We start from the raw sequence: 288358 nt of genomic DNA, 5'->3' as shown, positions 1-288358 counted from the left end.
GTAATTGCAGTGCAGAGACTGGGCATTGTCTTTTTTGAAGATGGTTATCAGACAGTGCGAAATGGCCTTCCCCATCTCTTGATTGAGTTATCCCGTGTGTCTCCCATTTCCTAATTGCAAATTTACAGCTGAGCCCTTTTCAAGTAAGGCTGCAACTGTTTGTGTATGCTTTGGTGCCTTAGCTGCTGGTCCTGGCTAATATTTTAAAATAAATCCAAATTTTCTGCATTGTCACAGATATCTCCGAGACATTTAGAATTCCTCAAACTGTTGTTTTCAGTTCTGATGCAAGATCACAGACCCTTGGAGGATGCAACTGGAGAACTGATAATGGGGAACAGGGAAATGACAGATAATTTAAACCAATATTTTGCATCGGCCTTCATGGTGGAGGACATTAAAAACATCTCAAAGAGATTAGATAAGCAAGGAGCTAATGGGAGGAAAGATCTTGTAACAGTCTCTGTCATGGGGAACAAAATACTTGACAAACTAATGGGACTGAAGGCAGACAAGTCGCCAGGGCCTGATGGCCTGCATCCATGTGTCTTAAAGGAAGTGGCTGCAGAGACAGTGGAGGCATTAGTCGAAATATTCCAGAACTCACTGGATTCCGGCAGGATCCCTGCAGATTGGAAAACCATTAATGTGACACCCCTGTTCAAGAAGGGTAGGAGACAAAAAGCAGGAAATGATATGCCAGTCAGCCTAACATCTATCATTGGGAAAATGCTAGAGTCCATTATTAAGGAAGAAATAGCAGAACATTTAGAAAAGCTTAATGCGATCAGAGTCAACATGGTTTTGTGAAAGGGAAATCAAGTTTGACAAATTTGCTGGAGTTCTTTGAGGATATAACAAGCAGAGTTGATAAAGGGGAACCAGTAGATCTAGTGTATTTGGATTTCCAGAAGGCATTCGATAAGGTGCTACATAAAAGGTTACTGCACAATATAGGAGCTCACAGTATTAGGGGTAATGTATTAGCATAGATTGAGGGTTGGTTAACACACAGGGTCGGGATTAATGCGTCTTTTTCAGGTTGGAAAGATGTAATTAGTGGAGTGCCACATGAATCAGTACTAAGGCCTCAATTATTTACTGGTTAAATTAATGACTTGGAGAAAGGGGTAGAGTGTAATGTATCCAAATTTGCTGATGATACAAAAATAGATTGAAGGGCATGTTGTGATGAGGACATAAGGAATCTGCAAGGGAATATAAATAGGTTGAGTGAGTGGGCAAAAACTTGACAAATGGACTTTGATGTAGGAAAGTTTGAGCTTATGAACTTTGGTAGGAAGAATCAAAAGGCAGACTATTATTTAAGAGAGAGACTCCAAAAAAGTGCAGCACAGAGGGATCTGGGTGTTCTTGTGCAAGAAAAACACAAAGTTAGCATGCAAGTGCAAGTAATTAAGGCAGCAAATGGAATTTTGGCCAATATTGCTAGGGGGTTGGAGTTTAAAAATTGAGTCTTGTTACAACTGTACAAAGTATTGGTGAGGCCGCACCTGGAGTATTGTGTACAGTTTTGGTCCTCGTATTTAAGAAAGGATATACTGGTATTGGAAGCAGTTCAAAAGAGATTCACTAGGCTGATTCCTGGGATGAAGGGGTTGACTTATCAAGAACGGCTAAACGGGTTAGGCCTTTATTCATCAGAGTTTAGAAGAATGTGGGGTGATCTTACTGAAACGTACAAGTTTCTGAGGGGGCTTGACAGGTTAGATGTTGAGATGATGTTTCCACTAGTGGGGGGGAATCGCAAACTAGCATAGTTACAGAATAAGGGGACACATTTAAAACTGAGATGCAAAAGAATTTCTTCTCAGAGGGTAGTGAATGTCTCGAATTCTCTATCCCAGAGCGTTGTGGAGGATAGATGACAAAGTATTTAAATAGCAGATAGATAGATTTTTGAAATATCAGGGAGTTGAGGGCTACGAGGAGCTGGCACGAAAGAGGAGTTGAGGCCTGGGGCAGATCAGCCATGATCTTACTGAATGGTGTGGCAGGCTTGAGGGGCTGAATGGTTTACTCCTGCTCCTATTTCTTATGTTCTTATGAAATATTAACTTTTTCTGTACACAAATGCTGCCAGACATAATGCTGTAACTGAAGTTCTCCCTTGAACTCGACTGGTAAAACAACAGTGACCTCAGTTTCTTTTTTGTATTTGGGTATAACGTCCTCTCTGGTCCAAAATCCCAGCAACACTCATCAGCTAGATGCACTAGTTAAGAGCAGCCATGTTACCAGGTTCCTATCTGGGTGCAAATGCATGCAGAATGATTCCACAGCAATTTCAGCACCTTCAGCTGTTTAGACTTAAATATGAAGATCTTTCCAGGCACTTTATCTGAAGTATGAAAAGCTGATCAATTGATAACCAGCTAAACACCAAGATACTGTTTATTTGAAATATATTAAATGTGAAGTAAACTTGCATAACTTCAGTCATGAAAACAAGTTTTCAACTGAATGAAGTAACTTTACTATACAATAAGCAAAAAATTAAACCCAAATATTTACTGCAATATTTTGCTGGAAACTTTGTGGCATAGACATTGTTTTAATTAAAACAAATACTTCTAAAAATCAAGATCTACCGATGCCTAATATTACAATGAAAAAATCCTGCTGCCACTTTAAGCAAATCAGGCCTGGATACAGTGGACGTGGGGAAGATGTTTTCATTAGTAGGAGAGACTAGGACCCGAGGGCACAGCCTCAGAGTAAAGAGAAGACCTTTTAGATCAGTGATGAGAAGAAACTTCTTTAGTGAATCTATGGAATTCATTGCCACAGAAGGCTGTGGTGGCCAGGTCATTGAGTGTATTTAAGAACAAGAAAGATAGGTTCTTGATTGATATGGGGATCAAAGGTTACGGGGAGAAGGCGGGAGAATGGGGTTGAGAAACTTATCAGCCATGATGGAATGGTGGAGCAGAATCGATGGGCTGAATGGCCTAATTTCTGTTCCTATGTCTTATGGTCTAATCAAAGTTTGAGGTAAGAAGGTGAAATCCACAGAAGTTTAGCGAGAAACAAGTCTTTACACAAATCTTTTTCTACTATACATCTCTTTTTAGAAGTTAAGATCTAGATTTATAATGTCTATTTACTAAGCATCGTGCCTGCTTTAAAATCAACCTGTAGCTTAGTACTGCTCATACATCCTTCAGTCGCTGGGTCAAAATCTTGGAATTCCCTCCCTAGCAGCACTGTGGGTGCACCTACACCACATGGACTGCAGCAGTTCAAGGAGGCAGCTCGCCACCACCTTCTCAAGGGCAATTAGAGATGGGCAATTAATGCTTGCCTAGCCTGAAAAGTCCACATCCTGTGAATGAATTAAAAAAATGTTTGGGGATCCGCTGTTCCATAATTATCATTTTTATGTCCAGTGATGGATAACACAAGAACCACTTGACTTAAAAGAGTCAACAATTGCTGTTGAGAAGAGGTTTGGTACAGCTTAGGGTTCAATGACATTTGGCTCACTGTTGGTATTGCTTGTGTTCTTCTGCAGTGAGGGAAGTAGTAGTGTCTAGGTCCAGTAGCACTCAGTGTACAAATCCAGAGTTTGGCAGCCAGCTTTGTGACCTTCTGAAGGATCTTGGTGAAAATTTGAGATAGGTTTTGAATACATGCCATTTCTTTTCTGTCTGCTAACCTCTCTATACCTTTCATTTGCTCTGTCTATCTGCATACCCTGTCCTTGGTACACTTTCAACTCTAGCTTCTTGCTTCCCCCCCCCCCCCCCCCCCCCCCCCCCCCATGCACACCTCCCCTCAGTTTCTTTTTTGCCTATACCTTCTAATTGTCTTTCAACATCTTTTCAGCCTTCCTCTTCCTGGTCTCCATCTATTTCTCTCTCTACCCTAGCCTCTCTGGTTTCATCGAGGCAAAATCTAGGCTGCCTGTGTTGTTGTACCAACCTATTTCAGGCCAGCACTACAGTGTGCAAAGTAACAGACTAGAAAAAAGAATAGTAGACAAAGTGAACAGTGCCATGTTATATCGCAAAAAGAACAAAAAGAGGCCAAAGGGAAACTTAGCAGATAGCAATACTATGGCAATTAAAAATTACATATTATGTGAAAAGCATAAATATGCATGCAAATAATAAATTAGAAATGGATCCCTTGGATCTCAGTTTTACACTAGACTGGCACTTGGCCTAACTAGTTTCCCCACAATGAGAAGAGAAATTTAAAAAAGGGTAAGTGAGGAAAGGCTGCTGCCTCTACACCTGTTTGACTATAGCTATGAAGTAATATGAAATAAATCCAACATGCACCACCCAAATCAAACATCACTGTGAATGAGTAATTCAATCTCAACTTTCCAGCTTTATCCTGTTCCAATTATCATAATTCTCAGGTCTTCCAATTACCCCAATTCTCAGGTCTGACCTGCTGTGACCTCCACTACAATACTTACCAAAATAAAAGCATCTTTCTCACATAGACACATTAAGTATACATTTTAAAAATGTTTTTATTAGCCATATTTCACCTGCTAAATGTGGAGACATTATTATGCCCTCTGGTGGCTTTATATGTTAAATAGCACACTCAAATTTCTTTACAATTGATTGAAAACAACAATTTTGTACAAGTTCTTAGTTTGCCCTCCAATGGGATTTTAACTTGCCTAAACATTTTCTATGGTGTGCATATTTAATTCCACTACCATTTCAACTCCAATCTTTCAAATTTCAGATTGCATTTGCATTGTTTCTTCAAAGTGCTTGAAATAACAGGCAATCAATAACTCTCAAAAATTCAACCAGGTTTAAAATGTAGTATATAATTTTTAACTTCAAAGCTCAAGTACATCTAGCTGGTGCGTGCACTTAATTTCTCATAAGGCAAATTAAACAAAATCAGAATAACATGATTGCAAAATTTATATGTATAGACTTAATAAAAATGATACACAAGCTATTTCAGCCTGAGACATTATATCTTACATATACCCACAGGGATAGATCAAACATGTGAGGGATGAAAAAAAACAAGCAAGTCTCTATATCCTAGGACTCAATGTGCCTGAACAAACTGTAACTAAGTCCAGGGCAAGGCATAAACAGAATCCAGATGTGCTTTGTCCTTTCTCACACCCCTCAACAAAGCCAAAAAAGACTTCACAGAATTCAGCTGAAATGCATCTTCAGTAATAAGTGCACCAGTTACTGCCATCACTGGGCATCAGGCCGCCTGTGATGAGCAGTATAAGATCCACAAACCACCAGATCCCGAGACCTCCAAGTGTTAGCAGTTTTCCTACTGCAGTGCCAGTGTGCGCCAGGCAAAATCTATCGACACCGAAGCACCCCAGGAAAAAGGAATATAGCAAAGTTGTAACAAAATAGTGTCCCGTGTACCTGCAAAATACACAAGTAAGAGGGCTTAGTGAAAAAAACAGAACACATTAAAAACAAGACATCAGATTGAATTGTTCAGATTGTCCAGGTAAGATAATCCTTTTGCAATAAAGACAGAACTTGTGGACAGAGAAACAGTTATCAATTTTTCGGCACTGTAGAAAGTTAGAGATTTAACAAGTCTTAAGTACTGAGGCAGGGAAAGGGGTGGCGGAGACAAACAAAAGGGAATGTTGGCACAAGGCAAAGGGAGATGGTAGAGGAATAAGTAAAGAAAAAAAAGGTAGGGCTAGAGGTGCTCTAAGTGGGCAGAGCACAATCACCACCAACTGCCATCCAAAACAACAGGAGCAATGGTTATGAACTGAAATGACTGAACTCAATGTCGAGTCTGGAAGACTGTAAATGCCTAATTGAAGGATGAGATTTTGTTCCTCAAGCTTAACTTGAGTGTAGGAAGCTGAGGACATAGAGATTAAATGGAGTGCTGCAGGGGATTATGCATCAGGTGCCAATTTGAAATTTGTCTTCATTCTTGAAAATAACACAACTAACATGCAGATTTCAGAAGTGAGCTGGTACCAATTGGAGGCACAGTAGCAGAATTAAAGGAAAATACTGGAGTCCCATTCCAAGGTCCTCTCTCCCACAGGACCTGCTGCTTGAATGAAGGCCTTCACAGCCATGTGGTTTGGTGTAATTCACTGAACATGGTACAAAAGATTTTATGTGCCACACTATATCTATAATCTGGTGCTGTTCAGGTTTCTTAACATCCTAGAATGGTTAGAGCACAGGAGACATTCGGCTTACCAGTTCTCTGCAAGTGCAAATCACGTAGTCTCACACACCCAATCTCACGCCCTTGCATTTTCCCTGTAGCCCTACAATTTTTTTTCTTATCCAACAATTTTCCAATTGTCTTTTGAAAACCTTAATTGAATGTGTCTCCAACACACTCTCAGGAAATGCATTCCACGTCCTTCATATAAAAGATTTTCTTCATGTTGCTGGCGCTTCTTTTGCCTTTCAACTTAAATCTGTGGCTTCTGGTTGCCGACTCTTCTATCAAGGCAAGTTTCTCCGTATCTATTCTGTTTCGATTCCACATAATTAATGAACACCTCTATCACATTTCCTTTCAACCACCACTCCTCCAAGGAGAACAGCTCCAACTTCTCCAATCTATCCATGTAGCTGAAATTCCTTATCCTTGGAACTATTCTTAGGAATCCTACCTGCACTTTGTCTAATGCCTTAATGTCCTTCCTAAAGTGTGGTGCCCAGAACTGGATACAATACTCGAGTTGAGGTTGAACCAGTGTTTTATACAGGTTCATCATAATTTCCTTGCTTTTGTAATCTATGCCCCTAATTATAAAGCCCAGGGTCTCATATGCCTTATTAACCACTTGCTCAACCTGTCCTGCCACCTGTAATGATTTGTGCGCACACATCCCCAGGTCCCTCTGCACCTGCACCCCCTTTAGAATTTTGCCCTTTATTTGATATTGCCTTTGCTTGGCCTCCTGACCAAAATGAATCATTTCACACTTGCCTGCGTTAAATTTCATCTGTCACTCATCTGCCCATTCCACCAGCCTGTTTATATCCTCTTGGAGTTTATTACTATCCGGCTCACAGTTCATATTATTGCCAAGTTTTGTGTCATCTGCAAATTTTGTGTTTGTGCCCTGTATAGCCAACTTTTGGTCATCAATATATATATATAAAGAAAATCAGGGGTTCTAATACCAACCCCTTGGGAAACCCCACTATTTCCTCCAGCCCAAACGCTTTGCTGACATGTGTCATTTTATCAAATTCTGGAAGTCCTTGTACACCACATTACCCTCATCAATTCTCTCTGCTACTTCACTAATAAACACAAGCTAGTTAATCACAATTTTCCCTGAAAAAATCTGTGCAAGGTTTCTTTAATTAATCCACTTTTGTTCAAATAAGTGTTCATTTTCTTCACAACTATTGGGTCGAACGTCCGAGCTCCCCAAAGGTGCACTGGGAAACCCCTCTTGGAAATTCAAAGGTCAGGGTTTGCACAGCAATTGCCTTGAGGTGCAAACTTCATCTGGGCAGTTGCCTTATTCTGGGAACCATCCGAAAACGCAATTTAAATTGCAAACTTTGGATGGTTCCGGCTGTGCTACACAAATAGTTACTCAGAAAATGTTAGAAGAATTAAAATCTCTTCTGACCCCTGGGTAACTATTGTAAAGACACAGGCCACCCCATCCCCCCAGGGGACTCCCCCGCCCAAACAGTCACAGGGGTCTTCCCCCACACTCCCGACACCCAGGGGTTTTCCTCCACACACCAACTAACCCTGCCCCGACATTGTATTCCCCAATACCCCCATGATATTCCCCCGACACCCACCCTCCCCCCTCACCGATGTCCAACACCCCCCAATCCCACCAATGTCCAGCCCGACACCCCCCGACCCCGCCCATGTCCAGTCCAACTCCCAGTCCCCCTATGCCTGGCTGCCCCCACCCCAAACCCCCTCTGATGCAAAAACCACACCCCCATACCCCTCCAATGCCAGTACATCCCCAATACCACCATGTCCAACAACACCCACCTCCGCCACCTCAGATGTCCAACCCCACCCCCTCAGCAACACCCCAATGTCCAACAACCCCCTCAACCCCGACGATGCCAGCACCCCCACAACCCTCCCCAATGTCAGACCCCACCCCCGCCTCCCCACCCTCTGCAGCCTCGAACCACCCCCACCCTCCAAGTCACTTAACTTCTCCCCTGGTTCATGGCAGCTTGTGCCGTACAAAAGAGAGCTTGTCCTTCTTCAATCCAGCGGAGCTGGACTGCGACGCTGGGCCTTGGAGACAGCTGCACTGCCTGGATCTTGCCCGGCCTGAGTCAGAAGGTTGGGCGAGACAGGCACAGAAGAAATTTAGAGTAGGTAATTGGGCTTAAAGCGGCAATCCAATGCTTATTGCCACTTTGAGCAAGTTATGGCCAGATATTGTTTATATAAGTTTTCTCTTCACCAAGGTTACACCAACTGAGTTGTAGTTGTCAGGCTTCTCCTAACACTTTTTTTTCAACAAGGCTGTAATGGTTACAATTCTCCAGTCCTCTGGCACCACCCCAGTATATAAAGGTGAATTTGAAGATTATGATCAGTGCCTCAGTAATTTCCACCCTTACTTCCCTCAGTATCCTTGGATGCTTCACATATGGGCCTGGTGACTTATCAACTTTAAGTACAGCAAGCCTATCTAATACCTCCTCTGAATCAATTTTTAACCCATCCATTATCTTAACAACTTCCTCTTTCACCCTGGCTTGGGCACCATCTTCTTCGTCAATAAAGACAATGCAAAGAAAAGATCAAATGAGTTGCTGTAGCTGACAAGACTTCCTGCATTTGGTTATCTAGGTCATGAGAAGCATCTTGGAGTTCACACATGGAACAGGATGTGCATGCCATGGGTCTGAGCTGCCCTGACATGCATCTAATTAAAATTTAAAAGACTATTCAACTTACTCCTGAAATAAAGACTCACCAGCTACTCACCAATCAGCTTCTCACGTGTTAATGTCACTTTACTTGCTAGGGAGGTTAACTGAACTGTTTTTACTTAACTGTTGTTATCTTAAAAACCTTGGGTTAAATTTGCTGTAAAACTTCCACATCTTTAGTTTGACTATCTATTTAATTTTAACTTTGTCTTGTAGATCTTCGTGATTCATTGAGCACTGATATTAATTATGTGGAAAATTGTCAAATTGGCTTCAGTTTTCATGCAAATTAATTGATCAAGTCTTACTTTATAGTTGATTAATCTAGAATATATTAAAAGCTTACCAATATATTCATCCATATAACTTCCTTACCTGTGAAATCATTTTGCCATTTTTATTCTTCTCCTCTCCCATTCAGTACAGATTCATTTTTAATAGACATATCTGCTCCCAGCTCATGTCATGTCTCTCTGCTCCAATTCAATTGCTAGCCCGCTTCATTATGCTCCTCTCTGCAATGTTCCACTCCTAGCCCATGTCACAACATCCCACTCCATGGTCCCTCTGCTTTGCTATTTCTTTCCTCATCACCCTGCTCTCAGCCCATCCCTCTCCGCTCCCAATGCACTCCCAGCTGGCTTCATGTCATCCCATTCCTGGCCAGGTTCATATTGCTCTGCTTCCAGTCTGATTTGATATTTTGTTAACTCCATCTATTTCCTCACATGCAGGCAGTTTTAAAATATTTGGATATGTTGTCACTTGATCCCTTGTGTATTTCACAAATGTTACAATCTAAATGCTTCAACTGATCTAGACACCATCTTAAGATTTAAATAGTTTACAAAATATGTCTAAAGGTAAAACTTGCAATTTAATTATTTTACATTTACAAGCACAAAATAGCCAATTTGTTTTTTCACCAACTAGAATCATTTCACACAAGTGGCCATTCAGCCCTTCATGCCTGTGCCAGCATTTTGAAAATTCTATCCACTAAGTTCCACTCACTTGCCCTTTCCCCTTCGCCCTACAAATTTTCGTTTTCAAAATATATTCCATTCCCTTTAAAAGTCATTAAATAATTCAAACAATATAAAGTTTTAAGCGTACAGATAATGTTTACAGTTTAATTGGCTTGAATTATGAGTGGGCCTTTTGTTCATTCTTCAAATAAACATAATTACTTCATAATGTTACACTTTTCCAAGTCTTACCCATAAAATTTTCAATTGCCTTAAACCACTTTGGTCACAAACGAACCTGAAGCAGTTGGTTGTCACATAAAAAATTAACATGTTGATTCAACCCTCCTTTTAGGTTTGAGGGTGGAAACATGAAATATTAAATCAACATTCAAAGCTAACTGATAAAACCAAAGTCAGACAATCAAATTAAATTCTTACTTGATACATGGTACATTTCCTCGGAGGAAGGTGCGGGGCCCGGCACACTCTATATCCTTTAGTGCAGAGCAACGCACTGGTGTGTGCTTCACTTCGTTGTAAGCTTGCCCACCAAACTGTTGACCAAAGTACAAAGTTCATTAAACCAGTTAACATCAGGCCCCCCACATCCCAGTTAACAGTAAATATAAAATCCCCTAGGGTGATTAGATCAGTGCAATCCATATAATATCATTCATTAGACCAACAGCTCCATCCCACACAATATTTTCTACCAAACATTAGGTCCAAGTTAAAACAAAAACAGAATTACCTGGAAAAACTCAGCAGGTGTGGCAGCATCGACGGAGAAGAAAAGAGTTGATGTTTCGAGTCCTCATGAACCTTCAACAGAACTTGAGTTCGAGTCCAAGAAAGAGTTTAAATATAAGCTGGTTTAAGGTGTGTGTGGGGTGGGCGGAGAGAGAGAGAGAGAGAGAGAGAGAGAGAGGTGGAGGGGGGGTGTTGTTGTAGGGACAAACAAGCAGTGATAGAAGCAGATCATCAAAAGATGTCAACAACAATAGTACAAAAGAACACATAGGTGTTAAAGTTAAAGTTGGTGATATTATCTAAACGAATGTGCTAATTAAGAATGGATGGTAGGGCACTCAAGGTATAGCTCTAGTGGGGGTGTTTTTTTTAAATAATGGAAATAGGTGGGAAAAGGAAAATCTATATAATTTATTGGAAAAAAAAGGGGGAAACAGAAAGGGGGTGGGGATGGGGGAGGGAGCTCACGACCTAAAGTTGTTGAATTCAATATTCAGTCCGGAAGGCTGTAAAGTGCCTAGTCGGAAGATGAGGTGTTGTTCCTCCAGTTTGCGTTGGGCTTCACTGGAACAATGCAGCAAGCCAAGGACAGACATGTGGGCAAGAGAGCAGGGTGGAGTGTTAAAATGGCAAGCGACAGGGAGGTTTGGGTCATTCTGGCGGACAGACCGCAGGTGTTCTGCAAAGCGGTCGCCCAGTTTACGTTTGGCCTCTCCAATGTAGAGGAGACCACATTGGGAGCAACGAATGCAGTAGACTAAGTTGGGGGAAATGCAAGTGAAATGCTGCTTCACTTGTGTGAAGTGAAGCAGCATTTCACTTGCATTTCCCCCAACTTAGTCTACTGCATTCGTTGCTCCCAATGTGGTCTCCTCTACATTGGAGAGGCCAAACGTAAACTGGGCGACCGCTTTGCAGAACACCTGCGGTCTGTCCGCCAGAATGACCCAAACCTCCCTGTCGCTTGCCATTTTAACACTCCACCCTGCTCTCTTGCCCACATGTCTGTCCTTGGCTTGCTGCATTGTTCCAGTGAAGCCCAACGCAAACTGGAGGAACAACACCTCATCTTCCGACTAGGCACTTTACAGCCTTCCGGACTGAATATTGAATTCAACAACTTTAGGTCGTGAGCTCCCTCCATCCCCACCCACTTTCTGTTTCCCCCTTTTTTTTTTCCAATAAATTATAAAAAAACACCCCCACTAGAGCTATACCTTGAGTGCCCTACCATCCATTCTTAATTAGCACATTCGTTTAGATAATATCACCAACTTTAACACCTATGTGTTCTTTTGTTCTATTGTTGTTGACATCTTTTGATGATCTGCTTCTGTCACTGCTTGTTTGTCCCTACAACCACACCCCCCCTCCACCTCTCTCTCTCTCTCTCCGCCCCCCACACACACACCTTAAACCAGCTTATATTTCAACTTTTTCTTGGACTCGAACTCAAGTTCTGTCGAAGGGTCACGAGGACTCAAAACGTCAACTCTTTTCTTCTCCGCCAATGCTGCCAGACCTGCTGAGTTTTTCCAGGTAATTCTGTTTTTGTTTTTGTTTTGGATTTCCAGCATCCGCAGTTTTTTTGTTTTTATTAGGTCCAAGTTGCTTTATCTTAACAGTAACCTTGCTCATATTTCAACTTTTATGTTGGCTTGCCTCTCACTGAATTATGTGCAGTTTTCTGGTCACACAATGACAATCCATATGAAATCAAATCTTTGTTTCAACACACAAGATAGCTGGCTTGTAGTTCCTTGGATTCAGGTCTGAAGCTCAAACTGCAGTCACAGATAGACTGCTAATTTCAAGGTCACGGAGTTGTTGATGTCTGATTACAAATTTTTCTTAGCAGCCCAATGGCACTGAGAGCAACTGCAACAGCCTTATTGCTCATAGTATATTAGGTGGAGGTTTGCTAATAAGGAGCAAAAACTAAAAATGCGAGAAACACACTAAGAAATTGGCACCTTTAGAGAAAGCAGAGATGTCAAAATTTTAAGTATAATGCTTTCCAAATGTGAAATTTGATTGGCAGCTTTCCCAATCAACATAAACAGTGGGACATCTGACAACAAAACTTGACTGACAATGGGAGAAGACAGAAATGAAATTTTTCTTACTTTTACACAACCATATCCTTGCTCTTGGTAGGCAGTATCATTTCCAAAGAGGTCCACTGGGTCATCGCACTGAACAAATTCATCTGGCCTGCAAGAAATACAGTATAAAATTAAGCCCAATTTCAAATTAAAAATACTATCATTTAACAAACCAAAAGTTTATGTTTCTTGTTTAAAGTAAATGCAGTATTATTTCCGTTCTCATAAAGGGTCTACCTCAAATGTTAACTTGACAGCATTTTCAGTTTCGTTGAATTTTACATTTTTGTGCTCCAGCCAGGCACAAAATGATTCGCAAAGGATACATGGGTTAATCCTTCAGTCAGAGATCCTGGGCTGAGGTTTCTGAAGAAGGCAGGCAGAGAAGTGACAACTCGATGCTCATGCTTGAATGAGCTTTAAAATCTTCGAGAGTTTTGCAGGAACGGTGTAAGAACTTGGGCTTCTATTTTGAGGTGGTGGGGGAAATGGAAAAAAAACCCATGCTTGTATTTTGTGGGTTGGGTAGTGAGATATTCCTGGGTTCATGTTCCAGGAAATTATGTTTAGGGAAAGGAGGGATAAACAGGGACCCAAGTTTGTGTCTCGGGGTGGGGGAAGAGAAGACTTTCTCAAAAGAAGTTAAAATATAAATCTGACTTCAGTAGGTGTTTTGGGTGGGGTTCATGGTGAGAAATCAAAGTAGAAGACTCTGCCTCACCACTTGGAAAATAAAGTGCCTAAAGCCATTAGGGGATAGACAGACAAATCAAAAGCAGGAACAAAGACATAATAAGTGTAAACAAAGCACTTTGATTAATTCTTAGGGGAACAAATTTAAAAAATGCAAATTATATTAAACTCATACCAAACCTTGGTTAGATTACATTGGGGTACTGTACATCATTTTAAACTCCACAGTAGGCTATATGGAGGCAGGTACTGAGATGATTTACAGGGTCATTCCAAAGCGGTTCCGTTACAGCTCTCAGAAAAGATCAGATTCGTGCTCTTCTCCAGAAGAGAAAAGCGAGACGTGACCTGATAAGAGCTTTTTGAGACTGAGGCGGGAGGGGGAAATAGAAAGGGCTCAACAGCATTGAGGTAGAGGTGATATTTTGAGTTATGGCATGGAGGGGAAAATCTATGCCAATAATTTTCTTTATTGCACACAGCCTGTCAGTTGAACTCCACAGAAGTGTGAGTTGACAAGCAGCTACTCACACCTTGTATCTGTCAACCAGTCACCAATAAAATCTAATAGGGAATTTAAGAGAAAGATCTTTACCCAACCTGTGGTTAACATATAGAATTCGTTAACATATGGAGACTATGAGGAACATGAGAAAATAATGTACTTGAGATGGTAGATAGACTCTGCCATGAGAGAAAGAAATGGCAGAAACTTGAGGTTTTACTGCGTTACAGGCGTTGTATAAATGCAGGTTGTTGTTATCCAATACCAGCGTCTTTGGGCTGCAAACAGTAGAGGGAGAAGGCAAGGGACTTACAGGAAGCTACAGAGCACTAATGGGGAAAGGGGGTCTCGGTACTCGAGCAGCTTCGTCTCCTCCAGTTCGACTCTCGGCTCCTCGACCTGGGCCTGTGACTGCGGCGAGCCGTTGGCCGTCAGGTTCTGGGACAGCGAACCGGCGGCCAGACACTGCAGCAACACAGCGGCTGCCAGCAGCACCAACTGCCCCCCTAACAGCAGGTGACCCGGCGAGACAGCCCACATTCCTCCTCCGACCTATTTCTGTATCACCGCCCCCACCTCCCACCTCAGCTTCGCCCGGCCTTCCAACAAAAAACAACCTCGGCCACCATTGCTGGCAGATGCCGACCAACGTGCGCGCCTGACCAATCAGGCGGCCCGCTTTCCGGACCACGTGCCCGCTTTCTCCCCCATTCAGGAGACGAATGATTGACGTTCATACTGACCCAATCATATAGCAATGACATACTCACGTGGTCTGGGCCCGCCCCGCCCCGCCGCTGGGGCCAATCATTGGCATTAGCAACCGGCCAATCAGTCGGCGGCAAAGAGCGCAACACACCAGCTGTTTATTGCAAATGTTGATTGAGACCAAATGCACCAACAGGCACAATTTGCATTCCTGTAGCGCCTTTAACCAAATAAGACTTGAAATAAAAACAAAAAACTGCGGATGCTGGAAATCCAAAACAAAAACAGAATTACCTGGAAAAACTCAGCAGGTCTGGCTTGAAATAAAACCTCTTAACTTTGCATTCCAAATAGATTTTGAAGGGATGCATTCAGCAGTAAATATATTATTCATTCGTTTTTTAAAAAAAAAATGCAAAATCGTCCTTTCTACGTTGGGTCATGATAAGAATAATGAAACCATCATTATGATTCACTCCTTGAGTAAGTAGAACATACAAGTTCAGCTTGTAAGTGGTACGTGCTGGGGACTCAATAACCCATTCACAAATATTTCCTGATGTTGGGTGTGCCCACTGAATTTAAGTGCTCTGAAATTATTTGATTTAAATCACAGCGATTTGTTTATATATATATATATGTGTGTGTATGTTCTGCATATAACAAAACATCTTCCATTTTTATACCCATTATGCCAATGCCTTAAGCTCTGGAACTTCTTCCTCAAACCTCCTGCCCCACAAGCTTTTTTTTAAGAAAAGGACAAAAACAAAATTACCTGGAAAAACTCAGCAGGTCTGACAGCATCTGCAGAGAGGGATACAGTTAACGTTTCAAGTCTGAACACCTTTGGTCTGTCCGCATAACCCAGACCTCCCTGTCGCTTGCCATTTCAACACACCACCCTATTCTCATGCCCACATGCCCGTCCTTGGCCTGCTCCAATGTTCCAGTGAAGTTCAACACAAACTGGAGGAACAGCACCTCATCTTCCAACTAGGGACTTTACAGCCTTCCGGACTGAATATTGAGTTCAACAACTTTAGATCGTGAACTCTCTCCTCGATCCCACCCCTTTCCAATCAACCATTTTCCAATAATTTATATATTTTTTTCTTTCCCCACCTATTTCCATTATTTTTAAATGTATTTCCATCCATTGTTTTATTTCTACCTTTTAGCTATTTCAATCCCCCCCCCCCCCCACCCCAGCCCCACTAGGGCTATCTGTCCCTTGCTCATCCTGCTTTCTACCCTTAATGTCCCCATTAGCACATTTCTTAGCTAATATCACTACTGTCAACACCTCTTTGTCCTTTTGTCTATGACATCTTTTGGCAATCTCCACCTATCACTGGCCCTCTATCCAGCTCTACCTGTTCTCTCCCCCCCCCCCCAAACTAAACCAGCTTATATTTCACCTCTTTTCTATTTTTCCTTAGTTCTGATGAAGAGTCATTCGGACTCGAAAGGTTAATTGTATCCCTCTCCACAGATGCTGTCAGGCCTGCTGAGTTTTTCCAGCTATTTTTGTTTTTGTTCTAGATTTCCAGCATCCGCAGTATTTTGCTTTTATTTTTGCTTCTTTCTTTTAAGATGCTTCTTAAAACCTTCCTCTTTGACCAAGTTGTTCCAATATCTTCTTATGCGTCTTGGTGTTAATTTTTGTTTGCTAGCACTCTTGTGAAGCACCATAGGAGAAGTTTTACTATGTTAAAGGCACAGTATAAATGCAAGCTGTCATTGTCTTGAAGCAAATAAACATCAGAATTACTACTTGTGGTTTAAACCTCAGCATGGTCGGTGAAGCTGGGTAGGCTAGCCCATGGGCTCCCAGCCACAATTCCCTCCAATCCCTGTGCAGCTAGTCAGCTACCAGTATATCCTGAAACCCTTCTCATCTGATAATTTGCAAATCATCTGAAAATTTGTATCTCTGTTGCAATTTCAATTTCCTGAGAACAGAAATAGAAACTGGTTCACATTAAGACACATCTTCTCAAACTAACGCAAGAATCATTAGTTCTGTCACTGCCATGGGAGTGAGTGCAGAAATTATCCTGATTTATTTGTTCAAACACTTGTCCATTGGTGGTAGGCAGTTCAATTCTATATGCTTGCAAAAAAAATTATGATACGTTTTCCAGACCAGACTTAAAATCACCAACACAATGGCTGCTGCTCAGAAACCTGAAAACAAACAATCACATGAATGAACTTATTCCTGCTTTCCCATAACAACTCAGTTTCGACCTCACACTGAAGCATTTACATCCCAATGTTTTGAGTTCTCCATAAGTTATCCATGATCTTCCCTCCATCATAAGGTCAGAAGAAGGGATGTTCACTGATGATTGCTCAATGTTCAGCACAATTTGCAACTCCTCAGATACTGAAGCAGTCTGTGCCCATATACAGCAAGACCTGGACCACATTCATACTTGGGCTGATAAGTGGCAAGTAACATTCGCGGCGCACAAATACCGGTCAATGACTATCTCCAACAAGAGAGAATCTGACTGTCTCTCCTTGACATCACTGAATCCCAAGCTAATAACATACTGGGAGTTACCACGGACCAGAAACTGAATACGGGCCAGCCATATACATACTGTGGCTATAAGAGCAAGTCAGAGGCTGGGAATTCTGCAGCAAGTAACTCATCTCCTGACTCCCCAAAGCCTGTTCACCATCTACAAGGCAGAAGTCAACAAAGTGATGGAATACTCTCCGCTTGCCTGAGTAAGTGCAGCTCCAACAATACACAAGAAGCTCAACACCACCCATGGCAAAGCAGCCCACTTGATCAGCACTCCATCCACCTCCTTAAACATTAACCCTCTCCACTACTGACGCACAGTGGCAGCAGTATGTACTATCTACAAGATGCACTGCAGCAACTGACCAAGCCTCCTTTGACAGCACCTTCCAAACCTGCGACCTCTACCAGCTGGAAGGACGAGAGCATCAGATACATAGGAACACCACCACCTGCAAGCTTCCCTCCAAACCACACACCACCCTGAATTGGAACTATATCACCATTCCTTCACTGTCCGTCGGTCAAAATCTTGGAATTCACTTCCAAATGGTGCTTGAGTGTACCTACACCACATGGACTGCAGCAGTTCACCACCACCTTCTCAAGGGCAATTAGGGATGGGCAACAAATGCTGACAGTGAAGGAACAGCGATATAGTTACAAGACAGACTTGGAGTGGAACATGCAGGTGGTAGTGTTCCCATGAATCTGCTGCCCTTGTCCTTCAAGGTGGTAGAGGTTGCAGGTTTGGAAGGTGCTATCGAAGGAGCCTTGGTGAGTTGCTGCAGTGCATCATATAGATGGTATGCACTGCTGCCACTGTGTGTCGGTGGTGGAGAGTGTGAATAATTAAGGAGGTGGATGGGGTGCTGATCAAGTGGACTGCTTTGTCCTGATGGTGTTGAGCTTCTTGACCATTGTTGGAGCTGCAATTATCCAGGCAAGTGGAGAGTATTCCATCACACTCCTGACTTGTATCCTGTAGATGGTGAACAGGTTTTAGGGAGTCAGAAGGTAAGTTACTTGCCACAGGATGCCCACCCTCTGACCTTACTTTTATAACCACAGTGTTTATGTGGCTGGTCCAGTTCAGTTTCTGGTCAACAGTATCCCTAGGATGTTAATACTGGGGGATTCAGTGACGGTAATGTCATTGAATGTCCAGGGCAGATGGCTGAATTCTCTTTTGTTGGAGATGGTCATTGGCTAGCTCTTGTGTGGCGCAAATGAATAGATATGTCACAAGATCTTATCCAAGGCAAGTACCTTTGATATAGGGAAAATATGGTGCATAAAAAAACAAGATTTTTAACAGTTCTTCGGAGGACTTGAAGAATGGGATTTGCAACCGAATGTCACTCTCTGTAACTGGTTAGACCAACCATTTATATCGGGCATAAATAAAATCTGTCTGTACTCCAACATCAAGTGTGTATGCTTTCTAGAAGCCTGTTGTTGTGAACTATAGAAGGAAGGAGGTTGAATGCTATCCATTTAATCTTCAACCCTACTCATTTTACAACATCTGCATCATCAGGAATCTAAATGGCTGTTGGGATAAAGCATTGTGGCAAATTACGCCACTGATCAGACACTTCTTAAGTGTTCATTGGTCTGCTTGTTCCACCTTTCAAATAGTCTGGGTCAAATTTATTCAAAGCACATGCACAAGTATGCAACACGGACACGGGCTAGGCCAAAGGGCCTATTCCTGTGCTGTATAACTCTACGACTATGGGTGAATTTTCTGCTCCAGAGACTAAATGCAGTGGTGGGCAGGAATGCCAACGTGGATTTTGCTGGTGGCATGGTGTATTTCTGCACCAGATCATCCACTTTTCACCTCACTCTGTAAGCATGAGTGAGCACATCTTGTATCTCATGGCAGGACAGGCTGGGATGCATCCACCCTCTGTTACCTCAATGGGTCGTATATCCAGGTACCTTATTTAAACAGTCACTCTCTGCAGTCATGGCAAGAATGGCCCCCAGAAGAGACAAGAGCTGTGAGACCAAATTCAGTGACAAGGGACTGGTGGCATTCCTCCAGGCAGTCAAGGACCAGTGAGAGATCCTTTACCCCCATGATTAGAACATTTCCAGGAAGGTTTCGGAGGGATTTGCCAGGGTGGTCAGCGCCTGGCGAGGACCATTTCCCAGTGCAGGAAGAGGATGAATTACCTCATAAGTCAACCTTCTCCTCACTCTCAGTTCATAATCTCAGAAGGCCATCAGGCATTCGCAGGTTTATAGTCCAGAGGGATCTCACACACTACCAACTCAAGGGACATCATCACTGACTCTCTCACACACACAGTTTTACATCTTCATCTCTTGTCACATCCTGCACAATCTGTGTCTCCAGCCCTTACATAGGTCCACTCAACACACACAGAAGTCAGGCATGCTTAATATCTACTATGGCATCTGTCCTGCTCACAGTCTGTCCATCTGTCTTTATGCAGGACAGATCACCCACAAAAAGAGGGAGAGATCCCAGGCATGATTTTGGAGTCTAGGCTACTCACCACTTTTGAGGAGCAGGCAGCAGAGCAAGCTAGCAAGGACAGGGACCATTCCCGAGTCAAATGTGTGAGATCGGCATCTCCCAAAAAAATAGTGAGGCCTCATCCACTAGTCTTCGCCCACCTGCCGAAACTGTGAGTGCTCTTTAATGTAGGTGACTCTCCAGCCAATCACTAATTGTCTCTCCTCTCTATTGCAGTACACCAGCAAGACAAGGAGGAGACGCGCCACAAGTCAGCCCGCCAGTCCCAGCCCCAGGCTACCTTGGGTGAGGATTCTGAGGACCCACTGAACATAGAGCATTCACTGTGTTCACCTGCATTCTCCACCAGCGCAGAGGCACACACCTCAGTGAGACCTAGTTTTAGAGCAGGCTCAGGGTCACCATCTGGTGAGCACAGCACAGATTCTGGTCCACAGTAGGTGGAGGCAGTGATAGCCAAGGTCACCAACACTCGGAAGACTGTTGAAGGCCTCTGGAACGGGGCCTCAGGAAGATGTTGGAGCTGCAAAGATAAGCAGGGGGACAGCAGTCAGGGTTGTTGGAGGCCGTCTGCAGATTAGAACAGAGGATGGCGAGTCCACCCATGTTCCATCTGATGTCGTGGCACTGATGTGCTAGCTCATTGAAGTCACCACTGGAAGGGTGGCAACTGCCATGGAAACCATGATCCAGCAGTTTGTGCTGGATATGTGCGTGGACCTGCACAGCATTGCTATGGCCATGAGTAGGATCCATCAGTGGCTATGCCTCTTTGATCTGATGCAATGCACTGAGGTCAGGGGTGAAAGGAACTTAAATTTCTTACCGGCATGGTCGCGTAAGGAATCCCAAATTTGACTAATTCTAAGTTAATGCACGGAAGGTCATTTCTTTTACCAGTAACTACCTTTTTTAACTGAACCTGTGGTTTCCGTGCTCAAAGCACCTTGATTATCAATCCGTTGCCCTCAAGGCATGTTTGAACAAAATAAAGAATTTGTACCATAACTGGCATCAAGGACTGAACAGATTGATGCAGCCAATAATCCACAAACAACAGCACAGGCTCGCTCCATAAACTTTTGGCAACCAAAGTAATTCACAACAAGCCATCCACTGTCAGAAAAAGACTAAAGAGAAAACCTCATGATTTCTCACTGCATCGGGAATATTCTGATTTACAATGGGTCAGCTTAAAAAGGTGGCACTGCACTTTCAAAAATATCACCTATCAATCTTATGAACACAAAAATCAGCCAACCATTGAAGTCTTTGGGATCAGGTAATGTTGGTGGTGGAAGTTGTCAAATCATCACAATAAGCTAGAATGAATTAGTTTGGTGCTTGTTCATATTTCAAACAACGAGGTGAAAGCACACCAAAGGAACGTGCTGCTTTTCAAATTCAGACTGTATGTCAAGAAGATATAATAATGTTATTGGAAGTTATTTTAAAATAGAATTCTAGTGGGGTCTGTGTCTATGTGTGTGTCTGTGCATGTCTTAATTGGATTAAAGCCTGGGTGCTTTGATGTATAGTAGTTTTGAGATGTTAATTAGATAAACGTAAGGAGGGTAGAAGGTAAAGTATAAATTTGCATTTGTTAAAAGAAACGATTCAAGACTGCGGGTGAAATCTTACACCTACCTAGAAGCCATCAAGCAATATGCTTATTTTCAGCTTACTAATAAAATTGGTGGGATGAAAGGATGTTATTGTCTGAATAGGTAAAGTTAAAAGCCTAGTGATACAATAGAAAATGCACATTCAAAGAGAAAGATATGTATAAAGGAGAAAGAGGATTGTGTGTAAGGTAGAGGCATTTTAAGATCGAACAAGTATGAGAAGCCTCCAGCCTGTAAGCCTCAAGTCTGTCTGCAAGAACCCAGAGCTGAAAAACTCGTTTTGAATGTGACTGTTGAGGGTGTGCTTTGCCAGAGGTCTGTTAAATTTATGAGTTTTATTGTTGCCTTACCGGGTTGTAATTGAGAGTCAGGTTAATTAGGGGATTTTTGTAGTTATTATAGTAGTAATTTTGTAGATATATGTATGTGCTTACAATCTTTCTAGTATTAATAAATGTTTAATTTAGTTTTATAAAAAACCTCTTGAGACTCAGTAGTCTTATTACTACGGAATTCAAAGCCTGCATCTCGAAACATACAAATTGCAAAAATGGGTTATGACAGTTGTTTCAAGTTTCCCTCTGGGATTTGAACAACTCAGCCTTTACCTTCGGCTCTGTCATATTACAGTACAAGAAGCATGGAAAGAAGTGCCCATTACTTGCTCAAAGAATTTTTTAAAATCTGCCACACTCTGCCTGACTAATCCTCACAGAAGATCAGTTAATTGATCTGTTTTAATTGCGGTCATAACGTTTAAAAGGCATGAAACATCGATACAGAAATCGAGAGAAACTGTCACCCCCCACACAAAAACATAGTGAACGACAACCGAGTGACTTCCATTCTCATTTCTATTTTCCCTGCTCATTCAGTCCTTTAACCACAATTCGATGGGTTAACCACTTGATTTCTTAACTACAACTGGAAGATTACCTCCCTCCAGTTGCCGCTTGTCATTCTCTCTACCACATCTCTGCTTTTCCATTTCCTTGGCCACTTTCTTAACAGTATGTCATACCATACCAGCTTAATTTCACCTCTGACTGAGGTCATAGAAGTTCAACAGGTGCCTGTGCTCTTCACTTATCTCCCATCATGTCCCTCATATGGTGTTTCGCACAATCTCAACACAGTGACTCACCTTTCTGTCCACAGCAGCAACATGAGCAAAGCCTGTTGCTCTATCAAGATGATGTTTGGGCAATGCATATCATAGACTTACATCAGAGGATCATATCATATGGCCTTCAGAGTATAGATTTTGCAGTTTTGTTTCTTCTCCTGATGCTGCTGCACTGAAGTCTGGTTTATGTGTATTTTAATGGCGAGCTGCATTGGAGTCCTTATAACTTGTTGCATCTTTCAATGGCCTCTATATAATACAAAAACAGAATTACCTGGAAAAACTCAGCAGGTCTGGCAGCATTGGCGGAGAAGAAAAGAGTTGACGTTTCGAGTCCTCATGAATTCTATATAATGTCTGTCAGACTTGTGTGTGGGTTACATTTCAAATCATAGTCCTTAGCCACTCATGGTGGCCTGTAGCATGATGCCATGACTATGTGTACAGCTAGACATCATTCCAATTGTAGTTCCCATTCTCTACTTGCATGGTGCAGAGCTATGGGACCAACTAGCACTTGGTGACTCCTGCAATCTCTGCTAGAAAGCCATAAATATGCAAGATCAGAGGTGTGTACCTAGGCTCCTTTTTTTTTGTTCAGTCATGGGATGTGGGCTTCTCTGGCTGGGCCAGCATTCATTGCCCATCCCTAGTTGCCCTTGAGAAAGTGGTGGTGAGCTGCCTCCTTGAACCGCTGCAGTCTATGTGGTGTATGTGCACCCACAGTGCTGTTAGGAAGGGAGTTCCAGGATTTTGACCCAAGTCAGGATGGTGAGTGACTTGGAGGGGAATATCCAGGTGGTGATGTTCCCATCTATCTGCTGACCTTGTCCTTCTAGGTGGTTGTGGTCATGGGTTTGGAAGGTGCTGTCTAGGGAGCCTTGGTGAATTCCTGTAGTGCATCTTGTACATGGTACACACTGCTGCTACTGTGCGTCGGTGGTGGAGTGGATATGGTGCCAATCAAGCAGATTGCTTTGTCCTGGACGGTGTCCAGCTTCCTCAGCGCTGTAGGAGCTGCGCTCCTCCACGCAAGTGGAGAGTATTCCATCACAATCCTGACTTGTGCCTTGTAGATGGCGTACAGGCTTTGGGGAGTTAAGACGCTAGTTATTCATCTCATGATTCCTAGCCACGAACTGCTCTTGTAGCCACAGTATTTATATAGCTAGTCCACTTCAGTTTCTGATCAATGGTAACCCCCAGGATGTTGCTAGTGGGGAATTCAGTGATGGTAATGCCATTGAACATCAAAGAGTGATGGTTGGATTCTCTCTTGTTGGAGGTGGTCATTGCCTGACACTTGTGTGGCAAATGTTACTTGCCACTTGTCAGCCCAAGCCTGGATATTGTCCAGGTCTTGCTGCATTTGGGCATGGACTGCTTCAGTATCTGAGGAGTCCCGAATGGTGCTGAACATTGTGCAATCATCAGTGAATATCCCCACTTCTGACCTTATGATGGAAGGAAGGTCATTGATGAAGCAGCTGAAGATGGTTGGGCCTAGGACACTACCCTGAGGAACTCCTGCAGTGATGTCCTAGAGCTGAGATGATTGACCTCCAACAACCGCAACCATCTTCCTTTGTGCTGGATATGACTCCAACCAGTGGAGAGTTTCCCCCTTGATTCCCATTGACTCCAGTTTTGCTAGGGCTCCTTGATGCCACACTCAGTCAAAGGCAGTCACTCTCACCTCACCTCGGAGGTTCAGTTCTTTTTGTCCATGTTTGAACCAAGGCTGTAACAAGATCAGGAGTTGAAACGCCCTGGCGGAATCCAAACCCATCAGTGGGCCTTACTGCTCGAGAGTAGACTGATGGGGCGGTAATTGGCCAGGTTGGATTTGTCCTGCTTTTCGTGTACAGGACATACCATTTTCCACACAGTTGCGTAGATGCCAGTGTTATAGCTGTACTGGAACAGCTTGGCTAAGGGCACGGCAAGTTCTGAGCACAAGAGTACTTTCTGTGCCCTTGCTACCTCCAAGTGATGTTCAACATGGAGGAGCACTGATTCTGATCAGCAGGAGGTTTCCTTGCCTATGTTTGTCCTGATGCCATGAGACTTCATGGGGTCCAGAGTCGATGTTGAGGACTCCCAGGATACTACTGTGCTGTGCTGCCACCTCCACTGGGTCTGTGCTGCCAGTGGGACAGGACATACCCAGGGATAGTGATGGTGGAGTCTGGGACGTTATCTGTAAGATACGATTCCGTGAGAATGACTATGTCAGGCTGTTACAACTGAGTGGCTTGCTAGACCGCCACACTGCAATGTGATTCATTGCCGTGTAGGTCAATTTCCTTCTCTAAAGGGCATTAGTGAACCAGATGGCCTTTTACAACAATCAACAATGGTTTCATGGTCATCATTGGACTTTTAATTCCAGATTTTTTTTATTGAATTCAAATGGCAGGATTCAAACCCTGGGTCTCTGGATTACTAGTCCAGTGACAATACCACTACGCCATCACCTCCCTCATAAGGATGATGCTGGACTGTTAAATGGTATGATGGTGCTTTGGGTCTGAAGGTCTGGCTAGTGTGGCTTGACATAATCCAGATGTGGTCTCACCAGTGCCCTGTACAACTGATGCATAACATCCTTACTTTTGTAATTATGTCCCCTCGCAATAAGTGATAACATTCTATTAGCTTTCCTAATTACTTGCTGTATCTACAGACTAGTCTTTTGTGATTCACGCACTAGGACATCCAGGTCCCTCTGAATCTCAGAGCTCTGAAATCTCTCACCGTTTAGATAATATGCTTCTATTTTATTCTTCCTGCCAAAATGGACAATTTCACATTTGCCCACATTATATTCCATTTGCCAGGTCTTTGCCCACTCACTTAACCTACCTATTTCACTTTGTAGCCTCCTTACGTTCTCCTCACAATTTACTTTCATACCTATCCTTGTGTTATCATCAAATATTGCAACCATTCCTTCAGTCCCTTCATCTGTATCGTCATTTATATAAATTGTAAAAGGCTGAGGCCCCAGCACGGATCCTGTGGCACACCACTCACTACATTTTGCCAACTAGAAAAAGACCCTTTTATGGCTACTATCCATTTCCTGTTAGCTTGCCAATCTTCTATCCATGTCAATGTGTTATCCCCTACACCATGAGCTTTTATTTTCTGAAATAACTTTTGATATGGCACCTTATCAAATGCCTTCTAGAAATCTAAGTACAGTACATTCACTGGTTCCCCTTTATCCACAGCACATGTGACTCCTTCAAAGAACTCCAATAAATTGGTTAAACATGATTTCCCTTTCACAAAAGCATGTTGCCTCTGCCTGATTGTCTGAAACCTTTCTAAGTGCCCTGCTATAACATCCTTAATAATAGCTTCTAATATTTTCCCTGTGGCAGATGTTAAGCTAACTGATCTGTAGTTTCCTGCTTTCTGTCTCCCTGTTTTTTGAATAAAGGAGTTACATTTGCTATTTTTCAAGCTAATGGAACCTTCCCTAAATCTAGGGAATTTTGGAAAATTAAAACCAACGCATCAACTATCTCACTAGCCACTTCTTTCAAGGATGAAGTCCATCAGGACCTGGTGATTTGTCAGCCCGCAGCTCCAACAATTTGCTCAATTCCACTTCCCTGGTGATTATAATTTTCCGGGGTTCCTCCCTCCCTTCCATTTCCCAATTTACAGCTATTTCTGGGCTGTTACTTGTATCCTATATAGTTAAAAGCGATGCAAAATGCCTATTCAATTCATCTGCCATCTCCTTACTTTCCTTAATTAATTCCCCAGATTCACTTTCTATAGGACCAACACTTACTGTTAACTCTTTTCTTATTTAAATATCTATAGAAACATTTAGTATCTGTCTTTATATTTCCAGCCAGCTTTCTCTCGTGCTCTAGCTTTTCAACATTAGTAATCTTTGTCATTCTTTGTTGTTCTTTACATTCTTTCCAATCTTCTGACCTGCCACCCAATTTTGCACAGTTATATGCTTTTTCTTTTAGTTTGATACTGTCTTTAACTTTTTTAGTTAACCCCAGATGATGGGTTCTCTCCTTGCAAGTTTTTTTTTCATTGGAATGTATCTATTCTGTGTATTCTGAAATATCACTTTAAAAGCCTGCCACTGCATCTCTATGGACCTATCCCTTAATCTCATTTGCCAGTTCATTCCAGCTAGCTTTGCTTTCATGCCCTCATAATTGCCATATTTACATTTAAAATACTAGTCTCGGACCGGATCTTCCATCCCTCAAGCTGAATATAAAATTCAATCATATTATGACCGCTGCAACCTATGGGTGCCTTCACCATGAGATTATCAATTAATCTCATCTTGTTGAACAGTACCAGGTCCAGTAAAGCTTGCTCTCATTGACTCCAGAATGTGCTGTTCTAATAACTTATCCCAAAAACATTCTATGAACTCCTCATCAAGGTTGCATTTGCCCATCTCATTTTTCCCATCTATCTGTAGATTAAAATTCCCCATGATTATCGCTGTACCTTTCTGAAAAGCTCCCATCATCTCTTCTTTTGTACTCTGTCCTACTGTGTAGCTACAATTAAGGGGCCTGTACACCACTCCCACAAGTGACTTTTTGCCTTTATCATTTCTCATCTCACCCCGTACTGTTTCTTCATCCTGGTTTCCTGAACTTAGGTCATCCTTCTCTAATGTGCCAATACCGTCATTAATTAACAAAGCCACCCCGCCACCTTTTCCTAGCTTACTATCCTTCCTAAATGTCATGTGCCCTTCAATATTCAGGTCCCAATCTATGTCATCCTGCAGCTATGTCTCTCAGATTGTATTTACTTATCTCTATTTGAGCCATTAGTTCATCTGTTTTGTTTTGAATGCTACATGCATTCAGATACAGAGCCTGTAGTTATGTCCTTTTATTATTTTTGTAAACTCTAGCCTTATCTGCTTATTTCCTCTTAGATTTGTATTCTCTATCCCTTCCTGTCACGGTCTGTTTATCATTTCACACATTAGTACCTTTCTCTCTTGCCTTGTCTCTACTCTTTGATTTACCACATCTTCCCAAATTTGACCCCTTGTCCCCAATATTTGGTTTAAAGACCTCTCTACTTCCCTAATTATGTGGCTTGCTGGAACATCAGTCCCAGCACAGTTCAAGTGTAGACCATCCCAATGGTACAGCCCCAACTTTCCCCAGTACCGGTGCCAGTGCTGCAAACCAAAACCCACTTCTCCAACACCAGTCTTTGAGCCAGGTATTCATTTCTCTAATCTTATTTGCCCTATGTTGATTGCACCTGGCTCAGGCAGTAATCCAGAGATTATTAACTTTGAGGTTCTACTTCTTAATTTGGTGCCTAGCTCCTCATACTGACTGTGCACTTTCCTTGTCCTGCCTATGTTATTGGTACCTACATGGACCACAACGGCTGGATCCTCCCTCTCCCATTGCAAGTTCCTCTCCAGACCTGAGTAGATGTCCCAAACCCTGGCACCAGGCAGGCAACACAGCCTTCTGGGTTCTCGCTCTTTGCTGCAGGGAACAATGTCAACTTCAGTTACATAGATAGATTGGGGAAGCTGTTCTGCTTGAAGAGAAAATAAACAGGAGATTTGATAGAGATGTTTAAAATCCTGAGGGGTCGAGAAAGGGAAACCAGGAGAAACTATTCCTGATGGTGAAGGATCATGAACCGGAGGACACAGAATTAAGGCTTGACAAAAGAAGTCACAATGACATGAGGAAAAACTATTTTATGCAGCAATTTGTTTGGATCTGAAATGCACTGCCAGAGAGTATGGTGGAGGCAGATTCAATCGATGCCTTTAAAAGATAATTGGATAATTATCTGAAGAGAAAAATCTTGCAGGGCTATGGTGAAAAACTGGAGGAGATGGACTAGGCACTTCCAGACAGCCGGCTCAGACACAACAAGCTGAGTGGCCTCCTTCTGTGCTGTAACTGTTCAATGATTATATGTGTCATTTGAAAACATTTTTAATGCCATTTATATGTTATGAAGACTTCATGTGTGGAAATTTTTCCCAGATTTCTCAAGATTGCAGCTCTGCAAACATAAATTTATATAGTTTTGGCATGAGCAAGTTATTGATTGTTGACTTTCAGTAGATTGGGGATTTCCATCTTCTTGTTTCTGCCCAGCCCTAACTCAACTCATATTTTAATCTCTGAGGTTTTGACTTAATTACAACATTATTGATGGACTATTTTTGTAACAGGCTTATCTCTTCACACAGTATTGGGTGTGTTACTGTGTATCATGTAGCAGACGGCACAACCCTTCAAAACAAACTCTGATACCAATCTGATACAGCTACTACATTTAATGGGAATTTTTGGACTTAATGAGATGTGGGATGTTACCATTTGGGAATGGAAAATTTCCCATTTTCACCATCTAAAGTCAACATCGAGCGCTTCCAGGTCAGACAGAGGACAATTCGAGACAGAGTAACACTCCCAAAAAAAAGTTTCATGTCCAACCTGAGAACTAGCTTTGTGCATTTTTGGAACATTTCTTTTTCTCGATTTTCTGCAGCCTCTCCAAGTGACATTTAAAAAAAGACTTGTATTTATACAGAGCCTTTCACAATCTCGGGATATTCTAAAATGCTTTGCAGCCAATAATGTATTTCTAAAGTGACTGCTGTAACATAGGAAGCACAGCAGCCAATTTGCACATAGTTAGATCCCACAAAAAGCAATATGAAAAAGACCAGGTGATCTGTTTTAGTGATGTTTGAGGGATAAATATGGGTCAGGACACCATGATAACTCCCCTTCTCTTCAACACTAGATTGACAGCCTTGTTTTTTGTGCTCAGGTCCTGCAGCAGAACTTGAACCCAGAAGTAACTAACTATGCATTAAAGCCAATTCTCTGCTATAGACCATTGTTACCAGGGATTTTATCAAGACTACTCAAGCTAAATTCACATAAGATCCTCAGAAACAGCAGGCAGTGAAAATCTTCATTCTCTGGATTTGAGCTTGTTTCTAATCTAGGTTCAGATTTGATATGGTTGTTGCTGCGTACCTCTGGATGATTGCCTTTTTTAAATGTTTAACTTACTGATCCAATTTTCAGTGCACCATTTTTAGCAAGCTTGACCTTTCACAGTGGATTACAAGGACCCAACTGTGCCAATGTACTTCCTATATCAGAGTGGTTCAATGACAAACACTTTACACTTTTCTTCCAACATGCAGTCGGAAAAGCATGCAACAATGATTCACCCATATTTGCCATATCATTAGCTGGGTTTGGATTTCATATGATTTATGTACATTGATATCAAGATTATATTGGGCCTGATTTTAACTCTGTTTAAGTGGATGTATTTTGAATGAGTTGAAATTTTGTCAAATGGCTCTGTGGGAAAATGTACCCTCACAGTTTATCACTCAGTCATATAACTTAATGATGGCTGGGTGGGGTTATAATTTTGAACTGAGGGTCTTGACAAATCCAAATTCTCACTGCAAACATCTCTTGATCCCTCTTAGTGACAATCTACACAATTCTGCATGAAATAATTATATCAAAGTTATAAAAGAGAATTTAATTGATATATCATTTATCAGTAAACTTAGTTCTTCTTAGTTAATGAGTTCTTCTTCTGTTGAGCTCACATACATTAACATGTTATCAATTGTTTTGCTCCTGTTCCAAATAATAGTCATTCTACCAAGTGCAAACTTTAATTACAAATCTGCCTTTATTTTTGTACCATTGTTAGCTATTGAAAAGGATAATGCTTACCCTTTTAAGTGTATGGTTAAGTACTATTGCATGAGCTGTCAGCTTAATAAATGTATGATATGATTTTCAATGTTTAAGAAACTTGTTGAGTTGAGAAGAACTGTTCTACCAACAGACTGCTGTCCAGTATAAGTAGCATCGCTATTTATGCTGTGGCTGCTACATGGAGCTCCACAAAGCAGCAGAGGAATCTTCCTGCTGGAGGGGTAAATGGAATTGTTTCCCATTTACCCATGTCACCCCGCATGTGAAATATAATCAGTTAGCCCTTCTTCGGTCCCGCCACATAGAATAATTTTGCTATGCAGATAGGCCGGACAATGACTTAGAATACTGCATAGTTTTGAAATGTTACTTGTTCACACAGGAACATAGGACCAAAGGAATGGTAGTAGGCTATTTCGCTCCTTCAGCCTTTTGAGCTATTCAGTGTGGTCGTGGTTGATCTGTGACCTAACATCATTTGCCCCACCTTTGCCCCATATCCATTAAATCCTTGACGAACAAAACTCTTCTACTACTCATTGTGTGCAGAAGCGTTTCCTAATTTCACTCCTGACAGTGTGAAGCCGGGGTAAGGGCTGCATTGCAGTTGGGGTGAGGAGAGGGGGGGGCAAAGCAGCACGGTCTGATGGTCGTGCACAGGCACATGCGGGGTTGGGGAAGGGAAGCGGCCATGCATTAGAGAAACCTTGTGTTAAGTGAGCATCTCCTCATTCAAGCAATGCAGAGGAATGAAAATGCCACCAAATGCTCCTGAACTTTTCAGCCCTAAGGCGCACACTGCAAATGAATGAGCAGTTTAGGGGGCTGCAGAACAATTGGACGACTGGGTGAGTGTAGAATCTCCTTGTGAAAGCTGGCCATGGAGCAGCCACTGGTGGAGGCCCCTTGCAATGTCTTCATTCAGGTTTGGACCAGTCTCCCCCATGGTTCAAGCTAACAGCACAGCCTTGCAGTGCAGGTTAGGGGAATGCCTGCACCTGAGCTGACAGCATAACATGCAATCCAACGGGTGAAGCTGCTGCCAATCAGTCAGGTGGAGAGGGGTGGAGATGGGTGGGGTTTCAGGCAGCCATGAAGTGCACTAAACTCTGGTATCCAAGTGGTGGCCAGCACTCTCCAGGATGCCTTCAAGGGCCTTCAGACTTAACCAAGAGAGGTTTGTAGTGCACTCATGCTAATCCATATGCCTCTCCTTTCATCCTGCTGGAGGAATATATCAGGAGCATGGAGCCTGGTGACCTAGCTGTGTGTCTCTTGACTTACAGGGAGCAGAGAGACCAAGGAGACAAGAGCGATGGAGGGGCCTGGCTGGGCAGAGGGAGGAGGAACACCCTCAAGAAGAAGGGGTGACTGGGGCTCCTGCGCACGCCACTGAAGAGCCACTGTGAGCCATTGCAGGTCGGCGCCTAGCTAGACCCAGGGTCCACAGACGGCCCTTGTCATTCCTGCAGATGACTGAGAACGAGTGTCTCCGAAGAATGCGCATGTCCAGAGAACTGGACAGTCACATATGCCACGCGCTATAGGATTTGGAGCCACAGGAACTTGGAGGGCATCCATTGCCAGTGGCCATAAAAGTGACCACAGGACTCAATTTTTACAGTGGTACCTTCCAGGGCTACACACGTGACCTCTGCAGGATCTCGCAAGCCTCCACGCACAAGTGCATTCAGAAGGTCACGGACGCCATTTTTGCAAAGGTACACAATTTATTTTGCCTGGGATCAGGCAAGCCTGGAAGGGGGAGTGCTGGGCTTTGCACAGATCTCTGGTTTTTCACAGGTGCAGGGTGCCATCGACTGCACTAACATGGCACTTAGATCTCCATGGCAGCAAGGAGTCAACTACGTCAATTGCAAGGGCTTCCACTGTTCATCTGGTCTGCAACCACCGCAAACACATCCTGCAGGTCTGCGCACATACCCTGGGGGTGTCCACGACTTTTACATTCTCAGGAGGTCTCAGATCCCTGACATCTTCCAGGGTCCACAGAGGCTGTGGGGTTGCTTCCCTGGGGACAAGGGCTACCTGCAGAGGACGTGGCTGATGACATCTGTGTGGCGGAGTCAGAGAGCAATGGAGAGAAGGTACAATGAGGCTCATGTTGCAACTTGCACTTTGGTGAAGCAAACCATCAGGATATTGAAGATGAGGTTCTGGTGCCATGACCGGTCTGGTGGAACCCTGCGATACAGTCCACTGAAAGTGTCACACATCGTTGTTGCCTGTTGCGCCCTTCACAACCTGGCACTGTAACAGGCGAGCTGGAGCTGCATGAGGAGGAGATGGAGGAGATGGAGGAGCTGCACGTCTCCTCCGATGAGGTGGACTTCAACAGGGATGAGGGTGAGAATGTCACTGGGATCCTAATTTAATGCTTCAAGATTGCTGTGACCCTCAGTGGGAGCTATGACAGTGGAGGGAAAGTTATTAAACTTCACTTATTTTTAAAAACTTACCTTTTCAGTTGGTTTTCTGGAGCAGGAATTAGGGGGAGAATTTTCCCCATATCGGGCGGGGAGTGCGGGTTCAGGCGCTAGCGGGCGCGGTCCTGATCGCCGCCGGTGACTGGGACTGCACCGCCATTTTGTGTGGGCGGGCCAATTAAGGCCCGCCCAGCGTGTTTGGCAACTCCCGGGGATGGCAGAAGTGGGCGGGCACAGGCGAAATGGCAATCTCCGCCAGGTCCAATGGTGACCGTGGTCTGTTTAAAGGCCAAGCTGCAGCCGTACCCAGATACATGACCAGAGGTTGGGGGGGGGGCGAGGCAAATCTGAAAGAGCCATGCAGGAGAGGAGGGCGGGTGGCCAGTGTGTGCCCAGGTTCTCTGGTGAGTGCCTTGCTGCCCTCCTCGAGGAGTTGGCAGCACGGCGGTGTGTGCTTGTCCCCGCGGACAGGAGGAGGAGGCCACTCCACTTGACCAAGCGTGCGTGGGAGGAGGTAGCGGAGGTCGTGAACTCCCACGACGTGGTGCGGTGTTTATGAACCCAGTGCCGCAAGCGCCTCAATGACCTACTGCACACGGGAAGGGTGAGTAGCATGTTGGCATCATTCACTACACCCATCATGTAACCTTCTGCCCCACTGTCGACCACCCATGTCTGAGTGACACCCACATGACTGTGGTGGGTTCAACCTGGAGGAGCTACACCCAGGCGCACTGGAAGAAATCCACGAGATGTGGAAGTCAGGGTGATGACATGGTGTGAGGGGATCTTCAAGATCCTGTGGCACATATAGATGTGCTGCCCTCAGCCCTCCAAGTCATTGTGCTTCCTTGCAACAGCTGGTACAACTGTGTGTTCCCAACTGTGATGATGCCAGCGTGTTGGAGGGCGCGGCGAGGGAAAGGACACACCTGGCATATTAGTTGAGTGCCAGCCACCAGCAGGGGGAGGATGTAGCGCAGACCTGCAGTGGGCAACTGGGCTTGGGGTGGGCCGGCTGCGAGGAGATTGGCTGTACAAGTATCACTTAGCAATGCAATTTTTTCATTTTCAGAAGGATTCTCATAAGAGCGGTGAGTGGCTAAGGACTGGCGGTGGGCAGCCCAGATATTGATGCTCAACAGCTATGAGCAGGAGGCACTGGACCTGGAGAGGTGGCACATTCCCAGGTCCACTGGAGCCAGAGAGGTTGGGGTTCCATGGGCAGGTATGTATGGCCAGCACCCACATCACCAGTAGTCTCCCAACATCCATGCCATTGCTGATTGTTTAGTGATTGACGTTACCAACATGGCTTAGCCAGTGCATGTGGAATGATGAGCGCTTGATGAGCTGGGGGACAGGCATGTTCATTGACATTGTCCACAGACTAACTGATCAAATTTCCTTACTCTTCCTTTCAGCATCATTGGCACACGACTGGGAGCAGAAACAGCAGGGGCCCCCTTTGACGCCTGAGGGGCATGAAGTTTCACCATTAGAAGCGTCACACCATCTCTGCCAGGCAGGCACCAGCGCAGATACTGGCACCTCGGTGGGCATCATATCTTCAGCTAGTGTCCTGGGTCACGGCGGTGAGGGCACTTCACAGTCGCTGGAGCAGCTGGCAGAGACAGAGAGTGTAGATGGCGCCTACAGTCAGAGGACTGAAGAGGCCTAGGCACATGCTCAGTCCATGACAGATGATGAGCCTCTGGAGTTGTGGACGATGCAGCCAAGTGCTGACATGCGGACAGGTGTTTGGGGACATCTGGTGGAGATACATAAGGCTCTGCTTGGCTTGGTGTCAGTGGTGGAGGAGTCTACACAGGCTGTGGCCAATGCATTGAGCATCATGGCTGAGCGCCAAGCTTCCTCGATGGAGAGATTGGCGACTCTCATGGACAGGCAAATCCAGAGGCAGGATCAGGGGTTCCTGGGGTTGCGTTCAGACCTGCACGCCCTCACAGGGGCATTGACCTCGTCTGGTCAGTGCCTGTGTGGGCGGTGGTTGGGCCACCAGGTATCCCACCTCAGTACCCTTCCAGCTACGGTGAGCAGACAGGGCCAAATGGATCTCACATCGGTGGAGTAGCTGCCTGTCATCTCTGCTGGCGCCTCTCAGGGTGCTCTGGATGAGGGCAGCAGCTCCTCCGCCCCTCTACCAGTGACCGAGGCACCCAATGAGGCTGGCAACCCCCTCCCAGGTGAGTCCATCACAGGCACGACAGGCCAGAGGATGTCTGTCAAGGTCATCGAGGCCAATAGGACATCAGAGAGAGCAGTCTGTCTCAGATGCCACTACCAGAAACGGGGCACCACAAAGATGTAGTACCTGCAAACAAAAGATGAAGGCACCTTAGGCAGACCCTGGGTTCATCACTGGTGGTTTTCTGTTGCCCTCGCCCCCACCCAAGAATTGATTAGAACTTTGTGTGAGGTCCAACACATTTTTATTTCTGTAATTTGATGAGACTTTGGTAACAATATTAAATTAATGTTGTCTCAAATGGCTGTGGGTTCCTCTGTATTTGGAATGGTGCACGGATTCCTGAGATTTGATGAATGATTTGTGTGTCTTTTAGATTTATTGACGGCGCCCATTGCCAATCCTCCTATCCAGACAGGTGAGGACTCCAGGATGGAGGATACATGCCAGGCTTGTGTTGCACATCTATATGTGCTGTGCTAGCTAAAGGTTCCTTGGATTAGAGCGTCCCAGGTACCCCTGCCTCCCTGGAGTATGCCCGGGTCAGCCTGTGCCCCCTCATCATTTCCCTGTGTGTAATCATCCTCGGACTCACTGCTGGATTCATCGTGCTCAGCCCCAGCCACTCCCTCTATACCTTCTTCATCCACAGCGTCTCCCCTTTGTGGAGCTAGATTGTGCAGAATGCAGCATGCAACCACTATCAGCGACACTCAATCTGGGAGTACTGGAGTGTGCCCCCGGAACGATCCAGGCATCTGAAGCACATTTTGAGAAGACCGATGGCTCTCTCCATCTTGTGGAGCCATGACGTTTATTATACTGCTGCTCAGCTTCTGTTCTTGGATGGCGGAGAGGCGTCATGAGCCACCCTCTGAGGGGATAGTCCTTGTCACCCAGCAGCCATCCATCCAGCCGGGCTGGAACACTGAAGAGCCTCGGCACCTGGGAGTGTCTGAGGATGTAGGCATCGTAGGAGCTGCCCGGGTACCTTGCACAGACTTGTAGAATCAGCATCCTGTGATCACACACTATCTACATGTTCATGGAGTGGAAGCCCTTCCTGTTGACAAAGGCACTGAACTCACCTGCTGGTGCCTTGATAGCCACATGTGTGCAGTCTATTGCACCCTGGACATGGGGGAAGCCAGCAATGGCCGCGAAACTTCTGGCTCGTAGTGTCTGGCTGGCCTGGTCCCAGCGGAAGTGGATGAAGGTCAATGCCCGTCTGAACAGAGCGTCTGTGACCTGTTTGACACAAGTGTGGAAGCCGATTGGGAGACACAGCAGAGACCCACTGGGCCCTGAAAAGAGCCGGAGACGTAGAAGTGGAGGGCGACTGTGACCTTTGGAGAGATGTGCATGGGGTGTCCACCCAAACAGTTAGCTGATATTTCTGGTCCAATCATCTGACAGATAATGTTGACTGTCTCCCTTGACAGTCGGACCCTCCTTCGGCACTGCACCTCAGACATATTGAGGTAAGTGGTTCATGCTCTGTATACCCCGGCAGCAGCCGCTTCTGCCTTGGACTACCTTTTGGCCCTGTGCCCCTTGTGCCTGCACCTGTTCCCCTAAAGGTGGCTCCTCTGAAGGCTGAATGTGCACTCCTGGCCTCCTCCCCCTTCTAGCCCTCCCTTCCTCCTCAGATGAGGTGCCTCCAGTGGAGAGATCACCTCCCATTCCCAGGCTCAGGGAGGCTTGCTGAAACTTACAGGCCCCAAAACAAATCCTCACTGAAAAGTGCTGACCTGAAGGTAATGAATGCAGTCCAAGCAGCTGCTATGCATTTGAGACTTCTCCACCTCACACACGCAAGTTTCAATAGCTTCTGAGCACTAACTGTTAAATGCCTGGATTCGCAAAAACAATGATCCCTCTTCCTGCCCGTGGATGAGGATCATTAAAGTTTCGGATAGCCACAAGCCCGTTGTGCCCATGCGATGAGCTGAATATCGCATGGACACCTTAAAATCCAGGAGAATTGGAGCCATAACTACCTTAATTGGCCCGGTAATGATTGGTGGACATCGTCATGCGCCCACCCAGTGAAATATCGTGATGGTACGTGGTGACATCGGGACACACGCCTGACATCACCGAGCATCATTTTACGCGTCAGCATGTGGGTCCCGCCCCCTGCACACCAACGGAAAAATTCAGCCCTAGGTCTCAAACGTTGGTCATTTAGGCCACGTCCACCATAAAAATAATGCGAGGATTTAAAGGTGTCTTGCAACTGTTAACATTCAGACCCCAGGATCTCACTTCATGACTCCTCTGGGGGTTGTAATCCCCAGTTTGGGAAGCCCTTGCTTTGGGGGAACATTGCTTACCAATGATGCCCACAGCCTGTGAATGAATTAAAAAAATTCAACAGAGCAAAAAGTTGCTATTGGACAATTGGCCATTGTCTCGAGTTAATGTTGATCTCATCCTATTAAATTATTCAGTGATGTGATAAGCTTTACGTGGGCAAGATATAACAACTGTTTCATTAACCCAGTCGTGAATGATTATCACTGTCACTGTTAGAAGTGCTATCTACACGGCTTTTCATTCAAACCCAGTGATACTAAATGTCATCTGTTTTCATAGTCAAAGTCTGAAGCTGTTATTTTGTATCCCTTTTTCCAGCATGATTTTTAAATGGTATCAATGATATATGGAAAATAATAGAATTCAAAAATAAAAAGAAAATGGAAATAAATAAAATAGACATTTGTTGTACTTTGAACATAGATTTGCACAGTTCCCAGAAAAGGAGATTATATAAACCTTTTCTTAAAAATGTGGGCTTCCTGGCAAGGCCATCATTTATTGCCCATCCCTAGTTACCATTAAGAAGGTAGCGGTGAGCTGCTTTCTTGAGCCATTGCAGTCCTTGTGAAGTTGGTACAAACATACAGTAGGACGTTCCAGGACTTTGACCAAAGGTGGTATTCCCATGTAACTGCTGCTCTTGTCCTTCTAGTTGGTAGTGATTGCAGCTTTGGGAGGGACAATTGAAGAAGTCTTGGAAATTTGTGGATGGTACATACTGCAGCCACTGTGCACTTTGGCTGGAGGGAGTAAAGGTTTAAGGTGGTGGATGGAGTGCCAATCAAGTGGGCTACTTTTTCCTGGATGGTGTTGACATCTTGAGTCGTGTTAAAGCTACACTCTTTCAGCCCAAGATCAGCCATGATTATTACTGAATGGTGGAGCAGGTTCGACAGGCCATATGGTCTTCTCCTTTTCCTATTTCTTATGTTCTTATGCCAGATAATCTGCTTTTCACCTCATTATGATGCATAAATGAACAATTCACCTCTGGAATTCAGCTCCATTGCCCATGTTTGGACCAAGGCTGTAATGAGATCTGGAGCTGAGTGGATCAGGTGGAACCCAAACTCAGCATGGGTGAGCAACTTGTTGCTGAGTAAGTATCACTTGATAGCAGTGTCAACGTCACCTTCCATCACTTTGCTGATGATTGAGGGTAGATTGATGGGGTGATAAATGGCTTTGACGTGCTTTTTGTTGAGAGACATACCTGGTGAAATGTCCTACTCTTTTGGATAGATGGCAGTGTTGCAGCTGTACTGGAATAGCTTGGCTCGAGGCTCAGAATAAAAATATAAAAGCTGGAGATACCTAGCAGGCTCATCAACAACTGAACAAGATAACAGGTAAGCATTTCTTTGTCAGGGACAGAGACAAAACAGACAAACATCAGCAGAAGGCTGTTCAAAGCACTAAGGTTGGGAGAAAGAGCAGCAGACACAAGTTACTTTTCAAATAAGATGGACAGAATTTTCCACTCTGGAGATTAAGTGCGGTGGTGGTCTGGAAAGCTGGCACTGCTCCTGCTGGCCAGTGAGGCAGGTTGCCGCGCCAGATTGTCTGCTTTTCACCTCATTGTGATACATAAATGAGCAGCATGTCTTACCTCGTGGTGGGTCAGGCTGGGAATCTTTCGCCCTGCCATTACCTCATAGCGTTGAAGGTCTGGGCGCTATACTGAAATGGCACCAACACACCGATTTACTCTCCGCAGCCCAGAACTAGTTATGGCGAGAGATGGCCCCAAGAAGAGACAAGTGCTGTGCATCGAAGTTCAGTGACAAGTGCCTGGAGAGACTCCTCCAGGCAGTTGAGGACCGGCGGGAGTTCCTCTACCCCTGTGATGGGACTGCTGGAGGCCAGGCTCCTGCTGAGTCTGAGTCCAATGATGAGCCTCTGGGATCGGCCCTCAGAGAGATCCAAAGACAGGCAGGGGTACAGCAGGCAGGGCTGGTCAGGGGCCTTCAGCAGATTAGATCAGAGGATGGAGACGTCCGTCCACATTCTGCCTGATGTAGAGGCACCAACACGCAAGCACATCAAGGTCACAACTGGAAGGATGGCGTCCGCCATGGAGACTCTGGTCCAGCAGTTGGTGCCAGGTATACATTCAGGCTATAGGTATGAGTGGAATTCATCAGTGGCTAGGTGAGAGGAGGATGATGCACCTAGGACACAAGGAGGGGCCCTTGGGACCCATTGGGAGGAGGATTTGGACACCCTGGGACAATACACCCAGGACTCTCCAAGGCTGTCCAGCCACTCCAAATCCCCTCTGCCCATAATCCTTGCAATTCCAGCCACTCAGGCCGAGAAGGGTGCACCTACCCCACAGCAGGAGAACCAAAACAGGCCAAGGCCCCCAGTCCTCAGCCCTCCAGAGTTCATAACAGACAACAAGGCATAACCATCAGCATGCTGCCTCTACCTATGCTGTGGATGTCGGAGATGCACCTAGACCAAGCAGTAAGGTAAGAAAAATTAATAATACTGAATGCACATTGGCTCACTAATTGTCTACTTTGCACATCCGCAAATATATTTTGCTTTTCTGAAAGTCTCATCAGCTCTTCTATCTGATGCAATACTCCGAGGAATCTAAGTGTGACAGAACTGCACCCCCCCCCCCCCCCCCCCCCCCCACCACCTCCTCACTTATCTCCCATGGTGCCCTCAGGTCTATGGTATTTCACCCAATCTCAGTTCACTAAGTCGCCTTTATGTACATAGAAGTGACGTGAACAAAGTCAGTTGATCTATTAACATGGTTGTTGGGCAATTACTACATTAGACTTGCCTCAGTGGATGATATCATATGGCCTCATGAGTACAGATTTTGCAATTTTGTTTATTCTACTGATCCTCCTGTACTGAAGTCTGCTCACTGTGGATGTTATCAGTTTTAATGGTGAGCTGCATTGGAGTCATTCTAAACTGGTGCATTTTCCAATGGCGTCCATGTAATGTCATCAGGTTTGGATGTGGGTTACATTTCAAGTAATAGTCAGAGATCTTAGTCATTCATGGCGGCCTGCAGCCTATCATCGTGACCGTGTTTACGGCTAAACATTATCCCTATAATTGTTCCTGCTCTCCACCTGTACGATACAGAGCTATGGACTAATCTAACATTTGGTGACTCATGAAATGTCTGCTAGACAGCCATAACAATGTGAGATTAGGTGTGTGTGTCTAACCACAATCACTGTGTTAGATCTCAGATGGGCAATCAAAATGGTTATCTGATCGTGGCAGTGCCATCAGTGTCCTAGGCTTCCTCGTGTATATCTTAATCTGCTAAAATGAAAATGTGAAGGCCTCAAATGGGATTAGAGCAAAGCTCCAGTATATCTACTGTGTGCTCTTTATTATCAACAAAGTTATTAGGTAATGCTTAAATGTAGTGTCAAGATTGACTGGGCCACCTCACACCCAGAAGCCAAGCCAATGCTGGAGGTGAACATGGGAAACTCCAGACATGGGCTAGGTCATGAGTGTTTGTCAATGATCAGACGATGGTGCTGCTCAAGCTCTCTCTGTGCGCACAAAGCTAACCCGACTCACAGGCTTGCATCCTTGATTGACAGTGACAGATCACTAAAGAACAATCTCATTCTGGTGACTCAGTATGAGGATGAGGCCAGAACATTATTCTTGCATGAGATATGGCCTTTGGAGAGATGCTGCATTCTGGATTCAGGTCAGTCCTTAGATGGTCAATCGAGATTGATGATTGTCCTCCTTGAGGTGCCTATGCTCCAGGCATACTGTCATGAGAGCACTGATGTTTACAGTGCTGGTCCTGCCTCTTGAAGGCTGCAGTAGGCAGTGAAATGTTGAAAGGACTGCACCATGTCTAATTGCTTCACACTGTGCTCTGATGGAGTCCTTATCCCATTACAGGGCAGCCACATGATCCATCAGCTGTCTAGCCTTCCAAGGCTGAGGCCGTCATCACGCAAGATTGTGACTACTTATTCTGTGATTGATGTCCTTCATTGAGACATTGAGGACAATAAAGAAGGTGTTAATATCGAGCCTGCATGAGGGAACAGGTAGAATGGGCTCGTCTTCATCATTTTGGAACCTTGTCGCTATGAAGGTCTCACGGACACATCTGCCACATTTGGACTATGGTCTGGCCTCATCCTCACCCTCTTCAAGGCCATCACTTTTGACACCCTCCTCTTTGGAGGAGACATGTAGCTCCTCCATCTCTCTAACTAGCAACTCATCCCCCTTTGGAGCACCAGGTTGTGTAGAGTGCAGCAAACCACAATGATACAGGACACCCTCTGGGGAGAGTACTGGAAAGTGCCATCTGACTGGTCCAAAAACTGAAACGTATCTTCAACATGCCAATGGTGTGCTCAATCAAGGAGTGCCTTGAAGAATGAGCTGCATTGTACCTCTCCTCTGATGCACTCTGAGGCCGCCAAATGGGTGTCATTAGCCCAGTATTTTGGGGGTAGCTTTTGTCACCGATGAGCCAACCCTGAATGTGCTGAAGGCCCTGGAAAATCTGTGACGCCTGCAAGTGACTGAAGATGCAAGAATCATGTGAGCTTGAAGTCACTGCAGACACCGCAACTCAGGAGGGAATCGAGAAGGATCCACTGTCAAAGAACGGAATAGCCCCAAACATTACATTGCTGTAGTGTTTCCATCTCTCCCTCCTCCTCAAACCTAAAAAAAAGAGAGAGGAAGAGGCAGTTCCTTCAGGAGTGCACCAGACCTGGGAGGGACACTCTTCTGAAAGTGGATTTTAAAGAAAAAGAAGCTGATTGGTGAGTAAACCCTGGACGCAGACTCGGAGGGAGGAGCACCGGAGCGGTGAGTATAAATCTAGCTTACCTCAGGGATTCATGGCCTTGTCTCCGGGGAGCAAACTCGGAGGGAGGAGCACTGGAGCAGTGACCTTGGGGCACAGAGTAACTGAAGCCAAAACTGAAAAAGTGACATCACAGGAAAGCTGTGACCTGATTGGTTGGTAGGAAATCTGCACTAAATTTGAAAAAAAAACACTGCAAAGCTAATTAATAAATTAATTAACTAAGTCAACTTGGCTGGGCAGGTGATGTGCTGTAGCTGTATGATGTGGGAGCTGGCAGATCCCATTGCGAGCCGCAGTGACCACATCTGCAGCAAGTATTGGTTGCTGGAGGAACTCCAGCTTAGAATTGATGACATGCAGTCCGAGATCTGGACGCTGCGGCACATCCGGGAGGGGGAGAGTTACCTGGACGTTTTGTTTCAGGAGGCGGTCACACCCAGTAGATTAAGTACCTCAAGTCCGGTCAGTGGACAGGGGCAGCAGGGTGTGACTGTAAGTGAGGCAGGTAGAGGGATCCTGTGTTCAGGAACAGAGGAGGCTCAGCTCTTGACTTTGTCCAACAGGTACGAGGTACTTGCTCCTTGTGTGGATGAGGAAGAGGGCTGTAGGGAGGGTGAGCCAGCTGACCACGGCACCGTGGCACAGGAGGCCATTCAAGAGGGTGGAGCAAAAAGACAAGTGGTAGTTGTAGGGGATTCTATAATTAGGAGAATTGATAGCATCCTTCGTGAGCAGGATCGAGAATCCCGCATGGTATGTTGCCTGCCCGGTGCCAGGGTGAGGGACATCTCTGATTGGCTTGAAAGAATATTGGAGAGGGAGGGGGAGGATCCAGTTGTTGTGGTCCATGTCAGGACAAATAACATAGGTAAGATTAGGAAAGAGGACCTGTTTGGGGATTATCAGGAACTAGGAACTAAATTAAAGAACAGGTCCTCAAGGGTTATAATCTCCGGATTACTACCCGAGCCACATGCAAATTGGCATAGGGACATGAGAATAAGGGAAGTAAACACTTGGCTAAAGGAGTGGTGGAGGAAAGAGGGGTTTCATTTCGTGGGGCATTGGCATCAGTATTGGAACAGGAGGGATCTGTACCGTTGGGATGGTCTCCACCTGAACCGATCTGGGACCAATGTTCTAGAAAAAAGGGTAAATAGGGTGGTCAACAGGACTTTAAACTAGAAAGTTGGGGGGAAGGGAAGGGTAAAACTCCAAGAAATATGACTAATGGGAAACAAAGCAGCAGGTTAGCGTGTGGGGGGTTGGATTCAACTTCATGGAAAATTATGAAAAAACCGAAAAGAAAAGAGAGCCCAGAAGAGGCTATTAAAGTCTCCAGAACACAAAATAGGACAGTGTTTGGAAAGGGCTAGGAATCTAACTTCAAGCACATCAGATAAAAGGACGACAATGAGAAAGGGGACGGGAAATACAGGACTGAAGGTATTGTATCTGAATGCACGCAGTATATGAAATAAGTTAAATGAGCTTGTGGCACAGATTGAAATTGGGAGGTATGATGTGGTGGGCATCACGGAGACATGGCTGCAAGGGGATCAGGACTGGGAGCTAAATATCCAAGGATATACATCCTATCGAAAAGATAGGCAGGTTGGCAGAGGGGGTGGGGTTGCTTTGTTAGTAAGAAATGAAATTAAATCGATAACAAGAAATGACGTAGGGTCAGATGATGTAGAATCTGTGTGGGTAGAGTTGAGGAACCTCAAAGGTAAAAAAACCATAATGGGAGTTATGTACAGGCCTCCGAACAGTAGTCAGGAAGTGGTGCACAAGATACATCAGGAGATAGAAAAGGCGTGTAAGAAAGGCAAGGTTACAGTGATCATGGGGGATTTCAATATGCAGCTAGACTGGGGAAATCGGGTTGGTAGTGGATCCCAAGAAAAGGAATTTGTGGAATGTCTATGAGATGGCTTTTTGGAGCAGCTTGTGGTGGAGCACACTAGGGAACAGGCAATTCTAGATTTAGTGATGTGTAATGAGGCAGATTTGATAAGGGAGCTTAAGGTGAAGGAACCCTTAGGAGGAAGTGACCATAATATGACAGAATTTACCCTGCAATTTGAGAGGAAAATGCTGGATGTAATGGTAGTACAGTTGAATAAAGGCAACTACAGAGGCATGAGGGAGGAGCTGGCCAGAATTGACTGGGAAATGAGCCTAGCAGGAAAGACAGTGGAACAGCAATGGCAGGAGTTTCTGGGAGTAATTTGGGAGACACAAAAATATTCATCCCTAGGAAGAAGAAGCATACTAAAGGGAGGACAAGGCAACCATGGCTGACAAGGGAATTCAGGGACAGCATAAAAGCTAAAGAGAAAGCATACAATGTGGTGAAGAGCAGTGGGAATCCAGGGGATTGGGAAGCCTACAAAGACCAACAGAGGACAACTAAAAAAGAAATAAGGAGGGAAAAGATTAAATATGAGGGTAAACTAGCCAGTAATATAAAAGATTGCAAGAGTTTTTTTAGATATATAAAGGGTAAGAGAGAGGCAAAAGTGGACATTGGGCCACTGGAAAATGACGTTGGAGAAGTAGTAGTGGGGAACAAAGAAATGGCGGAGGAACTGAATAGGTACTTTGCGTCAGTCTTCACAGTGAAAGACACAAGTAACATCCTCCAAGTTCAAAAGAGTCGGGGGGCAGAGGTGAGTATGGTGGCCATTACCAAAGACAAGGTGCTAGGAAAACTGAAAGGTCTGAAGGTGGATAAATCACCTGGACCAGATGTATTACACCCCAGAGTTCTGAACAAGATAGCTGAAGAGATAGTGGAGGCCTTAGGGGTGATCTTTCAGGAATCACTGGAGTCAGGGAGGGTCCCAGAAGACTGGAAAATCGCTAATGTAACCCCCCTGTTTAAGAAGAGAATGAGGCAAAAGACTGGAAATTACAGGCCGATTAGCCTGACCTTGGTCGTTGGTAAGATTTTAGAATCCATTATTAAGGATGAGATTTCAGAATACTTGGAAGTGCATGGTAAAATAGGGCAAAGTCAGCATGGTTTCATCAAGGGGAGGTCATGCCTGACAAATCTGTTAGAATTCTTTGAGGAGGTAACGAGTAGGTTAGACAAAGGAGAGCCAATGCATGTTATCTACTTGGACTTCCAGAAGGCCTTTGACAAGGTGCCGCACAGGAGGCTGCTCAGTAAGATAAGAGCCCATGGTGTTAGAGGCAAGGTACTAGCATGGATAGAAGATTGGCTGTCTGGCAGGAGGCAGAGAGTGGGGATAAGGGGGTCCTTCTCAGGATGGCAGCTGGTGACTAGTGGAGCTCCACAGGGGTCAGTGTTGGAACCACAACTTTTCACATTATACATTAATGATCTAAATGAAGGAACTGAGGGCATTCTGGCTAAGTTTGCAGTTGATACAAAGATAGGTGGAGGGACAGGTAGTACTGAGGAGGCGGGGAGGCTGCAGAAGGATTTGGACAGGTTAGGAGAATGGGCAATGAAGTGGCAGATGGAATACAATGTGGGGAAGTGTGAGGTAATGGACTTTGGTAGGAAGAATAGAGGTATAGACTATTTTCTAAATGAGGAGAGAATTCAGAAATCTGGAGTGCAAAGGGACTTGGGAGTCCTAGTCCAGGATTCTCTTAAGTTTAACTTGCAGGTTGCATCTGTAGTTAGGAAGACAAATGCAATGTTGGCATTTATTTCGAGAGGACTAGAATATAAAAGCAGGGATGTGCTGCTGAAGCTTTATAAGGCTCTGGTCAGACCACATTTAGAATATTGTGAGCAATTTTGGGCCCCGTATCTCAGGAAGGATGTGCTGGTCCTGGAGAGGGTCCAGAGGAGGTTCACAAGAACGAAAGGAATGAAAGGCTTAACATGTGAGGAACATTTGAGGACTCTGGGTCTAGACTCGATGGAGTTTAGAAGGATGAGGGGGGGATCTGATTGAAACTTACAGAATACTGAAAGGCCTGGATAGTGGGGAAGATGTTTCCATTAGTAGGAGAGACTAGGACCCGAGGGCACAGTCTCAGAGTAAAGGGAAGACGTTTTAGAACAGAGATGGGGAGAAACTTCTTTAGCCAGAGAGTGGTGAATCTACGGAGTTCAATGCCACAGAAGGCTGTGGAGTCCAGGTCATTGAATGTACTTAAGACCGAGATAGATAAGTTCTTGATTGGTAAAGGGATCAAAGGTTACAAGGAGAAGGCGGGAGAATGGGGTTGAGAATCTTATCAGCCATGATTGAATGGCAGAGCAGACTCGATGGGCTGAATGGCCTAATTTCTGCTCCTATGTCTAATGGTCTCATGGAGCTTCCAGGTTACCTCACATAGACCTGGATAATCTGCTTTTGGTGATCACAGATCAGTTGCATGCTGAGAGAGTGGAAACCTTTTCTATTGATGAATCTTTGCGGCTCCTGCCAGGGAGCTCTTAATGCCACATGTGTGTAGTCGATGGCACCCTCCACTTGTGGGAGGCTGGAGATCACTGCAAATCCCAGGCTGATCTGACAGCCTGCCTGGCTTCATCCAGGAAGAACTGGAGGTAATAGTGTGCCTTACTGAATAGGGCATTGGTGACCTCTTGGATGCATTGATTGGGGGAGGATTGCGATATTCTGCAGAGGTCCACAGTGGAGCCCTGAAACAAGCCACTCGCAAAAAGGTTGTGTGGTGGTCATCTTTAGAGCCACTGGTAATGGATGGCCTCCCAGTTTCTGCAGCACCAGGTCCTCCCAAAGAATGTGGCAGATGTGAGCCACCACATCCTTGACAGCGAAGGTATCTTTGGCACTGTCTCTTGCTCATCTTCAAGAATGCGAGGCATCTTGGGTACACCCTGGGTCATGCCAAATGCCTCCGTGAAATTTGTCTCTGCTCCTCAGCTTCTGGATCTTCATGGGACATTGTTGGCCCATGTTACTCAGGGTGAGGCTCTTCCCTTTGCCCTGCCTGATGGTGATGTGCTCTTCTTTTCCTCCTCACTTGCATGAGGACTTTGAAAAAAGGCAGCAGGTATTCTGCATTCCTCCTCGTGACAGTAAAAAATTGTTCCGAGACATGATTGGAACTTACCCTGCAATGATTACCTTCCATTGCCAAGCTCGGGAGTCACTGTGAAGCCTTTGAGCTGCCCTCATTCCAGGAATTCCCCAAATCCTCCCTTTCAGCTGCAGCGCAACATTAAGTAGCTGAGTTTTCCCCCACCACTACCCCCTCCACCTCCCAAGCATGACAGCACATTCACAAGGGGATTGGATCAGGATAAGTGCAGCCAGACGCTGTCAGCCTCAGTCAGGACACTGTCAGGCTCACTCCTTTGAGTAATCATTGAGCCGTGTAAAGCCTGAACCTCTCAGTTGCAATGTGTAGGATTGTTTGGGGCACTCTGCATATGTACTTTAGCAAGGTCGCTTTATAGTTGGATCCTTCTGACCTTTGCTCATTTCTATGAGAGGGACAAATGGTCCTATATACCCAATCTATATTTGGATGGCCAAGCCCTAATGGATTCTCACAAGAATGTGCACCATGAGTTGAGGTACCTAAATCCTTCAATTGGCATTTCGGGTCTTCCTAACATGTCTCAGCTCAGCCTTACTCAGAACTTATTAGGGTACCTCTTCAATTGGCCACAAGTGCAATTGTTGACTGCTCCCACAAGCCCTCAGATCCCTCCCGCAGCAATCCTTTTCCAAGAGTGTTTTTCAACTGTATCATTACATCGGCTGTCGAGATGGTGCTGCTCTGCTTCAATTATGAGACCAGCTTCCAACCCCAATTCCACCCTGTCACCATCCAAGTCCCTCCTATTGTCCTGGAAGAACATGTTGAGCAAGTTTCCCTCCATCCAATTTCTCCATCCTCCCCCTTTAACCCTGGAGCCCATCATAGTTCTTGTAGATTTCCCTGTCCTCCCCCTGAACTTTATGTGATGTACCAAGAATGCCTCAGACTTATCCCATCTCTATCTTTACCCCACCAGTAATGTGTCTCTGTCCACCCCTCCCTCCCGGTCTCCCGTCACCCCAACCCCCCAAGTAATCTCTCTCTATCCACCCCTTTCCTTGCCTCTGTCAATTCACTTCTCCCCACATCAAGCTTGTGCCTTGCACCACCACCTCTTCCCTTCCTGCTGGTCTTGCCTGAGCAGCCTTTGCATGGAGTTGGAGGAGCTGCATGAGAGTGCAATGAAACATAGGTGAACGCTGTGCGTAGAAATCTCGAATTTGCAAGTGAAATGCAATTTGCAAGGCATATGTTAGCTATATCCAGGTATGAATCAGACCTGTCTAATTATCTGCCAGCATGACGATTAGATTTGAAGTGGGGGTGTGATTCTGCTGAGCTGGGTTTTTAATGAGCATTCATGAGATACAAAGGCATGCAAATACATTTCCTCACATAGTACGGCAGGCAATCCAATCTGCCTTGGGAGGGGAAAATTGCAACCTGTTTATATAGATGGAGGCAAAGAAGAGATTGCCCAAGATGTCATAGACAAAAGGACAAAGGGGTGTTGACGGTGGTGATATTATCTAAGGAATGTGCTAATGGTGACATTAAGGGTAGAAAGCAGGACAAACAAGTGGCAGATGGCCCTAGTGGGGGTTGGGTGGGGGGAAGGGATTGAAATTGGCTGAAAGGTGGAGATAAAATGATAGATCTAAATAAATATAAAAATAAGTAGGAAAAGAAAAATATATTTAAAAAATAAAAATTTTTATTTAAAAAAATATAAATTATTGGAAAAAGTAGGATCGGAAAGGGGGTGGGGATGGAGGAGAGAGTTCATGATCTGAAGTTGTTGAACTCAATATTCAGTCCGAAAGGCTGTAGAGTGCCTAGTCGGTACTTTGCTGTTCCTCCAGTTTGTGTTGAGCTTCACTGGAACATTTCAGCAGGCCAAGGACGGACATGTGGGCTTGAGAGCAAGGTGTTATGTTGAAATGGCAAGCGACAGGGAGGTCTGGGTCATGCTCCATAATATCCACATACCCCATAAAGAGGTAGGCATAAATTCGTCTCACTTCCTCCAAATAAAAGGTGAGGCTATGGGTACCCGTATGGGCCCCAGTTATGCCTGCCTCTTTATGGGGTTTGTGGAACATTCCTTGTTCTAGTCCTACTCAGGCCCCCTCCCACAACTCTTTCTCCGGTACATCAATGATTACTTTGGTGCTGCTTCATCTCTTGCCTGGACCTGGAAAAATGTATTAATTTTGCTTCCAATTTCCACCCCTCCATCATTTTCAAGTGGTCCATCACTGACACTTCCCTTCCATTCCTTGACCTCTCAGTCTCAATTTCTTGTGATAGACTGTCCACCAATATTCATTACAAGCCTACCGACTCCCACAGCTACCTCGACTACAACTCCTCACACCTCGCTTCCTGTAAGGACTCCATCCCATTCTCTCAGTTCCTTCACCTCCGTCGCATCTGTTTTGATGATACCACTTTCCAAAACAGTTCCTCTGATATGTCTTCCTTCTTCCTTAACCGAGGTTATCCACCCACGGTGGTTGACAGGGACCTCAACCGTGTCCGGCCCATCTCCCGCGCATCTGCCCTCATTCCTTCCTCTTCCTCCCAGAACCATGATAGGGTCCCCCTTGTCTCACTTATCACCCCACCAGCCTCCACATTCAAAGGATCATCCCCCGCCATTTCCTCCAACTCCAGCATGATGCCACCACCAAATACATCTTCCCTTTACCCCCCCCACCCCCGGTGGCATTCCGTAGGGATCGTTCCCTCTGGGACACCCTGGTCCACTCCTCCATCACCCCCTACACCTTAAACCCCTCCCACGGCACCTTCCCATGCAACCGTAGAAGGTGCAACTCCTGCCCCTTTACTTCTCCCCTCCTCACCGTCCAAGGGCCCAAATACTCCATTCAAGTGAAGCAGCATTTCACTTGCACTTCCCTCAGTTTGGTCTACTGCATTTGCTGCTCCCAATGTGGTCTCCTCTATATTGGAGAGACCAAACGCAGACTGGGTGACCGCTTTGTGGAACACCTTTAGCCTGTCCGCAAGCATGACCCAGACCTCACTTCACTTGCCATTTCCATACACCACCCTGCTCTCAAGCCCACATGTCTGTCCTTGGCCTGCTGCATTGTTCAAGTGAAGCTCAATGCACACTGGAGGAACAACACCTCATCTTCCGACTAGGTGCTCTACAGCCTTCCAGACTTAACATTGACTTCAGCAAGTTCAGATCATGAACTGTCTCCTCCATCCCCACCCATTTTCTGATCCCCCTTTTTCCAATAATTTATATTTTTTTAAATAAAAATTTTTATTTTTTAAATATATTTTTCTCTTCCCACCTATTTTTAAATTTATTTTGATCTATCGTTTTATCTGCACCTTTTAGCATATTTCGATCCCTTCCCCCCACCCAACCCCCACTAGGGCCATCTGCCACTTGTTTGTCCTGCTTTCTACTCTTAATGTCACCATTAGCACATTCCTTAGATAATATCACCACCGTCAACACCCCTTTGTCCTTTTGTCTATGACATCTTGGGCAATCTCTTCTTTGCCTCCACCTATCACTGGCCCTCTATCCAGCTCTACCTGTCCCACCCCCCCAACCAGCTTATATTTCACCTCATTCCTCTATTTCCTTAGTTCTGATGAAGAGTCACATGGACTTGAAATGTCAACTGTATTCCTCTCCACAGATGCTGTCAGACCTGCTGACTTTTTCCAGGTATATTTGTTTTTGTTTCAGATTTCCAGCATCTGCGGTATTTTGCTTTTAACTTGTTTTTATGCCGATGGAAAACTGACTTTTGGCCACACTCTGCATTTTCTGGTCCTACCAGCCATGATGCCCACTGCTGGAGGGACTGGAAAGTCTCACCCTGTATCTCTTGCCAATGAAATATGGAAACATGGGTTTTGTAGGCAGGAAATGTATGCAGATCTTAACGTTTTAGGTTTTAAAAACATTTTATATCTACAGATGAATGGCAGAAAAATAATTAAATAATTATATTTCCACTAACAATGTTCAAACAGCCCAGGCACCAAACAATAGCTGCACTCTCAGCGTGACCGAACTGCCTGTTTATTAACAGAAATTATTTAATACATTAAATCATTCATATTTTAATTATATTGAATAATTGTCAAAGGGCTATCATTAACAAGTATGCCCAGTAGAACTGCGCATGTGTGGCATTAGCAGCCAAAAAAGTTTCCTCATGTTGTCTCTGATTCTTTTGCCAATCGCCTGAACTCTGAGAGATGTGTTTTAATGGCCTTTCTGCCACTGTAAACAGTTTATTCCTTTTTTCCAAAAACAGTTTGGATTTTGAACAACAATATCAAACCTCATCAATCTTCTATGCGCTGAGGAAATGACATCAGCTTCTCCAGTCTCTCCGTATAGCAGAAAGTTATAGAGTCATAAAGTTTACAGCACAGAAACAGGCCCTTTGGCCCATCGTGTCCGTGCTGGCCATCAAGCACCTATCTATTCTAATGAAAGCAGCATCGGCGGAGAAGAAAAGAGTTGACGTTTCGAGTCTTCACGACGCTTCGGTCGAAGGGTCATGAGGACTCGAAACGCCAACTCTTATCTTCTCCGCCGATGCTGCCAGACCTGCTGACTTTTTCCAGGTAATTCTGTTTTTGTTTTGGATTTCCAGCATCCGCAGTTTTTTTGTTTTTATATCTATTCTAATTCCATTTTCCAGCACTTGGCCCATAGCCCTGTTTGTTGTGACGTTTCAAGTGCTCATCTAAATACTTCTACAACCTTGTGAAGGTTCCTGCCTCTACCACCCCCTGAGGCAGTGCATTCCAGATTCCAACCACCCACTGGGTGAAAAAAAATTCCTTCAAATCCCCTCTAAACCTCCTGCCCCTCATCTTAAACTGTGCCCCCTGGTAATTGACACCTCCGCTAAGGGGAAAAGTTTCTTCCTATGTGTGCCTCTCATAATTTTGTATACATCTGTCTGGACACCCCCCACCCCACCCCCTCACAGTCCCTGGTATTACCCCAATAAATCTCTTCTGCACTCTCACCCGCGACATAAATGCAAGTTCTGGTTGAAAGCACAGCGTTGCACGACAGTCACGTCTGTCTGGAAAGATTTCTGTGCATTGCGCAAGTGAGCGGAGCAGGGGGCGCAGTTAAATCAAGGGTTTTTTTTTGGCGTGTGGGACGGCTGAGCGCATGCGTTGGTTCAGCAGCCGGCCGGGATTATGAATGGATGATCAGAGAGGAACCGCAGTTGGAGCTGCAGCGGAGGAACGTTCCTTGCAAAGTCCATATTTTGACTGTGTGTGTTGTGTTGTGTTCAGATTGCAGGACACAAGTCAGCCCTTGCGGGTAAACCCTGGATGCACCTGTAAATCCCTTACCTTCCTTTTCGCTGAAGTTAAGGGTAAGATGCATTGCTCGTTGGCCTGTTGAAGCGAGAGCAACGCCTGGCTTCCTTTACCATTGCTGAGAAAGCACTGGTTGGGGTTTGGACGGGTTGAAGATAGAACATGGCTGGAAGTTTAAGGAAATATTACGCAGCCTTTGTGTCCACTTTCACTGCATTGCTCTGTTTGGCGATAGCAAAGATCGGTGAGTTGCTGGGAAAATAACAAAGCTAACAGTCTCTGGAAATAGCATTGGTCTCCCTCGGGTTTTGGTGAAGCATTATCTCAGTGAGCTGGTATTTTTGCCCGATGGCGGTTAATTTCCCCCATAATCATTATTTTAGCTCCTACTGATACGGTGAAGTCATTTCAAGTGGCGATTGTTGTAATAGTTGCTGGAGTTTTTTTTTTAAATGAGCTTTTGTAGAGTGGGGCGAAAAGATTTTTACTTTTTTGAAGTTGTGCCAGATTTCAGACTGACCTTAATCCTCGCTGGGCCGATAATTGGAGCAGCTTTGGTGACAAGGGTGATCCGTCCTTAGATGGTTAAGGACGAATAAGATGAATATTGGTTGAGAGAGCAGAAGTTGCGCCGACTGCAGAGTAAACTGGAAATTTGCGCCGGGCGGTATCGGATTGGCCACCCTCGCTACGATGCGCCTGATGTTTAAATCTCGCGATTGCGATGAAAGGAGAGAATTCTACTTCTGCATCTTTTACCGATCAGGAAGTTTGTGGATCTGTAAAAGCTGCAAATGGTTCCCGTGGGCAGAAGATGTCAGGAGCGTACAACCTAGTGCTAGAAAAGGAAACAAAACACCTTTCTGTATATTATTACATTATGAGTTGAACTTTGTTAATATGGCACCACAGATCTGGTGACGGTTCAAATCAAAGTGCTGATTTTTTTCCCCTTGACTCCCCTATGGTTTTATATCTGCTAAGTCAGGAGTGTGATGGAATACTGTCCCCTTGCCCAGACGAGTGGAACTCCAATAATACTTAAGCTTAAAACCAACCAGGACAAAACAGCCTGCTTGATTGGCACCCTTTCACACATTTGGCTTCCTCCAAATAAAAGGTGTGGCTTGTGGCTATGGGTACCCGCATGGGCCCCAGTTATGCCTGTCTCTTTATGGGTATGTGGAACATTCCTTGTTCCAGTCCTACTCTGGCCCCCTCCCACAACTCTTTCTCCGGTACATCGATGCTTGCTTCGGTGCTGCTTCATGCTCTCGTCTGGATCTGGAAAATTTATTAATTTTACTTCCAATTTCCACCCCTCCATCATTTTCACGTGGTCCATCACTGACAGTTCCCTCCCCTTCCTTGATCTCTCAGTCTTGATTTCTGGTGATGGACTGTCCACCAATATTCATTACAAGCCTACCGACTCCCACAGCTACCTCGACTATAGCTCCTCACGTCCCGCTTCCTCCATCCCATTCTCTCAGTTCCTTCGCCTCCGTCGCATCTGTTCTGATGATGCCACTTTCCAAAACAGTTCCTCTGATATATCTTCCTTCTTCCTTAACTGAGGTTTTCCACCCATGGTGGTTGACAGGGCCCTCAACCGTGTCCGACCCATCTCCCGCGCATCCGCCCTTACACCTTCTCCTCCCTCTCAGAACCATGATAGGGTCCCCCTTGTCCTCACTTATCGCCCCACCAGCCTCCGCGTTCAAAGGATCATCCTCCGCCAACTCCAGCGTGATGCCACCACCAAACACATCTTCCCTTCACCCCCCCTGTGGCTTTCCGCAGGGATTGTTCTCTCTGTGACACCCTGGTCCACTCCTCCATCACCCCCTACACCTCAACCCCCTCCCATGTCACCTTCCCATGCAACCGCAGAAGGTGCAACACCCTTTACTTCCCCTCTCCTCACCGGCAAGGGCCCAAACACTCCTTTCAAGTGAAGCAGCTTTTCACTTGCACTTCCTCCAATTTAGTCTATTGCATTCGCTGCTCCCAATGTGGTCTCCTCTGCATTGGAGAGACCAAACGCAGACTGGGTGACCGCTTTGTGGAACACTTTCGGTCTGTCCGCAAGCATGACCCAGACCTCCCTGTCGCTTGCCATTTAAACACACCACCCTGCTCTCATGCCCACATGTCCGTCCTTGGCCTGCTGCGATGTTCCAGTGAAGCTCAAAGCAAACTGGAGGAACAGCACCTCATCTTCCGATTAGGCGCTTTACAGCCTTCCAGACTGAATGTTGAGTTCAACAATTTCAGTTCATGAACTCTCTCCTCCATCCCGCCCCCCTTTCTGATCCCCCTTTTTCCAATAATTTAAAATTTTTTTACAACTATATTTTTATTATTTCCCTCCTATTTTTAAATTTATTTCGATCTATGTTTCATCTCCACCTTTTAGCCCATTTCAATCCCTTCCCCCCACCCCACCTGCACTCAGGCCATCTACTAGCTTGCTTCCCTTAATGTCCCCATTAGCACATCCTTTAGATAATTTCACCACCGTCAACACCCCTTTGTCCTTTTGTCTATGACATCTTTGGCAGTCTCTTCTTGGCCTCCAACTATTACTGGCCCCCTATCAGCTTATATTTCATCCCATTTCTATATGTCTTGGTTCTGATGAAGGCTCATGCGGACGCAAAACTTCAACTGTATCCCTCTCCGCAGATGCTGTCAGACTTGCTGAGTTTTTGCAGGTATTTTTGTTTTTACCCTTTCACACAAATTCACTCCCTCCACCACTGACATACAGTGGCAGCAGTGTGTACTGTCTACAAGATGCACTGCAGGAACTCACTCAACCTCCTTTGACAGCACCTTCCAAATCCATGACCGCTACCATCTAGAAGGATGAGCAGCAGACACCATCTGGAAGACCACCACCTGGAAGTTCCCCTCCAAGCTACTCACCATCCTGACTTGGAAATATATCACCGATCCTTCACTATTATTGGGTCAAAATCCTGGAACTCCCTCCCTGGCAACACTGTTGGTGTATCTACACCAAATGGACTGCAGCTTCAGGTGGCTCCTCACCACCTTCTCAAAGGAAATTAGGGATGGGGGATATATGCTGACCTAGCCAGCGACGCCCTGTGAATGAATAAAAAAAAGTCTTGACATGGGATGACTCATAAGAGCAGTTCTTATTGCAGAAGTGATCAGTGCAACACGTCATTACATCAACCTGCATTGGCTGCTTGTGGAATAACGTTGACCCTGTGGGTACATCAAGTCTCCCATTAACTGATCCCATATTCTTGTTTGAATGAGGAAATAGTAGCTGGAAAAGCCAGGGGAGCTGGAGCAGGATTTGAAATATGACTTAAAAATTAATCAATTCTATCTGAAAAGGATTTTTGAAAAGGTTGAAACTGTTTGTTGAAGGCAGAATTTGAGATCTGTTTGATTTAATCAAGAAAGGTGAAAATCAGTTTCTCCCATTTTCCTTTTAATTCAGTGGAGATGAAATGAAGTCAATCTCTATTCGTTAACTCCCAACAAAGTTCCCTGATTCTGAAGACACTGTAGACCTGAACATTAACTTTTGAAGGTAGTTGCCATTTTCAGTGCCCTGACTATATTTTGTGGGTGTGATTGTCATCGCCAGAAATTCATTGTGCAACTGTGTGTAATAGAAACTGTCTTCTTTAAAAAAAATTGTCTTTATTGAACCCACAACAGAGGCGAGATGTTGAGTTACAGAGTTTATGAAAGGAAATCACAGGCTCTGCTTAAACCTGAGGTGTTTTGAAGGAGTTTTATTTAAAAGCATGAAGTGTTGCTTTACCCAAAGATTAAGGGTGGAATTTTCCCTGCCCATTGGTGCCGGGCATCACGGAGAGTGTGAACGGACTATATGGCTGGAAGGCCAAAGAATTGTCTGCTGCACACGTCAATAGCGGGGAGCATTTCCCACTGCCGCACATTGGGAACTTCATTTTAATATTTCTGCATATCATTATAAGCCCTGCTCACCGGAATCGTCCCCCAATGCTGGATCACTTGGGCATGCCGACGTGTTTCACGACTGAACATAAGTGACGTGCACTTGGCAAGCTGCGCTTCATTCAGGATTTTTGTGGCTTGTTTGCCTACTTTGCTTTAGGTAGCACTTGTGGTCATCAGTGCCAGGCTTTGCGTCGCTATTTTAGGGGGGCACACAGGCAAGCTTCTACTTACAAAAACAGCTGTGAGGTGGGGCTGGCTTTTCAATGGCTGCAGGGCTATGGCTTCCTTGGGCAAGGGGGAATAAGGGGCCTCGGGCAAGAGAAGATGCTGCAGGGCTAGGGCATGATTGGGGAAGGGGGGGTATCCCAGGCTATGTGTGGGGATAGGTTGATCTGTGCAAGTGGCCTCAAGAGGGTGAGGGCTGAGGAGGCAGTCTTCAGAGCAGATGAGGCCAGTTGCAGATGTGAGTGTGTGTGTGTGAGAGAGTGAGTGGTGATGTCCCTTAAGCTGGCAGTGAGTGAGATGCCAGTGAATATTTGATGGCCTTGTGACTGTGTGAGTTTAGTGATGAGATGGTTGTCTTACCCTGACGACACGGATGAGATTGTTGGATGGCCAACTTGTTCTGTGCAGCTTTGGCACTGACCAGCGCTGCCACTGCCTCCCAAGCCCGAGTGTGACACTGATGGGCTTCCTGCAGCCAGAGCGGGTGTAGAGGGTAACGGACTGTGCTGCAACAGTGTCCAGAAGGCATCTCGGGGATGTCGGGTGGGGGGGGCTGCAGTCTTCTCGGCCTTTGGGTCATGTCTTCTGTGCAGCAGTCCTGGGCTGGAAGCATTGAGGAGAGGGGTGCCCACGGCCACACGTTAAATCTGGAGCCCAGCGTGAGGCAGCGGCAAGATGACAGTGTGGCAGGCAAATTGGAGGCCGCTTGCCAGAGAAACAGCATGTTTCCCCGGAATGCATGATAAGTGAGGCGGCATTAGGCGAAATGGTGTGAAAAGCCGCGATTGCAGCCAGCGGGTAAAATGTTGTTCTTCTTGCCTGCTACCGCACTTAGTGCAAATCTGGGTTGATTCCACTCTAAGTTTTGTCTGTTTGAATATTACAGTTTGTTGAAGAAGTCAGTGGTTATTTCGAGAGTGGAATATTTGTCAGGGAAATCCTCTGCTTTTTAGAAAATCAGCCGGTAAATGCTGGCCTATGCCAATATTTTGCTGAGTATTTTGATTTAACATTTTTGATCTGGGTGAATTGTTTGAAATGTGGATGTTGTATTAGCATCCTTAATGAACAGTCATAGAAAGATGGGGGTAAGCCATTTAGCCCCTGATCTCTAATTTTACTAGATAAAGGCTCATCCATTCTCAACTGTGTTGCTCCGTCTTTGAGCCATAACCCGAGCCACTAGCGAGATGGCCTCTGGACAAAAGATTCTGTAACAAATGAAAATACACACATTAATTTGTTGTGGGTGGTTATGTGATATAGAGAGAAACCTACTTTATTGTTGTAACTCACTACACTTCAAAAGTTATTTGGATATGTTTGGGAGCCCTGAGCACAAGAAAGGTGTTCCATACATATACGTTGCTTTCTTCCAATGCCAAGTTTCTGTTTTGAGGCAATATTTTGTCAATACTGTTGATTTAATCAAAACGTGATTTTCTGGCCAAAGAGCACTGCATGAAACCTTCCTGTTTGACCATATTTGTATTTAATGAAGGTAATTATGTGCTTGTAATTCAATACGTGTAGAAGCCTGATGATCGTGCCTTTTTTAATTTCAGTTTTGTTTCGTGAAAGTGAAGAAATTTCAAAAATTAAATGGCACCGACTTGTCAGGCAAATGATGCAAGTTGGGATTTTGTTGGAGTGTTCATTGGAGATTCCCGCTTGCATCATGGTCCACAATCTTGTTAGCGTTGGCAGCATTCAGGCTGAATCAACTCTTATTTTCTCTGACTCTGTTTCCTGACTGTTTTGCAGGAGGTAGAGGAGGCAGCAGTGATATGTACATTGAGGAGAAATGCACTGTGATGCATCATAGTTTTGATGTGATGATTCAAAATATTGATTTCCTGGAAATGCAACTTGAAGTGTAAGATGGAGAAAGTTTCATGATAAAGTTAATTCTCAATTGTAAGGGTTAATAAAGGACAGCCAGGACCGATTTGTTAAAGAGAAACAATTTCTGACTAACATGATACAGTTATTTGAAGTAACTAAGAGGTTTGATGAGGATAGTGTAGTAGATATTAAGTATCTGAAGTTCAAAAGGCATTTGATAAATTACCATACAACAGAAGTATTCAGTAAAAGTATATGATATTAAAGGAATGGTGGTACCTTGGGTATGTAATCGGTTAAGGGATGTGAGGTAGAGAGTAGTGGTGAATTTATTAATTTTGCTTCCAATTTCCACCCCTCCATCGTTTTCACATGGTCCATCTCTGACACTTCCCTCCCCTTCCTTGACCTCTCTGTCTCAATTTCTGGTGATAGACTGTCCACCAATATCCATTACAAGCCCACCAACTCCCACAGCTACCTCGACTACAGCTCCTCACTCCCCGCTTCCCGTAAGGACTCCATCCCATTCTCTCAGTTCCTTCGCCTCTGTTGCATCTGTTCTGATGATGCCACTTTCAAAAACAGTTCCTCTGACATGTCTTCCTTCTTCCTTAATGGAGGTTTTCCACCCATGGTGGTTGACAGGGCCCTCAACCATGTCCGGCCCATCTCCCGAGCATCCGTCCTCACACCTTCCTCTCCCTCCCAGAACCATGATAGGGTCCCCCTTGTCCTCACTTATAACCCCACCAGCCTCCGCATTCAAAGGATCACCCTCAGCCATTTCCGCCAACTCCAGCATGATGCCACCACCAAATTCATCTTCCCTCAAACCAGTACATTTTCAAACAGTGAAACATTTCTTTGCCTGGAAGCCTTACCCATTTTTGTCAGCATATTGAGTGAAACTGCTTTGCCCACATTTCTTTCCCTGTTCAAAACCATATCGTTTTTGGTCCAGGTGAGTTGCATTGTAGTGTTAATCTGGTAGATTTTAATGCTGTTGTTTTATACCAAATTTACATAATCCATTCCTACTTTTAGATTTATATTTTCTCGTCAGATGTAAAAAACATATATTTTTAATTCTGTCGGACTGCTGTAAAGAACATATCTTTTTATTTTCTGTTGGACTGTGGTAAAGTTAAATGGCTGCAGTTGAAAGACATGTGCACTGGAACAGGATGAGAGATATATACAATGTTGCAGTCCTGGAACAGAATGTGCTTGGTACCAGAGGAGTCCTGGACCAGGGGAGCTGCCTCAAAACAGCATTTTAACTGGCTCCTGACCAGGTGACCAGGTTTTGTGAGAGTGCAGCAGAATAGCTCCTACCCTGAAAGGAACAAGACCTAAAACCTCTTTCTCCTGTGTGTAGAAGATTCCAGTAATTCCACAATAATAGCTAGCTGGTTCTTTTCTTCTCATATCTCTATAACCTGCTCTCTGGAAAACCCCTGTCACGAGGCAAAGGGGAAAATCACTGTTAGAGATATTGAAAGGCAAGTGCTCAACCAGTGAACTATAGACTGCAAGTGCTGGAAGACTACCTCAAGTCATCAACAAGAATTGAAAGGAATTTGGAAGACAGTGATCAAAATCAACTCATTGAATCCTGTACTCCAGATTAGTGCTATTGAACTCTTTTATCCCACCATTAAAAGTTAGCAGTTCATATTTCTTTCTTTTGCCACTAGTTAAAGATAATTTGTCCAATAAACAGTTATTTACTTATTAAATTTACAAACCTGGTGCTCATATTCTGTTAACCTAAATTAAACAGGTAGAATTGGGGCACTCTGGTGGTTTGGTCAAACTTTTCACGTTTGTCACAGCTTGGGGAACAGTGGGGCTTGATATTGCAGTGCACTATCCGCAGTGAGTCGTGACACTGGGAATATCTTCTGTACTGTTTAGTTCAAGGTTGCTTCTCTGCTTGCACTTTGTCTGCAGCAATCTAATATAGGCTGCATTAAACTGGTACTTTGCATCTATTTCAAAATCCACTAGTCCTGTTTCTGCTGTGAATATTTTAGTCTGGATTGAGAACTCCACGTTTATTGTGTTCTGGAGTGTTTGGAAGTATATTTCTGCCTGGAATACATATACAGCGAGACCCTCATCTCTTAGTGTGGGACAGTATGTGGCAGGAGATGTGAGGGTGAGTCATTCCAGTCCAGCCTCACACATCACCTGATGAGCATCAGTTTGGATGTTGACATCCTATTTAGGATTTGTAAGGGATCCAAATGGCATATTTGAATTATGTGAATAAGTAACTAAATTAGTATACAGGAGAGAGCCTGTGGCCGTAGCTTCCAAAAGGTATTCAATATGGTTCCACATGGAGATTATTAGTTGAAATTAAAGCTCATGGAATTGAAGGCAAGCTGTTGTATTAATTAGAGGATTGGTTCAGCGGTAGAAGACAGAGTGAGTTGATGGGCTTGTACTCAAATTAGAAGTAGCTACTGGTATCTCACAAGGCTTGATGCTGGGGCTCACCTATTCACTATATTTGTTAATGGCTTTGCCCACCACAATCAAAAGCCATATACACAAGTTTGCGGATGACACAAAGATTGGTAGTAATGTAAGTAGTGTAAATAGTAGTGTGAAATTACAAAGAGAAATTGATAGGCTAAATGAAAGGGAAAAATTGTGACGGATGGATTTCAAAGCGGGTCCGTTTTGGACCAAAAAAGGATACATCTAAATATTTGGTGAAAAACTACAAACAGTGCAAGTTCAACTTTAGGTTTCCATGTATATAGATCACTAAAATGTAATAGGTACAAAAAAAGATCAGAAAGGCATATCGAATCTTAGCTTTTACAACCAGAGAGTTAGAATATAAACAGTGCGGGGGGAGTTTTGCTACAGCAATACAAAGCTCTGGTTAGATCACATCTGAAGTAATCTGCACGATTCTGGTCATTGCACCGTAGGATATTTTGACCTTAGAAAGGGTGCAGTGCGGATTCACCACAATATCACCAGTTCGCCAAGGATTAGATTATGAGGAGGGATTGCGTAAACTAGGTGTGCATTCCTTGGAACAGAGAATGTTATGGTTGATTTGATTAAAGTTTTGAGGATTTTGAAAGCCATTGGTAGGGAAGATAGAGGGAAATGTTTTTCTCTGCTGGTAGTGGGGAGTCTGGGATGAGGGACATGACCTTAAAGTCACAGCCAGGCCATTCAGGAGGGAACTTGGGAAATGCTTCTATACTTGTAAGAGTGTGGAAAACTCTTCCACAAAAGTGCTGTCTCAGTTGATGATTTAAAATCTGAGATTGCTAGATTTTTGTTGGACAAGGGTATAAAAGGATATGAAGCCAAGGAAGGTAGATGAAGTTTAGATACAGATCTGCCACAATCTCATTGAGTGGCAGAACTGATTTGAGGGGTAGAATGACCTCCTCCTGTTGCTATGTCATGGTGCATTCAGATTGCAGAAGGTTAGGATTGGCACGAAGCTGAACTATTTCACAGTGACGCTGACCTGATTCTGACATGCACTGAGGTCCTTTCTTCCTCACACTGCATTCACATCCTGATGCAAAGGAAAAATGGGTCACCTTGATGTTGTTGTTGTAGTGTCCACATGTGCAAAAACTTGCATGAGAAACGGAAGGGCTATTATTGCAGAACTCAGAGCAGGCTCCTCAGCATTGTACTTGGAGGTTTGGCATCTTTCCTACTATCCCCTCTGGACAGGAAAGAAAGGGTTAAATTTGGAAGCTGAGTGAAGACAACAGCAAAAACTTCGACAACGTTTTTGAAAAGTTCAGCACACACCTCCTGCCAAAGTCAACTCATCAGATCTACCGATATGAATTTCAAGATATGAGGCAGGAATCGGGTGAGGCTATTTTGTAACAAGAATGAAAAATATAAATTTAAGGACACTGATGAAAGGATGCGCTTATTTGGGGCTCTACACACCCTGAGTTAAAAAAAGATTTAATTGGAAAAGACAAGCTCACAATATTACAGGCTGTGGACACTGGCAGAGCACATGAAGCCACCAGTAGGCAGATGTTGCTGACTACCCAAATGGCTAGTTTTCAGTTAAGTCAAGAGAAAAGCAAGTGCAGTGAAACGGTGATAAAAGAATGCACTCCTGACAGAAAGATGTGCAAGAGATATGGGCAGCCATGAATTCAGAGACGGAGGAAATGTTCTACATATGGATCAAACTACAGTGTTTGTGGAAAGCCAGATTACTGGGAAAAGGTGTGCAGAACAATGAAAGAAGATGGTAAAAGAGTTATCAGGGCAAACGAGAAGTAAAATAAATCAGATCATCCATACCCAGGAAGAGACAATGCATTTCAGAACACAGTAGACATTGGAATCGGCTGCATGAAATGGCTGGATGTAATAGTTGTCAGAGAAAAGAAGTTTGTACATATATTCTCACTTGGTAGGGATTATTCATTTGAGAAATAATAGAACACCTGTTTTCGTACTGGAATTTCTTGATTCACCACTGTCTCTACAGTCATAGTTGATTACTTCTAAATCACCAGTGGACACGGTTGTAACTAAAAATAATTCAAAGCATATCAGCCAAATCTAAATTTAAATTCAGACTACCATGGGTCGCAGAGCTCAGTTTGAGTGAGAAATCTCTTCCCAGTATAGTCACAAGCAATTTGAACACCATCCTGTTTGGGAGTCTCTTTGCTCATTTAAGTTCTAGTTTTTCTGTTTTCTCTCCCCATATATAACGTACAATATCTTGTGATTGAGATTGCATACACCACCTGGTTGAAGGCCTCTGGCAGGGCTATTTGAGAGGGTAAATTTCTGGGTGTAATCCAGGTGACCTGACTTCTGGCTTTCCCTTTCACTGGCGAGCCAATACATTTTTCAGCAGACAACTCCTGACATTGTAGGTATCATCAGAAGGATGTATGCAACTCCAACGGGCAACTGATGCTCGATGAGTTATTAAATGTAAAGGTACGATTGATAAATTTTTATTAGCCAAAGGCATTAAGGGATATGGGTCAAAAGTAGGTGTATGGAGTTAGTTTGCAAATTAGTTATGATCTCATTGAATGGCAGAATGGGCTCGAGGAGCCAAATGGCCTACTTTTGTGCCTATATTGAGTTAGCTGCTGGAACCATTGAGTTGGTTTCTGCATTCCTGGGTTAGGCAAAAGAAAATCATTGAGAGGTCCTATTCCTGATTGCTATCCAGCAAGTGCATACTGAGATGTACATGAATGGATGTGACATAAGGATAGGCTTGAGTTCAGCTGTGACGCTTCGACACAATTGGTAGTTTCCTAATGTTCCTGTTAACGCAATATCAGACATTTATCCCTCAACAACACCTGAAACAATCTGGCTAATATTACATTGCCATTTTGTGGGGTCTTCTTGTGCATAAATGCTGCGCATTTACTACATTACAATAATGACCTCACTTCAAAAGTACACAATTGGCTCTAAAGCACTTTGGGACATCTTGAAGTTGTGAAAGTTGTAGAGCAGTGTCAACATTTTCAGAAAATTAAGAGACAGTTAAAAACTTCTGAAGGCCAAATGAAGTTTCAAGAATATGAGAACATGGAGTGATGCTGAAGTGGAGTATACCATCAACATGGACTGATTTGGCCAAACAATCTGTTATATGTGTTTCATAACCCACAAATAACAATCTCCTGGACGCAGGGATAACCATTGTAACATGTCTTGTAATACCATTGGCAATGCAAAGCCAAAGCTGCTGTAATTATGGGGAATTGTGCAACCATTACATACAGATGTCTATAAAAATTCACGGATTCCATTTCAATATCTTTTTGTGCGCACTATCATTTATCAGCTTACATTTTGAAAACAGCAGATAAGCAAATGACAACAGGCAATCAGTTTGGCTGTTCTGCTGCAACATTTGTTATTTGGCTTTGTGTTACTTTTCTTCTGTCTGCCTGGAGTTAGTTTCGAAGTGCCAAGTGGACATTTTCAGTAAAATGTACGGGACTTTGCGTAGTCCTTCTAGCCAAAAATGTGAGAACACAATTCCAGTAATGTAACACAGAATTTTTAAAGCTTGTTTACTTGAAGGAATGGCAAGGGTCAGCAGTCTCTCAGGAAATAATGGATGGCTCCACATTACATGTTAATGGGTTATCCTGTGCACACAGCTAGTTTAAGTAGGTTGCACCCTGCCTTAGCTTTTACTGAAATCTGATTAAAGAGCAGGCTACAGGAAGCTCCAACTTTGAAAGCAATAACTGTGTTTATATTAACAGCATAGTGAAAAGGTGAGGTGGTGTGTGGGAAATGACATCAAGAAGTGACCCATTTACCAATCAGAATTTTTCAAGTAGTATACCATATATTAGAAATCATGTGACTTTCATTCTGTAAATGCAAGCTGTACATATTAAAGATATGAAAGTACTGAATGAGGAAGAGCTATTGAGACGGTACATTGCATCAGGTGACACGTTATTTGCACTTGTTTGGATTTTGCCTTTGTCCCCTGAATAGAGAGTAAATGTGATAAGGAAAAGTCTTTTTTAATCATTGGTTTCATTATTATTTTGCCTGCTGATGATTGTGACTCACACTGTTCAGTTAAACAGTTGTGGTCTATTCTACATTATCTATCACAAGTCGAGACTAAATGGCCTACTCCTGCTCCTATTTCTTATGTTCTTAAGTGAACATTGGCCATGAACCATGAGTAATGTGATGCTGATTAACCCGAGGAAGCGTCATTGCCAAGTTCATTTAGCAATCCTCACTTGAGTTTCACCTCCCATTTATTCCACTGTGAATCAGGAACTCTTGCAGCTTTTTATATTTCTCCCACTCTTTAGCCCATGTGCAAAGGGAGCTATTGGATTTGTTTATTTGCCACCCATTATTTCAGACTAGCAAGTGCAAAAAGAGTTGGAGGGTTTACCTGGGGCATTTTGCAGTCAGAATTGTTGACTACACCAGGATTTGTGTTGTTTTACTAAGGAGGAGAGAAGGGAAAATACCAGAGGAGCTGCACTTCAATCAGCAAAATCATTTTTTGTCCTAGACAGTTGCAAACTCCCAGATCCAGAATGTTTTGAAGAGCTTTGAACTTTGTATCTCCATTAATTGGACAAGTCAGAGGAAAATATGAAGGCGGAAGTACCTCAATTTATTATCTTTAATATTATACCACATCCTTCCTAAAACTGGGCTTACAGTGATCCTTTGGCTCAACATAACTTGGGTGGTATTCTATTAGATCCTGTGTTCGGAAGCAGATTTCAATCAAACAGTCTGAATGATCACCAGAGCACTGTGTACAGAAAGTTCTACCTGTCAGCTTCCAGTGTCACACAGTTTACAAAAAACAGTTGTTAACTTGCACAATTTCTTATTCACTGAAGAAATCTAAAGGCTTTCAAATAGTTAGTCATTGAATTTTCAAGGGTGTTGCTTAATCTTTTGGGTGTGTGTTTTTACAAGGTGTGTGTGTTTGTACAAGGTGTGAGTGAACTCAATTTAGCTTTCAGAGGGCAGCACTTTAATATAGAGACAGGTTTAATGAGATAAGCTCCAGGTGCCAATTAATGTTCAGAGAAAAAAGCTCTTTCTGCTTGCAAAGAGATAGTAAGATACTCTGGTGAAGGCAATTTCTGCAGCTCACATTCTAGCAATGCTCTTCTGCATTCACCTTGTTATTTTATAGGAGCTCTGTGTATTTGGAAATTGAGCTACATTGATACAGCTGCTGAATACACGGCTGAAAAATAAATGCACTCCCCCATTATCAATTATCAATCTGCAACAGTAAGCATGAAACCAATCCAGTTTATTGAGATAAAAACAAAAAACTGTGGAAGCTGGAAATCCAAAACAAAAATAGAATTACCTGGAAAAACTCAGCAGGTCTGGCAGCATCGGCGAAGAAGAAAAGAGTTGACATTTCGAGTCCTCATGACCCTTCAACAGAACTAGTTGAATCCAAGAAGGGGTGAAATATAAGCTGGTTTAAGGTCGGGGGTGGGGGGGGGGGTGGGGTGTGTTTGTAGGGACAAACAAGCAGTGAAAGAAGCAGATCATCAAAAGATGTTGTCTGTGACATCTTTTGATGATCTGCTTCTTTCACTGCTTGTTTGTCCCTACAACCACACCACCCCCCTCCACTTCTCTCCCCCCACCCAACACCCACCACCCCCCAACCTTAAACCAGCTTATATTTCACCCCTTCTTGGATTCACCTAGTTCTGTCGAAGGGTCATGAGGACTCGAAACGTCAGCTCTTTTCTTCTCCGCCGATGCTGCCAGACCTGCTGAGTTTTTCCAGGTAATTCTGGTTTTGTTCCAGTTTATTGAGAGGCAGGTTGAATGACACACAAGTGACATGATTGGAGTCACGGCTACAGTTTTTAAAATCTTCAATTTTTATAATGTTATCATATTTCTTGATATCCTTGGAATTCGCTCATGTTTGATAACACACAGATTTTCCTAACATTATTTACACACAATTTCTATGTTGTGCATTCTAGTACAGCAGCATGTTGGGCTGTAATGAAATGCAGCAGTGTGTGTAGATGTTTTTTATCATTTAAAAAAATCCCAAAACAATGGATGACACATTTGAGCGTTTCTTCTAGATGGAGGAAAATTTGCCTGAAACATGTTTGAGGATGACATGGAAGTGCCAAGTTAAAAAGTTAATAATGATCCATTCTTTATGCCAGTTGATTAATTCAAATTATTTAATAATTCAAATATTTTGCAACTAACTTTGCACTTAGCTGTGTATAGATGATTCAAGTCATTGGATAATGAACATTTGTAGTGTAATGCATGAATTATCAATATTAGACTCTACATAATTACCATTTTTAAATATGATGTAAGTTGCCAATTGCTCAATGGTCAAAATTGCTTTTAAGAGAGGGTGATGTTAAACTTTTTCTGTCTGCAGTGCAGTTTTGTGAGTTTAATAGCTTCTCTTTGATGTAAAAATGACCCACTTCATCAGGCAAACCAAAAAAATAATCTCTCTGGTTAAATAGCTGCATTGAAAACTCAAAGATGCCTTTGTGTAACTGGCTAGAGCTGAGGTTAATGGCAGTGTACAAGCCCAAGTAATCACAACGTTGTGCATTTCAGTACTACTCCCAGCACAAGAACTGGATTTTGCAACAAATAATCTTTGCTGCTCAGGATATTGGATTAAGAAAAATAACAACACCAAATTATTTGCCTTGATCTACTGGTTCGATAAGCAGTATGTTTGAAATTACAGTAATGGTATTTGACTGTGGTTCATTGAGCTAAAAGATATAACATACTTTTAGAAACTTAATGCTGTTCCTGCCTCAGATTCTAACTTCAGCATCCCCAATTTTAATCACTTCACCATTGGTGGCTCTTCCTTCAGCTTCTTAGGTCCTGCGATGACCTTAGAAGCAATACAGTAAGGAAAGGGTCATTCAGTAAGTTTGGTTATTTTGGTTTAGAGTTTTTCCTTGAGGATTATGACAACCCTCAGCCCTGGAATTCTCTCCTTCAACCTCTACCTCTCTCTCTCTCCTTTTTAAGATGCTCCTTAAATCCTACCTCTTTGCCCATGCCCTTCGTCATCTGCCCTAAAATCTCCTTATGTGTCTTGGTGTCAAATTTTTAAAATAATGCATTTGTGAAGCACCTTGGCACATTTTTCTACGTCAAAGGCACCAGACAATAATTCAGTTGTTGCAGCAACAATAATGTATATGTTTTTTTACTGTAAATGTTCTCCAACTTATGTTTCATTCCAGTAACACTCTAAATGGGATTGTTGTGTTAAGTCTCTTGTTCTTAGTGTAATGGAATTTTCTGCTTTTGAAGCAGGAAGTGGGAACAATAAGTCTAGTTTCCAACTGCATCCAGCTCAGACTTGCAAAGTTCTAAACACCATAAAATGTACCAGGAAGAGATACAAAATGGCATCTCCCTTTTAGAACATGTAGAGTGGACGTTTGATTCTAATGGTTACACATCCCCTGGAAGTTAGATTCTGACCAACTGTCCTAAAAGGAACACTGCCACAAAATAGATTTTCTGATGGTGTGTTGAATTACTTAGAATGTGCAGCACAGAGACAAGTTATTCAGCCAAATCAGTCCGTGCTGGCATTTATGTTCCATTTGCGTCTCCTCCCATCCTTCCTCATCTAACTCAGCGTAACCTGCTATTCTATTTTCCCCACAAGTTTATCTATCCTCCCCTGCGTCCATACTATTCATTGAAAACACTCCTTGTTGTAATAAGTCCCACATTCTTGCTTCCCTCTGGGTCAAGATGTTTCTTCTAAATTTTCCATTTGATTTCTTGGTGACTCTTCCGATATTGATGGTCCCTCTAGTTTTGTTCTTTCCCACAAGAGAAACAGTCTGTGTTCTACGATCAAAACCTTTCATAGTTTTAAAGATCTCTATTAGGCCACCCCTCCAGCATTTTCCTTTTAAAAGAAAAGCGACCAATATGTTCATCTTTTCCTGATGGGTATAACTTCGGATTTCAGGTATGCTCCTTGTAAATCCTTTTTGCACCCTCTCCCTTACATTGGTTTCTTTTTTCAGAAATGACAAACAAAACTGTACACAACCCTTGAAGTATGGTCTAATCATGACTCCATACAAGTTTAACATAACTTATCTGCTTTTCAGTCATTTTATGACCATCTATTTCTATCTCCTTTACATTCTCCCTGCCTCAGCTGATCAGCTTCCAGACACGTCATCATTACCTTTGTTATCTGAAGGCTTGATTATTCCAATGATCTGTACTTGCAGGCAGCAGCACTGCCATCCAAGAGTGTATTGTGTGTCTCAGCTTTGGTTACGCAGAAGAAGCTAATGCATTCTTGCATTTCATGATGAATTGTGCTGCACTTTATGACACAAGATAAGAGCACATGGTGTGTGGGGTAGCATATTAGCATAAATAAAGGATTGGTTGGCTAACAGGAAGTAGAGAGCAAGGATAAATTGGTCTTTTTCGGATTGGCAGCTTGTGGCTAGTGGAATGCCACAGGGTTCAATGCTGGGTCCTCAACTATTTACAATCTATATCAATGACTTATATGAAGGGACCAAATGGATGGGATCTAAATTTACTGATGACACCAAGATAGGTAGGAAAGTAAGTTGTCAAGAGGAGGGAGAGAGTCTGCAAAGGGATATAGATAGGTTCAGTGAGTGGGCAAAAATCTGGCATATTGAGTACAATGTGGGTTAAATGTGAATTTGTTTACTTTTTGGCAGGAAGAATAGAAAAGCAGTATACTGTTTAAATGGAGAAAGATGGTACAGAGGGCGCTAGGTGCGTGAAACCTGGTGTGCAGGTACTCCAAGTGATTGGGAATGCAAATGGAATGTTAATGTTTATTGCAAAAGGAATGGAAAATAAAAGTAGGGAAGTTTTAATCCAGCCGTACAGGGCCTTGGTGAGACCACATCTGGAGTACTGTGTGCAGCTTTGGTCTTTTTAAAAAAAAATATAGTTGCTTTAGAAGCAGTTCAAAGAAGGTTCACTGGACTTAGTCCTGTGATGATGGGGTTATCTTATTTAAAAAAAAAGGTTGAACAGGTTTGGCCTATGCCCACTGGAGTTTAGAAGAATGAAAAGTGATCTTATTGAAGCATTTAAGATCCTGAGGGGACATGATAGGGTGGATACCCGGAGGGTGTTTCCTCTTGTGGGGGAGACTAAAACTAGGGGACATAGTTTAAAAATAAGAAGTCTCCCTTTTAAGACAGAGATGAGGAGAAACTTTTTCTCCAAAGGGTCATTGGTGCATAGAATTCTCTTCCCCAGAAAATAATGGAGGTTGGGTCTTTAAATTTATTTAAGGCAGAGTTAGAAAGATTTCTGTAGGGTAAGGGAATCAAGAGTTATGGAGGGCAGACAGGAAAGTGGAGCTAAGACTACAAGCAGATCAGCCATGATCTTATTGAATGATGGAGCAGACGCGAAGGGACAAATGGCCTACTCCTGCTCCGATGTTCCTACTTCCTGCAGCTGATGAAGAAGCACACAGTAAGCAACTGAGCTTACCAGCAATTTATGAATTTCTTTGGCGGCTCTAAAATACTGTGGTAGATCTTCCTCCTGTCGGACACCTGCCTGCTCAGGATTACCTTGCATTAATCTGCCTTGAAATAAATCAGTTCATCAGGGCACTCATTTAATTGATCTGAGTCCTTTTATAGACGCAAGCAATCTCTTCTACTCGTCATCTGGCCGCTCAAGATTTCTTTACCAATTTCCTTTGCTGATCCATGGATTTTTTGGTTGGATACAGTACAATGCAGGCACCAGCAGCTATCTACTCCTTGTCAAAGAATGCCTTTGAATTATTCACAATGCATCCACTCAAACAGGCAAAAGAAATGACAGCTTAATGACCCTTCTGAAAGACGGTACCTCTTAATAGTACTGTACTCAAATGCTACCTACAAGGCTTAATGAACAAGTTGGTGGTGGGAACAAGCCAGTAGGAACACTGGATGAAAAATATCAGCTTTGGTTTTGTAACCAGGCATTTTTGACTTTAGTTTATACCAGTATTTGGTTATCTTTACATTAGTTACATTATTAGCTGTATCTCAGAAATGACTACACACCTTCAGGAGGAGAGAGGTATAAAAATTCTTGTTTCTAGTATCATCTTTACTCAGGCAGCCCAATTTATTTGGAAATCAATGAATATCCAAAACTATGTTAAATGAAGCTGATCATTTTTAAAATAACAGAAGCTTTCCCACAGGACACCACTACTGGGAAAATCAGTTGAAACCAGTTTAATCTGCAACTGTATCTGGTGCACCTCTGTTTGAAGTAACAGGTCCCAACTGGCATGCATTGGGAGCAAGCAAAACACTGGGAAATCCAACAGGAAATCAGTTGGCAGATTTGTCAGCTGACTTTGGCTGTGGCCAATTGTTATTTACTGGAAACAGTTATAAAAACAAAAAAACTGCGGATGCTGGAAATCCAAAACAAAAAATAAAAAATACCTCTGGAAAAACTCAGCAGGTCTGGCAGCAGAGAAGAGTACAGTTGACGTTTCGAGTCCTCATGACACTTCAACAGAACTAAGTAAAAATAGGAGAGAGAGGGTGTACTCTTCTCCACCGATGCTGCCAGGCCTGCTGAGTTTTTCCAGGTATTTTTTATTTTTTGTTACTGGAAACAGTTGACTTGTGAACTGGAAAATGGCTGCATGCAGAGAAGCCTGTCGACACTGTTCCTCATTCCTGTGTGTCAGTTACCAGATTGGTCAGAGTTTGTGGGTCGTTGCCCAGCATGATTATCAAATTTTGCCAGACATAGTTGTGTCCTGGTTAACATATTGTACACATACTCTTTCTTGAGCTCGTGGAATCCCTCAAATGCTTTTCTCACCATCTTAAGAGTTAAGTTTGATAACTATGAGATGTAGAAGACAGACTATACGACATAGGAGCAGAAATAGGCCATTTGGCCCATCGAGTCTGCTCTGCCATTCAATGAGATCATGGCTGATCTGATAATCCTCAACTCCACTTTCCTGCCTTTTCCCCAAAACCCTTGATTCCCTTACTGAGTAAAAATCTGTCTATATCTCAGCCTTGAACATACTTAATGACCCAGCCTCTACAACCCTCTGTGGTAAAGAATTCCACAGATTGATGACCCTCTGAGAGAAGAAATTCCTCCTCCATCTCTGTTTTAAATACTCTGAGATTATGTCCTCTGGTCCTAGACTCTCCCACAAGGGGAAACAACCTTTCAGCATCTACTCTGTCAAGCCCCCGAAGAATCTTATGTTTCAATGAGGTCACCTCTCATTATTTTAAATTCCAATGAGTACAGGCCCAACCTACTCCTCATAAGAAAATCCCTCTAAACCTGGGATCAACCTAGTGACTGTCTCCAATGCCAGTATATCTTTCCTTGGATAAGGCGACCAAAACTGTTCACAATATTCTAGGTGTGGTCTAACTAGTGCCTTGTATAATTTAGCAAGACTTCCCCATTTTTATTCTTCATTCCCTTTGAACATTCCATTTGCCTGTTGAACTTGTATGTTAACCTTTTGGGATTCATGCACAAGGACTTCCAAATCCCTCTGTGCTGCAGCCTTCTGCAGTCTTTCTCCATTTAAATAATATTCAGCTCCTATATTCTAACTGTCAAAGCGCAAAACCTCACATTTTCCCACATTATGTTCCATCTGCCAAGTTTTTTGCCCACTCACTTAACCTGTCTATATCCCTCTGTAGACTCTTTGTGTCATCCTCACCACTTGCCTTCCCACCTATTTTTGTGCAAACTTGGCGATAGTACATTCATAGCCCAGGATGCTGATGGTAATGACAGCAACATGAGCCTTTATCATCTGCTCCTGAGGCTGATGTATTTATTCTCACTTCGTAGCCCAAATCCACAGAGGTGATGACGCTTGAAATTCCTTTCTGCTTTTCAACATAGCTGCTGCAGCATTCCTGAGCATTCCATGCGTCTGGTGTTGGTGGCTCTGCTTTATTACTGGGAGAAGTGACCAAACTGCCCCAGTTCATTAACAAGGCCTCACTGGGACTCTCATGGTATAAACGTATACATTAACTTCTGATTCATATGTGATTTAAATGTGCTCAGTCCACATGCTTATGGTTCTCCCACCCTGAACTTTAAATGACCCACATCAGCACTGTATGCCTCTCACTCTTCAAAGCATAGCTATGGTATCAGCAGACTAGTCAGAATGATGACAACACAACAGATAAAGAAATTAAAGGGGGAATTTTAATTATAGTTTGGTCAGTGTCACAACCACGTAAGAGGTATTTTCTTAAAGCGGTCCATGAGCTGAGAATTTGTGTCTGTGTACATAGCCCTCTTTTAACTTGTGTGGTTCAACTTAAAACTAATCTAGCAGACAAGCTTTAATCTTAAACAAGATAGGTTAGTTTATTACAAAGAAAACTACGTTGAAATTTACTTAAGTAAAAGTGATAAAGTTATTAACTAAAATAGAGATACCAAGATTAAAATGCAGCTAAGGGAAAAAGATACTTAAATGAGATTTCAAATCAGTATTTGAGAGAGATTGTTGCGGGTCCATTGCTTGAATCCCTTCTTTCCGAAGTGAAGGAGTTGGGACTTGAGGTTCAGTTGAACAGCCGCAATGGCTTCTGCAGCTGACAATTTGGAGATTTACCTTTTCAGGTGCACTCAGCAGGTTTTTGGGAGAGAGAGAGAGGTTTCCTGTTCCTCACTAATTCTGTGGTTACAGTACTTGCAGATTGCCTGGACACAGCAGAACAGCAGTGACTTCTTAATACCTTCCTCTTTGTCCTCCCTTGACAAAGCCCCTCTCTGATGTTGTCTCTACGAGTTCCTCCAGGGGTCCTGCACACAAACTGGCTGTTCTCAGCATGTTTTTATCATAACCAAAACAAAAAAGCTGCTATATTAATTTAATTGAAGCATTATTTCACCAGGCAAAGGAGATAGAAGTGTTGGGGTCCTTTGAAGTCCCTTCCCTGTCTCCTATTCTCTCAGAAGTAAAAGGGCTTTTTATGCTTTTTAGAATTGAATGGACTGGAGACGGGTCTTTGCATTCATAATGACTCTTGTAGTCAGGTCTAGCGACATGAGTGTGACGAGGTTTTAATAAACACCGGGCGGTGCCGTGTTGATTGTCCATACTTCCATTTTGAAAAAGAATTTTAAGCTCAATGTGAAAGGATATCCAGAGGCAGCTTGCCTTGGATTGGTACTATGTTGAGTTGTTTCAAGACTGCCTAGCCTTTGGGAAAGTGCAAAGAAAGCGAGCCCAAGATGACAGTGACACAAACTATTTTTGTGGAGTTCAGAGAAATACTCTGCTCCTCCTAGCCCCACAAAATCAAGTTTTCTTTTTAAAGCTTACCTTAGAGGTCTCTGCCTTGACTGAGTGAAGGGTTCGTGATGAACGCTGATTAGCTTAAATTCCCAAGGCCCCTGTGTCAGCTGCCCCACTTTAAGACAACTTTGAGGTGAACAAACAGCAATAAATGACCCTGTTTCCACTGGACAAAGGGAGTTAAAATCATTATAAAGATTGCAATTGCTTCATTGGAAGAAACACTCAACTTTTTATGTTCAAACGTGGGGGGAGGGGAGAGGGGGTGGGGAAGGTATGGTCAACGCAGTTATACCAAGTCTCTAAAATGGCAAAATACTTAAATGAATTAAGGAGACAAGTTCATCAATTAAATGATCTACTTTTCTCCCCATCAGTTTTTTTTTATCCAATGCATTTCAAAGATGTTGACACCTTTTCTTAATTTTCTATTGCTTAAATCTAAATGTATTCATAAAAGCAATGAAGTAGACCATTTGACCTATTGAGCCTCCACAACAGAATCCAGCCATTCCCACTCTTCCAACTTTTCCCTGTAGCCCTGAAAATTCTTTCCCTTGAAATACTTATATACGAAATAATTGTAATTCCCTTCTCATAGCTACAGTTGAATCAGCCTCCACCAGCCTTCCAGCCAGTGCATTCCAGATCATAACCACTTTTAGTATATAAAAAAAATCCCAAGTCTCCTTTTGTTATTTTGTCGATTGTAATGTACCAGTAATTCAACATTCAAATATTTTGAATGTACAGTAAATTCTTAGAAAATAACCGGACATAGAATGCAAATGCACATTCAACTAATCTCCAGGAACCAGAGCCCAACAGGTTGCTTGAACCCCTGGGCTCCTCCTGCTCCCAGTGAAAACAAGTTTACTGTAAGAAAATGGGATGAATAAAAGCATTCTTCTTGCAAGCACTTTGAAAACAAATGGTGCAATGACATCTATATTTTATTGAAACCAGTGTACCTGCATAAAATATGTGAAAATACTACTTTTCATGTTTGAATAAAAATAGGCTTGGGCATTACAATTGAAATCAACTAAAATTTTAACAGTTGTTCAAAATAGAGCTGGACAATCCACCAGGTTTAAAAAGGCTCAACCTAAAACTTTTTCATATCGTTATGGGTAAGAGACTTGAAAAAAAATAAGGGTTTTTTCCTTGGGTCACTTTTCTCCCTACACTGCTCCTGGCCAAGGGGGCACCCTTGTCCTACCAAGCTAGTGTCACTCTGGAACTGGCCATTTAGCTGTACATAGGCCAAATTGCTCTTCAATATTGTGGCTTTTTCTTAGCACCTACCAAATACGACACAGCTTGACATACAGAATCAGGGTTCCCAGCTTGCCCTGATGGATATTTTTAAAAAAAATCTCTCTTGTGGGGTGCTAATAAATGCACAGGGACAGTTAGCCAATTCCAAGCTGATCTAAAAATATTCTGTGACAGAAGTAAACAGTCATTACACAACAAGGAAATGTTCACCTTCTGCCCATGTCAGAACACTGTATGTGTGAACTAATCTCAGTCAGGGATAGTTTAAAAGAGCATAGCATTGAAATGAGCTTCCCAAGTCTAATAGGTGGTGGGGGTAGGGTTGGGTGTCGATACAGCCAGGGTTCCTGATCCCGAATGCAATATTCTGGCCCTACCTAGAATTGTGAGCCTGAGGGCATCAAGACTGGCCTTGCCAGAGATGTCTTCTGCACCAAAGCAGCCAGTTGACGCTCAGTGACTAACCTCACAAGGAGCATTTTCAGCTGTGGCCTACTAATAGAAAAGTCATTCAGAACAAAGCAGAACATGCAACATAGGGGAAAAAAAAAGTTGTGTTAAAAGGTGTACAAATCTGGCAGTCTCAAATATTACACTCTGCATTGAGAAAAATAAAACCTTTGTTTATAGAAACTCTTTCGATTTGGTAGAGTTATTGTGCTTAGTTTTAGTGACATAGTGATTTCATAAAGGGTCATGCAGAGTCTGACAACTACACATTTCTTTCAACAGGGTAATTCTACATGTTTTTCAATTGCTGAAAATTATTACAAAAACTACCTTACGATGAAAGAGATATGGAGTAAAGGGAATGAATAAGAATAACCATCCTTGTTCTAGACACCCACACATAAATATAAACATTTTTATTTTCTGTCTCTTATTTTAGAGTATCTGCTATTCCCTGGGTGAGGGGGAAGGGAATTGGTACACACACTTCTGTGAACTGGTTGATAACATCATTACAGTGTTCCCTCCACCCTTGGGAAAAGCCCAGCCTCTGATCTGCATCTTCCTGGGCTGTACCTCTGATTTCACTAGAGGTCATAACACTTGGCACAGCACCTCAAAACACAATTTCGCTGAATCAAGAGGACAGACATCTCTGTCCTTCAAGCAATAACAACAAAAACAACTGCTTTTCACAATTAAATGCTTGAGGAAAACTCCAAGCACAGGATGAATATGACTCGAACAAGGCATAATTTTAATCTTGCTTTCGCAAATCATCAGGAAGAGCATTTGTTGGGTGCATCTTGTGCTACTTAGCAACTTGTGCATATCCATCCAAGTAGCAAATTTTACATTTGAGGTTAAACTAGCTTGGCATGTTTAAAAAAGCAAATGACAAACAGAAAGCTATGTGCCATTGAGGACTGGCTATGGTCAAAAAAGCCGAGGAGAAAAAATGAGCCCTGCTGAATGTCTGCAGATCTGAAAAATGTGGTGCTGCTGCAGGCAGCTGCTTGACTCCTGTTAGTTACAGGCTGACAGAAATAGCACATCATTTTGTCTGGGTGTTGTACTGACGCACTTCCATTGGTGAAGTGCAAACAGTTTTAGCTTTGATACAAACTATATCATAGTGGAAACATCTATAAATTACAGCAGGGGTTCTCAAAGGTGGCCTCCCACCGTCACCACCTTGGGAGAGCTAAGGGATGGGCAATAAATGTAACCTTCCTGGTGTTTTTATGTGCTGCATGTGTTCCACTGTACCTGCTAGTGTGAACTCTTCACTTCACCACTCAGTTTTTGCCTCAGTAGTCACTTGTGGTAAAGCATTCATGTTTCAGTCTGCGTTCAGGGGGAACAAACCTCTAGCTTGAGAAGTTCTGGTAATAATTGTTGATCCTTGTTACCAATTTGCCAACTAGTCAATGCAATCATTTGCCATTTAACACCATAAATCTTATAAAACTAGTACATTTTATTCTAATAATGGGGGTTTTAAGTTAAAAATAGTGAAATTGCTTATGATACAACTGATAATTGTTGGAGTCACTGTAGAGTACAGGTCAAATTCTGGCTGAGAGTCATGGAGCTCAGTACATTTGAAGGTTGCTCCTTGCCAGTTTCACCATTCAAACATTTTTTGGATTCTTTCCTAATGCAGTTTGACTCAAAAGTGTCTTTTAAATCTTTGTTCGTATTTGGACAGATCTGTTTAGCTGTGAAACCAAGATTAAGGCTGTTTTGCAGGGCACGACCAAGTTGATGAGAGTTAGAAGGTAACTCCAGGAAGTAATGAGTTGGTGATGTCATTCTGACAAAAATGATACACAGCTCTTTGTGTTCTGCAAAAATTACGGAACACTGGGGCCAAACATTCTTGAAGACAATATCCTTTTAACCCTGGTGTGTATGATGTGATTATTAGTTTACTAGGGTATGACTTGCAGTTGCATGGCTGTCCTCCCATGTGTTGTGTTTAAATGTTGCAATCAAATTCATCAGATCTAATAATAAACATTCTAACTCTAAATCAGAACAAGAACGAAGTTAGAAATTTGTCAGCCCCTGAACAGAAACTCAAACATGAATGCTTTACCAAAAGTGACAATTGAGGTGTAGACTAAAAGGATATTTGGAAGGAATTGAGGTTGACGAGTTCATGCTCCAAAATGGAAGAATTATTGACTGTGTCTATCTGTAAAGCTGCACAAATTTCTGAACACAGAAGTGAAAGCAGCTGCTCTTGCATGTGACCTTTCCAAGACTACTTCAGATATTGTGTTATCTGCAATATCGGCTACCTTGTTTGAAGTATAAAACATTTTAAAGCACATGGTAACAAGGTGGGAGTTGTTTGGATTGATGCAGATGAGAAATCCACTTGGCAAATGGAGTCCATGTTGATAGAAAAGTTATGAACTGGGCCTGTTGCCATTGGCGTGAAAAGCACCAATCTTAGTGAAAAAGTTGGAATCAAAGGCAGTTAAAATTTAAAAAACCCTTCCCCATCCACACTTTGTTTCGCAATGTTGGTAATGTGACTAGAAGTTGAACAGAAATTTGGAAATATTGAGAATTCTGTCCGGACAGCTGTTTTTCAGTCTGAGCTGAGTTTAGCTGGATGCACCTGTCATTTTGCAACTTGATTGCTTGCAGACGATGACAGTACAGTGACATGTGATGGGTTCATAAGAGCTGGTGTAGGGAAAAAAGAACAAGGCAGGGGGAAAAAGTCACTTTCATAGGAATAACACCTGTCCTTTGGAGAAGGAATAATAAAGGTGCTACTTTTTGACATTACCTTCTTGTAAATTTGAAGGAAGTGTTCGCATCTTCAAAAAAAACTTAATCCCTCTTGAAGGAAAATACGCTTTTATCTGTCTATGCGGCAAGGTAACAAAATGCCTGTTTAGAGGTTACCTCATAACCCTTAGACGTGGCATCAAAGCTGAAAAAAGTTGATCAAGTGGTGAACAAGTCACATCATTTGGTCCTAAGTGATTAAAGATTTATATTTGATTGAAATTTATGAACAAAAGTTTTAAAAACTTTTTTAATGTAAATTTTAATGGTAATGTTGCTCCACTCCACATTTTAACATCACTGAACTTCATATTCCTGCTTTTCCTTCATAGATGATTTACATCCAGCATCCTACCAAACATCAAAACTGTCTGCCTATGACATTACAATCCCACGACAATTGATGGAAAGAGAAAAGCGAGATGCTGGCCTATCTCCCTCTGATCAGGTATATTGGAAAATAATTATGCTGTTGACGAGCATAGCTGTACTGCCTTGCTAAGTCTTTATGATGAAAGAGAACCCTGAGGATTTGTTTGAAAACAGGTTGTACAAACTTGGCTTGTATTACCCAAAGTTTAGAATGTTGAAGGAGATCCAATCGAGGTACTGGGCATTTATAACGATAATTAGGTAGGGTTGACAGAAAAACCATTTCCTCTGAGGAATCCATAACAAGAGAGCATGATCTTAAAATTTGACTTAGCCTATTTAGAAGTGAAATCTTTTTCATGTATAACAGTGGAAACCTGGAAGTTTTCTAACCTTGCATTACCTTTCTCAGAAATGTTGTCCACAACTCTTACTAAAAAAAAATAAGCCTTTTTCCTGTGTTTAACTTGACTTTTCCGTTCAAGGTCTTTGAACTTATATAATAAAAGCAAAGTACTGCTTACAGGAACTCTGAAATAAAAACAGAAAGTGCTGGAAATACTCGGCAGGTCTGGCAGCATCTGTGGAGTGAGGAACAGAATTAATGTTTTGCGTTAAACATGATTCTTCAGGAGAGTTATATTCAACTCCAAATGTTAACTATTTATCTGTCCAGACCTGATGAGTATTTTCAGCACTTTGTCTTTGAACTTGACGTTTGTTATTCAAGTGAGTGCTCACCTTTGTTAGTTCAAGACCCTCCATTTCAGTTTCTGATCTGCCTATACTGTGAGCAACATTGATTAGCTGCAGAAATTCTTTTGCTTTCCTGTCTCATCTTACTAGATTTCTTTGCCCCTTTGACACTGTCCATTTTGTCACCCATCATAGTGGCACAGCTCTCTTGTGATTTTACTCATATCTGTCACAATACAGTCTCAAAATCCCTTAATTTTCCCTTTTGTGTCTACATAATCATCTCTCATGTGCCCAAAGGCTCCACTTTGGTTCACTTTTATGAAACATTCACATTCACAAGCATGGATTCAGCTTCCAAATATGTCAACAATGTCCAACTTGAATTTTCCAACAGCATTTTAATTTCACAGATTTTTGCTTAACAATCATATGGCATGTTCATTGTAAAGCATTAGATGAGGGAAAATGTTCTTTAGCTCAATGTTGGCAAAACCACAGCTTTCTGTCTTGGTTTTTCTGCTCAAGTCTGTGGATTCCAGCTGCAACTGGCTGCTCAGATTGAACCCATTGTATGTGACTTTGTTTGATACTGAACTGAGTTTTTTTACCCCATAGCTGTTCAATTGACCAAGACCATGTTATTCCACCTCTAGTGCATTGCCTGATTATGTTGCTCCCTACTACCATTAAAGTCCAAAGTGGACCCTTCATAGCCTAAAGAAATTGCTATGAATTAAGATATATGGTGCAATACCAAGCTAAATGTTGCAAGTTCCAGGCTTGATTCTCAGTGTGTGCTCATCTTTGCCCCCTCTTGTCCAGAGGTGTAGATCTCTTATTATACCAGCTCAGCCTGCTGTCACCAGGGAGATCATCTGTTTGTGCTGAGTTAGAATATGTCTGCTAGTGGCAGCAGGTTGAGCTGGTACAATTGAGTTCTGTACCCATGGACTGGAGAGGGCACAGATGAGCCATAGTTGTTGCTTGTGATGGCTATCCTGTGACCCCCTGTTAGACAGATGGATGTTGAGTGAGGGAATGAATCAGCTTGGTGGTGATGCCAGCTCAATTAATAGGGCTAATCATTGAGTCCACTCAAGGGGGCAATGAACAAATTTCAGAAGGATAAGGTTTAGCACAACACTAAACATGAATTTCAGGAAAATAAAGCTGACAGATGAAACTTGCTGAGCAAACAAAAACAAAACAATAAATTGATCATTCAAAAAAAAAGTCATAAATAAAGATGATCATTAGAATATGGAGGGGTGAGAGTTCAGCTCACTCCCTGTCTTGGGTGCTCACTCACTCACCCTCACCCACTGAGTGGTGAGAGAGTGGCGTGATGGCTTATGGAGGTATTGGTGAACGAGAACCCTGAGACTGGGAGTGAGCCAGACACACACTCACCCCGCCACCCACTCTCGCTCACCCCGCCACCTCCTCTCGCTCACCCCGCCCTCACTTACTTATAATTAATACAGTCCTGTATTTGGATGGATAGTAACAGTAACCATTAGTCAGTATCTGGATTGGATGTTTACAGTAAAAGTGAAGTCAATAATCCATAAGGTTGGGTGCTCAGCATTCCAGTTTTGCTAAGATGAATTGGATCATGCTGTAACAGAACCCTAGTTGAAAATCCACCTAATGTATGTTTCAGGGACTCACCCGCTCACCTCACTTTCTCACTTACTCTCACTTTCTCTCACTCACTAAATCGGGGGTAGTGGGTGGTTGGAGGTGCATTGAGTGATGAAGAGAGACCTGGAGCAAGGCCTGAACCTGAGTGGAACCTGAACGGGGGTGTACTCTGAGGGCCATGGGGAAGCAGTGGGAGCCGGGGGAAGTAGGGAGAAAGAGTGGGAGAAAGCAGTAGGAGCCCAGGGAAAGTGGCAAGAGCTGGGAGTGGCAGGGGGGAATGCGGCAATAGTCCAAGGAAGGTGGCGAGAGCCAGGGGAAGCGGGGGGGAGCATGGGGGAATGTGGCAAGAGCCCAGGGAAAGTGGCGAAAGCCCGTTGGAAGCGGAGAGATAACGGGGGAATGTGGGGAGAGGGCCAGGGTGATGTTTGGAGAGAATGGAGGAAAGTGTGGCCCCGCGAGCCCCTCAGTCTCTCTGTGTATTTCCACATATTTGCAGCTGCTGGTGTTTGCTGTCCCTCCAATCACAGCCTCTCATATCAGCAGCAAACATGGGAGAGAATCAGGCTATAATAGAGGAGCAGCCCCTTGCAGAAATCTTCAGTTTCACTGACTTGTCTTAGCGACGTTTTGATTGGTGGCTCCGGGGACCAAACAAAGGGGCCTCAGGGTACAAACACACCACTCATTAAAAGCAAGACCACAAAAAAGCATAACAAGCACAAGACTTTATTTCTAGATGGATAGAATTAAAGAGTGGATCAGCTATGCTAAGCTTGTATCGAACTTGGTCAGACCACACTTAACTGTGCTGTGCTGGTAGCCATCTTATCAAAGGGGTGTCACGGCACTGGAGAGGGTACAAACAAGATTTACAAGGATGATACCCGAAATGTGTGGGGTATACGTATCAGGAAACGATTGACAGGCCCAGGTCTGTTGAAAAAATAAGGCTGAGCAGTGATTTAATAGAGTTCTTCAAAATGGTACAAGGTTTTGATAGAGTGGTTGGAGATTGGGGAAGAGCATAACCAGAGGCCATCAATATAAGATAGTCATCAAGAAATCCAATAGGGAATTTGGGAGAAACTGCTTTACCCAAAGAATGGTTAAGCATGTGGAACTTGCTACCACACGGAGTGGCTGAAGCGAATAGGACAGCTGCATTTAAGGGGAAGCTTCTCAAGCATTTGAGGAAAAGGGAATAGATGGTTACAATGGTAGATTTAGATAGGCAAAGATGGGAGGAGGTTTGACTGGAGCATAAACACTGGCTTGGACTGGTTGGACCGAATGGCCTGTTTTGCTGCTCTGTATCCTATTGTAAGTTGTGTTGCAACAAATCAGACCCCTCTTGTGGTGTAAAGTTTTGACAATGCATTTCAAAATATAAATCACTGATTTCTTCGGTGTCATTGCATTGTGAACCAAATGATTTCCCATCCCTCTACTAATTAATACTGTCAAGTATTTCATGACACGGCACCCTGTAGTCGCACAAAGAATTTAATCTGGTCAGCAAGACCGTTTGCGTTTATCACACTGTCAACGAAACAAAACAAGGAAAGTCTGCCTAAAAATTAATGTAAACAATGGACTTTATTGTTTACCTTAACTGATGAATTCCTTAAACCTTGGAATTTTGATGGCCTATTTTCAGCCAAGCTATCATAGGAATTCATTGCCATACGACCTTTATCTGCAGTTTAAAAAAAAATAAACTGTAGGTTTTATTGCAAGGATTCAAACACTTCAAGCTGTTTTCATTTATTTCTGTTTTGTGTCTGCCAGGAACCTGTGAGCTTGACAGTCAGCCAAGAAACACATGTGACATTACAGCCCACCAGTGCCTTGTGTGTTCCTGGAAGCTCAGTTGGCATGTTCCTGATATGAACCTCTCCTTTTGTGCAATAATAGAATGGTCACATTCTCTGATGTGTTTGATTTAAAAAGAGACAAATTCCTTGACCTGCATGTTACATTTTTCATGTTACATTTTGCTCATAGCCTCGAGGAAACTTTGTTTTTGTTGCACAAAATATTTAGGACACTTTTATTAAAACTGTTTTGTTCATTATTTTCTTTTAAGCCTGTTCTAACTCCATTTCCCGCCTTTTCCTCATAGCCCTTAGACTTTGGGGAACCAAAGGTATTATCGGCCTCAGGTTTAAAATTAACAATTGATCTAGCAACAATTGCCATGTGCGGAAGAGAGTTCCAAATTTCTACCACCGTTTACACGTAGAAGTGTTTCCTCGGGCTGAATTTTACAGTCAGCATGTGGGGGTGGGCCTGACATGCCGGAGCATGCATCCCGATGTCATCACGCTGTCTCGTGTTATTTGGTTTGGCGCGCTCACGCCGAGTCAGCTGTGCGCCTGCCGATAATTGAAAGGCCTATCTATTAAGGCCATTATCGAAATAATTAATGTTAAATTTACACTGCTGGTCCAACCTTACGGTTGGCGGGCAAGCGAAAAGGCCAAGCGGCCTTTAAGTGTTTTAGGAAATCTCATCCACGAGCGGGATGAGGTTCCCTAAAGCTTTTACAACTTAAATAAAAAGTTTCTTTGAAAAATAAAAGTATGTCCCATCTCATGTGACACAGTTACATGAGGGGACATGTTTCATTAAATTTTTTTATGTTTTCAGTTTTTTTTTTAACAATTGCTTCAATCTCCACGGCAGCTCTGTGCATCAGGGGGATTGAAGCACTGTTTTGCGCGCATGCATGAAAGAGTGCTGGACCCGACTCTCCCTCGTGCCCCCTCCTGCACAGGTTGTGCTCAGCACTATCGCTTGCGTTCCATGCCTTTATTGGCCCGTCCGTGTGAAACTGGGGTGTGGAGCCAATCGCGGGTGGTGGTTGGCTATGTGACCGCCCACTCCTGCCGAGCCTGCCCGACCAATGAAAATTCCTGGCCCTAATTTCACTTCTGAAAGGGCTGGCTCTAATTTTTAGACAATGTCCCCCGAGGTTCTTTTTTTTTTATTCATTCGTGGGATGTGGGCTTCGCTGACTGGGCCAGCATTTATTGCCCATCCCTAGTCGCCCTTGAGAAGGTGGTGGTGAGCTGCCTTCTTGAACTGCTTCAGTCTCTGTGGTGTGGGTACACCCACAGTGCTGTTGGAGAGGGAGTTCTGGGATTGTGACCCGGTGACAGTGAAGGAACGGCAATATATTTCCAAGTCAGGATGGTGTGTTGCTTGGAGGGGAACTTATAGGTGGTGACATTCCCATCTATCTACTGCCCTTGTTCTTCTAGATGGTAGTGGTTGTGGGTTTGGAAGGTACTGTCTAAGGAGCCTTGGTGAGTTGCTGCAGTGCATCTTGTAGATGGTACACACACTGCTGCTACTGTGCGTCGGTGGTGGAGGGAGTGGATCTCCAATTGTTAAGTTTCTTGTCTTAGATTTAGCAGCTATGCACCTTTTGCTGTTTCATATAAAATAAATTAGGAGCAAGTATTTTTTCATAAATGAAGAACTTTCAGTTATATAGCACTTTCTCTCACCTCAGGGCCTTAGCACTGCACAGCCAATTAAGTGATGTAACATCAGGAAATTTGACAACTTTGCACACAGAAAGGAGATAAAGGACCAGATGGTTTCTTTTGATGATGTTGGTTAAGGAATAAATGTTGGCGAAGGCATGAGATCTCCGTTGAATTGTGCTCTTCTTTGAACAGGTTGTGTCCAGCTCAGAGGGCAGATGTGGCCTTGGTTTAACCTCTCATCCAAAAGATGGCAGGCTGAACCTGGGTTTTGTGTTACATTCCATTGCCATTGCAGAACTCCATCACTACTGTACTGAAGTGTCTATCTGAATTATGTGCAAGGGCTTGGACTAGTACCTTCTGATTCAGAGGCAAGAGTACCACTACTGAGCTGAAGCCAACCCTTATTATCTACACATTTTATTTATTTAATTGCTTTTAGTTTCCATGGTTATGCAAATAATGCAGCTCCACAATATTTGACACAAATTACAGATTTGCCAAAATCTGCTTTAAAATTCGTTGTGGTTACTGAACTGTTTCAAGCGGTCAGTAAAATTGCCTTTGATATTAAGTGAGCATTAGAACACAACGCGCATGTTTTCTAATATCTACATTTATTGTTTGAACTAAAACGCCAGTATAAATTTTGAGAGTGAGGAGGAAGTTAGGATCATTCCAAACCAATGTTGTGATCATGTAACTGGAAATATTCAAACAGAAGGTTACTCTCCCTCCTCTCTAGCTGCCCTCAGATGTTTTATTCTTGAGAAAGCACACAGCCTGCTAAACTGTTGCCTTGGACTCTGCCATTACTACTCTGTAACCAACTGGAAATATGTCAGAAGAGTGCCTCTATTAGTCCTCTCCTCTACTAATGGAGATCAGTTACCCAGCAAGTGAACAAAGTTGAAAGTCTATATGCCCACCCATTAAAAATGTCAATATTATAACTGTTATCCAGGAGCAATTCTAGTGTTACAGGATTCCATTGAATGAATATTACTTCTGGATTGCTTTTGTCCAAGTAAAAGATTTCAATTTTTTTTTTTCAATATATGAAGATGTTATATTCTCTCGGGGAAAAAAAATGTGGTCTCAAAGTTTTTTCCTTTTAATCGTTCTAAGTTTACAATTAATTTATTGAAAATTATTTGCCAATAAATTATTTATAAAAAAATTGTAAAAATCATTTACTAATAGCTGCTTTTTGTTATGCTGAATGCCGCAGGACAGACTGTCATATGCCATTCAGGTGGAAGGTCGTGAACACATTGTTCATCTGAAGAGAAACGAGTAAGTATCATTTCATGTCAGCAGTGTTGGGTCTATGTTCTGTGTCTCTTGATGGTTAAATCCATGATTGCACAGATGACTCGAATCGTTCTGTAGTACCAGAGTCGCAATGCCAAAGGCTGAAAAAAAGCCACCCTCAGGTTTTAAAAAATTCCTTCTTGAGATGTGGGTGATGTGACGGAGGCCATATTCATTGCCTGTCCCTTGCTATCCTGGGAAGGTGCCATTGGAATGTTCTGAGGGTGTTCAACAGTAAAATCAAGAAAAGTCAGGTGTAAACCAGAGCAGATGGGATGGGAATGTGTCTTAGCTGAAGAAAGGATATTAACAAATCAGGTGCTTTTTTCCCCACCCCCAAAGATTTGTGCAGATCAGTTCACAACTAGTGATAGTGGCGTTTGAACTCTTGAACTTTGGTTTGTTAATCCAGTGATTATGACTATTACTCCACAGTACTTGTTAAGTCAGAAATGGTGCTTTGGATGGGAAGATCCAAAAAGAGAAAAATGAAGTTTCCCCCTGACTCCTACCATTTTTTTCTCATGAAGGAAGTGACTCCCCTTCCCAAATATAGTCCACAGGTACCAACTGTAATAGACAGCCTTGATATGCCAGCTTCCACAGCTATAAAGGTAAAAGCCAATTCTTGGCTGATATTCAGACATGCAATATCCAGCATGTGTCACTGCCCAGAGATTAGAAACTGCAAAATCTGTTGATCATTTCCCTGCTGCATTTCCACAGAAAACCCCAACCCTGCCAAGAATAGCAAATGGATTGGCACATGAACTGGTAACTGTGGTAACAAAAACAAAAATAGCTGGAAAAACTCAGCAGGTCTGACAGCATCCGCGGAGAGAAACACAGTTAACATTTCGAGTCCGTGTGACTCTTCATCAGAACTAAGGAAAAATTGAATTGAGATGAAATGTAAGCTGGTTGAGGGGGGTGGGACAGGTAGATCTGGATACAGGGCCAGTGATAGTTGGAGGCAAAGAAGAGATTGCCAAAGATGTCATAGACAAAAGGACGGTGGTGATATTATCTAAGGAATGTGCTAATGGGGACATTAAGGGTAGAAAGCAGGACGAGCAAGTGACAGGCAGTGGGGGTGGGGTAGGGGGAAGTTGTTAAACTCAATGTTAAGTCCGGAAGGCTGCAAAGTGCCTAATCGGAAGATGAGGTGCTGTTCCTCCAGTTTGTGTTGAGCTTCACTGGAACATTGCAGCAGGCGAAGGAAGGACATGTGGGCATAAGAGCAGGATGGTGTGTTGAAATGGCAAGCGACAGAGAGGTCTGGTTCATGTTTGCGGACAGACCGAAGGTGTTCCGCAAAGCGGTCACCCAGTCTGCGTTTGGTCCCTCCAATATAGAGGAGACCGCCTTTTCCCACCTATTTCTCATTGTTTTATCTCCACCTTTTAGCCCATTTCAATCCCTTCCCCCTACTCCACCCCCAGTAGGGCTATCTGTCACTTGCTCGTCCTGCTTTCTACCCTTAATGTCTCCATTATAACATTCCTTAGATAATATCACCACCATCCTTTTGTCTATGACATCTTTGGCAATCTCTCCTTTGCCTCCACCTATCACTAGCCCTCTATCCAGCTCTACCTGTCCCACCCCCCTCAACCAGCTTATATTTCATCTCATTTCTATTTTTCCTTAGTTCTGATGAAGAGTCACATGGACTCGAAACGCTAACTGTATTCCTCTCTGCAGATGCTGTCAGACCTGCTGAGCTTTTCCAGCTATTTTTGCTTTTGTTTCAGATTTCCAGCATCCGCAGTATTTTGCTTTTATCTTATGGTAACTGTGGTAGTTTGGATGATTCAATCCCACACTTACCTGTGCATTTACCAAAACACAAGTACACAAATGCACTGAAACTTTGTGAAATTAGAAATTCTTTTAATATTACTTTGGTAACAGCAAACCATCTAAGCTTTGACTTGCTGAAAGATATTGATTGCAAAATGTAAAGTTCCCTGAAAAGCTTTGTGAATAGTAATCAAGCTGTTGCGAATTCTCTTTATTAAATATAGTCAGACCATAAGAGTGATGGATGGACCTTTTTTCAGTCTTAAGTTATTTAGAAGCCTTTGAAGAAATGGTGTTTTTAAACATTTTTTTTGTTCAATCATGGGATTTGGGCTTTGCTGGCTGGGCCAGCATTTATTGCCCATTCCTAATTGCCTTTGAGAAAGTGGTGGTGAGCTGCCTTCTTGAATTGCTGTAGTCCATGTGGTGTAGGTACAGTTAGGAAGGGAGTTCCAAGATTTTGACCCAGTGACAGTGAAGGAACGGCTATATATTTCCAAGTCAGAATGGTGAGTGACTTGGAGGAGAACTTCTAGGTGGTGGTGTGTCCATCTGTCTGCTGCCTTTGTCCTTCTAGATTGTAGTGGTCGTGGTTTTGGTAGGTGCCTTGGTGAAGGAGTCTTGGTGAATTCCTGCAGTGCATCTTGTGAACACAGTACGGTTGATTAGAAATCCACTGCTGCTTTAATACACTGGTTGTTAGTGCTACTTTCACTATAGTTTTCTCCTGATCAGGAAGTGAATAGGATATTACTGAGTACTTGGTGATGATTTTAAAGAGCCATGCTTTCATAACACGGGATGATTTCATGAAGGCGATGTTGTATTAATTTAATATTTTTTCAACATTCTTGGAAGAACAAATTTTGTTCACTAAGATGAGGAATATTCGGAGGAGAATGGAACATTGTCATTTTGGACCAACTAATTACATCAACTGTTTCCAGGTTAAAATTCCCTCGAGCTTATTCCAGTTAATAACCTTTGGCTGCTCCTTCAGCAGTGTAACCCTTTCTCCATCTTAACAATTCCCCTGTATGTTTCAAGAAAAATCCCACCATAATGAAGCATACAGCTTCAAACATATTGAAACAACAATAACAATTACTTCTGCTTCAGGCAGAAGTCTGTCCAAGCTGTTTTTAAAATGCCACGTCATTAAATAATATGAAAGTGCTGTGTTGCCAAGGCATGGGACCTTGGCCAATATTCTCTCTCCCCAAGTCTTGTCCCCTGGTTTTGAACATGCATAAATCTTTGATTTTAAAAATAAGATCAGGAGGAATGTTCCTACCTTTTGTACTGAAGGTACACAGAGATACCCAGCTCTGCCCCATCACCATCTTTCTCGAACCCTCTCCTGTCTTTAAATTGTCACACTGTTTGTCCAACTTCACTACTGAATGTGTAGAAATTTACTCCAATTAAATGTTGGCAAGACCGAAGCCATTTTTGGTCCCCACTAAAAAAACCCTTTCCTGAGTTACCAAATCTATCTCTCACAATGGCAATTGTCTGAGGCTGAACCAGACTTTGCAACCGTAGTGACATATTTCACCCTGGGATGAGCTTCAAACCACGTTTGTGCCAGCACCAAGATTGCCTATTTCTACCTTCATAACATCGCCTGACTCTGCTCCTGCCTCAGCTCATCTGCTCCTGAAGCCCTCATCCAAACCACTGGTGCCCGCAGATTTGACTATTCCAGTGCACCGCTGGCTGGCTTCCCACATTCCATCGTCCATAAACTTGAGGTCATCCATAACTTTATTGCCTGTGTCCTTGGGTGAATGGGAATCCCGTTGACCCATCATACCCATGCTTGGTCAGCTACATTGGTTACCAGTTAAACAATGCCGCAGTTTTAAAATCCTGAGCCCTATTTTCAAGTTTCTCCATGGTCTTACCTCTCCCAATCTTTGTAAGCTCATCCATGCCTAACACCTTCCAAGAAACTGGAATTCCTTTAATTCAGGCCTCTTGAGCATTCACAGTTTTCATGACTCTACCATTAATGACTGTGCCTTCAGCTGCTGAGGTCCTAAGCTCTGGAATTTCCTCCCTAAATTTCTCCTGCCTATTTACCACTCTTTCTTCCTTGAAGATGTTCCTTAACATCTACCCCTTTGACCAAGCTTTTGGTCATCTTTCCTAAACATCTCCTTCTGTGGCTCTGTCCAATTTTGCTGCACAATGTTTCTGTCAAGTGTTTTGGGACATTTTATTGTATTAAAGATGCTATATAAATAAAAGTTGTTCATGAATGGTAGAGAGGAATTACGTAGTCACAGTAATACTGGTGGAAGACTGAATAAGTGTAAATTAAGTGTGGTTAATAGATAGAGTTTGTTGCTTTTTGAAAATTCTAGCTCTATATGCAATGCATGTGATGTTGCCATGGTCACTGTTTTAGGAAGAATTTCAATTAAGGGTGAATGTGCAGTCTTTTGAATATTTTCCTAATACTGCCTGAAGTCATCTCTAAATTGCCACCATGTGGTGCGGTGTTTGTTTTCTTCATAAATCCAAGAAAAGTGGAAAATTTTAACCAGCACATGTGAATGCTTTGGAGGGATCCTTGTACTTCACCCCATCCCTGTCAAAATCGGCAGCAGTGTGGCCTCTCCCAACAATCCGAACTGGGATGGGAATAAGGTAAATCACCTGGGTTTTTAGCCTTGACTTCTGCATGTTGCTGTTGGCACGCAAACAAAATGTATCTTCAAAAGATCGTACTTTGAAAATAAATGAGAGATAATGCACAGTTCCAGTGTTCAAGAGACCTTGGGGTTGATGTACCATTAAAATAAGCCTTCTGGTTTTGTTATATATTTTCTGGTAATTTAGCGATGACTACAACAGCAAGGAATTAGGAAGGCAAATGGAATGTTGTCTTTTATTGCAAGGGGGACGGTGAATAAATGTAGGGAAGTCATGCTTCAAATGGACAGTGCAATGGTGAGACCACTGCATACACTTTTGTCTCCTTTAAGGAAGGATATTCTTGCATTGGAAGCAGCTCAAAGAAGCTTCACTAAGTTGATTCATAGGATGAAGTGGTTGCCTCATGAGGAGAGATTGAGCAAGTTGTGTTCATAGCCATCAAAGTTTAGAAGAATGAGAGGTGATCTTATTGGTTACATACATAGGATGTACAGCACAGAAACAGGCTATTCAGCTTGACCAATCCACACTGGTGCTTATTCTCCATTCATGCCTCCTCCCATCTTTTTCACATCTAAATTTATCATCTAAACCATCTATTCCCTTCTCCTCGAGTGCTTGTCTAGCTTTTCCGTCTGTGCGACTATCCTATTCACTTCAACCACTTCCTGTGGTAGTGAGTTACTCATTCTTACTGCTCTTTGTGCGAAGACATTTCTTCTGAATTTCCTATTAGATTTCTTGGTGAATATTTTACACGGATGTCTTCTAGCTATGCTCTTCCCCACAAGAGGAAACATTGTCTCTCTATCCACTCCATCAAAACCTTTCAGGATATGAAAGACCTCTATTTGATCACCTTTCAGCCATATTTTTTCAAGAGAGAAGAGACCCAGCCTATCAATATTTTCCTGACATGTATACCCATGCTTTTCTGAGATCATCCTTGTAAATCTTCTCTGCAACCATTCCAGTGTCTCTATATCCTCATTTTAACATGGCAACCAGAACTGCAAGTGGTACTCTTAAGTGTGCTCTGACCAAGGATCAATACAGATTTAACATAACTTTCTTACTTTTCAATTCGATCCCTCTAGAAATAAAGGCTAGTGCTTGGTTTGCTTTTTTATAATGGCTTTGCTAACCTGTGGTGCAGCTTCCAGTGATTGATGTATCTGTAGTCAGAGATCCCTTTGTCCTTCTTCCCAACCCAGACTTGTGCCTTCCAAGTAATAAGTGACCTCCCTAGTCTTCATTCCAAAATGTATCATATTGCATTTACCAATGCTGAACTTTTGCCAATTGTTCTACAATTCTGCAAGATCACATTGAAATATATGCAATATTGAGGGGGCTTGACAGGATAGATGTAAAGGGATGATTCTTCTTGTGTGGGACCCTAGAACTAGGGGGCATATTTTCTCCATTGAGCTATTGATTATCTTTAAAACTGAGTTTGATAGATTTTTGAACCACATGGGAGTCAGGGGTTAGGAGGCAGGAAAGTGGAGCTGAGGACAAGATCAGATCAGTATGTAACTCGCCTCCAGATTCCCCAAAACCTGTCCAGCATCTATAAGGCACATTAGGAATGTGGAGCATATTCTCCATTTGCCTGGATGAGTGTAGCTTCAACACAACTTGGAGATGCTGAGAGAATGTTTACCTTCGTGGGGGAACCTAGAATGAGTGGGCACAGTTTCAAAATAAGGGGTCTCCCATTTAATACTGAGTTGAAATGGAATTTGTTTTCTGAGGGTTATTAATCTTTGGAATTCTCTTCCACAGAGAGCAGTGGAGGCAGGGCCATTGAATATATTCATGGCTGAGTTGGAGAGATTTTGATCTACAAGGCTGTCGAGGGTTAAAGGGGACAGGCAAGAAAGTGGACTTGAGGCCACATTAAATCAGCCACGTTCTTATTGACTGGCAGTTTAGCCTCAAGGGGCTGAATGGCCTCCTACTGCTCCTATTTCTTATGTTCTTATTTAATACTCAAGAAGTCTGACATCATCCAGAACAAAGCAGCCCTCATGTTGGCACCTGTCCACTACTTTAAACATTAACTCCCTCCATGCACAGTGGTTGACATGTATGCCAAGATGCAATGCAGCAACTTGTCAAGGCGTCTTCAATAGCACCTTCCAAACCCATGACCTCTACCACCTAGAAGGATAACAGTAGACGCATTAGAACAAGTTCTCCTCTTAGCCACACACCAGCATGATTTGAAACTATATCACTGCTCCTGGGTCAAGATCCTGGAATTCCTTCCCTAATAGCACGATGGATGTACTGACACCACATGGACTGCAGAGATTTGAGGTGCGGCTTATTCTCATCTGCTCCATAACAATTGGAGATGGTACTAAATATGACATTGCCAGTGATGCTCACATCCCAGAAACAAATTTGAAAAAAATATTTTATTGAATGGTGGGGCAGGGTGGAGCAGGCTTGAGGGGCTGCATGACCTATATCTGCTCCTATTTCTTATGTTCTTACGCCTAGTGAAGGCTAAAAGGGTTTGATTGATGATGGTTAGCTAATTGTTCAGAAACCTGATTTTTAATCTTCTCTTGAGCTGGTAGGCTTGGTTTGTTGCCTATTACTCTCTGCCCTGAGAAGCTGGTGGTAGCCCTTCCTTGTCAATTGCTGCAGCCCATGGACTGGTCTGTTGGTCTCCCTCACTCCCTTTGGATCCGTAGAGGTTAAACAGTTTTTAGTTTCAATCACAGGATTTTTTTAAATTGCATCCAGCTGCCCTGCCTTCTGTGTGCGCGGATCCTACTTTGATTAAAACGACATTGAAAAAAAATCTGACTCTGAATGTATTCAGAAAAATATCTTGCACTGAGTTTCACCAATGCCTGGCAAAATCCTTCGTAAGCAAATTATGAGTTTTCAAACTTCACAATGTGACCGTCACATATCTTCTTGTTATTTAAAAAAGAGAGAAAATGCTGGAAAAGCACAATGGGCCTCTGAAAGGACATGTTTGTGGATATTGATGAAGCTGCAGTGTCGGCCCAGCACTTTCTGTTTTTATTTTAGGTTTTCAGCACATGCAGTTTAAGCCTTTGTCTTTTCATCTCCATTTTTCTATCTCTTGCTATTAGATATACTGACACATGTTTATGGGGGTGCACTGAGCTCTCATCGTCACGATCAGATGCATCTCCTCGAATTTTCCTTGTAATTGGCCAGAGTTTTCCCCTCCCACTTTCTCATCTGTTTATTTGCCTCCCCATTCCCATCCCTGCCCTCTAGGTAGGACTATTGCAATTTCATATATTACAACAGTCGCTGCACTTCAAAATGATTTCATTAGCTATAAAAGGCTTTGGGAAAGGTATGATTGCATTGGAGGTGGTAAGGAGAAGATTTATGATAATGTTGCCTGGATGGAGAATTTCCATTACAAGGGAAGATTAGATAGGCTGGGGTGGTTTTACTTTGGAACAGAGGAGGCTGACGAGAGACCTAATTGAAGTGTGAATATTAAGGGTGGTCTACATAGAGTGGATAGGGAGGTCCTATTCCACTTGGTTGAGTGGTTCGGAACCAAGGGCGTGGATTCAGGGAAAGAGGTAGGAGTTTTAGAGGGTATTCGAGGGGAAATCCTTTTCCCCAGAGGGTGGTGGGGATGTGGAACTCGCTACATGAAAGGGTGCCAGAAGCAGAAATCCTTGGATATGTGCTTGAAGTGCTGTAATTTACAAGATTATGGACCAAAACCTGGAGAGTGGAATGAGGCTGGATGGTTACTTAGCAGGTCTGACAGCATCTGCGGAGAGGAATACAGTTAACGTTTTGAGTCCATATGACTCTTCACCAGAACTGACTGAAGTTCGAGTCATACGGACTCGAAACATTAACTGTATTCTTCTCCGCAGATGCTGTCAGACCTGTTGAGTTTTTCCAGCTATTTTTGTTTTTGTTTCAGATTTCCAGCATCCGCAGTATTTGGCTTTTATCTGGATGGTTACTTGTTGGCGGTCATGACAGGATGTGCTGAAAGACTCATTTCCATGCTGTAAACTTCTATGGTTATATGGGACGTCCTGAGGTTGTGAAAGGCACTAGATAAATGCAAATCTTTCAAGACTTTATTTATTAGACTGGAAAACTATTGATGGGCCTGATTCTTGCCTCCAGTTCATGTCACCAAGATCTGGGAGCTAATCTTGGCTTTCTTCTATAACTGTGCATTTGATGCCATCATCTGCTTCCATCCACGGCAAGCGGATTATTTGGGTGCACAACAACCCGGGTGTAACATTAAATTAACAACAATGTGCATTTATGTAACACCGTTAATTAAATAAAACATCTCAAGGTGCTTTACAGGAGGATTGTGGAACAAATTCTGACACCAAGCCACATCAGATATTAGGCCATATTGCAAAATGCTTAGTTGAATAGTTAAGACTTAAGGAGTCTCTTATAGAAGGAAAGAGAGGTAGGGAAGCAATTTCAGAGCTTAGAACCTAGGCAGCTGAAAGCCATTAAAATTGGGGATGCCCAAGAGGCCCAGAATTGGCAGAGTGCAGAGATCTATAGATGTTGTGTTTGAAGGAGGTGCTGCTTTATCGGGAGCCAGTGTTGGTCAGCAAGCACAAGGATAATGGGTGAGCAGGACTTGGTGTAAGTCAGGACATAGGCAGCAGCACTTTGAATCACCTTAAGTCTGCAGGCGGTAGGCATGGGAAACTTATCAGCAGTGCATTTGATTAGTCAAGTCTAGGAGGAAGAAAGGCATGGATGAGGGTTTCACCAACAGATAAGCTGAGGCAAGGGCGGAGTCAAACGATGTTATAGAGATGGGAATATGAAATGTGAAAAATGTAACAATCCCCCTGAACAGGTAAACAGGGCCTCATTATAACACTTTTTGGATCAGAACTTTAAATTGAGGACCTGTCTGATAGTTCAGGTGGATGCACATGGATCACATGACATTATTGGAAAATGTGATTGGCGTTCTCCTATTGCCCTGGCCAATCCTCCCTTAACCATCATTGCCAAAATAAAACCAATTAGCTGGTTATTCTTTTCACTTGCTGTCTGTGGGATCTTGCTGTGCATGTATGGGATGCTGCATCTGCCTGCAAATAACAGACACCACAATTTAAGGAATGTCATAAGACCATAAGACGTAGGAGCAGAAATTAGGCCATTCGGCCCATCGAGTCTGTTCCACCATTCAATCATGGCTGATAAGTTTCTCAACACCATTCTCCCGCCTTCTCCCCGTAACCTTTGATCTGGTCAAATGTCAGGCATTCTGTGGATGTGATTAAGTGTGCAAGCACTTTGTTCCAAATAAGAGTAGATACTCTGAATATAGCATTTTTTTTTTTTACAAGTTCAACATATGCATACCGCACTGAATTCATAACTCTGAGCAAAAGCTATAAACCGGAAATGTTTGCTCCAATCTGGAAATGAGATTTTGCTGTGCTTTTTTTTCTGGCCTATTTTGTCAAGTCAGGCTATATATTGGCAGGCATGCATATATTTGGGTTTCTATGAACCAGAACACCAAGTGAATAATGTCGTTGTTTCTTTGGAACTGTGCCTATTTTCTTTTTGTTCTAAGTTGTGTGTGTATGCATGGGTGTGTGTTCAGTCACGATGAACAGTGCACAGTCATTGCAGCACGTCACAATGCTGCTTTAAAAAAAAACTGAGCTGCTCTGACACAAGCTGAGCCTGAGGCTGTCATGCTGGGGTGTTCCAATCTGTGCCCTGTTTGACGTACTTTCAAGCAACTCAGGAAATCCAACAGCTTCTTCGTATTTGGTCTCCACATTGATCTTTCACATTAATCATTTGTGAAGACTGAGAATGGTCCTGCAAATTATTGGATTATTCCATTTGTCTGATAGGGCAGTTGTTTTGCTGTGTCGTATCAAGGCTTGTGGGGCCATTTTCCAAAATAAACAGAGCAGAATTGCATTGCATGTTTCTAAGTTCACAATTTGAATGCATACTTATATTCTCCAGGTTGCAGTGGCTGGGGGACTAGTGCATATTGCAGTGTGCCTCTCAAAACGGATTTCGCAAATGAACCAGGTCTTTGTTCTGTCGCCTAGTCTTGACTGCTTGGTTAAAAGTTTAAAAACAAAAAACTGCGGATGCTGGAAATCCAAAACAAAAACAGATTTACCTGGAAAAACTCAGCAGGTCTGGCAGCATCGGCGGAGAAGAAAAGAGTTGATGTTTCGAGTCCTCATGACCCTTCAACAGAACTAGGTGAATCCAAGGAGAGGGGTGAAATATAAGCTGGTTTAAGGTGGTGGGGGGGGAGAAGTGGAGGGGGGTGGTGTGGTTGTAGGGACAAGCAAGCAGTAATAGGAGCAGATCATCAAAAGATGTCACAGACAAAAGAACACAGAGGTGTTGAAGTTGGTGATATTATCTAAACGAATGTGCTAAATAGGAATGGATGGTAGGGCACTCAAGGTATAGCTCTACTGGGGGTGGGGGGAGCATAAAAGATTTAAAAATAATGGAAATAGGTGGGAAAAGAAAAATCTAAATAAATTATTGGAATAAACAAAAGGAAGGGGGAAGAAGCAGAAAGGGGGTGGGGATGGAGGAGGAAATTCAAGACCTAAAGTTGTTGAATTCAATATTCAGTCCGGAAGGCTGTAAAGTGCCTAGTCGGAAGATGAGGTGCTGTTCCTCCAGCTTCACTGGAACAGTGCAGCAAGCCAAGGACAGACATGTGGGCAAGAGACCAGTGTGGATTGTTAAAATGGCAAGCGACAGGGAGGTTTGGGTCTTTCTTGCGGACAGACCGCAGGTGTTCTGCAAAGCGGTCGCCCACTTTACGTTTGGTCTCTCCAATGTAGAGGAGACCGCATTGGGAGCAACGAATACAGTTGACTAAGTTGGGGGAAATGCAAGTGAAATGCTGCTTCACTTGAAAGGAATGTTTGGGTCCTTGGACGGTGAGGAGAGAGGAAGTGAAGGGGCAGGTGTTATATCTTTTGCGAGGACATGGGGAGATGCCATAGGTGGGGTTTGAGGAGTAGGGGGTGATGGAGGAGTGGACCAGGGTGTCCCGGAGGGAACGATCGCTACGGAATGCCGACAAGGGGGTTGAAGGGAAGATGTGTTTGGTGGTGGCATCATGCTGGAGTTGGTGGAAATGGTGGAGGATGATCCTTTGAATGCGGAGGCTGGTGGGGTGATAAGTGAAGACAAGGGGGACCCTATCATGTTTCTGGGAGGGAGGAGAAGGTGTGAGGGTGGATGCGGGGGAGATGGGCCGGACACGGTTGAGGGCCCTGTCAACGACCGTGGGTTGGAAACCTCGGTTAGGGAAGAAGGAGGACATGTCAAAGGAACTGTTTTTGAAGGTAGCATCATCGGAACAGATGCGACAGAGGCGAAGGAACTGAGAGAATTGGATGGAGTCCTTACAGGAAGCGGGGTGTTAGGAGCTGTAGTCGAGATAGCTGTGGGAATCGGTAGGCTTGTAATGGATATTGGTGGACAGTCTATCACCAGAGATTGAGACAGAGAGGTCAAGGAAGGGAAGGGAAGTGTCAGAGATGGACCACGTGAAAATGATGGAGGGGTGGAGATTGAAAGCAAAATTAATAAATTTTTCCAAGTCCCGACAAGAGCATGAAGCAGCACTGAAGTAATCATCGATATACCGGAGAAATAGTCGTGGAAGGGGGCCGGAGTAGGACTGGAACAAGGAATGTTCCACATACCCTTAAGGAGACAGGCATAGCTGGGGCCCATGCGGGTACCCATAGCCACACCTTTTATTTGGAGGAAGTGAGAGGAATTTAAGGAGAAATTGTTCAGCGTGAGAACAAGTTCAGCCAGACGGAGGAGAGTAGTGGTGGATGGGGATTGTTCGGGCCTCTGTTCGAGGAAGAAGCTAAGGGCCCTCAGACCATCCTGGTGGGGGATGGAGTGTAGCGGGATTGGACGTCCATGGCGAAGAGGAAGCGGTTGGGGCCAGGGAACTGGAAATTGTTGATGTGACATAAGGTGTCAGAGGAATCATGGATATAGGTGGGAAGGGACTGGACAGGGGGGGAGAGAGAAGGGAGTCAAGATAACGAGAAATGAGTTCCGTGGGGCAGGAGCAAGCTGACATGATTGGTCTGCGGGGTCAGTTCTGTTTATGGATTTTGGGTAGGAGGTAGAAGTGGGCCGTCCGAGGTTGGGCGACCATCAGGTTGGAAGCTGTGGGAGGAAGATCCCCAGAGGAGATGAGGTCAGTGACAGTCCTGAAACAATGGCTTGATGTTCAGTGGTGGGGTCATGGTCCAGAGAGAGGTAGGAGGAAGTGTCTGCGAATTTACGCTCAGCCTCCGCGAGGTAGAGGTCAGTGCACCAGACAACAACAGCACCACCCTTGTCAGCGGGTTTGATGACAATGTCGGGGTTGGACCTGAGAGAACGGAGTGCAGTAAGTTCAGAGAGAGATTAGAATGGTTGAGAGGAGCAGAGAAATTGAGACGACTAATGTCGCGCCGACAGTTCTCAATGAAAAGATCAAGAGAAGGTAAGAATCCAGAGAGAGGGGTCCATGTGGAGGGAGAATATTGGAGGTGGGTAAAAGGATCCGTTGAATGGGGAGAGGACTCCTGCCCAAAGAAGTGAGCCCGGAGACGAAGACGGTGGAAGAAAAGTTCAGCATCATGCCGAGCCCGAAATTCATTGAGGTGAGGGCGTAAGGGTATGAAACTAAGTCCTTTGCTGAGCACTGAACGTTCAGCATCGGAGATGGGAAGGTCAGGGGGTATAGTGAATACACGGCTGGGGTTGGGATTGGAAGAAAGGGTGGGGACGGAGGGACAGGCAGGGGTGGAGGGTCCTAGATGGGTGTTGGTGTCGATGAGTTGTTGGAGCTTGCGTTCCTTAGCACTTGAGAGAAAGAGAAAAAGTTTCTTGTTGAGTTGTCGGATGATACGAAGGTTAAAAGTTTATTTGCCAATAACAGTAAAGTTCAGGTTTTTTCCGAAGATTTGTGTGTGCGGGGCACAAGTGCACTTTCTAGAAGCCGCTCAAGTTTCTCTCAAACTGACACCTTTGCCTTTAAATGTGACATAATGGTATACTCACCAAGGGAGATTAACATTTCCCCATTAATTGTATTATATGTATATATGGTGCACCAGAGATCCGTCAAGATACCCACTCCATTCTTATATATTCCTTAAAAGGAGGTAAATACTGCATCATCAGACCAAGCTACCCTGGCAAAAACCACTTGGAAGACCTAAAGGCACCATATTAAGAAATTTCTTTGGTGCCTTTCACAACCTCAAGACAGCCCAAAGCATTTTCTAGGTAATTAGTTGTGGATCTGTTTGCAGAAGAGAAAAATATTGACCAGGATACAGAGAGAATTCCCTTCCAATAATGCTATGGGATCTTTTATATCCACCTGAGCAGGAAGACTGCTTCAGTTTCAGATCTTATCTGAAAGCCACCACCTTTAACAATGCAATAATTCCTTTGCCCTGTATCAGGCTGTAGTTTGAGCCAAGTTAAACAGGACTTTGCTTTGACCATAGATATCTGGATTCAATTGGCAACACTTGGCTTTGTATTGCTCTTGTATGAAGATATTGCCTATTTGTTCAAAACATATTGTTTAACATTTTGAAAGGATTATTACATTTTGAAAAAAATTGTTCAATGAATATTTGTTTGGAGTGGCTTAAAATAGCTCACATGTAAAATATAGCCAATGTTAATTATTCATTCACGGGATGTGGGTTTCGCTGGCTGGGCCAACGTTTGTTACCCATCCCCAGTTTCCCTTGAGAAGGCGGTGGTAAGCTGCCTTCTTGAACCGCTGCAGTCCACGTGTATCTGCTTTGGAAAGTCTCTGCCACAGTCTCAAGATCCTGGGATTTTTGAAATGTGATGCATGTGGGAAGTGTTAGCTCTGACTGTTAGTGTTCTTTTCCTTCAGAGATGTTGTTCCAAAGGACTTCCTGATGTTCACCTACAGTGATGATGGGAACTTGATCTCAACTCGGCCAGATGTTCAGGTATTTAATGAGGTGGGGTGATATCATTTAGAGGTCTGATCATGGGAAGAGAAACAGGATAGTTTTTTGCGGGGGGGGGGGGATGGTGCTGATCGGAGTCATTCCTGCTGTTCCTGGAACCCAATTAGTGCAGAAATGCCTTCCACATGTTTGATTTTGCCTCCCTTCACCTGCTGGATTTCCTAAAACCAGGGAAACCCAGTAGAACCAGGTTAAATTTAAAGTAGCGATAAACTCTGAGGCACACAGCCTCATTAAAATATTTAACTGAGCAACCTCTTTCTTCTTGTGGGTTGGTTGCCAGGCTTCATTTCCATCTCCGCTGAATTTGGAAATGGACTGGCTCATGGTCAGTTGGGTTTGAGTTTGAGATTTTTCTCGGGTTTAAAATTTTCACATCCAACCTACCTCAGCCCTCCTGTTTTCTAGGGGTTCTAATTCCCCTCTATGCATCTGGATTGCCCCCTCCAAAGCAAACTGAGAATCAGCATAGGATTTTCATCACAAGTCCCTCATCTGAAAGTGCATTAAGATAAACAATTTTCCTGGAAGGAGGAGCTCATTTGTGGGCAGGGTAGAATCACCAGCTATGACCAATGAATCTTAAGAAATGATTCACTGAACTAAGGCCCTGTGTTTCTTGGCATCAGAAGCTAAGGTCTCTTCTCACGCCCCATGCTCAAATCCGCTACTTCATTCACGCCACAGTAACAAACTTCTCTATCAGTGATCGTTGTTGTTGATTTCTTACCCCCTTAAGATTTGAGCACTTCCTTTATCTGATTAGAGATGATTGAGAGACTGAGATTATTTTACTTAAATAAAAGCAAAAAACTGCGGATGCTGGAAATCCAAAACAAAAATAAAAATACCTGGAAAAACTCAGCAGGTCTGACAGCATCTGCGGAGAGGAATACAGTTAACGTTTCGAGTCCATAAGACTCTTCAACAGAACTAAGGAAAAATACAATAAAGTATAAAAATATTTTACTTAACTTTGATCTGATCATGACCATTCTGTTAAATGCTGGTGATGTAGTGAGGTGAAATATTGATTATCTGCTGCAATTCAGGGCCCCAGCAAATGTCTGGACCTTTCTTGTGAGACCCAAAGGAACACATGTACACATTTGGTCCTTGGTTTGTACTTATTTATGCCACAAAAAGCAGTAGTCTTAAAATAGTAGGTTGGCAGAAGTGGAGCTGCTCTGTTTTAATTGCTTCTCTTGCTCTGTTCACATTTGTCTACAAGAGTTAAAATCAACTTGCCAGAGTATATTTTATCCATTTATGGGTTGTGGGCTTCTCTGGCAAGGCCAGCTTGTATTGCTATCTCCAGTTATCCTTGAGAAGATGGTTGTGAGCTGTCGCCTTGAACTGCTGCAGTCCATGTAGAATGTGGCTTGGAGGAGGAACTTGTAGGTGGTGATGTTCCTGTATGCCTGCGATACTTCTTGAGGTCGTAGAGGTTGCAGGTTTGGAAGATGCTGTCAAAGGAGCTTCGGTAATTATAGTAGAAAAACCATTGCTGCAGTTTCTGGATGATGTGTTTAAATATTTCCTTCCTATCTATTTTTCCAGGACCATTGCCACTTCCAAGGGTATGTGGAAGGGATGAATAATTCTATGGTTGCTCTTAGCACCTGTGATGGGCTCAGGTAAAGATTGGACGTCTCCTTGCATTTATCCTCAAAACAGCAGTGACTGCATGTAGCACATTGAGAGGTTCTGAGATAAGTGATGCTGTGGAAGTGCTGTTTGTTAATTTGATGTTACTATCCCAACTGAGGTTACCCCTGGACAGGCCTGATCCCAGAGTGGAACCCAGCTTGATAAATCCTAACTTTTATTTGTTTGTTTAGACATGTGGAGAGTAACTGCTGAACAGAGGCACAGGGGTCAGCTAATGAACTTTTAACAAAATAAAAAAACATTTATTCAACAAGAAGATGAAGTGTATTACAATACTCCTTCACCCACAACTGTACCTTTACAAATGTATACAGAATTTTAAGGATAATACAAGTTACAAAAGCTATCTTATACTCTAATGTACACAATAAGTACACAGTCCATGTAAATCTATGGCACTGTTATCTCTGTGTGTGTCTCTCTCCACAGGTGCTGTCAGACCTGCTGAGTTTTTCCAGCATTTTTTGTTTTCGTTTCAGTTTTCCAGCATCTGCAGTATTTTGCCTAAATCTATGGCACCCTGTGGTCAGACACATCACACTCTGAAATCAAGTGACAGATACCAACTCAACCAGATGCTATGGATTTCTCCTCAAACTCCCCCGGAGGCTTGTCACGCCATGAACCAACCACTTTGACTGAGTTCCGTCCTTCACATGAGGGTTTCCAATTTCCACTCTTTAAGACTTCACCTTGGAATATTCTCCCAAACTGTCGCCTACTGTCGATGCCTTCCACAAGGATTCACCTCTAGTGTTTCAAACTCTCCTTCTGATGTTCCTCTTCCCTGGGTCACCACATGCAATCAGGCACTCTGCCTCTCTGACTCAGCCATCAACAGTACACCACTGCTTCACATGCCCATAGCAAAGAGTTACAGACTTCAGTTGTCTCTTTGGACCTTCTTGCCTTGTGCAAGCTGTTCTTGCATTAAATCTGCTTTCTGCAGCTTTTGCCTCTTTAAGTCTGAAGTATGGAGCCTTTCTCTCTGCCCCACTGTTAACTTCACTTAACAGGACTTTTTTTCCCAGATTCTTGTCCTTCCTTTGACTAGAAGATCATCTTTGGACTGTTCCCTCTTCCACTCCTCTGGATTTTGGGGTTTTTTCTTTTGCTTAGGACTGGCTATCTGTCCCCTTTGCTCCAGTCTCTCCTTGCAGCAACTTTCAGAACCAACTGCACTGAAACAGCTTCCAAAACAACTGCTATTTCTCCTGTGTATGTGTCTGTGGGAGAGACCTGCCTCTCTGGCCCCCTGTTGCTAGGCAATATTCCAACGCCTTCTACCCTTGTACGTTTACCTTCTCTTTATAGGAGTGGTAAAACTCCTCATTAGAAATGCAAGCATTTTTTAAAAGTGAAACCCCAAAACTCTATTTGACCTTTCTTAACACAGATACAGAAATATAAATCAAACTTTAAATTTAAAGCTAAAACTCATTCCTCACAGCCACAAATACCAATATAACTTAAACTATCTCTATTTCCTAACATATTATTTACCTCCTGCCATGTATTCACTCCACAATTAGATAATCTAAATTCATTTAGGTTTTGGAGCATGCTGCATGATAAAGGATTATCAGGTTGGAAATTGCCTTTTAAATTCAGGACATTTAGTCTAAGATATGGTTTCAAACATACCGGAGTTTATACATATAGCAGTCAAGGCAGACAATTGAAATTGATTATAAGATTTATGAAAATATTGTATTTGGTGAAATTTATCTGTTTTGTTTTTGTCACAGTTGATACGGAAACCTCAAATATCTGTGACAAGGGTGAACTTTAAAAGCACTGGGAGAAATAAATCTCTTTCAAAAGGGATACCGTCTGTTTATTTTGCTGTAAGGAAAATGGCTACCAGCGTAAAATTTCCATTGTTCAGTCCTCAAGTGTGACTCTAAGCTTCTGGTTGCCTGCCTTTTTAATTCTCTTCCCCACTCTCATTCTGACCTCTCTTGTCCCCAATCTCCTACACTGTTCCAGTGAAGCTAACATAAGCTCGAGGAACAGCACCTCATCTTTTGATGAAGTGCTTCACAACCTTCCTGACTCAACACTGAGCACAACAATTTCAGATCATGAACCTCTGCCCCTACTTTTGTTTTTGGATGGCAGCATTTGGCAGTAATTCTGTGATTCCCACTTACACCTCCTCTGGAAATGTCTTTTGCTTCTTCACTATCCCAATACCATCTCCTTTTGCCTTGCACTATCGTCCCTTTAGTCATTCAATTTCTCTCCTGCATTCCACCCTATCACAGATACCACCCTTTATTCTTCCTGATCCCTCCTCCCTTGCCTTGCCTTTGCACTTGCTTAAATTTTACATCTGATTTTTTTTCAGGTCTGTCGAATGGTTATCACACTGTTTTTCTCAGATGCTGCCTGACGTGCTGAGTATTTTCAGCTTTTTATTTCAAATTTCCGGCATTGACAGTGTTTAGCTTTTGTAAAGTCTCAATTTGGAAGCTACAGCCCACAGCAATCGCAATCCTTTTTTTGTAAATGATTATATTAAATTGTTTCCTTGACACATCATGTTTAGATTGTTTCCAATGCCGTCTATCTAATGGAATTTATGCTGGTTACCTCTTCCTTATTGCCAAGTGATAACACTTCGCACGTTGCTTTAAAAAAAAGTAACTTAACATACCTACTTATAAGTAACATTGAAATATAATTTTACAGTTGTCCAGATATGGTGATTATACTTAATTCAATGATGTCAAGATTTATGGCGCCCATTAAATCTCTCCATAGTAGTTTCATAATCAAGCAGTGCTACTCTGTCTATCTAAATGGCTGCTTCGTTGCATTGACTATTTCAGATCACTTAGAATTTCACCAGGGCTTTGGTGAGTGCTTCCTAGACAGCTAGGTCCAGTGCAATACTGCAGTTGGTGCTGATGATTGTCTGCAAAAAGCAGATTTACTTTTGAATGCAACCATATTGTCCACATAGAGGGGAGAATCTTCAGCTCGGCGAGCGGGGGCGGGGCCTGATTACCGAGGCGTAAAATGACATGGGGTGATGTCGGACATGCGTCCCAACGTCACTGCGCGTCATTTAGATTTTCAGTTCAGCGGGCGTGCAGCCGACTCAGCTGTGCGCCTGCCCAACTGTCAAATAGCTCTTAAGGCCATTTAACTAACAATTAAAATAATTAACGGAGCTGCCCATCCAACCTTAAGGTTGGTGGGCAAGCGAAGAGCCCAGACGGCCTTTGCATTTTTCGTGGAACCTCGTCCACGGTTGGAATGAGGTTTCGAGAATGATTTTAAATTTTCTCAAAAATTTTTGTTGAAATTATTGCACATGTCGCAGCTCATGTGACAGTTTCACATGAGGGGACATGTCATAAAAATGTTTTCAACACTTTATTGAACTGTGTGCCTACTCAAAGATTCAGATGAAAAAGACTAATTGAACCCAATTTGTGTTGTTGATGTGTTAATTTTGGTATTGTAACTGGATTAAGGAGACCAACTATTTCCTATAAAATGTCAGTGAGTTAGTGAACTAGTCGCCTTTCTTGTGTGTCTCTGGTTCTGGTTACAGAGTCAGAAATATTTGCATTTATATAGTGCCTTTTATGCCCTCAGAACATCCCAAAGCACTTTATAGACACTGAAGTAATTTGGGAGTGTGGTCACTGTTGTATGGAGGAAACATGGCAGCCTTTGTGAACATCAGGCAGCCAATTTGTGCACACAGGCTCCCACAAACAGCAGCATGATAATTATCAGAAAATCTGTTTTGTGATACCGAATGAGAAATAAATATTGTCTTTAGACCATGGGGATAGATCCCCTAATCTCCTTCAAATAGTGCCATGGGATCTTTGATGTCCACCCTAGAAAACAGACAAGACTCTGGTTTAAAGTCTCATCCGAAAGCCAGCATCTCCAACAGCGTAGCATTCCCTCTGTACTGTACTGGACTGTCAGCCTGGATTCTGGCTCAAGCCTCTGGAGTGGGACGTGAACCCGCAACCTGTGACTCACAGCCAAAGGTGCTACTCACTGAGCTACAGCCTAAGGGTTCCTGTTAAAATTCAGAAAACGACATGGCTCCTTCTATGAGCCATGGCTGGTATAGCACTAGGAAGACTAGAATTCTAAGAAAAGTGGGAGGAACCTGTCTTCCATTTCTCACATGCTCCCCCTCACATGACAACACAAATGTTCATGATACATTCTAGTGTTACACAGTTGATGTCATTACACTCTGTAATTTGTTAGGAACCTGTGACCATTGCAATAAGATAGATACAGGTGCAGTTTACTTGTATTTTTTGTCAATTTAAGAAACATAATTGATGAAGAATGTATATGAAATCTATTGAAAAATGACTGATATTACAAAAAGATATAACAAAAAGGTAGCTGTCATTGTTTCTCCACAGGGGACTACTGGAGATAGGTGACACTCATTATGTAATTGAACCACTTGAGTCCTCCAGTACCTTCCAACATATAGTTTATCATATGGAGGATCTGCTTGAAGAACCTTTGGTATGCGGAGTATCTGATCTGGCCAGCACCATGCAGCAGGATGATCAGGAGCATGCAGAACAACATTCCCATGATGGCCACACTATGATGGGCTTCCTGCGCGTGAGTCCAGGCCTTTGCTATTCCATTGCTGCTAATTAGTTGTACGCTTAAAATCATAAAATGAATGAGAATGCACAGAGGAGTGTTTAATGAATTCATTCACTGGATGTGGGCATCACTGGCAATACTAGCGTCTATTGCACATGCATAATTGCCTTTCAGAAGGTGATCGTGAGCTGCCCACTTGACAACTGAGTGGTTTGCTAGGCTATTTCAGAGGGCAGTTAAGAGTCAATCATATTCCTGTGGGCCTGAAGCCACATATAGGTCAAACCAGGTAAGGATGGCAGATTCCCTTTCCCATTAGTGAACCAGATGAATTTTCAGGACAATCTGATAGTTACATGGTCATTATGACTGATACGAACTTTTCATGAAAATTCCAGGTTTATTTAAATAACAGAATTTAAGTTCTTCAACTGCCACGGTGGGATTTGAGCTCTTATCTCCCAGTTCATTAACGTAGGCCACTGTGTCAGATTCAACCCTCCCACCAAATCCAAATCAGATCCTTTACCTTTCATTGGAAAACAAGAAGGGAAAGAAATTCTCCTCATGGAAATAATTTATTTTGTCAGTATCTTTTGTGCTGTAAAACATTTCTTTATATTGTAGTGTGATAAAGATTAACATTGAGCATATTTTTTTTTGAACTAGAGCTATTGCAGTGTGCTTGATGCTGCATGTTAGTTGGATACTGGTTTGTGCCTGCTGATATCCACATAGGGAATTCTCAATCTGAGAAAAAAAATGGCAAATGCAGAAACACAATTGAATATGTCATACACCCACCAAGAGTTGGAGGGCACATGGATAATTCCAGAATATAGAAACACAGCTAGAATAGTGGGGGACACAACCCCTCAGTGATTGGTTTTTCCCATCAGCCGTGCAGTAATTGTACCTATGATGACGAGGTGTCCCTCCTCATCCTGTCATTTTATTTTCTCGGTTTCCACTTAAAATTCAGAGCCTGTAAGGTCATTTTGGGGAAGCTGCTAACTAGCTGGAATGGAAGATGATGCTACTGCTGATATTTCCAGATGATGATTGTTTTGCTCTGCTGAGTGCAGTTCTTGATAACTGCATAAAGTTAAGTGCGAAATGGTTTTCTGTTTTGTAACTCCTAGGTCACTTAAAAACACTTGAATCTAATCACTACCTATATATTTAGGCACAAAATGGACATCTAACAAACAATTGGTTAGTTCATTAATTTTTATTTTTAATCTGAAGTTTTTAAAAGGTGGATTTCAGCTTCTCCCAAGTAAGGAAGTGAGCGTGTAGTCGCGGACATCAGCGATTGCAGAGCTGATACACTAACATTCGCTGCAGCACTGAGGGCCAACTCGAAAATTGTGACATTTTCTGTATCTCAGTGTATTTAAAAGAAAGGGATAGATTTTCTGATAAATTCTATTGCTATGTGAACTCTTTAAGACTCACTGAAATCCCTGGTGTGCGTTTTTATTACCACAGGAGTTAACTGACTTGGTTTAGAAGAATTACTACCTGTACCAAAACACAGAATTTTGTATGAGGACATTATGGGTTCGCATGGAACAGTGCTGGTTGTAAGGTTTACCCCTACATGGTATCAAGCAAGCATCTCAAAGCACTTTATAAATACAGTTTACTTTGAAGAGGAGTGACTCATTTTAGGCACACATGATTACTGTTTTGTTCATAGCTTAAGAACATAGAAACAGGGGTACACCATTTAGTCTCTTGAGCCTGTGTTACTATTCAATTAGAACATGGTTGATCTGTGATCTAACTACATATGTCTTTGCTTGGTAATCTCTCAGTACCTTTGGTTATCAAAAGTCTAGCCATCTCAGTTTTAAAATTATCAATTGATCTGGCATCAATTACTGTTTGTAGAAGAGAATACCAAACTTCTACCATTCTTTGCTTGTGGAAGTGTCTACTAATTTCAATCCTGAAAGGTCTGACTCTAGTTTTTAGATTATGCACCTCATCCTATACTCCCAAACGAGCAACAATACTTCTTTTCAAGCAACCCTATCTGTTCCTTTTAATATCTTGGAAAACTCAAATCAAACCATGCCTAAACCTTCTAAATTCCAGGGAACATAACCCTATTTTATGTAATTTGTATTATAATTTAATACCTTGAGTTCAGTTATCATTCTGGTAAATATGATATCTAGCAAGATACCTCAAGCATTAAAGAATGCTGAATTTGTTGTGGCTGGTGCTGATTTGAAGGAGGAATGTTAATCAGGACACTTGGAGAACACACTACGATTTTATTTTGGGTAATAGTAACTTAAAAAAAAACAAACCACGAAGCTTCAGTGCAAAAATTTCAAGATGTTATGAGATCTACCAAGAAAGAAGAAGGAATATTTGTATTTAAATAGCACCTTCCATGATCTCAGGATGCCCAAAGCACTTTTCAGCCTATGAAAAAATTCTGAAGTGTAGTCACTGTTGTAACATTGCAGCATGTTCCCATAAACAACTGTCTTTATGCTTTATTGCTTTAATGATGTTAGTTGAGGGATGAAAATTGGCCTAGATGCCAGTGATTACTCCCCTGCTGTTCTGTGAAATGGTGCCATGAGATCTTTGAAGTTCATCTGAGTGGGAAGACAGGGTCTTGATTCAATATTTCATCCAAAAGAAAGCACCCACGACAATGCAACACTCCCTCAGTGTTGCACTGCAGTTTTAGCTTCCAACACGTCCTTGGATTGGGACTTGAACAGATGATCTCCTGACTCCAAGCTGAGTGTGTTCCCACAGCCATCGCTGACACCAAAGGTGTTCCCAGGGAGGAACAGGTCTTATAGCAAGCATTGGCTAAAACCTTTTCCGCTCATAAGTGCAGATGGCTGAAAAACAAAGTTTGTTGGCTTACAGTTTCTCAATCGTCACTCCTTACAGGCACTGCTCTGCCCATACATCACAATTGTTAAAAGAATAGAGTTTGTAATGAAAATAATCATGACCTCTTCATGTTGCAGGAAATGTCCAGCCACTCATGCTTAAGTACTAAAAATATTTTAAATACAAAGTTGGTAATTTTTTGTTTTGATTTATTAATAAATTTAATTGAATCTTTTGGTACACAAGTAAACTTTGAATAGTCCATTTCATCCCAACAGAAGGTAGGTGGGATTGCTTGGAAGCTGCAATGTTGGACCTGGCTGATCTGTGTTTCATGAAGCCTGAAACGTCTGGAAATGGTGATGCATTTAGCGGAGCTCAATAGTTATGTTGTAAAGTGAGACACTCGAGCTTCACACCCAAATGTCTCATAAGATTAGGTTTTAGCCACAGCCAAGCCAGGAGCTGTCTTCACAAAGGAGGGAAAAACTGGAGCTAGAGTTCTGCTCCCCATTTTCACTGTTCAGAGCGAAGGCAGAGGTTATCTATGTAATCTATTGACCAAGGACAACACAGTGGCAAAAGATGAATGAGGGGGTACAAACAAATACAATATCTTCAAAATAACTTCTGTCTTATGCGAATTTGAGCATTTTATGGTGCCATTGTTCTGCTGTCATAGCAGATGAGCAGATTTGTCTCAAAATAAAGTGAGTATTGAAGGTAAAAATTTAAAACCAATGAAACTGCAGATACTCGAGATGACCCAAATACTTATCTCAAAGCTTACTGGTTTCTAGATTTAACTGATTTTCACAGCAGAGGTAATGATGGGATTCAACAGTCTGAATCCCATACGAAGATTTATTTTTACATAGGTGCGATTACTGCAACTAGAAAAAATAGGTTCTTCATTGTATCAGAAAATTTACTGGTCTCTACCTTCTATTGTTTACAGAGCAAACGGGCCATATTGCCACAGACTCGATATGTTGAGCTCTTTTTGGTTGTGGATAAGGACCTGGTAGGTATAAAACCTGCTTCCTGCCACTGAATTGAAATGAAGGAATTAAAACCATGAAGAGGTGTTGCTGCTCCCTTCAGTTTCTGTTTCTTTTTTTTGCTGTAGTATGATGTCACCAAGAATGAAACTGCTGTGAGGGAACAGATGGTTCAGCTTGCCAATTACCTTGATGGAGTAAGTGTCTTTTCACAATTTCTTGTCATAGGGAAAATTACTGAGACCTTTCTAGCCTTCTGGCTTATGGCACTAATGTATGTTTGTTCCATGAGCAGCTGTTTGGAGACTGCTTGTTGTCTGGCTGTGTGAACAGGCTTGGCAACATCACCAGGGGGTGAAGAATAAGAAATTGGCTCTTTTAGCTTCCACGTACCTAGGTCTTAAATTGTAACGGGGTGATTCCTCAAGGAACTGAAGTGATTCTATTAGCACTGAGTTATCTTCCATTATTAATAGACCAGAATCTCTTCAAACTCCATCTGCGTTTCTTTGGTTAGGAAAGGTTTCAAAATTTGGGGGTGATTTTTATCTCACTTACCGTCCAATTTGTGTTCAGTTTTCACTTGGAATTACTTGCACATGCTTTTCATTAATTCTGAAGGTGATGAATTGCTAAGGGGGTCTTTGGTATTTCAATTGCTTCTTCGTGGGGGTCCTCCTAAGCACTTTGGGATTTAAGACTAGAAGGAGCTTGGCGATTCAGTTCCATTGCTGTGATGTGCCTTTGAGCTTGAAAGAGCTCAAGGAAAAGAAACATTGTTATGGAAAATATAGAAGTCTTTCTTTGCTCTTGAACTCAGTGCCAGAGCCTTGATTAAGCTGATCTTTGGGTCGTTTAACAAGAAATAAATTGGAACTACAGTAATTAACAAACTGCACTTTTCCCTCCTCAGATGTACATTTCCATGAACATCCGTATCGTGTTGGTTGGTTTGGAAATATGGTCGAAACAGAATCCAATCAGCGTTGAAGGAGGAGCAGGAGAAGTGTTGGGGCGTTTTGTACAGTGGAGAGAGAAGTTCTTACTGCCTCGTCGCAGGCATGACAGTGCACATTTAATTCTGTGAGTGTCCAGTATATTAATGCACAAAACTTGAAGGAGGAAGCTTAATTCTCTGAGGGGGGTGCACTTGAGTGCTTTCCAAAGATGGTGTGAAATCTCATTGATTTTCTGTCCTGTTCTGTGATTCCATTTGTGTTATCCTGATATGATCAGAATCTTGACCAATAATTAGGGAAGTTCCTAGGAGAGAAGAGGAGGCTAATGTGGAAAAAGTGGAGATTAAAGGTTTGGAGCAGGGAGGAACTTCTTGTCATCAAAGTTGTTTTTTTATTCAGAAGAATTGTTTCAAAGTGGGAGGAATGCGGAAGTACAAAGGTGATTTGTTCTCCTTATTTTGCTCTTTCCATTTAGGTTAGAAAAACAACCCCAGTCCATTTTCTCCAGTTACTTGGCTATTGCTGGTACAGGACTTGATAATAGCTGACTTTGCAGAGGACTTGGCACGAGAAATCAGAACAGGAGTAGGCCATATGGCACAAGCCTGCTGCACAGTCAATAAGATCATGGTTGATCTGCTACATAGAAACATAGAAACTAGGAGCAGGAGTAGGTCATTCGTCCCTTGGAGCCTGCTCCGCCATTCATCGTGATCATGGCTGATCATACAACTCAATAGCCTACTCCCGCTTTCTCCCTATATCCTTTGATCCCTTTCACCCCAAGAGCTATATCTAACTCCTTCTTGAAAACATACAATGTTTTGGCCTCAACTGCTTCCTGTGGTAACAAATTCCACAGGCTCACCACTCGCTGGGTGAAGAAATTTCTCCTCATCTCACTCCTAAATGGTCTTCCCTGTATCCTCAGACTTTGACCCCTGGTTCTGGACTCCCCCACCATCGGGAACATCCTTCCTGCATCTACCCTGTCTTGTGCTGTTAGAATTTTGTAGGTTTTTATGAGATCCCCCTTCATTCTTCTGAATTCCAGCGAATATAATCCTAACCGACTCAATTTCTCCTCATATGTCAGTCCCGCCATCCCAGGAATTAGTCGGGTAAACCTTCGCTGCACTCCCTCTATAGCAAGTACATCCTTCCTCAGATAAGGAGACCAAAACTACACACAATATTCCAGGTGTGGTCTCACCAAGGCCCTGTACAATTGCAGCAAAACATCTCTGCTCCTGTACTTGAATCCTCTGGCTATGAAGGCCAACATACCATTTGCCCTCTTTACTGCCTGCTGCACCTGCTTGCTTACCTTCAGCAACTGGTGTATGAGGACACCCAGGTCTCGTTGCACATTCCCCTCTCTCAATTTATAGCCACTCAGATAATCTGCCTTCCTGTTTTTGCTACCAAAGTGGACAACCTCACATTTATCCACATTATACTGCCTCTGCCATGCATTTGCCCACTCACTCAACTTATCCAAATCACACTGAAGCATCTCTTCATCCTCCTCACAGCTCACTCTCCCACCCAGCTTTGTGTCATCTGCAAATTTGGAGACGTTACATCTAGTTCCCTGCCTATCCATCGTCATCCCTTTAAGTAACATTTCCCAATCCATCATAGCCAACTTGTGCCTCATATCATCGTAGTTTCCTTTATTAAGATTCAGGACCCTAGTCTTAGAATCAACTACGTCATCTTGGTGAAGAATTCTATCACATTATTGTCACTCATCCCCAAAGGGCCTTGCACAACTGGACTGCAAATTATTCCTTCCTTATTACACGATAGGCAGTCTAGGATGGCCTGTTCTCCAATTGGTTCCTCAACGTATTGGTCCAGAAAAGCATCCTGTCTGCACTCCAGGAATTCCTCCTCTATGGTATTGTTACTAATTTGATTTGCCCAATCTATATGCAGATTAAAGTCACCCATATTTACAGATGTTCCTTTATTGCATGCGTCTCTAATTTCCTGTTTAATGCCATTCCCAACATCGCCACTACAGTTTGGGGGTCTATGTATAAACCCCACTCACGTTTTTTGCCCCTTAGTGTTTCTCAGCTCTACCCATACAGATTCCACATTGTCGGAATTAATATCTTTCCTTATTATTGCGTTAATTTCCTCTTTAACCAGCAATGCAAATCCACCGCCTTTTCTCTTTTGACTGCCCTTCCTAAATACTGAATACTCCTGGATGTTCAGTTCCCATCCCTGGTCACCCTGCAGCCATGTCTCCATCATCATCAGCTACATCTTCCCACGATCCACACTTCCCTTGATTCTCTTGGATGGAATTAACATCCTAGCATCCATAGCCCTCTGCAGTAGACAATTCCAATGTTCACAACCCTTTGAATGATGAAATTTCTCCTCAGTCCTAAACGAAATCTCTCCCCGGGATAATATGTGCACCATAAATATTGTTCATTAGAAACATTCAAAAATTGAATGCAAGCAGATTTTTTATCTGTAAGCACCATAATCCATTGTGCCTGTTAGCCAGTGTGACCATACTATAAATTTAAACAAGTGTTTCTGTTTATTATATTGCTTTCGTACCTTTCAGGAAAAGGGGATTTGGTGAGACTGCAGGAATGGCCTTTGTGAGCACCATCTGTTCAAGGAGCCACAGTGGAGGAATCAATGTGGTATGGAATAATTTCTTGTCACTTCCATTTTTTTTTTGAAGACAAATGAATCATGAAGCAAATTGTTGTGGATAGGACAGGGAGTGAATACTTGGCCTCTGCCAGTGCTGAAACTGTAAAACTCTTTCCTGCCCATTTCTCAATAGAGACATGTCTAGTCTCTGCCGTATTCCTGCCTTGTGCACAGCTGAGTTTAGGAATTCTGAGAGGTGAACCGTAGGCATAGACTCCTAGAATGCCTGGCACACTGCCAGCTTTTAACATAAAGCTCTTGCCCATGGTACTGTGTTTATTTCCTGTGGAATTTAGTGACAATATCCCATCCATGAAAGGAAATCTGTTTGTTTACGCAGTTAGGCAAAATCATGTGTGTTAGTTTTTTCCTAAGTTAATAGTATAAATACAATGTGTTGAAGTATCTCCTATTTCAGGAAGGGAAAAATCCAGCTATCCAACAGGACAGCGCTCATCTTCTTCAAGCCCCCACACTCGCTGCCTTGTATGCAGTACTTTGAGTCTTTAAATTAATTGAGGTTATGTTTTCAAATAATTGCACAACTTTGTGTTGTGGAAAATTTCTGTTTTCTTTGAGAGCAGTGAGAGGAACTGAATGGACTGTGCTCAAAATTGCTCAGCTGCTCTTTCAGAGAATTTCTTTCATTTATATTAGAATTCCTATTTCTCTTCACTCCCCTCCTCTGTGTTAATGTGTCACCTACTTTAGCCAGAAGGATGCAATGGTTAAGAAGACAGAGTTTTCTGCAGCCACGGACTACCTTGGCCCTGATCCTCGAGGACAATGCAACGGATAAGCTCACAGCCTCTTTTTAGAAAGAGCAGTTGCTGATCTTTGTTATTTAGACATTTGCCCTCTGGATGGGCAAGATACAATTCTTCTCGAGCTCTTCTTGCATAGAGCCTGCCATAACCACAGTAATGTTTATCGTAGCGAAAACCAGAAAATTCTTCAGAGCTCTTAACAGCCTCAGTGTTTTATTTTAACAAGATCCCAATAAAATCTTTATTTATTTCTTCTCACCATTTGGGCAGTGCAGGCAAGGCCCAGTGGATTGCCCAACTCTAGCTTCTGTGTGAAGGTGATGGTGGGTTGACGTGAACCACAGCAGCCAATGTGGTGATGTAACTTCCAAAGCGGAGTTGAGCCGGGAACTTCAGTAGGTATTCAGCACAGTGGATTAGCAAAATGGTGAAGTTAGGGTGGTGTGGGACTTGGAGGAGATCTTGGAGGTGCTCATAATCCCATAGCAGTCTTTGGAGGGCACACTCTGCAGCCACAGTGTGTTGATGGTGGAGGACATTGGTGGAAGGGTGCCAATCAAGTGGATTAGTCTGTTACGGATATTGTAGGTTGAGGAATTAGTTTCCTTTAGTACTCTCTTGTGATCATCTCCTTGGTTTATAAAAAGTCTTGAAAGCTTCCGAAGCTATATATTTTCTTCGAGGTGTGGGGAACGGTGGTGGTGGCAGTGGGGGTGTGGCATCCAAATTTCTGAAGTTTTGGGTCTTAGTTTTCATTATTTTCAATCTGGTTTACTTTCTAGTTTTCGCAAAACATTCCTTATTTTGCATCCATCGTTGCTCATGAACTGGGCCATAACTTGGGAATGAACCATGATAATGACCGGAAATGCAATTGTGAAGGAAAGGCGTGCATAATGAATGCTGGAGCCGCGTAAGTATATGGCTCACAAAAGCCTCTGCTGCATCAATCATGTCTTCTATGTGTTGGTGACATAATTGTATCACTTGACTAATATCATACAGCAAACTGCACTTATAATGGGTTGATGTGCTGAGAGCTGACCTTAAAATGATCTTCTAAGATATTTTTATTTGTCTTGTTGTAATGACTGATTTCTAATCCTGTCAGAGGTGCCACATCCTTCAGCAGTTGCAGTGCTGACGACTTTGAAACTATGATCTTAAATAGAGGGGGTTCTTGCCTCTTGAACATTCCAACACCTGAGGAAGCGTATAGTCCTCCCTACTGTGGCAACAAGCTGGTGGACACTGGAGAGGAATGTGACTGTGGATCACCGAAGGTCAGTTGTAACTTTACCTCCTGTTCATTCCTGAATACATTGGCATGTCATGCTCAAGTTGTTGCTGATAGATCCATCGTGATTACATTGATTAATTTATATTGGTCCCAACAATATTTCTGCATTGTTCCCATGTTCTTTCACCCTTGTCCTAAAGGTGGTGAACTCCTTGTTGTGATATGGTGCCCTAGGCAATTCTCTGCTGCTTCAACCAAGTCACTGTTGTTCTTTAGTGCATGTGTCTTGGCCTGGCCCAGTATTTGTACATTGGTAACTGTTGATGCTTATGACCAGCTGCTTAACTGTACAACATTAGGGACACTGAAGCCAACTGTTCTAACATTATTTGCCAATTGAGAATAGCTAACGGACCTGTGATAGAATTAGGTCCGGTTGTGCTATGTACATTTCAGTGTTGATGTGGGTGATTTTCAGTTGACCTTTGGAAGAATGTGCAATTCTGAAATATTCAACATCATATCATGCATGCAAAATTATAGGAATAAAGAATACTTGAGATACTGGGGCTATCTCCAGTAGAGCAAAGAAGATCAAGAGGATCGATGAAGTTTTTCAAGTTATGAAATGATTTGCTGGGCTGAATTGGGAAAAGATATCCAAGTGAGAACTTTATGGTTTGGGGGTTAATAACTTAAAATCCAGTGAGAGTGAGAAGAGAGGTTAGAAAAAGTATTGTTAATCAGATTATTGAAGCCTGGAATGCTTTGCCACAGGAAGTGGTTGAGGCAGAAAAGATTTCTTCACTCCTGTAAGGGAAGAGGAGGCACATTTTTGGAGCTGAGGAAAATACAGGGTTATGCAGAGACAGGTGGGCACTGGGAATTTTTTACATTGCTGTAGAAAAGAGCCTGAACAGATAAGTAGACCCAGCTACCTTCCATTCTTTTTCAGCATAAGACATGGCGATGTTAAATACTTGGTTGTATATCAGCCAGAAAATTAGTTAAATTATGACACAATTTTGATTTTAAGTGTATATTTTAATAGACATGGATGGAAATGTAATAAACTGATCACTGACCCTGATCTAACCAGACATTGGGGTCCACTATACAGTGTCTCTGCAGTTGGCGACACTGTCAGGAAGATATGATAACTTTCATAATGTTATTGGAATTTTTTGTAAAGTAATAGTCGGGTGTGTGTGTGTGTGTGTGTGTGTGTGTGTGTGTGTGTGTGTGTGTGTGTGTGTGTGTGTGTGTGTGTGTGTGTGTGTGTGTGTGTGTGTGTGTGTGTGTGTGTGGTGGGGGTGTGGTCGGCAGACTTAATTGAATTAAAGGCAGCTGTTTTGAAGGCTTTGATGTATCAGCAGATGAGCTAGGTTTGAAATATTAAGTAGGTAAACAAAGCCTAAGTTTCAGAATGTAAGGTGTAAAGGGAACATATGCATTTTTAAATAAACCAGACCAGCTAGATCTAAAAACAAAAAAACTGCGGATGCTGGAAATCCAAAACAAAAACAGAATTACCTGGAAAACTCAGCAGGTCTAGCAGCATCGGCGGAGAAGAAAAGAGTTGACGTTTTGAGTCATGACCCTTCGACAGAACTTGAGTGAATCCAAGAAAGGGGTGAAATTTAAGCTGGTTTAAGGTGTGTGTGTGTGTGTGTGTGTGTGTGTGGGGGGAGGTTTGGGTGGGGGGAGAGAAGTGGAGGGGGTTGGTGTGGTTGTAGGGACAAACAAGCCGTGATAGAAGCAGATCATCAAAAGATGTCACAGACAACAGAACAAAAGAACGCATAGGTTTTAAAGTTGGTGATATTATCTAAACGAATGTGCTAATTAAGAATGGATGGTAAGGTACTCAAGGTATAGCTCTAGTGGGGGTGGGGGGAGCATAAAAGATTTAAAAATATTTAAAAATAATGGAAATAGGTGGGAAAAGAAAAATATATATAATTTATTGGAAAAAACAAAAGGAAGGGGGTGGGGATGGAGGAGGGAGCTCAAGACCTAAAGTTGTTGAATTCAATATTCAGCTAGCTCTAACACAAATGTGAGAAGCTTCCAGCATCTAAGCCTCAAGCTGCTGTCCACACGGAACTGAAGCTGAGAAAAACTCACTTTGAATTCAACAGTTTAAGGTATTGTGTGTTAGGCCTTTTAAAATCTGTGTGTCTCACTGTTGCCTTAATGGAGGTGTAACTGGGGTTTACCTTAATTAGGGAATTTAGAATTTATCATAGTAGTAATTTGTAGATCTATGTAAGTGCTTAAAATCATTTCTTCTATTAATAAAGGTTTAATTTAGCTTTGTAAGAAACCTATATGACTTGGAGGCCTTTTTACTGAATTCAAAGCCTGCATCTTGATATATACAAATTGCAAAACAATTGTGGCAGTTGTTTCAAGTTTCCCTTTGGGATTTGAACAGCTTGGCATTTACCATTCACCTGCCATAACAGACACACTGAGCTCATCTGGAGGCAGCAGTGTAGTTTTAGGAAGGTCAGGATATTACAAGAATGTTTTTCTTTATGCTAACTTTTGTTGTTTAATTGTATTGCTTTTCCCACTCCTCCTTTAACCTATCTGACACTTTAGGTGGGAGTGGGATATTCTGGTTCACGAATATTGCAGGGCACTGCTGTTTTTGTTGCTTTGTGAGGACAGTTTCAGTAACACCCTCTTTCTGCCTTGTGCTTTCACTTCTCTCGGATCTCTCTGAGTCTGGCAACATGACCCTCGTGCCTTGCCAGGAATGTTGCTTGGGACTTGTGTAGAGACCCATTGCTCCTGTACTGTAGTTACTGAACTGCATTTTGCTTCATTTTGTCAGATAATATTTTGGAAATGATAAATGAAAAGATTATTTCTTCAAAATTATATGAGCACAGTGTAAATGTGGGAATCCAATAATCCTGAGTGCTCTTTGCCCAGGTTGAAGCTGTGCTTGATTAGGAATGGCTTGGAGAATGGGCGCTGCAGCACTATCACAATTATCCATTGATGAGAAGGGCTCTCAAAGGGGTCCGTTTTAATCCCGTAACATTGATGATCTTGTATAGAATGCCACACAGTGGCAGCATGAGGCATTGCACCTACCATCTCCACCGACTGAATTTTGACCCAACTCAGCAAGCCAATTCTGTGACTGGAATTGGGCACCTTTTTCTATGTCCAGAATTGGAACAGGTGGGATCATGGTCTTTTTTTAAAAGATTTTCTGTGCAGTTTAAGTCTTGAAAAACATTCATAAGTTACATTATCTATCATATTTTTCTAAACTGACAGTATTTGAACCTGCTTGTGGCACAATTTAGAATAACACTGGGTGAGGATGAGTTGTTGATGGTTTTGTCTTTTTGGTTGGGATATGGGGTGTGACATGAGTGAAAGGAGGATAAGAGCTGCTGGAAATTTTGTGTTGTTTTAATTTAATTGTGTTGCACGTTGTGGGCTGAAGTTCTTTCCATATTTCTTAGGAATGTCAAAATGATCCCTGTTGTGAGGCCTCTACCTGTAAGCTCAAGTATGGAGCACACTGTGCATTTGGGGTTTGCTGCAAAAAATGTAAGGTAAGCGTTTGAGTGCTAACAAAACGAGGCAGCCTCATAACTTGTAACTTGAAATTCACTGGATTTTTTTTTTCTTTATTCTTTCATGGGACATGGGCACCGCTGGCAAGGTCAGCATTTGTTGCCCATCCCTAACTGTACTTGAACTGACCTTGCTATGCCATTTCAGAGGGCAGTTAAGAGTCAGCCATATTGATGAGTCACATGTAGGTCAGACCAGGTAAGGATGACAGATTTCCTTCTCTAAAGGACATTAGGGGAGCAGATCGGTTTTTAACGACAATTGATGATAGTTTCATGATCACCATTACTAAGGCTAGCTTTATATTCCATATTTATTAACTGAATTCAAATTCCACCAGCTGGCATGGTAGGATTTGAACCCCTGTCCCCAGAGCATTAGCCTGGGGATTACATCCAGCAACTTTACCACTATGCCACCATCTCCCCGTTCTTTCATTCCATTCTTTTACATCGATGATTTCAAAAGATTAAAAGGTATGTTCAATGAGAGTACATCAGTACTATGTACAGAGCCAAAATGATGCAAGCATAATAATTTGGCATTCAGTATGCTGCAAATGCAAATAGAGTGACTTGACAGAGCGTAAGGAAATGATGGTCCCATTTCCTGTGAAACTGAAGGTGGATCAGTTGTAGCCGAACTGTTTAGGAGCAAGAAATGAAGAGAATGGTTTTTATACAGTAAATAAGGAAAAATTGTTTCCTGTGACAGGAGGATCAGGAACCAGAGAACAGCAGATTTAAGGTGATTGGCAAAAGAGCCAGAAGCGAAAACAAGACTGTCAAGTTATGATTGGGATGCAGCAGTGAAAGGGTGATGGAAGCATATTCAATAACATCTTTCAAAAGAGAATTGGTGAAATACTTGAAGGAAAAAAATTACAGAGCTCTAGAGAAAGAGCAGAGGAATGGGATTACTATAATTGGATAAGGAGCTGTCACAGGCATGATGAGCTGAGTGGCCTCCTTCTGTGCTGTAACATTCTGTGATTTTGGTCTTTTCAAATTCCGTCAGAGCCAATATTTTTAAAACACACAAGTTATTTAGGCAAATTTGTGCACAGCAAAATTCTACAAACTAATGGTGTTAGTTGAAGAATGAACTCAATGTTCTTCCTAAAGTCGAGCTTCAATATCCACATGAACATCACAGCTGAAGGATGGCACTTCGAGTCAGGAAAGGGAAGCCAATACCAGCAGTCTCTATTTTTGTACTTATGTACAGAGAACATCCATTTGGTATTTTGATCATCTTGACCTTCTTCAACTACCTAGCCACACTCTATTTACAATCTCTTCAGAAGCAGTCTCTTCAGAGTTAGTCACTAAAATTACAATCATGTATCTTGCTCTGAGGCAACTGCTCTCTCAGTTCACAGAAATTATTTCCATCTGTGTATTACTGCTCTTGAAATTGTCTTAAGAATTGAAAACATGGGTTGAGAATATATTATGTTGGTTAGTCGTGAAATGTTTTATGTAAACTTGAGGTCATTCAAAACTTTGTTCATCACCCATGCTACTATAGTACTAATTCACAGCAAGTCCAGTTCAGTCATCACCCATCTGCTCGCTGACCTACATTGGCTCCCGCTTAAGGAATGCCTCACTTTTAAAATTCTCATCCTTTTTTCAAATTCTTCATGACTCCACACTTCCCTATCTGTAATCTCCTTCAGTCCTAAACTTCTCCAAGAAATCTGCACTCCTCCAATTCTGGCTTCCCTGATTTTAATAGCCCCACAATTGGCAATCATGTCTTCAGCTGCAAAGGCCCTAAATTCTGGTATTCACTTCCAAAACCTCTCTCTATTTCTTTAAGATACTCTGTATAAGCTATCCCTTTGACCAAGCTTTTGGTCATCTGCCACAGTATCTCTTCGTGACTGTCAAATTTGTTTGCTACTGCTCCTTAGAAGCACTTGACGGCATTAGAAGTACTATACAAAACAAATTGGTATTGGTTTGAGAAATAATGTCCCAGATCTTCTGGTCTCCAGATAGTCGGAGACTGGAAGTTCCCCCAGGATGCGCTATGGGAAGCCTCAGAAGTCTGAACACACTGACTCCGTGGGAATTGACTGGGAAATTTAAAATTCTGATAGGCGATTCCTCTGCTCCCTGGGACCCTCTGAAAAAGTCTCCAACTCAGAGTTAGAGTCAGAAACTTTGGATAGCTCCGACTTACTAAACTGAATAGCTACCCAGGAAATGTTAGGCAGATTAAACACTCACACTGACACCTGGCCCAACTTCCTTACTGACCCCCAAATTCTTCTTCGATCCCCGAATCCTCCCACCAACTCCCCTCCAACCTGACTGCCCCCCACCACTCACCTCACCCCAACCATCTGACGACCACCCCTGACCCAACCTGACTTGACCTCACCACCCTACACACTTACCACGCTACCCAGTTTCCACACTACCCCTTTACCCACCTACCTTATCCCTTTACCCATCTACCTTCTCTCTCTAGTTTTTCAAGGAAGCTTTGGGACATTCAAACCCTTTAGTTACCAAAATACAGCAGCTAATGCCATAAAAAGTAGGTGTGGCTTCTGCATAGAATCTCTCTTCTGCTCGCTCCAAGGTTTCCTGCGCTGAGTCAGTTTGGAAAGGGTCCCCTATCAGAAGATTGCGCAGAAAAATTGGAAGGGAAGTGTGTAACTGTTTGTCTGATCAGGGTTGGAAATAGGGGTTCCGATCATGACCGGAAGATTCGGGACAATCGTAATTGTTCTGGGGGATGGAAAAAGAAAAGGGACTTGAGCAATTCTTTTTAAAGTGTACTTGTGTAATTATAGAATGGATTACGTGTATACAGTTTGTACTGTGTTGCACACTGTACATGTCTAAGCTTTACTATGCAACTCTTGTTTGTTTTACATCTCTACCCCCACTCCGTCCTTACCCCCAACACCCATGCTACTATAGTTCCGCCCGGCTGGAACAGTGTGCCGAGCATCCACAAATGATTGTGACCTCCCAGAGTACTGCAATGGAACAAGTCACATCTGCCAGGCTGATGTATTTGTGCAGGATGGGCACCCTTGCCATAACAACAATTCATACTGCTACAATGGAGCATGCCAGAGTTATGATGCCCAGTGCATAGTTTTATTTGGACAAAGTAAGTTCCCTATAAGTATCTTGTATCATGGCTTTACAAGCGAAGTTCACAATTGGATCAACCTTTTCTTTAAGTGTAACAAAGTTATTTTAAATGGCCTGTGAAAAGGTTTTTTAACTTGAAAATAGTTTGCATTTTTCTTGATCCTCGATTTTGGTTCTAATTCTCCCACCTTCGCGCCATCAGTTTGTGCATTATCCCAGAATTTTGCCCAAGCAGCCATGTGGAAATAGTGAAATATGTACCATTCATAATTGTATTTTACTCAAAGGGGAATATGGGGGTGAAGGTGTTTGCACAGAACCATAGGGCAGAATTTTTCCATCGGCCTGCGGGGGTGGAACCCACGCGCCGATGCGGAATATGACGGAACTCCTGACATCACCCCGCGTCATTTACTTTTTCGGATTGGCGGGTGTGCAGCCGAGTCGGCTGTGCGCCCGCCGACCTGTCAGCGGCCTGTTAAGGCCATTAAGAAACCAAATCAGCTTATTAACGGACCTGCCCGTCCAACCTTAAGGTTGGCGGGCAGGCCCGGAGCCCAGGCGGGCTTGTCAAAAAACATGAAACCTCATCCACTGGCGGGATGAGGCTTCATGAGGGTTTTTAAATTTTAATGAAAGGTTGCAAAAAAAAGTTATGGACATGTCCCAACTCCTGCGACAGTGTCACATGAGGGAACATGGCAGGGAAAATTTTTAAAACTCCTCCTTTATTAAAAGTTTCAAAAATGGAGCCGATCTCCGTGAGGCAGCACTTACTCGGAGATCTCTGCGCTCTTTCGCACAGAAGGCTGAGGGAATCCCCCCCCACAGGGAGCGCTCACGTAAAATGGCAGCGTGCCCTCAACCGGGGCCACCAATCGGAAGACCCCCCACTCCCGCTCCCCCCCCCCCCCCCCCCCCCATCACCACCACAGGGGGTGGGGGGCAATTTTTCCCATAGTACTGGTGTTATTGCTCTTCCTGTTGGTAGAGGGCATGGGGCTGGCAAGTGTTGGAGCAAGCTAGATGAGTTGCTGCAGTGCATCATGCAGAGAGCAGATACTGCAGCCACAATCCACAGGTAGCCTACAAGGTACATATTTAATCAGTTGGTCTACGTTGGGGTGCAGATCTAAGTTTCTGTAGCAGACAGTACCATTATTGACATGAGATGAAACACCATTATTCCTTGTTTACTTTTATCGTTGTGAAGATCTTATTGAGATCACATTCCTGGGAAAGCTAAGGGGAGTTTGAGTATTTGGAAGGTGTGCAGCGAGGGGTCTGTTTGCCCTCATTTTTTTCCATCAATTTGCTTTTTAACTTCCAGATGCAAAAGCTGCTCCGCGTACTTGCTTTCAAGAAGTTAATTCTAAAGGTGACCGTTTTGGAAACTGTGGATCAAGTGGCGCTGGGTATAAGAAATGTGAGATCAGGTACCTTTTTTTTTCTGTTTAACTTTATTCCTGTGTAGTTTAACTCTCAATTGGAATATGTCAATCTATCCTGTAGTCCAGTGACTGGGGTACTAAGCATAGATAGAGTATGGTGAGTGAATTTTATAAGGACGAAGATGTCACAGCATTTCATTTAGCTCAATAATCTATTATTTGTTTCCTTCAAATATATGTTTAGTTTCCTAACATTAGTTAGGAAACTAATTAATTTACTTCAACATGTACCAATTTGAACACAGATATACAGAGATGGTGAAATAACAGCCCTCACCTCCAATCACTGCATACTTATAGCCTGGTTTCCAGAATCCTGTCCAATCTAACTGAGTTCAGAATTAAATTGGGTTTTGCTTTCAGTTGTACACATTGTATAACTTTATCCACTGCAAATGAAATATTAAGTAGTATAAGATAATGTTAAGTGAACTCACAAAATATGCTGTTAGGGGCCCAGGCAGCTGTTAGATCTGCAAGGCGGTATGCAGTAAATAAAGCTTAGGAACCTCTGCCCTAAGCCAATATAAGAGTACTGTTTGAATCTAGCTTTTAAAAACAGACAACAGGATTGCTGAAAAAAGAGACATATTGTCAAAGCTTTTCATCTTGCACTCATCAGGACAGCACAACAATGACAGATAGAACAATAATTTATATTTCATGCACCCCAATATGCCCCATCTCATCTATGACTAGTTCTGCACAATATGAATTGACCAAATGGTTGAGCAACTTGCTACAACTAGTTCTGAATGAGTATTCCACATACAGAGTGATGGATTCCTTCACATTTGCGAAGATTATAGATGATCTGCATATTGACAGCAATGCTGTCTCTATGCTCATTCGACATTACGAGGCTATACACTAATGTGCCACTCGAGGAAGCCATAGCCATTTGTGCTGCGTCACTATATTATGGCAATCTAGATGCGTCACCATGTACTGAGTCTCTATTCACTGAACTTATGAACTTAGCAACTCACACAGTCGAATTCATCTTTAATGACAATGTGTAGGCACAAATAGATGATGTTGCCATGGGTTCCCCTCGAGGGCCAGCTCTCACTAACATTTCCATCCTTGTCTACGAGAAACGCGTGTTCGCTGAAATGATCCCTAACCTTCTACCCCTTGCATATTTCCAATAGTAGATATTTGAATCTACAACTGCATTTAGGAATTTCCTTACACACCTTAATTCACTTTAAGATGGAGTCCTCTAACAAGCTCCCATTCCTCAACATGTTAGTTGAGAAATCCGCTAATGGGTTCTCTACTACTGTGTACCGCAAGCATACTTTCACTGGTCAGTATATAGGTTAGGATTACTACAGCTCCATGTGCTTCAAGATTTGCCTCATCAGCACTCTTGTAAATTGGGCCCCAGACATTTTCTCAGAAGAGTCATATTTCACTCAAAACTTTAACTCTGTTTCTATTTCCACAGATGCTGCCTGACTACTTGAGTTTTTCCAGCACTTTGTTTTATTTCAGATTTCTTGCATCTGCAGCATTTTGCTTTTATATTAGCAACATATTCTTGTTGATTTTTCCAGGTAATTCTGTTTTTGTCTTGTTGATATTGTTTGCCAGCAGAGTTAAAACCCATGCAATTAAAGGACAGTGACAACATGGATATGAAGCTGGCTATGTGACAGGAAATGGAGAGTAGTGATAAATGGTTATTTTTTGGACTGGGGTTCTCTTGAGTCAGGACTAGGACTAGTGCTTTTCTTGGTCCATATTAGTGACCTAGACTTGGGTGTACAGGCACAAATTCAAAATTTGCAGATGACACAAAACTTTGAAGTATTGTGAATTGTAAGGAGGATAGATATAGACTTCAAGAAGACATAGACAAGCTGGTGGAATGGATGGACACATGGCAGACAAAAATAAATGCAAAAACATGTGAAGTGTTAGATTTTGGTCACAAGAATGAGGAGAGGTAATATTATCTAAAGAGTACTATTCTAAAGGGGGTGCAGGAGCAGAGGAACCTGGGGCTATAAGAGCACAAATCATTGAAGATGGCAGGCCAGTTTGAAACGTGGTTAAGAAGGCATGTGGGATCTTGGGCTTTATAAATAGATTCATAGAGAACAAAAGCAAGGAAATTATGTTGAAACTTTATAAATACTAGCTCAGCCTCAACTGTGTTCAGTTTGTGTTGTATTCAATTCTGGGCCCTATACTTTATGAAGGATGTGAAGGCATTAGGGACGATGTGGAGAAGACTTGAGAATGGGTTCAGGGATGAGTGACTTCAGTTACTTAGATTGGAGAGGCTGTGGCTATTCTCCTTGGGAAAGAGAAAGTTGAGAGGAGATTTGATCAAGGTGTTGAAAATCATGAGGGATCTGGATAGAGTGGACAGGGAGAAACTTCCCCTTTTCCTGAAGAGTCGAGAACCAGAGGCCTTATATTACTTTGGATTACAGAGGATATGTGGCACTGAAACAGGCAATTTTGTCCAACCAGTCTATGTCATTGTTAATGCTCCACTTAAGCTTCCTCCCTCTTTCCTCATCTAAATCTATCATGCCCTGTTCCCTTCTCCCTCATATACTTGCTCATTTTCTCTTAAATTCATCTATACTATTCGCTTCAGACACTCCCTCAAAAAGCAAGTTTTGCATTCTTACCACTCTTTTGGGTAAAGAGGTTTCTTCTCAATTCCTGATTGGACTTCTTGATTGTTATCTTATATTGATGTCCTTTAATTATACTCCTTCCTAAAGAGGAAGCATTCTTTCCATATCCACTCCATCAAAAGTTTTCATAATTTCAAAGACCATTTATTCAAAGACTATTAGATCACACTTTAGTCTTTTTTCGAGAGTAAAGAGATGAAGCTGTCAATCTCTTCTTGATATCTATACCCACACGTTTCTGGTGTCATCTTTATAAATCTTCTCTGCACCTTCTCCAGTGCTTCTGTATCTTTTTTATAATATGGCAACCAGAACTCTAAGTGTGGTTTAACCAAGGTTCGATTTAGGTTTAGCATAACTTCCCGACTTTTCAATTCTATCCCCCTCAAAGTAAAACCAAGTACTCAGTTTGCTTTCTTTACGGCTGTGCTAACCTGTAGTGCAACTTGAAGTGACTGTTGTATTGGTCACTGATTTAAGATGAAGGGAGAAAACCCAAAGGCAACATGAGGTAAAAGATTTTTACACGGTGAGCAGTTAGGACCTGGAATGCAATGCCTGAGAGTGTGGTGGAGGCAGATGCAATCATGGCTTTCAAAAGGGAATTCTCAGAGGTGAGAATGCTACTTGTAAGGAAAAAAACCTACCACTGAGTAAATTACTTCATGAACATTATTGTCGTGGTTACTGTTATTTCTGGTTTTTCTGCCATAATTTACACAAGCAATTTCTTCTGCCGTACTGTCACCGTTATGCTGTATTTTTATTTATTTAGAAACTCCATGTGTGGGAAGCTGCAATGCGAGAATGTAAACTCTGCGCCACCTGTTTTTGGAATTGAACCGTCCGTCATCAAGACGCCGACTGGTGGGACTACATGTTGGGGGGTTGACTTCCGATTGGGATCAGATGTCCCAGATCCTGGCATGGTAAACCCAGGGACCCGATGTGACACTGGCAAGGTATTACAAGAGTGTTTACCTACTGCCAGAAGTGTTTTTGACATCATAGGACCGCTTGACATCCATTGGGATTTTCTCTGTAATCCATGTCCCATGAAATAGACACTAAATGTTGTTAAGGGTGCCAGAAGGCTCAAATTGCAAGCAGAGAGATACTACAAGAAAAGCTAACAGCCTTCAAGTGGGTAAAAGCTTATTGTAAAGGCCCTGATTCAGTTGGTGGTGGTTGACTAGATATTTTGCCATCTAACTTAAGATGACAGGATTCCAGGAAGTGCTGAATAAATGGCACATTTGAGCCTGCGGCATGTAGACTCACATAAATTCTTAGATACTCAAATTTGTTGCTGGAATTGGAGATGAAGAGTGATCTAATAAAAATGTATGATCCTGAAGTGAGCTATCTACTGCTCTTGAATGGATTCATTGTCCCCCACCTCCATCAGAATGGCAGAAAAAGGAGGCTCTTATTTTCAATGCTTCCAGCCATGAACCCATGTAAATTCGGGTCACAGGCAAGTTTGGTGGTGCTCACGTGAGTGCATTGGTCCTTTAATGTTGTCAACAACACACAATATTGCTAGAGGTTAATATCAGCAGCTGAACTCCTTGCACACCATGAGTTATCTCTATCTCAAATCAATTGCCAGTGACCTAGGATTATGCTTGTGTTTATTTCTTCATTGTACAACAGAAGTACTCATAACGTGAAGCCGTATAGAAGAATTCCAATGATACTGACTTGATAACACAGTCAACATGGACAGTGCTCAAAGATGCCAGCCAGTTGACAGAGTTTAATGCATTGAATACCATGCCCTGGAAATCATTTAGGATATAGAAGAGATGACTACTTTATCTGCAGGATTGAAATAATGAAATCCAGCAAGTACATAAATGACAGTTATACTCTTGAACTTGGACTTAAGAAAACAATGCCAAGAGCATTCATTCTGACGTTAGGATTCCCAGAACTCTGGGTGTTTACAAAGATATCCCAGGGCTCCACAAATCGCACATTTCTATGCATCTTAAGATTTCTTAATTTTTGTACTTTTTTTTTATAACCTATTACCAAATTATTTCAGTTTCTACATACAAATAAAACTGTTTTTTTAAACAACAAAAGCAGTGTTTACTTTTGGCTAGCTCAAACCGTCTTTTGGAAGTAGGATCAGCAAATCTCCCAGGGCATCTCAGTATTACAGGGGGTTCTCCTACACTAAAAATGTTGAAAACCACTAGCATAGAGAACTTGAATGTAGGTCTACAGCTAATGTTAAACCTCTAACTCAAAGAAATACTCGAGTTTTTCGAGGGAGGCTATTAATACACCCACCAAATGACAATACCATAAACTTTGTTATACAGCACTCAAACAACAGGAATTCTTTACGAACCGAATTGCTGAGCTCCTGTAATATGATTGCTTCCGGTTGCTAAAGTGACAATGATGAAGTTATCCGGAACCTGTACCTGTATCCTGTATTATTTTAAACATTAATTTGTGTTTTAATATACTTTTGAAGTTTAAAAAAAATTATGGCACTTTCTTCCTGACTATTTAACTATTAGCTCATGCTGCAAGAATTGCCCTGTATTCTAATGGTAAATAGGACTTTCCGATAACCTGCATTTTTGATCAACTGGCACCACACGTTCCCCAAGCTTGCTGGATACCAAAGATTTTACGTAATTCCCACATAAAATTGTAGTAATTCACTTTTTTCAAAATGAACATTATTAATAAATCCAAGAACAGTAAAAATGAACATGGTTGCATTCTCAGCTCTACAATTATTTTAATGTGTTTCAGGTTTGCATGGATTTCAAATGTGTGGATGCCTCTATCCTAAAATACGACTGTGATGTACAGATAAAATGCAATAGCCGCGGTGTAAGTAAGAGTTCCTGTGTAAAGTATTAATTATAATTCAAACATTGGTACTTTATATTTTTGTTTGTTCTTTTCTGAACTCTTAAATTGAAAGAAGTACAAGTAAATCACTGTTTCACTTGGCAAAAACCAGTGTGCTGTATTCACTACTTATGCAATTTCAACCGACATTGGGGAGACCACCCAGTGTCGAACACCCTTATTCAATGCTCAAGGGGAACCCTGAGCTTCCAGTCACCCGTCATTTTAGTTCTCCACCCCACTCCCAATGTGTCCTCCGCCTCTTGCACTATTCTAATGAAGCTCAACATAAGCTCAAGGAAGAGTACTTCATCTTTTAATTGGGCACTTTACACCCTTCCAAACTCAACATTGAGTTCAACAATTTCAGCTCATATGCACAGCTTCCTTTTTTATGTTTTCTTTTGTTTTTGTACAGCAGTTGTTGGTAATGATTCCATTTTCTATTTCTGATGAAAGGTCAACTCAACCTGAAACATTAACTCTGTTTCTCACAACAGCTGCTGCCTAACCTGCTGAATATTTCCGACATTTTATAATTTTATATCAGATTTTCACCATATGCAGTATTTTGCTTTTGTATTCCTGTTCTCATTCCCATCCCCCTTTTGCCTTGCACAATTATCCTTTTGACATTTATTTTCTCTTCCCTTCCACCTTATCACTGATTTTCTCATTTTGTGCATCTGTTCTTTTCCCCTTATCCCTTTCCCCTGCCTCTGTATTTCTTAAGATCTGTAGATCTGATAATAGGTCATTGACCTTAACCTTTCACTGTTTCTCTGTCCATAGATGCTGCCAGGCATTTTCTGTTTATGGCCTTATATTTAAGGTGTTCCTTTGTCCAGAATGAACAATTGACCCATTGCTGAACCAGAACCTATATTTTGAACAAGCAAAGTTCCAGGCAGTTTGAACTGTTCGGCATTATTGCTTTCACCTCTGTTTTAAATCAATTACTATTTTTCACCTGTATGGCATTCTTGGAACGAAATAAAATCTACATGAAGGAAATGACAATATAAGTTTCACAAAGATAGCAGAATTAATGTACAATCTTTACCATGCAGTTGTAGATGAATTACTCCCACACTAATTTACAACTTAGCTCAATGATGTTTATTAAAAGTAGTTTAAATTTTTTTGAAGTTATGGTTTTCCCCATTTTCATCAGATTTTATAGAATGTACACAGCAATGGACCACTAATACAAAAGCCAAGCACTTCAGAGGTTGGAAATCTCAAATAAAAAGATAGAAATGCTGGAAATACTCAGGAGGTCTAGAAGCATCTGTGGAGGGAGAAATAGTGTTAGCGTTTCAGGGTGACCCTTTCACACTCATGAAAATGTATACCAACAATCCATTACGTGGGTGCATTTTCCCGTCTGCCCTTTTAATTTCAAGGAGATGGGTTTAAATCCGTCTTGAACCCCCCCTCCCCCACCTTTCTGATGTCAGTAAAGAGGTAGAAGTGAGAAGAATGTACTTTCAATCCAATTCCTAATTGGTGGGGTGTTCATGCACAAAATTGACTACGTTAGGCATAATTGGTGAATGTGCTTTGTTTTCCTTGTGAATGGTAATAAAGGAATAGAGTAGAAATGTTTCCATGGTGTGCTAAGAGGGGGTGATGATAAAAGCAAAGTATTGCGGATGCTGGAAATCTGAAATAAAAACAGAGAATGCAGAAAAAATTCAGCAGGTCTGGCAGCATCTGTGGAGAGAGAAAAATAGAGTTACGTTTTGAGTCCGAGTCATACGGACTCAGCATCTCTCCACAGATGCTGTCGGACCTGCTGAGTTTTTCCAGCATTTTCTGTTTATATTATATAGGGGGTGATGATAAACTTGTTTAACTAATTTATTGGAGTAACAGCAATCTGAAACATTAATCTAACATCAGTCACTGGAGGCTTAAGTAGCATAAAGCACAAGGATGAACACTAATTCTCATACCTGTAGATGGGATCTTGACAGAATAGTTTTTTTCTTACATAACATAAAGTAAGTTCATTTTGGGAAGTTCATTTCTATATTGTTCATTGATAACCTTGCATTCCTTCTGTGTACATATCAATTTGGCCCATGTTGTATCTTGGTTTTCAGGTATGTAACAATAATAAAAACTGTCACTGTGACAGAGGGTGGGCACCTCCAGATTGTGCAAACACTGGCTATGGAGGAAGCATTGACAGTGGACCGACCTATGATGGTAAGTGAAAACTCTTTTTGTCAGCAGATTGTTTTGAAACACAGAGCTGAGGCTTAAAATGGTTTTGTTTATGACAATATTAAAACTACTGAATGGTGTTCTTGATCGATACTTTGTCCACTACCTTAAACATCCACCACTGGCATTTAGTGGTTGCAGTGTGTCCTATCCATAGCATGCAATGCAGCAATTTATCAAGGCTGCTTCACTTCCCAGATCCATGGCCTATAGGTCCACCCTAACTTATTGTCATTGCTTGCATAGATATTTTCCAAGTTAAACTTTGACAAAAAAGTGTCATAATAGGAAATCCATGCATACACAAGATTTTTGTTAGGCAATTAAGATCTACATTTATCTGAGTATATAATATGAAGACTACAGATTGTAAACTGTTCCTCTGTGTTCTTAAACTTTCTCTTAAAGTTTCTCAATGCCTATGCCTCTGCCAGTGCAACCCTGCAACCACTTTATGGTGCTGCTGAACTTTCTCCGAAAGTAATGTTTACAGTCTCTGATAAAATAAGTATATTTTTTCTTCTTTCCAGATAAAAATACAACACTTCGGGATGGTCTGCTGATATTCTTCCTCTTGGTGGCACCCCTGCTCCTTGTGGCTGTATACATGTTTATGAAAAGAAATGAACTAGTTCGATTCTGTCGGAAGCGAAGTTCACAATCACAGAAGTAACAATTTTACTCGTTTCAATTTCAAAATTTTCAATGTTGATGCATGTCGTTTTTTTTTTCCAAAAAAAGCAATATTGGCAGTCTGAAATGGAACAGAAAATGTTGGAAGGGCACAACAATTCTGTCATGAAATGGATTATCAAGCAGGGAACCTTTGTGACACTCAAGCTTTAGACAAAAGATGTTTCCTTCAACCAGTATGCTTCTGAATTGTAACATTCATAATTGATTTATCTCACTGTCCTTGGCCCTTCTTGTTACATAAAGTAATTAGGCACAACGCCTTGAATCATTGTGATTGGGGTAATATGCTTATTTAGTGGTCAGTGGTTCTGTCCCTATCTCTGGGCCAGAAGCTCCAGGTTTTTTTTGAAAAAGAGCACGGAGCTTGAAGGGAGGTCATTTGAAAAAGAGCGTGGAGATTGAAAATAAAAGGAGGGGAAGCTGAAGGCGAGCGGCCCGGCGTGCGAGCGGCCCGGCGTGCGAGCGGCCCGGCGTGCGAGCGGCCCGGCGTGCGAGCGGCCCGGCGTGCGAGCGGCCCGGCGTGCGAGCGGCCCGGCGTGCGAGCGGCCCGGCGTGCGAGCGGCCCGGCTTGCGAGCGGCCCAGTGTAGGAGTGGAGCTTTGAGGCTTTGGCTTGAGAGGCGTCGGTGAGCAGAGGCTGAGGACCCAGTGGGATAAGGCCGGGTATGTTCCTTTAAGTAAATTAGGAGTAGGTAATGGAGGCAGCAGTTGGGGCAGTCGTGTGCTCCGAATGCAGCATGTGGGAAGTCATGGACAGCACAGTTGTCCCTGATGACTACACCTGCAAAAGGTGCATTCAGCTGCAGCTCCTGAGAAACTGAGTTAGGGAACTGGAGCTGGAGCTGGATGAACTTCAGATCATACGGGAGGCAGAGGCAGTAATAGACAGGAGTTTCAGGGAGACAGTCACCCCTAAAAGTCAGGAGGCAGGTAGCTGGGCGACTGTCAGGAGAGGGAAGGGGAATAGACAGAAAGAGCAGAGCACCCCTGTGGCCGTCCCCATCAACAATAGGTATACCGTTTTGGATATTGTTGGTGGGGATGACCTACCAGGGACAAGTTATAGTGGTCGTGTCTCTGGCACTGAGGCTAGACCCTCAGCTCAGAAAGGAGGAAGGGAAAAGAGGAGAGCAGTAGTGATAGGGGATTCGATTGTTAGGGGGACAGATAGGAGGTTCTGTGGGAGAGATCGAGAATCCCAGATGGTCTGTTGCCTCCCTGGTGCCATGGTCCACGATATCTCAGATCGAGTTCTCAGTATTTTCAGGAGGGAGGGTGAGCAGCCAGATATCGTGGTTCATGTAGGGACCAATGATGTGGATAGGAAGGAGGAGGAGGTCCTGCAAAGAGAGTTTAGGGAGTTAGGTGCTAAGTTGAAGGACAGGACCTCCAGGGTTACGATCTCAGGAGTGCTACCCATGTCACGTGATAGTGAGGTTAGAAATAGGAGGATAATGCAGCTAAATACGTGGCTAAGGAGATGGTGCAGGAGGGATGGCTTCATATTTCTGGCCAATTGGGCTCTGTTCCAGGGAAGGCAGGACCTGTTCCGACGGGACGGTTTGTACCTGAACTGGAGGGGGACTAACATCCTTGTGGGTAGGTTTGCTAGTGCTGCTCCGGGGCGTTTAAACTAGATTTGCAGGGGAAGGGGAACCAGAGTGTTAGAGCAGATAGTGAGGTGGAGGAGGATAAAGGTCAAGCGAGGAATGCATGTATAGACAGAAATCAAAGGTTTGTACGGGATAGAAATATTCTCAGGTGCATCTATTTCAATGCAAGGAGTGTTGTCGGAAAGGCAGATGAGCTTAGGGCATGGATTGGCACGTGGGATTATGACCTTATTTCTATTAGTGAGATTTGGTTGCAGGAGGGGCAGGACTGGCAGCTCAGTGTTCCAAGGTTCCGTTGTTTCAGACATGATAGAGGGGGAGGGATGAAAGGGGGAGGAGTGGCATTACTAGTTAGGGAAAATATCACAGCTATGCGTAAGCAGGACAGCCCGGAGGGCTCGTCTACAGAGGCTATATGGGTGGAGCTGAGGAATGGGAAAGGTGTGACCACACTAATAGGGTTGTATTATAGACTGCCCAATAGTCAGAGAGAATTGGAGGAGCAAATCTGTAGAGAGATAGCAGACCGATGTAAGAAATAGAAAGTTGTGATAGTAGGAGATTTTATTTTCCACATATTGACTGGGACTCCCATACTGTAAAAGGGCTGGATGGCTTGGAGTTTGTTAAATGTGTTCAGGAAAGTTTTCTAAATCAATATATAGAGGTACCAACGAGAGGGGATGCAATTCTTGATCTCCTATTAGGGAACCAGACAGGTCAGGTGACAGAAGTAAGTGTAGGTGAACATTTTGGGTCCAGTGACCACAATGTCATTAGTTTTAAGTTAATTATGAATAAGGATAGATCTGGTCCTCGAGTGAGATTCTAAATTGGAGAAAGGCCAATTTTGTGGAAATGAGAAAGGATCTAAGAAGAGTGGATTGGGATAAGTTGTTTTCTGGCAAGGATGTGTTCAGTAAGTGGAAGGCATTCACAGGTGAAATTTTGAGAGTGCAGAGTTTGCATGTTCCTGTCAGGATTAAAGGCAAAGTTAACAGGCATAGGGAACCTTGGTTTTCAAGGGATATTGGCGATTGGTTAAGAAGAAGAGAGAGGTGTATAGCAGGTATAGGCAACAAGGAGCAAATGAGGTACTTGTAGAGTATAGAAAATGTAAGAAAATACTAGAGAAGGAAATCAGGAAGCAAAAAGAAGACATGAGGTTGCTTTGGCAGATAATGTGAAGGTAAACCCGAAGGGTTTCTACAAGTATATTAAGAGTAAAAGGATAGTAAGGGACACAATTTGTCCCCTTGAAGATCAGAGTGGTTGTATATGTGTGGAGCCTCACGAGATGAGGGAGATCTTAAACAGTTTTTTTGCATCAGTATTTACTCAGGAAACTGGCATAGTGTATAAAGTAGGAAGGGAAACAAGCAGTAGTGTCATGGAACATATAGAGATTAAAGAGGAGGAGGTGCTTGCTGCCTTACAGCGAATAAAGGTTGATAAATCCCCGGGCCTGACATGATATTCCTTCGGAACTTGAGGGAGACTAGTATAGAAATTGCAGGGGCCCTGGCAGAAATATTTAAAATGTCCTTAGCCACGGGTGAGGTGCCGGAGGATTGGGGAGTAGCTCATGTTGTTCCGTTGTTTAAAAAAGGCTCCAAAAGTAAACCAGGTAATTACAGGCCAGTGAGCCTGATGTCAGTAGTAGGCAAATTATTGGAAGGTGTTCTGAGAGATCGGATATACAATTATTTGGACAGCCAACGGCTGATTAATGATAGTCAGCATCGCTTTGTGCATGGTAGGTCGTGTTTAACGAACCTTGTAGAGTTTTTCGAGGAGGTTACCAAGAAAGTAGATGAAGGACAGGCTGTGGATGTTGTCTACATGGACTTTAGTAAGGCCTTTGACAAGATCCCACAAGAGAGGTTAGTTCAGAAGGTTCGGACACTTGGTATCCATGGAGAGGTTATAAACTGGATTCGAAATTGGCTATGTGGGAGAAGACAGAGAGTAGTAGTGGATGATTGCTTCTCAGACTGGAGGTCTGTGACTAGTGGTGTGCCTCAGGGATCTGTGCTGGGACCATTGTTGTTTGTTGTCGATATCAATGATTTGGATGATAATGTGGTAAATTGGATCAGCAAATTTGCTGATGACACTAAGATTGGAGGCGTTGTGGACAGCGAGGAAGGCTTTCAAAGCTTGCAGAGAGATCTGGACCAACTGGAAAAATGGGCCAGAAAATGGCAGATGGAATTTAATGCGGAAAAGTGTGAGGTGTTGCATTTTGGAAGGACAAACCAAGGTAGGACATACACAGTAAATGGTAGGACACTGAGGAGTGTGGAGAAACAAAGGGATCTGGGAGTTCAGATACATAATTCCCTGAAAGTGGAGTCACAGGTAGACAGGGTTGTAAAGAAAGCTTTTGGCATACTGGCCTTCATAAATCAAAGTATTGAGTATAGGAGTTGGGATGTTATGGTGGGGTTGTATAAGACATTGGTGAGGCCAACTTGTGTGTAGTTCTGGTCGCCTAACTACAGGAAGGATATCAGTAAGATTGAAAGAGTGCAGAGAAGATTTACTAGGATGTTGCCGAGTCTTAATGAGTTGAGTTACAGGGCAAGATTAAACAGGTTAGGACTTTATTCCTTGCAGCGTAGAAGAATGCGGGGAGATTTGATAGAAGTTTACAAAATTATGAGGGGTATAGACAGAGTAAATGCGAATAGGCTCTTTCCACTTAGATTATGAGAGATAAACACGAGAGGACATGGTTTTAGGGTGAAAGGGGAAAGGTTTAGGGGGAACATTAAGGGGAACTTCTTCACTCAGAGTGGTGAGAGTGTGGAACAAGATACCATCTGACATGGTAAATGCGGGCTCACTCTTAAGTTTTAAGAATAAATTGGATAGATACATGGATGGGAGAGGTCTGGAGAGTTATGGACTAGGTGCAGGTCAATGGGACTAGTGGAATAATATTTCGGCACAGACTAGAAGGGCCGAATGGCCTGTTTTCTGTGCTGTAGTGTTCTATGGTTCAAGTCCCACTTGATGGCCACGAAAGATGCATTCATAATGTGGCCAAACAGATTGATTATCAGCCTGTAAATCCTTCCAATATTCTTGATGGCAGGTGCTAAAAGTGGGAGAGTTTTCTGGTCAGCCATACCACTGCAGCACTTTTCCAAGCATAATCATGGACCATGGTCGCCAACATCCTCATGGGCATGGTTACTGAAGGAGGAGGAGTGGTCACTACGCTTGAGAAAGAAAGTAATTTGTTGTGTGTATCAATTCGAGACATTTTGGGCTGAAAACATAAAGGCAAGTTTGATTGTCAATACTGGTATGACAACCATCTTTTGACACCAAGAGCAGTCTTTACATATGTAATCTGACCACTAGCGAAGTTGGGAATTGAGCTCTCAAATGAGCTACAGGTTGTAATATAATCTCAGTTCAGGTGGTGTGAACAAATAGCTCCACCCTGCATCTCATGGTTTGAGATGGCCTGCAACTTTTTTGTAACATGCTGTCAGCCAACTATTGATCTGTCTGTAATCTTGGTCTTGATGCTTTATGCTGCTGTACAGGTGACTGCCATAATGTAGTTACAAAATCCTGTTGACTGCATCATATCTCAAGCATTCTAAATCTAATCCAACTTTCTCTAGACTTGCTTGAAATCTATACGATTTTTAAAATTAATAAATGATTTATAAATAATTGTATCTTGTTTTCCATTCGCACAGTGCAAAGTGGGCATGCTTCTTTGCTTGTGGTTTTGATGTCTATGTATTAATTTCTGTAAACCTGAACAAACGGGTACTTGGTGAGAAGAACAGACTTTTCCTACAGACTCTTTCATGACCTCAGTGATGCCCCATAGCACTTTGCAGCCAATGAGTAATTTTTGAAAAGTTGTAACTGTTGTAATGAAGGAAACATGGAAACCAGTTTATGCAGCTCAAGATCCCACAAATAGCAATATGATAATGACATGATTTTTTTTTTATGAATGGTTGAGGGATAAATATTGACCAGGACACTGGGAACACTCCACTACTCTTCTTCAGTTTGCACCATAAGATCTTTTAGTTCCACATGAGAGGGCAGGAAGGGCCTTGATTTAATGTCTCATCCAAAAGACAGCATATCTGACAATACAGCATTTCCTCAGTACTGCCTCAAAGTGTTAGCCTGTATTATGTTCTCAAGCCTAAGGAGTGGGACTTGAACCCACAATCTCTGAATCAATCTTCTGAAGCTACCAGTGATTTGGATTGTCTTGAGCTAACCTGGACTACGTGTGTTCGATTCATTTGATTGGGCCTCTGGACAGTCAAGATTTTTCACTGACTCTTGAATACTCTGTTAAGTAGGAAACATTGCAGCAAATTTATAATTCTCAATTGCAATCTAGGCTGATGCTTAAGAGGACTAAGGAGCTGTCAGTGGTACCATCTTTCAGATGAGGTGTGAAATCATGGACCTTATCTGCCTGTTCCCATAGAACTATTGAAAGAAAAGAAGGAAGCTCTCTCAGTATTCCAGTCAATATTCCTCCATCAACCAACACAACCAATAAAAGACTAATTAACTGGCAACTGCATCTCATTTATTGCTTGTAGGACCTTGCTGTATGATTCTGTGTTCATGCATCAAACAACAGTCAATGCATTTCAAAAGTAATTAATTAACTGTGAAATACTTTGAGTTGCCTGAAGGACGTAATATATTATATAAATACAAATTTGCTCCTCCTTTGTAATATATTTGCATTCCTGTCTATGGGCATTGTGCATCAGGATTCAACATAAATTTGTATCCTTATATTGATGGTAGAATAAAAACTTGACAAGGATAATTTTTTTTAAAAATGTGGTTGCATGGATGACTGGAAATAATTAATTGGGTTATTCTATCACATTTGTTCTGTTTAAATTAGGTCTGAAAACAGAGCTCAACCAGGAAATGCCTCAAATAACTCAGCTAAGGAAGGGGTGAGTAGTGGTTCCTGAATTTCACTGTATGAGCAACAATCCAGTTCAGTTGTTGCTGCAGATCTTAGTCTGGTGGTTAAATGGTGTTAGAATCTCTGTAGCGATTTACAGAAAGATATTCGAAGTTCCAGTGATTGACTGGAAGGATCACATGACAAGATGTAAAGTTTTAAGACTTTTATTGGAATAAACAAACTAAAAGCACGTTGTCTAAACACAATCAGTAAGCAACTTATAGTTTAAACTACAGAAAAGATTCCCCCATTTAATGTTTAAGGTTTAACCACAAACCACCGTCCCCCCCACCCCCAGCTATGATTATACTTTACTGTCCTTCAAGTGGACACTTCATTCTCCAGGAACCAGTCCAAAGCTGTTCTCAGCTCCCTTTTTCTTTTCCTGCCGGATACGTTTACTCCCCGAACTGAATTTCATAGTGAGGGATGAATAGGAGATCCCTCACTGGAACGAAAGCTAGATGAATCTTCCAGCTTTGTTTAAACCCTCTTCAGTCCGAGCATGAGCTCCCGCTCACCTCTTTCATGGTGAACAACAGAGATTTGCAGGCCCTTTATCTCTTGGATTCTTGCAGAATGATCTGTGATTTTTTTTTTGGCAAACCTGCAACCTAATCCTGCAATGGCTTCCAAGGACCCTTTCTCTCTCAAACACATCTCCATGGCATTTTGAATCACATGGGCCTTGTATCCAGGTAGAAATGCTAGTTAGCTATCTAGACCCCCAATTCCATTCTGTCTTGGAATTAAATAGACAGTTTAAAGTAGAACTGTTGACAAAACTGGACATTCTGAATAGCTCACTGGGACCTGGAGACTAACGGTCTATCCACTGCCAACACAGCTGCTTGGGTCATTGTTTGCGGGTGTGATTTCTTGCACCTTCTCCCCAATAAAACCACCTGTGTCCCCTTTTAACCTTCAACAACCAGGACACTCAGGTTTCTTGTTAGCAGAATTGACAGCAGGTCCTGTGACCCACTTCATTCCTCCATCTTACCTTAAATTCAAGACACAGTCCCAAAATCATAACAATCTTAGAAACTTTGTATTTGTAACAATGGCTAAAAGCTATTGTTAATTCCTGCCTTGGAACAGCAGTAGTGTTCTGAGGTGAGGAGTAAGGCTAGCCTAGTTAATGTTCGTTTCCATCTGTTTGCTTCCCCATTCAATTCCTGCTTCTGTGAATAGGGCTCTGTTTGATAAATGCCCCCAAGTGCAGAGGAGGTTCACGAGAATGATCCCAGGAATTAAAGGCTTAACATATGAGGAATGTTTGAGGACGCTGGGTCTATACTCGACGGAGTTTAGAAGGATGAGGGGGGTTCTGATTGAAACTTACAGAATACTGAAAGGCCTGGATAGAGTGGACGTAGGGAAGATGTTTCCATTAGTAGGAGAGACTAGGACCCAAGGGCACAGCCTCAGAATAAAGGGAAGACCTTTTAGAAGTGAGATGAGGAGAAACTTCTTTAGCCAGAGAGTGGTGACTCTATGGAATTCATTGCTACAGAAGGCTGTGGAGGCCAAGTCATTGAGTATATTTAAGACCGAGATAGATAAGTTCTTGATTGGTAAGGGGATCAAAGGTTACGGGGAGAAGGCAGGAGAATGAGGTTGAGAAACTTATCAGCCATGATTGAATGGTGGAGCAGACTCGATGGCCTAATTTCTGCTCCTATGTCTTATGGTCTTGCACTTTTCCTTGTTATTAGTTAGCAGTTGAGCTAATAGCTGGGCGCCACAGTGTCTAGGTATGGGTGATTCTGTCAGACAGGCTGTGGACTTTATCCCTCTGCCCCATTATTTTTTTTGGTTTCATGTTACTGCTTCAAATTTACGTAACTGCACCAATGGATGTTGCACCACTTAGGAATTATTTTCCACCCAGAACAAGCTGCACAATATATGAACAACAGATATTGGGGGGTTAAATTGGGTGAAGTAGCTCCTGCTTCCACGACTTCCATGGCATCCAAAATGGTGGGCAGCAATCATGCACACACTTCTGCTGGAGGTACAATACCAGTCAAGGCATCCTTTATCTATCTCTTAAGCAGGCATTAGACCCTTTGCATATCCAAGTAAGGAGCTTAATGTCTGCTTCAGGCCTCCTCTCCAATATTGTTTATCCTTATGCTGCCAACACTGCCCCCTCAGCGAAAATCAATCCTAAACATCAGGTGAATAAAAACTCATATCTGCCACAGTCATGATTCTGATCACTGGCACTCTCTGTTACCAACCCTAAGGCCTGCACTGCTGACTCTGAGGGTGTCAACCCTTCCTGACCTCTATGCTCTCAAGTCCAACTACTTAACTGTGTGTGGCTCAAACTTGAAGCGCTTAACCTGTGCTGCCTCCTCCCACAGCACTGGCTTAATTAAATATTTAATTTGGGCCAATATTTGGGCCTCCCAAGATCTCACTTTTTGGGAACAGAATATTAACCCTACAACAAAGGGACAGCAAAAAATTAGCACTCGTGAATTAACCAACATTGCAATTAAAAAGCCATTACTGCATAGATACTTTATTTAAGGCTATCCTACTCCTGGCAAGGAGGACAAGACGAAGCTAGTCTTTGCCAGGCCACAGGGTCAAGATTTAGAACTGTTGGCTACAACTTTTTAGACATGGCAGTAATAATTTTTTATTCTCAATATCCCAGGTCAACTTACTGCCAAGTCAACAGGTAATTGATATTATTGAAACTTCAGGGATAAATATTCCTTTTGAGCTGGTGTTCTGTCTCTGCTTTTGTGAAATGTTCTGGGAGTAATATTGTGTTTTCTCTTGAATAAAAACTCACAAAGCTCCACCGTGTTTTGTGCACGATTGAAAGCCTGTTTCAAAATCAGCTGCGGAAAAGGAGACTGAAACTAAACTACTTTTATTTAACTTGAAACAGCTCTGGCTGATGTAAAGATCTTGTGAAACTAAATATTGACTGGTAATTATAACTTTCGTTAAATATAATTACTCACAACTTGGCTTTTGGGAATATTGAGGCCATGTGCTGCTAAAAGATAATTGATTATTAATGACCAACAAATGCTGATGAAACACACACATCCAAGGAGCTTTGTGCAGTCAAAACTTTGATTCTAGTTCTGCATGCAGCATAATGACTTAAGGGAGCTGCGCTGACTCCAGTCTCCTGAATAAATGCATTGAATATGCAATGAGTCAGTTATAAATGAACATTCATAGCCACAATATTTCTTTGACCTGTGTATAATTCTACTTCTTGCCATGTGTAGACAGTGTTTTTCTGATCAGAGAGTAGTGCAAAAGCAAATAGCTTTGGCAAGATAAAGGGAACTTTGGAATGAGGCTCACAAGAGGAAACCTGGCTTTATGATATAGCCTCTTTATTTACTGCTTCCACAATCACATTTTAAATCTATCTGTTAAAGGAGTATACTATTTTCACCCCTTCCTCCACTCCTGTTACATCCATTTAAAACTTGAATTATTTTTGTCAGTCAGTGACTGCTGAGAGCATGGTTTTGTTTTATGCTTGGGAGTTCATTCAACAGATGAATAATCTGTACAGATAAAATAGCAGCTACCTTACCTACCTGAAAGCTGCATTTATTGATGTTTCAAGACCTGCCTGTTGTTAAGGTCAATAATACTTCCAACTGTATTATTAACATTTACATTTTCAACAATTTATTTTTTTAAATGCATTATGGCTTTTTGAATGACTCATTTGACTGAAGACTTGATCCCTGGCCTGTGCAGAATGGGTTGATTTCAACTTGGGAATTGTACTGATAAAGTTAACTTGAATTCATCTGGCGTAAGTAAGGAAAAATCTGCTTGGGTTTCCTGCTAAGGATGGTCATCTTGTGATCCTGTGCTGGGAAATCTGCATGTATGGATTCTCTTCATCATGAAGTAACCTGGGCAGCACTTCCAGTCTTCATCATGAGTTCCCATGTTATGGCCCATTGGGTTATGTGAATCCCTAAACCCTATTTATCCAACCTATGACGTCCAGATGCAATTCTGTTCTATTGGCAGTTAAACATTTTATTTCCTGGTTTATCCCATTGGAACGTTGCGATTCAGGTTTGCTTCGTTCATGGAAAGGTCTTGAATCACAATGCTAAGAAACATTGAGATATTTGCATATTAATGCAAACATGGATTTACAGAGCATGATAATATGCAACAAAGTGACTCACAATAACAATGGCCCAGGTCTATCAGTCAGTATCGGAGAGGGTTCAACCGATGCTGACTGCAATTTAATCTGCCCATTTCGCATTTTACACTGGAGCCTTTGCATCTTCCAATGCCTGCTCCAGCAGGCATGCAGGGGTGAATGGAATCGGGCAGCCAGCTGTCAAGTATAATTCCATTGCAGCCTGCTCCCATTTTGTGTTATGAACTGAAGGTGCACCCCTTAAAGTCTGTCTCTAGTTAATTGACATACATTGTTTTAAATATAGCTGTAAACCCCAACACTGCACAATCAGCCCTCATTGACAGTGCTAACCACCCCCATCCTTGATGATGCTAAAACCCTTCCCTCATCACCCCATCACTGCCCAACAATGCACAACCCCCAACAATGTTCACTCTCCTCACTGTCCAAGAATGCTCAACCCCCAGCAATACCCAGCTCCCCTCACTCCCAACAACATGCAACCCCTTTTCATTCCCTGACAATATTCAGTTCCCACCACTTCCTGCCAACAATGCTGACTCTTAGGACATTAGTCAGACAGGAGCCAGGGATTCTGGCACATGAGTCAGGTGATGGGGGTGTGGGAGGTGTTGAGCACTGTCTGGAAGAAGGAGGGTGAACATTGTTGGGGCTGGGTGTGAGCGTTGATGGGAGGGGGTGTTATCATTGTCAGGGTAGGGGGGGGGCGGTGGTGGTGCAGTGGGTTCATGTTAGATGGGACGGTGAACATAGTTGGTGATGCGTGCGGTGGATGAACATTGTCAGGCGTGGGGTGAACGTTGTTGAAAATGCGAATATTGCCAGGAGTGGGGTGGGTGGTGGGGTGCTTTAACATTCCAACTAAATTACTTGGAATTACATTCTCTTCATACCTGCTACAAAAAGCTTCAAGTAAAACCATGTAAAAACCAGGGTAAGTACAGAGCAAAAAGCCCAAGTTTTGTGGTTATGGCTATCTGATCCCACTGTCAGAGGAACCACAGAGCAATCCAGACAGGGTAAAACTGGCAATTAGAAGTATAAACTTCCCGCGTAAATATTGTGAATGTGCGCATGTCAGGACTTCCTCAGGGTCCTGATGTGCATCAGTGATGTAGTTTGTGTCCAAGATCTCTCCCTACACCAGAAGATTTGGGCCAATAAGTCAGATGCTCCTGACCTAAGCTTATGCATGAAGAATGAACACTTGGCTAACTAATGGAAGGCTGACTGATTTTGAAACTATACCTCAGCTGGAGTTTAGAGGGTAGCTTCATGACTCATTTGGATGCAGTACATGGAGGGAAATCAGACCGGCTTGATCACTTGCACATGATTTCTCTCTGCTCTGTGACCAGCTGTTGTTTTTAGCCCATGCATGAATGATGAAAATCTACTCCAATGCTCGAAGAGAAGGGTTAAAAAGGAGAGAAAATATGTGCAACAAAAAACCATCACATGTTAATAATTAAGATGTAATTTCATTTTTTAAAACCAGGTGTAGTGGTGATAACATCCCTTTCAAATTTCCTGGAATTTTACCAAACGTTTTTCTTTGATATCCATTAAACTGTTATCTCTGTTTGACCTTAAATGCCAACAAATTTTCAAATGAGAATTGTATAACATTGGTCTGAGAAAATGACTTGCATTTATAGAATGCCTTTCACAACCGCAGGACATCCCAAAGTGCTTTGCAACCAATGGAGTACTTTTGAAGTACCTGTAATGTAGGCATATGCAATAGCCAATTTGCACAATAGCCAAAAAACAGCAATGTGATAATGATCAGTTAATCTGTTTTGTGGTGTTGATTGAGGGATGGATGTTGGCAAGAACGCCCCTGCTCTTCTTCGAAATAGTGCCCATGGGATCTTGTACATCCACCTGAAAGCGCAGAAGGGGCTTTGGTTTAACATCTCAACTGAAAGACGTCATTTCTGCAATTTGCCTTGTTCATTGTGAGGTCTGTTCTCACAGAATCACACAGTGCAGAAGAGGCCCTTTGGCCTATCGAGTCTGCACTGACACGAGAAACACCTGACCTACCTACCTAATCCTATTTACCAGCACTTGGCCCATAGCTTTGAATGTTATGACGTCCCAAGTGCTCATCCAGGTACTTTTTAAAGGATGTGAGGCAACCCACCTCCACCACCCTCCCAGGCAGCACATTCCAGACTGTCACCACCCTCTGGGTAAAAAAGTTTTTCCTCACATCCCCCCCTAAACCTCCTGCTCCTCACCTTGAACTTATGCCCCCTCGTGACTGACCCTTCAACTAAGGGGAACAGCTGCTCTCTATCCACCCTGTCCATGCCCCTCATAATCTTGTACACCTCGATCAGGTCGCCCCTCAGTCTTCTCTGCTCCAATGAAAACAACCTAAGTCTATCCAACCTCTCTTCATAACTTAAATGTTTCATCCCAGGCAACATCCTGGTGAATCTCCTCGGCACCCCCTCCAGTGCAATCACATCCTTCCTATAATGTGGGGACCAGAACTGCACACAGTACTCCAGCTGTGGCCTCACCAAGGTTCTATACAACTCCAACATGACCTCCCTACTTTTGTAATCTATGCCTCGATTGATAAAGTCAAGTGTCCCATAGGCCTTTTTCACCATCCCACTAACATGCCCCTCCGCCTTCAGAGATCTATGGACACAAATACGCCAAGGTCCCTTTGTTCCTCAGAACTTCATTGAATACTTCCTTGTCAAATGACTCCTTCCAAAGTGTATCACCTCTCACTTTTCAGGGTTAAATTTCCATCTGCCACTTATCTGCCCATTTGGCCATCCCGTCTATATCTTCCTTGGAAGATAGCCCAAGACACTCAACCTCACTGTTAACCACCCAGCCAATCTTTGTGTCATCCGCAAACTTACTAATCCTAGCCCCAAATAGTCATCTATTTCATTTATATAAATGACAAATAAGCACAGATCCCTGTGGTACGCCACTTGACACAGGCTTCCGGTCACTAAAGCAGACTTCTGTCATCACCCTCTGTCTCCTACAACTAAGCCAATTTTGAATCCACCTTATCAAATTACCCTGTATCCCATGTGCATTTGCCTTCTTTATAAGTCTCCCATGTGGGACCTTGTCAAAGGCTTTGCTGAAATCCATATAAACTACATCAACTGGACTACCCTCATCGACACACCTGGTCACCTCCTCAAAAAATTCAATCAAATTTGTTAGGCATGACCTCCCTCTGACAAAGCCATGCTGACTATCCCCGATCAAACCTTGCCTCTCCAAGTGGAGATAGATTCTCTCCTTCAGAATTTTCTCCAATAGTTTCCCTACCACTGAGGTGAGACTCACTGTTCGGTGGTTATCTCTACAACCCTTCTTAAATAGCAGAACCACATTAGCTATTCTCCAGTCCTCTGGCACCTCCCCCGTGGCCAGAGAGGAATTAAAAATTTGGGTCAGAGACCCTGCGATCTCCTCCCTTGCCTCCCTCAGCAGTCTGGGACACAAATCATCTGGACCTGGAGATTTGTCCACTTTTAAGCCTGCCAACACCTCCAATACCTTGTCACTCCCTATATCAATTTGCTCAAGAACCTCGCAGTCTCTCTCCCTGAGTTCCATACCTTGATCCTCATTCTCGGGTGAAGACGGATGTGAAGTATTCGTTCAACACTCTACCGATGTCCTCTGGCTCCACCCATAGATTGCCCCTTTGGTCCCTAATCAGCCCTACTCTTTCCCTGGTTATCCTCTTCCCATTGATATACTTATAGAAAATCTTGGGATTTTCCCTACTTCTACCAGCCAGAGCTTTCTCATATCCCTTTTTTGCTCTCCTAATTGCTTTCTTAAGCTCCACCCTGCACTTTCTGTACTCCACTAATGCCTCTGCTGATTTGCTTCCCTTGTACCTGCTAATAGCCTCTTTTTTTCCTTCTCATCGTATCCTGAATATCTCTGGTCATCCATGGTTCTCTGGGCTTGTTACTCCTTCCTATCACCCTAGAGGGAACGTGTTGAGCCTGTACCCTCCCCATTTCCTTTTTGAACGCCCCCCACTGCTTTTCCCCACAAGTAGCTGTTCCCATTCTACCTTGGCCAGATCCTGCCTTATTTTACTAAAATCCGCTCTCCCCCAGTCCAAAACATTTTTTGCAACTTGTCTATTTCTTTGCCCATAACAAGCTTAAATTTTACCATGTTGTGGTTGCTATCACTAAAATGCTCCCCCACCTCCACCTCAGCCACCTGACCAGCTTCATTCCCCAGAATTAGGTCCAGCACTGCGCCGTCCCTTGTTGGACCCTCTACAGATTGACCTAAAAAGTTCTCCTGTGCACATTTCAAGAAATCCACTCCATCCAAGCCCTTAACACTATATCTATCCCAATTAATGTTGGGAAAGATGAAATCACCTCATATAATTACCCTCCTGTGGTCAAGTAACTAACCTCCATCTAAGTTCTCCCTATAATTTGCAGCAGAGCTCAAACTGGGCAGTCAGCAAGGTGAGAATGTAAGTGTGCATTGTGTTATCCACATGGCACCACACACTGCTGCTGAATTGTGCACTGGCACACTACAATATCCACTGCCTGTTTGCTCCTAGCATTTATTTTTTAAAAACAAAAAAACTGCGGATGCTGGAAATCCAAAACAAAAACAGAATTACCTGGAAAAACTCAGCAGGTCTGGCAGCATCGGCGGAGAAGAAAAGAGTTGACGTTTCGAGTCCTCATGACCCTTCGACAGAACTTTATTTTTTATTCTGTTTGACAAGTAAATACTGCAGGACAATGAATTGTGTCTCCATGTGTGTGCTTTGCCCTCTTGTGGCAAGAAGCTGAAATAACTACAGCTATTTTGCATTTACAGGAAGAAGGTTACTGCACTCTTTTTCATATCCTCAAGATGGTGAAATTTCATATCTAATATATTTGTCAAATTAAATTCTGGAGGTCCACAATCAAGATTTTTTTAAACTTAAAAATCAAAGTGAAGGGTCAAGATCTAGAGTGCAGAGGACCACAAGTTAACAATACTTCTCTGTGTGAGGAGCTTTTGTTAATTTCATCAACATTGGAGGGAGTAATGCTTTCTCGCCAAACTGATTTTAGCTAAATCAATGTGGACATTCAGTGGTTGTGATTACTTTCTAAAATGTTGGAAAAGCTGGGGTGATTAGGTGATTTAAACTCGAGTAATATATTCCTTTAAGGATAGCAACAGCCGAAGATGGGAAATAATTTATTTCCATTATCTAAGCATGTGCAAATCATGATTAACATGGCTGATGTTTAGAAACTCACAATTAGAATGTCACAATTAGACATGGGCCACCTTTCGATGAGATGTTAAACCAAGGCTAGTCTAACTTTTCAGGCTAAAATAAAAGATCCCACAATACTATTTTTGTAAAGAGCAAAGAAGTTCCCTCCAGTGTCTTGGCCAATATTTATCCCCCAACTAACATAAGTAAAACAGATTATCTGGTCATTATCACAGTACTGTTTGTGGGAGCTTGTTGTCACAGTTGTTATTTGAGCACTATATTTTACAGTGCTTCACTGGTTGTTTGAGATACCCAGAGGTTGTGAAAGGTACTGTGTAAATCACATTATCATTATCACAAATCATTACGATGCAGAAAGAGGCCATTCGGCTCATTGTGTCTGCAACACCTCTCTGAGCATTAAAGCTCAGTACCATGCTCCTGCTTTTCCCAGTCACCCTGCACATTGTTTCTATTTAAATAATCATCCAAAGGCCCAATTGAATGCCTCGATTGAACCTGCCTCCACCACATTTCCAGGCAGTGCATTCCAGGCCTGAACCACTCATGTGAAAAGTCTTTTCCTCATTGCATTTGCTTCTTTTGCATCACTTGAAATCTGTGCCCTCTCATTCTCGATCCTTTTATGAACAGAAACAGTTCCTCCCTATCTACTCTGTCCAGCCCCCTCGTGATTTTGAACACATCAGTCAAATCTCCTCTCAGCCTTCTCCTCTCCAAGGAGAACAGTCCCAACTTCTCTGATCTGAAGTTTCTTATCCCTGAAGCCATTTTTGTAAACCTCTTCTGCACTCTTTCCAGTGTATTTGCATCCTTTCTAAAGTACAGAATTGTACATAATACTCCAGCTGAAGTCTAACTCGTGTTTTATACAAGTTCAGTATAACCTTCTTGCTCTTGTACTTTATGCCCCTATTAATAAAGCCTAGGATGCTGTACGCTTTATTAACTGCTCTCTCCACCTGTCCTGCCACCTTTAATGACTTATGCATATATACATCCAGATCCCTCTGCTCCTGCACACCCCTTAGAGTTGTACCCCTTATTTTATATTGTCTCTCCATGTTCTTCCTACCAAAATGAATAACCTCACACTTCTCTGCATTGCACTTAATCTGCCACCCATCTGCATATTCCACCAACTTGTCCATGTCCTTTTAAAGTTCTACACTGTCCTCACAGTTTACAATGCTTCCAAGTTTTGTATTATCCACAAATTTTGAAATTGTCCCCTGCACACCAAAATCTAGATCATTTAATATGGGTTACGAAAAGCAAGAGACTCAATACCAATCTCTGGGGAACTCCACTACAAACCTTCTTTCAGCTGGATAAATATCCACTAAGCATTATTCACTATTTCCTATTACTCAGCCAATTTTGTATCATGTTGCAACTGTCCCTTTTATTCCATGAACTATAACTTTTCTCACAAGTCTGTTGTGCAGCACTGTATTGAATACTTTTTGGAAGTCCATGTACATCACATGAACAGCATTATCCTCATCAACCCTCTCTGTTACCTCTTCAAAGAACTCCAAGTTAGTTAAACAGGATTTTCCCTTAAGAAATCCATGCTGGTTCTTCCTAATCAACCCATATTGTTTCCATATGACTATTAATTCTATCCCAAATAATTGTTTCTAGAAGCTTCCCTACCACCGAAGTTAAACTGACTGGTCTGTAATTACTGGGCTTAGCCTTGCAACCTTTTTTGAGCAAGGGCGTAATGTTTTTCAATTTTCAAGTCCTCTGACACTTCCCCTGTGTTCACCGAAGACTGAAAGATTATGGCTATTGCCCCTGCAATTTCCATTCTCACTTCCTTCAATATCCTTGGATGCTTCTCATCCAGTCCTGGTACCTTGACAACTTTAAGTACTAACAGTTTGTCCAATACCACCTCCTTATCAATTTTGAACCCTTCTACTTACAGAGTTTTCTCCTCTGTCACCGTGGCCTGGGTGGCATCTACTTTCTTGATAAAGACAGTGGCAGAGTATTCATTTAACACCTCAACCATGTCTCCATCTCCATGTGTAAACCCCCTTTTTGGTCCCTAATTGGTCCTACTCCTTTTACCACTCTTTTACTATTTATGTGCCTATGGAAGACTTTGGGATTCCCCTTTATGTTGGCTGCCAGTATTTTCTCATAATCCCTGTTTGCTTCTTTTATTTGCTTCTTCACTTCCCCTCTGAACCCCTATGTAATTTTCTTGGTTCTCAGTTGTATTTTCTACCTGACACCTGTCATAAGTACACTTTTTCCTTTATCTTAATTTTCATCTTTTTCATTCAGGGAGCTCTGGATTTGTTTGCTCTAACTTTCCCTTTTGAGTGAATATACTTTACTGTGCCCAAACTGCTTATTCTTTGAAGATAGCCTACTGTTCAGCTACAGTTTTTCCTGCCAACCTTTGGTTCCATTCGATCCAGTCCAGGTCCTTTCTTGCCCCATGGAAGTTGGCTCTCTCCAGTTAATTATTCCAACTCTGGATTGCTCATTGTCCTTTTCTACTGTCAAGCTAAACCTTATGATACAATGATCACTGTCTCCTAAATTTGCCCCAATGACACTTGATTGCCTTGGCCCACCTCATTTTCAAGAACCTGGTCTAGCAGTGCCTCCTTTCTTGTTGGACTGAACACATACTGCTATAGAAAATTCTTCTGAACACACTCTAGGAACTCTTGTCCCCTCTTGGCCTTTTACACTACCACTATCCCAGTCTATATTCAGGAAATTAAAGTCCCCCTTGTTAACTACTCTATATTGTATACAACTCTCAGTAATTTCCCTGTAGATTTGTTCCTCTACATCTTTCCCACTGGTTGGTGGCTGTCATGAAGCTATTAATGTATATAATGTTGTTGGAAATGATTTTATTTTACATAGAAATTTAGTCTGTGTGTGTCTTAATTGGATTAAAGCAGCTAGTCTGGGTGCTTTGATGAATAGTAGTTTTGAGACGTAACCGGAGTTAGAGGTGCATTATGCATTTTGTTGAATAGAGCATTCAAGAGTTGGAGTGAAATCTTACACATAGCTAGGAGACACCAAGCAATATGTTTATATTACTAATAAAATTGGTACTACGAAAGGGTTTTATTGTTTGAAGAGGTAGAGTTCAAAGGGCCTGGTGATACAATGAAAATTTACATTCAAAGGTAAATGCTGGGTATAACAAAGCATTTTGGTATGTGCAGGGCAGAGGCATGTAACATCAAAGCAGTTGTAAGCTTACAACTGTCTGCAAAGGAATCAAATTGAAAGGAACCTCACTTTGAATTCATAAGATGAAAATGCTTTGCCTGGTGTCTAGTTAAGTTTATTGGTTATTGTTGCCTTAGTGGAGATTAATTTTGGAATTTGTTAAAAAGTTATGATATTAGTAATTTGTAGCCATGTGTATATGTTTAATTTGTTGTAAATTAATACATGTCTCAAGCAGTTTGATATGAAAACCTCTCGAGAACTGGTGGTCTTATTCCTGAATTTAGAGCTGCAACTCAAAATATACCAATTGAAAATATGGGTTATGACAGTTGCTTAAAGATTCCCTCTGGGATTTTAAATAACTTAGCCTTTAAAAACTGCTGTGTCGTAACAGTGGCCTATAGACTATACTGAGCAATGTAATTGCACCCTTTCTGTTCCTTTGCTCTAGCCGTATTGATTCTGTCTTTGAACCCTCTGGGACACCCTCTTTGTCCAGCACTGCAATGGTCTCCTAACCAATACATCCATCCCTCCTTTCCTTCCTGCACTATCTTCGCTGAACACCTTATACCCTGGAATAGCTAACACCCAGTCCTGCCCTTCCTAGAGCCAGGTATCTCTTATTGCCACAACATCATAATTCTGCATGTAACTCACCAATATTTCTTACTATACCTCATGCCTTCATGTACATGCAGTATAATCCTGATTTAGGCTTCATTACTTTCTCCCTTACTCCAACTGTACCTGTTAACTTACTATTCTCTATTTTAAAGCCAACTGTCGCCCCCCCAGTATTTTGTGCACCTTGGTATTACTCTCTCATTTTTTCTCTTTCCTGGTTCCCACACCCCTGCCAAGTTAGTTTACTAGCAAAATGCCCCTCAAGGAACTTGGTCCTGGCTCTATTCAGGCGCAACCTGCTGGGCTTGTACAGGTGCCATCTCCCCCAGAGCCAGTCCCTGTGTCCCAAAAATCTAAAGTCCTCCCTCCTGCACCATCTTTCCAGCCACACATTCATAAGAACATAAATAGAAACAGGAGTAAACCATTCGGCACCTCAAGCCTGCTCCGCCATTCAGTAAGATCATGGCTGATCATCTTGCGTTTTGATTTCCACATCCCCATCTACCCCTGATAACATTTGATTTCCCTTGCCTAACAAGAATCTATCTACCTCTGCCTTAAAAATATTCAATGACCCTGCCTCCACCACCTTCTGAGGTAGAGTTCCAAAGTCACACAACCCTCTGAGAGAAAAACATTTCTCCTCATCTCTGTCCTAAAAGAGTGACCCCTAATTTTAAAACCGTGCCCCCTAGTTCTGGACTCACCCACAAGAGGAAACATCCTTTCAATATCCACCTTGTCAAGGCCATTCAGGACCTTTTTATTCTTCAATCAAACCACTCCTCACTCTTCTAAACTGCAGTGGAAACAAGCCCAGTCTGTCCAACCTTTCCTCATAAGGCAACCCACTCATCTCGGTATCAGTAAGCCTCCTTCGAACCGCCTCCAATGCATTTACATCCTTCCTTCAATACGGAGATCGAAACTGCACACAGTATTTGAGGTGTGTTCTTACGACAGCCCTGTATAACTGAAGCATAACATCCTTACATTTGCCTTATCCTCCTATTTCTGTACTCACTTGCACGTGGCACTGGGAGTCATCCAGAGATTACTACTACTCTTGCAATGCAATGATATTTTTCTTGTTAATATTGTTAGATTTATTTGTTTTTGGGGAATATTTGCATGTTATATAGCGCCGTATAACATTATGGAATGGTTTCCTATCAGGAAATAGTCGACAGTTTTTCACAGTAAAGTGTCGAAGAATGATATCAAGAATTAAAGGGTTCAGTTATGAGGACTGGTTGCGCAAACATGTCTTGTATTCTCCCGAGTTTCAAAGGTTGAGGAATGATTTAATTGAGGTGTTTAAAATGATAGTAGTATTTTATAGGGTAGACGCAGAGAAACTATTTCCTCTGATGGAGGAACCACAACAAGGGGACACACTTCTCTTCCAAGGAGCTGTGATGCTTGGATTTATGAAGGCTCACATCAGGTATTAGGTATCATATTGGGTAAAGGTATGAAGAGACATAGTTCCTAAGCGGGTAAAAAAAGAGTTGGAACACAGATTAGCCATGATCTAATTGCTCCTATGTTACACTTGTTCCGATGTTTCACAGCCCAAGTAAGCAGGAAAGGTTCTTGCCTGCTAAACCGTACAGTAAGATTTAATTCTTATTTATTTTCTAAACTGAGCACAATTTAAGTGCTCAATAGAATAAGCATTTGCAATAATGATTATAATACCTCATGTTTGTTTGAACAGCACCTTTTGGATTGTTATGTTTTAAATAGCTTTTCCCAGAAGAGGTTGGTAACTTTAAAACTTCAAAACACAAATCCTAAAACATGTAGAATCCCTAGCACACCACACATATTTCTTGGCTTTTGCATTGCTACATGTATTAAAGATACAGACTTTACAAAGTCAGATCAAATTATTGCAATCGAGGAATATTTCCTGACTCCCATGTTTAATAACTTCTTTGGAAATTCTAAGTCCATTTATAAAGTCTTAGGGCCCAATTGACCATAGGATGTAATTTTGGTAGTTAGGCCAAGATTGTGCCCGTTGTGCACTACAGCCCTGACCCAGCACAGTATGTGAGGCCACTGAGGGGGCATACTTGCATGGCAGGCCTTGTTGTACATCTCAGGCACCTGGCAACCTCATGCTGCTGGAAACTCTGGCCCCTGGCCCTCATTAGACTGCATTTTTATTTCATATTCATTGCCAGTCACTATTTAAACTTACTTTGATTACTGAACTGCCTTTAAAAGATTTGAAATTAGTGAATAGCTAAAATGTTAACTAGTGTGGATACCTACCTTTTCATAACATTGCAAAGAAATGTAATTTTATAATTCTAGCTTGATCTGGGCACTATAAATGATTCGTTTAAATATTATAAAGACTAGTTAGCATTATGTGTCATGATGTAGTTTATGAAGTATTACTCCTCCAGCCCACCCAAAAATATAATGGTCTTAACAACAAAAAAACTGCGGATGCTGGAAATCCAAAACAAAAACAGAATTACCTGGAAAAACTCAGCAGGTCTGGCAGCATCGGCGGAGAAGAAAAGAGTTGACGTTTCGAGTCCTCATGACCCTTCGACAGAACTTGAGTGAGTCCAAGAAAGGGGTGAAATATATGCTGGTTTAAGGTGTGTGTGTGTGTGTGTGTGTGTGTGTGTGTGTGTGTGTGTGTGTGTGTGGGGAGGGGGGGGGGTGGGGGGGGGAGAGAGAGAGAGAGAAGTGGAGGGGGTTGGTGTGGTTGTAGGGACTAACTGCTTGTTTGTCCCTACAACCACACCAACCCCCTCCACTTCTCTCTCTCTCCCCCCACCCAAACCCCCCACCCCCCCACACACACCTTAAACCAGCTTATATTTCACCCCTTTCTTGGACTCACTCAAGTTCTGTCGAAGGGTCATGAGGACTCGAAACGTCAACTCTTTTCTTCTCCGCCGATGCTGCCAGACCTGCTGAGTTTTTCCAGGTAATTCTGTTTTTGTTTTGAATATAATGGTCTTGTTTGCTATAAACTCTGCTTTGCTGCATTGCAGTTAAATAGAGCAAGATAAATAGACTCGAAACATTTTTTGTCAAAGTGAAAACACACTTGCCTTATTCAATAATGTTGATTTTTCACCAATGATTTATTTACTATATAAATAGCATGTGATTTGTATTCAAAATAAAAATAAAAATACCTGGAAAAACTCAGCAGGCTGACAGCATCTGCAGAGAGGAACACAGTTAATGTTTCGAGTCTGTATGACTCTTCAACAGAACTAAGGAAAAATAGAAAAGAGGTGAAATATAAGCTGGTTTAAGGGACCGGGAGTGGGGGGGGAGGGGGTGGGCACACAAGTAGAGCTGGATAGAGGGCCAGTGATAGGTGGAGATAGCCAAAAGATGTCATAGACAAAAGGACGGAGAGGTGTTGAAGGTGGTGATATTATCTAAGGAATGTGCTATTAGGTGACATTAAGGGTAGAAAGCAGGACGAGCAAGGTACAGATTGCCCTAGTGGGGGTGGGATGGGAGAAGGGATCGAAATAGACTAAAAGGTAGAGATAAAACAATGGATGGAAATACATTTAAAAATAATGGAAATAGGTGGGAAAGGAAAAATCTATATAAATTACTGGAAAAAGAGGGGATCAGAAAGGGGGTGGGGATGGAGGAGAGAGTTCATGATCTAAAATTGTTGAACTCAATAATCATTCTGGAAGGCTGTAAAGTGCCTAATCGGAAGATGAGGTGCTGCTCCTTCAGTTTGCGTTGAGCTTCACTGGAACGCTGCAGCAGGCCAAGGACGGACATGTGGGCATGAGAGCAGATGAAGTGTTGAAATGGCAAGCAACAGGGAAGTCTGGGTCATGCTTGCGGACAGACCAAAGGTGTTCCACAAAGTGGTCACCCAGTCTGCGTTTGGTCTCTCCAATGTAGAGGAAACCGCATTGGGAGCAGTGAATGCAGTAGGCTAAATTGAGGGAAGTGCAAGTGAAATGCTGCTTCCTTGAAAGAAATGTTTGGGCCCTTGGACAGTGAGAGGGTAAGTAAAGGGGCAGGTGTTGCACCTTCTGCGGTTGCATGGAAAGGTGCCGTGGGAGGGGGTTGAGGTGTAGGGGGTGATGGAGGAGTGGACCAGGGTTTCCTGGAGGGAACGATCCCTGCGGAATGCCGCCAGTGGTGGGGGGGGGGGTGAAGGGAAGATGTTTGGTGGTGGCATCATACTGGAGTTGGTGGAAATGACAGAGGATGATCCTTTGAATGCGGAGGCTGATAAGTGAGGACAAGGGGGACCTTATCATGGTTCTGGGAGGGAGAGGAAGGTGTGAGGGCTGATGCGTGGGAGATGAGCTGGACACAGTTGAGGGCCCTGTCAACCACCCTGGGTGGAAAACCTCGGTTAAGGAAGAAGGAAGACATGTCAGAGGAACTGTTTTTGAAAATGGCATCATCCGAACAGATGCGACAGAGGCGAAGGAACTGACAGAATGGTATAGAGTCCTTACAGGAAGTGGGGTGTGAGGAGCTGTAGTCAAGGTAGCTGTGGGAGTCGGTAGGCTTGTAATGAATATTGTTTGACAGTCTATCACCAGAAATTGAGACAGAGAGGTCAACGAAGGGAAGGGAAGTGTCAGAGATGGACCATGTGAAAATGATGGAGGAGTGGAAATTGAAAGCAAAATTAATAAATTTTTCCAGGTCCAGACGAGAGCATGAAGCAGCACTGAAGCAATCATCGATGTACCAGAGAAAGAGTTGTGGGAGGGGGCCGGAGTAGGACTGGAACAAGGAATGTTCCACATACCCCATAAAGAGACAGGCATAACTGGGGCCCATGCGGGTACCCATAGCCACACCTCTTATTTGAAGGAAGTGAGAGGAATTTAAGGAGAAATTTTTCCAAGGGAGAACGAGTTCAGCCAGACGGAGGAGAGTAGTGGTGGATGGGGATTGTACAGGCCTCTGTTCGAGGAAGAAGCGGAGAGCCATCAGACCAACCCGGTGGGGGATGGAGGTGTAGAGGTGTAGTCCATGGTGAAGAGGAGGCGGTTGGAGCCAGGGAACTGGAAATTGTTGATATAATGTAGGGTGTCAGAGGAATCACAGATGTAGGTGGGAAGGGACTGGACAAGGGGAGAGAGAATGGAGTCAAGATAGCAAGAAGTGAGTTCCGTGGGGCAGGAACAGGCTGACACGATCGGTCTGCCGGGACAGTCCTGTTTGTAGATTTTGGGTAGGAGGTAGAAGCGGGCCGTCCTAGGTTGGAAGACTATGAGGTTGCAAACTGTGGAAGGAAGATCTCCAGAGGAGATGAGGTCAGTAACAGTCCTGGAAACAATGGCTTGATGTTTAGTGGTGGGGTCATGGTCTAGGGGGAGATAGGAGGAAGTGTCTGCAAGTTGACGCTCAGCCTCTGTGAGGTAGAGGTCAGTGCGCCAGACAACAACAGCACCACACTTGTCAGTAGGTTTGATGACAATGTCAGGATTGGACCTGAGAGAACGGAGTGCAGCAAGTTCAGAGAGAGAGACAGGTTAGAGTGGGTGAGAGAAGCAGAGAAATTGAGACGACTGATGTCACGGCGACAGTTCTCAATGAAAAGATCAAGAGAAGGTAAAAAATCTAGAGGGAGGGGTCCAGGTGGAGGGAGAATATTGGAGGTGGGTAAAAGGATCTGTTGAACGGGGAGAGGACTCCTGCCCAAAGAAGTGAGCACAGAGACGAAGGCGGCGGAAGAAGAGTTCAGCTTCATGCCGAGCCCAAAATTCATTGAGATGAGGGCGCAAGGGTATGAAACTGAGTCCTTTGCTGAGCACTGAATGTTCAGTGTTAGAGAGGATAAGGTCAGGGGGTATGGTGAATACACGGCCGGGGCTGGGATTGGAAGACGGGATGGAGACAGAGGGATGGGCAGGGGTGGAGAGTCCTGGACGGGCATTGGTGTCGATGAGTTGATGGAGCTTGCATTCCTTTGCACCTGAAAGAAAGACACAAAGTTTCTTGTTGAGGCGTCGGATGAGATGAAGAATAAAATGAAACTGGGGGCACAGGCAGCTTAGAAATAGGGTGCATTGGTGCTGGAGGGAGAGGTCGAGCGTGTTCATATGGCGTGCATGGCACTGAGTGTGGATCTCAGAATGCGACAAGAACAGCAGTCTGAGGAGCGTTGTATATCCCGGAGATACCTGTAATGCTGGGTGGGTTCGAAACTTGAGGGATGAAACTTCAATTGAAATCCACGTGGGGTAAGTCGGAGATGGAGACACTCACTGAGGAAGGAAATATGGCTGTGAAAGCGAGTTTTAGTAAACACCTTGTCAAACACCAGGAGAGAAATGGAAAGCAATGAAGGTGAACAAGGCAAAAGAGAGAGACGGAAATCCTGTCGGAGAGAAAAGTAATACTTCTTCAAGTTAGGCATTCCTTGAAGAGAAGTGGCAGTCAATTAAACACTAAGATAAAAGCAAAAAACTGCAGATGCTGGAAATCCAAAACAAAAATTAAAATACCTGGAAAAACTCAGCAGGTCTGACAGCATCTGCAGAGAGGAACACAGTTAACTTTTCGAGTCCATATGACTCTTCAACAGAACTAAGGAAAAATAGAAAAGATCTACTTGTCCTACTCCCCCTTAAACCAGCTTATATTTCACCTCTTTTCTATTTTTCCTTAGTTCTGTTGAAGAGTCATACGGACTCGAAAAGTTAACTGTGTTCCTCTCCGCAGATGCTGTCAGACCTGCTGAGTTTTTCCAGGTAATTTTATTTTTGTTTTGGATTTCCAGCATCCGCAGTTTTTTGCTTTTATCTATGTGATTTGTATTCTTCCGATTTGTGGAAAATCATTTTCACTCAGCATTCTAAATAGTTGCTGTACATTTCCAAATTGAACCACCTTTGTAAAATGGTCACTGGACATTTACCTGGTTATTCAGCTATGTGCAAAATGTTAAGAATGCATTGGTGTGTCTGTTGAGAGCCACAATTTTATTCTGTTAACTGACTAAGTGGAGACCCCATCTGTTTGACTGGGCAATAGCAGCAAATATGTACAGACCTATCAGTTTAAAGAAAAATCTACTTTGTTTCAATCGATCGACAAAACCTTTATTTCCAATCTGGTGAAATTTTTTGCATGGTTTGAATTGTTATAACCACAAACTAATTTTAACTTACTAAATGTTAATACAATAATAAAATGCAGATTTATTGCACCAAATGATAAAATACCTACAAATCTCCTAGCAAGTAGTTAAAGTAATTCCTTTGAAAAATAATGTATCCTTCACATCTATAAACCAGATCACCAAGTTTTCACCTGCAACATTATGTTAGTCTTAATTGGCAACAGGGATGAAAGTAGCTTAATTCAGGATACTGATGATTTGTCAATGATCTTAATGGTGCAGGGCGGAGCTATGATTAACTTCACTGTTTACATTTAGTCAGCCAGGTGGCATGTGACTGTCCCTTCAACTCTGGGACAGTAGATTGAATTCACCCCTTGTTATGTGTTAAATGCCCGGACTTGCTGAAGCCTGTGAAAAGGTAATCTCAACTCACTTGTCAGAGTGAAGTGCACAGCATACAAATTACCCCAGACTTAGAGTAAACTTACAATTCCATTCATAGAGTCCAGCAAGCTGGCTTGTGTGGTACTTGGGACAACCTACACAAGACACAAGAACAGTTGTTTTTCTAAGTTTAAAGCAAAGACCGATGAAGAAACCTTTCCTGTGTACTGATGCGTGCAGCGTCTGGCCAGGCAATGCGTAGCCCCAATAATGAGTATGAAGAGTGAGGACAAAACATTCAACATTATGCATCACGAGACATCTGTCACCATCAGGAGGATGGATAAATGTAAATTTTTAAAAATCATATTTTAAATACTGGAGCTTTCTAAAAAAAAAAATCATCCAAAGGTAATGACAGAAAGTGGAAATACAGAGGAACACTTCATTTATAACATTCATGCTGTAGAATTTGCTTCGATAACTTTTCATATCATTAAGTTATTTTAAAGGGATTAAAATGTAGGTGAACATTTCACAATATTATTATTCACTTGTCAGTATTATGTGCCAAACATGGATAAAAGATAAAAGCATGCTATCTCTGGAAAATGTTTCTGTATGTAAAATGCTGCTTTGAGTAGTGTATCTTCAAATGATGTACCTTTTTATTTTAAATCAGGTCGTTCAGACAACAAGTACCACAGTGCCAACATACGTAGTTAGACCACCACAGCGATCACCAGCAAGGTATCTTTGTTCCCAATTAATCATGCACATGATCATAATTTACAATTAATTTGCTTGCATACCAGGTTCCAGTATTCACTTCTGCTCTCCCACGGAAGAAATAACTTTCATTTATCTAATAGCTTTCATGACCTCAGGATATCACAAAACACTTCACAGCCAATGAAGTAATTTTGAAGTGTTGTTATTGCTATGAAACACTTCATCCAATTTTTTAATCACAGCAAGATTCCAAAAATAGCAATGAGAAAAAATCATAATGGATCATTCTGTTAACAATGAGACAAAAGAATTAGTGAAGACTCCATTAGGTGCTTTCAGACATCATGGCAACATGAAAGATTCTGATTTAAGTTTTATGCTACGGGTGCTCATCATGTTATGAATACTGGTCTAGGCTTAGCATTACTAAGAGAGTAAATAAAGTGACACTTGTGATTTATTCTTGTGTCCACTAGTTTAACATTTTGTTATCAAGTGAGATCCGATGCAATCATTTTACTTGGATTACATTTTATAAACCAGGTTTGTAGCTTACAGTTAAAGTCTCTTAGTCTGATGGATATTTGTTCTGCAGACTAGGAGCACCCGAAGGCTTATGTCAATTTCAGAAAGCCAATACAAGAGTTTCTTTTTGACCATGGACAGCATTGCATCATCTGTTATCGTGCAGATAAAGTCACAATCTTGTAGGATGGGACCTTGCATACAGGAATAGCTATCAGCACTGAATGTGAAAAGTAGCTGAATGAAAGATCAAAAATATAAAAGACTCAACTGGGATTTGAACCCAAGATCTCCTGCGTCAACAATGAGGTGTTAACTCACAATGCTACACTTGGACATTAGTGGGGTACACATATCATTGAGTTTAGAAAGTGTGCACCATTGTATTTTCTTCCATGTGATCTTGGTTATTAAGTTTGAGTTATCCAGCTGACCATCACATGAGACTTGTTGCTCCTGGTAACTTTCTATAGTTCTCTGGTCTAAAGCCTCCCATTGAACGTCTGTAGGAGTTTGGTATTTTGTTTTCCAAAGTACCATTACCTCCCCTCAAGCTACATCTGTGTTTTTTGGCTCTTAACAAATACTTGAGCTAGAAAACTGAAGTAGCAATAGCTTTCAGCCAGAAGCTTGGGAGAGTGCAGGGCCTGTCCTTCATGATTGATCATCAATCTCCATTATTACCCTTGAGGTGGCATCAATTGATTCTTTTTGCCATTCCAAATGAAACTTATTTGTCGGATAGTTCAGGATATAAAGCTTATAATCACTGGATTTCAAGTTCATTTAGGTGATGATCTCAGTTATTACATAATTTCATTGACAATGCAATAATGTATTGGAGTACAATCATGAATTTCAGTTTATCTCTCCTGAAAGTGCTTTTGTTTCCTTTCAGGCCACCACCACCTCGTCCAGCACCTTCAAGACCTGTTCCCAGGACCCAAAGGGTATAGATTATATTACACTTGACAGTGTCTACAGGACTCTGTGCAGACATTTCAATAATGTACGCTCATTTGCAATCTTGCCCCCGCTCTGAATGTCAATCAACTTTACTGATTCATCTACATTAACGTTAATACAACACTTCTGCATTTTATATCTGCTTCATTTTCCTCGAGAAAGCCTTGTCTGCCATTACCAATCTTCAAAGGAAATTGCAACTGAATACCTCCTATATATTTTTTTTAAATAATAATTGTCTGAAATGATTGTAATGTTTGCTTTAGTTAGAAGAAATCCTGCTGTTTCAACATGCTGAAGCTCGCCCATGGTTACTTGTTCTTGAATACTTGATGCATAATAGCATGAAGGGGAAAAAAATCTATTACTACTGACAACTAATTTATTTTGCTATTTTGAAGGTTGCAATATATTATAGTGAGCAGTGTGTTCCATCTCTCCCACCTTTTCTTGCTCAGTGAAAGAATCTTCTATTGAGGTTTTCAAGCGATGCAATGGCTTCCATGTTGTTCTATTACTTTGGTGAACTAGCATTTCTCTGCATTATACCTGTAACAGAGCAGAATGAGATTGATTTGTCTTTTCAATCCGTCAATGAAATAATTTATAAACATCGGTGTCCATGCAATTTCTCAAATTATGTGCCTATTTTAAATTGAGTTTGAAATTTAAAAACTTTTAAACCTGTTGCTATTTATTTTATATTTTGTTTCTACATCCCCAATGGAGTTTTTTTTCTTGGTTCCCTTGCTGGCACTTCACAAACCAAGATGAGAGGCAGGCAACCTCTTGTGCTGCATTGTGATGTACAGCAAGAAGGTTGTAATAGTTGCTCTGAGTTGATTTTTGACTTGAGTTTTGTTTTTAAAGAAAGCTTTCATCACTGGGTGCACATCATGTAGTGAATTTTAAGTGTGAAGCTATATCTGGCCACCATGTGGTACAACATCACCTTGTGTGTTAAGTTAGCTGCTGGAAATTTACTCCTTGGTACCACTGACAACACGGGAGAAGCTTGTTATTTTTATTTGTACTTCAAGAAACTTAGAACACACATTTTTGCTGTGGTGTTGAATGGTCATTTTAATGTCCTTTTTTTAAATAAAATGTTAATGGAAATCTCATACAGTACAGTGCACGTTACTTGCACCTGGTACTGTAAGGCTTTGCTCTATCTCTTGACGAGCTCCTGTATATTGTGCTGTACTCTACTTGATGTATGTAGTAGCAGAGTTTATTCAAACAAGCTACAATAACATTTGCAACCAAATCGTTTTTCTACCCAGCATGTCTGATGCATACAAACTTGGACAAATGTTGTACATTTCCTGAAGAGATAATCTATGTACCCTGAACAAATGGCACATGAGATATATGATGGAACTTACTTTTACAATGTGTTAAATGAGATTTGCTCTGATATACTGCATAATTTTTAATTGGCACTTCTGATTCAAGCTATCTTGATTTATATATAATATATTCTGTGAAGCAAATAGCCTTGTAATCTACTACAAAAGCAGTTTTGTATATTACTTGGACTTGGGATGCTGTTATATGTATGATTATTGTTTAAAATTCCATAGGATTGCATTGTTTTTCATTAAAATCTTATTGGCTGATGGTCAGTTACAATCCTGGTCCATGTAAAAGCCTTTTTCTGCCATGGTTGAATGAAAATCTAATTGGCCTCCCAAAATATTCCTAAAAATGAAGCATAACCAACAATGCTTTTAAAGCTATGATTCTGAAATGAAAGACTTGATTTTTAACTCTGACTATGTGGTACATTTTGCATGAGTTTTAATCTTTCCCTTTAAGTTGATTCAAGAGTCAGGGACATAATGGTTGATGCAGCAACATTGTCGTTGTGTGGTTTCAATGTAGTCTGGACATGAGCATATGGTTTTTCATTAAATATCCAATTGACAGATGAACAACATTCAACGACCTTCTCAAACTCGTTACACTGAAGACTAATTTTATACATTTGAACTTGGAGTTTATTGAAATATTCATTCAAATTCTGGCTAGAGAAATGCATTATATGACCTTGGTCTTAGAGTTTATCTCTTTTGAGTTTCACATAAATTGATCACATTGATACACACACTTGCAGTCAAATATCTTTTGTTTTTCTGGCAAGGGAAAAAGACTGCACCTTACTGTGAGCCAGGTGACTGTGCCAGTGACCTTTTGTGTAACACAAAATAATGCAAGCCAGATGTTGGTTGGGTATTCTGACAAGTGGATTATCTATTTATAGATTTCAGATTAAAGCAGTATAAACGCTGTATAATTTAACCAAGAAGTGAGTTGTCACCTAACATGGGATTTTAGAGTACCTTAGTGAACCCTACTTTGTTGATGGGGGTTATTTAAATTAGCCAAAACCATCAATGGTTTTGAGGTGAGAATTCACTCCCAAGTATCCCTCGTTCTAAATGTAACCAAACTCTCTTTACTTCACTTGAATATTTGCACTTGTTTAAAAATAAGTAGTATTTTACATTTTTCAAAACTGATTTTTCTTAAAAGATGTAAAGATATTATGCACCTGTGGATGACAAAGGGCTTTTATTTAATCTCTATAAAGAGCAATAATTCAATAAAAATTATTCTTTTTCTAAAATGAAGTATTCAATTAATCTGATTGAGATTTTTTTTATGTGTGCATTGATCATTTGTTGTTTAAAAAGTGGGACACTGACTCTAGGGTCATACTTGATGGTTTGTTTTATCCTTCACTCTCCAGCTTTGGCCTTTTCCTTCCATGTTTGACATCTTTCGAACATCAAAGACATGCAGGCAATACTTCTTTGTAACTAATGTGCTGATTGTGTCTTCCAATCTATAGAATTAGAAGTCTTCACTGAAAATGAGCTCCTACTTTATACTGGAAACTTCTTAAAGTTAGTGAAAAACAGTGCAGGAATTTAAAGCCGGCTGAGACTGTTTTACATTCTCACTATTTTGCTGAAGTTAAAGCACTGAAGGGAAAAATGGCCCTGAGCATTAAGTAATGTCAGTTGTGTGAAGACAATTGAGCTAAGTCCCATCTTATACACCTCTGGTAGCTCAGTCAAGAATAGCAATAATAACTTGTATTTATATAGTGCCTTTAGCATAATAAAACATCACAAAGCAATTCACAGGAGTATTATAAAGCAGTATTTGACACAGGGTGATATTAGGCAGTAGGCCAAAACCTTGGTCAAAGAAGTAGGTTTAAATTGCATCTTCAGGGACGATAGAGAGGTGGAGGGGTTTAGGGAGGGAATTCCAGAGCGGCCACCACAGGTGGAGCACTTAAAATTATGGATGCTGAGGAGGTCAGAATTAGTAGAAGACCAGTTATCTTGGAGAGTTGTGAGATTGCATGCTATCAACAAAGATAGGAAGAAATGAGGCCATAGAGGTATTGCTTAAGCAGGAACCAGTGCAGGTGAACAATTCCAGGGATTTTGGGTGAACAGAACTTGTACGAGTTAAGTAGAGTGCCACAACTAAGAAATGCAACCAGACAAGAAGAGAGATTGAGGAGAACCCATGGAAGTTTTAGACAGATAGCAGAAATGGGTTGGCTTATATTGTGAATTTTAAGTTCAAGTTATATATATATTTGTGTGTGAAGGACGGTAAAAGTGGTTCCAGTTTCACTTAGATCTTGTTTATGTACCTTGGTGCCTGGGTGTCTGGAAAGACTTGTGACAAAAAGGTTTCAGGTCTTTTGGTTTTGTTTGAAATATACATTTTTAATAAGGTATTACAACCCTTGAAGTGAAAGAGATGGGTTGAAAGTTCTGTGATTCTGGAAAACAAAACACAAAGTTGAAAAGCTTTACTGTTACCTAGCAATAGTGATCCAGAGACACAGACCAGAAAGACAGGAGTTGAGAGAGGGGAGTTAAGTGTGCATGTGAGGGAGAGAAGACAGGGATTAGAAGCTATCTTGAGAAGAAAAACTGCAAGGCTAGTGGAACAGTAGTTAACTGATTAATCGTTATGGGACTTCACAGAGTGATCAGTTTAGCGGAGGTGCTACTGAAAGACAGTTTAGGGAACTAATTTGTTTGCTCTGCAAAAACAGAGTTTAGAATGCATTTTTTGGGGTGTCTCAGGGAGAGATATAAGTTGGATGAGAATCATCAAGTGAATGCTCAGGAATTCACTGGAAGAAAACCATTTTCAACTGTGTCAGTCCCAAACAATAAGAATTTGTCAAGCTAGAGGTAACTTCACTGGTTTGTGTCTGTAAAGAAATTGCTGGAGTAAAGGAATAGTGGGAAAATCATTGTCTTGTGCACTATTGAGATTTTTTCTACCTTTTGTTTCTGCCCTAAAATAGTTAACTTGTTTTAATAAATATTTTATTCTTTGTATTAAAAATGCATCAGACTCCTGTGAATTTGTTCAGTAACTTTTCTCCACAGTTTCTTAAAAAGTCAGGTTCAAGCCAGATTTCACCCTGGGATCTGATTTGTCCAGTATTACCAACAGCTAGGATCATAACAGTTGCCACTAAGGATAATTAAGTCTCAGAAATTGGATATATTTAAAAAGAATAGATACTGTAATAGAAAGGTAGGGTTGGTATTCTGTAAGGATTAAATCAAATAGGATGAAGGCCTTCAATCTGCATTAATTTTTTACCTTTGAGATTAGGACAAGAACTGAGAAATAATCTTCACAAGTGAGGCTAACTGGATAATTGCAGTGGAGATGAATCAAGTTTTGAAAAACTCTTGTCTCCTGCCAAAGCAAGATAGGGCACATGACGGCCACCAATACCATCTGCACATACGCACCAGACTGCACATGCGCAGAGGCATCATTGCAAGCACCTGCAGCCTTTTATAGTTGGTTGCTATTTAAAAGTAACATTTCTGTCAAAGCTGTGTTTGGTGCTGACTACTTAGGAATTTATGATCCAGCAGTACGAATTGGTTTAAATTCACCCCTGGCCTGCCATGCTCCATCAGCAAATGTGACAGCAGCAGTGAATCAACCAGCTACTGCTTAGCTTTGGTCATATATTGTGGAGCTTGTTTATTTTATGATGTTTGGACCTGCCAATTTTCTTCTTTGAGTTGCACATTGATAGCTGCAGCCAGGTTTGCAGCATGTCTAACCAAAGGCTGACAATATGCAATCTTAGAGAGTCACTTGTTCTCATTGGGATTGCTGCGAGTTTGAATTTTGCTTAAAAACGAGAAATTAAATAGGATGAATATCACTCTGAGGTTGGGGTAATGAGTGGAGTTCTGATCTCTGTCACTCGTAATGACATCATAGGGTAGAATAGTACAGCTGCCAATGCACTGCGTTAGCAGCAAATGCAGCCTTTGGGGAAAATAAGAAAAATACTGTAGACACCGAAAATCTGAAAGAAAAACAGAAAATGCTAGAAATACTCGGAAGGTATGGCAGCATCTAAGAGAGAAGCAGAGTTCAAATTTAAGGTACATGCTGATTTGAAGAGCAAGGCACATCATCACAGGGAATATAATTTTATTGTTTTACAATATCCTATAGTTAAGCTGGGAAATTAACCTTGAAATATACATCAGCTGGTAAAATGGCTTGAAAGACAGTCTGCTATGGATCAGTTGTAATATTCTTGCCTGTGAGACAAGAAGATTGTGGGTTCATTGCCTTTCCCAAGACTTGAGTGCAACAGTCAAAAAGCCAACACTTCAGTGCAGTACTGAGGAAGTGTTGCATTGTCACAAACGCTGCTTTGTGGGTGAGCTGTTAGACTTGGGTGGATGTGGCTCTCGGGCGGATGTGCAAGATCCCACATCATTATTTTGGTAAGTTATTTGCTGCATTTCAGACTGTTGATAGTTAAAAATTAAGGTGAGTTTTACTTTAACTTTATATATGCTTACATGAACTGATATTTTTAAAATTTGAATTTTAAATACTTAAAGCTTTCCAATTGCTATTGCTCTCGTGACAGTCTCTAACAAAACTTAACCAAGACAATCCATGGCCACTAGTATACAATTGTTATGGAAGCTATTTTTGGAACAAGGGCACAGTGTAAAAAGGCGCCACTATAGGTAACCTTGACCACAACAGTGTCGCCTGCCTTTAAAACCGAAACAATAGTAGAATGCGGAGTTCAATACAAGGAAACAGCTGAGTGACTTCGCTAAATACAACTCAAACTTCAGAACATATTGTACAGATCCCGAGAACAATGCAACAGTCAAGGAGAAAGGTGTTTTTTACAATTGGTTTAAAGATATTTCTGTTCAATTAATACACTTGGCTATTGGCATTTATTATGTGGAGGCAAATGCTCATATTGTCAAACCCTAAATTAAATATTTTTTCAATTAAGTACACATATAGGCAAAATAGCATCATCAACAACATAACAAGATTGTTGTCACAAATTTCATTGACCCAGAATTTTTGTTTTGTGTTTAATGCAATCTAAGGAAACAAATATATGGGCTGCAATATTTGGCTCTGTATTGTGCCACTATGGATGTGGTTCTGTCTCCAGTATGGTGTATGTGCCACATTTCAGCATAGCCCATACTGGATGGCATTTTGGTGAGGGCATTATCGTGCCAGAGGGGGGATGGAGGGTGGACGGAGAGAAGGAGGGGGAGGGGAGGGAGAGGGAGGGGGAGGGGGGGGAGAGGGAGGGGGAAGGGGTGAGGAGGAGGGGGAGGGATGGAGAGGGAGGGGGTGAGGAGGATGGGGAGGGAGAGTGGGAGGGGGGAGAAGTGAAGGTGGGAACTGGGAATAAGGGGGAGCGAGAGATGGAGGGAGGTAGTGGGAGGGGAGGGTGGGAGGGAGCGGAGGAGGGAGAGTGGGGGGAGAGGAGGAGGGGGAGGTGGAGGAGGGGGAGGGAGAGAAGGAGAGGCAGGGAGGGGGGAGGGAGAGAAGGAGGGGGAGGGAAAGGAGGGAGGATGGAGGGAGAGGGAAGGAGGAAGGGAGGGAAGGAGTGAGGGAGGGAGGTGGGAGCGGGGGAGGGATCCGGGAGGGGGTGCGGAGGAGGAGAGAGATGGGGAAGGAGAGAGGGGGAGGGGGTAGGGAGAAGAGGGAGGGAAGGGGGAAGGAGAGAGGGGAAGGGGGAAGGAGAGAGGTGGAGGGGGGAGGGATAGAGGTGGAGGGGGAGGGAGAAGAGGGAAGGGGAGGGAGGGAGGATGGAGTGGGAGAGTTGGGAGGGGGAGTGAAGGTGGGAGAGGGGGAGAAGAAGGAAGGGGGTGGAAGGGGGGGGGAGAGAGGGGGTGGAGCGAGGGCAAGAGTGGGGTAGGGGGAGGGCGAGAGAAGGGTAGGGGGAGGGAGAGAGGGGGAGGGATGGAGGAAAGGGAGGGGAGGGATGGAGGAAAGGGAGAGGAGGGGAGGGAGGTGGAGGGGAGAGGAGGAGTGGGGGAGGGTGGGAAGGAGGGAGGGAGCGGGAGAGTGGGAGGGAGGGGGCAGGAGGGAGAGAGTGGGGGGAGGGAGTGAGCACGGGGAGGGAAGGAGTGAGAAAGGGGAGGGAGGGATGGGGAGGGGAGAGGAGGGAGGGGTAGGGGAGAGGAGGGGGTGAGGAGGAGTGGGAGGGAGGGGTAGGGGAGAGGAGGGTTGAGGAGGTGTGGGAGGGGGAGGGGAGAGAGAGGGAGGGGGAGAGAGAGGGAGGGGAGGGGTAGGGAGGGCGAGGGAGAGGAGGGAATGGTGGCGGGAAAGAGGGAGAGGGGAAGGGATGGGGGAGCGAGAGGTGGAGGAAGATGGAGGGAGGGGGCGGGGCGGCTGGAGAGGGAGGGAGGGCAAGGGGGGAGGGGGAGGGTGCATGGTGGGTGGAGAGGGAGGGAGGGCAAGGGGGGAGGGGGAGGGTGCATGGTGGGTGGAGAGGGAGGGAGGGAGGGCAAGGGGGAAGGGAGAGGAGGGTGTAAGGTTGGAGAGGGGAGCAGGGAAGGAGGGAGGGGGGAGGGAAGGGAGGGGAGAGGAGGAGGGAGGGGGAGTGAGTGGGGAGGGAGGTGGAGGGGAGGGGGAAGTAGGAGGTGGAGGGGAGGGGGAAGGAGGGAGGTGGAGGGGAGGGGAGGGGGTGGGAGGGATCGAGGAAAGGAGGGAGTAGGGAGAAGGAGGGAGCAGGAGGGCGGGAGGGAACAGAGGGGAGGGAGGGAGCGGGGGGAGGGAGGGAGCAGTAGGGGTGGAGGAGGGGGAGGGAGCAAGGATCAGGAGGGAGGGAGCAGGAGGGAGGGGGAGTGAGGAGGTAGGGAGGGGGCGGGAGGAGGTGGTGCGAGAGGGAGGGCGGGGGCGGGGGAGGGGGAGAGGGAGGGAGGACAAGGGGGTGGAAGGAAGGAGGAGGAGGGAGAGGGAAGGGGGGGAGGCTGGAGGGGAGGAGGAGGGAGGGGGAGGGGAGGGGGGAGAGGAGGGCAGGAGGAGGACGGGAAGGGAAGGGAGAGGAGGGGAGGGAGGAAGAGGAGGGGAGGGAGGAAGGGGAGGGGAGAGGAGAGGAGGAGGGAGGGGGAGATGAGGGGGAGGGGAGAGGAGGGGGGAGGGGGAGATGAGGGGGAGGGGGAGATGAGGGGGAGGGGATGAAGGGGGAGGGAGGAAGGAAGGGGATGGAGGGAGGGGAGAGGAGGAGGGAGGGGGAGATGAAGGGGAGGGGAGAGGAAGAGGGAGGGGGTGAAGTGGGAAGGAGGGAGGGAAGGAAGGGGGGGTGAAAGAGGGAGGGAGTGAGCAGGAGGAGGGAATGAGCAGGGGGAGGGAGAGAGGGAGGGGGAGGGGGAGGGAGGCCGAGGGAGAGGAGGGAATGGTGGCAGGAAGGAGGGAGAGGGGAAGGGATGGGGGAGCAAGAGGTGGAGGAAGAGGGAGGGAGAGGGAAGGGACGGAGAGGAAAAGAAGGGGAAGGAGAGGGAGGGGGAGGGTGGGGGTGGGAGGGGGAGGGAGGGGAGAGGGGGAGGGAGGGGGAGGGTGGGGGTGGGAGGGGGAGGGAGGGGAGAGGGGGAGGGAGGGGGAGGGAGGTGGAGGGGAGAGGAGGAGGGGGAGAGGAGGAGGGAGGGGGACAGGAGGAGGGTAGGGGAGTGGAGGAGGGATGGGGGAAAGGGGTGAGGGGGAGAAGGCGGGAGAGAAGGAGGGGGAGGGGAGCGGGAGGCAAGGAGGGAGGGTGGGAAGGAGGGGGAGGGGGAGAGGAGGGAGGGGGAGGGGGAGGGGAGAGGAGGGGCTGAGGAGGAGTGGGAGGGAGGGGAAAGAGAGGGAGGGGAGGAGTAGGGAGGGCGAGGGAGAGGAGGGAATGGTGGCGGGAAAGAGGGAGGTGGAAGGGATGGGGAAGCGAGAGGTGGAGGGAGAGGGAGGGAGGGAGGGGGCGGGGCGGGTGGAGAGGGAGGGAGGGCGAGGGGGGAGGGGGAAGGTTGGAGAGGGGGGCAGGGAAGGAGGGAGGGGGGAAGGGAGGAGAGGAGGAGGGAGGGGTAGTGAGTGGGGAGGGAGTGGAGGGGAGGGGGAAGGAGGGAGGTGGAGGGGAGGGGAGGGAGAAGGAGAGATGGGGTGGGAGGGATTGGGGAAAGGAGGGAGCGGGGAGAAGGAGGTAGCAGGAGGGCGGGAGGGAGCAGGGGGGAGGGAGGGAGCAGTGGGGGTGGAGGAGGGGGAGGGAGCAGGGATCAGGAGGGAGGGAGCTGGAGGGAGGGGGAGTGAGGAGGTAGGGAGGGGCGGGAGGAGGGAGGAGGTGGTGGGAGAGGGAGGGAGGGGGCTAGGGAGAGGGAGGGAGGGAGGGCGAGGGGGTGGGACGGGGGTAAGGTTGGAGAGGGGAGCAGGGAAGGAGAAAGGGGGAGGAGGGTGTGGGGGGAGGGGAGGGGAAGGAGGGGGGAGAGACCGGGAGGGAGAGGAGGGAAGGAGGGGGAGGGAGGGAAGGAAGTAGGGAGTGAGTGGGAGGGAGGGAGCGGGGGTAGGGAGGGGACAGAGGGAGGAAGCGGAGAGAGCAGAGGGGAGGGAGGGAGGGGGAGGAGGGAGGGAGAGGGTGGGGGGGAGAGGTGTATGGAGGGGGGTAAGGAGGGAGAGGGGAGGAGGGAAAGAGGGAGAGGGGAGGAGGGAAGGAGGGAGGGGGAGGGAGAGGGGGAGGGAAGGAATGAGAGGGAAGCGAGGGGGAGTGAAGGAGTGAGACGGAGGGAAGGGGGATGGAGGGAGGCGGGAGGGAGGGAAGGAGCGGTGGGAGAGGGCGGGAGGAGGGAGCGGGAGCAGGGAGGGAGCGAACGAGGGAGGGAGTGGTGGGGGGAGGAGGGAGGGGGAGGGAGCAGGAGGTGGGGAGCAGAAGGGAGGGAGGAGGGTGGGAGCGAGAGGGAGGGGAGGGAGGGGGCGGGGAGGGTGGGAGTGGAGAGAGCGAGGGGTAGAGGGAGGGGGAGAGGGGGCGGGAGGGAGGGAGCAGGAGGTAGGGAGCAGAAGGGAGGGAGGAGGGAGGGAGCTAGCGGGATGGGGGAGAGGGGGGAGGAGAGGGAGGGAGGGAAAGAGCAAGGGGAGAGGGAGGGGGTAGGGGGTGATTGAGGGAGGGGGACGGGGAGGGACGGACAGGGAGGGAGAGAGGGGGACGGGGAGGGAGGGAGGGAGGGGGACGGGGAGGGAGGGACAGGTAGGGGTAGGAGGAGGTAGGGGAAGGGAGGGACGGAGGGGGGAAGGGAGGGACCAGGAGGGACGGAGCGGGAGGGAGGTGGCGGGGGGAGAGGGAGGGGGGTAAGGTTGGTGAGGGGAGCAGGGAAGCAGGGGGAGGGGGAGAGAGGGGAGGGGAGAGAAGGAGTGGGGAGGGAGTTGAAATGGAGGTAAGGGGGAGGGGAGGGGAGAGGAGGATGGAGGAGGAGGGAGGGAGGGGGAGGGGAGAGGAGGATGGAGGGAGGGGGAGAGGAGAGGAGGAGGGAGCGGGGAGAGGAGGGAGGACGAGGGGGGAGGGAAAGAGGGAGGGGAGGGGGAGGAAGTGGGGGAGGGAGAAGGAGGGAGAGGGAGGGGGAGGGAGGGAGAGAGGGAGGGAGGGGGAGTGAAGGAAGGAGAGGGGAGGGAGAGAGCGGGAGGGGGAGGGAGGCGGGAGGGAGCTGGAGGGAGGGAACAGGAGGGAGGGAGGAACCGGGCAGACTGAGGGAGGGGGAGGGGGATGGGGGATGGGAGAGGAGGAGGGAGGGAGGTGGGAGGGGAGAGGAGGAGGGAGGGTGGAGAGGAGGAGGGAGGAGGGGGGAGGGGAGGAGAGGGGAGGGAAGGAGCGGGAGGGAAAGGAGTGGGAAAGGAAGGAGGGGGAGAGAGGGAGGAGGGACAGGGGAGGGAGAGGAGGGAAGGAGGGGGAGGGAAGGAGGGGAGAGGGGAGCGAGGGGGTGAGGAGGAGGGAGGGAGGGGAGGAGTGGGGAGGGAGGGAGAGGGAGAGTGGAGTGGGGAGATGGAGGGCGGGGGAGGGGAGAGAGGAGAGTAGCGGGGAGAGGAGGGGAGGGGAGAGGAGAAGAGGAGGGAAGGTGGGGAGGAGGAGGGAAGGGGAGAGGAGGAGGGGCAGAGGGGGAGGGAGAGCGGGAGGGAGGGAGCAGGCGGAGGCAGGGAGCAGGGTGGGAGGGAGGGAGCGGATGGGAGGGAGGTTGCGGAGGGGAAGGAAGGAGGGGGAGGAGGAGGGGGCAGGAGGAAGGGAGAGGGTGGGAGAGAGGGGGTAAGGAGGGAGAGGGGAGGAAGGAAGGAGGGAGGGAGAGGAGAGGCAGGAGGAAGGGAGAAGGTGGGAGGGGAGGGAGGGGGGGTAAGGAGGGAGAGGGGAGGAGGGAAGGAGGAAGGGAGAGGGGAAGGGAGGAAGGGGGGAGGTAGGGGGAGTGAAGGAGAGAGGGGGAGGGGGAGGGAGGAGCGGAGGGAGCGGGAGTGGGATGGAAAGGAAGGGGAGGGAGGGGGAAAGAGAGGGACGTGAGATGGAGGGGATGGAGTGGGGTAGGGAGGAGGAGGGAGGGAGCGGGTGGGAGGGAGAGGGGGAGAAGGGGAGGGAGGGGGAAGGGGGACAGGGAGGGAGGGGGACGGGGAGGGAGGGAGGGGAGGGAGGGAAGGAGGGGGAAGAGAGGGAGGGGAGTGATGGGGTGGGGCGGAGAAGGAGGGAGGGGCTGGGGTGGGGGGAGAGGGGCGGAGGGCGAGGGGGTGAGGGGGAAGGGAGGGGAGGGGGGTGGGAGAGGGGTAACGTTCGAGCAGGGAGCCAGGAAGGATGGAGGGGGGAAAGGGAGGGGGGAGGGAGGGGGAGGGAGTGGGGAGGGAGGTGAAGGAGAGGGGAGAGGAGAAGGGAGTGGGAGGGAGCAGGAGGGCGGGGGGGAGCAGGGGGATGGAGGGAGCGAGCGAGGGAGGGAGCGGTGGGGGTGGTGGTGGGAGGGAGCGAGAAGCAGGAGGGAGGGGGCGCGAGGGAGGGAGCGGGAGGAGAGGGAGTGGGTGAGGGAGGGATGGGGATGGAGGGAGGGGTTGGGGGTGGGGATAGGGAGGGAGGGGGAGTGAGGGGGTAAGGAGGTGGAGGGAGGGAGAGGGTGGTGGGAGAGGGAGGGAGGGGGCAGGGTGAGGGAAGGAGGGGCCAGGGGAAAGGGAGGGAGGGAGGGTGAGGGGGGAGGGATGGGGGTAAGGTTGGAGACGTGAGCAGGGAAGGAGGTAGGGGGAGGGAGCAGGAGGCAGGGAGCAGAAGGGAGGGAGGAGGGAGGGAGCAAGAGGGAGGGGGAGGGAGGGGGAGGGAGGGAGCGAGCGAGGGAGGGAGTGAGGGAGGAAGGAGGAAGGGGGAGTGAGCAGGAGGGAGGAAGCAGGGGGGAGGGAGGGACCGGGGGAGGGAGGTAGGGATCGGGTGGGGGAGGGAGGGAGCAGGGGGAGAGGGAGGGGAAAGGGGGTGAGGGAGGGAGGGGGACGGGGTGGGAGGGAGGGGGAGGGCGGGTCGGGGAGGGGGAGGCAGGGTTGGAGGGGGGGAAGGGTGCGAGCGGGAGAGAGGGGTCTGGGGGGGAGGGAGGGTGCTGGCGGTGGGGAGAGGGAGTGGGGTCAGGTTGGAGAGGGGAGCAGGGAAAGAGGGAGGGGGGAAGGAGGGGGAGGAGGATGGGGCTGGGGAGAGGAGGAGTGAGGGAGGGAAGGGGAGGGGAGAGGAGGAGGGAGGGAGAAGGAGGGGAGAGGAGGAGGGAGGGGGAGGGGAGGAGGAGGCAGGAGGGGAGGAGAGGGGAGGGAAAGAGGGGGAGGGGAAGGAGGGGAAAAGGAAGCGGGGGAGGGATGGAGGGGGAGGGAAGGAGGGGGAGAGTAGGAGGGTGGAGGGACGGAGCGGAAGGGAAGGGGGAGAGAGGGAGGGGGCGGGAGTGAGGGGAGGGAGGGAGTGGGGGTAGGAGGGAGCAGTAGGGCGGGAGGGAGCAGGGGGGAGGGAGAGAGCGGGGTAGACGGAGCGGGGGGAGAGGGAGCGGGTGAGGGAGGGGGTGAGGGAGGGGGAAGGTTAGGGAGGGAGGGGGTGTGAGGGGGGAGGCAGGGGGAGGGAGGGAGCACGGGGGAGGGAGGGAGCACGAGGGAGGGAGGGAGCATGAGGGAGGGAGGTGGCAGTGGGAGAGGGAGGGAGGGAGGGAGGGAGTGGGCAGGGGAGAGGGTGGGAGGGGAGAGGGAGGGAGTAAGGTTGGAGAGGGGAGCAGGGAAGGAGGGAGGGGAGGGAGGGGGCGGGTGGAGGGATGGGAGGTGAGAGGAGGAGGGGGAAGGGAGGGGAGAGGAGGAGAGAGGGAGGGGGAGGGAGCAGGGGTGAGGGCAGGAAGGGGGAGGGAAGGAGGGGGAGGGAGGGAAGGTAGAATGGGGAACGGAAGGAAGGAATGAGGGAGGGAGGGAAGGAGGGAATGGGGGGAAGGAATGGGAGTGGGAGGGATGGGAGGGAGGGAGCGCGTGGAGGGAGGGGGAGGAGGCGGGAGGGAGGGGTAGAGGGGTACACAGGGGGTAGGGGGGGAAGGGGAGGAGGGAAGGGAGGGGAAGGGAGAGGGGGAGTGAGGGGGAGGGAGGGAGAGGGGACGGAGGGGAGTGAAGAAGGAAGGAGGGGGAAGGAAGGAGGGGGAAGGAAGGAGGGGGAGGGAAGGAGGGGGGGCGGGAGGGCGAGGTAGAGGGGGAGGGAGGTGGGAGGGAGCAGGAGAGTGGGAAGGAGCAGGGGGGAGGGAGGGAAGGAGTGGGGGAGGGAGTGGTGAGGGAGCAATTGGGAGACGGAGCGGAGGTAGGGAGCAGGAGGGAGGGAGCAGGAGGTAGGGAGCGGGAGGGAGGGAGCAGGAGGTAGGGAGCAGGAGGGAGGGAGCAGGAGGTAGGGAGCAGGAGGGAGGGAGCAGGAGGTAGGGAGCAGGAGGGAGGGAGCAGGAGGTAGGGAGCAGGAGGGAGGGAGCAGGAGGTAGGGAGCAGGAGGGAGGGAGCAGGAGGTAGGGAGCAGGAGGGAGGGAGCAGGAGGTAGGGAGCAGGAGGGAGGGAGCAGGAGGTAGGGAGCAGGAGGGAGGGACTTAGGGAGCGGAGCAGTGGGGGCGAGGGGGGTGGGATGGATGGGGAGTGGGAGAGGGGGATGGGGAGTGAGGGGGGAGGAAGGGGGAGGGAGAGGGAGGGGGAAGGAGAGGGAGGGGAAGGGAGGGAGGATAGAGGGAGGGAGGGAGGGGGCGGGGGAGAAGGAAGGAGGGGGCGGGGGTAGAAGGAGGGAGGGGCGGGGAGGAGGACGATGGAGGGAGAGGGTGAGGAAGGGGGAGTGAAGGAGGGAGAGGAGAGGGAGGGGGAGGGAAGGAGGAAGGGGGAGGGAAGGAGGGGGAGGGAGGGGGCGGGGGGCAGAAAGAGGGAGGAGGCAGGCAGGAGTGGGAGGGAGGGAGAGGGGGAGTGAAGGAGGGAGAGGAGAGGGAGGGGGAGGGAAGGAAGGAGGGGGAGGTAGAGGGGGAGGGAGGTGGGAGGGAGCAGGAGGGAGGGATGGAGGGGGGAGGGAAGGAGCGGGGGGAGGAAGTGGGAGGGAGACAGAGCGGGAGGTAGAGAGCAGGAGGTAGGGAACGGGAGGGAGGGACTTAGGGAGCGGGGGAGAGGGAGGGGGAGGGAGGGAGGAGGCAGGGGGGAGAAGTAGGGAGTGGGTGGGGGGAGAGGGAGGGAGGGGGTGGGGAGGAGAGGGAGGGAGGGGGCGGGGAGAGGGAGGGAGGGAGGAGGGAGAGGATGGGGTAAGATTGGAGAGGGGAGCAGTGAAGGAGGGGGGAGGGAGGGGGAGGAGGAGGGAGGAGGAGGGAGGAGGCGGGAGGGGAGGAGAGGGGAAGGAGGGGGGAAGGAGGGGGAAAGGAAGAAGGGGGAGGGAGGGGGGAGGGACAGGGGAGGGAGAGGAGGGATGGAGGGGGAGGGAAGGAGGAGGAGAGAAGGAGAGTGGATGGACGGTGCGGAAGGGAGGGGGGAGGGAGGGATGGAGTGGGGGGGAAGGAGGGAGCAGGAGGGCGGGAGGGAGCAGAGGGGAGGGAGGGAGCGAGCGATGGAAGGAGTGGTGGGGGGAGGAGGGAGGGAGCAGGAGGGAGGGAGAGAGCGGGGAGAGGGAGCGGGTGAGGAAGAGGAGAGGGGTAGGGGGGAGGTGGGAGGGGTAGGGGAGAGGGAGGGAGTGTGAGGGGGAGGCAGGGGGAGGGAGGGACACGGGAGGGAGGGAGCACGAGGGAGGGAGGGGGCGGTGGGAGAGGGAGGGAGTGGCGGGGGAGAGGGTGGGAGGTGGAAAGGAGGGGGTAAGGTTGGAGAGGGGAGCAGGGAAGGAGGAATCGGAGGTGAGAGGAGGAGGGAGGGGGAAGGGAGGGGAGATGAGGGGGAGGGAGCAGGGGTGAGGGCAGGTGAGGGAGGGAAGGAAGGGGAGGGGAAGGTGGGGGGGAAGGAGGGGGAGGGGAGGGAGGGAAGGAAGGAGTGAGGGAGGGAGGGAAGGAGGGAATGAGGGGGAGGGAATGAGGGAGCGGGAGGGAGGGAGTGGGGGAGGGAGGGGGAGGAGTGAGGGAGAGGAGAGGAGAGGGTGGGAGGCGGGATGGAGGGGGAGAGGGGTACATGGGGGTAAGGAGGCGGAGGGGAGGAGGGAGGGGAGGGAGAGGGGGAGTGAGGGGAGGGAGGTATAAGGGGAGGGAGGGGGAGTGAAGGAGTGAGAGGGGAAAGAGGGGGAGGGAAGGAGGGGGAGGGAGGGAGAGGGGGAGGTAGGAGGGAGTGAAGGAGGGAGAGGGGAGGGGAGACAGAAGGGTCATGAGGACTTGAAACGTCAACTCTTTTCTTCTCCGCCAATGCTACCAGACCTGCTGAGTTTTTCCAGGTAATTCTGTTTTTGTTTTTTTGACAATTTCCATTGTCTTGTGCAGTGGGCCATTCTTTGCTCACACAGGGGAAATAAGTTTTACTGTCTCATGCTGTTTGCATTAGAACACGTGAGCCTTTGTATCACAGAGGACTGCACCTAGGATAATGTCTGCCCTGCTGCACTTAGCCAACACCCATTAAAAAGCAATTTCTGTTATTTATTTATTAGTAGACACATTTGAAGAGAAGCAACACCAGTGATAGAAAACTGATCTCTTACCAGCTTTACTCATGCATTTGCTCAGGTTTGGCTTTTTGGAGATCAACAGGCAGCAGAATATTTGATCCTATGGATGTAATGTAATAGACAAAATACAAATAAACAATCATGGGTACTTCATGTCCCTTTTTTTTGAAGCAGCTGACTTATCTCTTTTTTTGGTCTAGTGGAGCATTTCATTTAATCTGGTGTAAATGTCATTTGGCTGTCTCTGATAACGCCCCTAGGTGAATTTTAAATTTCAGCCAGTCATTTCAGGGAGCTTCAAGATTGCCCATGAAACAAGATACAACATTGGCCATCCAAACCAACCAATTCTAGATCTAGAGTAAAGTCCAATGTTCATCACACTTTGTTGTGTGTCTTTCTGCTGACTGCTCTGCCTGTGTTTGAAACAGATCTGAAAACAAGAGTTGCAATTAGAATATTCCAACATTGCTAAAAAAGAGAAATATCACTATTTCTAGTCAAGCAATGAACAAGGAAGAAAAGAAGGCGAGAGGCGCAAATTGCTTAAATCTAGATGAATTTCATATTTCTAAAGAGTGGGGATTTGTTTTACCAGATCCACTGGTATGTATTTGTTTTTCTACTGTGTCAAATTTTGAATTGCAATTTCATGTTCCACTTCCATTTGTTCCACAGATTTTCAGTGTGTAATGGAAGAAGCGCATTTTTAAAATTAATATATGCAGGCTTTTCTCTCCAAGATTTAGCAATCATGAGAACAGGTAAAGTTGAAGACAAAACAAAAATAAAAAAAAATAAAAATATCTGTAAAAATTCAGCAGGTCTGACAGCATCTGCAGAGAGGAACACAGTTAACGTTTTGAGTCCGTATGACTCTTCAACAGAACTAAGTAAAAATAGAAGAGAGGTGAAATATAAGCTGGTTTAAGGGTTGGCGGGGGAGGGGGGGGGGCAGGTAGAGCTGGATAGAGAGCCAGTGATATTTTTATTTTTATTTTTGTTTTAGATTTCCAGCATCCACAGTTTTTTGCTTTTATCTTAAAGTTGAAGACATATTTTTTGCATGCTTTCAAAGCCCTCAGCTTATTAATTTGGAGCTGAATTTAGAAACAGGTGGAACACATTGAGAACCAACTATCAGTACTGTGGAAAACTTAACAGACCAGGAACTTTGTCTTCAATATGGCTTTATAAGTAGAGACATAGAGTTCAAAAACAAGGAAATTATGTTTAACCTCTATAAAACACTGGTTCAGTCACAATGGGAGTATTGTGTCAAATTCTGGGCACTGGACCTTAGGAAGGATGTGAACGTTTACAGGATGGTTTCAGGGATGAAGGATAGATAGATTTGAGAATCTGGATTGTTCTCCGCAGAGCAAAGAAGTTTAAGAAGAGATTTGACTGAGGTGTTCAAAATCATGAGGGGTCTATACAGAATTGATAGATAGGAACCGTTCCCATTGGAGGAATGGTTCAAGAACCAGAGGACAAAGAGATAAGACGATTGGCAAAATAAGCAAATTAGGTGCATAGTTCTTGCAGAGAGCTGGCACGGATACATTGGGTCAAATGGCCTCCGTCTATGCTGCAACCATCCTATGATTCCATGAGGAAAAACGTTCTTATGTAGCAAGTTGTTAAGATTTGGAATCCACTGCATGAGAGTGTGTTGGAGGCAGATTCAATCATGGCTTTGAAAATGAAATTAGATAGACTTGAAGGGAAAAAAATTGCAGGGCTAAGAGTAAAGATGGGGAAGGGGACTATCTGGATTGCTTTTACAGGCAGCTGGGATGGACTCGTTGGGCTGAATGGCATATCTCTGTACTGTAACAATTCTATAATTTTTTATTTGTACAGTTTCAAATCAAAAGTGCCACACTCATCTGATACTGCAAGTGTTATGCCATTACTTTATCCGTGCCTCTTGTTAAGATAAAAATATCGTAACTCTGACTGAATCTGTATCTGTATTGGCCCAAAGTTTTGCTCTTTAGTTGGCATTTCAAAGTCAACTGCTGTCAGAACTCAAAGTGCATTGAAACTTGCTAAAATAGTAATCTTGCTGATCTTTTTCCATTTAAATGTGTCTTGAGGCAGCTTTTAAATATATATTTTATATGTATATATTTATATGGCAAATATATTTATGTGGAAAATCTTTTAAAATGCGTTTTCCCCCTCAGTGTTAGATCCACTTGTAAGTGACTGTTTTTCTAAAGAAACAGGTGTACTGTATTTCCACTTATATCGCATCATAGAATGGTTACATCAGAGAAGGAGTATTTTTGGCCTGTTGGGCCCATGCCCACTCTCTGCAACAGCAATTTAGTCTAGTCCCACTCCCCTGCTCTTTCCACACAGCCCTGCAATTTGTTTTGCTCTTGGGTTGCTTATCCAATTACCTTTTAAAAGCTATGAATGAATCTGACTGCATCACCCCTTCAGGCAGTGTGTTCCAGATTGTAACTCTCAGCTGAGTAAAAAAGGGAACCTTAAGGCAGTTTCTTTCAATCTACTTTATTTAGATTCCTCATTATTTTGAGCACGTCTATCAAATCACCTCTCTCAATTTTCATTTCTGGAAGACGAACAACCCCAAAATATATCCACATAACTCGTCAAGACCATTACCCCATGTAAAATATTCAAACAAAAAAAAAAATCTATTTTTTGATGCCAGAATTATTGACATGTTCAGAGTTGAAGTGAATAGGGAGAAGCTTATAATTTGCCTGGAAGCCAAGAGGAACCTTCTCAGCATTTTAGTTCACATTTTTGCTCCAATGTAAGAACACCGATAATTTAACAACATTAGTGAACTCAAAAGTTCACCGTGTCAACTTAGTCTATGGAAAAGCACCATAAATTTATCTATTTAATGGCAAGTTGGAAATTAAGGGATGAAATTAATTAGAAAAAAACACTTGTAACTTTTTTTTCACCCACACAAATAATTTTTTTGCTAATCCAAGCTACGAAATTTACATTCAGCTCACTTGGTTAATAATTATATTCTTCTTACCAGTCTGACCTCCCGAAATTCTACCAACCTTGGATGGATATCGCAAACAGCTTAATCTACCTGATTGAACATCATCAGCTTCGGTATGAAGTGAATAATGTAGGTTCTTCATTTACCACACTTTTAATGCATGAATGGTGCATAGAGTAGGAAAAATAGTATATAAACCAATGTGCTTCTTGTGTAAAGTTTAATTTATTGTCTCAACTTTCTTTCACTATTACTAGCAGAAATGTTGCCAACAGTATTTTACCCTATAGTATTGTACTATACAACTCAGAATGTTCTCCTTAGACAAAATGATGATCAATATTTATTGTCCAATTTGACTGACGATGAAACTTTAAATTGCCCCCAAAATATGCTTCTTACAGCAGAGTATGTTCCAGGAGTGATCAATATAGAGAGCAGCGGGGAAGGGACAACATAAGAAACAGGAGCAGAAGTAGACCGTACAGCCTCTCGAGCCTGTGTCACTATCATTATGATCGTGGTTGATCCTGTGCCTCAACTATACTTTCCTGGCTGGTCACCATGTCCAATGATTCCTCGAGAGACCCAAAATCAATCTCAGCCTGGGAATGCACTGCCTGGGAGGTTGGTGGAGGCGGGTTGCCTCACATCCTTTAAAAAGTACCTGGATGAGCACTTGGCACGTCATAACATTCAAGGCTATGGACCATATGCTGGTAAATGGGGTTAGATAGGTAGGTCAGGCATTTCTCACATGTTGGTGCAGACTCGATGGGCTGAAGGGCCTCTTCTGCACTGTGATTCTGTGATTCTGAAAATAAGCATTCACAACCCAAAGGATAGGCAAGAAAAGCTACTGGGTGGCATGATGGTTGGTAAACTTTGCTTTCAGTTTTGGAACTTAGGCTGTCTAAATGAAATTCTTCTCTCTTTCAGTTGGCTATAGAGGTCCAATGTGAAATGAGTTTAGGTTGTCCCACCTCAGCTCCTTGTGCAATTCCATTGTGCACAATTCCCTATTCGGTCATTGCCACTTAAAAAGCCGTAAAGAAAACTAGTATGACAACACAGTGGTGCAGTACAGGTTATTCTTTTCAAGTGGTGTGAAGCCAGTTATTTTAATTCACAAATCCTGCTAATGCTTTACCTTACATCAAACTCATCAGGTTAAATCTGACATGGAACTGGGCAAGATTTGCATGGTTAGGAGCGGCATAATTGCTACTCTTTAACATTGTTTAGCACACAGCATATCTTCTCCATCCGGTTGGTGTGTGCAAACAAAATCAAGTATTTCTTTCTCAACACAGATTCATGATGAGTTCAGATACAACAGCAACAATTTGTATCTTAAAACATAGCAAACTGTCTCATTGTGCCTCACAACAAGGTTATTAATCAAAATCTGATACTGAGCCATAAGGCAATATCAGCACGCATGAGCAAAAGCTTGATCAAAGAGGTAGATTTTAAAAATGCACTGCCTGAAAGGATAGTGGAAGCAGATTCATTAGTAACATTCAAAAGAGAAGTACTTGAAGGTAAGAAATTTACAGGAGAAAAAGCAGAGGAATGGGATTAATTGAATAGCTCTTTCAAAATTATTTAAATTATTGGAAAAAAAAGGGGGGATCGGAAAGAGGGTGGGGATGGAGGAGAGAGTTTAGATTTTTCTTTTCCCACCATTATTTTTAAATGTATTTCCATCCATTGTTTTATCTCTACCTTTTAGCCTTTTTCGATTCCTTCACCTCACTCCACCCACACTAGGGCTATCTGTACCTTGCTTGTCCTGCTTTCTACCCTTAGTTAGCACATTTCCTTAGGTAATATCACCACCTCTAACACCTCTTTGTCCTTTTGTCTATGACATCTTTTGGCTATCTCCACCTATCACAGGCCCTCTATCCAGCTCTACTTGTCCCACCCTCCCTTAAACCAGCTTATATTTCACCTTTCTTCTATTTTTACTTAGTTCTGTTGAAGAGTCATACGGACTCGAAACGTTAACTGTGTTCTTCTCCGCAGATGCTGCCAGACCTGCTGAGTTTTTTCAGGTATTATTTTTGTTTTGGATTTCCAGCATCCGCAGTTTTTTGCTTTTATCCTGGCTTCCTTTTTCTCTTTACTTCAGCTGATGGAAAGAATGGATCCTTGGATCCTGCAAAGTTACAGTTCAATGGGTCTCAATGCCTTCTGGTGCCTTGCCCAGCTTCTCAACTGATTCTCGGGATTGAGGAGATGGCGTGAGGTTGGAGGGGAGGTGTGGGGTAGGTTGGATGGGAGGTGTCGGGGGGAGGTTGGAGGAGGGGTGGGAGAGGGGTTGGGAGGGAGGCGGGGGGTAGGGGGAGGTTGGAGGAGGTGCAGGTGGGAGGTTGGAAGGGAGGTGGTGGAGGTTGGAGGTGAGGGGTGTGTTCGGGGAAGGTTGGAAAAGGTGGAAAGTTGGAGGGACGTGAGGAGCAAGATTGGAGGGGATTGGGGTAAGTTGGAGTGGAGGTGTGGGGGAAGGTTGGAGAGGAGGTGTGGGGTGAGGTTGGAGGAGTGGTGGGAGGGAGGTTGGGGTAGGGGAAGGTTGGAGGAGGGTCAAGGGGAATTGAAGGGGAGGTTGGGTGGGTGAGGGGGGAGTTTGGAGAGAGTGGGGGCTGAAGGTTGCAGGGGTGGGGTGAAGGCTGGAGGGGGTGTGGGGGGAAGATTGGAGGGGGATGAGAGTTGGGGAGGTAGGTGGGAGGTTGGGAGGGGGTTTTGGGGATGGGGAGGTTGAAGGAGGGCTTGAGCGAGAGGTGGGGCTGGGAGGGTGAAGTTGGAGGGGGGTTGAGGTGATGGGGTGGGAATTGAGAGGTTGGAGGGGAAAGGGAGGTTGGAGGTGGGTAATGGGGTGGGAGGTTGGAGGAGGAAGGGGAAGTGGGACAGGGAGTTTTGAGGGGCTGGGCAGGGGATGGAGGGTTGTGTGGGCAGTGGTTGGAGGGGGTGTGTTGGTGAGGTGGGAGGGGAGGGGGTGGTGGGAGATTGGAGTGGGGTTAGGGGGGCAGTTGGAGGGCCAGAATGGCCTAGTCCTGCTCCTAATATGTATGTTCGTATTTCATTCTGGATGAGAAGAGCTGGGCTATACAGCCTTTGTCATCCATAATTATCTTGCAAGCAGAGGGTGGAATCAAGGCTGGAGTTCTGTTTCTTTTGTTGCTAATAAAAGTATACCGTGAGCAGGCTTTGTAGGGTAAAATTGCCAGGACAGGAGTGTTTAATGGGCTCATGGTGAATCAGTACATTGAATCTGCTTTGCATTGCATATAATTCTCAAAAGTCTTTTCCATTGACTTCAATCTTGTCCTTTTGTCTACTTACCTATTATCCCACTTTACCTTGGTGCTTTTTTGAGGTTTGAAATAACGTGATAAAGTTGTGTTGTATTGTAGGTATGGAAAATATGCTGCAGTGTGAAGGAACAATCAAATAAAAACAGATATAATTGTGAACTATTCAGTCTTTTTCCTCAGGCCTCTTAAAAGTTGTGTTACACAGAGACACCCAAGGACTCCAATGCTTCTCACTTACAGTGAAGTGTTGTTCAATCATTCCACTTTGTTGCTCGGGAGTCATTTGATCTTTCTACCCTGTGAACTAATGAAATAGAATCCAATTACACCCCTTGTATGAAATAATTATATTGTATAACATCAATTATCCACCCAGAAAATAAGTTTTCTACTTCTACAGAATGGAAAGATCTTGTACAGATTATCTGGTATTGAATCTTTCCCCCAAATATGAATTTACTGTCACCATTTCCATCTGGTGCAATGTGCATAACATGTTACTGAAGGCTGAGGCAGTCACCAAAAGTGTTATTGTCTGCACAGTGTTATAAATAACTAATGGGATGTTTTCATGTCAAATTAACAATCTTGCACAATGCTGTTTAAGTAAAATTTGTACTGCCTTTAGGGTGCACACAAACTACCACAGCATTATATCATTGCTGCTCTTAATATTAATGACCCATGCTGCATATACATGTCTAACCAGATGGCAATAATGAGTATTATCATTTTACAGGGTCTTTTCTACGATTGTTTGGTAAATTGATTGATGAATTTTGAAAGGGGTAAAAACATCATGCGTGAATGAGGGGAAGGGTTAAAGTGGGAAGGGGGGAACAAGGGCCTGGAAACAAGAGAAGAAACCGGGCCTTTGATTTCTCTCCCTGACCCTCATCCCAGGGAGGAGGTTGGGGAGTTTTGGAGGCCATATGGGAGCAGCAAAGGTAACATCTAGTGAGGGGTGCCCCCTGTGCTTCCGCCTTCCTGCCTTTACAAAAAAAAATTTCAAAAGCGGGCTCTTCACTCCCATCTGCCCATGTCAACCGTTTCATGTCATGGGCAGTGTGAAATATGGATTAATTGGCCTTGTAACAATTGTTCATCAATTATTTATTTAAAAAAGATGGGCGGGATTCCAATTTCAGCACCTACTCACCCACCATATTATTGAGACCTGGTCGTGGGTGGGCGGGAAGGTGGTGGTGCTAGCTACCCCCCATATTTTACATGCCCTCATACCGAAAACATGTCCAGCAGACTGGGGTGGAGGGGAGGAGGCATAAAATCCAGCCCTAGACATTGAAGGCTTGCAGGCTACTACTGGAACATCAGAATTGAGAATTCTTGTCTCGATCCAACAATCATATTTGTCAGCTGGTGTTATTGTATAGGGACCAGGAGTAGGATCAATGACTGATTTTTCTTTATCCTAGCCCAGGAGCATGAAAGCCCCTCCTGCCACCTCCCCTGTCATCAGCTAAGTTAACATAGGGTTGAAATTAACTATGGGACCCACTGATCTTGGATGATATTTGAGGATGCTGCAAGTGATAATTTTTTAAACTGTTCCAGATGGACAAATTTAGCTTGTTTCAATCCTGATCCCTACTCAGTGAAACCTGTTGTCCAGTGAGCACATACAAACACTGAAATGAGGACAGAAGAAATCTCACCTTACATCCCTTTCAGTCAATTGCCTGCTGATACTCAGCATGCAAGCTCACATGGAAGTGAGGTACTGGTGGATTACCATTGTGGTTGGAAGCAAATGGGTCATGGCCCTCAGGAGAGCATGGTGCAAACTGGCATTAGGCAGGAGAACTGGATTAAAAACTGGAGAATGTGCAGGGGGTGGAGGGTAAATTCCAGTATGACTCTTGAATTATATTTCTATCTTTTTGGTTTAACAGATGCAACTTCTGAGCACAGATTTTCTAGTTGGGTATAAACAGCTGCGGTTGGCACACATGGCACTCAGCTTTATTACAATGGGCTATGTGTGGCAGGAGGGAGAACACAACACTGCAAAGGTTTGAATGCATATATCTCATGTTATGATACTTAATTGAAAGCCAGTCTATGGTCAGATCTAGCAGTGAAACCATTTCCTAACATTTCAAATGTCTAATTCAGCCTTGTGAACCTTAAGTAGTTGTTGCACTTCTTTAAACACAGCAATTGTCTAGAAGGATCGGGAAATGAGAAAACTGGGAGAAAAAAACTTTTATGATTATCTGCTTTACTCACCAATGCCTTTTGTTTTATTTTTTTCATACTTTACTTCTATTTTACTGTTGGCTTTTCCCTGGGCAGAAGAATAGGTCAGTTATCTGCTCAAAGACATTTCCAAATGTCATGATCTTTCAGGCTGCAGGGAGATACGGAAGAGTGGCTTAGAGCGAGTCTTGATCCACACAGCATTTGTCCTTTAGCATCATCTCCACTGAAGAGATCTAAAAATCACTTGCAGAGATGTTCAGGTGCAGTTTCATTTCCTACAACTAAGCCCTACAATGGCTTCGCCCTCCTACACACCACTGCATGAGCATCAGCTCTTTTTGTGTTTCGTACAATGAGGTTTGTAAGTCTTATAAGATATTGTTGCTTCATCAGGTTTCTTGGGACAGGAGTGTCCAGCCTTGTTCCTATGCCCAGGAAAATTAATTTTGATAAGATTTTACCTATTTCCTGGCTTGTCCTGTTTGAATCTTGTACAAATAGAAGTTTGTAGAGGACTATTTTAGGCAATGTTTTTTCATTAGTGATGAGAACATCAAGGTTTGCTCAGCAGCTTGAAAGACATGTCAATTCCTGAGAACACAAATGTACACTGCATGAGTATTGTTGAGGTTGAGCTAGCAAACTAGAGATAAGGAATCCCAATATGTCAGGTTGTAAAAATAATAATTTGTGGGATAGCATATGAATCATGAGAGCCACCAGATTTCTAGACAAATCCAACAGAGTAACTCCTGTCACACGAGGAAGGGAATCTGCTCACCGTTATTTGGGTCTGATCTTTTTATGACTCCAATTCCAAACCGTGTGGTTGATTCTTAATGAAGTGATCTAAAAATCAGTTCAGTTGTGAAATGAACTGCTGGAAAAGAATGTTTTCCTCTATCATTATCAGAGGGCAACTCTCTTAGGATTTTTAAGAATTATTTTCACAGGATGTACATGTCACTGGCTAAGCCAGCATTTTTATTGCCCATCCCTAATTGCCCTTGAGAAGGTGGCGGTCAGTCACCTCCTTGAACGACAGCAGTCCGTAGGGTGTAGGTATACCCACAGTGCTGTTAGGGAGGGAGTTCCAGGATTTTGACCCAGCGACAGTGAAAGAATGGCGATATAGTTCCAAGTCAGGATGGTGTGTAGCTTGGAATGGATCTTGCCGGTGTTGGTATTCCCATGCATCTGCTGCCCTTGGCTTTCTTGATGGTAGAGGTTGCGGGTTTGGAAGGTGCTGTTAAAGGAGCCTTGTTGAATTGGTGCAGTGTATGTTGTAGATGGTACATGCTTCTACCACTGTACGTCGGGGGTGGAGGGAATGGATATTGACGGTGGTAGATGGGGTGCCAATCAAGTGGGCTGCTTTGTCCTGGATGGTTTTGAGCTCGTTGAGTGTTGTTGGAGCTGCGCTCATCCAGGCAAGTGCAGAGTATTCCAACACCCATGTTTGGAGGAGTCAGGAGATGAATTCCCAGCCCCTGACCTCTCTTGTAACCACAGTGTTTATACGGCTGGTCCAGTTCAGTTTCTGGTCAATGGGGACTGTTATGATATGGCAGGTGGTATTTGCCAGGCTGACCAGATCCACAAGGGAAACTTGGCCATGTTATCACAGTGGTTTTGCAATTTATATTTATTATGAGAAGGTTTGTGCACTGAATTCAGAAGTAATTATTCCACTAACACCTTCAGTGATTTTAAAAATTAAATTAAAACATTTATTAACAAAAGAAAAGAATAAAACACATACACAAGGTTACAGTCATACAGTTACTTAATATTATAACAATTCCCAAACTTCTCCAACTACTCACCCTTTTAAGGCGACAATCCAAAATAGATTTTATATTTATACAGACAATCCAGCAAGGTTACCACAAGCACCCACTCAAGATTGGAATTCCAAAGGATTTTAACACAACTTTGTTTACTGGAACAGCAGACTTCTCCAAAGTGGCGAAGGGCTTTTCCTCAAGTCTGTTTCACAAGGTGTACCTTTCAGATCTCATATGGCTACCCCTCATACAGCCTTCCATCCTTCTTTGTAAATATTTCTTCCTCTTTAATCTGTAGATCCCAATGTTCCCCCCATGTCTTTGGAATTTACTTTTCTCATAATATAAAAATATTTTATGTTGTCATTATGGTGAGCACTTCTGGAAAAAAATCAATGTAATAACCTTGCCCTATTTATATTGCCAGTCGTAAAAACCTTTTCATGTTTCTTTGAAAATCCAACCACTATACCCCTTATCTAGAAATGCAAATTTAATTCACACCCTATCTGCTGACTTTATCCGAGCGCACTCATCAGCATTCAAATGCACTTTTACACCCAATTCGTTTAATAATTTCAACCTTGCTGTCTACCCATCTCTAATTTACTTTAATCAACCACACACACACATGCGTTTACTTTACAATATCCCACAATAATATTATGAAAAATATGATAGTTCGTGGCACTTCCATCCTTCTGGAAAAATGAACCATATTAATTTTAAAAGATGGCTTCATTTTCTCAACCCATCTTAAATGACTTACTATACTTAATTATATACACAAACTATTACATTACCAGGTGCATGCATTAATATAACAAGATATAAAAATCCTTTGTATCAACAGAGGTCACTTCAATTCAGTGTCCACATTTCAAATGTCCAATTCCCTTTGAACTTTAAACTCTTGACAATTAGATTTTCTCATTCAGTCACATGTATGATCTGTAAATTAAACAGTTGCAGTAACAAACTCCATCAGAACAGTCTTGCACTCAGGTCTCAAAATTTGACCAGAACTTTTAAAGGATTGTCATCTGTATAAACAATTGTTCATGATGAATTGCTTGCAACATAAACCTCGAAATGCTGCAATGCTAATACCAGACCTAGAGTCTCTTTTTTCGAAGCTCAACGCAAACTGGAGGAACAGCACCTCAACTTCCGACTAGGCACTTTACAGCCTTCTGGACTGAATATTGAGTTCAACAACTTTAGATCTTGAACTCCCTCCTCCGTCCCCACCTCCTTTCCATTTCTTCCCTCTCCCTTTTGTTTTTTCCAATAATTTATATAGATTTTTCTTTTCCCACCTATTTCCATTATGTTTAAATGTATTCCATCCATGGTTTATTTCACCCCACCCCCACTAGGGCTACCTTGCTCGTCCTGCTGTCCAATCTTAATTAGCACATTCTTTTAGATAATATCACCACCTTCAACACCTCTTTGTTCTTTTGTCTGTGACATCTTTTGATTATCTGCTCCTATCACTGCTTGCTTGGCCCAACAACCCCCCATCCCCCACCCCTTCTTCCCCCCTCCCCCTTAAACCAGCTTATATTTCACCCCTTTCTTATTTCTAATTAGTTCTGTTAAAGGGTCATGAGAACTCGAAACGTCAACTTTGTTCTTCTCTGCCAATGCTGCCAGACCTGCTGAATTTTTCCAGGTATTTCTGTTTTTCTCTTTTTCGATGGTTGTATATCTTCCCTGATGCACATTCAACTTCTGTGAAAAATATCCTATTGGTTTCTCAATTCCAGTTTCATCTTCCTGTAACAACACAGCACAATACGCAAATCACTTGCATCCACTGCCAAGTTCAACTGCTTGGCATAATTAGGTACTGCCAAAACTTGTGTAGTAGTCAACACAGTTTTTAAACTGTCAAATGCATTCTGACACACCTGTGTCCATTGAAACTTCTTGTTCTTTTTTCTTAGTTCAGTCAATGGAACAACCACATTGCTAAAATTTGGTACAAACTTCCGGTAAAATCCACTCATGCCCAGACATCTCAAAACTTCTTGTTTTGTTGTAGGCACTGGGAAATTCATGATGGCTTTTACTTTCACATCTCTTGAAGCCACCTGACCATGTCCAATTGTATGGCCTATATATGTAACTTGCACTTTTGCAAATTCACTCTTAGTCAAGTTCAGCACCAAATTAGCTTCTTGCAGTCAATCAGTTCTTTCAGATGTTGTAAATGTACCTCTCACATTTGACTGAAAACTACCAAGTCGTCAATTTAAACAGCACAACTGCTCAGTCCTGCAATTACTTTGTCAGCCTTTGCAATGTCGCTGATGCACTCTTAGTACCAAATGGCATAACTTTATACTGATATAGTCCATCTGGTGTCACAAAAGCCGATATCTCTTTTGCTCTCTCTGCTAACAGTTCTTGCCAATATCCTCGTAGCAAGTTAATCTTAGTGATAAACTCTGAGTGTCTTACTTTCTCAATACACTCTTCCAACCATGAAAACATTTACTTTTCGATAATCCACACACAGTCTTTGTGTTCCAGCCGGCTTCAGTACCATCACAATAAGTGAATTCCAGTTACTGCAGCTAGACTCTGTGATGTCATTCTGGTGCATGAATTTGATTTCTTTCTGTACTTGAAATAATTTTACTGGAATTAATCTATAAGGATGTTGCCTTTTTGAAACTGAATCACCCACATCTGCATTATGTTTAGCTAAATTTGTGTTCTCCAGCTTTTCCAAATCACTTGACACTTGTCTGGAAGGTAACTCAATATTACATTTAAATTTTTATGTACCCCTCAATGTCCAATTTGATTAAAGGAAAATCAATTTCAGAATCCTTCATTTCTACTTCTTCCTGCTTCTCTACCACCACTAATACTTTCTTTTGATTGTCTTCCCTGTCAAAGTACTTTTTAAGCATATTTACATGACACACCCTCTGCTCCTTTCTTTGATCTGGAGTATTAACTAAATAATTTACTTCACTCAACTTCTTTTCAATCCTGTAAGGCCCACTAAACTTTGCCTTTAATGGTTCACCTAACACTGGTAACAAAACTAACACTTTCCCCCAGCAACCAAACTACGAGCTTAGGCCCTCCTATCTGCCTTTGCCTTCATCCCCTGCTGTGATCTCTTTAAATGTTCCTTTGCTGACTCACATGCTCTGTTCAATCTTTCTCTGAAGTTTGTCACATAATCCAAGAAAGTAGTTTCCAAATTCTGACCCACTAGTTTCTCCTGAATTAAGTGGTCTTCTTACTTCCATGTACAAATTCAAAAGGACTAAATCTTGATTCATCAGGAGCCTCCCTAATAGCAAATAACAAGAATGGAATCCCCTGATTCCAGTCCTGTGGATAGTCTTGACTATAAAGTCTCATCATAATTTTTAAAGTTTGATGCCATCTCTCTAAAGAACCTTGTGATTCAGGATGATAAGCTGATGACTTAGACTGTTTTATCCCCAGCCTGGTCATTACTTTCTTAAACAGCTGTGACATGAAATTCAAACTCTAATCTCATTCTCTTCAACATTCTTTTGGTAACCTATATCTTGTTAAAAATTTAGTCAACTCCTCTACAATTCTCTTTGCTGTAATATTTTGTAAAGGTGTCGCTTCCAGAAACCTTGTTCATCATCAGCAAGTACTGATTTCCACTTTTAGTCTTTGGGAGGGGTCCTACACAATCAATCAGGATCCTGGGAAAAGGTTCCTCAAATGCTTGAATCAGAATTAAAGGAGCCAATTTAACCACTGCTTGAGATTTTCCTGTCACCTGACATTTGTGACATGATCTATAGAATTTGACTACATCTTTATGCAATTCAGGCCAATAGATTTTTTTTTGTATTTTCACCTGCATTTCCTAATTCCCAAATTGTCCAGCTATTGGAATTTCATGAGCTACTCCCAATATCTCATTTCTGTATCCAGATGGTATAACTATTTGATATACTACCTCCCATTTCTCATATGCTGGAACATGAGATGGCCTCCACTTCCTCATTAACACATTACCTCTAAGGTAATAACATTCTGGAATACATTCCGCCTCTTTTTCCAAATAGGCTATCTGATATAAATCCTTGATTTGTGAATCCTTCTGCTGTAACTCTACCAGTTTAACGGAACTAAACACTTCCATCTCATTCTCTTCAACATTCTTTTCCTGCACAATCTTTTCAAAGATCGATCCAGCTAATTGAATATCAGCATCTTTTCCCTCCCTTTTAGATTCCCCCTCTTCCTGTTTCAACATCTGAGTTTTTGATCTCGTTACTACACAATCTGGAAACATCCCAGGATGTTCTTTCTGCAATATCTCTGTTGAATGCACCTCCACAGGCTGCTCGACTACAGCAGGCATCAATAACATCTGTGACCCAGCCATATCATTACCTAAGACAAACTGAACTCCTACACTGGGCAATTTTCCCACTACTCCAACAATCACCTCACCTGCTTTCAACTTACTTTTTAAATTCACCTCCCACATTGGAATAGGTTTGGCATCTCCATGAATTCCACTTATTACCTTTCTTTCCTGCAATACTCCCTCTGGACAACAAAAAGCACTATCATATAACATTGACTAGCCCCTGTATCCATTAAAATTGTAATATCTTTGCCTGCTCCACCCTGCACACATGGAAAGACTTTCCCTTCACAGACAAAATCTTTAAACATTTCTGTACCTTGCCCTTCAGCACTTGCTTGGATAAATTGTGAACACATTCCCACTTTTTTACATATCACTGATTCTTCCTGCTTCACCTGCACATAAACCACTGGTTTTTCTTGCTTCTGGATCTCTGAACCCACAGTTCTCTTATTTCCAGAACTTTTCTGTGTTACAACTACTGCAATAGGTTTTCCCTGTAACCTTCAACACCTTGACTTTGTGTTGCCCCAACTTATTACAGTGAGAACATCTTAGTTTTCGAGTGCCACTTTTACCCTCAGCACCTTCCTTTCTGGTCTGAGGAGAAACTTGTGAAAATTTCCAACTGCTCCTTCTCTTCCTTGACTCCCTGCCTTCCTTTCACCTTCCCACTTTCTTTCCTTCTCGGATTTAAAAGGGTGACGAGAAAAAGGTTTAGATCTATTGTTATGACACAGCAGTTTGTAAAGGCTGAGTTATTTAAAATCCCAAAGGGAAACTTTAAAGAACTGTCATAAACTATATTTTCAATTGGTATGTGTTAAGTTGCAGCTCTAAATTCAGGAATAAGACCACCATTTCTCAAGCAGTTTTTATATAAAATTAAATGAAATATGTATTATTTTACGACAAATGAAACACATACATATGAGTACAAATTACTACTATCATAATTTTTTAACAAATTCCCAAATTAATCTCCACTAGGGCAACAATAACCAGTAGGTTTAAACAGACACCAGGCGCAAAGTGTTTTCACATAAGAATTCAAAATGAGGTTCCTTTCAATTTGGTTCCTTTGCAGACAGTTATAGGCTTACAGGCTTAGATCTTACATGCCTCTGACCTTCATGCACAAATTCCTTTCTGTTATACCCAGCATTTCTCTTTGAATGTAAATTCTCATTGTATCACCAGGCCCTTTGAACCCCTTTTATAGTACCGATTTTATTAGTAATATAAACATTGCTTGGTGTCTCCTAGCTAGGTGCAAGATTTCACTGCCACTCATGAATGGTCTATTAACAAAATGCAAATGTATCCTCCACCACTGTTTACATCTCAAAACTACTATACATCAAAGCACCCAGACTAGCTGGCTTTAATCCAATTAAGACACACACAGACTAAATCTATATTTCAAAAAAAAATTCCATCAAAATTATATACATCAATATCTCTTCCTGACAATATGGACTAACTCATAATCATCAGCTCTCTGTTCTGCTTGCCTAGCTGTTTTAACCCTCTGTTCTTCCACAGGAGTTCTAACTACATAAGGAATTGAACCTTTAACTTCTTCCAAAAGAATCACTTCTCTAAGAGCTGCATATGTTGCCTCTACCTTTAATGCCTGTATGACCAGTCAAAATTACTTTGTTTTACTCTCTCAAGATCAATATAAGTCTGACCAGGATATTTCCTTATATTCCTAACTTTCTGCCTCAGAAACTAACTCATATGCCCTCAAAATAGCCTTTTTTACTGCCTCATAATCACTGATATTTCTTCTGACAGCTGTGCCTGTACCTCATGAGCTCTACCTACCAACCTAGAATGTGAAAGCCATGTCCAGGTTTATTGTAGTCATTTAATCTGTTTAGCTATCTTCTCAAATGAAATGAAGAATGCCTTTACATCCCTTTCCTCAAACTTCAGAAGAGTTTGTACAAATTCAAACATCTCCCCATTGTATGTTAAGTTGAAAGTGGTCATTTCCAATCAGAATCTTCCTCAGCATCTAAGCTCACGTTTTTAACTTCCAGCTTTTTAAGCTGATATTGTCTTTTTCTTTCCTTTTCTCTTTCATCCATTGCTAACTTTTCTTTTCCAATTCCCATTCCTGTTTTCTTTCTCTCCTGTCTTTCTGCTTGCTCCCGTAGAAATGCTCTTTCTCTTTCCTTTTCCTCTGCCTCTAATTCAAGTTTTTTCATTTGCATTGCTTGTTCATGTTCAAGCTTCTTCATTTGTAACTGAAGTCTCACTACCTCCAGCTGTGACTCACTAGTTTCAGGTACGCTCTCCAATTTCAAATGCTGCGCTATTACTTCAATTATGTCCGCTTTCTTTGCCCTTGCGGTTAAACCCAACTGCAACTTATCCGCCAATTCTGTTAACTTAACCTCTGTTACTTTTTGTAATCCAATCAGGGTTATATCTTCTGCTCCCAGAAAAGTCTTGGCAATGGTTAAAGCCATATTTGTAGTCTCACCACTTTAAAATCCCTCCATACCAACTCCTGAGTGCAATGTTCTTCTTACTCGTAGCCTTAAGAGTCACCAACTCCAAGCCAAACAAGGAATTTCAAAAATCCTGCGAACAGCCCCCAGTTTTGTTAAGATATGGCAGGGGGTATTTACCAGGCTGACACAATCCACACGGGAAACTTGGCCACACTATCACAATGGTTTTGCAATTTGTATTTATTACGAGAAGGTTTGTGCACTCAATTCAGAAGTAATGAGTCCACTAGCGATTTAAAAAATTAAATTAAAACATTTATTAACAAAAGAAAAAATAAAACACATACACAAGATTACAGTTACATAGTTACTTAGTATTATGACAATTCCCAAAACTCCTTATTAACCAGTCTCCCAGTTACACAACCGTTTAAGGCAACTGGAAACTGGATCAGCAGACTTCTACAAAGTGGCTAAAGAATTTTTCCCAAGTCTGTTTCACAAGGTGTACCTTTCAGATCTCATACAGCCACCCCTCATACAACCTTCCATCCTTCTTTAAATATATTTCTTCCTCTTTTATCTGCAAATCCCATTGCTCTCCCATGTCATTGGAATTAACTATTCCCATAACATAAAAAGCTTTTATGTTGTCAGTATGGTCAGCACTTTTGGAAAAAAATCAACGTAATAAAAATGCAAATTTCATTCACACCCTATGTGCTGACTTTATCCTAGCTCACTCAATAGCATATCAAATGCCTTTTTACACCTAACTCTTTTGATAATTTCAACCTTGCAGTCTATCCATTTCTAATTTAATTAAATCAGCCACACACAGAACCACACACACACACACACACACACACACACATAGGGTAGAATTTTACACCTCGCAGGTGGGCGCGCATCCAACCCGAACGGACGTGAAATTGGGCAAAATTATATCGGGATAGCATCCCAATGTCATCCTGCACACGAGCAATCTTCAGGTCAGTGGGCATGCATGGCAGTCGGAAGTGTACCCGCCGACAATTAAGGAGACAATAAAGCCCATTAAGGAAGCAATTGAAAGTGATTTTTCGTCACCCAGCCACTGTTACGGTTGGCAGACGAGCCAATTGGCCACATCCGCAGTGACGTCGGCGCCCGCCCTTTTCCCGCCCCCACCGGCAGTGCTGAGCCTTTCTGAGCGTGCATTTCACGCTGGCTGGCTGTTGTTTGGCCATCCAGCATGAAATTGCGGTCGGCGGCTGATCGGGGTCGAGGCCTATTTCCCATCCACTTCTGGACCCGCCGATGGCGTGTGCCCGACAAGCAAAAAATTCAGGCCATACCCTTAGGATATTGATAGTGGGGGAACTCAGTGATGGTAATGCCATTGAATGTCAAGGGGAGATGGCTGATTCTCTCTTATTGGAGATGGTCATTGTCTGGCACTTGTGTGGCGTGAATGTTACTTGCCACTTATCAGCCCAAGCCTGAATGTTGTCCTGTTCTTAATGCATATGGGCACAGACTGCTTCAGTATCTGAGGAGTCGTGAATGGTGCTGAACATTGTGCAATCATCAGCGAATATACCCACTTGTGACCTTATGATGGAGGGAGGGTCAGCTGAAGCAGCTGAAGATCATTCTCGGACACTACCCGGAGGAACTCCTGTAGTGATGTCCTGGGACTGAGCTGATTGACCTCCAACAACCACAACCATCTTCCTTTGTGTGAAGTATGGCTCCAATCTGCTGAGAGATTTCCCCCTCATTCCCATTGACTCCAGTTTTTCTTCAGCTCCTTGATGCCACACTTGGTCAAATGCTGCCTTGATGTCAAGGGCGCTCATTCTCACCTCACCTCTTGAGTTCAGCTCCTTTGTCCACATTTGGACTAAGGCTGTAATGAGGTCAGGAGCTGAGTGGCTCTGGCGGAATGCAAACTGGGCATCAGTGAGCAGGTTATTGCTGAATAAGTGCCACTTGATAGCACTGTCGAGGACCACTTCCATCACTTTGCTGATGATTGAGAATAGACTGATAGAACAGTAATTAGCCAGTTTGAATTTGTCCTGCTTTTTGTGGACAGAGTAGTTTTCCACATTGCTGAGTTGTTGTCAGTGTTGTGGCTATACTCGAACAGATTGGCTAAGAGTGCAGATAATTCAGAAGCACAAGTCTTCAGTACTATTGTGGAATGTTGTCAAGGTCCATAGGCTCCCTGGGTGAGTGCCTTCAGCCATTTCTTGACATCAAGTGGAGTGAATTAAATTGCCTGAAATCTGATCCGTTTTTGTGGGACCGTTTAGCTCTGTCTATCACTTGCCGCTTTTGCTGTTTGGCATGTAAGTAGTCCGGTGTTGTAGCTTCACCAAGTTGACACCTCATTTTTAGGTATGCTTGGTGCTGCTCCTGGCATGCCCTCCTGCAATCTTCTTAGGTAGAGTGGGGGATATGCTGGGCCATAAGGTTACAGATTGTGTTTGAGTACATTTTTGCTGCTATTGATGGCCCACAGCGCCTCGTAGATCCCTAGTCTTGAGTTGCTAGATCTGTTCGAAATCTATCCCATTTAGCATGCTGGTAGTGTCACACAACACGATGGAGGGTATCCTCAATTTGAAGGTGAGATGTCTTCTCCACAATGACTGTGTGGTGGTCACCCCAACCGATACTGTCATGGACAGATGCACCTGCTACAGGCAGGTGGGTGAGAATGAGGTCAAGTATGTTTTTCCCTCTTGTTGGTTCCCTCATCACTGGCCGCAGACCCAGTCTAGCAGCTATGTCATTTAGAACTCAGCCAGCTTGGTCAGTAGTGGTGCAGCCGAGCCACTCTTGGCGGTGGACATTGAAGTTCCCCATCCAGAGTACATTCTGTGCCCTCTCCACTCTCAGTGCTTCCTCCAAATGGTGCTCAACATGGAGGAACACTGATTCATCAGCTGAGGGAGTGCGGTACATGGGAATCAGCAGGATGTTTCCTTGCCCACGTTTGACCTGATGCCATGAGATTTCATATGGTCCAGAGTCAATGTTGAGGACTCTCAGGGCAACTCCCTCCTGACTGTATACCACTGTGCCGCCACCTCTGCTGGGTCTGTCCTGCCGGTAGGACATACCCAGAGATGGTGATGGTGAGGTCTGGGACATTGTCTGTAAGACAATGTCATACCGAGCAATAGAAATCAGTCCTTTACTGCCAGCCATGTAGCCTTCAGCTTTCTAGGCCCCATGCTCTGGAATACCTTTTCTGCGCTCCCCAGTTTTTTCTCTTCACTTAAGACCCTCCATAAACACACTTCTTTGACAAAGCGTGTGTTCACCCCTATGAATCTGGGCTTCTTTGACTCACCATCCATTTTTAATTCTACCATGGGACTTCTCTTTTAAAGACATTAAATAAATGTGAGTTGTTGAATCATAACAAATACTTTGCGAAATGTTTAAAGCTGCAATATGGTTGAATTTTAATATCTGCAACGACAGTCTGCATTTAATATTTTTTGGTATAATATTTACATGACATATAAAGCGCTTTTTAAAAAAACATTATTTCTCAAACATTAGCTGTTCCCAGATTTCGGTAAGTAGCTCCCTCATTGAAACCATTGGATTAGCTGACTATGACTCTTAATTCTTTCTACATTGTTCCACATGTTAGTGTAAATTATGACTGTGTGGCAATGTAAACAGGTGTTAACAAACCAGCAGCCGAGGAGAGAAACAAAATGAAATGTCCAAAATCAAAATCTTCCCCATTAAAATTTTACTAACAGCATCGTCCTGATTGCAAACGTACTGTATGGAGAATTGTAGAGCTCTACAATGCTCGGTTTAATAGTATGTGGGCACACTGTGCAATCAGGATTTTCTATAGCCCAAAGATTTTTTATGGATCTATTGTATAAGAATCTAACAAATGAGTTAACGGGTGAAGGACATGATATAATGCAGTGGCTTGAACATGGGCAGAAATTTGCCATTGCCAAGCGGGGGGCAGGGCCTACTTGCATAAAACGACGTGGGGTGATGTCGGGTGAAAACCCCGATGTCATCCTGCCCCATTTAAATTTTCAGGAAGGCGGGGGCGCAGCCAAATTAACCAATTGAAGGATCTGCCCATCCAACCTCAAGGTTGGCGGGCAGGCCAAGAGCCCCAGCGGCAAATAGAGAAAACATGAAACCTCATCCAGCAGTGGGATAAGGTTTCATGCAGGGTTTTAAAAATTGTAATAAAGTTGTTCTGTAAATTATGAACATGTCCCAACTCACGTGACATTGTCACATGAGGGGACATGTAAGGGATTTATCTTTTCTCTATTTTTAATGTTTTTAAAAATCGAGACGATCTCCCTGAGGCTGCACTTAGCCTCAGGGAGATGTGCGGTCTTTCGTGCGTCTCAATTTCAGGGATCCCCCCCACCCCCGCCCGCACAGGGACGCATAGTGCTTCCCGCCGGATGTAACCCTGGGCGGGCCTTAAATGACCCTCCCACGTAAAATGGTGCGGCCCCGATTGCTGATAGCGATCGGTTCTGCGCCCGCCAGTGATAGGGTCAGGCCCGCCTGCCCGACACATGGAAAATTCTGCTCGATGGGATAGATGCAGATGGAATGACAGATTTGTGAGAATTTAATTTGTCACGTGACATGACACTAGGGCATAACACACTTAACTTTCAGTCTGGTATTAGATAATATAACACAGGCTATATTACTTAGAGAAAGATGCAAGCAGGACACACAGCAACAATCAATTATAAAAGCCAAAAAACCAAATTTGAGGAACACATATAAATTCATAATCTAAAGCTAATGCTCTGGGGACATGGGTTCGAATCCCATCATGGCAGCTGGTGGAATTTAAATTCAGTTAATAAATCTGGAAGTAAAAAGCTGGCCTCAGTAATAGTGACCATGAAACCATTGTTGATTGTTGTAAAACTCATCTGGTTCACTAATGTCCTTTAGGGAAGGAAATTTGCTGTCCTTTCCTGGTCTGACCTACGCATGACTCCAGACCCTCTGAAAAGGCCGAGCAAGCCACTCAGTTGTATGAAAATGCTACAAAGTCTACAAAAAGGAATTAAATTGGATGGATCACCTGGCATTGACCACAGCACCAGAAACAACAATGGCAAACCCAGCCCTGTCAACCCTGAAAAGTCTTCCTTCCTAACATCTGGTTGCTTGTGCCAAAATTGGGAGAGCTGTCCCACAGATTAGTCAAGAAAAAGCCTGACATAGTCATACTCTTGGAATCATATCTTGCAGACAATGTCCCAGAATCTACCATCACCGTCCCTGGGCATGTCCTGTCCCACCAACAAGACAGACCTACCAGAGGTGGCTGTACTCTGGTATACAGTGAAGAGGAAGTTGCCCTGGGAGTTCTCAACATTGACTGTGGACCCCATGCAGTCTCATAGCATCAGGTCAAGCATGGGCAAGGAAACGCCTGCTGATCACTGCCTATCACGCACCCCCCTCCCCCACCCTCAGCTAATGAATTAGTATTCTCCATGTTGAACATCATTTGGAGGAAACACTGAGGATGGCTAGGCACAGAATATAATCTGGGTGGGGGACTTCAATAAAAACAAAAAAACTGCGGATGCTGGAAATCCAAAACAAAAACAGAATTACCTGGAAAAACTCAGCAGGTCTGGTAGCATCGGAGGAGAAGAAAAGAGTTGACGTTTCGAGTCCTCGTGACCCTTCGACAGAACTTGAATGAGTCCAAGAAAGAGTTGAAATATAAGATGGTTTAAGGTGTGTGGGGGGGGAGAGAGAGAAGTGGAGGGGGTTGTTTGTCCCTACAACCACACCAACGCCCCCCCCACACACTTTAAACCAGATTATATTTCAACTCTTTCTTGGACTCACTCAAGTTCTGTCGAAGGGTCATGAGGACTCGAAATGTCAACTCTTTTCTTCTCCACCAATGCTGCCAGACCTGCTGAGTTTTTCCAGGTAATTCTGTTTTTGTTGTGGGGGACTTCAATGTCTATCACCAAGAGTGGGTTGGTAGCATTACCACTGACCAAGCTGACTGAGTCTTAAAGGATATAGCTGCTAGACTGGGTCTGTGGCAGGTAGTGAGGGAATCAACAAGAGGGAAAAACCTACTTGATTTTATCCTCACCAGTCTTGCTGTCACAGATGATCTATTCATGACAGCATTGGTAGGAGTGACCATTGCACAGTCATTGTGGAGACAAAGCCCCACCTTCACATTGAGGATACCCTCCATGTGTTGTGTGGCACTTCCACTGTGCTAAATTGGGTAGATTTTGAGCAGATCTAGCAACTCAAGACTGGGCATCCATGAGGTGCTGTGGGCCATCAGCAGCAGCAGAATTGTACTCGAACACAATCTGCGACCTCATGGCCCGACATATCCCCGACTCTACCATTACCATCAAACAGGGGGAATCAACTTTGGTTCAATGAAGAGTGCAGGAGAGCCTGCCAAGAGCAGCCAGGCATACCTAAAAATAAGGTGTCGGCCTGGTGAAACTTCACGCCAGGACTACTTGCATGCCAAACAGCATAAGCAGCAAGTGATAAACCAAGCTAAGCTATCCCCCAACCAACAGATCAGATCTAAGTTCTGCAGTCTTGCCACATCCAGTCATGAATGGTGGTGGACTACTAAACAACTCACTGGAGGAGGAGGCTTCACAAATATCCCCATCCTTAATGAAGGTGGAGCCCAGCACATCAGTGCAAAAGATAAGGCTGAAGCATTTGCTACAATTTTCAGCCAGAAGTGCCAAGTGGATGATCCATCTCAGCCTCCTCCTGAGGTCCCGAGCATCACAGATGCCAGTCTTCAGCCAATTTGATTAACTCCACGTGATATCAAGAAATGGCTAAAGGCACTGGATACTTCAAAGGTTATTGGCCCTGACAATATTCCGGCAATAGTACTGAAGAATTGTGCTCCAGTACTTGCCACGCCCCTAGCTAAGCTGTTCCAGTACAGCTGCGACACAGGTATGTAACCAACTATTTTGAAAATTGCCCCGGTAAAATCCAACCCGGCCAATTACCGGCTCATCAGTCTACTCTCAATCATCAGTAATGGAAAGGGTCATCAATAGTGCTAACAAGCAGCACTTGCTTAGCAATACCTGCTCACTGATGCCCAGTTTGGGTTCCGCCAGGTTCACTCAGCTCCTGACCTCATTACAGCCTTGGTTCAAACATGGACAAAACAGCTGAACACCTGAGGTGAGGTGAGAGTTACTGCCCTTGACATCAAGGCTGCATTTGACTGAGTGTGGCATCAAGGAGCCCTAACAAAACTGAAATCAATGAGAATCAGGGGGAATACTCTCTGCTGGTTGGAGAGATACCTAGCACAAAGAAAGACGGTTCTGGTTGTTGGAGGTCAGTCATCTCATTTCCAGGACATCACTGCAGGAGTTCCTCAGGGTAGTGTCCTCGGACCAACCATCTTCAGCTGCTTCATCAATGACCTTCCTTCTATCATAAGGTCAGAAGTGGGGATGTTCGCTGATGATTGCACAATGCTCAGCACCATTCGTGACTCCTCAGATACTGAAGCAGTCCATGCCCAAATGCAGCAAGACCTGGACAATATCCAGGCTTGGACTGACAAGTGGCAAATAATATTCATGCCACACAAGTGTCAAGCAATGGCCATCTCCAGCAAGAGAGAATCCAACCATCGTCCCCTGATGTTCAATGGCATTACCATCGCTGAACTCCCCACTATCAACATCCTGGTGTTACCATTGACCAGAAACTTAACTGGGCTAGCCATATAAATACTGTGGCTACAAGAACAGGTCAGAGGCGAGGAATGCTGCGACAAGTGACTCACCTCCTGACTCCCCAAAACCTGTCCATCATCTACAAAGTACAAAGCAGAACTGTGATGGAATACTGCCCACTTGCCTGGATGAGTGCAGCTCCCACAACACTCAGGAAGCTTGACACCATCCAGGACAAAGCAGGCCGCATCCACATTGGCACCACATCCACAAACCTTCACTCTCTCTACCACTGATGCACAGTAGCAGCAGTGTGTACCATCTGCAAGATACACTGCAGGAATTCACGAAGGCTCTTTCGACAGCACCTTCCAAACCCATGGCCACTACCATCTAGGACAAAGGCAGCCGATAGATAGAAATACCACCAACTGGAAGTTCCCTCCAAGTCACTCACCATCCTGACTTGAAAATATATTGCTGTTCCTTCACTGTCACTGGGTCAAAATCCTGGAACTCCCTCTCTAACACCACTGTGGGTGTACCTATACCACATGGACTGCAGTGGTTCAAGAAGGCAGCTCACCACCACCTTCCCAAGGGCAACTAGGCATGGGCAATAAATGCCAGCCCAGCCAGCGAAGCCCGCATCCCATGAATGAATTTTTAAAAAATGACTCAGGAGTCTAGGATTAAGGGTCATAGTTGCAAGTTAAGGGATCTGTCTTTTAGGACAGAGGCGAGGAGAATTTTTTTCATTCAGAGGTTTGTGGATCTTTGGGATTCGCTGCCCCAGAGGGCTGTAGTTGATCAGTCAGTGAATATATTCAAGACCGAGACTGATAGATTTTTGGATTAGAAGGGAAAAGTGGATAGTGTTGGAAGGTGAAGTTTCTCCTCTGACTTTCTTTCTTCACTTATCATGTCTGAAGGTGACAGCTGTTGGGATATGCCACCTCATACTGACGGACAGAACAGGCTCAAAAAGCCAAATTGCCTATTCATGTTGATCCTTTTTATGTTATTTTCAATGCTAGGTGCTGCCTAAGAGCCTTGCAGTGCCATTCTGCGAAGTATCCAAAATCCTTGGGCTACCACCTATCTTAGTTCATGCAGACTGTGTTTTAACAAATTGGAAGAAAAAGGATCCCAATGAGTAAGAACTTTGATAGATTCTTCCATTTGTTTATAGGGACATATTTATTGTTGTGATGGTATTTTTTTTCCCTCTCAATGGATGTGGTAAATTGGTCTGGGTCTTGCAGGGCACCAGTTTCTCCTCTGACTTTCTTTCTCCACTTATCATGTCTAAAGATGACAGCTGTAGGGATATGCCACCTCATGTGCTGGCAGTCAATCAATACTTCAGGAAATCATACAGTCATCATGTGTGAGCCTTGGGATAGGAACTTGGAACCGAATATGGCCATTTCGTCCCTTGGGCCTGTTCCATCATTCAATAAGATCCTGCCTGATCTACAAACTAATCTCTTATCCTTTAATACCTTTGGTGAACAAAAATCTATCAATCTCAGAATTAAAATTAACTGATCTGGCATCAATTTAACTTACAGAATCAATTCCAAACTTCTACTATCCTTTGCATAAAAAAGTATTTCTGAATTCCACTCATGAAAGACCTGGCTCTAATTATTTAGACTATGACCCCCGGTCATAAATTCCTCAACAATGGGAACAGTTTCTCAGTATCTGCTCTATCACTTCCCTTTAATATCTCATTTGTGCATTTTAAGTCGGGTGGGAGAAAATATTCTTGAACTATAGTTTTCTTTTTCAAGCTGCTTCATCTGAAATCAAACCCTGCATAACTAGAAAATGAATCTGAGTGGCTCAGTACGATCCAGCAGTGCACTTATCCACTGTTGAGTTATGTTTCTATTATAACATACTTTACCAGACTTTGGCAGTAATGCGAATAAGCCATCAAAAAAAAATGTTTAGAATTTTTAACATTCAATTCAACCAAAAAGAAAAATAAATCTCACACTCTTTAAAAAAAATTTCTGAAAAAGGTAAAACTTGCCCTGATAACCGCCAAAGAGATATGCTAAGGGGATATTGAAGCAAGTTGCCTGTTATGTTGTGTGACCAAATAATTTACCAGTATAATAACACTAAAATCGATAAACACTAAGTATCTGAATTCTGATCCCTTAGTTAGATCTTGATAAAAGTTATGAAGTCAATTGCTTTCAGTGAAATTCTCTACTCATCACTGAGGTGAAACTAAAACTTTTGAAACTAAGGAACTTATATGAAGGAAGGCAACAGTTTTCATAGCTGACCCAGGAATTTTTACATCTCGGATTTTAGGCAGGTTTTTCACAATAAAAAAATGTCTTTGAGGAATTCCCAAGTGCTTTGACAACAAGACACTATTCAACTGTAATTATTTATGTGTAATTATCTATGCGGATGGAAAATGCAGAAACTTCCCAACTTCTGTGGGTTATTTTCATTCAGACTAAAAATGAAGTCTATTAGAATATTTTCTCTAGTATATCTCTATTAAATAATGTGATAACCACAGAAAATTTTCACACATTAATCCCCATTCAGTATTTCCTGGAAAAACTCAGCAGGTCTGGCAGCATCGGCGGAGAAGAAAAGAGTTGACATTTCGAGTCCTCATAACCCTTCAACAGAACTGAGTGAATATTAGAAGAGAGGTGAAATATAAGCTGGTTTAAAGTGGGGGGCGCGGTGGTGTGGTTGTAGGGACAATCAAGCAGTGATAGGAGCAGATAATCAAAAAATGTCACAGACAAAGGAACAAAGAAGTGTTGAAGGTGATGATATTATCTAAACGAATATGCTAATTAAGAATGGATGGCAGGGCACTCAAGGTACAGCTCCAGTGGGGGTGGGGTGGAAAGACTAGCAGGGCATACAAGATTTAAAAATAATGGAAATAGGTAGGAAAAAAAAAATCTATATAAATTATTGGAAAAAACAAAAGGAAAGGGGAAGAAATGGAAAGGGGGTGGGGATGGAGGAGGGAGTTCAAGATCTAAAGTTGTTGAATTCAATATTCAGTCCAGAAGGCTGTAAAGTGCCTAGTCGGAAGATGAGGTGCTGTTCCTCCAGTTTGTGTCGGGCTTCACTGGAACAATGCAGCAAGCCAAGGACAGACATGTGGGCAAGAGAGCAGGGTGGAGTGTTAAAATGGCAAGCCACAGGGAGGTTTGGGTCTTTCTTGCAGACAGACCGCAGGTGTTCTGCAAAGCAGTCGCCCAGTTTATGTTTGGTCTCTCCAATGTAGAGGAGACTGCATTGGGAGCAACGAATGCAGTAGACTAAGTTGGGGGAAATGCAAGTGAAATGCTGCTTCACTTGAAAGGAGTGTTTGGGACCTTGGACAGTGAGGAGAGAGGAAGTGAAGGGGCAGGTGTTGCATCTTTTACGTGGGCATGGAGAGGTGCCCTAGGTAGGGGTTGAGGAGTAGGGGGTGATGGAGGAGTGGACCAGGGTGTCCTGGAGGGAACGATCCCTACGGAATGCCACCGGTGGGGGTGAAGGGAAGATGTGTTTGGTGGTGGCATCATGCTAGAGTTGGCGGAAATGGCGGAGGATGATCCTTTGAATGCGGAGGCTGGTGGAGTGATAAATGAGGACAAGGGGGACCCTATCATGTCTCTGGGAGGGAGGAGAAGGCATGAGGGCGGATGCGCAGGAGATGGGCCGGACACGGTTGAGGGACCTGTCAACGAGGTAGCTGTGGAAGTCGGTAGGCTTGTAATGGATATTGGTGAACAGTCTATCACCAGAAATTGAGGCAGAGAGGTCAAGGAAGGGAAGGGAAGTGTCAGAAATGGACCAAGTGAAAATGATGGAGGGGTGGAGATTGGAAGCAAAATTAATAAATTTTTCCAAGTCCCGATGAGAGCATGAAGCAGCACCGAAGTAATCATCGATGTGCCAGAGAAAGAGTTGTGGGAGGGGGCCGGAGTAGGACTGAAACAAGGAATGTTCCACATACCCCATAAAGAGACAGGCACAGCTGGGGCCCATGCAGGTACCCATAGCCACACCTTTTAGTTGGAGGAAATGGGAGGAGTTAAAGGAGAAACTGGTCAGTGTGAGAACAAGTTCGGCCAGACAGAGGAGAGTAGTGGTGGATGGGGATTGTTCGGGCCCCTGTTCGAGGAAGAAGCTAAGGGCCCTCAGACCATCCTGGTGGGGGATGGAGGTGTAGAGGGATTGGACATCCATGGTGAAGAGGAAGCATTTGGGGCCAGGGAACTAGAAATTGTTGATGTGACGTAAGGTGTTAGAGGAATCACGGATGTAGGTGGGAAGGGACTGGACAAGGGGAGAGAGAAGGGAGTCAAGATAATGAGAAATGAGTTCCGTGGGGCAGGAACAGCCTGACACGATCGGTCTACTGGGCCAGTTCTGTTTGTGGATTTTGGGTAGGAGGTAGAAGCGGGCCATCCGAGGTTGGGCGACTATCAGGTTGGAAGCTGTGGGAGGAAGATCTCCAGAGGAGATGAGGTCAGTGACAGTCCTGGAAACAATGGCTTGATGTTCAGTGGTGGGTTCATGGTCCAGGGAGAGGTAGGAGGAAGTGTCTCGTTGCATTCTGAGATCCACACTCAGTGCCATGCGCCGCCATATGAACACACTTGACCTCTCCCTCCAGCAGCACCGCTGCACCCTTTTTCAAAGCTGTGCGTGCCCCCAGTTTCATTTTATTCTTCGTCTCGTCCGACGACGCAACAAGAAACTTTTTCTCTTTCTCTCAAGTGCTAAGGAACGCAAGCTCCAACAACTCATCGACACCAACACCCATCTAGGACCCTCCAACCCTGCCAGTCCCTCTGTCCCCACCCCATCTTCCAATCCCAGCCCCGGCCATGTATTCACTATACCCCCGACCTTCCCCTCTCCGACGCTGAACGTTCAGTGCTCAGCAAAGGACTTAGTTTCGTACCCTTACGCCCTCATCTCAATGAATTTTGGGCTCGGCATGATGCTGAACTCTTCTTCTGCCGCCTTCGTCTCCATGCTCACTTCTTTGGGCAGGAGTCCTCTGCCCATTCAATGGATCCTTTTACCCACCTCCAATATTCTCCCTCCACCTGGCCCCTCCCTCTGGATTCTTACCTTCTCTTGACCTATTCATTGAGAAATGTCGGCGCGACATTAGTCGTCTCAATTTCTCTGCTCCTCTCACCCATTCTAATCTGCCTCTCTCTGAACTTACTGCACTCCGTTCTCTCAGCTCCAACCCCAACATTGTCATCAAACCCGCTGACAAGGGTGGTGCTGTTGTTGTCTGGTGCACTAACCTCTACCTTGCGGAGGCTGAGCATCAACTCGCAGACACTTTCTCCTACCTCACCCTGGACCATGAACCTACCACTGAACATCAAGCCATTGTTTCCAGGACTGTCACTGACCTCATCTCCTCTGGAGATCTTCCTCCCACAGCTTCCAACCTGATAGTCGCCCAACCTCGGATGGCCCGCTTCTACCTCCTACCCAAAATCCATAAACAGAACTGGCCCAGTAGACCGATCGTGTCAGCCTGTTCCTGCCCCACGGAACTCATTTCTCGTTATCTTGACTCCCTTCTCTCTCCCCTTGTCCAGTCCCTCCCCACCTACATCCGTGATTCCTCTGACACCTTACGTCACATCAACAATTTCTAGTTCCCTGGCTCCAACTGCTTCCTCTTCACCATGGATGTCCAATCCCACTACACCTCCATCCCCCACCAGGATGGTCTGAGGGCCCTTAGCTTCTTCCTCGAACAGAGGCCCGAACAATCCCCATCCACCACTACTCTCCTCCGTCTGGCTGAACTTGTTCTCACACTGAACAGTTTCTCCTTTAACTCCTCCCATTTCCTCCAAATAAAAGGTGTGGCTATGGGTACCTGCATGGACCCCAGCTATGCCTGTCTCTTTATGGGGTATGTGGAACATTCCTTGTTCCAGTCCTACTCCGGCCCCCTCCCACAACTCTTTCTCCGGTACATCGATGATTACTTCAGTGCTGCTTCATGCTCTTGTCGGGACTTGGAAAAATTTATTAATTTTGCTTCCAAACTCCACCCTTCCATCATTTTCACATGGCCCATCTCTGACACTTCCCTTCCTTTCCTTGACTTCTCTGTCTCAATTTCTGGTGATAGACTGTCCACCAATATCCATTACAAGCCTACTGACTCCCACATTTACCTCAACTAACGCTTCTTACACCGCGCTTCCTGTAAGGACTCCATCCCATTCTCTCAGTTCCTTCGCCTCCGTCGCATCTGTTCTGATGATGCTACCTTCAAAAACAGTTCCTCTGACATGTCCTCCTTCTTCCTTAACCGAGGTTTTCTACCCACGGTCGTTGACAGGGCCCTCAACTGTGTTCGGCCCATCTCCTGCGCATCCGCCCTCATGCCTTCTCCTCCCTCCCAGAAACATGATAGGGTCCCCCTTGTCCTCATTTATCACCCCACCCGCCTCCGCATTCAAAAGATCATCCTCCACCATTTCCGCCAACTCCAGCATGATGCCACCACCAAACACATCTTCCCTTCACCCCCACCGGTGGCATTCCATAGGGATCATTCCCTCCGGGACACCCTGGTCCACTCCTCCATCGCCCCCTACTCCTCAACCCCTACCTAGGGCACCTCCCCATGCCCACGCAAAAGATGCAACACCTGCCCCTTCATTTCCTCTCTCCTCACCGTCCAAGGGCCCAAACACTCCTTTCAAGTGAAGCAGCATTTCACTTGCATTTCCCCCAACTTAGACTCCTGCATTCGTTGCTCCCAATGTGGTCTCCTCTATATTGGAGAGACCAAACGTAAACTGGGCAACCGCTTTGCAGAACACCTGCGGTCTGTCCGCAAGAAAGACCCAAACCTCCCTGTTGCTTGCCATTTTAACACTCCACCCTGCTCTCTTGCCCACATGTCTGTCCTTGGCTTGCTGCATTGTTCCAGCGAAGCCCGACACAAACTGGAGGAACAGCACCTCATCTTCCGACTAGGCACTTTACAGCCTTCCGGACTGAATATTGAATTCAACAACTTTAGATCTTGAACTCCCTCCTCCATCCCCACCCCCTTTCCATTTCTTCCCCCTTCCTTTTGTTTTTTCCAATAATTTACATAGATTTTTCTTTTCCCACCTATTTCCATTATTTTTAAATCTTGTATGCCCTGCTAGACTTTCCACCCCACCCCCACTGGAGCTGTACCTTGAGTGCCCTGCCATCCATTCTTAATTAGCACATTCGTTTAGATAATATCACCACCTTCAACACTTCTTTGTTCCTTTGTCTGTGACATCTTTTGATTAACTGCTCCTACCACTGCTTGCTTGTCCCTACAACCACACCAACCCCTCCCCCCACCCACCTTAAACCAGCTTATATTTCCCCCCTCTTCTAATATTCACTCAGTTCTGTTGAAGGGTCATGAGGACTCGAAACGTCAACTCTTTTCTTCTCCGCCGATGCTGCTAGACCTGCTGAGTTTTTCCAGGTAATTCTGTTTTTGTTTTTGATTTCCAGCATCCGCAGTTTTTTGTTTTTATACCTATTCAGTATTTGCTTTATTCACAGATTGCGAGATAAAGTACTAAGGAAACCCTAGTTTCAAAGCTCCACCCTAAAGCGTTGGCTTTGAGAAATGCAAATGAAAATAAATAATTGATCGCAAGATTCTGGGCAAAGACAATCCTTACTGCACCCGCCTCTGGTGGCTAGCCTTTATTTCCTGCTTTATGAGAGTGTTTGTATTAATTGTGGTCCAAAGCCATCTCACTTTCCATGTCAAAAGTCTCAGCTTGCATGTTAAAAAAAGTATGTAAATTTCTATGACAGCTGCTAATTTTGCTTTTTAATATAAATTGCAGAACATGCTAACTTTTTTTTTATTCCTTTCACATAAATCTTTGGTGAATATTTCCAGGGAAATAGAGCTGAGGTAAGTAAGTACTATTGTTGTCCTGAACCCCTTCTAAATAACGTCTTTCAAATTAGGAAACAATATACATCAGCAGTGCGGTGCCAGAATGAATAGCCTCCTCTCAAATCTGAGCCAGGCGCAACGTTCTCTCGTTCTGCAGTTCAGTGAAAACAAGTCTACAAAGTTCAATTTCTTTCCAACATATAAAGAAAGGTTGAAGGGAAATCGATCTGGGTCTTTAAAATGCTGAGATACGAACACAATAAATAATTTGGTTAACTTGGTATGTTGGGCTTCGCTCAACCAGCTTTGGGCTCAGGAGAGACATTTGCAGAATTTTCTATTTGGAGGTTAAAATGGGTGGAGCCAAATCTATAACCAGCAGATTGTTGTGGTTTGATAAAGAGCAAATTGCAGGCCAAATAGTCTTTTTGCATTCCATACTTTTTCAAATTTTAAGGTAGCTTTATAATTCAGTGTGCATAAGCTTCCATCTTTTGGTGTGGGGAGGGAATATAACTTAATCTCACTAAATTTACTTCTGTTATTTAATCAAACTTTAGATGAACATGAATTTGCTTGTCCTCGTTTGCACAATGATTGTGGAATTTGATATCTTATTTTTGAAAGATAGTGATCAAGTTCCAGGCTGAATTTTCCCTATTAATTCCCAGATCAGATGAAAAGAATTTAAGTCTCCTCTCCCTGATGGTTTGTAAGGGTCCAACATGAAATGCATTTCAGAAGTCTCAATTCACTTCCACTTGACAAGATCAGAAGCAAATCTGTGCACAATTTGGAACAACCAACATTTACTTGTGTTTTTTTAAGTATCCCATTAAAATCACTGTAGAATAATGCATGACTCTGGTATCAGAATGAAATGTGATCAGAGTGGCACAATGGATATGCATCATGTTGGCTTCATGAGTGTTGTTTCATTACTGTTATTCATGCTTCTCTACAGCAGGCAAGAGTCCTATTCCTCAGGTTGACAGAACCTGTGCTAAAATGAATGTCTGTTGCAAGCCTAGTTATCCTGGCTATATAGACAGATTGAACCAGTTGTTGAGAAAACTGGCACACTCACAGATATAAACTGTGATGTCCGGCATCTATATGCTGTGTATTCAAGCAGCATTCTGAGTTTCCAGGGTGTACAGCTGGTATGGTCTGGAGAACACAACTGAAGCATGTTAGCTTTTACCGGCATCCATTCTGCAAAGGCAAGCATAACCACAGAATGTATCAGCAATTTTATGCAAAATAAATGCAAGGATTATCCTGTGGAGAATGAAAATGTTGATGCTGGATGCAATTGTGGTTGTTTTTCAAAGACTGGCTAATGGATATTTAGATGGAACCTTTAGAAGGAACACTCTATCCCTGCTGTGTTTAATCCCAGAGTTCTTGAGTTGATACTGCATGCTAAAATTATGTAAGTCCCCAGTTGCAGCAGCTATCTTTTTGACAGCAATGAAGGTTCACCCAAGAAAGCTTGAATATAAGATGACTACTTTTGAATTTATTTTTCTCCAATTTTCTTTTTTTGGGTCTCTTGTCACTGGAATAGTTCTTTAGTGCACCCCTTTTGAGATGTACAGTCTTGCTGCCTGATATCTAATGATTGTTTCCCTAGCATATGGCCCAGTCCACACCTTATGCTCATCCAGACACTGAAAACCAACTATCCTCTCTCATGATTACTGCTTTGGTAGTGACTCTGTCAATCATTATGCCCATCCTCTTTAGAACTCTGCCCGCCTCTGTAGTTGCCCTTTGATTTCTCCACCCAGTTCCTTCATTTTTCCTGAAATAAAAATGGAAAATACTTGTTCTGTAGAAGGACCTATACTCAACATTATGTTTTCTCTTGTCAAATGCTAACTAACCTGAAAGGAATTAAAACAGAATTACCTGGAAAAACTCAGCAGGTCTGGCAGCATCGGCAGAGAAGAAAAGAGTTGACGTTTCGAGTCCTCATGACCCTTCGACAGAACTTGATTTCGAGTCCAAGAAAGAGTTGAAATATAAGCTGGTTTAAGGTGTGTGTGTGGGGGGCGGAGAGATAGAGAGAGAGAGAGAGAGAGAGGTGGGGGGGTGGTGGTGTGGTTGTAGGGACAAACAAGAAGTGATAGAAGCAGATCATCAAAAGATGTCAATGAAAATAGTACAATAGAACACATAGGTGTTAAAGTTAAAGTTGGTGATATTATCTAAACGAATGTGCTAATTAAGAATGGATGGTAGGGCACTCAAGGTATAGCACTAGTGGGGTTTTTTTTTATTTTTTTTTAAAATTTTTTTTTAAATAATGGAAATAGGTGGGAAAAGGAAAATCTTTATAACTTATTGGAAAAAAAAAGGAAGGGGGAAACATAAAGGGGGTGGGGATGGGGGAGGGAGCTCACGACCTAAAGTTGTTGAATTCAATATTCAGTCCGGAAGGCTGTAAAGTCCCTAGTCGGAAGATGAGGTGTTGTTCCTCCAGTTTGCATTGGGCTTCACTGGAACAATGCAGCAAGCCAAGGACAGACATGTGGGCAAGAGAGCAGGGTGGAGTGTTAAAATAGCAAGCAACAGGGAGGTTTGGGTCTTTCTTGCGGACAGACCGCAGGTGTTCTGCAAAGCGGTCGCCCAGTTTACGTTTGGTCTCTCCAATATAGAGGAGACCGCATTGGGAGCAACGAATGCAGGAGTCTAAGTTGGCAGAAATGCAAGTGAAATGCTGCTTCACTTGAAAGGAGTGTTTGGGCCCTTGGACGGTGAGGAGAGACGAAATGAAGGGGCGGGTGTTGCATCTTTTGCGTGGGCATGGGGAGGTGCCCTAGGTAGGGGTTGAGGAGTAGGGGGCGATGGAGGAGTGGACCAGGGTGTCCCGGAGGGAATGATCCCTATGGAATGCCACCGGTGGGGGTGAAGGGAAGATGTGTTTGGTGGTGGCATCATGCTGGAGTTGGCGGAAATGGTGGAGGATGATCCTTTGAATGCGGAGGCTGGTGGGGTGATAAGTGAGGACAAGGGGGACCCTATCATGTTTCTGGGAGGGAGGAGAAGGCGTGAGGGCGGATGCGCGGGAGATGGGCTGGACACGGTTGAGGGCCCTGTCAACGACCGTGGGTGGAAAACCTCGGTTAAGGAAGAAGGAGGAAATGTCAGAGGAACTGTTTTTGAATGTACCATCATCAGAACAGATGCGACGGAGGCGAAGGAACTGAGAGAATGGGATGGAGTCCTTACAGGAAGCGGGGTGTGAGGAGCTGTAGTCGAGATAGCTGTGGGAGTCGGTGGGTTTGTAATGGATATTGGTGGACAGTCTATCACCAGAGATTGAGACAGAGAGGTCAAGGAAGGGAAGGGAAGTGTCAGAAATGGACCACGTGAAAATGATGGAGGGGTGGAGATTGGAAGCAAAATTAATAAATTTTTCCAAGTCCCGACGAGAGCATGAAGCGGCACCGAAGTAATCATCGATGTACCGGAGAAAGAGTTGTGGAAGGGGGCCGGAGTAGGACTGCAACAAGGAATGTTCCACATACCCCATAAAGAGACAGGCATAGCTGGGGCCCATGCGGGTACCCATAGCTACACCTCTTATTTGGAGGAAGTGAGAGGAGTTGAAGGAGAAATTGTTCAGCATGAGAACAAGTTCAGCCAGACGGAGGAAAGTAGTGCACAATTTTTGTAGCGCCCAATCCGAGTTTTTACGTGGCTCGTCCACGTTGTGTCTTAACTCCAGGAAACCACAGCCAAGGGTGGCGAAAAAGTCGCCGCCGAGGGCCGCGAATCAGGTGGAAACGGAGCTCTAGGTCGCTTGGTCTTGATTTTCAGCCCGTTAAAATTTGGCAAGCGTGGATGTTTGTCACTTAAGTAGCGATGAAACCAGGAAGCCGGTCACATGGTTAGTGGTCCAAAGACCTACCCTGAATTACATCATCTGATGTGTGTTACTTTATTAATTATTTATTTACATTAACAAAGGAAAAAGCCGTAATTTAGTTAATATAATTGTAACTAACATTAAGTAACACTACCAAATAGTTAAACAGGGTAAAATAACTAATCAAAATGCCAAACAACTTAGGTTCACTTAACCCTTATTTACAAATAGTCCACCTTACCCGCCCACCGGGGATCAGGCGTTAGGCCTCCCACCCTGGAGATATACAATACCCATTTCGTGCGGCCTCTCCGTCCTCCATCTTGGGTCTTGTGACATCTCTATGGGTGGTCTCTGTGAGACAATTCTCTGACTACTGGACCACCTCTCTCTCTCTCTCTCTCTATCTCTCCGCCCCCCACACACACACCTTAAACCAGCTTATATTTCAACTCTTTCTTGGACTCGAACTCAAGTTCTGTCGAATGGTCAAGAGGACTCGAAACATCAATTCTTTTCTTCTCCGCCGATGCTACCAGACCTGCTGAGTTTTTCCAGGTAATTCTGTTTTTGTTTTGGATTTCCAGCATCCGCAGTTTTTTTGTTTTTATCTCTGTGTTTAATTGACTGCCACTGCTCTTCAAGAAATGCCTACCTCCTTGAAGAAGTTCTGTTCCTCTCTGCGACAAGATTTCCGTATCTCTCTGTTGCCTTGCTCACCTTCCTTGCTTTCCATTTCCCTCCTAGTGTTTGACAAGGTGTTTACTTAAACCCGCTTTCACAGCCATATCTCCTTTCTCAGTGACTGTCTCCGTCTCCGACCTACCCCACGTGGATTTCAACTGAAATTCCACCCCTCATGTTTCGAACCCACCCAGGATTACAGGTATCTCCGGGACATAAAACGTTTCTCGGACTGCTGTTCCCGTCACATTATGAAATCCACACTCAGTGCCATGCGCCGCCATATGAACACACTCGACCTCTCCCTCCAGCAGCACCGCCGTACCCTTTTTCAAAGCCGCGCGTGCCCACAGTTTCATTTTATCCTTCGGCTCATCCAACGCCTCAACAAGAAACATTTTCTCTTTCTCTCAAGTGCTAAGGAACGCAAGCTCCAACAACTCATCGACACCAACACCCATCTAGGACCCTCCACCCCTGCCAGTCCCTCCGTCCCCACCCTTTCTTCCAATCCCAACCCCAGCCGTGTATTCACTATACCCCCTGACCTTCCCCTCTCCGATGCTGAACGTTCAGTGCTCAGCAAAGGACTTAGTTTCATACCCTTACGCCCTCACCTCAATGAATTTTGGGATCGGCATGATACTGAACTCTTCTTCCGCCGTCTTCGTCTCCGGGCTCACTTCTTTGGGCAGGAGTCCTCTCCCAGTTCAACGGATCCTTTTACCCATCTCCAATATTCTCCCTCCACCTGGACCCCTCCCTCTGGATTCTTACCTTCTCTCGATCTTTTCATCGAGAACTGTCAGCGCGACATTAGTCGTCTCAATTTCTCTGCTCCTCTCACCCATTCTAACCTGTCTCTCTCTGAATTTACTGCACTCCATTCTCTCAGGTCCAACCCTGACATTGTCATCAAACCCGCTGACAAGGGTGGTGCTGTTGTTGTCTGGCGCACTGACCTCTACCTCGCGGAGGCTGAGTGTCAACTCGCAGACACTTCCTCCTACCTCTCCCTGGACCATGACCCCACCACTGAACATCAAGCCATTGTTTCCAGAACTGTCACTGACCTCATCTCCTCTGGGGATCTCCCTCCCACAGCTTCCGACCTGATAGTCGCCCAACCTCGGACGGCCCGCTTCTATCTCCTACCCAAAATCCACAAACAGAACTGCCCCGGTAGACCGATCGTCTCAGCTTGCTCCTGCCCCACAGAACTCATTTCTCGTTATCTTGACTCCCTTCTCTCTCCCCTTGTCCAGTCCCTTCCCACCTACATCCGTGATTCCTCTGACACCTTACGTCACATCAACAATTTCCAGTTCCCTGGCCCCAACCGCTTCCTCTTCACCATGGACGTCCAATCCCTCTACACCTCCATCCCCCACCAGGATGGTCTGAGGGCCCTTAGCTTCTTCCTTGAACAGAGGCCCGAACAATCCCCATCCACCACTACTCTCCTCCGTCTGGCTGAACTTGTTCTCACGCTGAACAATTTCTCCTTCAACTCCTCTCACTTCCTCCAAATAAAAGGTGTGGCTATGGGTACCTGCATGGGCCCCAGCTATGCCTGTCTCTTTATGGGGTATGTGGAACATTCCTTGTTGCAGTCCTACTCCGGCCCCCTTCCACAACTCTTTCTCCGGTACATCGATGGTTACTTCGGTGCCGCTTCATGCTCTCGTCGGGACTTGGAAAAATTTATTAATTTTGCTTCCAATCTCCACCCCTCCATCATTTTCACGTGGTCCATCTCTGACACTTCCCTTCCCTTCCTTGACCTCTCTGTCTCAATCTCTGGTGATAGACTGTCCACCAATATCCATTACAAACCCACCGACTCCCACAGCTATCTCGACTACAGCTCCTCACACCCCGCTTCCTGTAAGGACTCCATTCCATTCTCTCAGTTCCTTCGCCTCCGTCGCATCTGTTCTGATGATGCTACATTCAAAAACAGTTCCTCTGACATTTCCTCCTTCTTCCTTAACCGAGGTTTTCCACCCACGGTCGTTGACAGGGCCCTCAACCGTGTCCAGCCCATCTCCCGCACATCCGCCCTCACGCCTTCTCCTCCCTCCCAGAAACATGATAGGGTCCCCCTTGTCCTCACTTTTCGCCCCACCAGCCTCCGCATTCAAAGGATCATCCTCCACCATTTCCGCCAACTCCAGCATGATGCCACCACCAAACACATCTTCCCTTCACCCCCCTTATCGGCATTCCGTAGGGATTGCTCCCTCCGGGACACCCTGGTCCACTCCTCCATCACCCCCTACTCCTCAACCCCCTCCTATGGCACCACCCCATGCCCACGCAAAAGATGCAACACCTGCCCCTTCACTTCCTCTCTCCTCACCGTCCAAGGGCCCAAACACTCCTTTCAAGTGAAGCAGCATTTCACTTGCATTTCCCCCAACTTAGTCTACTGCATTCGTTGCTCCCAATGTGGTCTCCTCTACATTGGAGAGACCAAACGTAAACTGGGCGACCACTTTGCAGAACACCTGCGGTCTGTCCGCAAGAATGACCCAAACCTCCCTGTCGCTTGCCATTTTAACACTCCACCCTGCTCTCTTGCCCACATGTCTGTCCTTGGCTTGCTGCATTGTTCCAGTGAAGCCCAATGCAAACTGGAGGAACAACACCTCATCTTCCGACTAGGGACTTTACAGCCTTCTGGACTGAATATTGAATTCAACAACTTTAGGTCGTGAGCTCCCTCCCCCATCCCCACCCCCTTTCTGTTTCCCCCTTCCTTTTTTTTTCCAATAAGTTATAAAGATTTTCCTTTTCCCACCTATTTCCATTATTTAAAAAATAAAAAAAAAATAAAAATAAAAAACAAAACCCCACTAGTGCTATACCTTGAGTGCCCTACCATCCATTCTTAATTAGCACATTCGTTTAGATAATATCACCAACTTTAACTTTAACACCTATGTGTTCTATTGTACTATTGTCATTGACATCTTTTGATGATCTGCTTCTATCACTGCTTGTTTGTCCCTACAACCACACCCCCCCCACCTCTCTCTCTCTCTCTCTATCTCTCTGCCCCCCACACACACACCTTAAACCAGCTTATATTTCAACTCTTTCTTGGACTCGAACGCAAGTTCTGTCGAAGGGTCATGAGGACTCGAAACGTCAACTCTTTTCTTCTCTGCCGATGCTGCCAGACCTGCTGAGTTTTTCCAGGTAATTCTGTTTTTGTTTTGGATTTCCAGCATCCGCAGTTTTTTTGTTTTTATTTTTGTTTTTATTATCTGAAAGGAATTATCTGCTTTTATTTCAGGTTTGCAACTCTTGCCATTTTTCATTTTATATTTTAATGTTTCCTGACTTAAAATCTTGCCTCATCTTCTCTTCTTGTATAAACCATTCTGAGTCATTCCTATATGTGCCCGATGTTAAATGTAATTTTGACGGTTATAACAATTGTGCAAATAATCTCTTCAAAGAAGTTCCATCCCAATTATGTTCAGTGTAAGTGCTCCGTTTCAAAAGTGTACAAAATTTAACAGGTCAAGACTGCAAGGATAAGACTTGTACATCTTGAGTATGATAAACTGTAGATGGTTAAAAAATTGTGGCAGAGGAAGGTTTGATATTGATAGCTTTTAAGGTGGTAGTTTGCAATGGCCACTAGATGGTAATACATTTCTTCCAGAAATTTGGACATTATCTTCACACTGCCAGGAGGAGACAGCATCAAGGGATTCTTCCTGGTGACACTAGAGGTGGAATTGGCAGCTGTACAAGGCATCAAGGTACATCCAATAAAAGATAAAACACGTTCAAGCTTAAAGTAGTAAAAGTGCGATGCATAGTCCAAGATCATGCTGGAATTTTCTGATATTCCTTTAACTGTGTAAAATCTACTGGTGATTTAGTTTTTAAGTTTGTTATCCAGTAGTTATTTCCTAACTAGATACACACTAGCTTTCAAATGGCCAACATTGTGAAACAAACTGCTTGCGTCCAACACTTAAGTTGAAACATATACAACTTTTGTTATGTTGAAGTTTACATCTGCTTCATTTCCAAACCGAAAGTAGTACATCTCATGCAATCTAATGTGATCTGACTGCCTTAATCGCCTCCCTCAGTGTCCTAACTGGCTTGTGGATGTCATGCTGCCAAGTCCCTGCAAAAGCGGTCCTTTGTTGCTGTTCATAAAGTGACAGTGTCTTACAGATAGCTATCCTCTTTTTTCTCGCTGTCGAGGGATGCTGGGCCTTCAAAAAATCTTTCTTCATAGCAGCACTATTGAGATGAGGGAGTTCATTAGAACATAGGATATGGGACAGAATTCTACTTGGCCATTTAATAATACAATGGCTGAAGTTTTACATCACCTCTCTTGCTCTATCCCCATATTTCTTGATTCCCTCAGTGTCCAAAAAACTATTAATCTCAGGGTTCAATACACATTAGCTAAGCACCTACAATCCTCTGGGGTAGAGAATTTCAAAGATTCACAACGCTCTGAGTGAAGAAATTTCTCCTCAGTCCTAAATGGCCAACCCTTATCCTGAGACCTAGATCCCAGTTGTTGACTCCCCAGTCAGGGGAAACAGCTTCTCAGCCTCTACCATGTCAAACGAACTTCAAGTTGTGTATATTTTTTATTCATGGGATGTCAGCATTGTTGACAAGGGCAGATCGATCCCTAATTGCCCTTGAGAAGGTGGTGATGAGCCACCTTCTTAAACTACTGAAGTCCATCTGGTGTATGTATATTCACAGTGCTGTTGTGGAGGATTTCCAGGATTTTGATCCAGTGACAGTGAAGGAATGGTAATATAGTTCCAAGACGGGATGGTGTGGCATTGGGGGGGGGGGGGGGGGGGGGGGGGGGGTGCTTGTATGTCATGGTGGTGTTCTGCTGCCCTTGTCCTTCTAGGTGATAGAGATCGTAGGCTTGAAAGGAGCTGTCGAAGGAGGCTTGGCGAGTTGCTGCAGTGCATTTTGTAGATGTTTCACACTGTTGCCACTTTGCGTCGATGGGGGAGGCAGTGAATGTTTAAGGTGCTGGATATAAAGGATATCAAGCAGCCTTCTTCGTCCTGCATGGTGTCAAGCTTCTTGAAAGTTGTCGGAGCTGCACTCATCCAGAAAAGTGGAGAGTATTCCAATACATCCCTGACTTGTGCCTTGGTGGACAGGCTTTGGGGAAACAGGAGGTGAGTTATTCATTGCATGATTCCTAGCCTCTGACCTGCTCTTGTAGCCACTGTATATGGTTGGTCCAGTTCAGTTTCTGGTCAATGGTAACACCCAGGATGTTGATAGAGGGGGTCTTAATGATGGAAATGCTATTAAATGTCAAGGAGAGGCAATTAGATTTTGTATTGTTGGAGATGATAATTGCTTGGCATTTGTGGACACCAATGTTACTAGTCACTTATTAGCCTAAGCCAGAAGATTGTGCAGGTCTAGCTGCATATGGACATGGACTGGTTCGGTGTCTGAGAAGTCATGAATGGCACTGAAAATTGTGCAATCATCAACGAACATCGTCAGAAGGAAGGTCATTGATGAAGCAACTGAAAATGGTTGGACTGAGGACACTACCCCAAGAAACTCCTGTCGGAATATTGTGGAACTGAGATGATTGACCTGCAACAACCACAACTATCTTCCTTTGTGCTAGGTATGACTCCAACCAGTGGAGAGCTTTCCCCACCCTGATTTCTCTTGACTTTAATTTTGCTCAAATGCTGCCTTGATGTCAAGGACAGTTACACTCATCTCACCACGCTGCCTCAATTTTATATAAAGCACTACATGTATTAAAGGCAAAAAGGAGCACCTCCTTTCACCTCTGCACCAAATTGCTACTTACTGAATTCTCAAATTCCCATCCTGTTTGCCATGCACTTAATTAATATTGTGATCTGTGTTTATGCTCTGTGCCTTAGATCAGCAGTATAGAAAATACAAGATAAAACTTCTGTCTCACATAAACATGAAAGCTTGTTGTCCTAAAGTTAGAATTATTTGGCTGTTGTCATGTATTAATTTTATTACGTGTAGTTTGTACTGAGGTCATTTTTAGAGCTAATTAAACATTTGATGTGACTTTGTTTTGCTGTCCAGACTCTTGTTCATCTAGGGCACTGAATCCTAAAGCTTCTCTTTGCTGAGACAAATTAAATCTCTACTGAATTGAAGGCTATTGCCTTCAGTATTTATAAACGTAATCATTTTCTTCAATCGATATTAATATGATAAGCATGATTCCCCTGTAATATTTCTCAATTACCATGAAGCTTGGAAATGAATTTTCACTTATACGGTGAACTATTGCCATGGAATCAAACTAGCTAACTTCTAAAAAGCATTTGATAAAATGACGCACAACAGACTTGTGAGCAAAGTTATAGTTCATGAAATAAAATGGATGGTAGCTACAGCAATATGGATACGAAATTGGCTGAGTAAGAGGAAACAAAGTCCAAAGAAGAGTCATATTGCACTCGAAATATTAACTTCTGTTTCTCTCTCCACAAATTTTGCCAGACCTGCTGCATTTCTCCAGCACTTTCTATTTTTATTTCAGGAAACAGAGTAGTGGTTATGGTTGTTTTTCAGACTGAAGGAAGGTTTTTACCTTTCTTCCAGCCTTAGGCAAGGTAAACACACTGTGCTGGGAGAGTTGAGTAGTTGATTACCTAACTGGTTGAAGCTCCAGTTCACTTTACTTTAAACTCAAGGTTCTTTTGTGCAGCTAAGACAAACAAGTGCAGCTTTGGAACTGATTGCATACCTGGAAGTCTGGGAATGGGATGTTGGGTGAGGAGATATTCCTTTCCTTTTGCTTTTTCTACCTTTTTTTACCATGTAGGAATTGGTTTTTACTCTACTACAGGGAGAATAGCTAGTTGGTTGGTAAGTACCTGATAAGTAGTTAAGGTCTATTCCAGTCCTAAGGTTTTCCTAAGGTTTAAAATAGTACACGAGCTGATTAATAAATAAGTGAATAATACAATTAAGTAATTAATTAAAATACATTAAGAATAGCAGAAAAGGTGATGTGTAAAGGCTACATGTAGCACTTGGGAGCTTCTGGATGCCAGTGTGATCCAGGGCAAACAAACGTACAGTAAATGTTTGTGGATCGAAGAGCTTTGGCTCAGAGTCATGAGCTGCAGGCTGCATTGTGATTGAGGCAACCGGGGGTGCAAGGCCTGAGGCTACTTTGGAAAGGGGGCGGTGGTGTGACGGGCAAGGGCTACACTGCAGTTGATGCTTGTGCACAAGCATGTGCGGGGTGGGGGGTAGGAGGGAAGCAGCCATGCATTAGGGAAACCTTGTATAAAGCGACCATTATCATCCTGATTTGGATTAGTCTCCCCCATGGTTCAAGCTAACAGTGCAGCCTTGCAGTGTGGGTTAGGAGAATGCCTGCACCTGAGCTGAGAACAGCAGACAGTCCAGTGGTTGAAGCTGCCGCCAGTTAGTCAGGTAGATTGGGGGTGGAGGTGGGTGGGGTTTCAGGCAGCCATACAATGCACTAAACTCTGGCCATCCAAGTGGTGGCCAGCACTTTCCGGGATGTGTTAAGGGGCCTTTAGATTTAACCAAGAGAAGTTCTTAGAACACCGAAGCTAAGCCCCGTGTGCTCTCTCTTTCATCCTGCAGGAGGAGCACATCAGGAGAATGGAGCCTGGTGACCATGCATGCCTCACGCAGAGAGAGCAGAGACAAAGGAGAAGATAGTGATGGATGTACCTGGCTGGACAAAGGGAGGAGCAGCACCCTCGGGAAGAAAGGGTGTCTGGGGCTCCTGCACAACATGATGAAGAGACACAGTGAGCTGTTGCTGTTTGGCGCTTAGCTAGATCCAGGGCTAATAGATGCTGCCTTTCATTCCTGAAAATGACCTAGAACCAATGTCGTTGAAGACTGCGCATGTCTAGGGAACCGGGTGGTCACATCTACCAGCTGCTGCAGGATTTGGCTCCTCAGGGACATGGAGGGCATCCACTGCCCGTGGCTGTGAAAGTGACCGCTGCATCCAATTTTTATGCCAGTGACTCCTTTCAGGGCTCCAAAGGTGGCCTCTGTGGGACATCGAAAGCCTCCATTCACAAATGCATCCATGAGGCCACGGATGCCATCTTTGCAAAAGCATACAACTTTGTGCATTTTGCCTGGGACCAGGAAAGCCAGGATGCAAGAACACTGGGATTTGCCCAGATCTAGGTTTGCCACAGGTGCAGAGTGCCATTGACTACACTCATGTGGCACTCAGATCTCTGTAACAACAAGCAGTCCACAGTGTCAACCACAAGGACTTTCATTCACTGAATGTTCAGCTGGTGTGCGACCACGAGAAATGCATCCTGCATGTCTGCACGCAGCTCCCAGGAAATGTCTACGCCTCCTGCAACCTTTGCAGTCTCGGATCCTTGACGTCTTCCAGGATCCATAGAAGCTGCAGGGATGGCTCCTTGGGGTCAAGGGCTACTTGCAGAGAAAAACCATTGAAAAATTATGGTGCAGAAAAAGGCCATTCTTCCCACTGTTTCTGCGCCAGCCAACAGGAGAAAAAAGGAACTAGCTGCTCATTTTAATCCCACTTTCCAGTACCTGGTCCGTAGCCTTGCAGATTACAGCACTTCAGATGCAGATCCAGGTACCTTTTAAATAAGTTGAGCATTTCAGTCTCAACCAATTTAGGCAGTGAATTCCAGATAGGCTGATGACACCCGTGCGATGGCCTCAGACTGCAGCAGAGCGAAGGTATAACAAGGCTCATGCTGCAACTCACACCTTGGTGGAGCAAACCATCAGGATGCTGAACATGAGGTTCCGGTGCCTAGACTGGTCTGGTGGAGCCTTGCAATGTAGTCCACAGAGGATACACACATAGTCGTCGCCTGCTGTGCCCTTAAAAGGGGCTGAAAGCACACAGAGAGAATGATGGAACTCTGACGCCTGCTCATGACATTCTCGCAGCAATGATAAGCACCATTGAGGTGCAGGCTTCACTAATGTGTCCAGTGAGCAAGATGCCAGACCACCACTTTGGTTCGAAGGCTGCACAAAGCACAGGGCAGAAGCCCTGGATTGAGACACCTGCCTTTATCTTATGCAGGAACCGAGGTTTCACATCTGAGTGACACAAACACTGTTGATCAGAACAAGGAGCTATAGGCAGGGAGACATTATTGGGAGTTTGTTTACAATAATGAACATTACGTACAAGTGATTAACACCAGTGCCCAGAATGTGTAACTACAGGGCTTGGCCTAATTAGCCAAATGGTTATGGTACTGGGTTTGTAATCCCAAGATCAAGAGTTCAAATCTCACAATGGCAAACTATGAAACAATGTAACTTCATCTGAAACAGATGGAAACAGGTTTGTACTCGAAAGAGTTACAGGGCTTGGCCTAAATAGCTAAGTGGTTATGGTACTGGGTTTGTAACCCCAAGATCAAGAGTTCAAATCTCACAATGGCAAACTATGAAACAATGTAACTTCATCTGAACAGATGGAAACATCTTTTGTACTCAAAAGAGTTACATCTTCTTCCTAGAGAGGGAGCACGTGGTGTCTGCCGGCACTCTCAAGGCCTTCCGTGCTCGGTGGGCACCACGGGGACTGGGGTGCTTTATTGACCCCTTTTATCACATTTTGGTTTAAAGTTGTAAGTTTCCTTTAAACTTTGTTCTTGGTTTTACAGCTGACCTAAATTAGGGGCTGTGCCTGACTTATCCCAATTTTGTTAATTTAGTTTGATTGGTTTTAACTCATAAAAGTTACATCTTCTTCCTAGAGAGGGAGCACACAGTGTCTGCCGGCACTCTTGAGGCCTTCCGTGCTCGGTAGGCACTGCGGGGACTGGGGTGTTTTATTGACTCCCCATTAATCACATTTTGATTTAAAGTTTGTAAGTTTCCTTTAAACTTTGTCCTTAGTTTTCCAGCTGACCTGACTTAGGGGCTGTGCTTGATTTACCCTTTATTTTGTTAATTTCGTTTAATTGTTTTAACTCCAAAAGAGTTACATCTTCTTAACCTTCCTGATACTGCCACTACGTCTTGACATACGAGCATACAAATTAGGAGCAGCAGTAGGCCACAGTGTGACATCAAGGAGCCCTAACAAAACTGGAGTCAGTTGGAATTAGGGGGAAAACTCTCCACTGTTGGAGTCATACCTAGCACAAAAGAAGATGGTTGTAATTGTTGGAGGTCAGTCATCTCAACTCCAGGACATCACTGCAGGAGTTCCTCAGCGTACTGTCCTCAGCCCAACCATTTTCAGCTGCTTCATCAATGACCGTCCTTCCATCAAAAGGTCAGAAGTGGAGATGTTCGCTGATGATTGCACTACGTTCAGCACCATCCGTGGTGACTCAGATACTGAAGCAGTCCGTGTCCAAATGCAGCAAGACCTGAACAATATCCAGGCTTGGGCTGTCAAGTGGCAAATAGCATTCATGCCACACAAGTGCCATGCAATGATCATCTCCCACAAGAGAGAATCTAACCATTGCCCCTTGATGTTCAATGGCATTACCATCACTGAGTCCCCCACTATCAACGTCTGGGGGGGTTACCATTGACCAAAAACTGGTTTAGTCATATAAATACTGTGGCTGCAAGAGCAGGTTAGAGGCTAGGAATCCTGTGATAAGTAACTCACCTCCCAACTCCACAAAGCTTGTCCGTCATCTACAAGGCACAAGTCAGGAGTGTGATGGAATACTCCCCGCTTGCCTGGACGAGTGCAGCTCCCACAACACTCAAGAAGCTCGACACCGTCCAGGACAAAGCAGCCTGCTTGATTGGCACCACATCCACAAACATTCACTCCCTCCACCATCGGTGCACAGTAGCAGCAGTGTGTACCATCTACAAGATGCACTGCAGGAATTCACCAAGACTCCTTTGACAACACCTTCCAAACCCACAACCACTACCAATCTAGAAGGACAAGGGCAGCAGATAGATGGGAACACCATCACCTGGAAGTTCCTCTCCAAGTCCCTCACCATCCTGACTTGGAAATATATTGCCGTTCCTTCACTGTTGCTGGGTCAAAATCCTGGAACTCCCTTCCTAACAGCACTGTGGGTGTACCTACACCACATGGACTTCAGCGGTTCAAGAAGGCAGGTCACCACCACCTTCTCAAAGGCAATTAGGGATGGACAATAAATGCTGGTCTAGCCAGTGAAACCCACATCCCGTGAATGAATTTTAAAAAAAGTTGGCCCATCGAGCCTGCTCTGCCATTCAGTAAGATCATGGCTGATTTGAATGCAATTTCAACCCCACATCCCTGCCTGCCCCCAATAACCTTTCACCCCTTGTTAATCAAGAATCCATCTAGCTCTGCCTTAAAAATATTAAAAGGCTGCTTCCACCGCCTTTTGACGAAGAGAGTTCCAAAGACTCACAACCCTCAGTGACCCCTAGTTCTAGATTCTGCCACAACAGGAAACATCCTCTCCACACCCTGTCAAGACCCCTCAGGATCTTAAAGGTTTCAAAACGCTTCTAAATTCCGGTGTGTCAGTGTCTTGAGGCAGGACACAACATTGACAGCATGGTTGGCTGCTGGATCCTAACTTGGTAGAGCACCACCGACTTCACCGTCAGCACAGGAACAGTCCGGATCTTCACTGGCCAGCTGGATGGCTCTCTTTTCTAAGTCCATGAGGACCTTGATTTCAAGCATTCCTCCACCAGTCTGCGACCTCTCATTCTTATTGTGTGCCAGTTTGTCCTGCATGAATACCGATGGGGAGAGTGTAAGCGGGAAGCCTACCCGGCCAGATGATAAGTATGCCTGGCATGTATGGGTGCTGAGTGATCCCATGGATGGGATGAGGACAATGAACGTATGTGTGAGAGAGTGAATGGTGATGTCCCTTGAACGGGCAGTGAGAGAGATCCCTGTGAATTTGTGATGGGTTTGTGATTGTGAGAGTTGAGAGTGATGAGAAGGGTGACTTACCCTGGCGGAACGGAGATCATCATTCATCCTCTTGTGGCACCGGATGGCTGTCCTCTTTTACAGGATATTGGCACTCACCACCACTGCCACCAGCTCCCAAGCCAGATTGGTGATGTTGCTGACCCTCCTGTGGCCAGAGTGAGGGTAGAGGACATTACAGCTGGCCTCTGCTGCGTCCAAAAGGTGCTCGAAGGATGCATCATTAAACATGGGAGGACTTCAGTCTTCCTGCCTTTCAGGACCGTGTCTTCTTTGCAGAAGACCTTGTCTGGAAGCACTGAGACATGTTCACGTGGCTGCACTGTAAAAATGTTGTCCGACATGAGGAAGCGGCAAGGTGACGTCATGGCAGGCAAATGAGAGCCCGCTCACCATTGAAACAGCGAGTTTCCCAGGAATGCATTATTAATGATGTGGGATTGAGACAATACGGTGTGAAAAGCTGCCATTGCAGTCGGCGGGTAAAATGTTCTTTTTCCCGCCTGCTACTGTACTTCTGGGACAATTCTGCCCAATATGTCATCACGTGTTGAACTGGAAGTTTGTTAATATTGATAAGTTTTTGATTTTTCATACACCAAACTACCTGATTCACAATTACCATGACATCCATAAAACATAAAACCCAGCAAAATTACTTTTTCTAAGTATGCAGGGAGGGAGGGACGTCTTCCATTTACACAGTACCGTTCACAAATGCTTCATGTCCTCAAAGTACTTTACAGCCAATTAAGTGCTTTTGAAATGTCGTCACTGTTGTAATATAGGAAACACAGCAGTCAATTTGCGCACAGCAAATTCCCACAAACAGCAATGTAATAATGAGCAGATAATCATTTTTAGTTATGTCGATTGAGGGTTAAATATTAGCTAGCACACCACAGATAACTCTTCTTTAAAAAAAGTGTGTTATGGACAGAGAGAGATGGTGGGATAACTTTCCCCTTTTTCCTCACCTCTCGGTTATCCACAACAAGATGCGGGGATCTTAGACTTGGATTTAGAGGGAGTGCTTTAAACATTTGAATGTTGTGATTTTCGATAATAAACATGGAGCAGGCTTTCATATATGTTTAAATCAGAAAAGATCATGTTTATTCACAGAACTCCCTGAAGTGTAAACACAACAAATACACTCATTCCCTCTCACACACACACAGACAAGAAAAGATAGATTCTAGAGAATAAAATGTGCAGCTAAATTATCAACAGAACAAGAAGCAAACAATGTGGTTAAATAGTTCTTTGGAATACACACATTGCAGGCCTGGATGGGTTCTTTGGAGAGGAAGGGAAGTTGGAACTCTCTGGATTTCCAGAAAAGTTTATGGTCTAATTTATGTAGAGGCAAATCTTTGCAGATGAAAATAAATCAGTCCATCTCACACACTGCATGGTTGACTAGTTGTTAGGCAGAGTTCTATTCTTTTGGCTGGAGGAATTGTCCTGCTTGCCCTGTTGGTTTCCAGACTGACTGGTTCTCCAGGTTCCTGGAGTAATAAGATTTATTATCTGTAACTAGTTTTGGTCAAATGATCAATATGCCTATTGTCCACCCAGAATGATATAGTCTTGAGCTAATGCAATACAATGGAGAACAGATGGTGGTCTTTCACACCTACTTACGAGTTGACTGATTTTTTAAATATAGCTCTCATTGTTAAATTTCGAGCTTGCAGACAGTAAATGTAGGAGTCCATAGATTTTGAGTTTTGGGTCAGCCCACAATCAAAGGTCTGAATTCCACAGATCATTTTCGTCTTGGTGTGTCCATTTAAGGGAGGATACCCCACGCATGGTTATTGACATTTAAGAACTTTCTGGAAGCATGTTCAGACATGAGTTAATCCTTTGTTCAGAAATCACAGATGGTCACACAACCCTCTGCAGCCATCTTGGGTCAAGTAAATTGTCCATATGCCATGTTGTTCTTTTATTTTAAAAGTAAAAAATATCCATCACCTCCCTATGCTAGCGGTTATATGACGCAAGCATAGCAAGAGTGCCATGGGATCTTTTAATTCCACCCGGATTTGAGGTCTCATCTAAAAGATAGCACCTCAAGTTCTGAGTAGTACTCCCTCAGTACTGCGCTGAAATGTCAGTTTTTGATTATTGTGTTGAAGTTCTGGATTGGGATTTGAACACACAATCTTCTCAGGTGAGAGTGCTACTAACTGAGCCACAGTTGACATCATTCAAGAAGAACATCATGATATCAAAACTGATGTTTATTTGAATTGATATGTTACATTATCATCCTCCCCAGGCTATTTCCATTGCAACTGAAGCAATATTGAACCGTGATGATGATTCAATTAAAAATGCTTTGCAAGATATGGCTAAATCAATTAGGAAGATGAATCATTCTCTCAAGAAGATGGATGGTAAGTTCAAACACATTGGCTTACCTGTTCATCCGAATGTAATGCTGACCGAGTAATTTACCATTGGTTGTTTAAATGCCTGAAATAGCATCATCATTTAAACTATATTGATATTCTATTATAATTTGTAGAAAAACAATGGCTATTGAAAAGATGAAAAGGATGACTGAAGCACTTCTGACAGATAAGGCTATTGAAGGGTATGAAACATCATGAGGAGGGTTCCTTTGACCTTTGAGATTTCCCATGTATAGAAGGATTCAATTAAGAAAAAGACTTACAAGGTTTTAGTCTGCATGTTGCATGATGGATATCAGAATTTTCAGAACTAGTACTTACTGTAATGAGGTTTTAGTTCAGTTCTGCATACCTGCCACTCTAAACTCTGCACTCAGTTCAGAGGATGGTTAATAACTCTTCAGTTTTAATGCTAGGATGTAACAAAACTTCAGTGAACTTAAATTCAAATTGGATGCCAAACTTTAGCCAGACTTAAGTCTAAAGCCCAGCTACTTGCTACATGAATATTATTCCATGGATGAAGCCATTTGGTCTCTAGTTCACGTCATCATATCAAACCTGATTTTCTGTCTCTTTTCTCCCTAGAGCATGTGGATCCTGACACTTTTTATGGAATAATTCGACTCTTTCTTTCTGGGTACGTATTCACTTTTAAAGCACTGTGCCTGACTTCCAATAAGTATAATCACATAGAAATTGCAACACACCAGCAGCTTGTTTAGCTCAACATGTTCACATTGATGCTGATTCTTTACATATGCCGTAGATGGGGAGATGATGGTATAATGGTAATGTCACTGAACAATTAATCTACCAGTAATCTGAACAAATACTCTGGGGACATGCATTCAAATCCCACCATGGCAGCTGATGGAATTTAAACTCAATCAATAAATCTGGACTATTGAGCTAGTCTCAGTAATGGTGACCATGAAGCTATCATCGATTGTCGTAAAGACCCATCTCGTTCGCTGATGTCCCTTAAGGGGAGGAAATCTGCCGGCCTTACCTGAGCCTGACCTACATGTGACTCTGGACCCACAACAACATGGTTGACTCTTAGCTGTCCTCTGAAACGTTCAGTTCAAGGGCAGTTAGGACGGGCAACAAATGCTGACTTTGCTAACATCCCATGAAAGAATACAAAAAAAGGTAGTCCTAATGTCATGTGCCTTCTACGTTCCTAGATTGACTTTTTCTTCGACTGCCTGTCTAATTTATTCTTAAATGCTGACATGGTTTCTGCTTCCATCATAAACTGAAGTGGAAGTGCATTTCACAGTCTCACAACACGCCACGTAAAAATAATTCTCCTGCTCTCTGGCATACATCTCTTACATTTAATCCCGTAGCTACATCTGATCATTCTAAAACCGTTAATCAATGAGAACAGTTTTGTTCTATCCACTCTGTCCTATCTCTTCATAATTTTAAACATTACTACAGTTACTTAATCTGGTTCTGGTGAAAGATCATCGACCTGAAATGTTATCTAAATGATATCACCTGATGTGCTGAGTAGTTCCAGAATTCCTTCATTTCCAGCATCTGCCATATTTTTAAAAAATTCGTTCATGGGATGTGGGCATAGCTGCCTAGGCCAACATTTATTGCCCATCCCTAACTGTCCTTGTTCACAGGGCATTTAAGAGCCAACCACATTGCTGTGGGTCTGGAGTCACATGTAGGTGAGTAAGGACGACAAATTTCCTTCCCTAAAGGACATTAGTGAACCAGATGGGTTTTTGCAACAATTGGCAATGGTTTCGTGGTCATCATCAGATTTATAATACCAGATTTTTATTGTATTCAAATTTCAGCATCTGCCATGGTGGAATTCGAACCTGGGTCCCCAGAGCATTGTCCTAGGTCTCTGGAATATTAATCCAGTGACAATACCACTACGCCACTGCCTCCCCAAGCTCATGTCTACCAAAAGCAAGCCCCATTCTTCAAGTCTTTTTTCATATTTTTACTTCCTCATATTAAGCAGTATCCTTTCGAATCTGTGTTGTAACATCTCAAATGCTCCAACATCCTGCCAATAATGTGCATCACAAAACTGCACACAGAACTCCAGCCATAGCGAGAGGAACAGATGTAGACCTTTCAGCATCTCAAGCTTGTTTCATCATTCAATTAGATCATGGCTGATCTTTACCTTAATATCTATTTGCCTGCCTTTGTTCCACATCTCTTTACATCCTTGGCTAAGCAAAAAAAAAACTGATCTTAGTCTTGAAAACTCCAATTGGTCCAGGAACCAAAGCCTTTTTGGGGGAGTGAGTTCCAGGTAGCCATAAACCTCTGTGCTAAAATTTGATTCCTGATTTCATCATGAACTGAAATGGAAGTGCATTTCACAGTCTCACAACACCCCATGTAAAAATAGTTTCTCTATATCGACCTTATCATATACATGAATCATTCTTAATACTGTACTTCAATTGGATCACCCTTCAAATTCTAAACTTGAGAGAATAAAAGCTTTGTTTCTGCAACCTGTCCACAGTTTAAACCTTTAAGCCATCGTGTAATTCTAGTGATTCCTCAGTCACTTACCACCCCACCCCACTGCATGCAATCACTGGCCTGATAACCATCCCCCATCTCTGCCCTGCATCCATCTCTAACCTCATGGGTTTATCCCCAACCTTGCAAACCACACCATACCCACCTTAACTCATTCTCTCTAGCCTAAGGGGCTAGAAATTTAGCCAAGCTTATCAATCAGATATCTGAGTGGGGATTCTGTTTGAAAAAAAAGACTGCTGCATTCAGAGAAATTTGGGGTTTCTAACCAGAACTCACTCCTCCAAGTCTGGCACCAGATTCAAAATGATGTCGAAAAAGGGGAAATCCGTGCACAGGGATCATTGGATCTTTGTGAGCTGCTTTCTTAGAAGTCGGCTGTCACTTCGCCACTGACCATGAAAGCCAGTCTGTAAAAAAACAATTATATTAGTTTTGCATAGTTTGATAGGGTTAGGGTTTGGTTCAACATCCCTTGCAAGTATTTTTCATATTCCCTTATTTGCCTTGTATCCCTTTGTTTCTTTTTATTAGCATTCCCACACTGCTGAATTTGCCTTGAATTTGTCTTAAGATTTTAAATCAAGTTGCCTTAATATCTGAACTTGTGTTTGCTATAGCTCTGGCCATAGAACCTAGATTCTATCTAAGAAGTTGTCATTAGTTGAAGCAACTAGAATGCAAGACGGGAAACAGTAATCTGCTGAATTTACATCATTTGGGAAACTGAACATCATGACAGTTCTTACATCCTAATTTATAGCAAGCAGTTTAACAACTTAATAAAATGGTACATTCATGGATAAATTGTTTCCCAGCACTTGAGCAGAGCTTAAGTTTTATGTTCCGATAACAATTTGGGTCTTGTGGATACACAAAAGATTTAAAGCAAAGTGTTATAATAATTAGACTGCTTTCTGGAATAATTGTAGACAAGCTCATTACTGCAGCAGGATGATGCTGTATTAATTCTCTCCTCTCTTGTTGTCTGGTTCACAGATCTTTCTGCTGCAATACTTAAAATAACAAAAATATAACCCCTGCAACTTGACAGCCAAAAGTGGTCAAGATCCATGATCCACAATAGTTCCCAACATGATTTTAATGTACATCAATTGCTGTATAATTACATGTTCTTATCTAGGTATCTTCACAGCTTTCCTCCCACAGCCTCTACATCAAGCGATTTCTCACCCTAGGTGATTTCAACCTCCATCCAAATTCGTCAAGCATTTTCTCCTATTAGTTCACTGGTCTTCTATCCTCCCTTAATCTCCCCCTCTACATAAACTCTCCAACCCATACTCATGGCCAACCCTTGCCATTTCATGTGGCCTAACTGCTACTCACATCATATAAATCATCTTTAAGGCCATCTCTGAAATATTTCTTGGATCTCTCTCCACCCACATCCCTTTCTTCCTTGTGTCCAACATCTGTTTCAAAATCTTAACTGTCTAGCATTTGGTCCTCCTTTCACAACAGCTCTGCAGCTACCAATTTGCTCAACCGCACACTCACATCCATCTTAAATGTCCTAAACCCCCATTAAAACTATTATTCTCTTTTACCCTGGCCATTCCTCCAATAAAGCCCTCATTTCCACTTTATGAAATCCAAGGGACAAAGACTTGAAGTGATATGGTGGACAACTGGTGTAGCCATTCACCAGAGTGATAACCTACGCATCAACTGTTCTTCTGCACATGTGCATTAGTATGTGCTCAATACTGTCCCACCCTGCCTGCCCATCCCACTCTTCCCAACTAGAGCTGCACATACTCATCTTGTTTGCAGCTGTGCAATTGCCTAGCTGCCAGACCTGCAGCTTGGAACTCGGTATGGGAGTGGGAGAAGGCCCCAGTGCTGAATCAGTTGTGGGGAAGCGGGGCAGAGTGAAGGGAGGCCTTGAACAGGGGGAAGGGGAAAGCCTGGAACTTGTGGAGGATATGATGGGTGAGGAAAGAGAGAAAGGCCTGCAAGGGGGAAACGAAGCAAGGGAAGGGCTGGAATTCACAAAATGGTTGATTTGCTCAACAGGACTATTTTGTTAAAGCCAGAACACAAAAGTATAGGTACTCTTATCAATTCAAGAAGCATCTCCATTTTTTCTAAGACATAGTCCCAGATCTTCTGGTCCCCAGGTTGTTGGAGTTGGACATACCCCACAATATGCACTTCGGGATCCTGGGAAGTCTGGATGCAGTGACTCAGTGGAAATTGCCCAGGGAATCTGAACTTCAAATGGGCAATTCCCCTGCTCTCTGGGGCCCTCCAACAAAGTCTCTGTCTTTAAATTAGAGTCAGAGACTTTGGTAAGTAAGTTGGAACTGTCCGGAGTAGTTACTCAGGAAATGTTAGACAGAAAAATCCTAGTCTAACTCCTAACAATACAACTGACCACCTCGACCTCCCAATCCCCCCACTCCTCCTGACCCCAGGGCTTCCCCCTCCAACTCGACCTGACTATCCCCCACCAGCCGCCAAGCCCTCTGACCCCCGACTTGACCTGACTAACCCACGATCCACCTTATCCACTCACCCACCTACCCACTTCACCTACACTGCCCACCTGCCATCCTGCCCACTTACACACCTACACAATCACTCATATACCCATTCACTAACACATTGAGAAGCTTGGGGATCTTTAAACACTTACCAGAATAAGGTTGCTAGTGCCGTAAAAAGGAGGCTTGGCTCCTGTGCATATTTTCTTCTCCGCTCTTTACGAGAATTCCTGCACTGAAGAAGTTCTTCAGGATCATGGATCGGAAGTCAAAGCCTTTTCAATGTATGCAGCTAAGTGGGTAGTTTTCTGTGTGATCAGTGTCAGACCCAGGGGTTCTGGCTCTGATCAGAAGTCTTGGGCCAATTTATTAGTTGGTTCCAAAAAATCTAAGGAATAAATACACTGGAATACTATCAAGGTGTATCAGTCCTTCTCCATAGCGATGAGCCTGAAGACTATTTGGGACTTTGCATGTGCACTCAGTCGGTTATGTGCCAAAACCTCATAAAGCTGACTCCAAGCTGGGGGCTGCTCGCTGCCTGTGCCAGGTGGTGGGTGCATGCGCTGGTGTGGGGTGAACCAGTGAGGAGAGTATGGTGGGTGGTACCAAGCCAGTGGATATGCAACATTGCTTAACAGAGTTACAGTTGCAGCAGAAGGCTGTAAAACAGACTTTCTGTTGCCTGATTTGGCAGTTGTTTTATAACCAACACAGGCCTTCACGAATGTGTAACAGTAACATTCCCCAACTATGCAGTTCCAGAAGTCAAGGGGTGAAGTGGAAGAGTTGGCAAGTCCCTGTCTTTAGTTTTGTTATTCATGGATGGATTTGTTATTCATGGACGGCTAAGAAAGACACTGATGACCTGGAGAGGTCAGAACAATCTTTTGGGGGATGGAGAAAGCAGGACTCGATATTTCACTAAAATCCAATATTTCTTCCAGAAATTGAATATATTGTATAAACTGCTTGAGCTTTGAGAAAAGATACCACAGAGTAAGCCTGATATTTTTAAAAAATTGAATCACAAATACGTTCCTTGCACTCCAAGTATCATCTTCGTAGCCGAGTTCAAAATGGATGAATCACCGTGTCAAACGAGTGTACTGAAGTTCACATGAAATGTGCCGTGATTCATGTCACTTTTTTGCAGATGGATGGATAATCCAGCCTTTCCCGAAGGTTTGTTGTATGAAGGAGTGTGGGATAAACCTAGGCACTTCTCGGGTGGAAGTGCCGCACAAAGTTCCACTCTGCAATCCATTGATGAATTTTTGGGAATACGTCACAATGAGGAAAGTGGTAAGCACGGTCCAGTGCTTCATTTGAGCATGTATCCACAGGACACACAAAAACACTTGAGCTCTCAAATGAAATGGGTTTGAGGGTGTATAACGTTTAATGAATTGGTCTGGAATTCCTTCCTCCGCTATGTTAGCTTAGGTGTCAATAAAATTACTTTAAATGTGTTAATTCTGCTGCTGAAATATAGGAGAAAGGAACTTCAGACCAATTCTTTAAACATTTATGTGCAAGAATTTCAGAGTCACGGCTTTATCATGATGACATCAAGAAATGGAAGTCCTTAAGACAGGCAAAGGCTATCAGACACAGACAGATGGGTGACACCATTGACACTACCAACCTACTACTTAAACAGGTAATCTACTGAGCGAATCAAAAAGATTTCCAAAATAAACTGCAGCCAATTTATGAAAAGTATACATTATATTTACTTAAAACATTGCGGTTAGCGTACTTTATTTTCAGAGGCTACCTCAAAGGCAGCAAGACATTCCTCCACAATCCAGCTGATGAAACAACTTTGCTTTGAAAAAGGTCATCTATGGGTACTTGTTACTTATTGTTACCAATAGGGGAAGAAAGATAAACTGAAACCCCAACTCTCTTCCCTTACTGTCTGCTATCAGTCTTGTTTTCTTTTGGAAACGTAGATCTGTGTTTCTAAGCCCATTTAGCATATGGTCAATTTAAGTAACCAACAGCAGACTTTCATGGGCTTAAATAGAGAGAGTCATTTATTCACATTTCGAAAGCCTAGATGCTATGTCAATCATTCCCAGACACACAAGAAAGGCGCAGTTAAAGAAAATTGTATACTTTTACAAGTGTAAACCAAAAGAATAGTTCATAATTCACATGTTGGGTTGCTGGAAGAAAAATAGTCACTGTGGGCCCAATAAAGAAAGGAGTCTATTTCCACTCTTGAATTTCGTTCAGATGGGTTCAAATAGCTGAAGTCGGATATCAGGATTATTGCAGGATTCCCTCAAAGAGATCAATGTTCTGCAGCGCACAGTGGTTTTTGTACCAGGAGGTCTAATTTATTTCCAGATGGACTTTGAGTTTTGGAATGAGGCTGGGAGGCTTTTTTAAGATGTTCAGCCTCCAGATTCTTAAAGGCAAAGATTTTTGCTGCAGTTGCGTTCGCGTTTGGTGTTATCTGCAGAATGCCCAGATCTTTCTAGGTCTTTAGATAAAAACTCATTATTTCCAGCTGGATTCAGTTACATGACCAATATTGGTCGTGTCCACCCAGAATGGCTTAGCTGAAAGCCATTGCTATACAATGGGGATAATGGATGGGTCTTTCACACTTACTGAGGATGAAATGGTTTCTACACAGCCCTCATTATTAGGGTTCCACATTGGAGACATGGAGTGTGGACTTGTGTTTTGGATAAAGCCTCAAACAATAGCAAGTGTAAATTCCATGGATAGTATTCGTCTTGAGGTGTCCTTTCCAGGGAGAGGCCTCCAACCTGTGTGATGCAATTAGGAACTTTACAGAACCTTGAAATAAGTCTATGTTGAAGTTGCAAAGGTCATCTGACCTTAGTAGCCATCTTAACAGCTCATCAGTGTGCATTTTAAATCAAAGGCAGTTCTAGAAACTTCCATATGAACAGAGTCCATATTTAAAGTTATGAATGTGACATGCCTTTACTGGGTTTAACTGGGTTATCCTATTCCTAACACCTCTAAGATTACAACAGAGAGACAACATTGGTCAAAAAAAATGAATTAACTAGACAGATTTGCATCAACAAATGGGGTTTAGGTTGTTTGAAATGTACCAAGAGAATACTGAGGAGCGCACTAGAAAAATTGAAAGTCATCTCCTGCCTCAAACTGTTACTGTCAATTAATGTGATTTCTGTTGTCACTTCGTTTCTATCGATGGGGAACCTATTTTTTAAATTTTAGCTGCTATGTCTTTAGAAATGTTAGCAGTAAGGTTTACTGCTGTGAATCTGTTAAGTACTGTCTTTATCTAACAGACAGGTTTGACTCACTTCATAGTATCAATGTCACATTCAGCAAGCCAACAATACTTTTTAGCTGGAATCCATACGAAGAAGCATAAAACCATGATCTCACAATACTAAGTAAACAACTGTAATCAAATTAAACATAATGCTTCCAGGCAGATTGAATTCATATAATGAAAGTGATCTGTTGACTGCAAAATAGCATTTACGAGCGTTGCCTTATGCAGCTTATACGTAAAATCTGCTCAACCATTGCTGCCTTTTTAGAAAATTATAATTAAAATTAAAGCAAACTACTGTGGATGCTGGAAATCTGAAATAAAAACAGAAATGCTAGAAAACCTCAGCAATCTGGCAGCATCTATGAAGAGAGAAATAGAGGCCCAAAAATTTCAATCAAGGTGGGATCTCTGTGTCCCATGCTGATCGGACAGAAATCTTCCCACTTTACTTGCTTTGACTTCCGATCCACAATACTGAAGAATTCCCTCAGTTCAGGAATCAGCACAGAAGCCACTACCCAATTTTTATGGCACTAGCTGCCTTAAGGTAGTTTAAATGTCCAGTATGAGTGTTAGTGAATGGGTGAGTGGATGAATGAGTGGATGGGTAGGCTGGTAGGACGGGTAGGTGGGTGAGTAAGTGGATAAGTCAGTGAGGTAGTAGGGACGGAGATGGGTAGAGTGGCAGGTGGGGGGAGGTGGTAAGGTGGCAGGTGGGTAGAGTAGCAGGTGGGTAAGGTGGTAATAGGTCGGTAAGCTGACAGGGTGAAAAGTAGCTAGGGTGGCAGGGTTGGAGGTGGGTAGGTGGCAAGTGGGTAGTCAGGCCGGGTGGGGTTATCAGATTAGGGGCTCGTCAGATTGTACAGGAAGAAATCAGGTGATTGGGAGCAGAATCACAGTGTCGGGGCTTAGTCAGGTGGTGGGGGATGGTCAGGTAGGGTTGGTTGGGGAAGAGTTGGATGGCAGTGGCTAGTCAGGTTGGGTTGGAGAGAATCAGGGGGTTGAGGAGGAGTCGCGTGATTGGATTATTCAGGATGGGTCACGGGATGTTGGGGAGTCAGGGTGGGTAGGCAGTTGGTGAGGGCTAATCAAGTCAGGTCGCGGGGGGAGGAAGGTTATGGAGGCCAGTTGTTTCAGGTCGGCGGGGAGTCAGGGTGGGCAGGGGCAGTCACATGGTGGCGGCTAGTCAGATTGGCTCAGAGGAGTCTGGGGAGAGTTGGATATGGGAGCTAGTCAGGTGATATGGGCTAGTCAGGTCAGGGTGGAGTCTGGAGTAAGAGGGTAGTCAGGCAATCGAGGGGGTGGTTGAAGGGGTTGGGGGGGGGGGGGGTGGGGGGGGGGGGGGGAGTCGACGAGGGGCCTAAGGGGGTCAATTGTGCAGTTACCCAGGTCCTGTGTACCATTTTATAGTTACCCAGTTAGACTAGGATTTTTCTGTCTAACATGTCTTGGGTAACTATCCAGTAATAAGTCTGAACTGTCTAAAGTCACCGACTCTAACTCAGATTTGGAGACTTTGTCAGAGAGTCCTGGGGAACAGAGGAATTGCCCATCGGAATTTCAAACTTCCTGGGCTAATCCCACGGAGTCAATGCATCAGGACTTTCTAGGGATATTGACGTGCATCTTGGCTCATATGCTTGGTCTCTGATGATCTGGAGACTGGAAGGTCTGAGCCAGAGTTAACGTTTCAAATCCAATATGACTCTTCTTCGGAACTGGACTCCGAACATTAACTCTGATTTTCTCTCCTCTCAGACGTTTATGTTTCCAGACCTGCTGAGTATTTACAGCACTTTCTGTAAAATCAACACTGATAACATTTGTTTCCAATCTTGATATCTAATTTGATGCTATATTTGGAATTACAGCTGAATTCCTACACCGGATGAGGGATTACATGCCTCCATCACACAAGGCATTTATCCAGACGATAGCATCAGGTCCATCTGTGCGAGAGTACATCGTGCTTAGCTGCAATCTTGCTCTCTGTGAGCTCTACAATGATTGCATAGCTGCCCTTGTTGATCTGAGGAACTATCACATCACAGTAGTCACTCGGTATATCACTATAACTTCAGCGAAAGCAAAAGCAGAGAAAGCCAAGCAAAATAGCTCAGTGCAAATATTACAGAAAGCTCCATCTGCCTTAGAGAAACGGGGAACGGGTGGCTCAGGAATCATGTGTTTGCTTAAAAGCGTCCGAGACTCGACTAAAAAAGTAATGATCGACAAAATTTGATGACATCAATGCAAGTTAACTGATTTATTGTAATATTATATGTAACTAATATAGAATTTTAAGTAGGCAACGCAGATTGTTTATTGATAACATTAGTAATGGCAAATGCTCAGTCATCATGAAACATCCAAGACAAAGATACTTGCAGTCAGTGCTAACAGACATCAGCTACCAGCACAAACAACTAGCTAAAACAAATAGGACACTTTAACAGGATTTAAGAGTTTGCATTTTTGACATAATCAAACATAGTTAATAATATTTATGATTGTATGGTTTATATATTAAATGTTATTTAGGAAATGAAATCTGCTGGCCTTTTTGTGATGTGAATGACTCTTAGCTGCCCTCTGAAAAGGTGTAGCAAGGCACTCAGTTGTAGAAACTGCTATGACAAAGATGAGAATAAAATCCAATGTACCATCCAGAATAAAACTAGACATCAGATTTGGACACAAAGACACACAGTCAAACCTGTACAGTCCTCCTTATTAACATTTGGAGACTTGTGCCAAAACTGGGAGAACTGTCCCACAAACTAGTCAAACAACAGTCTGACAATGGTCATTCTCATTGAATCATACCTTTTAGCAAAATCTTCAATCACTATCTCTGAGTATGCCATTTCCCATGAGCAGGACAGTCCCATCAAAGGTGGTGGCACAGTTGTATACTGTTGGGAGTGGCACTGGGAGTCCTCAAAATTGACTCTGGACCCCATGAAGTCCCATAGCATCAATTCTAACATGGGCAAGGAAACTGCAATCTGATCATTACCTAAAACCATCCCTCAGCTGATGAATCAGTATTCCTCCATGTTAAACACCACTGCGAAGAAACACTGAGGACATCAAGGGCACATAATGTACTCAGGATGGGGACATCAATGCCCTTCACAAAGAGTGGCCCAGCAGCACCGCTACTGACAGAGCTGGCTGGGTCCTAAAGTGCATAGATACTAGGCTGGGATTATGGCATTTGGTGAGAGAATCAACACAAGGGAAAAACCTACTTGACTCCTTCTCACCAACATACCTGTAGCAGACGCATCTTTTCTTGACCGTATTGGTTGGAGTCACCAGCATACAGTCCTACTGGAGCCAAAGTCTCATCTTCGCACTGAGAGCATGCTCTATCATACAACCTTGATAAATGAGACAAATTGAGAACAGCTCAAAACCGAACATCCATAAGACATTGAGATAAAAACAAAAAAACTGCGGATGCTGGAAATCCAAAACAAAAACAGAATTACCTGGAAAAACTCAGCAGGTCTGGCAGCATCGGCGGAGAAGAAAAGAGTTGACGTTTCGAGTCCTCATGACCCTTCGACAGAACTTGAGTTCGAGTCCAAGAAAGAGTTGAAATATAAGCTGGTTTAAGGTGTGTGTGTGGGGGGCGGAGAGATAGAGAGAGGTGGGGGGTGTGGTTGTAGGGACAAACGAGCAGTGAAAGAAGCAGATCATCAAAAGATGTCAACGACAATAGTACAATAGAACACATAGATGTTAAAGTTAAAGTTGGTGATATTATCTAAACGAATGTGCTAATTAAGAATGGATGGTAGGGCACTCAAGGTATAGCACTAGTGGGGGTGTTTTTTTTATTTCCATTGTAAAAAAAAACACCCCCACTAGAGCTATACCTTGAGTGCCCTACCATCCATTCTTAATTAGCACATTCGTTTAGATAATATCACCAACTTTAACACCTATGTGTTCTATTGTACTATTGTCGTTGACATCTTTTGATGATCTGCTTCTATCACTGCTTGTTTGTCCCTACAACCACACCCCCACTCCACTTCTCTCTCTCTCTATCTCTCTCTCTCCACACCCCCTCCACCTCTCTGTCTCTCTATCTCTCCGCCCCCCACACACACACCTTAAACCAGCTTATATTTCAACTCTTTCTTGGACTCGAACTCAAGTTCTGTCGAAGGGTCATGAGGACTCGAAACGTCAACTCTTTTCTTCTCCGCTGAGAAAGAAGTCATGTTTGGTAATGGGGGGGGGTTGCGGAACATCCATTGCAGTTGTAAATACCTTTTTCTGTCAGAAACCCGCACTTTTGAAACGGCGCGGCTGTTTCAGGAGGCGAAGGGAAGGGTAACCGCGTGATGATGCGACAAACTCTTGATTTTAAAGTAGATCAGATTACGGATCTTGAGATGACCTGAGGTTGTTCATGATTTTTTTTATCTCTCTTCTTTCGGTGGTGCCTGACTTTCTTCCCCCCCCGCCCCCCCCCCCCACACGGTGAGTTGCGATAGTGGAAGGGTTGAAGAAATTGCCGGTCCTAGTTTAAAACAAAATGGCGGCTCCCGGGACACCCCCGACCTTGCTCCCGCTCCGGCCGCCAGCCCAAACCGTTAACGGTCCAGGCACGCGAGCCCCTGTGGCCCCGGCACCGGGACATGTGCTTCAAGGAGCTGGTCAATCACGTACCCTGTGCCTCCCAGTCCGCCTCAGGTATTGTGGGGGGGGGGGGGAAACGACCCCTTATTTTTAACCCCCCACCCTATCAGTGTTCAATTTAAACTTCCCGGCAAGATTGTGCTGGGTCTTAACTGCCAGCCTCCCCAAAGACATGAGGTGCAGCAAAACCGAGAGAAAAGATATGTTTCCCTACCACCCATTTTCTTTGAACGCTTAATTAGAGAGTGGACCATGTGAGATTGAGACGAGGAGACATTTCTTCACCCAGTGAGTGGTGAGCCTGTGGAATTCGTTACCACAGAAAGGAGTTGAGGCCAAAACGCTGTATGTTTTCAAGAAGGAGTTGGACATAGCTCTTGGGGCGAAAGGGATCAAAGAGTATGGGGAGAAAGCGGGAGCAGGCTATTGAGTTGGATGATCAACCATCATCACAGCGAATGGTGGAGCAGGCTCAAGGGGCCGAGTGCCCTACTCCTGCTCCTAGTTTCTATGTTCTATATTTTTATTCATAGATGGTAAGGATAGGCTACTTGAATAGCAGTTAACCAGCTAGACAATGGCAAGTCCTGTATTCACTTTCCAATTGGCGTTGAAAGACCAAGGGCAGAATTTTCTGGCGGGCAGGCCCGACCCAATCTCCGGCGGGTGGGGGAGCTGATCCCCGCCGGAGAAGCGGGCCGTGCCGCCATTTTACTTGGGCAGGCAAGTTAAGGCCTGTCCAGCATGACATTCGGCGGAAAGCGCTATGCGCCTCCTGTGCGGGCGGGCGGGCGGGGGGGGGGGTTGTTCACCAGAAGCGAGAGTGCACTTTTTCGCACATGCACACGAAAGAGCGCACATCTCCCTGAAGCTAAATGCTGCCTCAGGGAGATCGCTGACACTTTTAAAGAGATGAAAAATAGAAAAAAAAAATTCCCTAATATGTCCCCCTCACATGAGATGGGACATGTTCATAAATTACAGTAAAACTTTATTAAACTTTTTAGAACCCTGCACGAAACCTCATCTCGCCAGTGGATGAGGTTTCATGTTTTCTCTATTTGCCGCCAGGGCTCCTGGCCTGCCCGCCAACCTTAAGGTTGGACGGGCAGGTCCTTTAATTGTTTAAATGATCCTGTCAATGGCCTCAATTGGCCATTGACAGGTCAGCAGGCGCACAGCTGATTTTGCTGCGCCCCCGCCTTCCCGAAAATTTAAATGGGGCGGGATGATGTCGCGGGCCCTGCCCCCTGCTCACCGACGGCAAAATTCTGCCCCATGTTCCAGCAGGATGATGGATGATGAGAACATGGGTGTGGTTTGACTGGAGGCCTGAGGGTGCTGTGGCAATTCTTCTGGGAGTAATTCCCACCAGAGTTGTTGAACATTCCAAATCTTGATCGCCACAGTTGTTATCCCTGCCAACTGTCGTATCAGTTGATTGCAACTTTCAACAGTTAGCTTGACCAGCAAAACCACTGTTAGAAATATTGCAGGTTCCATGCATATAGCAGGAAAAGCTTTCTCTGTGCTCCAGTTAATTAAAGAACAGTGTCTTTCGTGGCATTGGGACGTCCCGAAGCAATGTACAGACAATAGAGTACCTTTGAAATGCAGTTACTGTCACAATGTAAGCAATTATTAATCTCAAACTGAGCTAATTATGTGATAATTTTCTGAGACCTGCCATTGGAAAGACTTCAGATGCATCAGTTGCAGATTGCAAAATTCATTTGTCCAGAATGTGTCCTAATTTTGTAGTAACTGCTTTGGGTTTTAGATAATTGGGATCTCTTCCGGGGCAGGTGGGACCTGTACAAGAAGGACGGGTTGCATCTAAACTGGAGGGGCACCAATATCCTGGCTGTGAGGTTTGCTAGTGTCACTCGGGAGGGTTTAAACGAGTACGGTAGGCGGGTGGGAACCAGAGCAATAGGTCATCAGGTGAAATAAATGACTGGGAACTAGTGAATATGGCCAGTAGGACTAAGAGGAAGAGCAGGCAGGGAGAAATTACTGAACACAGTGGGACTGAGGGTCTGAAATGCATTTGTTTCAATGCAAGAAGTATAACAGGCAAGGCAGATGAGTTTAGAGCTTGGATTAGTACTTGGGACTATGATGTTATTGCTATTACAGAGACTTGGTTCAAGGATGGACAGGATTGGCAGGTAAACGTTCCAGGATTTAAATGTTTCAGGCAGGATAGAGAGGGATGTAGAAGAGGCGGGGGAGTTGCACTGCTGGTTAAAGAGAATATCACAGCTGTATGACAGGAGGACACCTCGGAGGGCTCATGCAGCGAGGCAATATGGGTAGAGCTCCGGAATAGGAAGGGTGCAGGCACAATGTTGGGGGTTTACTATAGGCCTTCCAATTGCCGGTGGGAGATTAAGGAACAGTTATGTAGGCAGATTTTGGAAAGATGTAAAAGCAATAGGGTTGTTGTGGTGGGTAATTTTAACTTTCCCTATATTGACTGGGAATCACTTAGTGCTAAGGGTTTGGATGGTGCAGAATTTGTAAGGTGCATCCAGGAGGGCTTCCTGAGACAATGTGTAGATAGCCCAACTAGGGAAGGCGCAATACTGGACCTGGTATTGGGGAATGAACCCGACCAGGTGGTCGAAGTTTCAGTAGGAGAGCATTTTGGGAAAAGTGACCATAATTCATTAAGTTTCAAGGTACTGGTAGATAAGGATAACAGGAGTCCTCGGGTTAAGGTGCTTAATTGGGGGAAGGCTAATTATAACAATATTAGGCAGGAACTGAGGAATCTAGACTGGAGGCGGATGTTTGAGGGCAAATCAACAACTGATATGTGGGGGGCTTTCAAATGTCAGCTGATAATTCAGGACTGGCATGTTCCTGCTAGGATGAAGAATAAGTATGGCAAGTTTCAGGAACCTTGGATAACGAAGGATATTGTGAGATTAGTCAAAAAGAAAAGGGAAGCATTCGTAAGGGCTAGAAGGCTGGAAACAGATGAAGCCCGTGGAGAATATAAAGAAAGTAGGAAGAAACTTAAGCAAGGAGTCAGGAGGGCTAAAAGGGGTCATGAAAAGTCATTGGAAACCAGGATTAAGGAAAATCCCAAGGCCTTTTATACATATGTAAAGAGCAAAAGGGTAGCCAGGGAAAGGGTAGGCCCACTCAGGGACAGAGGTGGGAATCTGTGTGGGGAGCCAGAAGAAATGGGAGAGATACTAAATGAGTACTTCTCATCAGTATTCACCAGAGAGAAGGACTTAGTGGTTAATTTGTCTAGGGAAGAGTGTGTAGATAGCCTGGATCATGTTGAGATCAAAAAAGAGGTGTTAGGCGTCTTGAAGAATATTAAGGTGGATACCCCAGGGCCAGATAGGATCTACCACAGATACTGAGGGAGCTAAGGGAGGAGATTGCTGGGGCTTTGACAGAAATCTTTGTATCCTCACTGGCTACGGGTGAGGTCTTGAGGACTGGAGAATGGCCAGTGTTGTTCCATTGTTTAAGAAGGGTAGCAGGGATAATCCAGGAAACTAAAGGCCAGTGAGCCTTAAGTCGGTGCTAGGGAAATTATTGGAGAAGATTTTTCATGACAGGATTTACTACCATTTGGAAGCAAATGAGCGTATTAGTGAGAGGCAGCATGGTTTTGTGAAGGGGAGGTTGTGCCTCACTAACTTGATTGAGTTTTTTGAGGAAGTGACAAAGATGATCAACGATGGAAGGGCAGTGGTTGTTATCTACATAGGTTTCAGTAAGGCCTTTGACAAGGTCCTTCATGGCAGCCTGGTACAGAAGGTAAAGTCTCACGGGATCAGAGGTGATCTGGCAAATTAGATACAGAATTGACTTGTTCATAGAAGACAGAGGGGAGCAGTGGAAGGGTGCTTTTCTGAATGGAGAGCTGTGACTAATGGTGTTCTGTAGGGATCAGTGCTGGGACCTTTCCTGTTTGTCGTATACATAAATGATTTGGAGGAAAATGTAACTGAGCTAATTAGTAAGTTGCAGACGACACTAAGGTTGGAGGAGTTGCAGATAATGAAGAGGATTGTCAAAGGATACAATTGGAAATAGATCGGTTGGAGACTTGGGCGCAGAAATGGCAGATGGAGTTTAATTCGGCCAAATGCAAGGTAATGCATCTTGGAAGGTCTAATACAGGTAGGAATTATACAATAAATGGTAGAACCCTTAAGTGCATTGATGGGCAGAGGGATCTGGGTGTACAAGTCCACAGGTCACTGAAAGTGGCAACACAGGTGCCAGTCAGGAAGGCATATGGCATGCTTACCTTCATCGGCAAGGGTATTGTGTATAAAAGCTGGGAAGTCATGCTGCAGCTGTATAGAATCTTGGTTAGGTCACACTTGGAATATTGTGTGCAATTCTGGTCACCACATTACCAGAAGGATATGGAGGCGTTGGAGAGGGTGCAGAGGAGGTTTACCAGGATGCTGCCTGGTCTGGAGGTTATTAGCTATGAGGAGAGGTTGGAGAAACCCGGATTGTTCTCACTAGAGTGACGGAGATTGAGGGGCGACTTGATAGAAGTTTACAAAATTATGAGTGGCATGGACAGAGTCGATAGAAGCTTTTTCCCAGGGTGGAAGAGTCAATTAGGGGACATAGATTTAAGGTGAGAGGAAAAAACTTTAGAGGAGATGTGCGGGGCAAATTTTTTATGCAGAGAGTAGTGAGTGTCTGGAATTCGCTGCCAGAGGAGGTGGTGGAAGCAGGTACGATAGTGGTGTTTAAGAGGCAGCTTGACAAATACATAAATAGGATGGGAATAGAGGGATACGGACCCCGGAAGTGCAAAATGTTTTAGTTTGACAGGCAATATACTCGGCGCAGGCTTGGAGGGCCAAAGGGCCAGTTCCTGTGCTGTACTTTTCTTTGTTCTTTGTACCGGCATACATCTTGTTTAAATATTTAAATCTTTTTACTTGTGATGTACTGCTGAGCTTTCACTTTTGAGCAAAGCTCTTCACTTATCATAAGCTGAGGCCATATAAAAACACAAGTTTTGTGCCAGCTCTGGTTCCTTGTCTGATAAAGCAGACTTGTTAAAGAGGGATAGCAAATATGCTCCCAATATTATTGATTTTGTTGAATAAACCATGTTTTAAATTTTGGTTTTACTCTGTCATTAATTTAATGAATTATTTTTGTTCTTCAGTATTTGTTCAGGAGATATGTGCAAGACCATACTTAGTGCCAAATCCTTGGTTGTCTTGAGAAGATGGTGGTGAGTCTTCTTCTTAAGCTGCTGCGTCCCTAGTCTGATATATTTGTCATCATAATGCTTTGATGTCAGAGTGGATACTACTTTAGAGGTCTGAATGTCACACATAATTTAGATGATAAAGAGAACCTAATGATCCCTGAAGTGTTTCAGCTTCAGTTACTATTGGGTAACCATAACCGAGACATGTGAAAACATCTCTCAGCCATTTCACCTTCACAAGCGAGGCTGCTGCAAAATTGTGCCTTCTGCACAATGGCCTGCACAAAGCAGGTTCACTTGCGCTTGCTAGCAGCAACGTGCATTCATACACAAGGACCTGTTTTCTGCAAACAAAAAAAATATGTTCAAGCCTTGCCTCTTTTTTGAATTACCTGAAGCTTAGGAAGGCTATAGTCCTCCATGCTTTCTCCATGGCAACCCTCAGCCAATCAGAGTTGGCTTGCCAACAAAATTGCACCCTTCTTTCCTGTAGTACATATTGTTATGACCATTTGAAATTTGGCATTCTTGCATTGGGCACGATGAATGCAAGACAAAAAGCCAAATGGCAACAATTTCTCCCTTTCCAGCAATGAACAATATTTTCTGCATACATGGCTGCAAATTCAACTCTGAAAACCTAACAATACAGGAATTGCCTGGATGTCACAACATTTGTTCTCTATATTTTGCCTTCTACCTCTGATAAAAAGTGTGCCACACAGTTTAGGAATAAGGAAAAAATGTAAGCAGCTTGTTTTGCATAGTGAATAAATTGTACCTTTCAGATTTTTTGTGTCAGCTGTTGCTCAGTTGGTAGCACACTCGCCTCTGCTGTACTGGAATGTCAACCTTGACTCACTGAGGGAGTGCTGCACTGATGGAGATGTCATCGTTTGGCTGAGATGGGAAACCAAGGCCCATCTTCCTGCTTGGATGGATGGAAAAGATCCCATGGCACTATTGCGAAGAAGATCAAGGGTGTTATCAGTGGTGTCCTAGCCAATATTTACTCTTCCATCAACATGAGAGGAGTATCTGGCCATTGTCACATTGCTGTTTGTGGGAGTTTGCTGTGCACAAATTAGCTACTACATTTCCCACATTACAACAGTGACTACACTTCAAAAATACTTAATTGGCTATGAAGCACTTTGGGACATTCAATGAAAAGCACTATATAAATGCAAGTCTTTCCTTCTGACATTTTTTATAGGGCAGTTGTTTCCAGCTTAGGTTTCTGTCATACTTGAAGGAACACACAGGAAATATGTGGAATGTGAAGAGCATGCTCATTTATGTCTCGCTTCTGATCCAAGCCTAGTTCTTATTTGCAGTCAGGTGCAATCAAGGTGGGTAGCTGTGTTGATTCAGTTGGCAAACCTCTTCGATGCAGCAGGCACCTGTACTTTTATTTGATGCTGGCCTTCATTCAGTGGCACTCTCCTGTACAGCATCCCATCTGGACATTCAACTCTTCAGTGTTGATGCTGCTCACATTTCCATGCTTTACCACTGTGGAGCAAAGACAGGAGAATGAAGTTGTGGTGCAGCTCAGCCATGATCTAACTGAATGGTACAGCAGGTGCCAAGGGCTGATAGCCTACTCGTCTTCCAAAGCTTCCTAATATACAGCATAACATCATAACCCCTTAAAGGGATGATCATTTGAAATTCCCATCCTCAGCAAATTCAGATGGTTAAAATAAGCTGTGATTCAATGTTACCTCTTTTCTGATGGCGACCAGCAATCAAAGTAATGGAGAGCTACTTTTAAAAGGCTTATTTGACATTTGCAGGATTGCACTTAGAAAGGGTTTACTTTTGATTGAGACTCTTTCAAAAAGTTGTGTTTGAGATTGGCAATCCCAAGTGAATGGTATTGAGAGTGCTTATTGATGCAGTTTCAGGAGCCAAACATTTTTTTTATTGGGTGATACTGTTGTCCTGAGATCATCTGCTCAGATCCATATAAATTGGTAAAAGTACCATGTGACAATGAGATATTCCAATTATAGAAGACAAAGGAAAAAAATTCTCATGATAAAACAATGCACTTCTTGTCTGTTGTGGAACTATCTGCAACTTATACCATTCCACTCTATTCACTCAGTAGGTTATTTGTTGTAATAGAGGGTGTAAGATGGCTGCTTAAAAAATGGTAACGTGGGGATACTTGAAAGTTAAAACTGTAATCTTTTAATTCCCTTTTCATGTTTATTTGTGCTTATTATGTTTTAGTGAAATTATGCAACTGTACAAAGGGCATGCTTAAAGAATTTCTTATTCATCAGATGTTTTCGTTAAGCAGTTTCCAACAAACTCATCATAATTGTTATGAGTAGTTAGTTCCACTAAATCTGTATAAAATTTTCTCCTCCCCCACATGCCCCATAAATTTGTAATTCTGCAAAACAGATTTATTTTTGGAATTGTAGCTCTCCAACTAATTTTGGGATTGCAATCATCTCAGACTGGTTTTAGATTAATAGATAACTGCAAAGTTCATCAAATGGCCAAGTTTTTTTGTTGTCATACTGCTAGATAAGATATTATCTTTAAGGGTGATTTTTAGAATCAGGATAACATGTAAGGCAGCTGAAACTAGGAGAGATTTAGCTAGCAGTACATGCAGATTTCTTGTCCTCCATTCCATCTGAATCTGATTTCCTAAAGGCCTTCTTTGTTAGCAAGAACTAGGCATAGCTTTCGGCCTATAGTACATTGTATGGACAGAAACATTGGGTAAATCAACACGTTCAGGGACCCTGCTGATTGAAAGGCTTGTTTTCAGAAGACCAGGACTATTCTTTGCTGCCTTGCATCATGACACCAAATGAAACCCCACATAGCAATGGAGTTGCAATACATTGATGCACAAGGCAGCACCAGCATTAGTATGGAGCACATCATCATAATGTTGAAACAATAGTTCTACTGTTAGTACCATTTAACCAAGGCTCTGGTGCAGAGCCCAACTAAGCCAAACAAGTTTCTCACCCTATGCTGCATGATTCACAGTTTTGCAAGCTGATGGGATGTTGGTATACCAGTGGCAGTTGATGGCCAGGGAAGGTGGAGCTTGACTGCTTTGTAGATTTTAGATTAGACTTTCATTGAAAAATTCCATGAATAAGAATTACAATCTTGTTTGTTGACAAAGGCTTGTTAAAAATCCAGGAATTCTGATAAAATACTGAGTTTTAAGATTAACTCAAGTTTCTGGTCTGGCTTCACAATAATGCCAGCTAGATAGTTATTGGGTGCAGATTAATTCTGATTTAAAAGTTTTACACTGTTGCCTAGAGAATTTGCAAGTTGATTGGTTACTACTCCATAAGTTTATTGTAGTTCAAACTTAAAGAGGCAAAAGACAGGAAATTACAGGCCGATTAGCCTGACCTCGGTCGTTGGTAAGATTTTATAATCCATTATTAAGGATGAGATTTCAGAATACTTGGAAGTGTGTGGTAAAATAGGGCAAAGTCAGCATGGTTCCATCAAGGGGAGGTCATGCCTGACAAATCTGTTAGAATTCTTTGAGGAGGTAACGAGTAGGTTAGACAAAGGAGAGCCAATGGATGTTATCTGCTTGGACTTCCCGAAGGCCTTTGAAAGGTGCCGCACAGGAGGCTGCTCAGTATGATAGGAGCCAATGGTATTAGAGGCAAGGTACTAGCATGGATAGAAGATTGGCTGTCTGGCAGGAGGCAGAGAGTGGGGATAAGGAGGTCCTTCTCCGGATGGCGGCTGGTGACTAGTAGAGTTCTGCAGGGGTCAGTGTTGGGACCACAACTTTTCACTTTATACATTAATGATCTAGATGAAGGAACTGAGAGCATCCAGGCTAAGTTTGCAGATGATACAAAGATAGGTGGAGGGACAGGTAGTATTGAGGAGGTGGGGAGGCTGCAGAAGGATTTGGACAGGTTAGGAGAATGGGCAATGAAGTGGCAGATGGAATACAATGTGGGGAAGTGTGCGGTCATGAACTTTGGTAGGAAGAATAAAGGGATTAGACTATTTTCTAAATGAGGAGAGAATTCAGAAATCTGGAGTGTAAAGGTACTTGAGAGGCCTAGTCCAGGATTCTCTTAAGGTTAACTTGTAGGTTGAGTCGGTAGTTAGGAAGGCAAATGCATGTTGGCATTTATTTCAAGAGGACTAGAATATAAAAGCTGGGATGTGCTGCTGAGACTTTATAAGGCTCTGGTCAGACCACATTTAGAATATTGTGAGCAATTTTGGGCCCCGTATCTCAGGAAGGATGTGCTGGCCCTGGAGAGGGTCCAGAGGAGGTTCACGAGAAGGATCCCAGGAATGAAAGGCTTAACATATGAGGAACGTTTGAGGACTCTGGGTCTATACTTGGTGGAGCTCAGAAGGATGAGGGGGGAATCTGATTGAAACTTACAGAATACTGAAAGGCTTGGATAGAGTGGACATGGGGAAGATGTTTCCATTAGTAGGAGAGACTAGGACCCAAGGGCACAGCCTCAGAGTAAAGGGAAGACCTTTTAGAACAGCAATGAGGAGAAACTTCTTTAGCCAGAGAGTGGTGAATCTATGGAATTCATTGCCACAGAAGGCTGTGGAGGCCAGGTCATTGAGTGTATTTAAGACCGAGATAGATAGGTTCTTGATTGGTAAGGGGATCAAAGGTTACGGGGAGAAGGCAGGAGAATGGGGTTGAGAAACTTATCAGCCACAATTGAATGGCGGAGCAGACTCGATGGGCCAAATGGCCTAATTTCTGCTCATATGTCTTATGGTCTTAATAAAGTTTGAAATGTTGATGCAAACTTCTTGGATTAACAATGCCAAATTCAAGTTAAGCGTCAAAACATTATGATGAAGAACAGTTGTGTTACATAAAAGAATTTTTGAATAAAACGTCAGAAAGAAAACATTCCGATGTGAAACTTTCCAAAACAGTACAAAAGTAGAAGTTAAACTTGGCATAATATTCCAGGCTAGAGAACAAGAGAAACCAAGAAAAATGTCTGAAGAGCTGTACTCTCAATCTGATCATAATTTGCGAGAAGTGAGAAGCTAGAGAGGATCGCAAAACAGAGGAGGAAGAAGAAATGCTGAAAAGTCTATGAGTGCAATATTCTTTTAAAAGATGCAGTGGAGAGTCACAACAATTCAAATGGAACTCCTTTTTATAGCTCTCTGCGATAGAGGAGGACATGCTTTGCACATACTTACTGCAATACATGCACAGGACAATATTTATTAGCCTTGTCATTCCAGGAATATTTTTTTCCTCTTTGCTCTTCAAGATGTATTCTTAGTGTTGGAGTTGGAATAAGCAGCCTAGGTCAATTAAAGCACAATAGGACATTAGAGCACAGTTATATCCTATATAGCTCTTTCTACTCTGTCTCAACACCAAGTCATTCACATGTGAGCTCTACCTTTGAGATTACCAGTTTTGGGTCAGTTTGATACATTGAGCCTGTGCCACTATGGATTGGCTTGACACAGCTCAGGTTAGAATATCATATGTAGGACTGTTGTGCTCAGTGGACAGAAGACATATTTTGCCATCAGCCTGGTTAGGATTTGAAGCTTAGTTCAGAAGTTAAAGGGAAGTTCACTGCTCAGCCCTCCAATGAATTTTTAACTTCTGACCAGTAATCAACTGATTGAGCATCTTCCAGTTGTTATTAGGAGAAGTAACATGGCCAATTCTGAGAGAAGCTAAAAAAAGTCTGTAATATTTAAATAGAATGATCTGGAAAAATTCAGCAGCATCTGTGAGAAACAGAGTTAACTTTTTGAGTTGAGTATGACTCTTCTTCAGAACTGAAGAGTGGTAGGAATATGATGGGTTTTGTGTTGTTGGAAAATTGGGGAGGGGAAGGTGGAGCAAAAGAGCTAGTCAGGGATAGGTTTGGGAGAGGCAAAATGACAAAGATGTCATGGAACACTGGCAAAAGAAGTGGTAATGACAGTATTAAAGACACAAAGCTTGGTCAGAGTAGGTCTTAATAGCAGAATAAAGGTGACCGTTGTCTGAAAGCAAAATAGCAGAATGTGTTAATAGCAGAATAAAGGTCAGCACTGTCTGAAAGTAAAACCATGAGAACAAGATAGAGACTGGCTCTTGGGGGAAATACAATTCAAAAAGGAAGTCAGAGTCATGGTCTGAAGTTGTTGAACTAAATGATGAATGCTGTAAAGTGCCAGATCAGAAGGTGAGGTGCTGTTCCTCCAGCTTGCATCGGGCTCCACTGGAACATTGTAGCAGGCGGAGAACAGAAATGTGAGCTTGGGAGCAAGATGGTGAATTGAAATGGCAAGTGACTGGAAGGTTGGGATCTGCATGCAGACTGAGGAGGTGTTCTGCAAAGCAATCACCCAGTCTGCGTTTAGTCTCAACAATATACAAGAGACTGCATTGTGAGCAGTGAATACAGGAGACTAAATTGAAAGAAGAACAAGTAAGTTGCTGTTTCACCTGGGGCCTTGGACAGTGAGGAGGAGGTAAAGGGACATACGTTATATGTCCTGCAATTGCAGGGGAAGGTGCCGTGGGAAGGTGTTGGGGTGATAGAGGAGTGGACTGGGGTGTCATGGAGGGAATGGTCCCTTCGGAGTGCTGACAGGGGAGGGAATGGTGTGTTTGGTGGTGGCATCATGCTGGGGTTGGCAGAAATGGCGGAGGATGATCCTTTGAATATGGAGACTGGTGGTGTGGAAAGTGGGGACAAGGGCAAACTTATTATGGTCCTAGAAGAGAGGGGAAGAGGTGAGGGCAGAAGTGCAGAAATGGGTCAGACACGGTTGAGGACCCAGTGTAGGGAAATCAATGCTGAGGACAAAAGGAAGACATGTTGGAAGCGCCGTTGCGGAAGGTAGCATCCTCAGAACAGATGAAATGGAGAAACTGGGAGAATGGAATGGAGTCCTTACAGGAAGCAAGGTGCAAGGTGGTGTAGTTGAGGTAGCTGTGGGAGTCGGTGAGCTTGTAATGGATATTGGTAGACAGACTATCCCCAGAAATAGAGACAGAGAAGTCAAGGAACGGAAGGAAAGCATCAACAGATGGACCATGTGAAGGTGAGAGCAGTTTGGAAATTGGAAGCAAAATTGATAAATTTTATTATCATTACCATCGACATTACTACATCACTATCATACTATCACATTACTATCACTACTGCTCCTTTTGACTGTGTTCCATGACATCTTTGTCATTTTATCAGCCCCACTCTCTAACCCATACCTGACCTCTTTTACTCCACCTGCCCCTCCCGCCTTTTTCACATGCCTATCCCTCTCCAGTTCCAAAGAAGAGTCATATTGAACTCGAAATATTAATTCCGTTTCTCTCTTCACAAATGCTGCCAGACCTGCTGAGTATTTCCAGCAAAGAAGGTAGAAATGTGATGGGTTTTATGCTGTTGAAAGTGGGGAGTTAGAGGAAGAACATAAGGGAAGTTCTAAGATCGGGTAGAGGCAAGGGAGGATTAAATGTCAAAGATGTCATGGAACAAAGGTCAAAGGCAGTGGTTTTAGGAAAGAAACAAAGCACTTGTCAAAAGTAAGTGTTCATGACAGAACAATGAACAGCTCTGTCTGAAAACAAAAAATATGAAAGCCAAGATTCAGACTCCACATGGCAAAAAATCAAACAGGTCTGAAATTGTTGCACTCAATGTTGAATCCAGAAGGTTGTAAATTTCCTAATCGGAAGGTGAGGTGCTGTTCCTCCAGCTTACATTAAGCTTCACTAGAACACTGCAGCAGGCCGAGGACTTAAATGCGAGTGTGAGAGCAAGGTGCTGAATTAAAATGGCAAACAATCAGATGCTCAGGGACTCAATGGAGGTGATCCACAAAGTGATCACCCAATCAGCAGTGAATACAGGATGCTAAATTGAAAGTATTAGTAAATCACTGCATCACCTGGAAGGAGTATTTGGGGCACCTCCAAAGTGATATCCCAGGTTGTACCTAACTTGTGACCAAAAATTCTCCTTTGCTCTTTAAGCTGTAATTAGAGCTGTCAATAGACAAATCTCACCAAATACGTAATCAGCAAACCTTGGGCCCAGTCGTGACATGACAGTTTTACTTACAAACTACTACACCATCCTTTCCACCATTTAATTAATTTATACAGAAGTGTTTGTTGTGGTTGTTCATAACCGAGAGGGTCATGACGGAGGAATCAGATAATGCTTTGACAGCGGATTCTAGATAACCTGTTACAATTGCCAAACATCATGAGTCAATTGAAGTCCTCCTTGCAAACATCTGGCGGCTTGTGCCAACATTGGGAGAGCAGTTCCACAGACTAGTCAAACAACAGCCTGATATAGACATACTCACGGAATCTTATTTTACATAAAATGTCCCAGAGGTGGTGGCACAGTCGTTTCCAGTTGTGGGGTAGTTGCCCTGTGAGTGCTCAACATTGACTATGGGCCCCATAAAGTCTCATGGCATCAGGTCAAACATGGGCAAAAAAAAATCTGCTGTAGTATCCAGTTGTGAAATGTGGTGGACAATTAAACAACTAACTGGAGGAGAAGGCTCACAAATATCCCCACCTTCAATGATGGGGGAGCCTAGCACATCAGTGCAAAAGATGAGGCTGAAGCATTTGCTACAATCTTCAGTCAGAAGTGTCAGATAGATGATCTATCTCAGCCTCCTCCTGGGTCCCCAACATCATAGATGCCAGTCTTCAGCCAATTCGATTTACTCCAAGTGATATCAAGGAAAGGTTGAAGGCACTGGATACTGCAAAGGCTATGAGCCCTGACAACATTCCAGCAATAGAAGACTTATGCTCCAGAACTAGCTGCACTTGTAGCCAGGCTGTTCCAGTACAGCTAGAGCACTAGCATCTACCCGGCAATGTGGAAAACTGCCCAGGTATGTCCTGTACACAAAAAGCAGAGCAAATCCAAACCAGCTAATTACCACCCCATCAGTCTACTCTTAATCATCAGCAAAGTGATGGAGGGTGTCATCAATAGTGCTATCAAGCATAACTTTCTCAGCAATAATCTGCTCACTGATGCTCAGTTTAGGTTCCGCCAGGGCCACTCAGCTTCTGATCTCATTATAACCTTAGCCCAAACCTGGACAAAAGAGCTGAACTCAAGAGGTGAGGTGAGGGTGATTGCCCTTGACATCAAGGCAGTCTTTGACCGAATGTGACATTGAGGCACCCTAGCAAAACTGAAGTCAATGGAAATCAGGGGGAAAACTCTACTGGTTGGAGTAATACCTAGCAGCACAAAGGAACACAGTTGTGGTTGTTGGAGGCCAATCATCTAAGCCCTGGGATATCACTGCAGGAGTTCCTTAGGGTAGTGTCCTAGGCCCAACCATCTCCAACTGCTTCATCAATGATCTTACTCCATCATAAGGTCAGAAGTGGGAATGTTCACTGATGATTACACAATGTTCAGCACCATTCGCAACCCCTCAAATACTCACACAGTCCACGTCCATATGCTGCAAGACCTGGACAGCATCCAGGCTTGGGCTGACAAGTGGCGAGTAAACATTCATGCCACACAAATGCCAGGCAATGACCATCTCCAACAAGAGAGAATCTAACCATCATCCCTTGACATTCAATGGCATTACCATCGCTGAATCCTCCACTATTAACATCCTGAGGGTTACCATGGACCAGAAACTGAACTGAACTAGCCACATAAATACAATGGCTACAAGAGTAGGTGAGAGGCGGGGAATTCTGGGGTAAGTAACTCATCTCCTGACTCCCCAAAGCCTGACCACCATTTACAAGGCAGAACTCAGGAATATGATGGAATACTCTCCACTTAACTGGATGACCACAGCTCCAACAATACTCAAGAAGCTTGACACCAGCCAAGACAAAACAGCCTGCTTGATTGGCATCCTATCCACATTCTTAAACATTCACTCCATCCGCCATTGGCACACTGGCAGCAGTGTGTACTATCTACAAGATGCACTGCAGAAACTCACCAAGGCTCTTTCGACAGCACCAACTAAACTGTGACCTCTACCACCTCAAAGGACACAGGTAGCAGATACATGGGAACACCACTACCAGCAAGTTCCCCTCCAAGTCACACACATCCTGACTTGGAACTATATCACTGTTCCTTCACTGTTGCTGAGTTAAAATCCTGGAACTCCCTCCCTAACAGCACTGTGGATGTACATACACCACGTGGACAGCAGTGGTTCAAGAAGGCAGCTCACCACCACATTCTTAAGGGCAATTAAAGATGGGCAATAAATGTTGGCCAAGCCAGTGACACCCACATCTTTGTGAACGAATCAATAAAAAAACTTCAATGTCCTTGAACTTGACTTAACTCATGTTTATCATATTGAATAAGCCTTCTTTTAGGATTGCACAAACAATATTTATTCTTGACCACTGGCAGGATATGTTATTGTTGATAGTTATCTATGTACTTTTCATCACATTTATTTGTTATGAATCAGGCAAAGACTAAGAACGGCTTATAGCCATAAATTCTACAGAACCATAAAACTGGAGAAAACAAAGCAGACTACACTGGATAGCCTATGAAAAAAGGCAGGGGATCAAAATGTGCAATTGACAATTGCTGTAATGCTAACAGCATACCCTCAAGATTTAAGAGGAACAGGCAAACTATTTCCTTTCCACTGGATGCCAATTCTAGCACTAAACTGCATTGTCTAAAAATTAGAGCTAGGCCTTTAAGAGGTGGAATTAGGAAACATTTCTACACCTGTCAAAGACTTGTTGAGGCGAATGGTCTCCTTATGTGCTAGACATGGCTCTATGACAAAGATGGTACAATTTGGAACTCTCGTCTATTTACGGAAATTAATGTTCGATTAAATGTTTATTTTAGATCTGAGATTGTTAGATTTACTTTACCTATAGGCTTCCTGACTTTTCCCAGAATACCATCAGGAACAGGGAAGGTTAAGGCCAGCCTCTCCACCCCTAGGCCAATTAAGGTCCTTAAGTGGCCAATTAAGGGCCACTTAAAGGTGTTAATTGTATCAATTGAGGTTGAGTACATACGATGGAAGGCACTGATTGGATGGTTACTTGATCACGTATAAAGAGACACTTTTTCACATGAGTAGAGTGGAGTTATGAGATATATATCTGTAATATTTTACTCTGCGAATAAATCTTTTCCAAGTAAAGATTGGCTCTGGTTTCTTCCTTCAAAAACTGGTTATCGAGAGTATAAGGAATGGCTTCATTCCACTACTGTTAATAGAATACCAGTAGCGGATTGAGGCCCGGGCACGTTGATAGATTTGCCTTGGCCGGCTAACAACAGGCTTGGGTGATCCTCCTGTTTGGGTACCCTGTGTCCCCAGAGGTGGGGCAAGGGTCGCCCCCGTGGGAAGACCCTCTTTTCCCTGCACTCCGACCTCCCTCTCCCCACCTTACTGGAACCTACCTGACTGCCCCCAGCGTGCTGCTCCATCTATCTCTTCTCTGGGGCTCCATGGCTGCTCCGCATCCTCGGCTTCCTGGGCCATCTGATTGGCCAGCAGCACTTGGAGTTCGGTCCTCATTGTAAAGGCCCCAAAAACTTCAATGCCAGGCAGCATGTGCCTGATCAGGATTTAATCACACTGGCGCTCCCGGAAATGGCCATGGTAAGGTTGCCGGTCAGTGGCCGAGGCCAGCACTGTAGTCATTAAATTCAGTCCAATGAATTGATCAAGTGACATTTTTTTGTATTTTTGTAAAGCTCAGTGAACAACTAGTCATATATCTTTGACAAGGAAATTTAGTTATTCAGATGGACATTGCTGGCAATGAGCATTTATTGCTCACTTCTGATTGCCCTTGTGGTGGTGAGCCACCTACTTGAAATGCTGCAATCATTGTGTGGTGGTGGTATTGTTAGGATGGGTTCCTAAGACTACCGAGAATAATAAGATTGATAAAAGTTACTGCATTTAATATCACTAGTTAACATGATGAGTTAAAAAGTAAAAAAAAAACATAACTGCATACTATAATTTAAAATAGGAGTTTGAATTTATACGCATTTATATATGCACTTCAAGGACAGAGTTTTCTTAAGTGATTTTTGCATTCAGATAGTCAGGATTTTGTCAGCAGTGATCTTCAGGTACTTTGGGTTGTTTTCTGCATATTGCAAGAATCATGGAGATAACATCAACTTGTCTTTAGCATTGTAAAATGTTCCAAAGCACTTCACAAGAGTGTATTCAAACAGCATTTGACACCGAGGTACATAAAGAGCTATTAGGACAGGTGAATTACATTTTTCTCAGGCAGATAGGTTTTAAGGAACCTTATTACTCTTTCATGAGTTGTAGGAGTCACTGGCAAGGCCATCCAATTGCACATCCATAATTGCCCCTGAACTGATGACATGGCCTAGCAATCCAGAGGGCAGTAAAGTGACAACCACATCGCTGTGGGTCTGGAGTCACATGCAGGCCAGACCAGGTAAGGATGCCAGATTTCCTTCCTTAAAGGGCATTAGTGAACCAGATGGGTTTTTACAACAATTGATGATCATTGTCACGGTCACCGTGACTGAGACTAGTTTTATATCACCGATTTATTAATTGAATTTAAATTCCACTGGCTTCTATGGTGGGATTTGAACCCATATCCCCAGATCATGAGCCTGGGCCTCTGGATTACAAATGTAGTGACATTATCACGACAACACCCTTGACAGATGAAATAGAGGAGGAGACCTTTAGGTTGGGAAATCCAGAGTTTAGGGCCTAAGCAACTGAAGTCATTACTGCCAATGGTGATGATGGAATGAAGTAAATCAGGGATGCACATGAGGCCAGAATTGGAGGAGAACTGACATCTCGCTGGGTTGTAGGACTGGAGGATGTTACAGAGGTAGGGAGGGGCAAGGCCATGCAGGGATATGAAAATGAGGATGAAAATATTTTAAATTGAACCGTGTTAGAAAAAAGTTGGGAGAGAAAGATTGGCTCCAATTTTAACTCTGTGTAAGTTGATGGCTTTGAATGAATTAAAATGGGGCCCATTGTTTCCCAAACAAGAATTCATAAATATATTTGGAAACAGCAACTTACATCTATATTGTGCTTTTAACTGAGAAAAACACACCAAGGCCCTTAACAGAAGAATAATCAAACACATGGAGCCCCAAAGGAGATACTCGAAGATGTAGTGTGAGGAACCCGTTTTTGGAAAATTTGATGGATGTTGAATTTTGGACATTCTTTCCCCTCTGTTACTTTTGAAGTTTGCAATATTAATTTGAGGCTGTGAATATGCCATTCTTCAAAAAACCACAGGTCAAGATAGATGTCCAGCAGGGAACATCTGGTGAGGGAAGAGATATTTTGTATATCAAAGTTAACAAAGAACTGCTGTTGCCAGGCTAAAGACTCTTGCTGATTAGTTAAAAACACCTGGCCTAAGAGAAATATTCTTTGAACCTGCGGAGAAGTGAGGCTAGAATTAACTGCACACCCTTCCCATCATGGTCTGTAACAGGAGCCAAAAGTTTGTTTGACCAAGCTTTGCATTTTGTAGGTGCGTGTAAATGAGGAAAGGTTGATGGACAGGTGGAGAGGTTAGCGAAAGAAATTTCAGAATAGGACCTATAAAGCATGGCCACGAGTGATGGGGCTGAGAGAAAGGAGAGTGAGATGGGCGGCAGGGTTTGGGGGGGGGGGGGGGGGGGGGGGGGGGGGGGGATGCAGAATACACAACATGTCATCTTGCAAATGCATGACAAAAAAAAAAACCCAAAGGGACAGCTGCGATCTCTACAAGTCACTTATTTCAAGTCAGTTTTGTATATATTAGTTTTAAGATCCTCATCTATTTTGGATCTGAAACTCTGAGAGAGAGAAAGAGTGAGTGTGTGTGGGTGTGCCTTAGAAGCAAGTTGCAAGGAAAAGACTTCTCTCTGCCCCACCTTTATATTCTATGCTGTCCAGAGTGAGTTAAACCTTCCTCAGAAATATCTCATCTGGATAACTCATTTGTTTTTTTTTGAAAGTCTGCAAAGTTGTATAAGTAAGAGTCATCAAGGACAGTTTCATCAACAAATCCATCTGAAAGAACTTCCAGATCTACTGTGACCAGATTTGTTAGATCAATAGTGTCAAGATCTTTTCAAATTTTATCCTTTCAGAAAGAAACTTTCCCATACACCAGTCTCTGCAGACGACTGTTTTTGTTTTGTCCTATTTTGTGTTTGTGTCTAAGTGTATGGGGGTTTGAATAACTGTTTTTGCAAAGAAGGGAAAATTGTCACACTTCTAAGCTACAACTTATATGTTAACCAGTTCATGAACTTGTTTTTAAAAGTAGTTTGCTTTATAATAAATCAATTTTTTTGTGTTTACTGAAAGAAGCTTGGTTAGAGTTTTTTTTCTACTGGAATAGCATTATCAAAGGGTAACAATTGGTGAGTTTTGTGGGTGAATTAAATGTTTAAACTATTCTAACGACATTTGGAGAAGTGGGGCTAGAATTAATAAGGCTCTCCTCCCATCATGGTCCATTACAGTAGCCAAAAGTTTGTTTGACCAAGCTTCGTGTTTTGAGGTGGGTGTAAATGAAGAAAAGATGGTGGACATGTGGAGAGGTTAGTGAAAGAAATTTCAGAATGCGACTATAAGGCATGGCCACCAATGATGGGGCAGCGAGAAGTGGGTGTGCGGTGGGGAATGGTGGCAGGGGGCGGAATACACGTTAGAGCTGGCAAACGCACGACAGAGAAAACACAAAGGGACAGCTGAGATCTCTGCAGCCACTTGTTTTAAGTCAGTTTTGTCAGGTATAGTTTTAAGATCCTCACCCAATTTGGATCTGACCTTGTATAGTAATCTCCTAGTTAGGCCAGGATACTTGAAAGACCTTGGCAGCCCAATATTTCCTTTTAACTCTGAAGCAATTTCCTTATCTCAGCTCCACAAAGCATTTCCTGTCTTGACTGCAATAAAGAGTTACATAGTTACTGTCCTATTTGTTGCCTCTGTAACGAAAACACAATGTTTAATTTTCCTGAGTGCTGAATATTGGTGGAACTTTCAGAATCGAAAGCAAATCTTTCAGAAAGTATCTTTTAAAATGGTTTTCTGTCAACATTTCGTTAAACTATAAAGCAAACTTTTCCACAGTTAATATTTTCACAATTCCAACACCATTCTTGCCAACAATTCAGACGTCATTGAGACGATCCAATTGATGCAAAACAGCCTTTTAACAAAAATTCTATATGGTTAATTGGAACATTTAAGAACCTTTGAAACTACATGTGGTATCAAGATGTCAAGGTACTGGATACTGCAAAGGCTATGGGCCATGACAATATTCCAGCAATAGTAATGAAGACTTGAGCTCCCCTTGCCGTGCCCCTAACCAAGCTGTTCCAGTACAGCTACAACACTGGCATCTACCTGGCAATGTGGAAAATTGCCCAGGTATATCCTGTACACAAAAAGCAGGACAAATCCATACTGGCCAACTGCTGCCCCATCAGTCAACTCTGATTCATCAGTAAAGTGATGTAAAAGGTCATCAACAGTGCTATCAAGCAGCACTTGCTTAGCAAGAACGCTGCTCACTGAAGCCTAGTTTGGGTCCGACCAGGGCCACTCAACTCCTGACCTCATTACAACCTTGGTTCAAACATGGACAAAAGAGCTGAACTCAAGAGGAGAGGTGAGAGTGACTGCCCTTGACATCAAGTCAGCATCTGACTGATTGTGGCATCAAGGAGTCCTAGCAAAACTGGAGTCAATGGGAATTAGGGGAAAACACTCTGCTGGTTGGAGTCATATCCAGCACAAAGGAAGATGGTTAGTTGTTGGAGGTCAATAATCTCAGTTCCAGGACATCACTGCAGGAGTTCCTCAGGGTAGTGTCCTAGGCCTAACCATCTTCAGCTGCTTCATCAATGACTTTCCTTCCATCATAACATCAGAAGTGGGGATGTTCGCTGATGATTGCACAAAGTTCAGCACCATTTGCGACTCCTCAGATACTGAAGCAGCCCATGTCCAAATGCAGCATGACCTGGAAAATATCCAGGCTTGGGCTGACATGTGGCAAGGCAGATTCATTCCACCCAAATACCAGGAAATGATCATCTCCTCCAAGAGAGAAACTAACCATTGCTCCTTGAAATTCAATGGCATTAATTTCATTGAATCCCCACTATCAACAACCTGGAGGTTACTATTGACCAGAAACTGAACTGGACTAGCCATATAAATACAGTGGCTACAAGAGCAGGTCAGATGCTAAGAATTCTGCAGCTAGTAACTCATCTCCTGACTCCCCAAAGCATGTCCACCATCTAAAAGGCACAAATCAGGAGTGTGATGGAATACTCTCCACTTGCCTGGATGAGTGCAGCTTCAACAACACCCAAGAGGCTTGACACCATCAGAACAAAGCAGTCTGCTTGATTGGCACCCCATCCTTGAACGTTCACTCCATCCGGCACTGATGCGACAGTGTTTACCACCTACTAGATGCACTACAGGAACTCACCAAGCCTTCTTAGACAGCACCTTCCAAGCCCACGACCATCTAGAAGGACAAGAGCAGCAAATAGATGGGAACACCATCGCCTGGAAGTTTTCCTGCATGCCACACACTATCCTGACTTGGAAATATATAGCCGTTCATTCACTGTCGCTGGGTCAAAATCCTGGTACTCCCTCCCTAACAGCACTGTGGGTGTACCTACACCACATGGACTGCAGCAATTCAAGAAGGCAGCTCACCACTATCTTTTCAAGGGCAATTAGGGGTGGGCAATAAATGCTGGCCCAGCCAGCGATGCCCACATCCCATGAATGAATTTTTAAAAACCTAAATTTTTAACTATTTTGCTGTTGGCAAAAAGCTACAATACAAGTAGAGTTTGGACACCAGTGAGCATCTTGATTTAAGTACATGCCATATACTGTCCTTACTGAATGGTATATATTCTACTGGAGTTTCATTCACATCTTGTAGAAATTGTGAGGAATGAAACATCTGTTTGCTTGTATACCACAAGATATTTTGTTCTTCACTAGGAAACCAGAGCACAGTGCAAATTGTAATCTATGATTCCTTGTGGACATTATTTTTGAGAGGTTAAATCCTTTCTTTTCTTCAAGGAATTGCAGCCCATCTGAGCCCCTTAGCTCCTGATAGCAGATTTTGACTTGGTTCCCTCATTGCTGAAACTGCTGTTGGAGGAGCCTAAGAGGAAACATCTTTAACATTCTTGTATTGCTGACCACAACATTATGCGTATTTGTGTATGGATAGCTGGATAGAATACCTTGCAGGTTAGTTAATATTGTGGCAACATGCCAATATTAAATACTAGAATCAAAAATGGATTTTATGTCAATCTGAACAGTATTGCAGGAGCACCTTCACGTGATTCGAGCTTATGACTCACCAATGCCTTTTCAAAGGTATTTAGGGATAGACAATAAATGCTGGCCTTGTCAGGGACACTAACATCCCACGAATGGTTAAGGAAAAAAATATTTACAAAGATATGGTTTGGCTGCAAGAAGCACCGCACCGCCCTTGGGCGTAGCAGCATTTGTTCTCTGCCTCCAAATAAAATGTCTTGCAGGTGAAGTACGTCTGGTCATTGCAGCCTCTCAGCTGTTTCCTTGTATTGAAGTCCAAACCCCACTATTGTTTAACAATCTTAAAGGAAGGCAATACACAGGCGCTTGTGTCATCAGATTTCCTTTTAAGGCGCCTCTTGTTAACATTGACCCATGGTCATAAAAATAGTTTCTACAATGATTGCACTCTGGAGTTGCATTAGCTAAGCTCAGTTTTGAAACTGTTATTAGGAGCAGAGGTATTGAAAAAATGTAATTATTATTTTGCTATTTAAGGAGATATTGTAACCATGGTAAGTTTGTACCCTGGCTTCATTCCCAAGCAGCCTCACTCTGAAAATTCAAGTCTCACTACTTTGTATATTTAAGGTTAAAAATAAAATTCACTTCAAGTCTTAAATAGTTGGGAAAGGTTTGCACTGTAGCAGGGAGAGAGACCGGTGCCTATCTCCTGTTATTTTACTTCTGTTTTCAGATTGGTTTTCGTGCATAATTTTTAAAAGACATTGTTTAATTTTAATTGACCATGTTTTGATGTTCCAACTTCATGCACATTTCTCTGTTTAAATGTCTTGCTTATTTTAAGCAGTAATACACCAAAGGACAATAACAGCACATATAAAAATGTCTGCCTTATCATTTCATTCCACAAATTCATCGCCCTTTTCTGGTCAGAGTGGGATGCAGTTCAGGTTGTTATTATTTATCCCCTCTCAGCTGGTTAGGGAGACAAGTAGCTGACCCTTAAAACCAAGAAGTCCTAAATTCAATCTCTGGGTTGTGCTTTGCAAGCCAATAACAAATGGGGTAGCAGTTGCAACAGGAGAGTTACCTCAGTGTTCAAGAGGGGGAAATCAGTCAAGGGTTCTGGTTCTTGATCACCACCTAGTGATACCTACTGGCAGTGCAGCCGGTGTATAAGGGCTGAATCTTCTGTTTGGCGGCGGGGACGGAGCGGGAGCGGGCGTGGACTGCGGGAGTGGGCGGGCAACATCGGGAGTGCATTGTCCGCTGGGTCCAATAGCAATCCGATGGCCTGTATATCTGAAGTGCTGGCAGCCTTTGCAAGGCTGTTTACAATGTCAAGTGGAAGGGCTCACCAGAGGACTTCTGGTGAGCAGGCCAATCCAGAGGGTAGGCCAGCAGAGCAGGCCAGGCTGGAGGGTAGGGCAGTGGGACAGGCCAGGCTGGAGGGTAGGGCGGGGGGCCAGTGTGCCCCTCGTTTTTCGGCTAACTCGAGGAGGTGGCAGCACATCGGGAGTTGCTGGTTCCCCAGGATGGGAGGAGGAGACCCCCCCCACATGACGAAAAGTGCCTGGGAGGAGGTGGCGGAGGCGGTGAGCTCCCGTGACGTGGCGCACCTGGATCCAGTGTCGCAAGCGCTTCAATGACTTGTTGCACTCTGGCAGGTGAGTACCATGTTGGCATTGGGCATGCAACCCAGCAGGTCGGCTCCTCCCCCCCCCCCCCCCCCCCCCCCACCCGCCCCCGCTACACCTCTGCTGACAAGTCTGAGTGTAGTGACTGCATTGAATCATCGATGGTATTTGTCTTTTGCTGGGTGGGCCAGCAGATATTGCCCATGCTGAAGTCAGCCTGAGAGGGTGACGAAGAGATGTATTTTTGCCCCCGCAGCATGTGTTACACTGAGTCCTGTATGACTAGTTTGGGATCAACCTGGAGGAGCTGCACCTAGGCGCTGTGTTTGAACTCCAGGACATGTCCAAGTCAGGGTGATGACATGCTGGGAGGGGATCTTCAAAGTGGCATGACAACGAACCATCTGCTGCACTCTGCGCTCCACGTGCTTGCGCCTCCTTGCTATGGAAGGATATACCGTGTGCCTAATGTGATGTAGGAAGCATGTATCCAAGGGGGCGGTGGGGGGGTGTGGAGCAGGCCTAGCACCTTTGTGTGAGTGTTCGGCAGCAGCGAGGTGAGGAGGCTCTGGAATCCTGACATGTCCCATTCTAGTTCGGGTGGGCTGTGCGTGAACAGAGTCCATGTGCAATTTTCACTAATCAATGCTCGTCTCTCATTTTCGGGAGAAGAATGCTCATAACGCGGCAGAGCATGCAAAGACTGATGGCGGCCAGGCACAGATCGCCATTCTTAGCCGCTTCGAGCAGGAGGCCCTGGATCTGGAGAGGCAGCATGCACCAAGGTTCATTGATGTCAGTGAGGCTGGGGTGCCATGGCCAGGTATTTATGCCCAACAGTGAGGTCAGCATTGTTCTCCCAACAGACATTGCACTGCTGAATGTTAATCGATTTAATTTTGCAATATGGCTTGACCATTGGTTATAGAAGGATGAGCGCATAATGATCCAGGAGAAAGGGACGCACTTTGACATTGTCTCCATGTTAACTGATCCACTGTCCTTATTCTTCCTTTCAGCATCATTGGAGCAGGGCCGGGTGGAGGAGCAGCAGAGGCCCCCTCTCACACCTGAGGGGCCTGAAGTCTCACCAGTGTCGCACCATTTCTGCGAGGCAGGCACCAGCGCAGATACTAGCACCATGGTGGGAATTTGAACATTGGCTAGTATCCCGGGGCACAGTGGTGAGGGCGCTTCACAGTTGCTGGAGGAGCTGGCAGAGACAGAGAGTGCCCATGGCACCAGTAGTCTGAGGACAGCAGGGGACCAGGCACATGTTCAGTCGGCCTCCATGTGCCTCTGGAGTCGTCTGCAACACAGCAGGTGTAGGAAATGCAGCCGGGTGTGGGGGAGCATCTGGGGGAGATACATGAGGCTATGTTTGGCTTGGTCTCCACGGTGGATGGGTCAACGAGGACGATCGCAGAAGCAATGAGCCATATGTCCGAGCGCCATGTGTCCTCCATGGAGAGAGTGGCAACTCTCATGGAGAGCCTCCTCCAGGAGACCTGTCAGGGCTTCCTGGGGTTGCGCTCTGACCAACAAGCTCTCACATCGGCATTGACCTCAGCTGGTCAGTGCCAGTGTGGGAGATGGTTTGGGCACCAACTTACCCAGCTTGGTGTCCATCCATCCACGGTGAGCAGGGAGGTCCGAAGCGACTTCACATTGGTGCAGCAGCTACTTGTCGTCTCTGCGGGCACTTCTCGGTGCGCTCCGGATGAGGGTGGCAGCTCCTCCGCCCCTCTCCCAGTGACCGTAGCATCTGGTGAGGCTGCAGTGACTGGGGAGATGCCAACTCTGGACCTGACAGCTCCCTCCCAGACGGGCCCAGCACTGGCTCCACGGGCCAGAGGATGACCTCTAAGGTCATCGAGGCTAACAGGACAGCAGAGTCAGCAGGCTGTCTCAGATCCCACTCTGAGCAATGGGGCAGCATCAAGACGTAGCACCCGGAAACGAAAATATAAGGCACCTTAGGCACACCACAGGTTTTTCACTGGTGCATTTGTGTTGACCCGAGATGAGGTCCTTTTGATTTGTTTTTTTTGGATAACACTATTCTCTTATTTTTGGAATAAGTTGGCAGAATAAATTCAGATATGTCACCATGGCTGGGGGTGCCTCTTTTCTTCTGCATGTGTATGGTTTCCAAAACTATAATGAGAGCTTGGTTGGACATTCAGCTTTATTAACAAGGCCCTTAGTGACAATTCCTAATCTGGCAGATTTTGCACTTAGGTGTCAGGTATCAAGCCTACAGCCTAGGTTTGTCCTGGTGGTCCATCTGCGGTGTGCTGGCTGAATGTTCATTGAATTAAAGCCTCCCAGGTGTCCCTGCCTCCCTGGAGTATGACCAGGTCAGCATCTACCCCCTCAGCATTTCCCTATTCCTGCTCATCATCTTCATTGTCCACTGCATCTCTCCTTTCCAGCACAAGATTGTGGAGAGTGCAGAATGCCATCACTATCACCGACACACGACCTGGGTGGTACTGGACCGCGCCTCCTGAGCAGTCCAGGCATCAGAAGCACATCTTGAGAAGATTAATGGTTCTCTCCACCACAGTCCTTGTGGAGCTGTGGCTCCTATTGTACCGCTGCTGAACTTCTGTTCTTGGAAGGCAGAGAGGCATCATGAGCCACCTTCTGAGGGGATAGCCCTTGTCAACCAGCAGCCATCCATCAAGCATCATTTTACGCACAGACGTGCGGGGCCCACCAAAGGGAAAATTCAGCCTTCAGTTTTAGTTCATGTATCATAGAGCAGGATTTTCAGCTCAATGTCTGGGCACGTGCCCGACACGCACGAGTGTGAAACAACGCACAATGATGTCAGGCGAGCATCTCGACATCATCGCGCACTTGCGTGATATTTCAGTTGGCAAGCGCACACGAGAGACAGCAGCTGCCCGCCAACAATTAAGAGGACCATTAAGTCCATTAATCAACTAATTAAAAGCAACATTTTGCTGCCAGTCCAACCTTACGGTTGGCGGGTGAGCATATAGGACAGGCAGCCTTTGCATATTTTGCGAAACCCCATCTATGGGCAGGATGAGATTTTGAACAGTGTCTAAAAAAAAATAAAAATTTTTAAAACTCATTTTTCACATGTACTTGCTCATGTGACAGAGTCACACGAGGGGACATGTTCTTATTCCTGAAATCTTTGTTTTTAATGTTAAAAACCTTCAGCTCTCTGGGGCAGCTCCGAGCCTACAGAGACCTTTCACTGAGCACGCCTCTGTGCAGACGCACACTTCAGCACTTGCGCTCCTCCCGCTTCCACCCCAGCAGCACTGAGGTTATCAGCACATGTTTCATGCTGGCTGACCATTAATTGGCCAGCCAGCATGAAATCGTGGTTAGGGCTCGATTGCAGGCAGTGGACCATTGCGTGGCCGATCCCAGGCCCGCTCGCTGCACCCACCCGGCGAGGGGAAAATCCTCCCCATAGGGGTTCTTATGAGCCTCCTTGATTAGATGAACACACAATGGTTTGCCGTTTGGGAGAAGTACTGAAGGGGTCTGACACCATGGTACCATACTCCATCTTCCCTTGACATTCAATGGCGTTACCATCGCTGAATCCCCTTCTATCAACATTCTGGGGTTACCGTTGACCAGAAACTGAACTGGACTAGTCATATAAATACAGTGGCTACAAGAGCAGGTCAAAGTAACTCAGCCCCTGACTCCCCAAAGGCCGTCTAACATCTACAAGGTACAAAAGGAGTGTGATAGAATAATCTCCACTTTCCTGGATGAGTGCAGATCCAACAATATCAAGAAGCTCAACATCATCCAGGACAAAGCAGCCCGCTTGACTGGCACCTTAAACATTCACTCCCTCCACCATCAATGCATAGTGGCAGCAGTGTGCACCATCCACAAGATGTACTGCAGCAACTCATCAAGGCTCCTTCGACAGCAGCTTCCAAACCCACGACCGCTGCAACCTTGAAGGACATAGGCAGAAGATGCACGGGAAAAGCACCACCTGCAAGTTCCCTCCAAGCAACATACCATTCTGACTTGGAAATATATCGCCGTTCCTTCACTGTCACAGGGTCAAAATCCTGGAACTCCCTCCCTAACAACACTCTAGATGTACCTACACCACATGGACTGCAGCGGTTCAAGAAGGCAGCTCACCACTACCTTCTCAGTTAGGGCTGGGCAATAAATGCTTGCCTAGCCAGTGATGCCCGCAATCTGTGAAATAATAAATAAAAAGTATACTGAAGTAATGTGGAGATGGTCAGGCAGAAATGAAAAGAGACAGAAAAACACATAAAAAGTGACTGAATTGTTAGGTGCTGTGAATCTTCACATTGTCCTTTTATCTCTAGGACCTGGCTTTCAATGTAGCCCAGACTGAAATGCAATGAAGCAACCTCTTACTGTGAAAGCATCCTGTCTTAAGGTTTGGACAGTGCCATTCCATTTTCTGCATTCAAACTCACCTTACAACACTAACCCAGATTTGGCACTGAACTAGCAACCTTACCCAGAGCACCTATGAAATTGGCTCATGTTGAAAATGGAAATGTATGCATTAAGGTGTGCTCTTCTAAGGCTGTGGCTTAAAACATTTTTCTTGGCAAGTGTGGAGGCTTCATTTTGCAGCAGGCCATACCGGACCTGGATTTTATTGGAATTGGCAAGCTGTCATGTGTTGACACCGTATATTTGCAGTGGAGAAGTTGTCCATTATTCATTATTAATATCCCTGAGCATAAAAATGAACTAAATTTATTACTCAGATTAATATCATGAAACAATGTTGTTTAATATACTTGTTCAGAAACTCTGTATTTTTTAATATCTGGGAATAAACTTCCTCTATTTTTTGCAAGAAAACATTGGTGCAATTATGGTTGCCACTTTTTTTTACGCTGTGTTGCCTTTTCTGTTAACTGTAGCAAATGGTGGCATTTCACTTCCATTACTTCCCCAACTTGTAGGACCTTGAACAATGGAGTTTAAAAAGTGTACCATTATAATGTCAAAAAATGCAAATTAGTGTGTATTTGTTACATTAAAAAAGGTAAATTTGAACAGAATGTAAGATGACCCAGGGATAGATTCATTTCACTTCAGAAATGAATTAAATTAACATTTAATAAACATTGCTCAGAGTAATCCAGTTGGCCTCCAGTTATGAAGCTGATAACCAGGTCTCAATTCTGCCCACCTGTGTAGGCTAATTCCAGAAATAATTTCTGTATTCCCAGTTGCTACAAGCAGTTGGCTTCGTGATGTCCTCTGTGATATTTATCTCAACTTTTTAGCTAAACTAAATGTGCAGTTATCCTGAGAGGTACAGGAAGTTTGATAAACCGATTTTTGTTTAAACATTATAATGTTTTTGTTACTTGTATGCAGCATTTGAGATCAGACTTGCTGGCAGAAATGAATATCATACTTCATGGAAAGATTTTGAGTAACCTCAACCACCTACGTTTTCCAACTTTCCTTCAGCTTGGCTATGGTAATGATTGCTGTCATATAAAAATATGATGCTTTTATCTGCCAGTCATCAATAAGCAAGTTAAAGTGCTTTCACAGAATGGTAAAAGACAGCATTATTAATACTGTATGCTGATTACCCTCATTCATGGAAACAAATATGATTACTAATGCTGTTTTTTATTTGCAGTTTTCTCCTAAATGTACCGACTTATTAGGGCATACAGTTGTATAGATGCCAACAGCCCATTAAATCCTAGCAGATGCGGATAATGTTTGTGTGTGAGTCTAGACATCGAGTATTGGCAAGCTGTTTGTTCATGAAAGGGTATAGAAGCCAAGTCAATCCTTGTCTGCTGTCCACACATGTACAATGTCCAGCAAGGATCAGTGCAACACCAAAAAATCAGTTAGAAACCAGGCAAATATAGTTCAGCTCATTGTTAGTAAACTTCCCTGGGAGAAGTGGTTTATGGGCATTGACAACTGATGTGAACCCTTGCCAATAGAGATTAGCTTCTCAAATTTAAAACAAATGCTATTGGCCCACTTTACCACCATTCTTAATTCAACAAGTACAAGAGCTATAATTACAGCTCTTTTCAATTGTTAAAACTTGCAGATGAACAGTTCATTTCTTTGACCGTTCATGTATGTAGCTCCACCTTCTCTGAGTTCACAATTATATGAGCTGGCAGTGACAACAGGAATCCTGGCTTGCATTGTTACAGCACAGAAATGGCACAGAAACAGGCCATTTGACCCAAGTGGTCTGTGGCAGGGTTTATGTTCTACATGAGCTCCTTGCTGTGTAAAAGTTGAGCTCATGCTGTACTCTAATTCAGGATAAAAGTAGCACTAATTTATTCTTCTTGTTTATATCTCACTGGAAAAGGACAAGAGCAGCAGAACATGGGAACACCACTACCTGCAAGTACTCCTCCAAGACACGCACCACCCTGACTTGGAACTACATCTTCTTTCCTTCACTGTCACTGGGTCAAAATCCTGGAACTCCCTGACTAACAGCACTGTGGGTGTAGCTACATCACAGAGACTGCAGTAGTTCAAGAAGGTGGCTAACCACCACCTTTTCAAGGGCAATATGGGATGGGCAGTAAATGCTGACCTTACCAGTGACACTCCCATCCCATGAAAGATTTAAAAAAGCTTTTGATCTTGTTGGAATTACTTTAAATTTTTGATTTCAATTGGCTTTTACAGATAAAGGGACACCTTTATTAAGACTACAAGAAGACCACAAAAGTACATTAGTATAGAATAGTATGGTGGTTGTGTTACTGGACTAGTAACTGGAGACCTGAACTGATGACCCTTAAGGCACATGAGTTCAAAGTCCACTGTGGCAGTTGGAAAATTAAAACCGATTACTTGAACAAATTTGGAGTTAAAGAGCTAGTGTCACTAATGGTGACCATGAAAATGCCAGATTATTGTTAAAAAAAACCCTATGATTGAGTAATATCCTTTGGGAAGGAAATCTGCTGTCTTTCCATAGCCTGGCCACATGTGACTCCAGACCCACAGCAATGTGGTTGACTCTGAACTGCCCTCCAAAATGGTCGAGCAAGCCCCTCAGTTGTATTCAAGAAAGCAGTTCACCCCCATCTTCTCCAGGTCATTAAGGAATGAAGCTGATCTCTAATATCCTAATTTTCTAATCCTTTTTATCACCACTCTTAACTCTGCAAACAAAATTACAAAATCATACGTTTTTGAAATGTTTAACCTGTGATAACATAATTTTGTAAATGGGAATGGAAACCATTATAAATGTTAAAAAGGTTGTTAAAACCAGGGTGGATTGTGAATTCTGTTTTGAAACTGGTTTGACAACAACAGGGGAAGGGCAAGTTTAATTCTTGACAACTGTTTGAGAGACAACTTGCCAATCTTAATGTGCAAGAATGGATTCCATTTATAGAATTAAATTGCTGATTCCATCTCTTTTAAATAAAAACTGAGGTTAATTTATCTGGCATGAGGTTTGATTTGTGTTGCTGAGGGAGACTGATGTTTGCATAGTGTCCACAGGGGATCTTTTTGTGCTCCTTTGATGTTAACCTTGAACACTTTGGCACAGTCAAGCTGGACAGAGGAGCAACCAAGAGTTCATGGTGTTAAAGAACAAAGAACAAAGAAAAGTACAGCACAGGAACTGGCCCTTCGGCCCTCCAAGCCTGTGCCGATCATATTGCCCGTCAACTAAAATATTTTGCACTTCTGGGGTCTGTATCCCTCTATTCCCATCCTATTCATGTATTTGTCAAGCTGCCTCTTAAACACCACTATTGTACCTGCTTCCACCACCTTCTCTGGCAGCGAATTCCAGACAGTCACTACCCTCTGCGTAAAAAATTTGCCCCGCACATCTCCTCTATAGTTTTCTCCTCTCACCTTAAATCTATGTCCCCTAGTAATTGACTCTTCCACCCTGGGAAAAAGCTTCTATCTACTCTGTCCATGCCATTCATAATTTTGTAAACTTCTATCAAGTCGCCCCTCAATCTCCATCACTCTAGTGAGAACAATCCGAGTTTCTCTAACCTTTCCTCATAGCTAATAACCTCCAGACCAGGCAGCATCCTGGTAAACCTCCTCTGCACCCTCTCCAACACCTCCATATCCTTCTGGTAATGTGGCGACCAGAATTGCACGCAATATTCCAAGTTAGGCATTTAACGTTTTATATTGCGGTGTGACAATAATTAGACCTTCACAGTGAATAAGAAATCCATTGTGTGTCAATGACAGAAATAAGTCAGGGAGGGAAAATAAATGATATCTTGAATGAATAATAGAAAAGTACCCTAGGCAGCTATTTTATAATGCAAGTAATTCAGAATCAGAGTTTTTAGGAAGAATTTTAAAAGTTCCTTGCACTTTAAGCAAGCTTTCTGATGAAGTTGATAAAAGTTACAAATATATGTGTGGCCCTAAGAATTAGCGATAAATGCAGTCAGTATTTCTACCTTGTGTGAGATATATAGTACCTCACCTCAATAAATCTGCTGCATTTCCAATTGCTTAAACAACTGTCACCTCTTCGGCCGCGCTAAACATTAGGCACAAGCTTCAGTTCCAGCACCATGACTGAGCGAGGCCATGACGAACCAAGCGGTTTCATACCCTAATAAAAGGTTTTCTGTATGCCCTTTTCAGGTCTGATAATCTGTATTAGACAAAATGAAAGAGAAACGTACACCGAGGAATGAGAAGGGGCCGGGAGATGTGTGGTGGGGGATGTTAGCCAGAGAGATATAGAAGTGACTCAAAAGGGAGAACATACAGAGGTAGCAAGTAATACTCCGGGAATGGATTTTTCCTGGAAATATGAATGTGGAGACCATTGGGTTAGAGGCGTGTTTGCTGGGGTTTAATTATCCGCTAGATCTGCTGAGGAAACTATTCTCACTTCTAATTTTGAAAGCATTCGTTATATTTGAAAAAGTGCATATTTAAGTTAAAAAAATAACTTGCCTAAAAGATCTGTCCCGGGAAAGAGAACTCTGGCTTTTGTGTAAAGAAAAAACTCCAATGCAAGTTCTGAATTCAAAGTGAATTCTGAAGTGGTTTAAATTTAGCTGCTGGACGCTTATTTACAAGGACCGGGAGGGTGGAGATTTCAGGGGCGCCAGGATTGTGTTGAGGTCATTGCTCCAGACTCCTCCGGGGTCCTCCCTGTGTCTCAGATCCTCTATAAATATCAGGGTCTGACAGGCTGAAGAGTACAGTCAGCACGGAACTAGCACTCGCTAGAAAGCAGCGGAGGAGATCTCGATTTAACAGCATCATGTCCACAACACCGGAGAGCGAGTCCTATTCGCACCGAGTCAGCCCGTTGGCGTATGGGCAGCGCTTCGACACTGATCTTCGGAAGACAGCGGCGCCCAACATCTTCGCGGCTGTGAACCAGGCGGCTCTCCAACGCCTTTTCGAGCGATCAGGAGACAAGAAAGCAGTGGAGAGAGCACGGATCATCTCCACAAACCAGGATAGCGAGGAGATTACCCGAGCTCTGGTCGCACTCAAACTCAGGAAGAGAATGAAATTCATGCAGCTGTTTCGTATTGGCAGGAAATCCGTGAAGATTCTCTTAAGTTTCAGATAGAGAGAAATGAACCAGAAAGTCGGAGACTTGATATATTTCATTGAAGGAAAGGCTTGCAGGACGATCTTCGTAGCCAATGATGATCTGAAGAAAGTGTACCACGTTGTAATAACGCACGGTTACACCAAAGTAACTTCTGAAAAGTTCTGACCCTTTCATTTGGTTTCGTGAAGAGTGATACGCATTTGTTCTAAAATGCGCAAACGTTGCGAGTTGCATCTTACAGGTGCGTGAATTGCGAGACTTTTTCTGCTCTCTGCAGCCCGGGGCGGTCAAAGGCTCTTTCACAGGTCCCAACCATTTTGATGGTCACATTAAAATTACGGGGACAAAGACAGCACCCTCCGAGGAAGACGCAGCGAGATGGAAGGGGCTGAAGGCTGACCTGATAACTTTTACAAAGGACTTTGGAGACACTCAGGCGGAACACTATTTATTGATAGAACTTTGCCACGGTCGCTCCATTTTTGTGAACAGTGCTTATGATTTTACAATATAATAAATGTTGAAAACTATATTTATGTGTTGCTCGTTTCTTGACTCACTTTGTGTTCGTTGTTTAAACCCCTCCCCCCCATCGCACTTCTCAAAATATCAATGCCGCCTTCAGTTTGACATGGAGAAGTTGATAGCAAAGTGACTTATGTAGAGGTCCCTCATGATAAGATGGTCAGAATCATATTCGAGGGCTCATTGAGGCGCCAGGAAGAGAGGTGACTTTCAGGTATCCAGAAAGCCTCGTCCATTTTCTGTTCAAGTGCGTTATCCCTTTCGAAACGTCCGGCAAATTTGCAATTTTTACTTCTGATAATGGCGGGTTGGGAGGGTCACACAAAAATGGTCAAGAGTGATTGTATTCTGACAGTTTTCAAATGATGACCAACACTCGCCAGTGACAAAGTGGCAGCGAAATTCCAACAAAGAACTGAATGAAAATGAAAAGAATCAATTTTAGCAATTTCGGGGTGTTTGACCCTGCTCCTTATCTCCTCGCTTGGTCCCTGTTCCCCCGAAATGTTTTGCAGGTCTGAGTTTGACCTCATACTTTAGAAACGCACTCTCCTCAATTTCTCCATGGCAAAACATTACTAAAATAAAAATCAGACGATGAATGATTAAACACCTAATCAATATCAAATGTCATATCTCAGCGCCCCAGGGTTACTTCATGCGGAATCTCGAATACACCGTTAAGTCATGTGAACTTTGATTGGAGTAAGTTTGTTCACTCTGGCGGGGAGTCGACCTGTGGTCAAGCGCTTTGATTTCAAAGTCCCTCAACGTCAAAGATTGTTCTGTTAAAGGAACCGCTTTAATGAAATTTAAACCTCTGACTAGTCCTATGCATCGAGCAACGATGAGGATCCCAACTCAAAAGGTAACGTTGCCATGTCTCTCCTCATATTAAAGCGCTTCAGCATCAGTTAACGAAACTCCCAGGACGTACAATGCGTTCTGTGCACGCTACTTAAATTGAAGTTTCAGGACTTGAGTTCAGACCTTCCTGGTTGTAGCGTAGGCAAAATGATATATTTTCCAGAAACAGCAAGAGAATCCCACGACAAGGCAGTGTACGTTGGAAATACACTGGTACGATGGGAGGATCACAATTTTTTTTGAGTAATCAGACTTCAGTGAAGCCTTTTGTTTAAAGAACCCAGGAGGCATACATCATTGGTGTATTGTTATTGGTGAAGCAGCCAATGTGAGAACTGTTTCCAGAATTATGGGCACATGCTGTAATTCTACTGCTGCCATTCCGCTGCCACTATGTGTATAATTTAATTACATCCAGTTGAGTAAGTTCCATTTTATAAAGTATAAATTCCTGTTAGCGAGTTAGCTGCAAATGATGTCAGTGTTCATTCAGTCCACAGGTTCTTTACAAATTGGCATTGTGATCCAACTTTGTTAAATGACCATAGAGTTTAAATTAAACTAATCCTCCCTCAAAAATTAGTTCAAACAGCTGCTTAAAGTTTGACGCTGCTACTTGAACAACACTTCCATGTTGTAACTACGTGACAAAACTCCAAGAACAACATGAAGTAAATGCAAAATTATTGAACATAAGCTACCTGAAATCCATTAAGCAGGACCAAAATTAGTGAATGGTCCTAATCCATTTTTGGCCAGAAGAGGTTGAACTCAGCTGTGCTGTTCAGCTTTTAAGACTGTGGACATATGTAACCAGAACTTTCCGACCATTTGATTCAGGCTTTCATGGACCTCGTGCATTCTGGGTAAAATGAAACAAGTCATTTCTCAGACCTGTCATATTTATGTTCTCAACATTATTATGGGTAGAAGTGTTCTCATTTCACAAGTACAGCCATAATGTTTAATCTATGTCAATTAGTGAGAAAAAATGTAGGCATGCTAAATTTCTTTTTAGTGTTGTAGTAATTCCCATCAGAAAAAATGTCTCATGTAATGTGGGCAGAATGATTTTCTTTGCAGTCCTTTCTGTATCTTGAATGACATTCGGCGTTGGCCCCAATTCATGTGTGTTGCTCCTCTGTGGATGAGATGGAAAGCACCAAATGAATTTAGTGCACAGACTGCATTTTTTGGTACCATTGAAAATGATAATGAACCTGCAACATGGCAAAATGGATCAATAAAAACACTGGGGCTTATAATAAAATCTGATTGCTGAGAGATTGGAGAGTCCAGGACTGCCGAATGAGGAGAGACTGGTTCGACTGGGCCTATATTCACTGGAGTTTAGAAGAATGAGAGGGGATCTGATTGAAACGTATAAAATTCTAACCAGGCTAGATTGCAGGGAGGATATTTCCCCTGGTTGGGGAGTCTAGAACTAGGAGTCACAGTCTCAGGATATGGTGCAGGCCATTTAGCACTGAGATGAGGAAAAATTTCTTCACTCAGAAGTTGATCAACCTGTGGAATTGTCTACCACTGAAGGCTGTGGAGGACAGGTCACTGAGTATATTCAAGAAAGAAATTGATAATTTGTTGGATATTAAGGGCATCAAGGGGTATGAAGAAAAAGTGGGAATATGGCGTTGAGATAGAGGATCAGCCATGGTCATATTGAATGGCGGAGCAGGTTTGAAGGGTTGAATGGCCTACTCCTGTTTCTAGTTTCTATGTTTCAAGCATGCAGAGTCTCAGGATCACCTGCTTCGCTCCTCAGGTAAGTCTTTGCAGAGGGGACAATTGGACTCTGTGGAGTCGAAGGAGTACTCTTCTTCCACCAGCTCCATAAGAATGTCTTGTTTTAAAAACAAAATCATTTTCACTACTCATATTTGGTTGGGAGAGCAAATGACGCCTACCCCATACAATGTCAACTAATATCTGAATGGGGCCCTTTAATGGGTGAGATGCCGGTAAAAAAGGCTCCATAAATTTAATAGTGGGATGCAGGTTTGGCACGGACTGTCCTACTGCAATATGACTTTGCCTTTTCCCCATTTTATACCCTTTAAAACAGGTGCAATGCATTTTCTACCAATTTCTATCCCACAGCTTTTTTAACTCTATTGAACCTCTAGCATCATGCTTTGTAATGTCAATAAGCAAATGTTGTCTCATTTGTGACCAGATTAGGAAAGCAGATGAGAGAGAAGTTTACTGATTTGGGGAAGGATGTCAGATCAATGTTCTCACATTTTATTAAATTTGATGATGTTGCCTGATAATTCATTTTAACAACACTCCATTGCAAGCTTGGTATAGTATCACATGGGGAACACAGAGGACCACATTAACAGTTAATATACTTTATGAATGTACAGTATAGATACTCTAATGTTTCACTAGGTACCCTGTATTGCAACAGTAACAATGGAATCGCTCTGTGACCCATTAAATATGAAACATTTGAGTGTTTCTATTGATCTTGCATGCCAGGTCTCAAATTAAAGACACTGCATTGCCAATGGATGTAACCAATAAAGTCACTTGTCCCCATTTTTGATGTCAGAGGATCGTAACATTGTCAGGTGCTAGTGTGGTTTCAAAAAATATGATCAGAGATAGTAGCAGCCAATAAAGACTTGTCAGTAAGCACAGGTAACTAGGCTTCAGGCCTTAATAAAATTTTGACAATTGAAGACAATTTGAATAGGTTGAAATGTTGAACTAAGAACAGTTCTGATAAAGCCTATGTGCTGATCATTCAAATCAGTCGACACAGGAGAAGGAAAATATTTATTGTCACAACTAAGCAGCCAATTTAACTTTTTGCAGATATTCTGAGTGCAAACTTTCAAAACCTTTGAGGGAGAACTGAATGAAATTTCTTCTTAAGATGATGTACGTGCAGGCCAAACATTGACTGTAAGCATTTCACTCAGTTATGCTCCTGAATTGTCTGATTGGTGAATGGTGATTTGTTCATAGGTTTTAATTTTCAAACCTTATTACTGAGCCTTTAACTTTCAATCCACAATGCATTTATGGAATCCTCCTAAAGATGGCATCCTAAGTTGGTCAAAAGACATTCGGAAGTAGAAGCACAACAATGTTATTGAACTAAATGCTATGTGAAACTTAAAATCAAGTACATGGATATCTTTGCTGAGTATGTTATGATTTCTGCTAAATCAAAATGTACATGTTCAATTTAATTAATAAATTGAATAAATTAATTTACATTGGTTTTTCCATTAGAAATCTCCGCAACAGCCTAACTTTGTTCATAGGTCTGCACCTAAAGTGCTGTAATCTGCAAGGCTACGGACTAGGTGCTGGAAGGTAAGATTAGAATGGGCACTTAGTTTCTTCCTTCTTTTCTTTTTAGGCCAGTGCAGACTCGCTGGGCTGAATGGCCTCTTTCTGTGCCATAACTTTACTATGGTTCTATGGTTCTATGTAATGCTGTCTTTTGCTTACCAGTTTAAATATGTAGGTACTTTCTCCTTCATACCATACTCAACTATTTTATTGAATATGAACATAAGGAATAGGAACAAGAGTAGGCCATACAGCCCTTTGAGTTTGCACTACCATTCAATAACACCCACTTTCCTGTCCATATCACTTGATATCTTTCGAGTTCAAAAATCTATTGATCTCAGTGCAGCAAGTCCTCACTTATATTCTGTAAAATCTCAACTCTGAGTGGAATAACATGAAGTGAACCTTAGGTTCCCATAGGAATAAATGTTAAACCAGAGTTAGGTTCTTGTGGACATTTCTCATAGAAAAGCCAATGTACAAGTTGAAATACTACTGTAAAGTGCAGTACTGTGTATTCCTAGCTGAAACACCTTGTAAAATAAATCACTATGTATAAAAGAAATACTAAATAGGGTTCAAATGAGATTATACTCACCAGTCTCTCTTTCTTCTTAGGCATTCCCTTGGGTTCAAGGATGACTTGCTTCCAATCTGGATGGCTGGGTTCTGAGATGGCTGATCAGTCCAATGCACCATCAGCAGACTCTGCCACATGTGGGTCAGGTGTTGCTTGGAGGGTTGTTCAGAGCTTTTTGCACTCTTTCCGCTGCTTTGACCTCACCTCTGCATGTTCCTGACAAAATCTCTCTGTGTGAGGTGCCTTTCCGAATGAACTTTCTTGTATTTTCGTTGGCCACCATAAGACGTTTGACCTTTTCAGGATGCTTTGAGGACATCCATAAAGAGTTTCAGTAGAGGTAGCTTTGAATGATTAGCACCTCGATGTTGGGCATGTCGGCTTGGGAGAAAGCCTTGCTGTTGGACCGCCTTTCTTGCCACTGGATTTGGAGGATCTTTCGAAGACACTACTGGTGATTCTTTGAGGTGCCTGCTGCAGGTTATGCAAGTCTCAGAAATAGGTAGGAATGCAAAAATCACTGCTGCCTGGTGAACCATGACCTTTGTTTCGGGTTCAAGATCCATTGATCCGTTTGAGATTGGCATGATTTTTGACATGCCTTGTTCTGATGACGTCCAACAAGTTATTTTATCCCGGGGAAGAGAAAAACTTGCTTTGTCAAATGGGCAAAGCTCACAATTTTTTGTAGCTGTTAATAAAATTTGGCTCTTGTTTTGTAAGTCCAATTAAGAGCACAAGGAATATTGTTATTACAATAACAGGACTTTGTGCTTGCAAGCTACCATATTTTAGAAAAAGTGTCAGGTGTTAATCTTACCTAAAAACCATGACTAAAGAAAGTGTAATGCAACTTCATTTCATTGTTGCATTGCACAGGCTGTATGTAAGTGTAATATTGCAGCCATCAAATTAAATATATTATATTAATTAAATATATATCTGCTCCTATCACTGCTTGTTTGTCCCTACAACCACACACCCCCACCCCCCGCCTCCACCTCTTTGTCTCTCTATCTCTCCGCCCCCCACACACACACCTTAAACCAGCTTATATTTCAACTCTTTCTTGGACTCGAACGCAAGTTCTGTCGAAGGGTCATGAGGACTCGAAACGTCAACTCTTTTCTTCTCCGCCGATGCTGCCAGACCTGCTGAGTTTTTCCGGGTAATTCTGTTTTTGTTTTGGATTTCCAGCATCCGCAGTTTTTTTGTTTTTAAATATATTCCCTGTTCTGATGCCTGCTGTGACAAGCTGATTTGATGCAAATGTGATATTTCTTCCCATCTGTGACTGGGAGCTGCTGTGAGCAATTAGAGATTCTGAATGTTACACAAGAGATCCCTCCTGGACTGCAGTGTTGCAACATGTTTGGTTTACATGGTACATTTTCAAGCCTGTCACTTTTGTTTTCTTGGTAAACCCACTGCAATTGTTGGTCTGACTTGTTTAAACAGCTCACTGTTAAGATATTCAGACCAAATGCAGATAGCAGTTAAGCACATTATGAGATGAAATTGTACTTTATGTTAATCTTTGAAGTGCACTAACATATGTTTGAAGAGGAGGACTGGAAAAGACCATCAGGCTCATCCAGATTTGTACCTCTCCATGGTAAAATAATATTTGACCTTGTCTTTCCATATTTTCTCCCTTTATCAGATAAACCTCCTTTGTTGTCCTTTCATCCACTCTTTTGCTTGGAAAAGCATAAAAAAAACTGAGGTGAACTCAGGAAACACTCAGGAATTTCCTCTCTAAACTGACTTATGGAAGTCAGTGCAGCAATATTTCAGAAGACTGCGATTACTCATGAATCAACATCATTTGATTGTCAAGTTGAATTTTAAAGATTCAGAGTGAATTTTTTTCCATGGCATGTTTCCCTCGTCTCTTCCAAAGATCTCTTTGAAAAGAAAGATTTCTTGGTTTCCAACCTAACGTTCACCCAAAGATTTTACATGTATGCCACTCTGTCTTACCATGCCAATGCCCCGCAAATATTTATCCAACTTGATTGAATCAAATCCATTCATCATTTAAAAAATCAGAACCCTCTAAATCTGTTTAACTAATTTAACTGACACTAATCCTTGGAGCCTGTTCTCATAACTAAGAGGCTCGAAAGGTAAGTTGTCATTTTCTCCAGAACCTCGGCATCCCTCCCCACGTGCAGGGACCAAAATGGAGCGGACTGTTCCCAAGTGTAACTACACCAAAGCCTAAATAGCCCAAGTAGAATGTGGCCTTTATCATACACCTGATGGTTATTGACATCAGGTCATGGTTATTTAGTTATTCCAGTATAATGGAAACTGCCATTAAATTCAGCTGCTTGGCAAAAATAACTGGGAGACTTTGAGCTTGTAAAACATGACAGTGCATACAGCAAAGTTTAAGGACACTCATTTTCACTTACAATTCTCACTTAATCATTTCCCAATGTGGCCTTGGGTCCTTAAGGAAGATTCAGATAAGAGGAGACGTAGTTCACCAACAGCGAGGAAGACAGCAGAAATGAGGTTTATCTGATAAAGGGAGAAAATATAGAAAGACAAGGTAAAATAGACGCTTTACCAAGGAGAGATATTCAAACATTTGGGGAATTAAAGAACACTTGCAAAGGACTTGATATTTTTGCATCAAGCAAAAAACCGGATATAAGTTCTCTCACAACCTGAGAATACAATATGGTTGGTTTATTTTAATTAAATGTAAAACAAACCAAAATTCAAAGTGGAATGAAAACAAACCTGCTGGAAAAAATCAGCAGGTCTGACAGCATCTGCGGAGAGGGATACAGTTGATGTTTCGAGTCCATTTGACCCTTCATCAGAACTAAGACATATAGAAATGAGATGAAATATAAGCTGGTAGAGGGGGGTGGATGGGACAGGTAGAGCTCGATGGGGGGCCGGTGATAGGTGGAGGTCGAGAAGAGACTGCCAAAGATGTCATAGACAAAAGGACAAAGGGGTGTTGACGGTGGTGATATTATCTAAAGGATGTGCTAAAGGGGATATTAAGGGTAGAAAGCAGGAAGGGCAAGTGCCAGATGGCCTGAGTGGGGGTGGGGTGGGGGGGAATGGATCGAAATGGGCTAAAAGGTGGAGATGAAACAATAGATCGAAATAAATTTAAAAATAAGAGGGAAAAGAAAAAAATATAGTTGTAAAAAAATTATAAATTATTGGAAAAAGGGGGATCGGAAAGGGGGAAGGGGATGGAGGAGAGAGTTCATGATCTGAAATTGTTGAACTCAATATTCAGTCCAGAAGGCTGTAGAGTGCCTAGTTGGAAGATGAGGTGCTGTTCCTCCAGTTTGCGTTGAGCTTCACTGGAATATTGCAGCAGGCCAAGGACGGGCATGTAGACATGACAGCAGGGTGGTGTGTTGAAATGGCAAGCGACAGGGAGGTCTGGATCATGCTTGCAGGCAGACCAAAGGTGGTCCGCAAAGCGGTCACCCAGGCTGCATTTGGTCTCCCCAATGTAGAGGGGACCGCATTGGGAACAGCGAGTAGAACAGGAGAGTTATCCCTGGTTAACAACTATCCTCAAAAACAGATTATCTGGTCGTTATCACATTGCTATTTGTGAGAGCTTTCTGTGTGCAAATTGGCTGCTATATTTCCTACAATACAACGACTACACATCAAACGTATTTGAATGGCTGAAAGGTATTATATAATGCTCTGAAGATTCATACAGACTTGAAATGTTAACTCTGCTTCTCTCTCTACAGATGCTGCCAGACCTAAGTATTTCTAACATTTTCTGTTTTTATATGATATAACGCATGTCTTTCTTCTTTCTAAACTATGCTGCAACTTGACAAATTAAGTTTTCCTTCGCAAACTGTATAAAATGAAAAATGCCTATTTTTTATTTTTCATTTAATATTTGTGGCCTTCCAAATAAACAGTCCAAAACAAATCATCCTACTGCTTTCATTCTGTGTGAGAGAGAGAGAAATATTGAAACGAATAGCGAGAACAGGCTGTTTCCTTCCAACCAATTCACTATCTTTGTTGGAAGCACTTTAATAAATTGCACAGAGATGGAATGAAAGCTTAAGTGAACTCAAATCAGTGATTGACATTGCTCTGTCCAGCCAATAAGGAGTGAATTACTGCCATCTGTAAGCTGGAAGCAATAACATTGGTTCTATGGGTAATGGCATTCAAATGAAATTGTTACAGTTTCACTAAGCATTGTAAGTAAGATGAAAGCAATTATCTTGTCTTCAAAGGAAGTTACACAGCACAGATTATAATGATTGCTCTGTTACTTGCAATGGAAAGGCTTTGATACAACATCATGGCAAGAAGTAAAAACAGAAAATGCAAGAAGTACACAGCATTGGCTGTAAGATTGACATTTCAGATTTGTAACCTTCATCAGAACTGAATACTGAAAAATAAGCTGGCATTTTAACAAGGCTAGAAGAAACGGGGATTGGAGAGAATCAACTGATATGCTAGTCACAGGGAGGGCGTGAATGGATTGAATGAGCCTGCCAGCTGTTTTAACAGAAAACTGATAGATGATATGGAAGGTGATCAGTCAAGTCATGCATAGTCATGAAAAGGGCAGAATAATATGAAAACAGCGGAGGTTGAAAAGACATGGGACTGATGCACACACATCAGCTCAACACCACCTTCTCAAGGGCAGTTAGGGCTGGGCAATCAATGCTGGCCTAGACAACGACACCCACATCCCATGAATGAATAATTAAAAAACAGAAAGGTTAGGGAAAATAGAGAAAGGAGAATGGGGAAAGAAGAACCCTACTTTCTACTACGCCCCCCACCACCATCTTTCAACCCTTCCTCCTATGGGAGATGGGCCGGACACGGTTGAGGGCCCTGTCAACTACTGTGGGTGGAAAACCTCGGTTAAGGAAGAAGGAAGACATAATGGACTTGAAATGTCAACTGTATCCCTCTCCGCAGATGCTGTCAGACCTGCTGAGTTTTTTCAGGTATTTTTGTTCTAGATTTCCAGCATCTGCAGTATTTTGCTTTTTTCAAAGTGGAATGAATGTTTTTGGTATCATT

At 43.6% G+C, this 288358-nt stretch overlaps 4 protein-coding genes across 6 annotated transcripts; 3 read left to right on the top strand and 1 right to left on the bottom strand.

Annotated features, from left to right (window-relative positions):
- Window positions 1–4491: 4491 nt before the first annotated feature.
- tm2d2 (TM2 domain containing 2) lies at window positions 4492–14644 on the bottom strand. The gene is made up of 4 exons (XM_041210519.1): window positions 14241–14644; window positions 12751–12838; window positions 10313–10428; window positions 4492–5396 (listed from the first exon to the last, which is right to left on the bottom strand). Exons 1-4 carry the CDS (start codon window positions 14465–14467, stop codon window positions 5183–5185), a joined length of 645 nt encoding a protein of 214 aa, XP_041066453.1. The 5' UTR covers window positions 14468–14644; the 3' UTR covers window positions 4492–5182.
- A 37579-nt stretch (window positions 14645–52223) lies between these two features.
- LOC121289850 (disintegrin and metalloproteinase domain-containing protein 9-like) lies at window positions 52224–165584 on the top strand. Of its 2 annotated transcripts, XM_041209757.1 has the most exons (23): window positions 52224–52600; window positions 79171–79286; window positions 86279–86343; window positions 100787–100865; window positions 102447–102523; window positions 106970–107180; window positions 110995–111060; window positions 111166–111234; window positions 111951–112120; window positions 114590–114671; window positions 116234–116364; window positions 116563–116734; window positions 120180–120272; window positions 123234–123429; window positions 124744–124849; window positions 128300–128486; window positions 130303–130383; window positions 132513–132618; window positions 133167–133305; window positions 139859–139913; window positions 142602–142625; window positions 161412–161479; window positions 162885–165584. In XM_041209757.1, the coding sequence occupies exons 1-23, from the start codon at window positions 52519–52521 to the stop codon at window positions 162940–162942; spliced, it is 2433 nt and encodes an 810-aa protein (XP_041065691.1). In that variant the 5' UTR covers window positions 52224–52518; the 3' UTR covers window positions 162943–165584. The 2 variants fall into 2 exon arrangements, with proteins under 2 accessions (XP_041065691.1, XP_041065692.1); XM_041209758.1 differs by lacking the exon at window positions 142602–142625.
- Window positions 165585–168710: 3126 nt separating this feature from the next.
- On the top strand, window positions 168711–242060 carry ido1 (indoleamine 2,3-dioxygenase 1). 2 transcript variants are annotated; one of them, XM_041210141.1, is made up of 10 exons: window positions 168711–168765; window positions 182413–182508; window positions 187610–187729; window positions 205335–205453; window positions 212240–212254; window positions 220477–220576; window positions 231056–231173; window positions 231780–231831; window positions 237393–237541; window positions 241406–242060. In XM_041210141.1, the coding sequence occupies exons 1-10, from the start codon at window positions 168721–168723 to the stop codon at window positions 241774–241776; spliced, it is 1185 nt and encodes a 394-aa protein (XP_041066075.1). In that variant the 5' UTR covers window positions 168711–168720; the 3' UTR covers window positions 241777–242060. The 2 variants fall into 2 exon arrangements, with proteins under 2 accessions (XP_041066075.1, XP_041066074.1); XM_041210140.1 differs by lacking the exon at window positions 168711–168765 and adding an exon at window positions 179845–179984.
- A 35558-nt stretch (window positions 242061–277618) lies between these two features.
- tcima (transcriptional and immune response regulator a) lies at window positions 277619–278522 on the top strand. The gene has a single exon (XM_041209991.1). It carries the CDS (start codon window positions 277690–277692, stop codon window positions 278005–278007), a length of 318 nt encoding a protein of 105 aa, XP_041065925.1. The 5' UTR covers window positions 277619–277689; the 3' UTR covers window positions 278008–278522.
- The last annotated feature ends 9836 nt before the right edge of the window (window positions 278523–288358 follow it).

Source organism: Carcharodon carcharias, chromosome 17 (genome assembly GCF_017639515.1).
Source record: "Carcharodon carcharias isolate sCarCar2 chromosome 17, sCarCar2.pri, whole genome shotgun sequence".
Lineage (NCBI taxonomy): Eukaryota > Metazoa > Chordata > Chondrichthyes > Lamniformes > Lamnidae > Carcharodon > Carcharodon carcharias.
The sequence above is the reverse complement of the archived record's forward strand: the minus strand, read 5'-3'. Positions and strand labels throughout refer to the sequence as shown.

What these genes read in the sequence shown, in the direction of transcription:
- tm2d2 (XM_041210519.1), bottom strand. Translation starts at nt 14,467, where the DNA reads ATGTGGGCTGTCTCGCCGGGTCACCTGCTGTTAGGGGGGCAGTTGGTG. An exon ending in TTAGTGCTCTGTAGCTTCCT is followed by an intron (nt 12,839 to 14,240) that starts GTAAGTCCCTTG and finishes TATTTCTTGCAG; the next exon opens with GCCAGATGAATTTGTTCAGT. An exon ending in GGAAATGTACCATGTATCAA is followed by an intron (nt 5,397 to 10,312) that starts GTAAGAATTTAA and finishes TGTATTTTGCAG; the next exon opens with GTACACGGGACACTATTTTG.
- LOC121289850 (XM_041209757.1), top strand. Translation starts at nt 52,519, where the DNA reads ATGGCTGGAAGTTTAAGGAAATATTACGCAGCCTTTGTGTCCACTTTC. An exon ending in CTATGATGGGCTTCCTGCGC is followed by an intron (nt 107,181 to 110,994) that starts GTGAGTCCAGGC and finishes TATTGTTTACAG; the next exon opens with AGCAAACGGGCCATATTGCC. An exon ending in ATAACTCAGCTAAGGAAGGG is followed by an intron (nt 139,914 to 142,601) that starts GTGAGTAGTGGT and finishes TCAATATCCCAG; the next exon opens with GTCAACTTACTGCCAAGTCA.
- ido1 (XM_041210140.1), top strand. Translation starts at nt 179,886, where the DNA reads ATGAACAAGGAAGAAAAGAAGGCGAGAGGCGCAAATTGCTTAAATCTA. An exon ending in TTCGGTATGAAGTGAATAAT is followed by an intron (nt 182,509 to 187,609) that starts GTAGGTTCTTCA and finishes TTGGTTTAACAG; the next exon opens with ATGCAACTTCTGAGCACAGA. An exon ending in ACGTCACAATGAGGAAAGTG is followed by an intron (nt 237,542 to 241,405) that starts GTAAGCACGGTC and finishes TTGGAATTACAG; the next exon opens with CTGAATTCCTACACCGGATG.
- tcima (XM_041209991.1), top strand. Translation starts at nt 277,690, where the DNA reads ATGTCCACAACACCGGAGAGCGAGTCCTATTCGCACCGAGTCAGCCCG.